Source organism: Pseudophryne corroboree, chromosome 9 (assembly GCF_028390025.1).
Source record: "Pseudophryne corroboree isolate aPseCor3 chromosome 9, aPseCor3.hap2, whole genome shotgun sequence".
Taxonomy (NCBI): Eukaryota; Metazoa; Chordata; class Amphibia; order Anura; family Myobatrachidae; genus Pseudophryne; species Pseudophryne corroboree.
Genome location: NC_086452.1, coordinates 440,526,624 through 440,814,981, shown reverse-complemented (window position 1 = coordinate 440,814,981; position 288,358 = coordinate 440,526,624). Strand labels below are relative to the sequence as shown.

Here is a 288,358-nt window from a genome sequence, read left to right as displayed (position 1 = left end):
AAATGGCTGCATTGTATAATACACTTAACGGGGGATACGGTCATTAGATCGACCACACTTAGGTCGACAGTCAATAGGTCGACCACTACTGGTCAACGTGGTCACTAGGTCAAAATGTACTAGATCGACATGGAAAAAGGTTGACATCTTTTTTTCAATAAATATATATATTTTTTTAACTTTTTCATATTTTACGATCCACGTGGACTACGATTGGGAATAGTAACCTGTGCCGAGCGCAGCGGAGCGAGGCACCTTGCCCGAAGTTCGCTCGTCATGCGAGGAGACACGGTGCACTAATTGGGGTTTCCCGTCACTTTATGATGAAAACAACACAAAAAAGTAAAGAAACTCATGTCAACCCTTTTCCACGTCGACCTTGTTCATGTTGACCCAATGATTATGTCAACCTATTTCAGGTGTCAACCTAGTCACTGTCGACCAATAGTGGTCGACCTAATGACTGTCGACCCTATGACCCATACCCCTTAACGGTATACTAGGTGAACGTCAAAACTCAAACTTAAACACAGTACAAATTTAAAAAAAAAATAGAGTACACACCACCCCAAAATAATTTTTTTTTTTAAGTTCCATTCCACCCCTTATTCCCCCCCCCCAAAAAAAAAAATAATAATAATAATAATAATAATAATATAAAAAAAAAAAACATCCAAAAATTACAACAGGATGGCGTTTTATATGGGCAGTGAGAGTGCAGTCATAAGTGCTTGATACATTTTATACAACAAACAAAGAGAGATCTATATGCTAAAGGTGGGTACACACTAGTAGATATAGCTGCAGATCAATTGATCTGCAGATATATCTATGGACGGATCGGGCAGTGTGTTGAGCATACACACTGCCCGATCCGTCGGGGACTGACGTCATGAACTGGGCGGGCGTGTACACACGCCCGCCCAGTTCAGCTGTCAATCACCGCCGGCCGCCACAGCATGTGTACGGGCGGTCGACCGACAGCCGTACACACACAGCGACGCGCCAATATATCGGTAGACATATTGGCCGTCAGCTGTGCTGCGGGGCCGACGCGATACGTCTGTGAACGACGGAGTTCACAGACGTATCGGCCGTACACACTGGCCGACGGACCCGCGATATATCGGCCGTTCCACCCGCGATATATCGGCCATTCAAGAGAACGGCCGATATATCGGCCAGTGTGTACAGGCCTTTATATAGGAAACTAGAGTTTATAGGCTGCAGAAACAGTGTGTGGAGGGATAATAAATAATGAGAGTAAACAGCATTCAATATATAACATGTCCCCCCACTGAAATGTAGTTTCTGCAAAGTTTATTATGCTTTGTATTCCCCTTTTAGTAATATATATTTATATACTGTACTTCCTTTCCTGGATCTGTAATATCTCCCATGTGCTGTTCTTGGAAAATATTTGGATCAAATTATGAAAATGTCCTTGATTCCGATCTCTATGACATTGGGGGATGTGTACTAAGCAGTTATAAAAGTGGAGAAATGATCCAGTAGAGAAGTTACCCATGGCAACCAATCAGCTGCTCTGTATACGTTTATAGTATGCAAATTATAAATGTTACGTCAATGCTGATTGGTTGCCATGGGCAACTTCTGCACTGGCTCACTTCACCACTTTTATCACTGATTAGTACATGTCCCCTTATCCTGGCTGATTTCACCTACTGTAGTAAGGACCGTCCTCTCGTGGAAGTTCCTGTCTGTGGTCACTGCTGTAAGTAGTATTTGGAGATACATGCATTTGGGAAGGAAATCATTGATCTGTCTAAGGGAACGGTTTGCCCCTCTGCACTCTACATGAGGCCAAGGGCATATACAGATCATCTTTTAAAAGTTTGTTCCCGGTGAACCATAAATATCCCTGAGATGTGGAGGGGAGTACTCACGTCACTCTCACGTCTCCAACTTGCTGAGACCCCAGGAAATATTTTGGAGAGTATGCTTGGGGACTGTTACCAACGAGACAGGACCTACAATACATCTCAATAGTAATAGCATCTGGGAACTACAACGGGAAATGTAAAAAATGAAAGCCCACCCAGCGTCACTAAGAACTAGTCCCAAGTCTCTTTCCCAGTTTTTGGTAAATGGCGGTAATGAGGAAAAATGGTGATCAATTAATAATCTATAAATATTAGATAAGACATGGGCAGGGTAACTTGGAGATTAAATCAATTGTTCAAAAGTCGTTAATGTAAAGGCTCCTAGTCCAGGAAGAATATCAGTTTGAAGATAGTGTTTTACTTGAAGGTATTAATTGTATTTTTTATTTAAAGTCCCGTAATCATTTTACGGTCATCCTTATACCGCATGTTAATATGAACCTATAATGGTGAATGTTCATGCTACTGTACATGCAAATATAAAATTTCCTGATTTCTGAGTCCTGCCATCCAGCGATCAAGAATTTTGTAGCAAAAGAGGTGTGACCACTCCCGCAGCAGGTGTGCGGACACTCCCAGGTTGGCGCAGTCTCACCCCAGTGCTATTAAGCAACTTCCCAATGTTGGGAAAATATTTTGAAGCAGCAATGGATCATCAGGGACTCTGAGAGGGTGGGGGGTATGGGTAATAATTACTGGGGTTAGAGTTTGTTTCAGAGGCCGACAGGGACACGGGCTAGGTGTGCAGGAGGAAGAATGCCTCCTGTCATAGTGGCTTTCATTCCCTCTTCGTTTCTGGTTGGGCATGGCTACACCCCCAGGATTTGGCCACTCCCCCTCCCCCCCATCACCTGGGCCCGTCATTACTCTCTACGCCCCTCTGGATCAGTATAGCTAGGTTTGCTGGCGACTCTTTTATTATTCTCTAATAGGAAGCTGAGTTATTGTCTAGTACCACACCCTCACCTTGCCTGGGGCCCTGGTAAACCATTGTGATAAAGTGCCCCATTCCTGTGTACACACTACAGGCAGCTATTTTGTAGGCTGGGCCACTATTTAGGAGAATACAGCCTATCAATTTATTAGGGACCAGTGGCTCATGAATATTGGGTCACGAAGTGCCTCAGACAGTAATTACACAAGTTATTACTAGAGTGTTAATGGGCTGACAAAATGGCTGCCGCCACCATGTGTAGGTGACAGGTGCACGTTAAGCAGTGGCTGCCGCAATACAGTATGTCTAACGTGCAAATCTCTAAAGCTTACAAAAACAGGTCACATGAACCAAATGAGGAGTTTGAGAAACTGAGATATTCAGTACTAATTAAGATTGTGGATGGAGCTTCATTGTGACAATAATGGGTTTATTATGCCTGCCTAGACAGAACTTGAGGTTATTGATGTTCTCTAGCCATGCAGATAATTCTACTGGAATTTTAATATCTAGGCACGTATTTAACAATTGTTCCTCTCTGTGGTTCTCTTTTTGTATTTTCTGAATTTCCACTAGAACCAGCTCTTTGCTAAACTTTATTAACCATGACCACACATTTGTTCCCAAATCGTCAGCAGTCAAACAGACATACAGAAAGGTCTGCCAAAAAACTAGCAAGATTAGAGACACGGCGATAGATTCTGAGGTGGACCCGCCCATCTGCGACTTTATGCAAATTACATTACAAAGTCCGTCTCATGTGTTCATCCGTGCGTCCATATGTGCAAGGGTGCGGCCTGGATATATATTGATTTTTATGTGTGCAGACCTATCCAATGAGTGGCAATGGCACTTACAGTAATTATCTGGATTATTATCTTGTTCTAACAAATGCTACCTTGCTTTATTCCTATTATCTGTGTGTTGCCTGTAGCTTTTATCTTCTTCCCACTAAACTCCTTTGCTCACCCCCTAGGACTTCCTTTTGTGGATCTCTTCATTTATTAAGGTTCATCTCTCACATTACCTCAATATCTGTCACTTATTTCTAACTAAGGCCGGGTACGCTAGGCCAATATCGGCACAATATGCTGTATCGGTGTGACAAATCGTGCAAATCGGCTAGTGCATAGCCACTATTGTGCACTCCCGTGGGTCGTATGCGAGGTCTTCCAGTCGGCCATGCTGCGCAGCCAACCGGAAGATATCACATGCGACCCGATGCTTTGCAATGAAGGACTGAACAGTGATCGTTCTGTCCTTCATTACATCGGGAAAAGGGCCCTAATTTGCACACCTTAATTAGGTAGTGAGGTGCTACTCTGCTTGAGACTTAGTAAAGTGTACAGAGGGAAAAGGTAGCAGGTGCACTATCTCACACTAGCTCAACCTGTAGTAACCAGAGGCACTTAGCATATTCCTGGCCAGGGCTATGAGCTTACCCACCGCATCAAGGTAGCCTCTCATTGGGTAAGTCCCTAACACTAACTATAGGGGTTCAGGTCCGGGGGGCAGGACACCCCAGAGCCACCCAGCCAGACAACCCCAGGGCATCGCAGGAGTGATAAAAATATAGGGTTAAAGAGGTAGGAGCAGCTGTTGCTGCATGTGTGAATAATGTGAGGAGTAAAGGAAATTATGTGAAGGTGTTACATATATATAAAACAAACTATAAGTGCCATGGAGTGATGAAATAGTGTTAAATTGCGATGCCCCAGGGACACCCAGCCACGGCAGGCACAGGGAGCCCCGCACCCTAGAGAATTCCCTCCATTATGGACTGCCATATTAAAGAAAATGTAGGAGTCTTACCTCAGTGTGCTCATTCCAAATGTAAAGGCTAGAGTGTTGGACTATTTAAAATCAGAGGGGTGGGTGGGGCAGGGTGCTAAATTAGGGTGAAGGTGTCTCCTACCTTCAAAAATGTATGAATACATCAGTTACAGAGTGAAAAGGGCCCTAATTTGCACAACTTAATTAGGTAGTGAGGTGCTACTCTGCTTGAGACTTAGTAAAGTGTACAGAGGGAAAAGGTAGCAGGTGCACTATCTCACACTAGCTCAACCTATAGTAACCAGAGGCACTTAGCATATTCCTGGCCAGGGCTATGAGCTTACCCACCGCATCAAGGTAGCCTCTCATTGGGTAAGTCCCTAACACTAACTATAGGGGTTCAGGTCCGGGGGGCAGGACACTCCAGAGCCACCCAGCCAGACAACCCCAGGGCATCGCAGGAGTGATAAAAATATAGGGTTAAAGAGGTAGGAGCAGCTGCTGCTGCATGTGTGAATAATGTGAGGAGTAAAGGAAATTATGTGAAGGTGTTACATATATATAAAACAAACTATAAGTGCCATGGAGTGATGAAATAGTGTTAAATTGCGATGCCCCAGGGACACCCAGCCACGGCAGGCACAGGGAGCCCCGCACCCCAGAGAATTCCCCCCATGCCCTGGGGTTGTCTGGCTGTGTGGCTCTGGGGTGTCCTGCCCCCCGGACCTGAACCCCTATAGTTAGTGTTAGGGACTTACCCAATGAGAGGCTACCTTGATGCGGTGGGTAAGCTCATAGCCCTGGCCAGGAATATGCTAAGTGCCTCTGGTTACTACAGGTGAGCTAGTGTGAGATAGTGCACCTGCTACCTTTTCCCTCTGTACACTTCATTACATCGGGCTGGTGTTTACGGGCAATCGGGCATGGTCTAGGTCTAAGTGAATTTGGTCCAACCATCGGCCCTATTGCCCGTCGTACAAGTGTGTACACGACATAAGGGCTCTATTTATAAAAGCATTAAAAAAAGCGGGAGATAAGATAAACTGTCTGATCTCCAAGTGCCGGCCCTATAGATAATGATGGGGCCCAGGCACATCTGCAACTTAAAGATGGAGCTATGTACACTCGCACATGGGTGGTCATTCAGAGTTGATCGCTCGCTAGCAGTTTTTAGTAGCCGTGCACACGCTATGCCGCCACCCACTGGGAGTGTATTTTAGCTTAGCAGAAGTGCGAACGGTTGTATCACAGAGCGGCTACAAAGTTTTTTTGTGCAGTTTCAGAGTAGCTCAAAACCTACTCAGCGATTGCGATGACTTCAGACTGTTCAGTTCCTGTTTTGACGTCACAAACCCGCCCAGCGTTCGCCCAGCCACGCCTGCGTTTTTCCGAACACTCCCTGAAAATGGTCAGTTGACACCCTGAAACGCCCACTTCATGTCAATCACTCTGCGGCCACCAGTGCGGACTAAAATGCTTCGCTAGACCCTGTGCAAAACTACATCATTCGTTGTGGCCGTACGATGCGCGTGCGCATTGCGCCGCATATGCCTGCGCAGAACTGCCATTTTTTAGCCTGATCGCTGCGCTGCGAACAAATGCAGCTAGCGATCAACTCGGAATGACCCCCATAGACTCAACCATTCTGCTCCTGCTTTCTCCCACAGTGCCCCTGGCCTCCACTAATGCAATTCTCCAAATGCAAAAAGCAGTTAAAACATTTAGTTCCAGTGCTGTATGGTGCTGCAAGATCTGTGACTACTTTATTAATGAGACAATCTCATTAATAGAGAACCACTAACCATTCCAGATCATCTTGTACTCCTAAAACATCATTTAGAAGTTACCTATCTGATGAAGTGGACTGTGACCCACGAAACGCGTTATTATTTGCATTATTGGAAACTCTAACCACTTTTATGAAACGCCATCTACTGTACTTCAATATCAGAGTAATAAATGGATTATTTATATCTAGAAAGGCTCTTAAGGTGCATACACACAGAACGATTTGTCCAACGATCGGGGCGTTCTTGTGGTGTTCCCAAACGATTGGATGACCAATCGTTCCATGTGTATGCACGATATAGTGCATGGTGCGCTCCAATGGGGACGTCCGTTGCTTCCCCTGAACTTACTGCATGTTCAAAAGATCAGGGGAAGCTGCTACCAATCCCATGCAGTGCTATGCAGGGGGCGGCATACGGGGCGGTCGTGCACCAGATCGCTCCGTCTGTATGGCGACCCAATATGTCAGCCTGAGGAGTGTCCAATGCATCGGTAGGTACACATCGTACTATGTGTACCCACCTTTACAGTAATTCTACCCGCACACTTGCATTATCTTGGTGAGAAGTTACTTTGCCTATTGCCTCATATACTTCAGACCAGGCACTAAGCTTTTAGGGGGACATGTACTAAGCAGTGATAAAAGTGGAGAAGTTGCCCATGACAACCAATCAGCATTGATGTAACATTTATAATTTGCATACTATAAAAGCATACAGACAGGGTCGGCGACAGGGGGGGGGTCAAAGGGGACACCTGTACCGGGCCCCAAGGATCAGAGGGGCCCCAAGTATATGCCACTTAGTGTCCGGCAGAGATGTGAGCAGGGAATCATCATGGAGTTATTGGGGAGAGACAGACCGTGGTGTGTAGGGGGGGAGGAAGGAGAGATATACATATTTATATATCTGTATACTGTAGATAAATAAAAATATATATTTATTTAGTACGTTTATTATATAGCGCAGCAAATTCCGTTGCTCTGACGGGGCCCCAGAGATATCACTGTACCGGGCTCCAAGATGTCTGTTGCCGGCCCTGCATACAGAGCAGCTGATTGGTTGCCATGGGCAACTTCTCCACTGGCCCACTTCTTCACTCTTTTTACTGCTTAGCACATGTCCCCCTTAGTGTCTTTGACGTTTTCAATTTTGGAGTAAAACACTCCTAAAAGCGTCAGTTTGCAAACTCCATCACTAGTAAATCTATCCCCAGGTGTTTAAAATATTGGGGCCCATTTATCAATGAGTTTTTGCTATTTAAAACTTGTTGCATGTGATAAATGGAGCTCCAGTCAATCAGTTTCCAACTGTCACTTTTCAAACACATGACAAGAGCTGACTGGCTGAATAGATGCTGAGCGGGAGGTGAGCCGGGGAGCAGCCCAGCAACTCAGGGAGTACTGGGCACGCCCCTAAAAGGAGGAAAACGGGAGCGGTGTCGCAAAGCCACGCCCCCATTATGCCAAGGCCATGCTCCCTTTCTGGAATGTCCCGAATCATACACATCAAAAGTTGTCCGTTATGCAGGAGCAAAGTGCTGAGTCATTGAGACTGCAAAGATAGGTCTGTGACATTAATCCTTCTCTGAGTCAGATGACGGATTTTATGGCCCATTTCCCTGTATTTATGGCTGTAAGTGATTTTGCCTTTTCCGAACTGAGCCGTTAGAAACCGCAATCCTTAAAAAGTTTGATCGTATCAGGATCAACAGCATAAATATGAATTCTGGTGCTTTATGTTTGTCTCGTGACGATTTATGTTGCTCGGCGCAGATGTTGAAACCTTTCAGAGACAAGGACAGATGGGTTTTGTTTCCCCTCCAGAATAAAATAAACTGTTCAACATTTCATTTCCAGCCATGCTTTTTCTGGGAGTGATACACAGTTATGTCGCCAGGATAAGGATTTACAGTTTGTCACCAACACTATGTATAGCAATGGTGAAAAAATATAACAAAAATTATCTTCACACCATTGAACAACTATATTGCACCAATTCAGGGGCAGTGACTACGGGCACAGGGCCTGATTCACTTGTGCCTTAGTACTTATGCATTCGGAAGCATTAATGTACTCGAGGGGAGGACTTTGCAGTTTGCAGTGGCATTTACATAAAGTCACAGACAGGCAACTGCCGATAGATTCATGGGGCCCTAGGCAAGATAACGGTTTGGGGGCCCCCTCCCTCAAACAATCCATAGCACTATAGGTTGGTTGGCCCCACCATGCCCCCTCCATTAACTAACCTAAGTGGGTGTTCTCTCATGCTGTACTTTGTTTGTGGAAAAGCCTCATGCCATGTGACCACATCCTGTCTCCAAGTAGGCCCTGCAGCACTGTCACGCAAGTGACAGTGTGTGAAGAAGAGAAGGCCTGTGCATTGGGAAGAGTGAGTGAAGAGGGTGTTGTCAGTGGCAGCACCGGGGCCCAATGCAATTAAGGGGCCTGCAGCTGGCATTGTTGACAGGCCAGCTAGGTAACCAGGATGATTTTAACTTGTAAATGATTGCCGCTTTAAAAATTCAGGCATTTTCACACAAACTCCCACACCTCCATCTTCTCACACCCTAATCCATTTACTCACTAGACAGTGAGGCAGGGGGCATCTCAATAGGAAGTCCATCAGCTGTGTTATCTATCACAAAGATGCAATCACACTTGAATCAGGCCCATTATGTACTGAGGGGGCAACCTGTGGCATATTGTGTGTTGGGGGGCAGTAAGCAGCACATTGTGTTCTGTGGAAGCACAACCTGGCATACTGGGTGCTGTGGGAGAACAACGTGGCATACTGTGTGCTGTGGGAGAACAACGTGGCATACTGTGTGCTGTGGGAGTACAATGTGGCATACTGTGTGCTGTGGGAGAACAACGTGGCATACTGTGTGCTGTGGGAGTACAACGTGGCATACTGTATGCTGTGGGAGAACAACGTGGCATACTGTGTGCTGTGGGAGTACTATGTGGCATACTGTGTGCTGTGGGAGTACTACGTGGCATACTGTGTGCTGTGGGAGAACAACGTGGCATACTGTGTGCTGTGGGAGTACAACGTGGCACACTGTGTGCTGTCGGAGAACAACGTGGCATACTGTGTGCTGTGGGAGTACTATGTGGCATACTGTGTGCTGTGGGAGTACTAAGTGGCATACTGTGTGCTGTGGGAGAACAACGTGGCATACTGTGTGCCGTGGAAGCACAAGGTGGCATACTGTGTGCTGTGGGAGTACAACGTGGCATACTGTGTGCTGTGAGAGTACAACATGGCATACTGTGTGCTGTGGGAGTACAACGTGGCATACTGTGTGCTGTGGGAGAACAACGTGGCATACTCTCTGCTGTAGGAGTACACCGTGGCATACTGTGTGCTGTGGGAGTACAATGTGGCATACTGTGTGCTGTGGGAGTACTATGTGGCATACTGTGTGCTGTGGGAGTACTATGTGGCATACTGTGTGCTGTGGGAGAACAACGTGGCATACTGTGTGCCGTGGAAGCACAAGGTGGCATACTGTGTGCTGTGGGAGTACAACGTGGCATACTGTGTGCTGTTAGAGTACAACATGGCATACTGTGTGCTGTGGGAGTACAATGTGGCATACTGTGTGCTGTGGGAGAACAACGTGGCATACTCTCTGCTGTAGGAGTACACCGTGGCATACTGTGTGCTGTGGGAGTACAACGTGGCATACTGTGTGCTGTGGGAGTACAACGTGGCATACTGTGTGCTGTGGGAGTACAACGTGGCATACTGTGTGCTGTGGGAGTACAATGTGGCATACTGTGTGCTGTAGGAGTACACTGTGGCATACTGTGTGCTGTGGGAGTATAACATGGCATACTGTGTGCTGTGGGAGTACAACGTGCCATACTGTGTGCTGTGGGAGTACAACGTGGCATACTGTGTGCTGTGGGAGTACAACGTGGCATACTGTGTACTGTGGGAGTACAACGTGGCATACTGTGTGCCGTGGAAGCACAGCGTGGCATACTGTGTGCTGTGGGAGTACAACGTGGCATACTCTCTGCTGTAGGAGTACACCGTGGCATACTGTGTGCTGTGGGAGTACAACGTGGCATACTGTGTGCTGTGGGAGTACAACGTGGCATACTGTGTGCTGTGGGAGTACAGCGTGGCATACTGTGTGCTGTGGGAGTATAACGTGGCATACTGTGTGCCGTGGAAGCACAACGTGGCATACTGTGTGCTGTGGGAGTATAATGTGGCATACTGTGTGCCGTGGAAGCACAACGTGGCATACTGTGTGCTGTGGGAGAACAACGTGGCATACTGTGTGCCGTGGAAGCACAACGTGGCATACTGTGTGCTGTGGGAGAACAACGTGGCATACTGTGTGCCGTGGAAGCACAACGTGGCATACTGTGTGCTGTGGGAGTATAATGTGGCATACTGTGTGCCGTGGAAGCACAACGTGGCATACTGTGTGCTGTGGGAGAACAACGTGGCATACTGTGTGCCGTGGAAGCACAACGTGGCATACTGTGTGCTGTGGGAGAACAACGTGGCATACTGTGTGCCGTGGAAGCACAACGTGGCATACTGTGTGCTATGGGAGTACAACGTGGCATACTGTGTGCTGTGGGAGTACAGCATGGCATACTGTGTGCTGTGGGAGTATAACGTGGCATACTGTGTGCCGTGGAAGCACAACGTGGCATACTGCGTGCTGTGGGAGTAAAACGTGGCATACTGTGTGCTGTGGGAGAACAACGTGGCATACTGTGTGCTGTGGGAGTACAACGTGGCATACTGTGTGCTGTGGGAGTACAACGTGGCATACTGTGTGCTGTGGGAGTACAGCATGGCATACTGTGTGCTGTGGGAGTATAACGTGGCATACTGTGTGCCGTGGAAGCACAACGTGGCATACTGTGTGCTGTGGGAGTAAAACGTGTCATACTGTGTGCTGTGGGAGAACAACGTGGCATACTGTGTGCTGTGGGAGTACAACGTGGCATACTGTGTGCTGTGGGAGTACAACGTGGCATACTGTGTGCTGTGGGAGTACAACGTGGCATACTGTGTGCTGTGGGAGTACAACGTGGCACACTGTGTGCTGTGGGAGAACAACGTGGCATACTGAGTGCCGTGGAAGCACAGCGTGGCATACTGTGTGCTGTGGTAGTATAGCGTGGCATACTGTGTGCCGTGGAAGCACAACGTGGCATACTGTGTGCTGTGGGAGTATAACGTGGCATACTGTGTCTTAGGAGGCACACTGCATGGCATATTGTTTACTAAGCTTATTAGGTATGCACCTAACATAGATCTGGCTGGGGGGAAAGAGGGATACATGTAGGTGCTAGTGATTGCATGTCAGGAGGGGAAGATCTTATTGCTTATTTTTTCAAGAGGTAGCAAGAACTCTCTTTTCCAAACAGGACCTCAATGTTCCTAGATCCGACCATCAGCAACTGAGCTTAGGACACCACCAGCACCAGGTAGTCACAGCAGCAATTACAGGTAGGTGAGAGTGGCACGGGATTGGACAGCAGTCTACACTTATATATTTATGGCCACACCTCCTCCGGTGTTACAATGGGGTTGGGGGTGCCAGCACCTATGGTAGCTGTACCCTCGCCAGACCTGTTGGGAGACATCTGCAAAGTAGAAGTTACTGTACCTAGGAAGGTGGAAAGGCAAAGAAACTAAAGAGGCAAAAGTACTGTGCATAGCTTTACATGTCATATCCAAGTCCAAACTCTTATAATACTGTTTTTTCCCCATAAAATACTGCTCGGTCTATTCTCATTCTTCACAGGAGTGTGGGGACTTGTGAATAAAAATGATGACGTGAAAAAAAAATATACAAAAAATAATGCCCAATGTTATCATTTTTCTTAATATTTTATATTAAATTACAAAATGTACATAAAATCACATAAAATTGACAATATATTCATATGACAAATAAAAATAATGAAAAACTAAAACAACATTCCTTAACGTCTTGCAGAGAACAATATAAACATAACATTTAATAGACTCGAAAAAAGCAAATAAGCAGTAAACAGCATTTAAAAATTGATTCCCTTGACTATTAGAAGTGACCTTAACCTGGTAACATTGTAAGTCCCAAGTGAAATGGAATATACTGATGCTATATACTAGAGATGAGCGGGTTCGGTTTCTCTGAATCCGAACCCGCCAGAACTTCATGTTTTTTTTCACGGGTCCGAGCGACTCGGATCTTCCCGCCTTGCTCGGTTAACCCGAGCGCGCCCGAACGTCATCATGACGCTGTCGGATTCTCGCGAGGCTCGGATTCTATCGCGAGACTCGGATTCTATATAAGGAGCCGCGCGTCGCCGCCATTTTCACACGTGCATTGAGATTCATAGGGAGAGGACGTGGCTGGCGTCCTCTCCGTTTAGAATAGATTAGAGAGACACTTGATTTACTAATTTTGGGGAGCATTAGGAGTACTCAGTACAGTGCAGAGTTTTGCTGATAGTGACCACCAGTTTTATTTATAATCCGTTCTCTGCCTGAAAAAAGCGATACACAGCACACAGTGACTCAGTCACATACCATATCTGTGTGCACTGCTCAGGCTCAGGCCAGTGTGCTGCATCATCTATTATCTATATATAATATTATATATATCTGTCTGACTGCTCAGCTCACACAGCTTATAATTGTGGGGGAGACTGGGGAGCACTACTGCAGTGCCAGTTATAGGTTATAGCAGGAGCCAGGAGTACATAATATATTATATAGTGAGTGACCACCAGACACACAGTGCAGTTTATTTAATATATCCGTTCTCTGCCTGAAAAAAGCGATACACACAGTGACTCAGTCAGTCACATACCATATCTGTGTGCACTGCTCAGGCTCAGGCCAGTGTGCTGCATCATCTATATATATTATATATCTGTCTGACTGCTCAGCTCACACAGCTTATAATTGTGGGGGAGACTGGGGAGCACTACTGCAGTGCCAGTTATAGGTTATAGCAGGAGCCAGGAGTACATAATATTATATTAAAATTAAACAGTGCACACTTTTGCTGCAGGAGTGCCACTGCCAGTGTGACTAGTGACCAGTGACCTGACCACCAGTATATATAATATTAGTAGTATACTATCTCTTTATCAACCAGTCTATATTAGCAGCAGACACAGTACAGTGCGGTAGTTCACGGCTGTGGCTACCTCTGTGTCGGCACTCGGCAGCCCGTCCATAATTGTATATACCACCTAACCGTGGTTTTTTTTTCTTTCTTTATACATACATACTAGTTACGAGTATACTATCTCTTTATCAACCAGTCTATATTAGCAGCAGACACAGTACAGTGCGGTAGTTCACGGCTGTGGCTACCTCTGTGTCGGCACTCGGCAGCCCGTCCATAATTGTATATACCACCTAACCGTGGTTTTTTTTTCTTTCTTTATACATACATACTAGTTACGAGTATACTATCTCTTTATCAACCAGTCTATATATTAGCAGCAGACACAGTACAGTGCGGTAGTTCACGGCTGTGGCTACCTCTGTGTCGGCACTCGGCAGCCCGTCCATAATTGTATATACCACCTAACCGTGTTTTTTTTTTCTTTCTTTATACATACATACTAGTTACGAGTATACTATCTCTTTATCAACCAGTCTATATATTAGCAGCAGACACAGTACAGTGCGGTAGTTCACGGCTGTGGCTACCTCTGTGTCGGCACTCGGCAGCCCGTCCATAATTGTATATACCACCTAACCGTGGTTTTTTTTTCTTTCTTTATACATACATACTAGTTACGAGTATACTATCTCTTTATCAACCAGTCTATATATTAGCAGCAGACACAGTACAGTGCGGTAGTTCACGGCTGTGGCTACCTCTGTGTCGGCACTCGGCAGCCCGTCCATAATTGTATATACCACCTAACCGTGGTTTTTTTTTCTTTCTTTATACATACATACTAGTTACGAGTATACTATCTCTTTATCAACCAGTCTATATATTAGCAGCAGACACAGTACAGTGCGGTAGTTCACGGCTGTGGCTACCTCTGTGTCGGCACTCGGCAGCCCGTCCATAATTGTATATACCACCTAACCGTGGTTTTTTTTTCTTTCTTTATACATACATACTAGTTACGAGTATACTATCTCTTTATCAACCAGTCTATATATTAGCAGCAGACACAGTACAGTGCGGTAGTTCACGGCTGTGGCTACCTCTGTGTCGGCACTCGGCAGCCCGTCCATAATTGTATATACCACCTAACCGTGTTTTTTTTTTCTTTCTTTATACATACATACTAGTTACGAGTATACTATCTCTTTATCAACCAGTCTATATATTAGCAGCAGACACAGTACAGTGCGGTAGTTCACGGCTGTGGCTACCTCTGTGTCGGCACTCGGCAGCCCGTCCATAATTGTATATACCACCTAACCGTGGTTTTTTTTTCTTTCTTTATACATACATACTAGTTACGAGTATACTATCTCTTTATCAACCAGTCTATATATTAGCAGCAGACACAGTACAGTGCGGTAGTTCACGGCTGTGGCTACCTCTGTGTCGGCACTCGGCAGCCCGTCCATAATTGTATACTAGTATCCAATCCATCCATCTCCATTGTTTACCTGAGGTGCCTTTTAGTTGTGCCTATTAAAATATGGAGAACAAAAATGTTGAGGTTCCAAAATTAGGGAAAGATCAAGATCCACTTCCACCTCGTGCTGAAGCTGCTGCCACTAGTCATGGCCGAGACGATGAAATGCCAGCAACGTCGTCTGCCAAGGCCGATGCCCAATGTCATAGTACAGAGCATGTCAAATCCAAAACACCAAATATCAGTAAAAAAAGGACTCCAAAACCTAAAATAAAATTGTCGGAGGAGAAGCGTAAACTTGCCAATATGCCATTTACCACACGGAGTGGCAAGGAACGGCTGAGGCCCTGGCCTATGTTCATGGCTAGTGGTTCAGCTTCACATGAGGATGGAAGCACTCAGCCTCTCGCTAGAAAAATGAAAAGACTCAAGCTGGCAAAAGCAGCACAGCAAAGAACTGTGCATTCTTCGAAATCCCAAATCCACAAGGAGAGTCCAATTGTGTCGGTTGCGATGCCTGACCTTCCCAACACTGGACGTGAAGAGCATGCGCCTTCCACCATTTGCACGCCCCCTGCAAGTGCTGGAAGGAGCACCCGCAGTCCAGTTCCTGATAGTCAGATTGAAGATGTCAGTGTTGAAGTACACCAGGATGAGGAGGATATGGGTGTTGCTGGCGCTGGGGAGGAAATTGACCAGGAGGATTCTGATGGTGAGGTGGTTTGTTTAAGTCAGGCACCCGGGGAGACACCTGTTGTCCGTGGGAGGAATATGGCCGTTGACATGCCAGGTGAAAATACCAAAAAAATCAGCTCTTCGGTGTGGAGGTATTTCACCAGAAATGCAGACAACAGGTGTCAAGCCGTGTGTTCCCTTTGTCAAGCTGTAATAAGTAGGGGTAAGGACGTTAACCACCTCGGAACATCCTCCCTTATACGTCACCTGCAGCGCATTCATAATAAGTCAGTGACAAGTTCAAAAACTTTGGGTGACAGCGGAAGCAGTCCACTGACCAGTAAATCCCTTCCTCTTGTAACCAAGCTCACGCAAACCACCCCACCAACTCCCTCAGTGTCAATTTCCTCCTTCCCCAGGAATGCCAATAGTCCTGCAGGCCATGTCACTGGCAATTCTGACGAGTCCTCTCCTGCCTGGGATTCCTCCGATGCATCCTTGCGTGTAACGCCTACTGCTGCTGGCGCTGCTGTTGTTGCCGCTGGGAGTCGATGGTCATCCCAGAGGGGAAGTCGTAAGCCCACTTGTACTACTTCCAGTAAGCAATTGACTGTTCAACAGTCCTTTGCGAGGAAGATGAAATATCACAGCAGTCATCCTACTGCAAAGCGGATAACTGAGGCCTTGGCATCCTGGGTGGTGAGAAACGTGGTTCCGGTATCCATCATTACTGCAGAGCCAACTAGAGACTTGTTGGAGGTACTGTGTCCCCGGTACCAAATACCATCTAGGTTCCATTTCTCTAGGCAGGCGATACCAAAAATGTACACAGACCTCAGAAAAAGAGTCACCAGTGTCCTAAAAAATGCAGCTGTACCCAATGTCCACTTAACCACGGACATGTGGACAAGTGGAGCAGGGCAGGGTCAGGACTATATGACTGTGACAGCCCACTGGGTAGATGTATGGACTCCCGCCGGAAGAACAGCAGCGGCGGCACCAGTAGCAGCATCTCGCAAACGCCAACTCTTTCCTAGGCAGGCTACGCTTTGTATCACCGCTTTCCAGAATACGCACACAGCTGAAAACCTCTTACGGCAACTGAGGAAGATCATCGCGGAATGGCTTACCCCAATTGGACTCTCCTGTGGATTTGTGGCATCGGACAACGCCAGCAATATTGTGTGTGCATTAAATATGGGCAAATTCCAGCACGTCCCATGTTTTGCACATACCTTGAATTTGGTGGTGCAGAATTTTTTTAAAAACGACAGGGGCGTGCAAGAGATGCTGTCGGTGGCCAGAAAAATTGCGGGACACTTTCGGCGTACAGGCACCACGTACAGAAGACTGGAGCACCACCAAAAACTACTGAACCTGCCCTGCCATCATCTGAAGCAAGAAGTGGTAACGAGGTGGAATTCAACCCTCTATATGCTTCAGAGGTTGGAGGAGCAGCAAAAGGCCATTCAAGCCTATACAATTGAGCACGATATAGTAGGTGGAATGCACCTGTCTCAAGTGCAGTGGAGAATGATTTCAACGTTGTGCAAGGTTCTGATGCCCTTTGAACTTGCCACACGTGAAGTCAGTTCAGACACTGCCAGCCTGAGTCAGGTCATTCCCCTCATCAGGCTTTTGCAGAAGAAGCTGGAGGCATTGAAGAAGGAGCTAAAAGGGAGCGATTCCGCTAGGCATGTGGGACTTGTGGATGCAGCCCTTAATTCGCTTAACAAGGATTCACGGGTGGTCAATCTGTTGAAATCAGAGCACTACATTTTGGCCACCGTGCTCGATCCTAGATTTAAAGCCTACCTTGGATCTCTCTTTCCGGCAGACACAGGTCTGCTGGGGTTGAAAGACCTGCTGGTGACAAAATTGTCAAGTCAAGCGGAACGCGACCTGTCAACATCTCCTCCTTCACATTCTCCCGCAACTGGGGGTGCGAGGAAAAGGCTCAGAATTCCGAGCCCACCCGCTGGCGGTGATGCAGGGCAGTCTGGAGCGACTGCTGATGCTGACATCTGGTCCGGACTGAAGGACCTGACAACGATTACGGACATGTCGTCTACTGTCACTGCATATGATTCTCTCAACATTGATAGAATGGTGGAGGATTATATGAGTGACCGCATCCAAGTAGGCACGTCACACAGTCCGTACTTATACTGGCAGGAAAAAGAGGCAATTTGGAGGCCCTTGCACAAACTGGCTTTATTCTACCTAAGTTGCCCTCCCACAAGTGTGTACTCCGAAAGAGTGTTTAGTGCCGCCGCTCACCTTGTCAGCAATCGGCGTACGAGGTTACATCCAGAAAATGTGGAGAAGATGATGTTCATTAAAATGAATTATAATCAATTCCTCCGCGGAGACATTGACCAGCAGCAATTGCCTCCACAAAGTACACAGGGAGCTGAGATGGTGGATTCCAGTGGGGACGAATTGATAATCTGTGAGGAGGGGGATGTACACGGTGATATATCGGAGGGTGAAGATGAGGTGGACATCTTGCCTCTGTAGAGCCAGTTTGTGCAAGGAGAGATTAATTGCTTCTTTTTTGGGGGGGGTCCAAACCAACCCGTCATATCAGTCACAGTCGTGTGGCAGACCCTGTCACTGAAATGATGGGTTGGTTAAAGTGTGCATGTCCTGTTTTGTTTATACAACATAAGGGTGGGTGGGAGGGCCCAAGGACAATTCCATCTTGCACCTCTTTTTTCTTTTCTTTTTCTTTGCATCATGTGCTGATTGGGGAGGGTTTTTTGGAAGGGACATCCTGCGTGACACTGCAGTGCCACTCCTAGATGGGCCCGGTGTTTGTGTCGGCCACTAGGGTCGCTAATCTTACTCACACAGTCAGCTACCTCATTGCGCCTCTTTTTTTCTTTGCGTCATGTGCTGTTTGGGGAGGGTTTTTTGGAAGGGAAATCCTGCGTGACACTGCAGTGCCACTCCTAGATGGGCCCGGTGTTTGTGTCGGCCACTAGGGTCGCTAATCTTACTCACACAGCTACCTCATTGCGCCTCTTTTTTTCTTTGCGTCATGTGCTGTTTGGGGAGGGTTTTTTGGAAGGGACATCCTGCGTGACACTGCAGTGCCACTCCTAGATGGGCCCGGTGTTTGTGTCGGCCACTAGGGTCGCTTATCTTACTCACACAGCGACCTCGGTGCAAATTTTAGGACTAAAAATAATATTGTGAGGTGTGAGGTATTCAGAATAGACTGAAAATGAGTGTAAATTATGGTTTTAGAGGTTAATAATACTTTGGGATCAAAATGACCCCCAAATTCTATGATTTAAGCTGTTTTTTAGTGTTTTTTGAAAAAAACACCCGAATCCAAAACACACCCGAATCCGACAAAAAAAATTCGGTGAGGTTTTGCCAAAACGCGTTCGAACCCAAAACACGGCCGCGGAACCGAACCCAAAACCAAAACACAAAACCCGAAAAATTTCAGGCGCTCATCTCTACTATATACAGTAAGTCAATTTTAACAAATAAATGTATTTCTGGTACCTGTGTGCAACATTTTTCTACTTCACACTTGACGTTTGTGCGGCTTCCCCATCCCTGATCTGTGGTCACCCCTTCCCCTGTGCTTTGGGATATGATGCCTGCTGCTAAAAGGATCCCTACTTGAAGAGACCACCTTCTGTGGCACACCAATACACTGTGGTGTGGCAATTATTGGTGAAGGAACAACAAAAGGATATTGACGTATTTATGTTGCATAATAACACAACAGGATAACTTCCAAACACATCTACTCTGTCATTCATATATAAAGGCCAGATTTCACCAGGGGACACTAGCACCTTGGAGAAATTATGTCCCAAAAGTTCGATGTCAACGATACAGGTAAGGAGGGGTGGGAGATTCATTTATATAATCTTTGTAACTGACATCTCTGCATTTCTTATTATTATGTAGGATGCATGTCTCATTTGCTGACCCATTGCAGTGTGCTGAGGAACTTTTCTTTTTTCTAGACTAGATTAGTCCCTCCCTTACATGTACCGGTGATAGGACAATAAATTGACTTGAGCAATTTACATTCTGTGTATCACTGTTGTGAGATTCATGGATGGGATCAGTAGTTGAAAGGTTTGTTGATCCTGTTGGTGCCATATTGGATGGAGCTTGGGTTGCCTCCAGGTGAGTAAACTCTCAATTTAGAAATACATAAACATACAGAGGGAGCGCTCCTCATCTATCCCTTTAATAGGGTTAATTGAGCCAGGGCAGTCAGACTTAATCTTCTGCTGTAATGACTTAATCCCCCGCTGTATTGTTCTCTTTGTATTGTATTGCATCTGAGAACAATAGATGAAAAGCTTATGCTAATAAACCTTGGTGCACCTAGGCGCAGCAAAGAATCCTAGATGAGCGTGTCTCCACCTGTATGACTCTAAGTTGGTTCTATTGTTACGTAGCATGGGGACCAACAGGCTGGTGCCTTATATACATTTCGCCATACCTCCCAACTGTCCCGATTTTGGTGGGACAGTCACGCTTTATAAAGCACTGTTCCGCCTCCCCACCCACGGGTTGCAGTGTCCCAAAGTTAGGGGGAGGAGGTTGTTGGGAGGCCCCCTGTCACTGCAGAGCAGTGGTGACTAGATGTTATGCAGCAGGCGCCAGTCATCTATTCAGTGGAGAGAGGGACAGCAGCTACTGGAGCGCAGGACATGCCCCAACAGTGACAGGAAATGGGGGAGGGGGGCTTGTTGGCATGGCATATCCTGCGATGCCACACACCCCAGTCGCAATGTCATGACCCCTTATTTCTTGCGCACACAGATGTCCCTACTTGTGCAGGAGCAAAGTTGGAAGATATGTTTTTGTTATTTAGGATAAAATCATTACAGATATTTTTTGCAGTGGAATTAGTTTTTACAGTTATTACATTTTCTATTATATTTTTTCCTCCACTTCTAAAATATGTATATATTTTTTAATAATTTTAATATTTTTTCAATGTGTTCTGCGTTGTTTTGTTTTACTCTGAGTGTATTTTTGTCTTCATAGAACTCTGAGGTTAAAATAAAAAAATGAAAAGTGACTGATTGCGCTATTTCTCCAGGTGCGTATATGAATAAAAAAATGCTTTTGAACCAGCGGATCTAGGAGCTAGCATTTGAAGCACTCTCCACCTTGCCTCGCCGGGTCTCCACTCTCCAGCTGACCTTCTGAAAGGGAGAGAGACAATTAGTAGTGTGCCTCTTTGAATGAAAGTCACTAGGTTTCCGTTTGAAGCCCATAGAACTCGGCGCTTAAAATGGACATATTTTCCACAATTACTTTGGTGGAGCTTCTATTTTTCTGTCTATTAGTAATGAGATGTCAGGACCCCGGGTGTAAGATACAGATTGCATTGGAGCCTTTGTGATACAGTGATAAATAAAAAAAAAGGAAGAGATAAAGTAAAAAAAAGGAAGAGATAAAGTAAAAAAAAAGGAAGAGATAAATAAAAAAAAAGGAAGAGATAAATAAAAAAATGAAGAGAAGTGTAAACTTAAAACGTCCACACAGCAGTTGTGATTGGTCAGTGTGATCAAATGAAAATGATAATGCACTTTCCTATGTGTCTGTGTGGGTGTAGCATGGTATGCCGGCGGCCGGGCTCCCGGCGACCAGCAAAGCGGCGCTGGAATCCCGACCGCCGGCATACCGACAGCATGGCAAGCGCAAATGAGCCTCGTGCGGGCTCACTGCGCTCACCACGCTGCGGGCACGGTGGCACGCCATGCTATTTATTCTCCCTCCAGGGGGGTCGTGGACCCTCAAGAGGGAGAAAAAGTAGCGGTATGCCGGCTGTCGGGACTCCGGCGCCGGTAAACTGCGCGTCGGGATCCCGACAGCCGATAAACTGAAGACCACCCATCTTTGTATGAGTGCGAAGACTAAAAACAACACTTTATAAATATTATACAGCTACATTTTATTATGATACTCAGACATTGTCCATTTTTGTATCCCTGTATTTACCAAACCAACAAGCCATGTAAGACCAATATAGATGTCATACCAATACCTGTATACAGGTGCGCCCAAACATTTCATCCAATAGCAATTATATTAATTACAGATATATTGCTTTGCAGATATTGTGGGGTAGAAACAACACAAATAATCTGCCAGGGGGTAACCAGGTGGAAAAACGACTGAGAACCACTTTTCCAGCGGAAGGCAAGACAAAGAGGTCATTGCGACAGTTACCAACTCAGCTGCACTGGGAGGGAGGTTGGGGGAGAAATTTCCTTCCTGACCCAACAAATACTGTAATAATCGGATAAATTCCCTGAACCAATCAACCGCACTAGACATTTAGACAGGATCCGGTCAGGATCCCGACGGTTGAGATCCCGGCAGTCGAAATACTGACGCCTGAATTCCGATACTACTCAGAAAGCTGATGCCGGCATCCCGACTGGGATCACAATCCTGGCTCCGGCATCCTGACACCTGGGATCCCGAACGAGACACTGCCGGACCACCGGAGAGGAAAAACCCGGGGGTTAGGTTTAGGCTGCGGTGGGAGGGTTAGGATGCGGGGAGGGGGGGTTTGGTTTAGCCACTTCCCTGGGGAGGATTAGGGTTAGGCTGCAGGGGTGGGAGGGTTAGGTTTATGCTGCGGAGGGAGGGTTAAGAGGCCATTGGGGGAAGGTAAGTATACGTACCTTCCCCCTGTTGGGATTCTCACTGTTGGGATGCTGCTGTTGGTATTCTGACCACCAGCATCCCGATCGCCGGCATCACGATCGCCGGCATTTTGACCCCAACCTGTTTTCACAATCTTTTCACATGATTTTAGCACCCCCTGAATATACTAAAGGGCATTTGAAGGAGAATTCGCAAATTTCTCCTCCAAACCCTTAAGTTCTTTTTTTTTTTTTTAGTAACCAGATCGCATTTCCCATATTTGTAATGGGAAATGAGATCTTCCTGAATTTACTAAAAACAATAATAAAAAATACTGGAGGGTGCAGATAGCGTTATCCAGGCTTGCCACGGGTTCCCTGCACCTGCACTGCCTTCTTTGCCTGCTGGCAGTGAAGGCTGTGCTCGGATTCAGCCCCTGTGATCAGCCATGTGTGGACATACAGGCTGATCACCATATAAAAAAAGAAAACAAAATACTTACCTACACCCAGGGACCGGTGATCAGTGATCCGGGGAGGGCAGCCGGTCTTCGTTGTTCTCCTGCTGTGACCCCCGGTGTGCATAAAGTGATGCTGTGAAGCCGGCATATCACTTTACAGCACCGGGGGTCACAGCGGAGCACAGGATCAGATGATCGGCTACCCTCCCAGATCACCGGTCATGGCCGCATGGCTGCGATGTTTTTCAATTATCGCAATGCGATTTTGGTCAAATATATTACAACCCATCCACATCTGAGATACAGATTGTGATAAATATGCCACTACTAATTACAGCTACCAACCACCATTAATTGCTGAAAATGCATCCAAACCATTTTTAAAAATGTTGGTCAATTTACCATATCCAATAAAGAAAACAAAAAAATAGCATGCAGCAAGTTTTGATGATTGATCCTCTTCTATTTCTCTTAAACTGGAAGCGAAGAAACAGATTGAGCCTTATAACTTCAGACGCTATCTTTCCGTTACAGTCTGAGTGTGTTAACTGTTAACCCATCGAACCCCCTCCCGAAATCTGTGCCCAGCACATAAGAAGAGAGTGAAGGAAACAGAAAAAATGTTGGTGCATTTTCCGACCTGCTATCAATTCATTAGGAACGCGATGCCCATGCAGAATAATTGGCAGACGCATCCCTAATTATACAAAAAGTAATAGGATAACATCCCCAGGTGCCTTTGAATTAAACATTCCCTCGCTACAGGCAGTTGGAGTTGCAAGTCCTTTGAAAAGCCAGCCTCAACGGCGAGGCGGCTTCCGAGAACAAAGCGCCTCAGCCTCCCTTCTGCTCCTCGTTAGCTGTCACGGCTGTGTTTTGCAATCAGAGAGAGCATCACGGAGACTATAAAGCTTGTCATAACACGAGATGACGCTTTTGTTGTCCTGTGTTTTTCTCTTCTTGTCTGGGTACAGCAAGATAATTGCAGATCCTCTTTTCAGCCGCCTTTATTTATATTATCGTGTCAGGCAGAGGAGATTTCATTAATAGAGGGGTAAAAAAAATAAAAGAGGAATTTAAATCTGGTTCCAGAGCTGGTGGCCGGACATAGGGGGCCCATTTATCATGGATTCCATATTGCATGCGATCTGGGCGGGATCTTACCACCCATGATCGCATTGCAATATGCGATCCTATCGGGTGAATGTATCACCCGGTACCCGCAGGGACAGGGGCTCTTAAAGGGGCCTGTCACTGCCATCTAATCTGCCTGCTGCGCATGCACTGAGGCCATTTACGGAGGAGGGTCCAGATGAACCCAGACGGAACTTCTTTTTTGCAATCCGTAGCCCACAGGCTAAAATGGGCTACTGCAATCAAATGACTGCGGTAGCTGTGGGGAACAATATCGGGAATGCTTCTTAGGCACAGTCCAGCTATCCCACCCAGGGGGAAGGGGGGTGGGGGAGCAGTATCTCACCGGTGAATGGATGCAGTGCTCTCCCCAGAAAACTTTGCCAGTCGGGTGGCATTAAGATTTAGCGGGTGGGGAGAGTGTGATACCCCACAATAATGAAATATGCTGATACAGGTTGAGTATCCCTTATCCAAAATGCTTGGGACCGGAAGTATTTTGGATATCGGATTTTTCTATTTTGGAATAATTGGAATAATTGCATACCATAATAGAATATCCTGGCGATGGGTCTAAGTTTAAGCACAGAATGCATTTATGTATCATATACACCTTATACACACAGCCTGAAGGTCATTTAATACAATATTTTTAATAACTTTGTGAATTAAACAAAGTTTGTGTACATTGAGCCATCAGAAAAGAAAGGTTTCACTATCTCAGTCTCACTCAAAAAAGTCCGTATTTCGGAATATTTTGATATGGGATACTCAACCTGTATCATATTTAAAGACTTTTGCTGATTCTTGCCACTTGCAGGCGGCACACAGATACGATTGTGTCCAGCAATGAACTCTGAGATGGGTTGGCATCGGAATCCTGCTGCTTGGGATGCTAGCGGTCAGAATACCAACAGCAGCATCCCGACGCACAGAATCCCGACACCTGATAAGTAAGTATGCTAAATCTAACCTTCTACCTCCCTAACCCAAAGCCTTGCTCCCCGCAGCCTAGCCCTCATCTCCCTCCCCCCACCCCCGCAGCCTAACCCTTACCTACCCGGGTGGTGCCTTAACCTAACCCCCTACCCGCCACCTAACTGTAACCATCCCACCCCCCACAGCCTAACCCTCCCCAGTGGTGCCTAACCCTCCCTCACCACAGCCAGACCCTAAATCTCCCCCCGGCGGCCTGACCCAGTGGGGGTGCTGGTATCGGCACGTGCACACACACTTGCTGATGCCGGCAGCTATGAAGCGATGCCGGGGAGAATACTGCATTTGTCAGCATGGCGATTTCACCCATAGGCTGGCCCGGCCCGAGACTAATTTTTTTGGTAAGCGGAAATATATTTTGGCGCCCCTTAGTGGAATATATAGGGGTGTGGTTTCATGGGGAAGAGGCGTGGCCACAGAATAGTACCAATTCACATTACACCTCACGGTAGTGTCCGTTACATTACACCTCACAGTAGCGTAAGTTACATTACACCGCACAGTAGCGTCTGTTACTCACATTACACCGCACAGTAGAGTCTGTTACTTACATTACACCGCACAGTAGCGTCTGTTACTCACATTACACCGCACAGTAGCGTACATTACATTACACCGCACAGTAGAGTCTGTTACTCACATTACACCGCACAGTGGCGTCCGTTACATTACACCGCACAGTAGCGTCTGTTACATTACACCGCACAGTAGCGTCTGTTACTCACATTACACCGCACAGTAGCGTCTGTTACTCACATTACACCGCACAGTAGCGTACTGTCAAAGTCAAAAATATTACATAAAGAGAACATGCAAACTACACACATTTAAGTCGCTATACTTGCAAATATACGCGCAGCGAGCACAGCAATATATGGTAACACACACATTTACACGGACATGCCACAGAGATGGATTTGACACTTATTTCATACAGTACATAATTATAATAATATCAAGCGTCAGACATCATGATGATTTAGAATTGTATATGTAATGAAATGGTGTCATGTATGTGTATTATTTGAACGGAACCAGATAGACCTGTCATGTTCACTATTGAAGCAACCATCTTAATGTGTAGATTAATTTGATACTTGTTATTAAGTTGTAGTACATTGCAACACGGAATTATGATTACATGTATAAAAGCTAAAATCGCTCTTATTAGAACAATAGATATTCTTAGAGGTAGAGGACAGGGAACTCAGGCCAGCCCTTTGGATGTCTTCAAGGCTGAATCTGATTACCATATACAAAGGAATTGGTGACTCACTATGAACCCCTCCCCCAGAAACTAGTTAATACTCTGCTGACCACACAGGAAGGGACTTGCTTTTTGCTCTCTGAGGACGATGATGGACTTGCTAGCAGATCAGTTCCTGTATTTATTTACAGAGAGAGGGAGACATAAGCTACATTGGAGGGAATGGTAATTGTATCGCTGGCATGTAACTGAAATTGTATGTAATTGTATGTAATTGTATGTAATTGTATGTTCTAACTGTTTACTGTGTGAGTTGTATTCATGTAACTATAGGTATACTGTACTTTGTAATATATATTGAATCCATACCCTTTTAACAACAAATATATACATCAATGAGCTTTGGAACTCAGATAATGTGTGGGTGTATTGTTTTCTCTTATGGGATGCAGTGTTGTGCGATGTACAGCGCACATTTATGGGATTTGGTAATAAGATGTGCAGGCATTTACAATATATATTAGAGCGGGCATTTTAAATATTTGTGAGAAATCAATTTGGCATTCATAGATGGGGGCTGGTCCGCGATATCACGTTCTTAATGATGCTCTGTACATTATAAACGCGACGCTGTGGTCGATCAGCTTGTGATGGACGCATCCTAAAGCTGAGAAAATCATCATATCCGTGTGTATTGTTGTGTTATTAGTAAGACGCTGATATGAAATTTTAAGGGACAATGCGTTTCTCATAATATTTAAGATGCTAAAATGTATTTTTATTGTTGCAAAACAAGGTTCAAATAAGTCATATTGTGTTTGATTCAGATTGGACTGTTTATCAGTTTAAGTAAGTTTAAAAGTATATTTAAAAGTTGCTGCATAGCTTTGATATAGTTTTTATTTTTAACTCAGGCCTAAAATAACTTCAGGTGCTTGCATGGTGTGTGATTTCTTTGTGACAAAAGAAGCCACATGGTCTGTCCTCCATTTTGGACTAACCACATGGCCTGTCCACCATTTTGTGTAACCCTCATGGATGTGGAAGGGGGAGGAGCAGCGGCCATTTTGGGAAGGTCATTTTTCTAAATGGCTGATTTTCAGTCTGCTCAAGAATAATCAGCTTTCCTTGGTCACATGAAACACGATTTATGAGTTAACAATGCATTTATTTAACCCATGCCATAGTCAATTACAAATAGTTTCAATGGGGCTTAGTGAAATTTAATAGTGAGATGAATACTTGATGTAAGAAGTACACACAGATAAAAAAACAAAGTTTTTTTTCTTTTTTTTCTTTTACCTCTAGGATTTAGGTAACTCTGCTTACTATAAGATAGCCATTGAAATGCAAATTAACCTGTGTAACTGCTTTTTCTTAGCAGTGAAAACCACGTTTACAGGCAGCCAAAAGCACACAGCATTGATATGCAAATTAGAAGCACTAAATGGGTAAATGAGTTTCATAGGAGACCAGTGAATGATACATATATACAATATTATTATAATTATGTGGGTGTTTATATCAGTGTATGTTCTGCAAGATGGCTATCCATTCTGAATCATATCATTTAAATTATTGATTATTGCTAGAGTCATTATAGATCTGTGTGAAACCGGAGATATTTTTGTTACTATATAGTTAAAACTAAAATAAGTATTTAAGGAAGTAAGAGTAAAATCACAAAACGCAGTTCTGGCCCAGTAGAAAGAGGGTTTATACAGAAAGAATGTGTGTTGTGTTAAGTGAGCAATTATAGTTAATATTGCTCACATTTATAGAAATTGTATGATTTGTGCTATTGCGGACGTACGGTTTTGTACACGTGTCTCGGACACAGTACGGAACTGCACACGCGGCGTAAGCACGGTCGCGTGTTTACGCAAATTGCGTAAGAATACGGTCGCTAAGTACAAATTACACAATAGTTCATTTAGTTTAAAGGTGGGACAGTAGCCACGCTACAATAGCACCACACTACCCGGTTTCTAAAGAAATTTAGTATAAAAACAAAATTTAGTATAAATAAAAAAAATTTAATTGCCTCTGGGGGTAAAGCTGCCAACTTGAATGAATCCTAATTTTCTGTACAGAAAAAAATAACAAGTATACCTGAGTGAGCGAACGTAGGAGTGAGTGAAATTCGAACCCCGTAATGCGGGATCCCATCGTTTGGTATATCAAGTGAGTGGAGGCTTGGTGGCGTGAGGCAGCTGACTCACGTTAGTATAAGGTTTAATATGTAAGTCGTGAGGAGACTTACACAGGAGCGTGGTAGGGAATTGTGAATTATGAACTGTGTGACCCCTGTAGTTTTTTTTTATACGCTCCGGCTGAGGTTTCGCAGCTTGTGATTCGATTCCAGTGGTCGTACGGCAGATAAGTAACAAGTACCTATACGTTGTACGATTGGACCGCGCGTTTTGGGTGCGATAGATAGTGCAACGTGATATCCTTTTTACGAGCTTTTGCGTAAAATCGCAGTATCATCAGCGCTGTATAGAGCATACGCAAGCGTGATTTGTGTATAATAAAGTGCATAGGGAGTTTTCGCTGGTCTCTCTCAGGAAAATCTCCAACGGCCGATACTTTGCTGGAAAGGGTAAGTTATTCCTAAAAACTTCCAGTAAATATAGGTCACATAGGGCCCTAAGTTGGGTACATTGCCTTCGCTATCGACAGTGTATGGTAGTACTGGCCAACGTGGGCGGTGAGCGGGTGAAGAGCGCTCGGAGAACTTTCACCATTACCTTATATTGAGTATTTTGGTGTTTGTGGGAAAAGGCCCACAATTATGGGAGCCAGTTGCTCAAGTAAGGGATGTATTGTAACCAGGGTTCAGGTTGAAGAGCCGCGGCCCATGGGGTCAGCGAAGTTTAAAGGAAAAAGTATTAAAGACTTTTTGTCTAAATGGGAACGTGTGACTGACAAAGATAGGGAACCATTCCCTAAGGTGGGCAGCTTTGAACCAGAGGTATTGCAGAACTTAAGGATAAAAATATGTCTGATAAAATCCCAAAAACAAAGGGTCAGACATACAAATTGTTTAAACCTGTGACAGCAAGAGGGGTTGGTGAGTTTGATCCTAAGGTATTGCAGGTGGTATGTTTAACCAAAGTCATATAAGACAAGGATGGAAATATAAGAACTGTTTGAACTTGTAGCAACAATAAATAAGTAGGGGGGAAAAAAAAAAAGAGAATGCAAGTACACCGCCATATGTAGATGTGGAAGCAGTTACGGCCAGCATACAAACTATAGAAAATAATAAAAAAATATGAAAAATATGACTGTAACCTATATATGTACTAATGAATGTTGAAGTTTTATTTAGGAGGAGAAGGTGACCTGATCGTTTTCAGCCATTTCTCATGCACCCAGAGGAGTATCCAACCGGTAAAAGAAGAGCAGTAGCCTGTGGGGGAAGTGGCTGAGACCAGTGGAACAGGTAAGTATGGTATCATTCGTGTACATATATAGTAAAATAAAAAAATAAATAAAAATAAAAATCAAGAAAGTAACGTCAGAAATGGAGAAAAACATGTCCGCACATTAGTATTTGCCAGCAGGAAAGCGGACAGAGACAAGGTAACCCCAGGGTATTTCTTTCAGTTACCATATAAGAAGTATTTGTTCCTAGTAATGCCCCTGGTAAAGATGAGCTCGGAAATGTTTGATGGACCATGTACAGACCCTTAATACGGGATGAGAAGGATTGAATGAATACTTCGCATGACCTAGAAGCTTGTTAAACTTTTTTTTTTTTTTTTTTGTCTCTTGCAGAAATAGAAAACTTTCCATCTGGATAAGACCACCGGTAAACACTAATTCGGCAAATGGGAGGTGGCTGTCTCTGTGCAAATGGACGGGCTCAATAAGGCATTGAGTGTCAGGGTGCAGACTTCTTTGCAACATTGGAAAGGTCACAGTAGCTAATCTTAGATAGTGTGCTATTAAACATCACAAGAATAGTGTTAGGCGCAGAGAACAACAGGAGGAGAGGTTGAGGACGGTAAGTATACTGGCACATACAGGAAAGACCCATCAGTCCAAACCCCAGATCCCAAATGGTCAATAATATGTTACACTTGTAGGAAGGAAGGGCATTTTGCCAGAGATTGTAGGAGTAGTAGGACACATAGTCAATATAGATCCCCTAGACAGAAAACACAAGCCACATTATTAAACACATAGACGGGACCAAGGGACATATAGTAAGGAATCATAAGCCATATAGAAAACACAGATTCGGTTAATGGGAAGAACAGAATAACACTAATACTAATGTTACATTTCGCTGTTCTAGATGCATGTCCATCACAGGTAGAGAAAAAAATTAACTCACAGATACCGGGTTCCCTATGAACTTAGGATGGACAGGACACTGGATTGATGGCTGGGATAGTCCCAGTAGAGATAAGACACACAGAAAAAATTTTAAGGAGTAGACCAAGTAGAGAATCACTTCCCCGTAGTGCCCAATCCAGTTGTCAAATTTTTATAAAATCTTCTTCACCTCTACAAACTCATCTGTCACCAACCTCTATTCTGTTTCTCTACAGTTTTCCTCTTCATCTTTTGCGTTCACACAGGGTGGTACAATACATGGACCCAAGTACAGTTCAAACTCCACATGCCTAGGTCCTTCAGAGTTCTGCCCAAACCCAGTATATCTCAACAGCACGATAACACCAGTATTACTGCAGTGTGCCTTGTCATGCACAAAGGGTAGAGAATGGGAATACTGGTGAAGGGAAATTTTGTATAGACACTGATATGCCTGTTGGTGAATGGCAAGCCTGACATTTTCTGTTTCCATTTTCTTCTTCCTTCTCTCCTCTAGAGATGTTTCTTTTTTCTTTTTTTCTTTTTGAGTTATGCTCATGGTACTCTACATTGCAAACACACGATAGTTAAATTAAGATACAAAAATTTGTGTTCCCTGCAGGAAGAGGCAGTCTGGAGGACAAAGGGGTATGGCCAGGAGTCCTCAGGACTGTGGGCAGGTGGACACGGTACGCCAGTAGCCCCCAGAGCATACCTTCCAAGTCTAGCTGAGATGGCACATGGTCTGACTCATCTAGGCAAAGAGGGTAGGTACAGGCTGATGAGAGCCTACTGGTGTGCGCCAGGATTCTATTCTCATGCAGGTAAGAGAGCAATGACCTGTCTTATTTGCTTGAGGAAGAATATTGGTAAAGCAATACCAACAGAGCCATCCCATATCCCTCCTGCAGATGGATCTTTTCAGGAAATACAAATCGACTTCGTACAGTTAACACCCTTTAGGAATTATTATTATGTATTGGTGTGCACTGATGTTTTCTCAAACTTGTTAGAGGCATTTCCTGCCGCCACGGATGCTGCTGTGTTTACCGCAAAGAAAATAATTGCGCAGAGTGTGTAGTAAAGGATACCCCTGGAAGTAGGAGCAAAGCCTGAAATTGTAATATTGTCATAATAGATACTGCCACTAGTATTATGTAGCTTCTGAACCACTCCCAGATCTTCACTCAACGAATCACCCTCTTCGAAATTTGTTTTTGTTTTGGTATTTGTGTCTTTTTGGTTGTTTTTGGAAGACAACCTCATGTCATGATTGATCCACACAATGATCAGAAATACACCATTGAGGTGACAGTACAGTACCTTATTGAGATGAGCCAGCATTTGAGAACTTGACAAAAGAACTTGAAACTGTTGATTGCTGGTATGCCAAATGCTAACTGTCTTAATTATGAACCAAGAGACTGTGTGATTGTCCTTACGCTCAGGTTGCCTAATAGACGGGTGGGAAGGACCATACCAAGATTTGTTGACAGCACTAAAGGTCGCCAAAAGAGAGATTTGGGTCCACTCGTCCCACTGCAAGAAGGTCGCTGACCCGGAGAGAACTCGTGACAAAGTAGTATATTGCTCACATTCATCGAGTTTGTGAACTGTGTGTTCAAAGTGAACTGTGTGTTCAAAGAGCAAGGTGGAGAGCAAAGTGAACTGTGTGTTCCAAGTGAACTGTGTATTCAAAGAGCAAGGCAAAGAGAACCTCATATCACCAGAGACTCTGTTCCGTGAAGACTGAGAGACGGCACTGTTGGACACTACCTGAGCGTACTAAAGGACTGCAGAAAGACCAGTCATTGTAATTGATTTGTTATGAACAAGAGTTGTTTTGTTCTATTTCTCTTTTCTCTCTTTCCCGCTGACAAACATTTTCTTTCAGGATATTCTATTTTTGCGAGGTTTTTTTTTTTATGAGGAGTTGAGTGTGGGACTGGAACTGGTTCTGTAGGAAGGAGTGATTTCCTTACAGGATCCCAGGATTAGCCGATCAGTTTGTTAAAATCAGAGAAAAATCAAAGGCCTAGTAGTTATGGAGTTCAGAGGTAATCAGGAACAGTCAGACAATGGCTATTCACACACTGCAAATAAAGAACTCACTAACATATGTGGAAGAAAGGTTTATGAGTGTCTCTCCCCGAACTCCGAAGGTTTATGTTATTTAGGAAGGACACTACTTATAACCCTTGTTCAATGATTAAACAGAACTAGCATACGTTCCAGAAATGGAAACAATGTTCAGAAAATGATAGGAATATGTAGATCATGAAAATTTTATATGTCACTGTCACGATTTGTTTGTGTCTTTTTCATCTACCCAGCAGAACCTCAATCGAATCCAAACATCAGTGTACAAAGACGTAGGTACATGTATGTGTGAAATGTTCATCGCAAATCAGACATTATAGGCCAAAGCACTGTCCCAGCATACTCTATAGCAGGCTTTCCCAACCACGGTCCTCAAGGCACACCAACAGTGCAGGTTTTAGTGATATCCAGGCTGCAGCACAGATGGTTAACTCAAAATAACTGAGCTACTAATTAAGTCACCTGTGCTGAAGCCTGGATATCACTAAAACATGCACTGTTAGTGTGCCTTGAGGACCGTGGTTGGGAAAGCCTGCTCTATAGGTTGAATGTTGTCCCACACCCAACCAGTGGTCCCGTGACCGCCGAGTGCATATAGAGGATGTCTCGTCCTCCTCCCTGTCTTCCCCAAATATGGTCAAGTGTCTGATTTGCGAAATGCATACATACTTGTGTCTAGGTCACCGATTATTGTATGAAATATTTTTTTCTTAGGTTAATAATTGATGGCAGTTATTGCTTACTGCCAAAGGGTGGACTGTCAAAGTAAAAAATATTACATAGAGAGAACATACAAACTACACACATTTAAGTCGCTATACTTGCAAATACGCGCAGCGAGCACAGCAATATATGGTAACACACGCATTTACACGGACATGCCACATAGATGGATTCGACACTTATTTCATACAGTACATAATCATAATAATATCAAGCGCCAGACATCATGGTGATTTAAAATCACCTAATGAATTAATGTCATGAATGTGTATTATTTGAACGGAACCAGATACACCTGTCATGTTTACTTTTAAAACAAGCAGATTGGTGTGTAGATTAATTTGATACTTGTTATTAAGTTGTAGGACATTGCAGCGGATAGTTATGATTGAATGTATAAAAGCTAAAATCACTTTGTTAGAACAATGAATGATACAGTGAACAGGGAACTCAGGCCAGCCCTTTGGCAGTCTTCAGGGCTGAACCTGATCAGCATATGCAAAGAAACTGGTGACTCATGAGTCCCCTCCCCCAGAAACTAGATAACATATTGATTACACTGGAGCTCACTTGCTTTTTGGTCTCAGAGTGGCTGTGTGGTCTCCGAGGATGATGGAGGAATTGCTAGCAGTTCAGTTCCTGTATTTATTTACAGAGAGAGGAAGACCTAAGCTACATTGGAGGGAATGGTAATTGTATCGCTGGCATGTAACTGAAATTGTATGTAATTGTATATAACTATATGTAACTATGTTCTAACTGCTTACTGTGTGAGTTGTAACCATGTAACTATAGGTATACTGTACTTTGTAATATATATTGAATCCATATCCTTTTTAATAACAAATATACATCAATGAGCTTTGGAACTCAGATAATGTGTGGGTGTGTTGTTTTCTCTTATGGGATACAGTGTTTTGCGATGTACAGCGCACTTTTATCGCATATGGTAATAAGATGTGCCTGGCGTCTGCAATATATATTAGAGCGGGCATTTTAAATGTTTGTGAGAAATCAATTTGGCATTCATAACACATAATGCCATGGTATAGCCCCTAATACAAATTACACGTTGTCCACCCCTAGAACTGCCACTGACTGGATAAACTAGACTTATTAATAAATGGCATAACTAATAATAAGAACACTGGGGGTGGAGACAGAGGGGAGAGTGAAGGGGGAGATGGGAGAGAGAGATAGTGAAAGGGAGATAGAGAGAGAGAAAGAGGAGAGAGAAGGGGGGGCGAGAGAGTGAAGGGAGGGTGAGAGAGACCTTCTCTGACACGGTCCCAGCTCCCTGCCCCATGTCCCTCCTGCAGTTCTTTGCCTTTGTGTCCCACAGCAGGTCATCTCCCTATGTTCCCTTCTCCCAGACCCCTCTAACCTTCGACTTATGTGAGCCACAGGAGTGGAGGGCCATTCGGAGGAGGACCGTCACCATGGAGCCGTTGGGAGCCAGTCGGCGGGCAGACAGGCAGGCGGGAGGGGAGGGCCGGGCGGAGGAGGGCCGTGGAGCCGCTGCGATCTGGCAGGTGGCCTTGCGCAGTACAGTGAGTGAAGGTGACTCACTCACTGTCAGCATCGGCGCCCTCCACTGTCCGGCGCTCTACTCGGCTGCATAGCCTGCGTATGTGTCAGGCCGGCGCTGCCCGTAGGTCCTATGGAGGATGTCGCTGAAGATGCGTTGGAGTCGATTAAGCTATTAACTGCGCATGCATATGCACCGCAATGCGCACGCACATTGGCAAACAACAACAGGCTGGTGCGAAAATTCTAATTGCACAGCCATTCGCATTTTGATTGATAGGAAGCTGACATTTGTGGGTGGTAACTGACCGTTTTCTGGGAGTGACAGGAAAAACGCAGGCGTTCACAAGTGTTTTCAGGGAGGGTATATGACGTCAGCTAGGTCCACGATCAGCCTGTTCTCATCGCACTGTAGGAGTAAGTCCTGGGCTGCGCACAGACTGGAAAAACCAAAGCCGTTCTCTTGACATAGATCCTCAAGGCTCTCACAGCATCCAATGCCTCTGGAGGAGCCGAAGTGCTAGAACTGGACGGAATTACAATAGGTTGATTCAAATGGAACGCAGAGACAACCTTCGTCAGGAACTGCTGTATAGTCCTGAGCTCCGCTCTGTCCTCGTAAAAGACCAAATACGAACTTTTACACGATAAGGCCCCTAATTCTGAGACACGTCTATCGGAAGCCAGGGCCAGTAACATCATCGTCTTCCACATGACGTACTTATCTTCTACCATCATCAGAGGTTCAAACCAGGAGGACTGTAGAAAAAGTCAACACCACATTCAAATCCCAAGGTGCCGTGGGCGGCACAAACAGAGGTTGGATGTGAAGCACTCCTTGCAAGAAGGTCTCAACTTCTGGCAAAACTGCCAATTTTTTCTGGAAAAAAATGGAGAGAGCTAAAATCTGGACCTTAATGGAACCCAGACATAAGCCATTATCCACACCAGCCTGCAGGAAACGTCCCAAGTGGAACTCCGCAGGTGGATACGTGCGTTCCCAGCACCATATCTTCTCCAGGTATGATAATAGTGTTTTGACATCACATGATTCCTGGCCTGAACCATGGTAGCAATAACCTTTTTGGAAAGGCCCTTGTGAGCTAGGATGTTCCGTTCAATCTCCATGCCGTCAAACAAAGTCACCATAAGGCCGGGTAGACGAACGGCCCTTGTTGAAGAAGATCTTTTTTTATTGCCAGAGGCCACGGTTCTTCGACGGACAAGTCCAGAAGATCCGCATACCACGCCCTCCGAGGCCGTTCCGGGGCTATCAGAATTGCCTGGACTCTTTGATTTCTGATTTGCTTGAGCACCCTTGGGAGCAATGGAATTGGAGGAAACAGGTAGACCAGCCGATACGGCCAAAGCGACATCAGTGCATCCACTGTGCTCGCCTGAGGGTCCCTGGTTTACAAGCAATAGCAGTGAAGTTTCTTGTTGAAGCGAGACGCAATCATGTCGATCTGTGGCCATCCCCACCGGTCGATTATTTGCTTGAACACCTAAAGGTGTAGACCCCACTCTCCTGGGTAGAGATTGTGACGACTCAGGAAGTCCGCTTCCCAGTTGTCCACTCCCGCATTGAAGATTGCGGACAGTGCTCTTGCATTTTTTTCTGAGCAGAGGAGTATCTTTGACACTTCTTGCATGCAGGCCCTGCTTTTCATCCCTCCTTGTCGATTGATGTATACCACTGCCGTGGTGTTGTCCGACTGAACCTGGATCGCCTGATCCCTGAGTAGAGGAGAGGCCTGAATCAGAGCATTGTAGATTGCCCGAAGTTCCAGCATGTTGATCGGAAGTGGGGCTTTCTTGGGCAGACCACCTGCCCTGGAACTGAGCCCCTTGGGTGACAGCACCCCATCCTCTCAGACTCACATCCGTTGTGAGGAGGGTCCAATCCTGAATCCCGAAGCTTCGACCTTCCAGGAGGTTGGACGACTGCAGCCACCACAGGAGTGAAATCCTGGCCTGAGGCGACAGTTGAATCATCCGGTGCATCTGAAGATGTGAACCGGACCACTTGCTCAGGACATCCAATTGAAATGTTCTGGCGTGGAATCTTCCATACTGGATTGCCTCGTATGAAGCCACCATCTTTCCCAACAATCTTATGCAAAGATGGATGGATATTTGAGCAGGTCGAAGAACCATGCAGACCATCTCCTGGAGTGTTCTTGCTTTGTCCCCTGGGAGGAACACTTTCTGTGCCACAGAATCCAGTAGCATTCCCAGGAACAGGAGCCGCTGAGATGGCTCCAGGTGGGACTTCTGTAAATCGAGGATCCACCCATGGTGTGACAGAAGTTGGATAGTGCGATCTATATGGAGCAATAGAAGCTCCCTGGATTTTGCCTTTATCAGGAGATCGTCCAGGTAAGGGACATTTTTGATCCCCTGGACTCGGAGCTGGAACATCATCTCCGCCATCACCTTCGTGAAAACCCTCAGAGATGTAGACAGGCCCGAAGCGTAACGCCTGGAACTGGTAGTGATCGTTCAGCAGGGCAAACCTCAGATAAGCCTGATTAGGATGCCAAATCGGGATATGAAGATAGGCGTCCTTGATATACAGGGAAACCAGGAATTCCCATTCTTCCAGGCCTGCAACCACTACTCGCAACGATTCCATATTGAACTTGAAAACTTTCAGGTAAGGGTTCAAGGACTTCAGATTCAAAATGGGCCTTACTGACCAGTCTGGTTTGGCACTACGAACAGATTGCAGTAGTAACCTTGTCCTTGTTGTTGCAGTGGCACTGGAACAATGACGTGACTGAGCCAACTTTTTGATGGCCAGCAGCAGCGTAACACGCATATCCTCCAAAGCTGGTAAGCTTGATTTGAAAAATTGTTGGGGAGGAGCACCGTCGAACTCCATCTTGTATCCGTGAGAGATGAGATCTCTTACCCAGGCACCCTGGCAGGAACTGTCCCAGATGTGTCTGAAGTGATGCAACCGAGCTCCCACCTCAAAATCCCCTCGGGGTGGGCGTGCACCGTCATGCTGAGGCTATTGTGGAAGCTGAACTGGTGTTCTGTTCCTGAGAGCTGGCAATGGCTGGTTTTTTAGGCTTATCTCTGTTGCCTCTAGCCGCATTGGAGGCACCTCTAGCTCTAGATCAAAATCTGGAGGACTGAAAGGACTCAGTACACGGCCCTGGGTAGGTCCTTCTAGCTGGCGGGGCCCCAGAGGGGAGAAATGTGGATTTCCCTGCAGTAACCTTAGAGATCCACGTATCCATTTCACCCCCGAGGAACCATTCCCCTGAAAAGGGAAGAGACTCCACATTGCACTTGGATTCTGCGTCCGCAACCCATTGACGCAACCACAAAGCCCTGTGCGCAGACACTGCCATAGCAGTGGTCCTAGCATTAATATTGCCTATCTCTTTAAGAGAGTCACACAGCTCATGAGGGGTGTCCTGAATGTGTAGTAACCAGGGAACTATTCCCTGAGAGGCCCTCCTGTATATGAGTGGCCCACGTATGAATGGCGTGTGTCATCCAGCAACTTGCTATGACTGGTCTTTGAGATATACCTGCAGCAGTTTAGATAGACTTCAGTGTGGTCTCTGTTTTTCTATCCCCAGGGTCCTTTCTGGTAAAGGAGCCCGGGGCAGGTAGTACCGCCTTCTTAGAAAGGCGAGAGACTGAGACGTCCACAGATGGGGGTGCTTCCCAGAATTTTCTGCCTTCAGGCGCTAATGGGAAAGTGTGCAAAAATCGTTTTGACACTTGGTATTTTTTATCTGGATTTTTCCAGGCTATCTTAATTACAGTAGGTCCTCTGATTCTGTAGAATCAGGGAAAGTGACGCTCAGTTTGTTTTGTGTGAGGAAAACGACTGCTGAGTTGCAGCGTCCTCTAGGGGGAGCTTTAACACATCCCATATAGCCAGAATGAGGGGTTCAATACCCTGTGTAGAAGAGGGATCCCCACCAATGGGGCCACTTCCTCCCCATCCTCCTGAATTTCTTCCCCAGAATCTGAGAGTAAGGCAGGTAATCCACGTTTTTGTGGACCCGTAGATATGGGGTGATGGGGGACATCCGCCCTAGCAGCCAGGTCTGCAACAGCCTGTTGTAATTGCTGAGTCTTATGGGCATTTGCAGTGAGCGAGATGACATATCAGACATCAGATTTTTTATTGTACCCAGCCAGGAAGGCTCTGGAACCTCCCCCATAGCCTCTAGGTGATTTGTGAATACTGACTACATTGCTCACATGAAATGGAGCCAGATGATAAAGGAGAGAATCTGGTGCTACACACACTGCACAACTTTACCATGATTGGAGTAACAACATAGACATACACATACACACAGACAAGTATAATGCAAGCCTGCCCTTACTGTATGTGAGGGGGAGACAGAGAGAAGGCACCAGCACACCCAAACTACGTACCTAGCCCCAGTGAGGCTGTTAGCTGTCTTTTTCTTAGTGAAACACTGTAAATATTATTCTATATATAAATATATATTCCCCCTGGGACATAGACTGTGCACAATGGGGGTCATTCCGAGTTGATCGCTAGCTGCATTCGTTCGCTGTGCAGCGATGAGGCAAAAAAACTGCACTTCTGCGCATGCATATGCGGCGCAATGTGCACGCGCGTCGTACTATTACAAAGAACGATGTAGTGTCACACAAGGTCTAGCGAAGCTTTTCAGTCGCACTGCTGGCCGCAGAGTGATTGACAGGAAGAGGGCGTTTCTGGGTGTCAACTGACCGTTTTCAGGGAGTGTACGAAAAAACGCAGGCGTGGCTGGACGAACGCAGGGCGTGTTTGTGACGTCAAAACAGGAACTGAACAGTCTGAAGTGATCACAAGCGCTGAGTAGGTATTGAGCTACTCTAAAACTGCACACAAAAAGTTTGCCGCCGCTCTGCAATTCTTTCGTTCGCACTTCTGCTAAGCTAAAATACACTCCCAGTGGGAGGCGGCATAGCGTTTGCACGGTTGCTAAAAACTGCTAGCGAGCTAACAACTCGGAATGACCACCAATAGCGGCTCTCCCCCTGAGATACACTCTGTACCAAGTTTCCAGAGTGTTCCTGCTACTCTGGAGGAGCTGTGCACGCCTGCTGCTGCTGCTGTGCAGAGGAAGGCGCCAAAATGCAGCTGAGTCCGCTCTAAGGAAGCTCCGCCCCCTGTAATGGCGCCGGAGCTTCAGAGATATTTATACTGGCAATGTCTCCCAAAAGTGTAAAAACAACACATAAATATTAAATACAAGTTTTTCACTAACTGCTGCCAGCAGTGTACACGGGGAGCTATAGCGGGTCCCCCCCAGGAGGGTCCCGTATGCCTCCCCTGCGTGTCAGCCACACCGTGAACCAGGGAACCACCCTAGCAGGGCCCCCGGTTTGAACTCACCACTGTCATAACCTTCAGGCTGTTAGTGGTGTGCGGCGTGCTGCTATTGCGACAGCCAAGGCGCAGTGCCCCGCTGAACAAACAACCTCTCAGGACGGTGTTCCTGCAGCGGGGATGCGTCTCTGACACCTCGCAAGGCCGGTGACCATCTCCCCCCCTAACTCCCACGGCGCAGGTATGCTGTTGCCCAAACAGCATACAGAAAATATCAAAGATTTAAAAGAAATTGAAGAAAACTCTCTGGAGCTGCAGAGTGTGCATCCTCTCCTGAGGGCACTTTTTTCTAAACTGCCTGTGTGAGGGGGCATAGAGGCAGAGCCGGATTAAGGTCCCGGGAGGCCTGGAGCACTAAAGAGCAGGGGGCCCCCATGGACTAAAATACCTCCTATATAATAGCCCTATTCTGTGACCTTGTGATTCATTTGCTAACGCTGGGCGGAGTCACAACACTGGGCGGAGTTATTCAAATGAGTCACAGAGATCTGGCCAAATCTACAGGAGACTAGGAGCAGAAGCAGATAGCATGGACATTGGGCATGTCACAGGCAGGGGTGCAGACCTCCCAGCTTTCTGCAGGAGCTTTCTCCAGGCAGAAGGAGGGAAACACACTCGGCGAAAAGGGGGCGTGGCTTCACGGGAGGGCCCCCGTTTTCGTCAGTGAGGGAGCATGCCCAGCGCTCTGTGAGCTGCTGGCATGCTCCCAGGGGCTGATTATGAGTCCGGGGGGCCCAGGGCACTTGTGACAGGGGAGCCCTATCTCATTGCTGTGCCTGCTGGGGGGTTGGGGGCGTGGCCTAATCGCGGCCCGTGCGGCCACGCCCCCTTATGCAAATTCCGATTTTTATTTTTATTTTTTAAATGGGATTTTGGCCCCTCAGCTAGGGCTAAATCCAGAGGAGGTGGTCGCTCCCCCCTACACACCCGCACAGGCAGAAGAAAGCAGGGAGACTGCTGCCTCCCTGCAACACCACAGACCTGCCTATATGCAGCAGCGTGTGCTGACTGTAGCACAATGCTGCCGCTGTTGCTGGCAGGACGGGGGGGGGGGGAGCTTCTGAGCTGGGACAGAGCTACTCCAGCCGGGGGGCCCCCTAAAACTGTGGGGCCAACGGTACGTATCCCCTGCCCCCCCCCCACCTTAATCCGGCTCTGCTGCTGGAACCCCCCCATTAATCCGTACCCCCTGATGCCCCCTCTCCCTCTGTCTCCACTATTCACCACTGCTCTGCTAAGCAGAACAGCGAGTACAGGAGCTTTCCAACTGCCCCCCCACCGCCGGACACTGCGACCCGCGGGTGGGACAGCGGGACAGACCCCAAAAAATGGGACTGTCCCGCGAAAATCGGGACATTTGGGAGGTATGGGGGTGTGTGAGGGGTATGTCATACAGACAGACGGGCACCGGCTCACTGTGTGCTTGACCCCCCACATTGGCATACTCAGCAGGGTCTCTCTGGTGCGGAGGAGCGTCACTTTCTGGCACACTCCACGCTTCTTAGCTGCAGTTTAGTGGGGCACCTGCCGCTGTGCAGGTTCCATACTGCCTCTGTTATCTCCAGCCCCGGCAACCCCACCGCTAGCTGCAGCGCTGCCACCCGCAGTGGAGTGCGCCCAGCTCATTCACACACTTTAGCTGGCGGGTAGCGCTGCAGAAATCTGAGCTGCTTGCAGGCTCTGACCCACTCCTCCCTCCAGCCGCAGCGTCTCCTGGGAGCTAACCAGTCACTCCCAGCCTCCCCTTATCACAGTGCCCGGAAGCCGTGAGGTCCGCGCCACGTGCATGCTATGACCCCCTCCTCCCTCCAGCCGCAGCATCTCCTGGGGGCTAACCAGTCATTTCCAGTCTCACCTTACCACAGTGCCCGGCAGCTGGGCGAGGTCTGCGGTGTGTGACTGAGGAGGGGGGGAGGGATGCGGACGGGCAGAGGAAGCAGGACTCCAGCCTGAGAGAGTCAGCCATGCCAAGTCTCCAGCAGCAGCAGATCCCAACAGGTTGGAGTGGAACAGCAGCAGCCAGCAGCCGTGACTCCGGTAAGACACATCTGTCTGTCACCACTGTTTTGTCCCTAATACCAATCTCTCCCGTGCCCTGTGTTCTGTCATGTCCCTGTCACCCCTGGCCTTGCCCTGCCACCCTTATCCTGGCCCTTTCACCCTTATCCTGGCCCTGTCACCCTTATGCTGGCCCTGTTACCCCTATCCTGGCCCTGTCACCCCTGTGCTTGCCCTGTGAACCCTATACTGGCCCCGTCACCCCTGTCCTGGTCCTGCCGCCCCTACCCTGGCCCTGTCACCCCTATCCTGTCCCTATAATTTCTGTCCTGGCCCTGTCACCCCTGTCCTGGCCCCGTCACCCCTGTCCTGGCCCCGTCACCCCTGTCCTGGCACCGTCACCCCTGTTCTGACCCTGTCACCCCTGTCCTGGCCCCGTCAACCCTGTACTGACCCTGTCACCCCTGTCCTGGCCCTGTTACTGCATACCCTCCAACTACCTTTTATGGCATGTACAGTACCCGCAGCGCCTCCAGACCTCTCCCCAATGCACCACACCTCCGCACCTTCCCCTCCACCACATGCGGCACTCCACCCCTCCCCCACATGCTGTGCCTCCAGACCCCCTACACCACCCGTGGCTCCCACTCCTCCACCCTTTCACCACCCACAGCACCTCCAGGCCCCTTCCACCATTCACCCCCCTTATATGTCTCCCCCCACACCTGCCCCCCTCCACCCGCAGCATCTGCAGACACCCTCCTCCATCAGCGGTCCCCCCCTCCCCCACCCCTCCCCCACCAATGGCACCCCCGCACCTGCCCCTCCACCACCTGCAGCACCTCCGGACCTCCTTTCCCATCCGCCGCAACACCCGTACCTGCCCCTACCCTACCCATGGTGCCTGCGGTCCCCTACCCCACCCCCGGCACTCCCGTCCCTTCCCATCCCACAGCACCTCCGGAACCCTTCACCCATCCACAACATCCCCACACCTGCCCCTCTCCCACCCGTGGCACCCCTGCCCCTCCCCCACCTGCAGTGCCTCCGGACCCCTTCCCCATCTGCATCCCCCACTCCTCTGCCCCTCCCCCACGCGCAGCACCTCCCGAACCTTCCCCATCCGGGCCCCACCCCCACTTCTGCCTCCCCTCCACCCGCAGCATCTACAGACACCATCCGCAGTCCCCCCCGCACCCGCTACATTCTGTACATCGTGCCCTGCAGGTGCTGTTCACGCTGTCGCAAGGGGCTGCGCCTCCTTCACCATCGCACGCCCTTTCATTGTGCAATATTTAACCACAAACAAAGGAATGCAGGTAATACTCTATATAATACAAATATTAAACCCCAGAAAGGCATGCAAGGGTTAAGGGGGCGTAGCCCCTTGCGACGGTGTGAAGAGCGCCCGTAGGGCGCGATGAAGCACCTAGTATATATATATATATATATCCACATCGCTCTAAGAATCCCTCCTCCTTCAGTTCAGTGTGCGGCCAGGGCCGGTTCTTGCCCTTGCGGCGCCCCGGGCAAAAGTTAGGGGCGTGGCTTAACATGGGGGCGTGGTCAGTCACGCCCCCCATTTGTAGCGCCGCTGGAAAAAAAAAGAAAAAAATATATACTTACTGTACCCCGCTCCTGTTTCCAGACCCTGCAGACCGGCGCCGCTCTTCTCCTCGGATCTATGGGAGAGACGTCAGTCATGACGTCTCTCCCATAGCACAGCATAAGCGCTAGAGGTCAATTATGACCCCTAGCATCTATGCCACAATGCTGTGCGGTGCGCGATGACGTCATTGCGCACCGCACACCAAAGGTCCTCTCCATGAAGGGAAACTAGACGCTTAGCGTCTGATTCCCTTCAGAGCGGGGGAGGACCAGCGCCACGAAGGGAAACCAGACGCATAGCTTCTCACAGCGGGAGGGGGGGCACAGCGGGGGGACACTGCTGGGGCGCACACTGACAGTGGAGGATCTTGCCATGGTGCGGCGCCCTCCGGATGGCGCCGGCGCCCTCCGGAAGGCGGCGCCCCGGGCAAAAGTCCTGCTTGCCCGTGGCAAGATCCGCCACTGTGTGCGGCGCGCCAATAACTGAGCCGCAGGCTTACTGAGCCGGACAGCAATTGGACAGCTGAGCCGTCGCTCAGCTGCCCTGACTACAGCTGTTAGAGCACTCTTCTTAGAGCTGTAGTCAGCGCAGCTGAGCGACGGCTCAGCTGTCCAATTGCTGTCCGGCTCAGCAAGCCTGCGGCTCAGTCATTGGCGCGCCGCACGCTGAACTGGAGGAGGAGGAGGGACAGGGCAGCGGGGGGCCGGGGTTCGTGAGCGCAGCACTGCAGATCGGATTGAAGAGAGATCCGATCTGTGGTGTGGCAGGGGGCCCTTTTGGAAAGGGGGGCCTGGGGTACGTATCCCCGGGACCCCCCCTTAATCCGGCTCTGCATAGAGGGGAGGAGCCAGCACACCCAGTTGAAGTAATGTAAAGTGCACTGGCTCCTTTGGACCCTGTCTATACCCCATCGTACTAATGTGTCCCCATTATCCCTTATGGATGCTAGAGAAACGAACATCATAGATAGTGTGCTTGTTTCATTATAGCAACATAAACATTTAAAAAAAAAAACCCAGCACGGATAAAAGGAAGAAAAGAATGGGGGTTCTAGGAACGATCACAAAGAGATGAGGATTAGGGACAGGAATGAGGGTCGGATAAAATAGGTATATGAAGATATTGTTTTATGTTTATTCCTTGTACTGTAAGTAGTGTAGAAATAATCATTTAAACAGATATTGTTTTCTTATGTCCAGCATTGCAATAGCTTGCCGTTCCGTCACCGTGCCCTCTCTGCCTGTGTGAGAAAGCCCCGTTACAACTACCTCTGCCAATTCGCTCCTTAGTGACCTAAATGTGTGTATAATATATATCAAAAAGTTTATATTCATTTTAGATATATCCGCAAAATCCCAAGAAGATTTCACGATTCGCAAAAAGGTGCTAGTCAATTGTTCCCCAAAATATACAGGCGATAATTCTCCATAGGTTTGATATAAATTTCTTTTAATCACCTGAACAGGTGAAAAGTTGAGGAAAATCCCTATTTTAAGGTAAACATTTTGGGATTTGGTTCAGAACCCTGGGACAACCCCTTAATGACTAATTAGGCACTTAAAAGTTATTAATTATTTTGAATTGGCCCATAATGATGTCATTGGGGTGAAAAAGGGCAAAATGATGGAATTTGTGCTACAAGGTATGGGACAGATATATCGGGGGGCTTTATGAGTGGGACAAGTGTTTTTAGGCTTGCAGGTAGGAGTAATCGGGGGGGGGGGGTGTTTGTTTTTTAGTTTTCAAAGTGGCTTAAAAGACCCAAATAACAGGATTTTGATACCTACCGGTAAATCCTTTTCTCCTAGTCCGTAGAGGATGCTGGAGACCACATCAAGACCATGGGGTATAGGCGGTTCCGCAGGAGCTATGGGCACTCTTAAGACTTTTCAATGGGTGTGAACTGGCTCCTCCCACTATGCCCCTCCTCCAGACCTCAGTTATAGGAATTGTGCCCAGGGAGACGGACATTTCGAGGGAAGGACTTACTTTAATACTAGCGGTGAGATACATACCAACTCACACCCTCAACCATGCCGCACACATGGCATTCAACATAACACACGCCAACAGGCATGAAACAATTGCAGCAACATGCTGAAACTAAGATAACACAACTTGTGTAACCCGAATAACTAAACTGCAGGTAAAGCACGCACTGGGACAGGCGCCCAGCATCCTCTACGGACTAGGAGGAAAGGATTTACCGGTAGGTATCAAAATCCTGTTTTCTCATACGTCCTAGAAGATGCTGGGGACCACATCAAGACCATGGGGTTTATACCAAAGCTCCAGTGCGGGCAGGAGAGTGCGGATGACCCTGCAGCACCGATTGACCAAACTTTAGGTCTTCATCTGCCAAGGTGTCAAACTTGTAGAACTTTGCAAATTTGTTTGACCCTGACCAAGTAGCTGCTCGGCACAGTTGTAATGCCGAGACCCCCCGGGCAGCCGCCCAGGATGAGCCCACCTTCCTAGTGGAGTGTGCCCGTACCGACGTTGGTATTGGCAATCTAGCCGTAGTATGAGCTTGCTGAATCACATTTCTGATCCAACGTGCAATAGTCTGCTTGGAAGCAGGACACCTAATTTTGTTGTGAGCATACAGGACAAACAGGGCATCTGTTTTCCGTATACGAGCCGTTCTAGCAACATCGATTTTCAAAGCTCTAACCACATCTAGAGACTTTGAATCAGTGAATGTGTCAGTAACTACTGGCACCACAATAGGTTGGTTTATGTGGAAAGATGAAACCACCTTAGGAAGAAAATGTTGTCGAGTTCTCAACTCTGCCCAATCTTCATGGAAGATCATGTAAGGGCTCTTGTGAGACAAGGCCCCCAATTCAGACACCCGTCCTGCAGATGCCAAAGCCAAAAGCATCACCACTTTCGAAGTGAGAAACTTCAACTCTATCTTTTGTAGAGGCTCAAACCAATCCGATTGAAGGAACTGCAACACCACGTTAAGGTCCCATGGTGCCACTGGAGGCACGAATGGAGGCTGGATGTGCAGAACCCCTTTCACGAAGGTCTAAACCTCTGGAAGAGAGGCCAATTGTTTTTGGAAGAACACTGACAAGGCCGAAATCTGGACCTTGATTGATCCCAATCGGAGGCCCGCCTCCACACCAGCCTGTAAAAAATGGAGGAAACGTCCTAAGTGAAACTTTTCTGTAGGGGCTTTCATGGATTCAAACCAAAACACATATTTTCTCCAAATACGGTGGTAATGTTTCGACGTTACTCCCTTTCTGGCCTGAATAAGAGTGGGGATGACCTCCTTAGGAATACCCATCCTGGCTAGGATCCGGCGCTCAACAGCCATGCTGTCAAACGTAGCCACGGTAAGTCTTGATACACGCACGGCCCCTGCTGCAGCAGGTACTCGCGAGGAGGAAGAGGCCGAGGATTTTCTATGAGCAACTGCTGAAGATCTGGGTACCAAGCCCTCCTTGGCCAGTCTGGGGCAATGAAGATTGCTCGAACCCTTGTTTTTCTTATGATCCTGAGTACCTTTGGGATCAGCGGAAGTGGAGGGAAGACATACACTGACGGGAAAACCCACTGGGTCACTAGCGCATCCACTGTTACTGCTTGAGGGTCTCTCGACCTGGAACAGTATCTCTGAAGCTTCTTGTTGAGGCGAGATGCCATCCTGTCTACTTGACTTGTCACCTCTGCGAAGACTTCTTGGTGGAGGCCCCACTCTCCTGGATGGAGATCGTGTCTGCTGAGGAAGTCTGCTTCCAGTTGTCTACTCCCGGAATGAATATTGCCAACAGAGCTTGTAGATGTTTTTCTGCACAGCGGAGGATTTTTGTCGCCTCTGCCATTGCCGCTCTGCTTTTCATTCCACCCTGCCTGTTTATGTACGCGACTGCTGTTACATTGTCCGACTGGATCTGCACGGGATGGTAAGAAGCAAATTGGTAGCAGCCCTGCGCTTACTAGCTGCCGCTAGTTCCTAGAAAGTAGAGGTTACACCCAGAAACCTCTTAAACCATGGAATATACAAAAAAGAAGAACCAGGAACTAGCACTGCATATAGTACACATAAATCTGGAGGTGATCCTTTGTAGTTTCTGTGTGATCCACTACTTTATCTCTCTGTGGAATTACACTTACAGATAATTTCTATCACGCGTGTCCATAAAGGTATCTTTATATCTGAAACAATGTGCTGTCCCCACACAAATAAAGACGGTACACACTTACAGGATATTTCTATCTCGCGTGTCCATAAAGGTATCTTTTACTGTATGAAGATATTCAGTAGCGGAAAGACCCCCAAAAGACTTCACATGATATATAGGTATGCAGGACAACTTACATTAGCTTCCTTTTACGCGTGCCCATAAAGATATCTTTTATCTGGTACGTCGTCCCAAAGAAGGATTCAGCAAGATGATTTCCACAAAAGAAAGTTTTTAATACATGAAGTTTAAAAAATGAACAGAAGTCCAAATGGAGGAATCCAGGTATCGGCTGCTGATGGAAGACTTGTTCTCTCACCGGCCAGCTGCAGACAGGTAAGCGAGCAGGAACAGAGTCCGAGTCACCACGTCCCAGGATTCCACACTACAAACGGCAGACGGCTTCAACGCATTTCTGGGAGTTCACTCCCCTTTGTCAAGAAGTGCCGTCCTCCTTACATCACCGAATATTTATACCATCTTTGATTATGCAGCTGACGGTCATTAACAATCGTTACAACAAAATATAGCATAAAAACATCATAAAATGATCGTCAAATGTCATACATTCGTGTTAATTAACTGTATCATTTTATATAAAAAGGATAAGAACGGGTATTCACCCTGTCCGTTTGTCAACAAAATCTTAAACAGCTATAAGCTAAAAGCACAGGGGGAGAAAGAGATGCACCGCTTGTTGAAGGCCGTTGTAAATGGCTCTTAGCTCCAGCATGTTTATGTGAAGGCAGGCTTCCTGATGTGACCAACGTCAAGTTTTCTGCCTGAGAGACTGCTCCCCAGCCTCGGAGACTTGCATCCGTGGTTACCAGGACCCAGTCCTGAATCCCGAACCTGCGTCCCTCTAGTAGGTGAGAGCTGTGCAACCACCACAGGAGCGAAATCCTGGTTTTTGACGACAGGATTATCTTTCGGTGCATGTGTAGGTGTGACCCCTGTTGAAATATGGACAACAGACTATGGGTTTGTTTATATGCATGTAGTTACCGTACAGGGGCAGCAGATGGCGCTGTATACTTACAGAGGTGTAGTGTTTGTCTGTTGCATATGTTTGTACTTGTTTGTTTTATCTCCTCACATGTGTGTTCTAGAAAAGTCTCTGAGGAAAGGAGATGAGCTGATGTTACTGACATGTTTAAGTTGAGAAGCTGATACTGAAACCTGTTGTTATATTGATCCTGCTATTCAGTACTATATAAAGAAGATATACATCTCAAGTCTCGTTCTGTCTGAATACAAGGTAACTCCTGAGGTGATACTTTATCTATAAGACTTCCCGCTGCACACCTATGGTATCGATCCATCGCACTATGCCAACAGGTTATGGGCCCAGACTGGAGTCTATACAAGATAAAGTTTTCAGGAGTGTATCCTAAGCAGCATCCAGATCACGAGTCGCACTGCAAGTCCCAGCAGGCGCAGACAGCAGACTGTGTAACGCACACAAGAAACAACCCAGGAGAACCTTGGAAAGAAAACTGTGAGTAAAACAAGTTTAATACCACAGAAGAATAGAGAGATCTATACAAGGAAGGGTTATGGCAAATTACACAGATCTCAGACTAGCTGCTAGCAAGCTTTCTAATGAGAACTATCAAACATGGAAGTTTAAAGTAGAAATGCTATTAACCAGAGATGATTTATGGGATGTTATAAATGCAGACAGACCTGAAGGAGAGGATCAGCAGTGGATTAAGAAGGACAGACAGGCAAGAGCCACTATAAGTTTACTAGTGGAAGATGAACAGCTTATACACATAAGACAAGAGAGTACAGCTAAAGGCATGTGGACTGCATTACAGAGAGTGCATGAAGGATCAAGTTTGAACAGCAAACTATTCCTATTAAGAAAATTATATCAAATGAGATTTAATAAAGGCAAGACAATGCAAGAACACATCAGTGCACTACTAGAGATAACCATACAGCTCAGGTCAATGGGAGAAGAAATCAAAAGCAACCACATAGTAGCTATCCTCCTGTGCAGTTTACCAGATACATACAGTGCACTAATAAACGCACTAGAAATGAGACCTGAAGCAGAAATCACACCAGACTTTGTGAAGAACAGGCTCATAGAGGAGTATCAACGCAGAAAGGAGCTTACAGAGTGCAATACTGAAAGTGACACAGAGAAAGCACTTAAAATGGCGGACACTAAGCCACACACCAGGGAAACAAGAGCATGTTTCAGATGCAAGAAAGTGGGTCACCTGAAAAAAGATTGCACCATATGGAAGACAGAGCAGCACAAACCACCAGAAAGATTACACAAACAAAGAGCCAAAGCCACACTTACAGATACAGGAGCACACACTTGGAATGGAACATTTAAAGCGACAGTAACCCAATTGTCAGAAAAGTGGTATGTAGACTCAGGAGCGACTAGTCATATGACAAATAACAAGGACTTCTTTACTGAACTTGATTTGAACCATAAAGAAACAATCTACCTAGCAGATGGAACAAATATCATTGCAGAAGGGAAAGGGAATGGTCAATTCCTATGCTCCAAGGGTAATGGCAGCTATGCAGAAATACCCGTAACAGTAGCAGATGGAACAAATATCATTGCAGAAGGGAAAGGGAATGGTTAATTCCTATGCTCCAAGGGTAATGGCAGCTATGCAGAAATACCCGTAACAGATGTGCTATATGTTCCCAAGCTTGAGGGAGCACTGCTATCAGTAAAGAATCTAGTAGAAAAAGGACTTACTGTAAAGTTTCAGAATAATAAGTGTTTTATCCAAAATGGAAGAGAAACACTAGCTACAGCCAGAATAAAAGAACATTTATACTGTCTGGATATCGCAGCACAGCAGGCAAAGCTGAGTACACAGAAACTCGCTGACTGTATTCACAAGTGGCATAGAAGATTAGGACACAGACACCCAGATTGCATAAAGGAAATGCAGAAGAGAGACCTAGCCAGGGATCTCAAAGTGTCAGACTGTTCAGAAATGATGAAGTGCCAATGTTGCATAAAAGCAAAAGCAACAAGGACGACAATTCCTAAGAAAAGTGAAAACAGAGCTTCCAGACCACTAGACCTGGTACATAGTGATGTATGCGGACCTATGAAAACGCGAACCGTAGGAGACAAAAGGTATATGCTGACATTCATTGACGACTACTCCAGGTTCACAGTCACTTATTTAATAAAAAGTAAAGATGAAGTCTTAGAAAAGCTGCAAGACTATGTGACCATGACCAGAAACAGGTTCAAGAGGAATATGCTAACTCTTCGCAGTGACAATGGAGGAGAGTTCACAGGACAGAAAATAGAACGGTACTTAAGAGAACTCGGTATTGAGCATCAGAAGACAGTACCATATACACCAGAGCAAAACGGTGTATCTGAGAGGAAAAACAGATCACTAACAGAAATGATAAGGTGCATGCTTACAGATTCAGGACTACCTGATAAATAATATATTGGGGTGAAGCAGCAGCAACAGCCACCTATCTTCAAAACAGACTACTTTCCAAAGCAGTAAGGAAGACACCATATGAGCTGTGGCACGGTAAGAAACCCAGCTTAAAGCACATTAGAGTTTTTGGATGCAGAGCCTTCGTCTACATTCCTGCTGAAAAACGAAGCAAGTTGCAGAACCGAGCAGAAGAGGGAGTTCTAGTCGGCTATAGTGAACATTCAAAAGGCTACAGAATCTTAAATCCAAGAACTGGAAAAGTAGTTATAAGCAACAGTGTGACATTCATAGAAGAAACACGAGATGATGTCATAATTCCAGTAGACTCTACTGAAGAAGAAAGCACTGAATCCAAAGAAACAGATGAAGTAGAGATCACTCAAGAAGTTGAAGTACAACACAAGACAAATACCAGCGACACTCATGAGAGTGCATCCGAGGGGGTGAGACTATCTTCAAGAGAAAATAAGGGAAAAGCACCTACACGTTTATCTTACAAAGCAAAAGCCATTAACATACAAGAACCTGCATCATGGGAAGAAATTGCTAACTTTTCTGAAAGAGAAGCACAGAAATGGCTAGGAGCCGCAAAAGAAGAAATGGAATCAATGGAAGACAATCAGACATGGACATTGACCAGACTACCAATAGACAAAAAGGCCATAGGATGTAAATGGACTTTTAAAGTCAAGTATGATTCTGAAGGAAAAATAGAAAGATACAAGGCAAGACTCGTTGCTAAAGGATATTCACAGAAATTTGGAGAAGATTTTGATGAAACGTTTGCTCCAGTTGTGAAGCACACTACCATTAGAACCTTACTCCTAACAGCAGCCATAAAGGGTATGCAAGTGAAACATTTCGATGTAAAGACGGCTTTCCTACATGGTGAACTAAAGGAAGATATATACATGGAACAACCACCAGGCTTCGTGAATTCTCAGAACCCAGATCATGTATGTAAACTTAACAAGAGTATATATGGTCTTAAACAAGCAGCAAGAGCATGGAATACAAAGATAAATGGAGTTCTGACAGAAAAGGGATTCATCAGAAGCAAAGCAGACCCATGTCTCTATACAAAGTTGATAGAGGAAAGATGGTTCTATGTATTGATTTACGTGGACGATTTGCTAGTTTGTTTTGAACAAGAAGGGGACGAAGTTGAATTGTTACAAGAACTAAACCGTCAGTTTGAAACAAAAGACCTCGGCCACATAACGCATTACTTGGGAATGCAAATCTCAAGAGAAGATGATGGAACATTCACACTAAGTCAGAAATACAAAATTCAGGAAACCATTGAGGAATTCGGTATACAAGATGCAAAGACAGCAAGCACTCCTATGGAGACAAGTTATGAAAAGGAACCAAATGATCAGAGCAACCTGTTACAGGATAACCATCTATACAGAAAGCCATAGGAAAATTGCTATACATTGCAACCGTCACCAGACCAGATATCTCCACAGCAGTCGGGATTTTAAGCAGAAAAGTCTCAAAACCAACCAAGATGGATTGGAACGCAGTTAAGAGGGTAATTCGTTACTTAAAGGGAACGATTAACAAGAAGCTTAAGCTCTCAGCAAACACAAGTCACAAGTTAACAGGATATGTTGACGCAGATTGGGCTGGAGACACAAGTGACAGAAAATCCACAAGTGGATATCTATTCTCTATTGGAGAAGGATTAATCAGCTGGACAAGCAAGAAGCAGTCTACCGTAGCACTATCTTCTACAGAAGCTGAATATATCGCAGCAGCTCACGCCAGTCAAGAAGTGGTATGGTTAATGCAACTACTATCAGACCTAGGAATGCCTCAAGAAGAACCTATCAAGATATATGAGGATAATCAAGGATGCCTTGCATTAGCGCAAACAGAAAGAGTGAACCCAAGAACCAAGCACATTGATGTCAAGCATCACTTCCTGAGGGATCTACAGGAACAAGGTCTTATAGAGTTGAACTATTGCCCAACAGAAGATATGACAGCTGATATCATGACTAAGCCTCTTACCAGAGAGAGACATTGGAGACTTACGTCAAAGATGGGTCTAACTGAAGAAACCCAGTCTGTTGAGAAGGGGTGTTGAAATATGGACAACAGACTATGGGTTTGTTTATATGCATGTAGTTACCGTACAGGGGCAGCAGATGGTGCTGTATACTTACAGAGGTGTAGTGTTTGTCTGTTGCATATGTTTGTACTTGTTTGTTTTATCTCCTCACATGTGTGTTCTAGAAAAGTCTCTGAGGAAAGGAGATGAGCTGATGTTACTGACATGTTTAAGTTGAGAAGCTGATACTGAAACCTGTTGTTATATTGATCCTGCTATTCAGTACTATATAAAGAAGATATACATCTCAAGTCTCGTTCTGTCTGAATACAAGGTAACTCCTGAGGTGATACTTTATCTATAAGACTTCCCGCTGCACACCTATGGTATCGATCCATCGCACTATGCCAACAACCCCGACCACTTGTCCAACAGGTTCCACTGGAATACTCTGACATGGAACCTGCCAAACTATATGGCCTCGTAGGCCGCCGCCATCTTCCCCAACAACCGAATGCACTGATGGATCGACACACAGGATGGTTTCAGTATCTGTTTTACCATTTTCTGTATTTCCACAGCCTTTTCCAACGGCAAAAATACTCTCTGAACTTCTGTGTCCAGAATCATCCCGAGGAAAGACAACCTTGTCGTCGGTTCCAACTCTGACTTTGGGTGATTTATGATCCACCCGTGTTGTTGGAGTATTGACAGAGAGAGTGAGATATTTTGTAACAACTGCTCCCTGGATCTCGCTTTTATCAGAGATCGTCCAGATAAGTAATTACATTGACTCCTTTCTGACGAAGGAGGACCATCATCTCCGCCATCACCTTGGTGAATACCCTCGGCGCTGTGGAGAGGCCAAAAGGTAACGTCTGGAATTGGTAATGGCAAGCCTGAACCGCGAATCTCAGATAAGCCTGGTGAGGAGGATAAATGGGAACATGCAGGTAAGCATCCTTTATGTCCACGGACACCAAGTAGTCCCCCTCCTCCAGACTGGAAATCACTGCCCAAAGTAATTCCATCTAGAACTTGAACCTTTTCAGGTAGCAATTCAGATCTTTTAGGTTTAGGATCGGTCTGACCGAGCCGTCCGGCTTCGGAACAACAAAGAGGATTGAATAAAAACCCCGCCCTTGTTGTGACAACGGTACCAGGACTATGACCTGGTCTTGACATAATTTTTGGATTGCCGCTGTTACTGCTTCTCTCTCTGGCGGAGAAGCTGGCAAGGTCGATTTGAAAAATCGGCATGGGGGAACGTCTTGAAACTCCAGTTTGTGTCCCTGGGATACTATTTGCAACACCCAGGGATCCAGGCCAGACAAAATCTAACCTTGGCTGAACAGTTTGAGACATGCCCCCACCCGAGCGGCCTCCCGCAATGGAGCTCCAGCGTCATGCTGAGGATTTGGCAGAAGTAGGGGTAGACTTCTGCTCTTGGGAACCTGAAGCCGCTGCGGACTTCTTTCCTTTTCCTCTTCCCCTATCTGCAAAGAAGGGGGAACCTCTCATCTTTTTGTATTTATTGGGCCGAAAGGACTGCATTTGCGGGTAATAGGTCTTTTTTGCCGGTGCAGGCGCATAGGGCAAAAATGACGACTTACCTGCAGTAGCCGCCGAGACTAACGCATCCAGGCCATCGCCAAATAAGGCCTCACCTTTATATGGGAGAGCCTCCATGTTTCTTTTGGAATCTGCATCCGCGTTCCACTGGCGAATCCACAACGCCCGCCTAGCCGATACTGCCATGGTAGCGGCTTGTGAACTCAAGAGTCCATATCCTTCATTGCTTCCAGCATGTAGGCGGCAGCGTCCTTGATATTCCCTAACTTAAGGAGTATCTCATCTTTATCAATCGTGTCAATTTCTGATGACACGCTTTCTGACCATTTTTCAATAGCACGACTCACCCATGCGCAGGCAATAGTGGGCCTGAGCAGCGTACCATTGGTTACATAAATGGATTTCAATGTTGTTTCCATTTTACGGTCTGCCGGCTCCTTGAGTGAAGCCGTGCCAGGTGCAGGGAGAATTACCTTCTTTGTCAACCTGGAAAGTGCACTGTCTAACACAGGGGATGACTCCCATTTTTTCCTGTCCTCAGCCGGGAAAGGGTAAGCTATCTGAATCCTTTTGGGAATACAAAATTTCTTATCAGGATTCACCCACATCCCTTCAAAGAGAGTATTAAGCTCGTGGGAAGGAGGGAAAGTGACCTTAGATTTCTTTTCCTTAATGAAAATAAGCCTTCTCCTGAGGTACAGGAGTGGTTTCTGTAACCTCCAACACGTCCCTTATAGCCACAATCATATATTGTATACTTTTCGACAATTTAGGATCTATCTCTCTTGAGTCACTATCGTCGACACAAGAATCAGAGTCCGTGTCGGTATCAGTGTTTACAACATTCGCAAATGGTCTTTTATGTGACCCAGAGGGGCTGCCTGCATAAGGAATAACAGCATCCTGAAAAATCACATCTTCCACAGATTTTCTCCAGCATGCAGCCTTAGATTCAGACTTATCTAATCTTTGGTTAATCAGATGCATACTGTCACGTATCTCTTTCCCCCATGCAGGCTCTTCATGTGCCGGCAGCGCCACCACATTACAACTCTGTGTCCCTAACATGGTTTCCTTCGGGGAGGAACTCCCTGCCCCAGACATGCCTGACACGTGTACAGCACACTCACAGACACACTGGGACTTATTTGGGGACAGACCCACAGTAAAATCTGTCAGAGGGACACAGTATAGGAGCAGCCAGTTCACAAACCCTGAGCCAGTATGTAATGAGTGTGAACACAGAATGCCCACAGCCCAATAGCGCTTTTATACAGATAATCACACTATAAAATGCACCACAACGCCTTGTGCCCCCCCAAATATCACCCTTTACTTGTCAGAAGTGGAGGAGAGGACCAGTGTGTTCTCTGCAGCCTGAGGAGAGATAATGGCGCTGAGCAGCGTGCTGGCTGCTTGAGGAAGAAGCTCCGCCCCCGCAATGGCGCATCCTTACACTCAGTAATCACTGTAATATTTATACTGGCGGGGGTAGGGCTGTGCCAGTGGCACCTTATGACCCCTTTTAGCCAGTTTTGAGGTGTATATTTGCTGCCCAGGGCGCCCCCCGCCCCCTGCACCCTGCAGTGCCTGTGTGTGTGGGCAGCAATGACGCGCTGCGCTCCCGCCAGCTGCGCCGGACCTCAGCCGTCACTTACTTGATAGAAGTTCTTATACTCACCTGTTTTCTGACTTCTGGCTCTGCGAGGGGGGTGACGGTGTGCTGCATACCTCCCAACTGTCCCGCTATTCGGACCCTGTCCCACTGTCCCACCCGCGGGCAGCAGTGTCCTGCGGGCGGGGGGGCAGTTGGGAGAGCATTTGATCACCCGCTGCTCTGCTCTGCAGAGCAGCCTGTGATCACTGAAAACATGCTGTGCGCACGAGCACGGCATGCATTCAGTGCTAGGAGGGGAGCAGGGGCTGCCCAGCTGCTCGTGGAGTGCTGGGCACTCTCCCAAAAGGCCTGAAAATGCCCCGTTTGGCGAGGCCACGCCCATCACGGGCGAGGCCATGCCCATCACGGGCGAGGCCACGCCCCCTTTTCGGATCATCCCGACTTCATCAAGCCAAAAGTTGGGAGGTATGGTGCTGTGGGAGTGAGCATCTAGACACAGCTAGTACCCTTCAGGAGCTAATGGTGTCCTGTCAGCCAGAAGCAGAGCCATGAAACTCTTCAGGAAGTTGGTTCCTACTTCTGCCCCCTCAGTACCACTAAGCAGGGAGACTGTTGCCAGCAGATCTCCCTGAAAAGAAAAAACCTAACATAAGTATTTTCCAGAGAAACTCAGTAGAGCTCCTCAGAGTGCATCCAGTCTGCCTGGGCACATTTCTAAAACTGAGGTCTGGAGGAGGGGCATAGGGGGAGGAGCCAGTTCACACCCATTGAAAAGTCTTAAGAGTGCCCATGGCTCCTGCGGAACCGCCTATACCCCATGGTCTTGATGTGGTCCCCAGCATCTTCTAGGACGTATGAGAAATATACTTTACCAATTTTTATGTACCCTCAATTTAATATGAGCTCTTATTTTGCTGAAAAACGCTTACTTTCTATCGCTCACGTCCTGCCGTGGGGGGTAGGAGGTTAGGTTTAGGCATTACAAGGGGGGTTAGGGTGCAGGGACAGGGAGGAGGTGGTTACGTACCGGGGAGAGGGGGTTAGGGTTAGGCACTTACAAGGGGAGGGGAGGGTTGGGGTGCTTTTTGGGGGGCTGTTGGTATTCTGATGGTCATCCATCGGTATATCACACCGAATCCTTTAGAAGGTGCTATAATCATGTAGATAAGTATATGTGCCACCCCACTCTACAGGGTAAACCACTACAAGCTTCTTTGTAGTCTGCAGCAATGATATAAAATGTATTTATGTTGAGCTTTATTGTCCTTCCTTGTGTCTTAAGAGCAGGGAAATGCCATTGTCTGCTGCAGTGAATGAGTCATTACCATAGAATGTTGCATTACCATTTTACTCCCTGGACGGTCATCATTTTTCTTCTTTCAACATCACGATCACGGAGATTCTTTGTCTGTAGATACAAAGCCGCCGATTACAGCTTCATTTGCTAAGCGGAGCGACAGGCCAGGACAGTGTGTGTTTGTGCAGACAAGTGTTGTGTAGCAGTCTGTGTCTGAGGATAAAGGCAGCGTGCGCGGCCTTGTGTGTTATTAGTACACTCGCAGTCTATAGCAGGTAATATTATCTTGTGTTCTCTAAAGAGGCCAAAACAATGCAGTGCACAGTGCTATACAGAGAAAGCACAATTTGTCCTGGTTGCCAGATGCAGCCAAAGTGACGGAGCCAAGTCTTTAATGGTCATCTGCAACGAGGGGTGTAGCGAGGGTGGCTCCAGTGGAGCGCAAGTTCCGGACTCCGGAAAAGTTAGAGGGTGCGCCGCCACCTCCCCCCCTCCCTCCGCTCCCTATTCCATGGGCCACTGTACTTGCAGCCGCAGAGCAGGCGCAGGAGAAGCAGAGGGGGCGCACCCTGACTCAGACTTGGAGACTAGGAAGGTGACAGCAGGAGACACTGACAGCCGGCACATGTCGGAGCTCTGCCCGGAGCTCTGCTCTTTATATGTCTCACTGTCTGCTTGTAGCTATGCAGTAGGGTTACTTCTGTTCTGCTACACCACTTCTGCCCCTGCTGCTGCAGCACCTCTTTCTGCCCCAGCTGCTGTAGCAACTCTTTCTGTCCCAGTTGCTGCAGCACCTCTCTCTCTCTGCCCCAGCTGCTGCAGCACCTCTCTCTGCCCCGGCTGCAGCAGCGACTCTCTCTGCCCCGGCTGTTGCAGCACCCCTCTCTACCCCGGCTGCTACAGTCTCTTCACATTGATGCTGCAGCTCCTCTCTCTACCCCAACTGCTGCTGCTGCAGCACCTCTCTCTCTATTAGAAGCTACAGAGTAACGTGTATAAGCGGCTCTACTGTGGTGTAATGTGTATAAGCAGCTCTACTGTGGTGTTACGTATGGAAGTGGCTCTATTGTGTTGTAAGTTGTATAAGTGGCTCTATTGTGGCATAACATGTATAAGCGGCTCTATTGTGGCGTAACGTGTATAAGCGGCTCTACAGTGGTGTAACATATATAAGCGGCTCTACAGTGGTGTAACGTGTATAAGCAGCTCTACAGTGGTGTAACGTGTATAAGCGGCTCTACAGTGGTGTAACATATATAAGCGGCTCTACAGTGGTGTAACGTGTATAAGCAGCTCTATTGTGGCATAACATGTATAAACGGCTCTACTGTGGTGTAATGTGTATAAAGTGGCTCTATTGTGGCATAACATGTACAAGCGGCTCTATTGTGGCATAACATGTATAAGTAGCTCTACTGTGGTGTAACGTGTATAAGCGGTTCTAATGTGGTGTAATGTGTATAATAAGCTCTACTGTGCTGTAACGTGTATAAGCGGCTCTACTGTGGTGTAACATGTATAAGCGGCTCTACTGTGGTATAACGTGTATAAGCGGCTCTACTGTGGTGTAACATGTATAAACGGCTCTACTGTGGTGTAACGTGTATAAGCGGCTCTACTGTGGTGTAACGTGTATAAGCGGCTCTACTGTGGTCCTTCCTACCGCTATGTCTGTCTGTTTTTACCCAGTTTTGTTCTATTACTGTTGTTCTAATTGTAAAGTGCAACGGAATATGCTGCGCTATATAAGAAACTGTTAATAAATAAATACTGTGGCATAATGTGTATAAGCGGCTCTACTGTGGTGTAATGTGTATAAGTGGCTGTATTGTGGTATAACGTGTATAAGCGGCTCTACTGTGCTGTAACATGTATAAGTGGCTCTACTGTGGTGTAACGTGTATAAGCATATCTACTGTGGTGTAACGTATATAAGTGTTAGGGTCTCCTGCCCTGTGCTGCCACGTCGTCATGGCAACCGGGAGACAAGTGCTAGCGGAGTGACCTGAGCGCAGCTGATACTCCGGTTCGGGTCTTTTGCTGTGCAGTGGTTATAGGCTCTGTGCATGGCAGGGGATCCGGTGCTGGTTTTTGTGCTCACAGTCTGTGAGGTCTGAGTGGGGCGTGGACAGCACCTGCTTTATAAGGCCTCTTCTCAGGGTAAGCAGATGCTGCTGAATCTTTGTTGGTTAGTCAGTTTCTGAAAGTTAGCCAGTACTGTGTAGCTTTGTATTTGTTTGTTGCTTACTGCAAATAGGCCTGGGGATTTGGTATTACACTCTGCCAATCCAGACCTAGCAGTAAGACTGGAGTCAGTCGTTTAGCTTGCTGGGGTTCTGTTACTACTCTGTGAACTTAGCAAGTTTGCGGCTGTATTCTAAGACTTGCCTGTCTAATCCTGTCTCACTGTGCTAGGTGTCAGGGGTCAGTTTAGTGGCAGTAAGCTGAACCTGTGCACTGCAAGTGAGAATTAGGATTGTGGAGACTCTCCTTGTGTCTATCATTCCATCTCTGACCAAGGAGTTTACTGCCACACCCGTTGGTAACCCTTTAGGGTTTTGCTGTTGCCCTTATCAACAGCATTTCGGGTTCTCTACGTATTAAAACACAACATCTTGCTTTTCCCATCTGAGCAGTTCTAATACAAGGGAGATACCCAGTTCCTTAGCCTCTGGGCTTCTCTGTTCACTTTGTGTGTATTTTGTTAACCTATCACCTTCTGTGTACGTTATGTCATATTCCCCAGTCTGTCTGTAAGTCCATTTGTTTTGCATAACAGTTCAAACACCAGTACATTCCTGCAGGCACTGGAGTGCATAACAGTCCTGACACCAGTACTTTCCTGCAGGCACTGGTGTGCATAACATATTCAGCAGCCTAATACTCCTGTTGAAATTTTGTGGGAATATGGAGCATACCCCTCAAAATACGTTGCAACAGGTGGTCGATCAGGTGCAGGTCCTGACTCGACAATTTAATGATTTGTCCATTAAAATGCACACCTCCCAGGCTGCTGGCGGAGCTCCCGCAGCAGCAGCACCTGCAGGGGTTAAGGAGCCGAAAGTAAATCTCCCGGATCGTTTTTCTGGAGATCGCTCGCAGTTCTTTTGTTTCAAGGAGAGCTGCAAGCTATACTTCCGGCTTAGGCCTCAGTCTTCTGGGTCGGAGATTCAGCGGGTGGGCATAGTGATTTCCTTGCAACAAGGAGACCCACAGGTCTGGGCATATGGGTTGCAGCCTGACTGTCCGTCGCTTAAAAGTGTTGATGCTTTTTTTACGGCACTGGGCATGTTGTATGATGACCCTGACAAGACGGCCTCAGCCGAGGCTCAGATTTCGATCCTTAAGCAAGGGCGAAGGCCAGTTGAGGTTTACTGTACAGAGTTTCGGAGGTTGGCCCATGATACCCAGTGGAATGACCCAGCCCTGAGACACCAGTACCGAAGAGGTCTTTCTAACCAGATAAAGGACCAACTGGTACAATATCCCTTGCCTGATAGCTTGGATCAGCTCATGCAGTTATCCATCCGGGTGGATAGACGGCTGAGAGAGCGTAGGCTTGAAAGGGAGACTGAGATTTCCTTCCTTCCCAAGGGAACCTCAGACTCTGAGGAATTTTCAGAGGAGCCTATGCAGATTGGGGCTACCCGCCTCTCCTCGCGTGAGAAGACGCGGAGGAGACAGCAGGGGTTGTGTTTGTACTGTGGGAATAAAGGTCATGTGGTAGTATCATGCCCAGAAAAGCCGGAAAACTTCAGGGCCTGAGGGTGATGGGAAATATCCTGTCAGGCCAGAAGTCAGAATTTCCCAAGAAGACTTTTATCATTCCGGTGACCTTGAAGATCCTCGGTCAAACTGTCAAGACTGAGGCCTTTGTGGACAGTGGGGCCGACGGGGTTTTTATGGACCGCCAATTCGCCCTGAAACACTCTGTTCCCTTAGTACCCTTGGCATCGGAAATTGAGATTTGTGGGTTAAACGGGGAACCATTATCCCAAGGTAAAATTACCTCTTGCAATAGCCAGATTTCTTTGTTTATTGGAGCCACACACTCTGAAAAATTGTCCTTTTATGTGACTGTCTGTACTTTTGCCCCATTGGTGTTGGGGTTACCCTGGTTAAGGGCCCACAATCCTCAATTTGACTGGGTCTCTGGGGAGATTCTTAGTTGGGGTACTGATTGTTTCAGGAGTTGCTTGAGCCTTCCAGTCAGGCTCTCTCAGCTAAGTTTGCCAGGATTGCCAGGGTGTTATGCAGATTTTGCGGACGTGTTCTCCAAAAAAGTTGCAGAGGTACTACCTCCCCATCGCCCCTATGACTGTGCCATTGATTTGTTGCCAAATGCTAAGCTTCCCAAGAGCAGGTTGTACTCCCTGTCACGTCCTGAGACTCAGGCTATGGCAGAGTACATTCAGGAGAACTTGGCTAAGGGATTTATCAGACCTTCACAGTCTCCAGTTGGGTCGGGGTTCTTCTTCGTGGGTAAAAAGGACGGTTCGTTGCGACCCTGCATCGACTTCAGGGAATTGAACCGTATCACGATTAAAAACTCATACCCACTGCCTCTCATTTCGGTCTTGTTTGACCAGCTTCGTACTGCCACCATTTTTTCTAAGATTGACCTACGCGGTGCGTACAATCTAATCCGAATAAGAGAGGGGGATGAATGGAAGACTGCCTTTAATACCCACTCAGGGCATTATGAATATTTGGTGATGCCTTTTGGGCTCTGTAATGCCCCGGCAGTCTTCCAGGATTTCATGAATGATGTGCTCAGGGAATATTTGGATAGATTCTTAGTTGTATACTTAGATGACATCCTAATCTTCTCCCATTCCCTGGAGGAACATCGGAAGCATGTACGCTTAGTCCTCCAGAAACTCAGAGACCACCGGCTTGGGGCGAAGCTGGAGAAGTGCGAATTTGAAGTTCAGCAAATCGCATTTCTAGGATATATTATCTCCCCAGAAGGTTTCCAAATGGAGGGTTCCAAGGTACAGGCAGTCCTGGATTGGGTGCAGCCCACTAGTTTGAAGGCGCTTCAGCGTTTCCTGGGCTTTGCGAATTTTTATAGACGATTTATCGCTGGATTTTCGTCTATAGTGGCGCCCTTGGTGGCACTCACTAAGAAAGGGGCGGATGTTGCTCACTGGTCTTGTGAGGCCAAAGCGGCTTTTGCCCGTCTCAAAAGGGCATTTGTTTCGGCCAAGGTGCTGCGACACCCAGATCCAGAGCGTCCTTTTGTGGTGGAGGTGGATGCCTCTGAGATGGGTATTGGGGCAGTGCTTTCTCAGATGGGAGTGTCTGATAATCGCCTTCATCCCTGTGCTTACTTTTCCCGTAAATTTTCGCCTGCCGAGATGAATTATGACGTGGGTAACCGGGAATTGTTGGCTATTAAGGATGCACTCGAGGAGTGGAGACACTGGCTTGAGGGGGCTAAGTTTGTGGTCTCAATTCTCACTGACCATAAGAATCTGGCATATTTAGAGTCAGCGAAGCGTCTCAATGCCAGGCAGGCACGATGGGCTTTGTTTTTTGCTCGCTTTAATTTTTTGATAACATATCGCCCTGGGTCAAAAAACATCAAGGCTGATGCGCTCTCGCAGAGTTTTGCTCCAATCCAGGAGACCACCGAGGAGCCGTTGCCCATTGTTTCCCCATCATGTATTAAAGTGGGCATTACCCAGGACCTCTTATCATTAGTCCTTAGAGCACAGGAGCAGGCTCCTCCAGACCTTCCGGTAGGTCTTTTGTTTGTGCCTCCTAGGTTAAGACAGCGAGTGTTCCTGGAATTCCATGCCAAGAAGTCTGCAGGTCACCCGGGTATTGCCAGAACTCGGGAGTTGCTATCTAGGGCGGTGTGGTGGCCCTCGGTGGCTAAGGATGTGGATCAGTGGGTTCGGGCATGTGACATCTGTGCCCGAAATAAGACTCCTAGAGGGGTTCCGGTTGGCCCATTACATCCACTCTCTATCCCATCTAAGCATTGGACCCACATTTCAATGGATTTTGTGGTGGACTTGCCCAAATCCTCGGGGATGACAGCCATCTGGGTTGTCGTTGACAGGTTTTCGAAGATGGCGCACTTCGTTCCATTGGTTGGGCTGCCATCGGCCAGACGCCTGTCTGAATTATTTATGCTGCATGTTGTGCGTCTCCACGGGTTGCCACTTGATGTGGTCTCTGACCGCGGATCCCAGTTTGTGGCCAAATTCTGGAGGGCATTTTGTTCCGATCTCCAGATTTCTGTCAGCTTGTCGTCGGGCTACCATCCGCAGTCTAATGGGCAGACTGAAAGGGTGAACCAGTCCTTGGAGCAGTTCCTCAGGTGTTATGTCTCCAAGTGTCAGACTGACTGGGTTGCTCATCTGTCCATGGCGGAGTTTGCCTATAACAACGCGGCTCACTCTGCTACAGGGATCTCTCCATTCCTTTGTGTGTATGGGCATCATCCTAAGGCCAATTCTTTTGACCCCCTGGACTCCACGCCTGGTGGTTCCTCTGTGGTTTCGGTCCTTAGAGGTATTTGGCGGAAAGTGAAGAAAGCCCTTGTGTCTGTGTCATTAGTGACCAAAAGGGTTTTTGATAAGCGGAAAAGACCCTGCAGCTTCAAATTAGGAGACTTCGTCTGGTTGTCTACCAAGAATTTGAAGTTGAGACAGCCATCTCATAAGTTAGGCCCCCGGTTCATCGGCCCTTATAAGATCACCAGGGTTATCAATCCGGTGGCATTTCAGTTAGATCTGCCCCGTTCTTTGGGTATCAATAAAACCTTTCATTGTTCCCTTTTAAAACGGGCGATTAGTAATCCTTCTTCCAGTGGAAGACCTTCCCCTCTTCTGATACGTGGCCAGAGGGAGTTTGTTGTTGAAAGGATTCTTGACTCCAAGGTGGTTCGGGGTCGGCTGTCATTTTTGGTGCACTGGAAGGGGTATGGCCCGGAGGAGCGGTCGTGGGTGCGCAGTTGTGATCTTCATGCCCCCAGACTGATACGTTCTTTCTTCTCGCAGTTCCCCGATAAACCCGGTGGTAGGGGTTCTTTGACCCCTCGTCAGAGGGGGGGTACTGTTAGGGTCTCCTGCCCTGTGCTGCCACGTCGTCATGGCAACCGGGAGACAAGTGCTAGCGGAGTGACCTGAGCGCAGCTGATACTCCGGTTCGGGTCTTTTGCTGTGCAGTGGTTATAGGCTCTGTGCATGGCAGGGGATCCGGTGCTGGTTTTTGTGCTCACAGTCTGTGAGGTCTGAGTGGGGCGTGGACAGCACCTGCTTTATAAGGCCTCTTCTCAGGGTAAGCAGATGCTGCTGAATCTTTGTTGGTTAGTCAGTTTCTGAAAGTTAGCCAGTACTGTGTAGCTTTGTATTTGTTTGTTGCTTACTGCAAATAGGCCTGGGGATTTGGTATTACACTCTGCCAATCCAGACCTAGCAGTAAGACTGGAGTCAGTCGTTTAGCTTGCTGGGGTTCTGTTACTACTCTGTGAACTTAGCAAGTTTGCGGCTGTATTCTAAGACTTGCCTGTCTAATCCTGTCTCACTGTGCTAGGTGTCAGGGGTCAGTTTAGTGGCAGTAAGCTGAACCTGTGCACTGCAAGTGAGAATTAGGATTGTGGAGACTCTCCTTGTGTCTATCATTCCATCTCTGACCAAGGAGTTTACTGCCACACCCGTTGGTAACCCTTTAGGGTTTTGCTGTTGCCCTTAGCAACAGCATTTCGGGTTCTCTACGTATTAAAACACAACATCTTGCTTTTCCCATCTGAGCAGTTCTAATACAAGGGAGATACCCAGTTCCTTAGCCTCTGGGCTTCTCTGTTCACTTTGTGTGTATTTTGTTAACCTATCACCTTCTGTGTACGTTATGTCATATTCCCCAGTCTGTCTGTAAGTCCATTTGTTTTGCATAACAGTTCAAACACCAGTACATTCCTGCAGGCACTGGAGTGCATAACAGTCCTGACACCAGTACTTTCCTGCAGGCACTGGTGTGCATAACAATAAGCCGCTCTACTGTGGTGTAACATGTATAAGCCGCTGTACTGTGGTGTAACGTGTATAAGCGGCTCTACTGTGGTGCAACGTGTATAAGCGGCTCTACTGTGGTGCAACGTGTATAAGCATCTCTACTGTGGTGTAACATGTATAAGTGGCTCTACTGTGGTGTAACGTGTATAAGCCGCTCTACTGTGGCGTAACGTGTATAAGCAGCTCTACTGTGGTGCAACGTGTATAGGCGGCTCTACTGTGGTGTAACGTGTATAGGCGGCTCTACTGTGGTGTAACGTGTATAAGCGGCTCTACTGTGGCGTAACATGTATAAGCGGCTCTACTGTGGCGTAACATGTATAAGCGGCTCTACTGTGGCGTAACATGTATAAGCGGCTCTACTGTGGCGTAACGTGTATAAGCGGCTCTACTGTGGCGTAACGTGTATAAGCAGCTCTACTGTGGTGCAACGTGTATAAGCGGCTCTACTGTGGTGTAACGTGTATAAGCGGCTCTACTGTGGTGTAACGTGTATAATCGGCTCTACTGTGGTGTAACGTTTATAAGCGGCTCTACTGTGGTGTAACGTGTATAAGCGGCTCTACTGTGGTGTAATGTGTATAAGCGGCTCTACTGTAGTGTAACGTGTATAAGCGGCTCTACTGTGGCATAACGTCTATATACGGCTCTACTGTGTTGTGTTACATGTATAAGAAGCTCTACTGTGTGGCATAACGTTTATAAGGTGTACTACTGTGTGGTGTAATGTGAATAATGGACACTACTGTGATGTAATGTGAATAAAGAACAAAACTGTGCGGTGTAATCTGAATTGGTACTATTCTGTGGCCACGACCCTTCCTCCTGAAGCCACGCCCCTATAATTTTGTTGTGCACCTTCGGTGCTTACTGTCCCTATTTTAGACATGGGGGCGCCCAAATAGACTTTCACCCTAAGATCCACAAGGCCCTATCACCAATTTAAGATTTTTAAATACTTTTTCTTTTCAAATCTAACAGCACCCAATTCAGTACAGAAGAGGGGGCGCCGAAACATACCCTTCTCAGGGTACCATGGCACCTAGCTACACCTCTGACTGCAACCAGGAAAAAATGAATTTTCCACCTATTGTAACTTTTTTATGAATTTCTTAATTAACAACAACTTTTCCATTTTTCTCCTAAGCTACTGCTTTTTGATGCTTCCTTTTTTGAAGCAGTATGTCACACCAAAGCCTGTTAGGCTAAACGAGAGGATTTATGTACGTGGTCTCAATGTTCTCTCAATCTGGCTTATGGATGGCCTTCAACTTACCATCGGTAGGCCATGGTTTTGCCATCAATGGTCGGAAGGACAATGTTTCTACTCCAACTGCAATGGTGATGCGACAGTGGAGTTTTGCTCCCATTGCTTGTTGCTGTGCCCCACCATCCCATTGTGTGCCACTTAGCCACACCATCCTTTTCTGATTATCTCTCTGATAGTTCAATAATTCAAATCACTGATGGTTTTCTGTCAATGGTTTGTTGCCATTGATGTAAGGTCCTGATGTCTCCATTGATGGTGAACCATTCATTCTATGGTCATCCTTACTTTAACAGTTTGGTATTGCCCTCACCTGTACCGCTACTGATCTTGTCAGGGAGGCATCACTGTTGTTGATGTCCATCCCACATGAACAGGGCCCGATAAGCCTTCAGGGGACCCGGGGCACTTAAGGCAGGGAAGCCAACACCCAATCCTCGAGGCCTACCCGTCTTGTTAGCACAGCCTGGGACTCAGCTCAGGGCAGGTCCCCTGGGATGTGGCTGGTAACACTGTGACTGCAGCAACAGTGGGTGCACACTGTTGCTGTGCTGCAGTGAGATACCAAGCAGCTGATCTTCTAACTTGTGGCCGGTGGATAGAAGTCATAGTGCCTGGCTGCTGCTGTGCGGTAAGAGGCAGAGCAGAGCACTTCTCTAACACTGCACAGTACAGGACGGTGCTGCTCTAGCCGGGATGGGGGGGGAAGGGGCCTTAAGAGAGGGGGGGCCTGAGTCGCAGTGTCCCTGCACCCCCCTCTCCCCTTAAAGTTGGTGAATATGGTGTTAGTAGAGTCATCTAAAATATAACTGCCTCCAATCTGAATCAGGTCAGCCCATAGCCATATAGGATAGAACAGCATGTCACAGATTAATAAAACTCCTGCATTTATCAACAAGTGATAAAACTCGTCGTGAATGATAAAACTCATTGCGTATGATAAATGGTGCTCCAGCCGATCAACTCCTAACTGTCATTTTTCAAACACATGACAGATAGGAGCTGAACATGTGATAAATCGGTAATGTGGGTGAAGTGTATTCATACCTGGAGCTCGGTCGTGCTCGTTGTCAGCTGAATCCACTTCTCAACAACGTCGAGGTCAGTAACTGTTCTTTGCATCACCTGTATCACTGAGGCAGAAGGACAAGGGGACCCCCGGGAACACAAAACCTAAACACAGTATGCTCAAGGACAACCATTTATTGAACAGGAAGTTACTAGTCACCGCTGCAAATCAATTCTGGTTAGGACCAATTGCATATTTTACTTCTTATTGCTATACTCTGATTAAGTTAGGGTCTATAACAATCACAGGTTACACACTTGAAAGGCACAAAAATGTTTTGGTCAAACAATCACATAAATCACGTGCAACATCAAACATTAAGATATAATTACCAAGCTTCGGGTATATTAAGGCAAGAAATATCCTGACACTAAATTGGCACAATATGCAAACGGTCCACAGGGTGGTGCTATGCACCAAATAACAACGTTCAGTCCCAGCGCTTTGGTTTCCGTGCAATATCAGTGTCTCTGAGTAGGAGAACCTGCACATGAATGGTGAACTCCTAAAATAATGTCAAGAGACGTCAGGTAAATATTTATAGAAAGGCGTACAGAGTAGGTAACTTGAAATATAACACAGCAATAGTAAATAACTGGGTGTTGGAGGTATTGTATCCACAGAAAAGGTAAGTTAATTAGCAGAGTTATGCGCCCTAATGATCATAACGAAGTCAGAAAAAAATAAAGCTACTCCGGGTACAGGGTTAATTCAAACATATGGTCTCATAGTGCAAACTAGTGGACTCATGGCTGGCAAAGGGAGGACAGGGGTTCATACAACTCTGTCCCTTAAGGCTGGGCTGAGGCAGTTAGTGAACTGCAGTAACCACACCAGAGTTCTGTTCCTTTTCGAGCTGTATAATAGTAACTGGATGCAGTTCATATCTAATGCCTCAACATGGAACAGTGGTAAGGCACTTTTCAATTGGGGGACTTTGACTAAGCTTTTTCAGGTCAGGGGTGTCCTCCTCATATACAGTAGTGGGACACTGTTAGTGACAGACCCCCATTATATATATATATATACCCTGCTGGAGTGGAGGAGTGACCAGGTATCGGTGCTCGTGGTGTGTCCCTGCCGCATCTGTACTCATTGCTGCAGCAGCAGCCTCTCCAGTATATCAGCCGCCCTGCCCGCAGGTGCTCCATTCACTGGCTGTCCCTCAGCGCTGGCTAGCGGGGAGCTCAGATGTCTGCTTCCCCGGGTACGGCGGTGGTCAGGTCCCCCCTGCTCCGGCCAGCCGCGCGCCTCTCTCTCTCTCTCCCGTGATGCGGCTCTCCTTGTGCAGCCGCCGCTGGCTGCCTCCAGCTGGCGGCTTTAAGCTCTGCCGCAGCTCTCTTGTCCTGCACTCCCCGCAACGGCTTCTCTGTCTACCAGCTGCCGCTGAACACAGCCGCATCTCTCTCTGCATGTCGCAGCTCCTCACAGCACTCGTCACGCCACACCAGTCACCTCCCCTTGTGGTGAGTTACTCCTCCTCTTCCTCCCTTTTCGCGCTCTCCTCTCTCCCAATCACAGTCTCTCCAAGCCGTTGCTAGGGAACCGGGGAAAAGGGATTAACCCTTCAGTGCCGGTCACAGCAAAGTCTTTCAGGCAGCGTTGACTGCCATTAGGGCTGCAATAGCTTTCCGCAGGGGTACCCCAAACCTGGGTATCACAAACACATGACAGTTGGAAGCTGATTGGCTGGAGCACCATTTATCATATGCAACAAGTTTTATCATTCACAACAAGTTTTATTACTCTTGACAAATGAGCCGCAATTTCATGTGTCTCTATTAAAGGATGCAAACAGCAGGATTTTGCATACAACACTTGCGCAGAGGCAACTTTTTGGATATACCCGTCCAGGGCCAAAATTTACTAAGAATTCGAGTTTGTCCGATTTGTGTTTTTTTTTCTAAGTCCCAATCCGGGAATTCACTAAGCAGCAATCTCGGCAGTGTTTGGACTATTCGTAATGGTTTGATTTGCAAAGTTCCGAAATACGAATGAATAGACCATCGGTCAAACGCGGCTGATATTTCATACAATACGGGCATTCACTATTCATTCGTATTTGGGTGTTAGTTTCTGAGTGCTCAAGTGCGGGTCTGTTTTTTTTTCGAATCGTTAAAAAAGCAGCAAAAATAGACCTGCTTTTTCCAGTCGAGTTTGGATAACCATGCACGGATCAGTGAGATCTGTGCATGGTTATCTATGGGAAAGGGTCTGTTTAGTGAATGATCGTACATTGTATCTGTACCGTGTGCTGCCTGACAGACACTACAGGAGCACACAGCCAATCAGGAGAGTGCCATGACGTGGCGCTCCCTGATTGGCTGAAGGGATCCCCTTTGACAGGAGTCAGGGGGGGTCCTGGCAGTCGGGGAAAGGGGTCCCATGTGTAAACATGGGACCACTTTCAGTGCGTGGTCGGGTTTCCGTTTTATTTTTTTGCCAAGTACGTGGATTATTCAAAGGTTGGATTCTACACTGGATTATGTGAGTATAATTCTTTTCACAGGTACCCCAAGGATTCTACATGGAGAAGAGGACCGAGCCTCGTGGGAACATAGGTAAGTATGTATGTATGTATGGAGGTGTGCATGTATGTAATAAACTTATACTTTCACGGTGTGTGTGTCCTGTTTTTTGGGGGGTATTTTTTTAGTAGTAATACTACAGGTACCAGCGGGCCCGGTTTTCCACCACATGCTGGTACTTGTGGTTCTCCAAGTACCAGCTTGCGGGGGAGGCTTGCTGGGACTTGTAGTACTGCTACTAAAAATAATATTCACAATTTTTCACAAGGCTATCAGCCCCCCATCCGCCACCCTTGGATGGGGGGTGGGGCAGCCTCGGGCTTCACCCCTGGCCCTTGGGTGGCTGGAGGGGGGGACCCCTTGATTTAAGGGGTTCCCACTCCTCCAGGGTACCCCGGCCAGGGGTGACTAGTTGGGTATGCAATGCCAGGGCCGCAGGGACCAGTATAAAATTGTCCCCCGGCTGTGGCATTATGTACCTGGCTAGTGGAGCCCGGTGCTGGTTTCAAAAATACGGGGGACCCCTACGCTTTTTGTCCCCCGTATTTTTGGAACCAGGACCAGGCGTAGAGCCCGGTGCTGGTTGATTAAATATCGGGGAACCCCTGTCATTTTTTCCCCCATATTTTTTCAACCAGGACCGGCTCAAAGAGCCCGAGGCTGGTTGTGCTTAGGAGGGGGGACCCCACGCAATTTTTTTCCGATTTTTTAAGACTTTAATCATCTTTTTAAGGTACACAATGAAGCCCTGCACAGATCTCACAGATCCGGCCGGGATTCCTTTCGAGATGAGCGGGTTCGGTTCCTCGGAATCCGAACCCGCCCGAACTTCAGGTTTTTTTACACGGGTCCAAGCGACTCGGATCTTCCCGCCTTGCTCGGTTAGCCCGAGCGCGCCCGAACGTCATCATCACGCTGTCGGATTCTCGCGAGGCTCGGATTCTATCGCGAGACTCGGATTCTATATAAGGAGCCGCGCGTCGCCGCCATTTTTCACACGTGCATTGAGATTCATAGGGAGAGGACGTGGCTGGCGTCCTCTCCGTTTATAGAGATTCGAGAAGAGAGTGAGACAGAGAGAGACACAGTAGTAATTTTGGGGAGCATTAGGAGCAGTACTACTACTACTAGTACTTGCTGAAGTGATAGAGAGAGATAGTGTGACTGTATTATCTGACTTGTGGGGGAGACACTGACAGTGGGGAGCAGTTAGAGTCTGAGAGCAGGACTCAGGACTCAGGAGTACATATAACGTACAGTGCACACTTTTGCTGCCAGAGTGCCAGCCACACTGCCATTGTTTGTGACCACACTGACCACCAGTATAATATATATTGTGATTGTCTGCTTAGGACTCAGGAGTACTACTTGCAAGTTGCTGATAGTGTGACCAGTGACCTGACCACCAGTTTAATAATCACCACCAGTTTATGAGTTTAATATATATATATATATATATATATATATATATATATATATATAATTGTATATAATATATATATAATATTGTATACCACCTAGCACCTACCCGTGTTTTTTTTTTTTTTTCTTTCTTCTTTATACATACTACTATAGTAGCTTACTGTAGCAGTCTGCGGTGCTGCTGAGCTGACAGTGTCCAGCAGGTCCGTCATCAGTCATTACATAATAAATATATAATATATACCTGTCCGGCTGCAGTACTAGTGATATTATATATACATATATATTGATTTCATCTCATTATCATCCAGTCTATATTAGCAGCAGACACAGTACGTTAGTCCACGGCTGTAGCTACCTCTGTGTCGGCACTCGGCAGTCCATCCATAATTGTATACCACCTACCCGTGGTTGTTTTTTTTTTTCTTTCTTCTTTATACATACTACTATAGTAGCTTACTGTAGCAGTCTGCGGTGCTGCTGAGCTGACAGTGTCCAGCAGGTCCGTCATCAGTCATTACATAATAAATATATAATATATACCTGTCCGGCTGCAGTACTAGTGATATTATATATACATATATATTGATTTCATCTCATTATCATCCAGTCTATATTAGCAGCAGACACAGTACGTTAGTCCACGGCTGTAGCTACCTCTGTGTCGGCACTCGGCAGTCCATCCATAATTGTATACCACCTACCCGTGGTTGTTTTTTTTTTCTTTCTTCTTTATACATACTACTATAGTAGCTTACTGTAGCAGTCTGCGGTGCTGCTGAGCTGACAGTGTCCAGCAGGTCCGTCATCAGTCATTACATAATAAATATATAATATATACCTGTCCGGCTGCAGTACTAGTGATATTATATATACATATATATTGATTTCATCTCATTATCATCCAGTCTATATTAGCAGCAGACACAGTACGTTAGTCCACGGCTGTAGCTACCTCTGTGTCGGCACTCGGCAGTCCATCCATAATTGTATACCACCTACCCGTGGTTGTTTTTTTTTCTTTCTTCTTTATACATACTACTATAGTAGCTTACTGTAGCAGTCTGCGGTGCTGCTGAGCTGACAGTGTCCAGCAGGTCCGTCATCAGTCATTACATAATAAATATATAATATATACCTGTCCGGCTGCAGTACTAGTGATATTATATATACATATATATTGATTTCATCTCATTATCATCCAGTCTATATTATCAGCAGACACAGTACGTTAGTCCACGGCTGTAGCTACCTCTGTGTCGGCACTCGGCAGTCCATCCATAATTGTATACCACCTACCCGTGGTTGTTTTTTTCTTTCTTTCTTCTTTATACATACTACTATAGTAGCTTACTGTAGCAGTCTGCGGTGCTGCTGAGCTGACAGTGTCCAGCAGGTCCGTCATCAGTCATTACATAATAAATATATAATATATACCTGTCCGGCTGCAGTACTAGTGATATTATATGTACATATATATTGATTTCATCTCATTATCATCCAGTCTATATTAGCAGCAGACACAGTACGTTAGTCCACGGCTGTAGCTACCTCTGTGTCGGCACTCGGCAGTCCATCCATAATTGTATACCACCTACCCGTGGTTGTTTTTTTTTTTCTTTCTTCTTTATACATACTACTATAGTAGCTTACTGTAGCAGTCTGCGGTGCTGCTGAGCTGACAGTGTCCAGCAGGTCCGTCATCAGTCATTACATAATAAATATATAATATATACCTGTCCGGCTGCAGTACTAGTGATATTATATATACATATATATTGATTTCATCTCATTATCATCCAGTCTATATTAGCAGCAGACACAGTACGGTAGTCCACGGCTGTAGCTACCTCTGTGTCGGCACTCGGCAGTCCATCCATAAGTATACTAGTATCCATCCATCTCCATTGTTTACCTGAGGTGCCTTTTAGTTGTGCCTATTAAAATATGGAGAACAAAAATGTTGAGGTTCCAAAATTAGGGAAAGATCAAGATCCACTTCCACCTCGTGCTGAAGCTGCTGCCACTAGTCATGGCCGAGACGATGAAATGCCAGCAACGTCGTCTGCCAAGGCCGATGCCCAATGTCATAGTACAGAGCATGTAAAATCCAAAACACCAAATATCAGTAAAAAAAGGACTCCAAAACCTAAAATAAAATTGTCGGAGGAGAAGCGTAAACTTGCCAATATGCCATTTACCACACGGAGTGGCAAGGAACGGCTGAGGCCCTGGCCTATGTTCATGGCTAGTGGTTCAGCTTCACATGAGGATGGAAGCACTCAGCCTCTCGCTAGAAAAATGAAAAGACTCAAGCTGGCAAAAGCACCGCAAAGAACTGTGCGTTCTTCGAAATCCCAAATCCACAAGGAGAGTCCAATTGTGTCGGTTGCGATGCCTGACCTTCCCAACACTGGACGTGAAGAGCATGCGCCTTCCACCATTTGCACGCCCCCTGCAAGTGCTGGAAGGAGCACCCGCAGTCCAGTTCCTGATAGTCAGATTGAAGATGTCAGTGTTGAAGTACACCAGGATGAGGAGGATATGGGTGTTGCTGGCGCTGGGGAGGAAATTGACCAGGAGGATTCTGATGGTGAGGTGGTTTGTTTAAGTCAGGCACACGGGGAGACACCTGTTGTCCGTGGGAGGAATAGGGCCGTTGACATGCCTGGTGAAAATACCAAAAAAATCAGCTCTTCGGTGTGGAAGTATTTCAACAGAAATGCGGACAACATTTGTCAAGCCGTGTGTTGCCTTTGTCAAGCTGTAATAAGTAGGGGTAAGGACGTTAACCACCTCGGAACATCCTCCCTTATACGTCACCTGCAGCGCATTCATAATAAGTCAGTGACAAGTTCAAAAACTTTGGGTGACAGCGGAAGCAGTCCACTGACCAGTAAATCCCTTCCTCTTGTAACCAAGCTCACGCAAACCACCCCACCAACTCCCTCAGTGTCAATTTCCTCCTTACCCAGGAATGCCAATAGTCCTGCAGGCCATGTCACTGGCAATTCTGACGAGTCCTCTCCTGCCTGGGATTCCTCCGATGCATCCTTGAGTGTAATGCCTACTGCTGCTGGCGCTGCTGTTGTTGCTGCTGGGAGTCGATCGTCATCCCAGAGGGGAAGTCGTAAGCCCACTTGTACTACTTCCAGTAAGCAATTGACTGTCCAACAGTCCTTTGCGAGGAAGATGAAATATCACAGCAGTCATCCTGCTGCAAAGCGGATAACTGAGGCCTTGACAACTATGTTGGTGTTAGACGTGCGTCCGGTATCCGCCGTTAGTTCACAGGGAACTAGACAATTTCTTGAGGTAGTGTGCCCCCGTTACCAAATACCATCTAGGTTCCACTTCTCTAGGCAGGCGATACCGAGAATGTACACGGACGTCAGAAAAAGACTCACCAGTGTCCTAAAAAATGCAGTTGTACCCAATGTCCACTTAACCACGGACATGTGGACAAGTGGAGCAGGGCAGGGTCAGGACTATATGACTGTGACAGCCCACTGGGTAGATGTATGGACTCCCGCCGCAAGAACAGCAGCGGCGGCACCAGTAGCAGCATCTCACAAACGCCAACTCTTTCCTAGGCAGGCTACGCTTTGTATTACCGCTTTCCAGAATACGCACACAGCTGAAAACCTCTTACGGCAACTGAGGAAGATCATCGCGGAATGGCTTACCCCAATTGGACTCTCCTGTGGATTTGTGGCATCGGACAACGCAAGCAATATTGTGTGTGCATTAAATATGGGCAAATTCCAGCACGTCCCATGTTTTGCACATACCTTGAATTTGGTGGTGCAGAATTTTAAAAAAAACGACAGGGGTGTGCAAGAGATGCTGTCGGTGGCCAGAAGAATTGCGGGACACTTTCGGCGTACAGGCACCACGTACAGAAGACTGGAGCACCACCAAAAACAACTGAACCTGCCCTGCCATCATCTGAAGCAAGAAGTGGTAACGAGGTGGAATTCAACCCTCTATATGCTTCTGTTAGGGTCTCCTGCCCTGTGCTGCCACGTCGTCATGGCAACCGGGAGACAAGTGCTAGTGGAGTAACCTGAGCGCAGCTGATACTCCGGTTCGGGTCTTTTGCTGTGCAGTGGTTATAGGCTCTGTGCACGGCAGGGGATCCGGTGCTGGTTTTTGTGCTCACAGTCTGTGAGGTCTGAGTGGGGCGTGGACAGCACCTGCTTTATAAGGCCTCTTTTCAGGGTAAGCAGATGCTGCTGAATCTTTGTTGGTTAGTCAGTTTCTGAAAGTTAGCCAGTACTGTGTAGCTTTGTATTTGTTTGTTGCTTACTGCAAATAGGCCTGGGGATTTGGTATTACACTCTGCCAATCCAGACCTAGCAGTAAGACTGGAGTCAGTCGTTTAGCTTGCTGGGGTTCTGTTATTACTCTGTGAACTTAGCAAGTTTGCGGCTGTATTCTAACACTTGCCTGTCTAATCCTGTCTCACTGTGCTAGGTGTCAGGGGTCAGTTTAGTGGCAGTAAGCGTAAACCTGTGCACTGCAAGTGAGAATCAGGATTGTGGAGGCTCTCCTTGTGTCTATCATTCCATCTCTGACCAAGGAGTTTACTGCCACACCCGTTGGTAACCCTTTAGGGTTTTGCTGTTGCCCTTAGCAACAGCATTTCGGGTTCTCTACGTATTAAAACACAACATCTTGCTTTTTACATCTGAGCAGTTCTAATACAAGGGAGATACCCAGTTCCTTAGCCTCTGGGCTTCTCTGTTCACTGTGTGTGTATTTTGTTACCCTATCACCTTCTGTGTACGTTATGTCATATTCCCCAGTTTGTCTGTGAGTCCATTTGTTTTGCATAACAGTTCAAACACCAGTACATTCCTGCAGACACTGGAGTGCATAACAGTTCTGACACTAGTACTTTCCTGCAGGCACTGGTGTGCATAACAGCTTCAGAGGTTGGAGGAGCAGCAAAAGGCCATTCAAGCCTATACAATTCAGCACGATATAGGAGGTGGAATGCACCTGTCTCAAGCGCAGTGGAGAATGATTTCAACATTGTGCAAGGTTCTGATGCCCTTTGAACTTGCCACACGTGAAGTCAGTTCAGACACTGCCAGCCTGAGTCAGGTCATTCCCCTCATCAGGCTTTTGCAGAAGAAGCTGGAGACATTGAAGGAGGAGCTAACACAGAGCGATTCCGCTAGGCATGTGGGACTTGTGGATGGAGCCCTTAATTCGCTTAACAAGGATTCACGGGTGGTCAATCTGTTGAAATCAGAGCACTACATTTTGGCCACCATGCTCGATCCTAGATTTAAAGCTTACCTTGGATCTCTCTTTCCGGCAGACACAAGTCTGCTGGGGTTCAAAGACCTGCTGGTGAGAAAATTGTCAAGTCAAGCGGAACGCGACCTGTCAACATCTCCTCCTTCACATTCTCCCGCAACTGGGGGTGCGAGGAAAAGGCTCAGAATTCCGAGCCCACCCGCTGGCGGTGATGCAGGGCAGTCTGGAGCGACTGCTGATGCTGACATCTGGTCCGGACTGAAGGACCTGACAACGATTACGGACATGTCGTCTACTGTCACTGCATATGATTCTCTCACCATTGAAAGAATGGTGGAGGATTATATGAGTGACCGCATCCAAGTAGGCACGTCACACAGTCCGTACTTATACTGGCAGGAAAAAGAGGCGATTTGGAGGCCCTTGCACAAACTGGCTTTATTCTACCTAAGTTGCCCTCCCACAAGTGTGTACTCCGAAAGAGTGTTTAGTGCCGCCGCTCACCTTGTCAGCAATCGGCGTACGAGGTTACATCCAGAAAATGTGGAGAAGATGATGTTCATTAAAATGAATTATAATCAATTCCCCCGTGGAGACATTGACCAGCAGCAATTGCCTCCACAAAGTACACAGGGAGCTGAGATGGTGGACTCCAGTGGGGACGAATTGATAATCTGTGAGGAGGGGGATGTACACGGTGATATATCGGAGGATGATGATGAGGTGGACATCTTGCCTCTGTAGAGCTAGTTTGTGCAAGGAGAGATTAATTGCTTCTTTTTTGGTGGGGGTCCAAACCAACCCGTCATTTCAGTCACAGTCGTGTGGCAGACCCTGTCACTGAAATGATGGGTTGGTTAAAGTGTGCATGTCCTGTTTATACAACATAAGGGTGGGTGGGAGGGCCCAAGGACAATTCCATCTTGCACCTCTTTTTTCTTTAATTTTTCTTTGCGTCATGTGCTGTTTGGGGAGTATTTTTTGGAAGGGCCATCCTGCGTGACACTGCAGTGCCACTCCTAGATGGGCCCGGTGTTTGTGTCGGCCACTAGGGTCGCTTATCTTACTCACACAGCTACCTCATTGCGCCTCTTTTTTTCTTTGCGTCATGTGCTGTTTGGGGAGGGTTTTTTGGAAGGGACATCCTGCGTGACACTGCAGTGCCACTCCTAGATGGGCCCGGTGTTTGTGTCGGCCACTAGGGTCGCTTATCTTACTCACACAGCTACCTCATTGCGCCTCTTTTTTTCTTTGCGTCATGTGCTGTTTGGGGAGGGTTTTTTGGAAGGGACATCCTGCGTGACACTGCAGTGCCACTCCTAGATGGGCCCGGTGTTTGTGTCGGCCACTAGGGTCGCTTATCTTACTCACACAGCTACCTCATTGCGCCTCTTTTTTTCTTTGCGTCATGTGCTGTTTGGGGAGGGTTTTTTGGAAGGGACATCCTGCGTGACACTGCAGTGCCACTCCTAGATGGGCCAGGTTTTTGTGTCGGCCACTAGTGTCGCTTAGCTTAGTCATCCAGCGACCTCGTGCAAATTTTAGGACTAAAAATAATATTGTGAGGTGTGAGGTATTCAGAATAGACTGAAAATGAGTGGAAATTATGGTTTTTGAGGTTAATAATACTTTGGGATCAAAATGACCCCCAAATTCTATGATTTAAGCTGTTTTTTAGTGTTTTTTGAAAAAAACACCCGAATCCAAAACACACCCGAATCCGACAAAAAAAATTCGGTGAGGTTTTGCCAAAACGCGGTCGAACCCAAAACACGGCCGCGGAACCGAACCCAAAACCAAAACACAAAACCCGAAAAATTTCAAGTGCACATCTCTAGATTCCTTGTGTTTTGTCAGGCATTGTTTTACTCATCACTCCCGTAAAACACTGCCTGATATTACGAATCACATCGACATCGGAAAAAACGATTGTGCAAAACTCGGCAGCTTAATGAATGATCGTATCAGGATTCAAAAAGTTGCAGTAAAATGAACCCGATACCATTCGAGTTCAACTTCAAACACCCTTCAAAACGGACAAAACACGAATCTTTGTAAATATACCCCCAGGTGTGGGTTTCATAGCCAGTGTGATTGTTAAGGGAAGGTATATATATTGTAGATATAGACAATGATCAGAATGAGCTTTATCATGACTTGCTGCCTTATAAAAGATAGACAGCACAATAAATGTTCATAAAGTCTTGATGTAACATGAATATAGTATAATAAACGGTAGTAAGCAATACTGTAGTGGTACAGCGCCACCAGGAATTGAGGTCATTTGCAGTACTGCAAGCTGTTTTTGTAGTACTTCTAATCTAGGGGTCAGGGAACTTTTTTACCTTTTACCCCAAAATATATTAGCCCCTGAGGAAAACCCAAATTGGTTGAAACAGCTGTTGGGCTGCGACTGTGACTCTGTACCCACACATGTAGCTTTGAAATCAAATAAATCCTCTTCGATTCTTCATCATAAACTGTGAGTGCTGGCTTGTTTTTGCTTTTTCCAGTGCGCTGGGAGAGCGAGTGTCTCTATACTGTTTTGCTGCCTTGCACCACCAATACATCTGATATTATGGCTTTGAGTGCTGTCCTTTTCTCTTTTATATATATATATATATATATATATATATATATATATATAGATAAGTAGGTTTGGACTGGCACTCCCACTGTGGAGGAATAGTGGGCCCTGGTGCCCTCTGAAGTAGTTAGGTATATCAAGAAGCAATAAAGCAGTCAGCGGCACTCAGGGTCTTAAAGAATCAAGTGTATTAAAAATCACTCCAAGTTTCCAACGTTTCGGGACGCGCAGGTCCCTTTGTCAAGGTGAGTAACAAAAAAGAAAGAGATAGACATACCTTTATACCCGTGAAGAAGAAAGCCCCAGGTGCTGGTGCGTGCGGCGCCGCCCGATCGTCCCGGCTGTTCCCGGCGTCTTCCGTCGACGTCATCACGCGGCGTCAGTCGGAGCCATGGAGACCGGGTGACGCCGGCGCTCCAGGTGACGTGTAGCAGTAAACAATACTAGAAAAAAGAAGAAAGACCACTCATCAGCAAGTTGGCAAGGCTTGGAGGACATAATTACACATGATACACAGCCGTGGAGCAACACTGACACTACATGTTTTTACACTGTTTTAGTCCGTAATACTGGGGCCCGACAATTATGTCCTCCAAGCCTTGCCAACTTGCTGATGAGTGGTCTTTCTTCTTTTTTCTAGTATTGTTTACTGCTACACGTCACCTGGAGCGCCGGCGTCACCCGGTCTCCATGGCTCCGACTGACCCGGCGTGATGACGTCGACGGAAGACGCCGGGAACAGCCGGGACGATCGGGCGGCGCCGCACGCACCAGCACCTGGGGCTTTCTTCTTCACGGGTATAAAGGTATGTCTATCTCTTTCTTTTTTGTTACTCACCTTGACAAAGGGACCTGCGCGTCCCGAAACGTTGGAAACTTGGAGTGATTTTTAATACACTTGATTCTTTAAGACCCTGAGTGCCGCTGACTGCTTTATTGCTTCTTGATATATATATATATATATATATATATATATATATATAATAGAAAGTGAAGAGAGTGCGCTCATATAGTGCAGATCAATTTTTATTTAAAAACACAAATGAAACAAAAACATCAAGTAATTCTACAGGACTCGTACCCTGAACAACCCACACCGTGGGCAGGTTAGCAGATGGTATAATACATTCCACAATGGCAAAACTGCATACCGCTGACACATGGACCCGGGACCTTACACCGCGCCGGCTGAATATTTTCCGGCACGGTGTAAGGTCCCGGGTCCATGTGTCAGCGGTATGCAGTTTTGCCATTGTGGAATGTATTATACCATCTGCTAACCTGCCCACGGTGTGGGTTGTTCAGGGTACGAGTCCTGTAGAATTACTTGATGTTTTTGTTTCATTTGTGTTTTTAAATAAACATTGATCTGCACTATGGGGGTAATTCCAAGTTGATCGCAGTAGGAATTTTGGGGGTCATTCCGAGTTGTTCGCTCGCAAGCTGCTTTTAGCAGCTTTGCACACGCTAAGCCGCCGCCTACTGGGTGTGAATCTTAGCTTAGCAAAATTGCGAACGAAAGATTCGCAATATTGCGAAAAGACTTCTCTGTGCAGTTTCTGAGTAGCTCGAGACTTACTCTGCCAGTGCGATCAGTTCAGTGCTTGTCGTTCCTGGTTTGACGTCACAAACACACCCAGCGTTCGCCCAGACACTCCTCCGTTTCTCCAGCCACTCCCGCGTTTTTCCCAGAAACGGTAACGTTTTTTCGCACACACCCATAAAACGGCCAGTTTCCGCCCAGAAACACCCACTTCCTGTCAATCACATTACGATCACCAGAACGAAGAAAAAAACTCGTAATGCCGTGAGTAAAATACCTAACTGCATAGCAAATTTACTTGGCGCAGTCGCAGTGCGAACATTGCGCATGCGCAGTTAGCGGAAAAACGCTGCGATGCGAAGAAAATTACAGAGCGAACAACTCGGAATGACCCCCTTTGTTAGCAGTTGGGCAAAACCATGTGCACTGCAGGGGAGGCAGATTTAACATGTGCAGAGAGAGTTAGATTTGGGTGGGGTGTGTTCAATCTGCAATCTAATTTGCAATGTAAAAATAAACAGCCAGTATTTACCCTGCACAGAAACAAAATAACCCACCCAAATCTAACTCTCTCTCTCTCTCTGCACATGTTACATCTGCCTCCCCTGCAGTGCACATGGTTTTGCCCAACTGCTAACAAAATTCCTGCTGCGATCAACTTGGAATTACCCCCTATGTGCGCACTCTCTTCACTTTCTATTCTAGCTATTTAATGCTCATAAGAGTCCTGAGCCTTCTAAGGAGAGTTGCTGTGGTGTTGATGTACACCTGTGCTACAGCCCAGAGTGGATTACCTGTGGACTGAGAACTATTACCTTTTAATTACCAGCGCACCTGTACACACTGCTTTTTGGATAGATAGATAGATAGATAGATAGATAGATAGATAGATAGATAGATAGATAGATAGATAGATAGATAGATAGATAGATAGATAGATAGATAGATAGATAGATAGATAGATAGATAGATAGATACCGCACGTCACTGATAGATAGACAGACAGACAGACAGACAGACAGACAGATTATTATTATTATTATTTTTTATTATTATTTTCGCCAATTATTTTTTGGCAATGAATGGGTTAATTAACACTTTCTCCCCAAAACACCAGGATGAATGTAAGAAAGATGGATGAGGGGGAAGGGGGGAGACACGACTTTTAGGAGACAGATGGTCACATCCTCACCTCAGTAATGTCAGTGGGAATTTCCCACTGTTAGGTGAGCCACTGTCTGATCCTGCGGGACTCTGTCAGCGGTCAGCCACAGAACACTTCAAGTTCTGTGTGTGGGTTGGCGGGCCGTGGGCGGGAGGACAGCGCAGGACGGGCAGGAGGGAGTGCAGTGTGACATCAGCTTGTCACATCGCGAGCAGGCCAGTGCTGGACGGGGCTGTGTCTCAGCAGCGCGACCATCCATAACCCCCAGGAATTTCATTTTTAACCCATTTGGGGTAATTTACCCCTGTTGCCTGACTACTGTTATAATCGGTATGTAGTTAAAATGCCAGCTGTCGGGATCGCGACAGCCGTCAATGCCGCCAGCTGGAATCCTGGAGCAACAGGGCTATTCCCACTTGTGGGTGTCCACGACACCCATAAAGCGGGAATATACCCTGTGGATCGCGCAGCGAGCCGGCAAGGGAACTCTTAGCACTTGCTAGAATGCTGGCATTCCGGCGTTCGGGATGCCGCTGTCGGTATACTGACAGCCGGCATCCCATCCGCCGGTATAACGCACCACACCCCTTGTAATCATTTGTCCCATGCACCAATCCAGAGCCCGAATTCGTGTTGGAGAGAAAATTATAGTATAAATTAATTACTTAATGTTATTCTTTGACCTTAGAACTGTGCGTCTCATCATGTTTGGATTTCTCATAGCGACGTCCATGAGAGGTGAGCGCTAGTCCAGTTTGCGGATTGATTTAGCATTTTTCAGTCCTGCGCAGGCTCTGTAGCAGAGAGAGAACATATATGTGTGATGCAGTGTGGTACGTGACCCAAGACATCTCTGCTTGCAGCTGAAGCGGCGTAACTGGATTACAATGGAGTGTTTGCATGTAGGCTAAGTTTAGTGAGGGAATGTCGAGAGCATGTAGACCAGTAGAAAGGGCCATAACTCGGGAGGTGGAGACGGTGCTTCGCACACAGCACATTTTGCGTGTGGGCGCACCATCCACAATGCCACTGATTGGCCACAGCTGTATATGTCCGCTGTATATATTGTAGCAGGCAGACAGAATGTCAGAGTGTCTCCCTCATATGCCCTGCCCCTCTCCTGTAGTGTGCACAGAATAGGTGCTTCGGAGACACACAGACACACACTAATTATTGCACCAAATATAGTAGACTAAATTAATGACACAATATTGCAGGAACTGGCAGGTGAATGTGTCAATTATACATCAAGTGACACTGTATTACCCCTTTCACGCCGCACAAATAACCCGGTTTCAACACAGTATATTGCCAGGTCGACACGGGTCGCTGTGCGGTGCGAAGGGGCCATGGACGAATTCCTGGGTCGCCTGACCCAGTAATTCAACCTGGGTTATAAGAAGGGTTATTCCCGGGTTACATACTGAGTCAGGTAGTGTGAACGGGTTGCAGGGTCGATGCAACCCGGTACTTGTCAATGTCGACGAATAGTGGTCGACCTAATGGCTGTGGACCTTAACATGGTCCGTCATTCATACCAGAAACCTGCGGTAGCTGCACTGGACTTCCAGAGTCTGCAAGTGATACAGCTATTGGGACCGATTCAGACCTGACCGGACGATTATCGATTTACTGCGCATGCGTATGCACCGCAATGCGCACGCGTGTTGCCTGGTATGAAAACTTCAATCGCACAGCCATTCGCAAGCTGATTGACAGGAAGAGGCCATTTGCGGGTGGTAACTGACCGTTTTCAGGGCAGGTGTGTCACGTCAGCCAGTGCCAGATTAAGGTATACATGGGCCTGGAGCTGAAATTCATGAAGGGGATAATGTGTGCAGCTGCAGGAGGGTGGCCAATGCTGCGGGAAGGGGGGGGGGGGGGTTATGGGGCATGTCCAATGGTGTATGGGCCCCACTGTCGACGTGGACTGGTGATGGTCTATCTCATAATGTTACCCTGAGATGATTTTATATATATATATATATATATGTATATATATATACATACAGTACCATATACACACATACATATATATCTAGGGAGATGATACATATATATCTAGGGAGATGGGACCGACCTAGGAGAGGAGCCTGGACTTAAAGGGTAGTGTGAGGGGAGTGGTGCGTCCTCACAGGAAATTCTGTTCCCTCAGCATATTTATAGTATTAAAAAAACACACACACAGTGTCTTTCATGGGAAATAAAAATAACACATTGCCACTCACAGGAAAATCAAACAAATTGGCCCTAATAGGAAACAAAGACAAACACATTGCACCCCACAGGAAAAACAAACACACTGGCCTTGATAGGAAACACAAACACATTGGCCTCCAGAGGTTAAAATAAAACACATTAGCCCTACAGGGTAAAAGAAAAAAGTCTCCCACAGGGAAAAAACAAATACATTGTTCCCAGCAAGAAGAAAATAAGGGCCCTCATTCCGAGTTGATCGCTCGGTAATTTTCTTCGCATCGCAGTGAAATTCCGCTTAGTACGCATGCGCAATATTCGCACTGCGACTGCGCCAAGTAATTTTACAATGAAGATAGTATTTTTACTCACGGCTTTTTCTTCGCTCTGGCGAACGTAGTGTGATTGACAGGAAATGGGTGTTACTGGGCGGAAACACAGCGTTTTCGGGGCGTGTGGATAAAAACGCTACCGTTTCCGGAAAAAACGCAGGAGTGGCCGGAGAAACGGGGGAGTGTCTGGGCGAACGCTGGGTGTGTTTATGACGTCAAACCAGGAACGACAAGCACTGAACTGAACGCAGATGCCGAGTAAGTCTGAAGCTACTCTGAAACTGCTAAGTAGTTTGTAATCGCAATATTGCGAATACATCGGTCGCAATTTTAAGAAGCTAAGATACACTCCCAGTAGGCGTAGGCTTAGCGTGAGCAACTCTGCTAAATTCGCCTTGCGAGCGATCAACTCGGAATGAGGGCCAAGATTTTAAACCTACCGGTAAATCTTTTTCTCCTAGTCCGTAGAGGATGCTGGGGACTCCGTAAGGACCATGGGGTATAGACGGGCTCCGCAGGAGACATGGGCACTCTAAAGACATAAATGGGTGTGCACTGGCTCCTCCCTCTATGCCCCTCCTCCAGACCTCAGTTAAAGAACTGTGCCCAGAGGAGACGGACAGTACGAGGAAAGGATTTTTGTTAGTCTAAGGACAAGATACATACCAGCCCACACCATCCACACCGTACAACATGGAATATACAAACCAGTTAACAGTATGAAACAAAACAGCATCAGCCAGAGACTGATCAAACTGTAACATAACCCTTATGTAAGCAATAACTATATACAAGCCTTGCAGAATTTTGTCCGCACTGGGACGGGCGCCTAGCATCCCCTGCAGACTAGGAGAAAAAGATTTACCGGTAGGTTTAAAATCTTATTTTCTCTTACGTCCTAGAGGATGTTGGGAACTCCGTAAGGACCATGGGGATTATACCTAAGCTCCAGACCGGGCGGGAGAGTGCGGATGACTCTGCAGCACCGATTGAGCAAACATGAGGTCCTCATCAGCCAAGGTATCAAACTTATAGAATTTAGCAAAAGTGTTTGAACCCGACCAAGTAGCTGCACGGCAAAGTTGTAATGCCGAGACACCTCGGGCAGCCGCCCAAGAAGAGCCCACCTTCCTAGTGGAATGGGCCTTTACCGAATTCGGTAATGGCAATCCAGCCGTAGAATGAGCCTTCTGAATCATGTTACAGATCCAGCGGGCAATAGTCTGCTTAGAAGCAGGAGCGCCAACCTTGTTGGCTGCATACAGGACAAACAGTGCCTCTGTTTTCCTAACCTGAGCTGTCCTGGCTACATAAACTTTTAAGGCCCTGACTACATCAAGAGACTTGGAATCCTCCAAGTCACCCGTAGCCACAGGCACCACAATAGGTTGGTTCATATGAAACGATTAAACCACCTTAGGCAGAAATTGAGGACGAGTCCTCAACTCTGCTCTATCCACATGGAAAATCAGATAGGGGCTTTTGTGAGACAAAGCCGCCAATTCGGACACCCGCCTTGCAGATGCCAAGGCTAACAACATGACCACTTTCCAAGTGAGAAATTTTAACTCAACTGTTTGAAGAGGTTCAAAGTCAAACCAGTGTGACTTACAGAACCGTAACACCCCGTTAAGGTCCCATGGAGCCACTGGGGGCACAAAAGGAGGCTGGATGTGCAGCACTCCCTTTACAAAAGTCTGGACTTCTGGGAGAGAAGCCAACTCCTTCTGAAAGAATATTGACAGGGCCGAAATCTGCACCTTAATAGAGCCTAACTTTAGGCCCATATCCACTCCTGTCTGCAGAAAGTGGAGAAAACTGCCCAGATGGAAATCTTCCGTAGGAGCATTCTTGGCTTCACACCAAGATACATATTTCCTACAGATACAGTGATAATGTTTCGCCGTCACCTCCTTCCTAGCTTTGATCAGAGTAGGGATGACTTCCCCCGGAATACCTTTCCTAGCTAGGATTTGGCGTTCAACCACGTCAAATGTAACCGCGGTAAGTCTTGGAACATGCAGGGCCCCTGCTGCAACAGGTCCTCCCTGGGAGGAAGAGGCCACGGATCTTCTGTGAGCATTTCCTGAAGATCTGAATACCAGGCCCTTCGAGGCCAATACGGAACAATGAGTATTGTCTGGACTCTCTTTCATCTTATGATTCTCAGTATTTTTGAGATGAGTGGAAGAGGAGGGAAGACATAGACCGACGGAAACACCCATGGTGTCACCAGGGCGTTTACCGCTACAGCTTGAGGGTCCCTTGACCTGGAACACTACCTCCGAAGTTTCTTGTTGAGGCGTGACGCCATCATGTCTATATGAGGAAGTCCCCAACGACTTGTTATTTTTGCAAAAACTTTTTGATGAAGACCCCACTCTCCTGGATGGAGATCGTGTCTGCTGAGGAAGTCTGCTTCCCAGTTGTCCACTCCCGGAATGAAGACTGCTGACAGCGCGCTTATGTGATTTTACACCCAGCGAAGAATCCTGGTGGCTTCCGCCATTGCCACTCTGCTCCTTGTCCCGCCTTGGCGGTTTACATGAGCCACTGCTGTACGTTGTCCGATTGAATCAGAACAGGTAGGTCGCGAAGAAGAGTCTCCGCTTGTCGTAGGCCGTTGTATATGGCCCTTAATTCCAGCACGTTGATGTGTAGACAAGCCTCCTGGCTTGACCACAGTCCCTGAAAATTTCTTCCTTGTGTGACTGCTCCCCATCCTCGGAGGCTCGCGTCCGTGGTTACCAGAACCCAGTCTTGAATGCCGAACCTGCGACCCTCTAAAAGGTGAGCACTCTGCAGCCACCACAGGAGAGACACCCTGGCCCTGGGGGACAGGCTTATTTTCTGATGTACTTGCAGATGGGACCCCGACCACTTGTCCAAAAGGTCCCACTGAAATGTCCTCGCATGGAACCTGCCGAAGGGGATGGCCTCGTAGGCCACCACCATTAAAAATGATAGCCGAGTCGTTGGAATCAACTGCGACTTTGGCAGATTTAGGATCCAGCCGTGTTGCTGCAAAACTCTCAGGGAGAGTGACACGCTTTTCAGCAACTGATCTCTTGATCTCGCTTTTATCAGGAGATCGTCCAAGTATGGGATAATTGTGACTCCTTGCCTGCGTAGGAGCACCATCATTTCCGCCATTACCTTGGTGAAAATCCTCGGGGCCGTGGAAAGCCCAAACCGCAACGTCTGAAACTGGTAATGACAGTCCTGTACAGCGAATCTCAGGTACGCCTGATAAAGAGGATAAATGGGGACATGAAGGTATGCATCCTTTATGTCTAATGTCTAGCGATACCATAAAATCCCCCCCCCCCCCCCCCTTCCAGGCTGGAGATCACTGCCCGGAGAGATTCCATCTTGAATTTGAACTTTTTTAGATACAGGTTTAGGGATTTTAGATTCAGAATGGGTCTGACCGAGCCATCTGGTTTCAGGACCACAAATAGGGTTGAATAGTACCCTTTCCCCTGTTGCATTAGGGGAACCTTGATAATCACTTGCTGTCGACACAGCTTTTGTATTGCAGCTAAAACTATTTCCCTCTCTGGGGGAGAAGGGCAAAGCCGACTTGAAAAATCGGCGAGGAGGTACTTCTTTGAATTCCAGTTTGTAGCCTTGGGATACAATTTCTATCGCCCAAGGATCCAAATCTGACAGAACCCAGACCTGGCTGAAGAGTCGAAGACGTGCACCCACCGGCGCAGACTACCGCAGTGGAGCCCCAGCGTCATGCGGTGGATTTTGTAGAAGCCGGGGAGGACTTCTGTTCCTGGGAACTAGCCGAAGCAGGCATTCTTTTCCCTCTACCCTTACCTCTGGCGAGGAAGGAAGAGCCCCGACCTCTTCTTGACTTATGCGACCAAAAGGACTGCATCTGATATCGAGGTGTTTTCTTTTTCTGTGGGGGAAAATAAGGCAAAAAAGAAGATTTACCCGCGGTAGCTGTGGCAACCAGGTCCGCGAGGCCCTCCCCAAATAAAACCTCACCCTTGTAAGGCAAAGTTTCCATATGTCTCTTTGAATCGGCATCACCCGTCCATTGGCGGGTCCACAGGGCTCGCCTAGCAGAAATTGCCATGGCATTGGCTCTTGAACCCAACAGCCCCACGTCTCTCGCAACGTCTCTCATATATAACGCTGCGTCTTTAATATGACCCAAGGTCAATAAAATGCTATCCTTATCTAGGGTGTCTATGTCAGATGACAAGTTATCTGCCCATGCTGCTATTGCGCTACATACCCATGCCGACGCGACTGCCGGTCTGAGTAAGGCACCCGTATGTGTATAAATTGATTTTAAGGTAGTCTCCTGTCTGCGATCAGCAGGATCCTTGAGGGCCGCCGTGTCTGGAGACGGTAGCGCCACCTTTTTGGACAAGCGCGTCAAAGCCTTGTCCACCCTGGGCGAGGACTCCCACCGTAACCTGTCCTGTGCAGGGAATGGATACGCCATAAGAATTCTCTTGGGAATCTGCAGTTTCTTGTCTGGAGTCTCCCAAGCCTTTTCAAATAAAGCGTTCAGCTCATGAGATGGGGGAAAGTTACCTCAGGTTTCTTTTCCTTATACATGCGCACCCTCGTGTCAGGGACAGAGGGGTCATCTGTGATATGCAAAACATCTTTTATTGCAATAATCATACAATTAATACTTTTGGCCATCCTTGGGTGTAACCTCGCATCATCGTAGTCGACACTGGAGTCAGAATCCGTGTCGGTATCAGTGTCAGCTACCTGGGACAGGGGACGTTTATGAGACCCTGAAGGGCCCTGTGACACAGTCAAAGCCATTGATTGACTCCCTGCTTTTTCTCTGGACTCTGCTTTGTCCAATCTTTTATGTAATAAAGACACATTTGCATTTAAAACATTCCACATATCCAACCAATCAGGTGTCGACTGTGCCGACAGAGACACCACAATCATCTGCTCTACCTCCTCCTTAGACGAGCCTTCCGCTTCAGACATGCCGTCACACATGTACCGACACCCCCACACACACTCTGGGATAGATATATATATATATATATATATATATATATATATGGAGACAGTCCCCCAATAAGGCCCTTTGGAGAGACAGAGAGAGAGTATGCCAGCACACACCCAGCGCCACTGGACACTGGAACAAAATCCCAGTCTGCACAGCGCTTTTATATATATCAATAAAACACTCACTGCGCCAAATAAATGTGCCACCCCCCCTCTTTTTTGCCCTCTGTACTTGTGTTCAGCCAGGGGCGTTTTAGAGGAGGAGGCCCGTGTGCAGCCTTCTGCTTCAGGGGCCCCCTCCTCTCTGACTGATGCACAGGTGTTTTAATACTTACCTCTCCTGGGTCCCCCGGCGGTGCCATCCCTCTCCGCAGCGGCAATAGAGTCTGTGAACAGACTCTATTGCGCATGCGCAAACCTCCGGGAACACGGCGCGGCGGCCATTTTCCCAAAGATTTTGCTAATGCGCATGCGCGAAACTCCGGAAAAATGTCCGCCATGCTATCTTTCCGGAGTTTTCAGCAGGCGCAATAGAGTTTGTTCCCCCTAGTGTTCAAACTCTATTACGCTGCTGAGAAGGGATGGCTCCGACAGGGGACTCCAGAGAGGTAAGTATTAAACAAATGGGTGCAGTGTGTGCGGGGTGGGCCCCCCTGGACCTGGGGGCCCGTGTGCCTCGCACACACTGCACCCATTATAGATACGCCAATGTGTTCAGCAGGGGAGAGTCCGGGGAGCCAGCTTCTCTGCAGCGTGCTGTGGAGAAAATAGCGCTGGTTAGTGCTGGAGGACCAAGCACCGGCCCCTCAACGGCGGGCTTCGGTCCCGCTCAAATTCTTTATACTGGCGGGGGTTTATGTAATATACTGCCTCCGCAGTATATATATATGTCAGCCAGTGTCCCTTGAGGTTTATTACTGCTGCCCAGGGTGCCCCCCCCCTGCGCCCTGCACCCATACAGTGCCGTCAGTGTGTGTGAATGTGGGAGCAATGGCGCGCAGCGTTACCTCAGTGAAGATCTGAAGTCTTCTGCCGCCTTTGAAGTCTTCCCAGCAGCGCTCCCTGAAAATAAAAAACCTAACAAAAGTCTTTTTCAGAGAAACTCAGTAGAGCTCCCCTGCAGTGCATCCAGTCACCTCTGGGCACAGGATCTAACTGAGGTCTGGAGGAGGAGCATAGAGGGAGGAGCCAGTGCACACCCATACTAAAAGTTCTTTATAGTGCCCATGTCTCCTGCAGAGCCCGTCTATACCCCATGGTCCTTACGGAGTCCCCAGCATCCTCTAGGACATAAGAGAAAACTGATTTGACTGAGTCAGTGGGCGGGATTATATTGACGAGCCCGGTGCATCCTGGGAGGCCACAAAGCTCGTGATCGATTTGGTGCCAATCCGCTGACGCTCAAGCATATCCCAATGTTATCCTGTGGATAACCTGTGGACCAGCCGGAGAAAAATATGGTTAGGCTGCGGGGAAAGGATAGGGTTAGGCTGCGGGGGAGGATAGGGTTAGGTTGAGTGGGCAGGATAGGGTTAGGCTGCGGTGGGGGAGGATAGGGTTAGGCTGTGGGGGTAGGACAGGGTTAGGCTGCGGAGGAGGATAGGGTTAGGCTGTGGGGGGAGGATAGGGATAGCCTGCAGGAGGGGAGGATAGGGATAGGCTGTGGGGGGAGGATAGGGTTAGGCTCCTGGAGGGGGGCAGTTAGGATTAGACTGCGGGAGGGGAGGTTAGGGTTAGGCTGCGGGAATGGAGTATAGGGTTAAGCTATGGGAGGAGGATAGGGTTAGGCTGCGGGGGGGATAGGGTTAGGATGCGAGAGGGGGTGGTTAGGGTTAGGCTGTGGGGGGAGGGAGGATAGGGTTAGGCTGCGGGAGGGGAGATCAGGGTTAGGCTGCGTGAGGGAGAGGGTTAAGAGTTAGGCATACTCACTCCAGTGCTGCTGGATCCGCAGTAAGTGATCATCAGATGACTGCTGTTCCCGGAAGACATTGCTGGAGCTGCTGAACCAGGAAAGTCCCCACTAGACCACCACAAGGGGCGTTTTGTCAACATTTTAATCAAGTCTACATTTCATCAGTATCCAGGGCTAGCAACAGAAATATTGGGGCTATGTATATTCATATTTATTGTGCCCCCTCAGTCCTTGGTAGGTACAGGTTGGTCAACCATCAGTTCTGTCTCCAGCCCCATTTCCCCTATCCATCTCTCCAGCCCCAGCCCCCTCTCCATTAGTCCATTCATCCCTCTGCGTCTCTGCAACCTCATTTCACTCTCCAACCACAGCTTCCTCCCCCTCTCCAACTCCAGCCTCATCCCCCTCTCCAGCTCCAGACTCATCGTCCCTCTCCAACTCCAGCCTCATCGTCCCTCTCCAGCTCCAGCCTCATCCCCCTCTCCAGCTCCAGCCTCATCCCCCTCTCCAACTCCAGCCTCATCCCCCTCTCCAACTCCAGCCTCATCCCCCTCTCCAGCCTCAGCTCCCTCATCTCCCTCTCCAGCCTCATCCCCCTCACCAGCTCCAGCCTCATCCCCCTCTCCAGCTCCAGCCTCATTCCCCTCTCCAACCCCAGCTTCAACCCGCTCTCCAACCCCAGCTTCATCCCCCTCTCCAACTCCAGCCTCATCCCCCTCTCCAACTCCAGCCTCATCCCCCTCTCCAACTCAAGCCTCATCCCCCTCACCAGCTCCAGCCTCATCCCCCTCACCAGCTCCAGCCTCATCCCCCTATCCAGCTCCAGCCTCATCCCCCTCTCCAGCCTCAGCTCCCTCATCTCCCTCTCCAGCCTCATCCCCCTCACCAGCTCCAGCCTCATCCCCCTCTCCAGCTCCAGCCTCATTCCCCTCTCCAACCCCAGCTTCAACCCGCTCTCCAACCCCAGCTTCATCCCCCTCTCCAACTCCAGCCTCATCCCCCTCTCCAACTCCAGCCTCATCCCCCTCTCCAACTCAAGCCTCATCCCCCTCACCAGCTCCAGCCTCATCCCCCTCACCAGCTCCAGCCTCATCCCCCTATCCAGCTCCAGCCTCATCCCCCTCACCAGCTCCAGCCTCATCCCCCTATCCAGCTCCAGCCTCATCCCCCTCTCCAGCCTCAGCTCCCTCATCTCCCTCTCCAGCCTCATCCCCCTCACCAGCTCCAGCCTCATCCCCCTCTCCAGCTCCAGCCTCATTCCCCTCTCCAACCCCAGCTTCAACCCGCTCTCCAACCCCAGCTTCATCCCCCTCTCCAACTCCAGCCTCATCCCCCTCTCCAACTCCAGCCTCATCCCCCTCTCCAACTCAAGCCTCATCCCCCTCACCAGCTCCAGCCTCATCCCCCTCACCAGCTCCAGCCTCATCCCCCTATCCAGCTCCAGCCTCATCCCCCTCTCCAGCCTCAGCTCCCTCATCTCCCTCTCCAGCCTCATCCCCCTCACCAGCTCCAGCCTCATCCCCCTCTCCAGCTCCAGCCTCATTCCCCTCTCCAACCCCAGCTTCAACCCGCTCTCCAACCCCAGCTTCATCCCCCTCTCCAACTCCAGCCTCATCCCCCTCTCCAACTCCAGCCTCATCCCCCTCTCCAACTCAAGCCTCATCCCCCTCACCAGCTCCAGCCTCATCCCCCTCACCAGCTCCAGCCTCATCCCCCTATCCAGCTCCAGCCTCATCCCCCTCACCAGCTCCAGCCTCATCCCCCTATCCAGCTCCAGCCTCATCCCCCTCTCCAGCCTCAGCTCCCTCATCTCCCTCTCCAGCCTCATCCCCCTCACCAGCTCCAGCCTCATCCCCCTCTCCAGCTCCAGCCTCATTCCCCTCTCCAACCCCAGCTTCAACCCGCTCTCCAACCCCAGCTTCATCCCCCTCTCCAACTCCAGCCTCATCCCCCTCTCCAACTCCAGCCTCATCCCCCTCTCCAACTCCAGCCTCATCCCCCTCTCCAACTCAAGCCTCATCCCCCTCACCAGCTCCAGCCTCATCCCCCTCTCCAGCTCCAGCCTCATCCCCCTATCCAGCTCCAGCCTCATCCCCCTCTCCAGCTCCAGCCTCATCCCCCTCTCCAGCTCCAGCCTCATCCCCCTCTCCAGCTCCAGCCTCATCCCCCTCTCCAACTCCAGCCTCATCGTCCCTCTCCAACTCCAGCCTCATCGTCCCTCTCCAGCTCCAGCCTCATCCCCCTCTCCAGCTCCAGCCTCATCCCCCTCTCCAACTCCAGCCTCATCCCCCTCTCCAACTCCAGCCTCATCCCCCTCTCCAACTCCAGCCTCATCCCCCTCTCCAGCCTCAGCTCCCTCATCTCCCTCTCCAGCCTCATCCCCCTCACCAGCTCCAGCCTCATCCCCCTCTCCAGCTCCAGCCTCATTCCCCTCTCCAACCCCAGCTTCATCCCCCTCTCCAACTCCAGCCTCATCCCCCTCTCCAACTCCAGCCTCATCCCCCTCTCCAACTCAAGCCTCATCCCCCTCACCAGCTCCAGCCTCATCCCCCTATCCAGCTCCAGCCTCATCCCCCTCTCCAGCTCCAGCCTCATCCCCCTCTCCAGCTCCAGCCTCATCCCCCTCTCCAGCTCCAGCCTCATCCCCCTATCCAGCTCCAACCTCATCCCCCTCTCCAGCCTCATCCCCCTCTCCAGCTCCAGCCTCATCCCCCTCTCCAACTCCAGCCTCATCTCCCTCTCCAACCCCAGCTTCATCCCCTTCTCCAACCCCAGCTTCATCCCCCTCTCCAATTCCAGCTTCAGCCCCCTCTCCAACTCCAGACTCATCCCCCTCTCCAACTCCAGCAGTCATCCCTCTCTCCAACTCCAGCCTCATCTCCCTCCCTGTCTCTCAGGCTTGCTTAGTGGTATTCTGTTTTCTTTTCCGGCAGTATCCAGAAGGTAGAACTGACTGAAGTGTCATCATTCATCTACTGCATTTGCTCCAGTGGTTCCAGTCTTGCCCGTGGTCCCTGCCCTGTGCCCATGACAAATAAAGAATCTGACGCTCTTATAAACCATCCCCACTGGTGTGCTATCACTGGCTCCACCCCTGTGTTTTAATCAACCAATCCTCACTATGCATTTCTGCAGAGCACGCGTGCTCTCAATTAATGTCTGCCTGTCTAGATAGAGAAGCACCTCCATCCGAATACGGTATGGTGCTGCAGAGGATTACAAGAGAGTGTGGATGGTTTACAACAAAAATCAACTACAGCACAAAGAAAGGCACAAAATCTCTTTTTTGTATATTTTTTATTATACTTTTATTGCAATGTTTTCTTGTTTTATTCATACAGTTGATGTCTACTCATAAAAATAAGACCCTATAGAAATACTTCATTTATATTGGCATAGAACATAAAGTTTGAACACCGCACTGGCGAGGGGGGACAGGCTGGGGGAACAACACGGGGTTCAGAACATGATTCGGTGCAAGGAACATTTTGGCACACGAAAAATAACATAGATTCTACTGCAAGCTACGTCTGCGGCTCCGTTGGTGACATGTTGCATAGCCGGGATGCTATATAGCCAAGTGGCACATACAAGTAAATTAGTCTATAGGTCAGGGGTATAGCGTGGCAGCATTCTCACTCTATAGGATCCTATATAATAATTTCCACTGAGCTCAGGTGAAAGTTCCCAATGAAAAGAACCGTTACAGAAATTATAACAATGTCTCATCTATCAGGTAGTTTTAGGGGTTTATTTAAAGGCCGTTTCACTCAAGGCCCTTCATCTCTACTGTCTGCACAACCAGATGTGACCATCAACTACATACTGCACATAGAAAATGTGTGGGAAAAATATATATGGATGCAACCCTGAATTTTCAAAGCTCTCTGCTGCCACCTACAGTTTCATGATGCATATTACAAGGTTAGTTAATGTGATGTGCTCTAGATATGACTGCTTGCGGGTTGGTCTAAGGAGTGACATAAAATGTTTCTACTAACAGGGTCAGTATTTTTTAGAATGCAAAGCAGCATTAAGACATTGTAGCACAGTTGCCAATAATTTCATGTACGGTGCCGTCACAAATAACTTGCAGCTCTGCAATCCCCATAATGATCATAGTTACTAATGAAGCCCTATTTTTGTATTTACTTAATCATATTAAATACCTACTAATCTGTACAGACAGTAGAAGAGCAATTATTGACTGAGGGGTTTATTTATCAGAGGCAGAAGACAACTGTTTTGGCCGAAGATGGGGCTTCTCTAGCTGCCAGCCACTATTTCCTGGGAGCTGAGCCTCGATTGCAGGGCCGTAACTAGGGCTGCCCCTTGGTCCCTGCATTTGGCTAGCAGGCAGCAGTGGTAATTGAACCAGCTACTCCACATCACTATTGAAAATGTTCTCTGCTACTACCTCAGCGAGCCAGCACAGTACCTGAAAAGATGGGCGCCTTTGGGAATCGAACCCGGGACTCTTAGCATGGCAGTCGGGAGCCTTCATCACTAGCCCACAACACTGCATTTGGCTAGACAGGCATCTAGAATCACGGCTGCAGTGCCACTGGAGTGTCCTTTAGACGCTTTAGACATGCAGACTGCAGCATAAAACAGCCCATGGAGCATCCTAAAGATTCTCAGAGCAGTGTTGTTCTTCCCAGTGGCTGGCAGGCCCGCCACTGTCACATGACATCATGTGCTCAGGGGCGTGGCCGGCACAGGGCGCTAGTAATCCCTGTGCAGCGCTGGCCGGTCGATTGATAGACCGCACTGTACTATTAGCATTGATTGGTTTTTTAGCAATGCGATAAGTGACAATATAAAGTCTTCACTATCACTGCAAACTGATAAATAGACCCCTGGGGCTACATCTTATATAAAGTAATGGAAATTGCACCAAAAATTTGGTCAATGCTGCAAAATGCTGACATTTCCAGGGGCAAATCTTTAAAGCGGGGAAATCAGAGACATTTGGCTACAATGCTGTACAGTAAGTGTTGGGTTCTCTTCTAGCAGGGACTGAAGCGTGAAGACCAGTTAATTGAGACGCAGGGTCCCGCTGAGTCTGCATCATTATCAGTGCATCAGTTCAGCACAAAAACTTAACTGTGAATATTTAGTGCACCCTGGTGTCGGAATATTCTTTTACTATTGTTTTTTTAAAGGTCACAAGTATGAGAGTGAATGAAATCCCGTTGTAGGCAGAAGAGCTAACATGCACAATAGACGGGTTAAAGTCACACTATAACGCCCATCAAAAGACACTGGTCACATGCAAGCAAAGCTTAGAGTAGTGCCCGGTACATTAATTGCCACAGACATTATGGAAACATAGATTGGGCACCGGGCGGATGTGCAGCTTCGGACTTAAGGTTAAAGGCAGCTGTGGTGACCTCTTCATCAGTAGCCATCGGGTCAGGTGACATGTCATGTGACACTCAGAACTTGGGAAAACCTTTCCAAGTCTACACGGTTCCAAAAGAGTTACAAAGTTACAGTATCTTTAAGACATACTAGACCACTTGTAACGCCCGGAAGAGTAGGGCACACTCACGCGTTCTGACCACTTCCTAGTGAAATGCGTGGGTCGGGAGGAGCGGTGGCGTGATTCTCTGTGTATTTTGCCATCACTGCCCTGCCCGTTTTGCCTGTTGCTACGATTCACGACAAAGTCTAGCGGAGGTGGGGCTAAATTTCTGTGTGCCCGTCATGGCCTACCCTGACCTCCCCTCCGTAAAGTCTCCCACTTGGGGGAAAATAAATGTCAGCAAGTATGCGTTAGGATGAATATATTTATATATAAGGTATAGATTTCAGGTTGTTTATTCTATGCCTACAAAAATACTATTCTGTACCACTGAAAAATAAATCTTCTCTCTGCATCGATGCGACCCCACTCAGTAACAGGGGGAAATATATGGGAACAGCGGTAAAATAACCGTCATGTCTGACAGCGCAGCGTTCTGCAACCCTGCTGTGATCACTGCAGCTTTAAGGGATGTGGGGAAAACGACTGCTATAATAGATCATGGGGGAGATGTACTAAGCAGTGTTAAAAGTGGAGAAGTGAGCTAGTAGAGAAGTTGCCCATGGCAACCAATCAGCATTGACGTAACATTTATAATTTGCATTCTAGAAAAGTATACAGAGTAGCCGATTGGTTGCCATGGGCAACTTCTCCACTGGCTCACTTCTCCACTTTTATCACTGCTTAATACATGTCCCCCTATATCTATTTGTGAGCCTGACATTGTTACATATGGCTAGAAAAGGGAACCTGTTACACTGCTTGTCATGTCTTATATCAGACTGTGGCTGCTAAGCGTTTCTCTGTAGGAGAGATGTATCAAGCCGTGGAGAGAGATAAAGAGGAGACGTTTCCCAATGCAACCAATCAAATTTTAGCTATCATTTGTCTAGAAGAGTCTAAAAAATGAAAGAATGTGATTGGTTGCTATGGGCAACTATTCCACTTTATGGGTAATTAATTCAGATATGGATGTTGAGTCTCTACAGAACGACTTATTTAAATTGGAAAATTGGGCAGTTAAATGGAGAATGAGGTTCAACATAGAAAAATTTAAAGTTATGCACTATGAGACTATAAATAAACATGCTACCTATAAATTACATGGGGAAAATGTAGGGGAAATAGTAGTTAAAACAGATTTGGGGGTGCACATTGAAAATAGACTTAGTAGCAGTAGCCAATGTCAAAGTGCAGCAACGAAGGCAAATGAGGTGTTAGCATGCATAAAACGGGGAATTGAGACAAGGGATGAGAGTGTAATTCTGCCACTGTATAAATCATTGGTGCGGCCGCACCTAGAATACTGTGTACAGTTCTGGGCACCGCACTATAAAATAGATATCTTAGAGCTTGAAAGGGTTCAGAGGCAAGCTACAAAACTGATTAAAGGGATAGAGGCACTGGATTATGAGGAAATGTTTACCAGGTTAGATATGTTTACACTCAAAGGGGTCGATTCTATTCGGCAACTTAAGAATAGCGCCGGGAATTAGCTCCCGACGCTATTCAATTCAGCTGCTAGTGACCCGCAATTGTCGGGAATTCTTCTCTCATCCCCGGGGGATGAGAGAAGAAACCCGACAAAAGTGCTGCCTCGCGGCCGGCGCAAGGCTGATTCTGTCGGGAATCAGCATCGCCGCGGGTAGTTAAGTCGGAGATTGCCCGTTCTCCCGACAAAACTACCTGTTAAGTCGGCGAGAACGGGACATCGCCGACTTAACTGGAGCTGAATTAAATAGCGTCGGGAGCTAATTCCCGGCGCTATTCTTAAATTGCCGAATAGAATCGACCCCAAAGAGAGGCGTCTAAGAGGAGACATTATTAATATTTACAAATATATAAAGGGACAATACATTGAGCTATCAGGCATATTGTTGACTGAAAACTCTCTACACAGGACACACGGACATCCTCTGAGGTTAGAGGAGAGAAAATTTCATACCCAATGAAAGAAAGGGTTCTTCACAGTAAGGGCAGTAAGGATTTGGAATTCTCTGCCAGAGAAAGTAGCAATGGTGGACTCAGTCATTAAGTTAAAAACCGGATTAGATAAATTTCTAAATGAAAAATATATTCAAGGATATACAGTACAGTAGCCCTTAAAATTGCATTTAAACTCTTTCTACATACAGAATAGTGTAAGGTTTTTAATACAGGTTGAACTCGATGGACAATTTGTTTTGTTTTTCAACCTCATTAACTATGTTACTATCTCTCACAGAGGTTTGATACGCCTCCCCCCTATGTAGGGTTATTTATTACCATTGCTTCTGGACATGACACAGTTTTGCTCTCTTGATGCAGCTGTCCTAAATGCAGAGAGCTCAGCAGATCAAGGGCAACAAAAGAAACTCTATTTTATGTAATAAAACATAACTGCAATGGAACTTAGATTCACATATAAAATAAAAAATAAAAAGTAATACCTTGTACAGATTACAGGGGCCCCGAAAAATAGACCCAGGGAACCTGTGTTACAGTCCCAAAGAAATCTGGGCATTTACATCAGTATCATAAGATACTGGACATACAGATGTTTGGAGAGAGATAAAGTGCTAACCAACCAGCTCCCAACTGTCATTTTTCAAGCCCAGCCTGTAACATGGGCAGCTAGGAGCTGACTGACTGGTACTTTATCTCTCTCCAAACGTTGATGCATATACCCCTTCAGGAGCTACAGGGGAGACATTTTCCTTCACAATGATTTATAATCGGCAGAGTACACTGATTATAATTAATGTCGTCATAAGCGTCTTAACACTGCTTGTGGCAACGAGTAAATTTACAAAGCTGACAACTTATATCTTTGGGTGATAGAGTGACACTCTGCATGACCTCATTTAAATTGGGCTTCCTCAGTGCTTCCTATCTAGGATGTATCTGTGACAGGGAGAAAGGGCTGAATACACAGCATCTACTATATCACATTCTGTCTTAGGGGTGCCTGATAGGGTAAAACTTCTGATATAACATCAGGTTTGAAGGCTGAAGAACACTGGTGCAGAAATTATTCCAAAAGATCCCCCGCACCAGGTGCCTAATTCTTCACCTGTGATTTTCTGAGGAGATCTGGAAAACATGCACTATAAGGTTTGTGGGAAGATACAATATAGAACCACAGGCTTATAGCAATAGACTGATTAAAGTAACTATACCACCCTATAGGCTTGCCTGATTTTTTTTAAGCATGAATGATTTTATTCCACTGCTGCAAAAAGGGTGCATTTGGCACCGCACTATACAGCATGGGTTAGAGATTTGGGGACGTGGCCAGGCAGACCGTGGGTATAGCCAAGGCAGCTAAGTGGCACCTTCTGTGTAAATTGGGACTTACCTAAAGAGTCTCAGCTAAGCATTATGGCCACTGACTGTTATAAGGTGATATCACTATCATATTAGCGGAAAATATCCTAGCGACGTATTACATCGCAACATTTCACTTATCTGACACTTATTAAGAGTTTTTTCATGTCAAAGAAAAATAAGTTGGTGCACAAAAGGATGAGAGGCTTCGCGTTCAAAGGTCACTAACCTGTAACCTGTTAGTTTTGTCATGTTAACACGTTTTACCTGACTATATCAGTTTAGGTGGGGAGTTTGCTATTGCTGTCTACTAAGAATTTCATTTTGAATGCAAATATTCCTCTCTCGCTGTTACAGTGTTACAGAATTGCCTTCTGTTATATAACACATAAGCAGCTAAACAATTACAGCCAGTCCAGTGACCATACGTAGTTCAATTTTGCTTTGTACTGAAATAGAAGTGATCATGACCTTTTTCCTGTCTATAATTGTATATTCTTCTGTGTTCTAGAGCCAGATAAACCAGCATTAAGCAACCAATCTCTCTTATATGTCCGAGTTGTCAGAGAGCAGGTCATGTTGTCTCACCCTCTACTTTTGGAAGTTGCCAAAATTTACCAGAAGGTAACCCCTAGGTCAGTGGTTTCCAAACTTTTTTGAATCACGGCGCCCTAGAATATCATAATTTTTTTCACGGCACCCCTAGGCCAAAAATTTCTTATTGAGAATTTTAGAAAGAAATATTACATTAAGTAGATCGCGTTTATATGTCATTCTTAGGGTCAGTTGTGTGGTGAGGGACAGGATTTGCTTCTGTTTGGCCACATATTTTTGACTGGCAGCCACCATCACTGGTTTTGCCTACTATATTGACCATGAATAATTTGAATTGGTCCTGGACCACCAACCCAGGTCACCCCTGCAAGTGTCCCGAGGCACCCCAGGGAGCCACGGCACACAGTTTGGGAACCTCTGCCCTAGGTGCTCATTACTACTATATAAAACTATATGACGTGTCCCAATAGTGAATATGACATCATATTACTGTGCTCTCTTTTTATACCAACTCCCTATGCCACCCAATTTATTATACAACAGGAAGCGTCTCTTAATAATTGCATTCATATGGTGCTGGGGATCCCGGTGGTCAGCATAACGACCGCGGGATACCGGCAGTCGCGGGAGGGGGGGTAATGGGGGACAATGAAGCCCCTTGCGGGCTCGGTGGCGAGCTGTGCTTGCCACGGGTTCTATTCCCACTCTATGGGTTTCGAGGACACCCACAAATGGGAATAGTCCCTGTTAATAGGCATGCCGACTGTCGGGAATTAGAGGGTGCGGGATGTAGCCGTCGTTACATGTCGGTACATCCTCTAGTATCTACAGCTATTTCCCATAGCATCCAGCGCTACGTATGAAGTATAAGTAAGGATAAGGGCAGGGTGCATTCTACCATAATAACTAACTGTAAATACTAAGGGGGAGATGTATCAAGCTTTGGAAAGAGATACAGTGGAGACGTTGTCCAAAGCAGCTTCAGTCAATCATCTAGCACAGTATTTGACTGCCATGAGATGATACTCCACTTTATCTCTCTCCAAGGCTTCATATATCTGCCTGTAAGAGAGAGGAATAAAGGGGGTGATGTATGAAAAACGTCCTAACGGACGTTATGTGCCTGGGGGCGTATCACCACATTATCGTGGTGATACGCCCCCACCCGCCGCCACAATGTATTATTTGCATGCCTGCCGATGTGGGAGGGCGTTATGTCACCTGTAGTGTGATATGCCTTCTTCCACATCGGCGAGGCTGTTATCGGCGCAGCAGTCTGTGCGCATGCGCCCTTCTCCCCTCCTTCCAGCAGGCACTGCTAGCAGCCTCCGGCTCATGCGCCGCCGGAGGTTTGTCCAGGAACAATAAAGTTTTTTCATCTCAATTTCATTTTAAAAAAAACCCAACAGCACATCCATGATTGATGGTAACACACAGCGCCTGGCCGGGGGAGGCGTTACGCCCGGCGTTCACAAGAGACGAAAAGTGACAGCAGAGGCAATCATACATTGCCTCTGCTCTTCGTCTCCCATTCACTTCAGCGGGGTAGCGGTAAGTGGCGGGGGCGCGCGGCGGAGAGGCCATACGGCGTTAACACGCCATTCATACATTAAGAGGAAGTGCTAAATGCAGGCTTAAGGTGCGCTGTGGTCAGCGGAAACCACAGCGCACTTTCATACATCTGCCCCAAAATACTTTATATGTCATCTGTATAATACCACCATCACAATAATGTACGCTTTGGCCTGTGTTCTAAGATATAAACTGCTGGCATTATCTATTCCAAGGTCAAATTGGTCAGTTTAATATAATTGTTTGACCTTACTTATACCTATAATACTCTGATTGACCTTCAACATAAGATTTATTCCAGCACATAATGCCATCACTACATAATGCCATCACTACATTGGGGTGTGAATACGGTAGGAGTAAAGACTTTGGAAGGTCATCTAGAATGGCAATATCTTCTTGAGATTCTAGTAACTACAGGTGCTATGGTGACAGTCATAGGTTGTCCAAGCCTCAGTGTCCCAGGTAACACATTTCAGGTGTTACAATTAGGAACTAATCTAGTTCCTAACTGTACCACCTGAAAACAAACTAGGAGATGACCAGACTGGTTTCTCACCTTTGCAGGGAACATATGATCATCAAGACCACCGTCATTGCAATGTATTACCTGGGACACTGAGGCTTGGACAACTGGTGGCTCACCACAGCACACATCGTTAGTTGGCCCACATGGCTGAGTGTGGACCGGAAATAACCTGGAATCATGGTCAACTGAAAGTGTCTGAAAGTCCAGGCAACTGATGACTATGGCATACCTCCCAACATGACCCTCTCCAGGAGGGACAGAATGCTCTGCTTCTGGACTTTCTTCTTCATTTGTGATTGCCGGAACCTGTTTTGAACAGGTTAATGGATTAGAAAGGTGTTTCAGTACAGGTGATGGCAATCATACATTAAGAGGGAAGTCCAGGAGCAGAGCATTCTGTCCTTCCTGGAGAGGATCATGTTGGGAGGTATGCTATGGTCTGGTGTTGACCACACGGTCTGGGCTCCATGCATGTGGCCAAACTGGGTGTAGATATAGTCACTTCGTGGACAATTTAAGGACTTGTTAATTGTATCTAATTTTAATGGTGTAACTAGACATAAAGTCAGTTGGGGGAAATAATGCTTCACACAGAGCCACATTTTCAAGTAGATTTCTCACAAGTAGATTTCTCAGACATGTGCACTGTCAGGTGACTTATATTAGGTCACTTATATTGATTGGCTCATACATGACTTTGGGCAACTGTTACTAAACACCCTCCTTTTTCCTTCCTACGTTTTTCTGTGCATTTTAGCCATGTCTTTATGATGTCTGGCAGATGTGATTATTTGGAGTACAACACCAAGCTGCTTTGTAAATACATTTTGTATCCAACTGTGAGAGCACAGACGAGTAACGTTGCATCCCTGGGCAACGAACATAAACATTGTTCCAGGATAATATATAAGCATGGCTGGAAAGCACAGAAGCATGGAAAAAAAAACATACTGTTGCTGCTAGTAAAGTTGCAGGAGAACAGGACATCACTTGGAAGCGGGAAACCACTGTAAATAAACCATAGACCAGATTTTTTGTCAAAACGGCATAATATCCCAGTATGTAGATTATGATTCCATAGCATCATTAACCCTAACTGTGTCTGATCACTGGTTGGGGGGCCATTACCTTTTTCTTTTTGGCTCTAAGTAAAGTTATAACTCATAAATTCTGAAGTGAAAGGTTTAATATTGGTCTTGGGAGAAATCCTACAAATGCAGGGCTCTGCACGGAATACTTTACACAGTGCCCTCTTTCCGTAAGTACAGCGCCGTCAATCTTTCATTGCACCAAACGGACACAATTACTGCCAAATACTGGATTGGAATATTCCTGGAGTTCTTCTTAAATTTGTTCGAGGACAGATAACATGTTTTATAAAACTGGATTCCATCATTTTCTACTACACAGGATTCTCCCTCTTCCTTCCCACCCTCTCTCCTCCCCTCCTCCCTCCCTGTCTCTACCACCATTTGGAAAGCTGCAAGCAAACATAAGACATGATAGACAGATTGGCACAACACGTAATAAGAAAGCGGAACTGGCAGGCGGCCAGCGGAAGGCGGCTCAGATCACGGTTTCAAACAGGGTGGCTTTCTCCTTGCTGAACGTGACCAGGGAGTCGGGGGGCAGCAGCTTGGTTTCGGCCTCGGGCGTGAGGTATTCTAGGTGATGGTGACCCCACACTGGGGTGGTGAGGTGCTGCCAGCGCTGCGGGGGACATAAAGAGATCACTTAGTGCAGGGATTTCAAAGGACAGTTCCACTTTTGATAAATGCTGTGAGGAGTGGGCTCATCCTTATCTAGTATCTGTTTTGTTGGGGGAGGGTTCCTCTCCCAGGAGCACCTGGGACATAGAGGAACGTTGCTGGGTTCAAGCTAAAGTAAGTGATGGTGCTTTCACCCGTTATAGGGGTCTATTCGTGAAGCAGTGAAAAGTGTGGAGAAGTCAGCCAGGGGAGAAGTTGCCCATGGCAACCAATCAGCATTAAAGTAACATTTATAAGTTGCATACTATACAATTGTACAGAGCAGCTGATTGGTTGTTATAGGCAACTTCTCCACAGGCTCACTTCTCTACTCTTTTCACTGCTTCATGAATAGACCCCACTATCTTGATGCCCAATTAGGCTATTATAGACTTTGGTTACATATTGCAGCCTGTATGGGCACAAAAAGACTGTAAGACGTGACAAAGGGTCAGCGCAGACAATCCCTGCTTCTGACAGTATATAAAGTCATGTGGTGGACCTGTGGGATCTTGCCTTTCCGCTACAGCAGAGAAAGCCCAATATGGCCATCAAGTCATCTTCTCCTAATCACTATATCAGACTATGAGGTACATTTACTAAGCAGTGATAAGAGTGGAGAAGTGAGCCAATGGAGAAATTTCCCCATCAACCAATCAGCAGCTCTGTATCATTTTATAGTATGCAAATTATAGCTGTTACTTCAGTGCTGATTGGTTGCCATGGGCAACTTCTCCACTGGCTCACTTCTCTGCCCTTATCACTGCTTAGTAAATGTATCCCTATGGGCGGTATCCAATTACCAGCAGTCAATTACTGCAGGTAATTGTATCGCTGGGGGCTATCCAATTAGCCTTGATTAGGCGGTCTTTATCCCCAATGCTGCCACGTATCGCGGATTATGCTTTGCGTGCCTCAGGCATGCCAAGCATAATCCTCCAGAAGTGTCCCCTAGACCCACGATAAGTGGCGCGAAAATACATAGGTCCACTGCTTTTCACGGTACTTATGTATTTTTGCATGAAAAATGGGTGTTTTTCACATTACCTAATTGGATAGGGGTAATTAAAATAAAATTTTACTCACCGGTAAATCTATTTCTCGTAGTCCGTAGTGGATGCTGGGACTCCGTAAGGACCATGGGGAATAGCGGCTCCGCAGGAGACTGGGCACAACTAAAGAAAGCTTTAGGACTACCTGGTGTGCACTGGCTCCTCCCACTATGACCCTCCACCAGACCTCAGTTAGGATACTGTGCCCGGAAGAGCTGACACAATAAGGAAGGATTTTGAATCCCGGGTAAGACTCATACCAGCCACACCAATCACACCGTATAACTCGTGATACTATACCCAGTTAACAGTATGAAATATAACTGAGCCTCTCAACAGATGGCTCAACAATAACCCTTTAGTTGGGCAATAACTATATACAAGTATTGCAGACAATCCGCACTTGGGATGGGCGCCCAGCATCCACTACGGACTACGAGAAATAGATTTACCGGTGAGTAAAATCTTATTTTCTCTGACGTCCTAAGTGGATGCTGGGACTCCGTAAGGACCATGGGGATTATACCAAAGCTCCCAAACGGGCGGGAGAGTGCGGATGACTCTGCAGCACCGAATGAGCAAACTCTAGGTCCTCCTCAGCCAGGGTATCAAACTTGTAGACTCTTGCAAAAGTGTTTGAACCCGACCAAGTAACAGCTCGGCAAATTTGTAAAGCCGAGACCCCTCGGGCAGCCGCCCAAGAAGAGCCCACTTTCCTCGTGGAATGGGCTTTTACAGATTTAGGGTGCGGCAGTCCAGCCGCAGAATGTGCAAGTTGAATCGTGTTACAGATCCAGCGAGCAATAGTCTGCTTAGAAGCAGGAGCACCCAGCTTGTTGGGTGCATACAGGATAAATAGCGAGTCAGTTTTCCTGACTCCAGCCGTCCTGGAAACATATATTTTTAGGGCCCTGACTACGTCCAGTAACTTGGAATCCTCCAAGTGCCAAGTAGCCGCAGGCACCACAATAGGTTGGTTCACATGAAAAACTGATACCACCTTAGGAAAGAATTGGGAACGAGTCCTCAATTCCGCCCTATCCATATAAAAAAATTAGATAAGGGCTTTTGCATGATAAAGCCGCTAATTCTGATACACGCCTGGCCGACGCCAAGGCCAACAGCATGACCACTTTCCACGTGAGGTCTTTTAGCTCCACGGATTTAAGTGGCTCAACCCAATGCGACTTCAGGAAATCCAACACCACGTTGAGATCCCACGGTGCCACTGGAGGCACAAACGGGGGCTGACTATGCAGCACTCCCTTAACAAAAGTCTGAACTTCAGGCAGTGAAGTCAGTTCTATTTTTGGAAGAAAATCGATAGAGCCGAAATCTGGACCTTAATGGAACCCAATTTTAGGCCCATAGTCACCCCTGACTGTAGGAAGAGCAGAAATCGACCTAGCTGAAATTCCTCCGTTGGGGCCTTCCTGGCCTCACAGCACGCAACATATTTCCGCCATATGCGGTGATAATGGTTTGCGGTCACTTCTTTCCTAGCTTTAATTAGCGTAGGGATAACTTCCTCCGGAATGCCCTTTTCCTTCAGGATCCGGCGTTCAACCGCCATGCCGTCAAACGCAGCCGCGGTACGTCTTGGAACAGACAGGCCCCCTGCTGCAGCAGGTCCTGTCTGAGCGGCAGAGGCCATGGGTCCTCTGAGATCATTTCTTGGAGTTCTGGGTACCAAGCTCTTCTTGGCCAATCCGGAACAATGAGTATAGTTCTTACTCCTCTCCTTATTATTCTCATTACCCTGGGTATGAGAGGCAGAGAAGGGAACACATACACCGACTGGTACACCCACGGTGTTACCAAAGCGTCCACAGCTATCGCCTGAGGGTCCCTTGACCTGGCGCAATATCTTTTTAGCTTTTTGTTGAGGCGGGACGCCATCATGTCCACCTGTGGTCTTTTCCAACGGTGTACCATCATTTGGAAGACTTCTGGATGAAGTCCCCACTCTCCCGGGTAAAGGTCGTGTCTGCTGAGAAAGTCTGCTTCCCAGTTGTCCACTCCGGGAATGAACACTGCTGACAGTGCTAACACATGATTTTCCGCCCATCGGAGAATCCTTGTGGCTTCTGCCATCGCCATCCTGCTTCTTGTGCCGCCCTGTCGGTTTACATGAGCGACCGCCGTGATGTTGTCTGACTGGATCAGCACCGGCCGGTGTTGAAGCAGGGGTCTTGCCTGACTTAGGGCATTGTAAATGGCCCTTAGTTCCAGAATATTTTTGTGTAGGGAAGTCTCCTGACTTGTCCATAGTCCTTGGAAGTTTCTTCCCTGTGTGACTGCCCCCCAGCCTCGAAGGCTGGCATCCGTGGTCACCAGGACCCAGTCCTGTATGCCGAATCTGCGGCCCTCTAGAAGATGAGCACTCTGCAGCCACCACAACAGCAACACCCTGGCCCTTGGAGACAGGGTTATCCGCCGATGCATCTGAAGATGCGACCCGGACCACTTGTCCAACAGATCCCCCTGGAAGATCCTTGCATGGGACCTGGCGAATGGAATTTCTTCGTAAGAAGCTACCATCTTTCCCAGGGCTCGCGTGCATTGATGCACCGACACCTGTATTTGTATTAGGAGGTCTCTGTCTAGAGACGACAACTCCTTGGACTTCTCCTCCGGGAGAAACCCTTTTTATCCTGTTCTGTGTCCAGAACCATACCCAGGAACCGTAGACGCGTCGTAGGAACCAGCTGCGACTTTGGAATATTCAGAATCCAGCCGTGCTGTTGTAGCACTTCCCGAGATAGTGCTACTCCGACGAACAACTGCTCCCTGGACCTCGCCTTTATAAGGAGATCGTCCAAGTACGGGATAATTATTTCGGCCATTACCTTGGGTGCCGGGGACAGACCAACGGCAACGTCTGGAATTGGTAATGACAATCCTGTACCACAATTTTGAGGTACTCCTGGTGAAGAGGGTAAATAGGGACATGCAGGTAATCATCCTTGATGTCCAGTGATACCATGAAATTCTCCAGGCTTGCAATAATCGCCCTGAGCGATTCTATTTTGAACTTGAACCTTCGTATATAAGTGTTCATGGATTTCAATTTTAGAATGGGTCTCACCGAACCATCTGGTTTCGGTACCACAAACATTTTGGAATAGTAACCCCGGCCTTGTTGAAGGAGGGGTACCTTGATTTCACCTGCTGGAAGTACAGCTTGTGAATTGCCGCCAGTACTACCTCCCTTTCTCCGAGGGCAGCAGGCAAGGCTGATGTGAGGTAACGGCGAGGGGGAGTCGCCTCGAACTCCAGCTTGTATCCCTGTGATACTACATGCAGAACCTAGGGATCCACCTGTGGGCAAGCCCACTGGTCTCTGAAGTTCCCGAGACGCGCCCCCACCGCACCTGTCTCCACCTGTGGAGCCCCAGCGTCATGCGGTGGACTCAGAGGAAGCGGGGGAAGATTTTTGATCCTGGGAACTGGCTGTCGGGTGCAGCTTTTTCTTTCTAGGAGCTCAGGAGAGCCCCTAGTGTGCATCCAGCTCAGCCGGGCACAAGATTCTAACTGAGGTCTGGAGGAGGGTCATAGTGGGAGGAGCCAGTGCACACCAGGTAGTCCTAAAGCTTTCTTTAGTTGTGCCCAGTCTCCTGCGGAGCCGCTATTCCCCATGGTCCTTACGGAGTCCCAGCATCCACTTAGGACGTCAGAGAAAGAAAACCTAGAAAATATCAGTTTTTTGCGGCTGCGGCACTATCGTGGGTAATTGGATTCCCCCTATCTCTGTGACAATATACAGGTGTATAAACTAAAAAGTGTAATATTTTTAATGACAAGACCTAGCGTTTTGGGTTGGAAGACATATACAGATGGAGCCTCTAGCCTTCTCTGCTGCACCTAGGTGCACCAAGGTTTATTAGCATAAGCCTTTCATCTATTGTTCTCAGCTGCAATACAATACAGAGAGAACAATACAGCGGGGGAATAAGTCATTACAGCAGGGGATTAGGGGTACATTCAACCAACCAATCAGCAGCTCTGTATCATTATATAGTATGCAAATTATAGATGTTACTTCAGTGCTGATTGGTTGCCATGGGCAACTTCTCCACTGGCTCACTTCTCCGCTCTTATCACTGCTTAGTAAATGTCCCGTTAAATCCAGCACTGGCTCAGTTAATCCTATTAAAGGGATAGATGAGCAGGGCTCCATCTGTATTTTAAAACCCAGAAACACATGGTTTTGCCTTTAACCAATATATTGACATTTTAAATGCCCAGGCACAAATCAGTAGGAGTCGTTGATTTTGACAAAGTCACTCTTCATTACATCTCCCCTGAAGATCGCACTTACCTCGCGCAGAGAACCCTTGGATCCCAGCAGCTTGCATACGAGAGTCAGCGGGATACACAGCATGGACGACAGGGCAAGACCCCAGCCAATCGCCTCGCCCCACCACGGGTAGACATATGTTTTGTTGTACGTTAGAGGCTTGTAGTTGATCACGTGAAACACAAAAATACCCTGTAAACACACACAGATGAGTTAGTCCCCGCAGGTCTGGTGCACAGTGCCATTTTCATCATGATGAAGCTCCATCATTTACAGATCTACACTACCACATCCCAGCTCTGTAAATATAATCTACCCATAATTTAAAATAATCCCCTTTTTTCGTACTCTGGGGGTCATTCCGAGTTGTTCGCTCGTTTTTTTTTTCTCGCAACGGAGCGATTAGTCGCTAATGCGCATGCGCAATGTCCGCAGTGCGACTGCGCCAAGTAAATTTGCTATGCAGTTAGGTATATTACTCACGGCATTACAAGGTTTTTTCTTCGTTCTGGTGATCGTAATGTGATTGACATGAAGTGGGTGTTTCTGGGCGGAAACTGGACGTTTTATGGGTGTGTGGGAAAAAACGCTACCGTTTCTGGGAAAAACGCAGGAGTGGCTGGAGAAACGGAGGAGTGTCTGGCCGAACGCTGGGTGTGTTTGTGACGTCAAACCAGGAACGACAAGCACTGAACTGATCGCACTGGCAGAGTAAGTCTCGAGCTACTCAGAAACTGCACAGAGAAGTCTTTTCGCAATATTGCGAATCTTTCGTTCGCAATTTTACTATGCTAAGATTCACTCCCAGTAGGCGGTGGCTTAGCGTGTGCAAAGCTGCTAAAAGCAGCTTGCGAGCGAACAACTCGGAATGACCCCCTCTGTCAGAGTTGCAGACACACATTAAATAAACCAGAAAGGTACAAATAAAATACTATAGAAAATGTAAAAAAAAAACACAATAAAAAGAAATAAACACCAAAAAGTCAAAACGTAATAAATACATAATCCCCGGGAGCTTGTCAGGACATTGTGATCAATTTTAAATGTGTTTTAGGACACCTTAGACACGAGGCCCCAAATTACAGAGAAATCTCTTATAGGAGTGCCTGGCATTCCCGGTTATAGGTCCCAAACGGGGATCCGGTCTGAAGATCGACACTGTCTAGGTCGACAATGTTTAGGTCGACCACTATAGGTCGATAGTCACTAGGTCGACAGGGTTGGAAGGTCGACAGGGTTTCTAGGTCGACATGTGCTAGGTCGACAGGTCAAAAGGTCGATATGAGTTTTGTTTTGTTTTTTTAACAATTTTTTTGAACTTTTTCATACTTAAAGATCCGTGTGGATTACGATTGGAACGGTAATCTGTCCCGATCAAAGCGGTAGCGGAGTGAGGCACCTTGCCCGAAGCATGGCGAGCGCAGCAAGGGGACACGGGGGGTCATTCCGAGTAGATCGTAGCTGTGCTAAATTTAGCACAGCTATGATCGTAAACTCAGACATGCGGGGGAACGCCCAGCACAGGGCTAGTCCCCCCGCATGTCAGTGCCGGCCCCCCTGCACAAATACAAAAGCATCGCATAGAGGCGATGCCTTTGTATTTGAGGAGTAACTCCCGGCCAGCGCAGCTCCTACGGCTGGCCGGGAGTTGCTCGTCGTTCCCGCTGGCCGCAGCTGCTGCGTGACACATCACGCAGCCGCCGTGGCCCGCCCCCCCAACGGTCCGGCCACGCCTACGTTGGCCGGGCCGCTCCCCCTAAACGGCGGCTTAACGCTGCCGTTCAGCCCCCTCCCGCCTAGCGACTGCCTCTGTCTCAGAGGCGATCGCTAGGTAACGAAAGCTGCCATGCACCGGCGCACTGCAGCGCCGGCGCATGCGCAGTTCCGTCCCGACCGCTGCGCTGCGACAAACTGCAGCGAGCGATCATGTCGGAATGACCCCCACGGTGCACTAATTGGGGTTCCCGGTCACTGTACGCAGAAAACGACCCCCCCCCCCCAAAAAAAACAACAACCTCATGTCGACCTTTTGACCTGTCGACCTAGCACATGTCGACCTAGAAACCCTGTCGACCTTCCAAACCTGTCGGCCTAGTGACTGTCGACCTAAACATTGTCGCCCTAGACACTGTCGATCTAATGATCCACACACCCCAAACGGATGGTATCGGGATCCCGGTGCTTGGGATGCCATCGGTCAGAGGGGCTAATTCAGATTGGATCGCATATCGCAATCCAACTGGAATTCTTGCGGTGGGCCCGTAGGCGCATGCGCAGTGCCCATACTGCGCATAGACCCGCACTTTCTGCAGGGGGTCGCAGAAAATGCGATCGCCTCTGCCTGTGAATCGGGCAGAGGCGGTCGCGGGGTGGGGGGCGGCAATGCTCACTTTCCAGGGAAGAGACGGAGCGTTACTGGGGCGGAGCACCGTGAACGATGGGCAGTGTGGTGCAACGGGGGCGTGATCGCGGCGGCTGTGTGACATCACGCGCAGCCGCCGCAATAGGAAGATGGCGCTGGGTCTCCTGCGGCCACAGCTAAGCTGAACCGGCAGGAGGCATCAAGATTTTTTTACGATGAAGCCGAAATTGCGAGGTGCTCGCAATTACTGCTTCATCAAGGAGGGGAGGCGCCAGTCAACATGCTGGGCGGTCTTGCCCTTCGATGGGCGGCCCCCCAGCATGCGATCCAAAGGATAGCAAATGCTGCTGATTAGCGGAATATGCTATCCTTACTGATTAGCCCCAGAATCCCGGCACCTGCTAGATAAGTATTCTAACCCTTCCCTTCTACCCTGACCCTCCTTACCCACAGCCCAGTGGCACAACTACTGAGGGTGCAGGGGGTGCTTCCAGGGACCGCAGCTCTCATACCTTTCTTTATCTTTCTCCCTGACAACCTCTCTCTCTCTCGCTTCTCTCTCTCTCTCTCATCCTCTATTTTTCCATGAAACCCTCCTCTCTCTCTCTTTGTCGCTCTGCTATCTCTTTCTCCCCTTGACATCCTCTTTGTCTCTCTCTCTCTCTCACTCCCCTTGCACTCTTTCTCTTGCTCCCCTAAGCGGAATTGTACTGACAAGGGGAGGGGAGTGGGGCCCTTTCAAGATTTCTAGTTACGCCCCTGCTGCAGCCTTACCCTAAACCCCCCACCCCACAGCCTAACCCTTACCCTCCCTCCCTGCAGCCTAACCCTCCAGCGTCGGTATTCTGACTGCCGGCATCCCGAACGATTGTATGTTTACTGGATCCCATCCTAAAGCTGTGCATATATATGGGGAGAAGGATACCGAGACTGGGGATTGGTCCTATAAATGACTTACCACACAGACTAGCGGGGTAATCACAGACCAGCACCATTTCATGTACGGGAGAGGCCGGTAACCGATCATCCGGGCAACGTCATCCATGAAGCGGTCAGCACCTGTGAGAGATAGAGTCCCACGTAACTGTGTCCTAAGGTATTTACAGTAACAGCAAAGCTCCTGGATAAGAGATTCTTCTATGCAATCACCCTGGCAGCCTACCTGGGGGGGCAGGATCGCCCAAGGTACATCGTATGCTGTCCTTTTACACACGATGTATCTTAGGCGATCCCAGCCATGCCTGCGGGGTCGGACGTGATTGAATGTGCAGCACATTCAATCTGGAGGATCCGATCCGATGCTCACGGGAATGCGCATCGGATCGGAAACCCCTCCAAAATGCCCGATTTCATCCGATATATCGGGCCAAATGCCCGAAATCGGATGAAATCGGGCATTATCGTCCTAGTGTATGGGGCCATTAAATGTGCTCAGAGAATCACATCTCCCTGCAAGTGGCCCACTGGCCAAGCCACCAGCACAGGACTCTTACCATAGCTGGGACAGTAGTTACTGTAGGTGTGTGTGATGTATGGAGCACCTGATTGGATGGGAGTCCTGGCCAATCCAATCAGATGCTGGATAAACTGAATCCGTTTGTCCTGGCTGCTACTCCCTGCTTGTATTCAGGCACAATGGACCTTGAAACTGGTTAAAGCACTTAAACACCTCCCTCCCCCCCCCAACTGCTACCTCACCCCAACTCTTAGAGAAAACGAAGATGGAACAGTGCGTTCTGAATGTGTAATGTCAACCAGTGAATGCCGATATAGTAATAATGTTAACTGAATGTCATTTTAACCATTTTGGCATTATAACTTTAAACATTATGCATTGCTATTAAGATTAAAGTTATAATGCCGATACAGTCACAATGCTCATATAACATTACTAGGTGACTCATCGCGCCCCACCGGCGCTCTTCAGACCGTCGCAAAGGGACTGCGCCCCCTTAACCCTTGCACGCCCTTGGGCCGTGCAATATTTAGATTATATGGAGTATTATCTCCAATCATAATTCTGTGAGTGGGTAAATATTGCACGGACAAAGGGCGTGCGATGGTTAAGGGGCTGTAGCCCCTTGTGACGGGTGAACTGCGCAGGGCACGATGAATCACTTAGTAGGTGCTGTGGTTGGGAGAGTGGCGGTTGCGGGGGATACGCGGATGGGGGTCCAGGGGTGCAGTGGGTGGGGGAGGGGAGGTTGCGGTGGTGCTGCGGGTGGGGGAGGGGCGGTTGTGGTGAAGCGGCAGGTGGGGGAGGGCCTAGTGCAGGGGTGCCGTGGGTGGGTGTGGGAGTCCGGAGCCACTACGAGTGGGGGAGGGGCGGGTGGGGGAGGAGGTCCGGTGGCACCGTGGTTGGGGGAGGGGCGGGTGCGGGGGTGCGGCGGATGGGGGAGGTATGTAGTGCAGTGTATGTTTGGTGTGTAGTAATGCAGTGTATGTATAGTAATGCAGTGTATGATGTATGTATGTATATATATGGATGGTGTGCAGCAGTGCAGTGTACGTGTGTATATGTATGTATAGTAATGCAGTGTATGTATGTCATACTTGCCTACCTGACCCTCTCCGTGAGGGAGAAAATGCTCTGTTCCTAGACTTTCCTGGTAATGTATGATTGCCATCACCTGTGGTGAAACACCTTTCTTATCAATTACCTAGCTCACCACAGGTGATGGCAATCATACATTACCAGGAAAGTCCAGGAACAGAGCATTTTCTCCCTCATGGAGAGGGTCAGGTAGGCAAGTATGATGTATGTATGTATATATATGTAATGTGTGCAGTGTATGTAGTGTAGCAGTGCAGTGTATGTATGTAAGTATGTATATCTCCTATATAATTGCCCAGATCTGTCACTCTGTGACTGTGTGGCTAACGCTGGGAGTGGCTAGGAGCTCTCATTGGGTTAGCAGCAGGTCTATAACACCCAGTCCATAGCTGATTGGGCGAGAAACACCCTGCCACACAGGTAACATCCAATGGGATGCTCTGCCTTTTAGCTGCTGTGTGTTCACAGAGCAGGATTAACAATGAGGCTGATCAGGGGCGGATTGGGCCACCGGGATGCCGTGCCAGATCCTGGTTGGCTGGTCCCGTTGTCCCCTCACAGGACGCCCGTCACCCCACCTCCCGCCCACTGCCGCGATCGGAGCTCAGCTCCGATCCAACAGCGTTGACCGAGAGCTTCTGTGCATGCATAGAAGTTCAATAAAGATGAAGGAAACATGGCCGCCGGGGGAACTGCTGCGCATGCGCATGCGCAGCAGCTCCTCCATAAGCCTTCACAGATCCCGGGCCATCAGCACAGGCGTGCGCACGGGGGGGGGCCTGGTGCGCACAGGGACCCCCTAATGTCCGGCACGCCTGCAGCACAGTGATCAGTGATCACAGTGCTCATTCCTCTGCTGCTGCGCCCGCCGCCTGGTAATGTGAGTGACAGTGTACAGATTTCTGGCCGGTGGCCACATTGGGTGCACTGTATGACATTGATTCATGCTCCTAGCTCTGTCCCGCTATGTTACATGATGATGTTATGCCGCGCGCCCTCCTTCCCTGCTCGCCTGCTCTCTTTCTCCCCTGCCTGGACTCTTTACTCGTGTGCCGGCCTGTCTATACGGCGTATACAGGTTGAGTATCCCATATCCAAATATCCGAAATACGGAATATTCCGAAATACGGACTTTTTTGAGCGAGAGTGAGATAGTGAAACTTTTGTTTTTTGATGGCTCAATGTACACAAACTTTGTTTAATGCACAAAGTTATTAAAAATATTGTATTAAATGACCCCCAGGCTGTGTATATAAGGTGTATATGAAACATAAATGAATTGTGTGAATGTAGACACACTTTGTTTAATGCACAAAGTTATAAAAAATATTGGCTGAAATGACCTTCAGGCTGTGTGTATAAGGTGTATATGAAACATAAATGCATTCTGTGCTTAGATTTAGGTCCCATTGCCACGATATCTCATTATGGTATGCAATTATTCCAAAATACGGAAAAATCCGATATCCAAAATACCTCTGGTCCCAAGCATTTTGGATAAGGGATACTCAACCTGTAGTATACGCCAACACCACAGCCAGCATTACAGGTCAGCTAGGACAAGTGAGACAATACTACAAGTCACCGCTTAGTGATTAGTGACTCAGTGACCTTTAAGTAAACTGCAATACTGTATATATTATATACAGATTTCCTTTTTTAAATTTTTTTGGTTATACATATATATATATATCATATATTATATATATTAGGCCAAATCTGTGACTCTGTGCCTGGCCTGTAACGCTGGATGGAGTCACAGGGCTGGGCGGAGGCAACGGCCTCTGCCCTGTGACAGCACAACACTAGGGAGGCGGACACAATCACCAAGGAAAAGTCGCCAATGGACGGACGCCCCACCGTGCCCGGTCACACAAGAGCCGGATTAAGAGGGGTGGGCGGGGGGTTACTACCCCGGGACCCCCTAACTTAAGGGACCCCTCAGCCGGAGCTCTGTCGCCATTACTCAGGTTGCCAGGGCAGAAGGGATCCACGCTTCTGGGGTCGGAGTGCGGGCTGTGCATGCGGCTTCCTCCTCTCGGGCAGCACGGTCGAGCAAACTCCAGCCTCCGCCACTACTAGGAGAGATGCTGCTGGCGACGGAGGCTGCAGATTGCTTGACCGTGCTGCCCGAGAGGAGGAAGCCGCATGCACAGCCCGCACTCCGCCCTCGGCAACGTGGATCCCTCCTGCCCCGGCAACCTGTTGTCCTCTCTTCCTGCTGCAGCGCGGCTCCCTTTGCCTGTGTGACCGGGCCAGGTGAACAGCGCGTGCAGCTGGGGGGAAGGGGTGATGGTTATTGGCGGGGGTGGGGTGTGCTGGGGATTTTGTGCTGGTAATCGGTGGGGGGGGGGGGATTGTGCTGGTGATCGCCAGGGGGGGCGCACTCCTATCTTGGCTGCCCTGGATCCCCCCAGGGCTTAATCCGGCCATGTATACACCTACACCCCACGCCATGGACCCCTCACTTACGCAACCCCATCACCACCTAACACAGGGGGGCCATGCAGACCAACACACGCCATTTGCACAACGCCACACGACCCACCCATCCCTGCTCACACAACACTCCCACTGCACGCACCATGCTGCGCTCCGGACACAGCTGCCAGCTCACACACACACTGCAGGCCTGTGGAAACGAGAGCCTCCGTTCCCGGCAACACACAGCCACCCACACCCCAACTGACACCCACACCACGGAACCCTCCCTCCGCCAAACCCCGTCACCAGCTACCAAATCCAGCTACTGAGGGAACATGCAGACCGGGAGCCGCCATCCGCGCAACGGACCAGCACACACCATGTTAACACTGCCCGTTGCTGCACATGCGACGCCGCATCACACTGCAAGCACCCCGCACCTCACTCTGTACCTCCGTTAGGTGTATCGCCACAACTGCCCCCAGCCCCGCGGAAGACATGTATGTTCCAAGCCAGCACCAGACACCCACACCGCGGGACAAGAGACACGAGCGCACATTCCAGATTCTATACACCTAACGCAGCCAGACACTCACACACGCCCACCTTGCACTATCACCAATCCCCGTATGTGCAGCAATGCCTTTTGCCCTAATCCACACTCGCATGCCGCCATCACAAGGGGGGAACAAGTGCAGCCTCATGGTCCCAGCACAGCCCTATTACCACAACACTTTACAGCTCCAGCCATCAGCCAGAGACATACCATCGCCTATCAGTACAGAAACAGAGCAACCTCTTCTCCCTTACACACACAAACACTCACCCTCCACACTCTTAAAAACACGCATGCACCCTCCCCCGCCCGCTGCACACACAAAACACCTTCCCCATCCTTCTTACACCCCCACCCACCTACAACCCCCCTGCCCCCATCACCCTCACACCACATGAAAAAACACAACCCTCACACACCCAACACTACAAATTACAAACAACCCCACACCAATGCAACCACCTGTCAACACCCGCCACACACCACAAGCCCATCCCACAACCACAATAACCCCATACCTGCCACCCACCCCCCTGCACCACAACACAACCTTCCCAATCTGCCTAACCCAGTCACCCCCCCCCCCTTGCATGCACACACCACAACCCACACAAAACCCTCCACCATCCATCCCATGTGGACCTCTTCCACCCATGCAAACTTCCAACCCCATCCCCCTGCCACCCACAACCACAACTCCATCACACGCTACACCTACTGTCACCACCCCCATCCCTCACCCCTACCCAAAACATACACAGTCACCGGCCCACCACCACGCACTTGCGCAAGCACCATAAAACACTACCCACAGCATTTTTGCCACCCCCACAGCAGACTACGTTGCCCTCCCAAACAACACTCCACCACGCACATTCCCTTCAACACCCTCCACAATCCAGGCCAACACCACCCTAAACCTATCACACATCCACCTCCCTCCCTCTACAGCCAACTCATTATCTCAAACCATCAAAACACCAGTTAGCGCACAACACTACCCGCATATCCTTCAGCCACAAAGATGCAAATCGCAACTCCAACATCTGCAAACCAACACACCTCAACCCCCAACAAACACCCTAACACCACATCCTCTTCTCCTTACCACACGAAGGAACAATCCATCCACCCCTCCCCTCCCCCAAACACACCATGCACGCACCCTCCACACATCCCTGCTCGCACAACACCAGTTCCCCATACTTGCAAAACCACCACCCACCAACTCCACCTTAGCAACCACAAACCCTCACAGCTATTAACACAACCCTTGCACACCCACAACTCCAACACACAACAAACCCCGACACTACAATTCAACCACAACACCTCACAAACACATCCATCAACCACCCAAGCCACATACCTAACACCCACCTTCCACAAATACACCACCCCCTGCCCCTCAACACAACCTTCCACATCCCCCTTGCCTACCCCCCCCCCCCCCCCCCACTCACAGGCACACACCCCAATACCCTATACAACCCACCCCATGTAGACATCCCTCAGCCATGGCACCTTCGTCTACCCTCCCCCTAACCCCTACACCTCCACCAAGTGGAACACCTCCTCTCCCCTACCAGAACCCTCACCCCTAGCCCAAAGTATACAGTGAGCGGACCACATCCACCGTCCAGCCTCAATCTGGTCACCCACCAACCGCAGCATCTTCGGCCCAGCCAGCCGAATCCATGTACACCTTCCCACAACACACTCTGCCACCCACAGTCCCTTCACCCCCCTCCACAATGCAGCACAATACCACCCAAAACCTATCACATACAACATCTGCCCCTAACCGTAAACCACATACACCTCAACCGCCCCCCCCCCCAACCTCCACCTCCACCAAAAAAAAACACTCTGAAACTACTATTCTACACCTTGACATTTCTCTGGGGGTTACGGGGGCGTAGCCACTTACGATGGTGTGAAGAGCGCCCGTAGGGCGCAATGAATCACCTAGTGTATATATATATATATATATATATATATATATATTGGGGCAGAATGGACGGTGTAATGGTTAGCATTACTGCCTCACAGCACTGAGGTCATGGGTTCGATTCCCACCATGGCCCTAGCTGTGTGGAGTTTGTATATTCTCCCCGTGCTTGCATGGGTTTCCTCCGGGTACTCCAGTTTACTCCCACATTCTAAAAATATACTGGCAGGTTAATTGGCTCCCAACAAAATTAACCCTAGTGTGAATGTGTGTGCGTGTATATGTGGTAGGGAATATGGATTGTAAGCTCCACTGGGGCAGGGACTGAGGTGAATGACCAAATATTCTCTGTGAAGCGCTGCGGAATATGTGTGCGCTATATAAATAACTGGTAATAAATAATAAATAAATGTAAAAAAAAAAAAAAAAAAATATATATATATATATATATATATATATAAAACATACAGTATCTCCACTATGTGGAAAAGACAGCACTCTCCAGATTAAAGTTTCAAAAATCAAAAAAAATGGGTATTTATTATAAAGTCTATCTCACAGTTTCCAGGAAATGTCCAACGTTTCGGTCCACACCGGGACCTTTTTCAAGGTATACAGCAACAGAACATCCGGTACAGCAGTGCAGCATAAGTCAAATGAAGTAGGGAAACTGGAGCGCAAGTTTGTGCCCCCCGCTGCCCGCTCTGTCCCGCTGCCGCTGCCCGCTCTGTCCCGCTGCCGCTGCCCGCTCTGTCCCGCTGTGAAGGGAACTAGATGCGTAGCGTCTAGTTTCCCTTCGTGGAGAGGATCTTTACTGTGCGGTGCGCGATGACGTCCCTAGAACCGGCCCTGTGTGCAGTGTATGTATGTAGTGTAACAGTACAGTGTATGTATATATATATATATATGTATGCAATGTGTGCAGTGTATGTAGTGTAATGTAGCAGTGCAGCGTATGTATGTCTATATATATATATATATATATATATATATGTGTGTGCAGTGTATGTATGTATGTAGTGTAGCGGTGCAGTGTATGTATGTATATATATATATATATATATATATATATGTAATGTGTGCAGTGTATGCAAGTATGTATGTATGTATGTATGTATGTAGTGTAGCAGTGCGGTGTATGTATGTATATATATATATATATATATATGTAATGTGTGCAGTGTATGTATGTAGTGTAGCAGTGCAGTGCAGCGTATGTATGTATGTATGTATGTATGTGTGTTTATATATGTAATGTGTTCAGTGTGTGTATGTATGTATGTATGTATGTATGTAGTGTAGCAGTGCAGTGTATGTATGTATATATATATATATATATATGTAATGTGTGCAGTGTATGTATGTAGTGTTGCAGTGCAGTGTATGTATGTATATATATATATATATATATATATATGCAGTGTATGTATGTAGTAATGTATGTATGTAGCAGTGCAGTGTATGTATGTATGTATGTATGTATGTATATATACATATATGGTCTCCTATTGGCCTAGCTCTGTGACTGTGACTCCGCCCAGCGTTAGCCACACAGTCACAGAGTGACAGATCTGGGCAATTATATAGAAGATAGAAGACTACTGTACTGTGTCAGCATTTTCTGGTTAGCATTAAGCTATCAGCAGTGTGATTGCCTCCATTCTGAATGCTGACCATACTGAACTCCTTGGAAGGAACCTGAAAGTTTAAGATGGGAAAGTAATGCACAGTCAGATAGAAAAAATGATTATTGGAGCTTTGCAGACACTGATGAGGTTTAATGCGTTGTTGATAGCAATAGCGCCACCTTCATGCAGTAGTGAGGATTGCATAGATAAATCTTCTAATTGTTTTACCGTAATAAACCACTAGATGGCTCTGTAAAACAAGTTATAGTTTAATTTTATGGGCTGTAAGGCCCTATTATCATTCAATAGTTGCGGCATATCCCCCAAAAAGTAAACACCTGTTTTCAGTACCTGCAAATACTGTATTAGGTATCGCCCTAATGCATGAAAGAGGGAATGCAGCAGATACAGTATTTCTGATATCTGCTGCGGTCCCTCCATTTCCAACAGCAGACACAGCCTATGGGTTCGTTAGTAGACAGTGCATACGCAGGAGTCACTTCACTGGGAGCACATCGCAGGGACGGGATCCGCCTGTACCCGCACTGCATGTGTAGATTTATACACCCGGGCGGTACTTATCTTCACGAATAGCAGCGATAAAAAAATTACATTTACCAGATCTAAAACCCAATGATTGATACATATGTCCCATACTTTATAATGTTCCAGAAACGTTCACATTATTCTAAGTTAGATGCAAGCTGAAACGCACATGGATCCCATGGAAATCTGGGAACCGCGTATGTACCATAGAAAGCAATCGCAAACTGCACACACGGCGCCATACCATGCATGTGCACACGGACGGAGACTGTACAGTAGTCAATGCTGCAAAGGCCATACAGTACAGCAGCCACAGGTGCATCCTACTTAGAATATCCGATGATTTTAAAAATTCAATAACAATGTTGACGCGTTATACCGTATGAAAACCGTGTCCTGATCATGTGAGTGGCTAGATATAATTAAGCCCCTGTTAGACCATGGGGGTAAATCTCCTAAGTGTCGCTTTGTGGTAATACGGCAATTTGCAGCAATTTCACAATCCACTGATTCCCTAAAGGCGAAACTGACGGGAATTCAGACATCAGAACACAGCTGACCTTCAGTGCAGGATCAATGGATTTTACATTAGGAGTAGCAAAACCACAGATTTACTAAACGACTGGTTTAGATCATCCTGAAAAACCACAGACAAACCTACCCAATCAAATGACCTGCATCTGGAGTTTGCATCAAGCACTGCACATATCAGTGGGATAAGGGGGATCTCTGCAGGCTTTGATGTTTACTAAGTGTATTAATAGGATAAAGGTAAAAATATACTGTCTACTTGGCTTGAGTAGGAGCCATCCTTAAGGATTTAGTGAGTAATAAGTGAGCAAACAAGGGATGCGGGGGGAGCGATTACAGGTGCAAGTGGGCACTTGATGCTGGCACTTTGGTTGTTCGAGTTTCAGAGCCCTAACTAGGGGTGGGTAGACAGTGAGCGCACCGTCCGCATCCACCACAATTGGCCACCTATCCCCTAAGTGCTCCACTGACGACTGCTCCGCGCTCCTCTCGCTCCCCTGTGAACTCTGCAGCATCCACCATCTACCAGCCGCAGCCCCAACTCTCGGGGCGAAAGCAGCATCAACCTCTGCCCAACCAGAGGGCATCGTCGGCTGCGCCAATCTCAAGCTGTCCCTTTCTCCAGGCCATCTGGGACACGGCTGTCGGCTACTACTGCCACCGGCTAAGTTACTCTACCACAGGATTCCTCTCCCCCTTATACTCCATCCCCTCCATCTCCTGCGGTGTCTAAGGAGGGACTGGAGCACAGGAGCCATTCCTCAGCAGCAAAAAATGTAAGCAGTAGCATCGCTGCTCTGGGGTGGGATAGGGGAGGTGGGGGTGCTCTCTCTATCACAGACGCACATTGACACTACACCCTGCTAACACACACACACACACTGCTCATCACCGACAATACACCCTGGGGGAGGGGGATGAGGAAGTGGATGAATAAGGTGTAGGGGCTCTACTGTGGTGTATAAGGGGCATTACTCTGGTGTTATGTGAGTAACGGACGCTACAGTTTGGTGTAATTTGAGTTATGGATGCTACCTTGAGGTGTAATATCACTAGTGGATGCTACCGTGGGGTGTAATGTGAGTAACGGACACTACTGTGCTGTGTAATGTGAGTAACGGATGCTACCTTGGAGTGTAATTTTAGAAACGGATGCTACCTTGGGGTGTATTGTGACTTGCAGACGCTACCGTGGGTTGTATTGTGAATAACAGACACTTCTGTGGGGTGTAATATGAATAACGGACCCCACATTGGGGTGTTATGTGGATAACGGACACTACCAGGGGGTGTAATGTGAATAACAGACACTATCATGGGGTGTAATGTGAGTAACGGACACTACCGTGGGGTGTAATGTGAGTAACGGATGCTACCTTGAGGTGTAATGTGAGTAACGGACGCTACTGTGCTATGTAATGTGAGTAACGGAAGCTACCGTGGGCTGTATTGTGACTAGCGGACTCTATCGTGTGGTGTAATGTGAGTAACGGACGCTACCATAGGGTGTACTGTGACTAGCGGATGCTATCGTGGGGTGTAATGTGAATAACAGACACAGCCGTGGGATGTAATGCAGAGTACAGACACTACCGTGGGGTGTAATATGAATAACAGGCCCCGCGGTGGGATGTAATGTGGATAACAGACACAACCGTGGGGTGTAATGTGAATAACAGACAATATCGTGGGATGTAATGTGAGTAACGGACACTACCCTTGGGTGTAATGTGAGTGACGGACTATACCTTTGGGTGTAATGTTAGTAACGGACGCTACCTTGGGGTGTAATGTGAGTAACGGACGCTACCTTGAGGTGTAATATTACTAGTGGATGCTACCGTGGGGTGTAATGTGAGTAATGGACACTATCGTGAGATGTAATGTAAATGAGGGCCACTACCGTGGGGTATAATATGAATCATGGACACTACCATGGGGTGTAATGTGAATAACGGACGCTACCTTGGCGTGTAATGTGAGTAACGGATGCTACATGAGGTGTAATGTGAGTAACGGACGCTACTGTGTAATGTGAGTAACGGATGCTACCTTGGGGTGTATTGTGACTAGTGAACGCTACTGTGGGGTGTAATGTGAATAACGAACACAACCATGGGGTCTAATATGAATAACGGAGACTACCGTGGGGTGTAATGTCAATAACGGACGCTACCTTGTAGTGTAATGTGAGTAATGGATGCTACCTTGGGTGTGAATAACGAACGCTACTGTGCTGTTTAATGTGAGTAACGGATACTACCTTGGGGTGTAATGTGAGTAACGGATGCTACCTTGGGTGTAATGTGAATAATGGACGCTACTGTGCCGTGTAATGTGAGTAACAGACGCTACCTTGGGGTGTATTGTGACTAGCGGACACTACCGTGGGGTGTAATATGAATAACTGACACTACCATGGGTTGTAATGTGAAAAACGGATGCTACCGTGGCGTGTAATGTGGATAACGGACACTACCGTGGGGTGTGATGTGAGCAAGGGACACTCCCGTGGGATGTAATGTGAGTAACGGACACAACCGTTGGGGGTAATATGAATAACGGACACTTACTTGGGGTATAATGTGAATAACGGAACCTACTGTGGGATATAATGTGAATAACGGAACCTACCGTGGGGTGTAATGTGGATAACGGACACTACCGTGGGGTGTAATGTCACTAATGAATGCTACCTTGAGATGTAATGTGAGTAACGGACGCTACCTTGGGGTGTCATTTTAGTAACGGACGCTATCTTGGGGTGTAATGTGACTAGCAAACGTTACCGTGGCATGTAATGTGAGTAACGGATACTATTGTATGGTGTAATGTGAACAAGGGACACTACCGTGGGGTGTAATGTGTATAACGGACACTACCATGGGGTGTAATGTGAATAACGGACACTACCGTGGGGTATAATGTGAATAACGGACACTACTTTGGGGTGTAATATGAATAACGGACACTACTTTGGGGTGTTATGTGCATAACGGACACTTGAGTGTAATGTGAATAACAGCCTCTGCCGTGTGATGCAATGCGAGTAATGGAGGCTACTGTGCGGTGTAATGTAACGGACGCTACAGTGTGGTGTAATGTGAGTAGAGGACGCTACCTTGGGGTGTAATGTGAGTAACCTTTGCTACAATGGGGTGTAATGTGAGTGACGGATGCTACCGTGGGGTGTAATGAGGATAACAGACACTACCGTGGAGTGTAATGTGAATAACGCACACTACCTTGGCGTGTAATGTGCATAACGGACACTAGAGTGTAATGTGAATAACGGACTCTACCGTGTGATATAATGTGAGTAACAAACGCTACCTTGGGGTGTATTGTGACTAGCGAACGCTACTGTGGGGTGTAATGTGAACAATGAGCACAACCATGGGGTGTAATATTGAATAACAGAGACTACCGTGGGGTGTAATGTGAATAACGGACGCTACCTTGTGGTGTAATGTGAGTAACGGACGCTACTATGCTGTTTAATGTGGGTAAAGGATGCTACCTTGGGGTGTAATGTGAGTAATGGACGCTACTGTGCCGTGTAATGTGAGTAACAGATGCTACCTTGGGGTGTATTGTGAGTAACGGACACTACCGTGGGGTGTAATGTGGATAATGGACACTACTTTGGGGTGTAATGTGAATAACGGACACTACTTTGGGGTGTTATGTGCATAATGGACACTAGAGTGTAATGTGAATAACAGCCTCTACCGTGTGATGCAATGTGAGTAATAGACGCTACTGTGCGGTGTAATGTAATGGACGCTACAGTGTGGTGTAATGTGAGTAGAGGACGATACCTTGGGGTGTAATGTGAGTGACGGATGCTACCGTGGGGTGTACTGAGGATAACATATACTACCGTGCGGTGTAATGTGAGTAATGCACACTACCTTGGCGTGTAATGTGCATAACTGACACTAGAGTGTAAAGGAAATAACGGACTCTACCGTGTGGTGTAATGTGAGTAATGGACGCTACCTTGGGGTGTATTGTGACTAGCGGATGCTACCTTGGGGTGTAATATGAGTAACTGACGCTACCTTGGGGTATAATGTGACAAGTGGACGCTACCGTGGGGTGTAATTGAGTAACTGGTGCTACCATGGTGTGTAATGTGAGTGTTGGATGCCACCGTGGGGTGTAATGTGACTAGCGGACGCTACCTTGGGTTGTAATGTCAGCAACGGAATCTACCTTGGGGTGTAATGTGAGTAACGGATGACACTTTGGGGTGTAGTGTGAGTAATGGACGGCAGATAAACAAACAACTCTCTACAGCCAGCGGGTGTGGGGTGGGGGGTGTTGTGGGCTGCCTGCTCTGTAGCCGCCCGGTAGGTAGAGGTTGACGCGGGTCGCCCGTTCACTGCCGGCCACAGTGTTTGGGACGCGGCTGCTGAAATGTAAAAAGAAAAAAGCGCAATGTTTGAAGTGCCGGTATACCATACCGCTGTATACTGGCACACTTCGAGCACTGGCTGGCACAGTATATTGACTGATGGCTGATTAATGTGGCAGCACTTCTGGTGGTAGACGCGCAAGGAAATAAATGAACGAGGGTCTCTCTGCTGTTGATATTGGTAATTTTGTAAGATCTGTGATTGGTTGTTGTGGCAGAAACTCTACCTACCGTAAACCCACGCAATAACCACACACTCCCAGAAGGCCTGCCACAGAAGAGTAATGCCACTTGCGGAATAGTAGTCGAAAAGCTGGAAGACGTACATCCCGCCCTGAAATCATACAATGTGTATTAGTGATCTGACGAGATGCCACGTCCCCATCCTCACTCTGCCTGCTCATGTGATGTTCTACGATGTATCTACAGTACAGTGTCTAGACAGCTGAGTGCAAGCTATTGTCTCTGTTACCTGCCATATCAGACTGTTTGAAGGGTCCTTGGCTAGGGATACGGACAGAGGTCCTGATTCTGAGTCAGATGCATCTGCGGCTACTTCACCGTACGGCCACGGCATCCTATTTACAACCTTATGTTAATGCTTGAATCTGGCCATGTACGCCGAGTGTCTAGGCATGCTGGATTCACAGTTGTCCATCTCTTTCTACAGCACATGTGCAGTATTCATATATCTACGATATCTTTCCGCAATTTCACATACATCTGACTCAGGATCAGGCCCAGAAAGTCTGGTGTGCACAGTAAAGATATGGCAGCACTATCTGAAGTATATAAATTCCATGGAATGTTTGATGTGATAGCTTGGACTTTAGCTGTGGTTTTTACTAAACTGCTGCTCCCAAGGTGCAGCTACTAAACTGCTGCTCCCAAGGTGCTGCTACCAAAGTGCTGCTTTCCATGATACACAACCCCTCCCCTCTCTTAAAATGGAACCAATTACTGAGTAGTACTTATGTTTACAACATCTCGTGTTTCTTACCTCGGTCACCATGGAGAGGTCAATAATGAAGCATAGAAGGCAACAGAGTGCAGCGATGACCTCCCTGCGCAAAAAGCCATTAATTGGGTGAGGAAATAAATCCAGGATCCCGGTAATGAATCCCTCGACCCCCACAAACTGTTTAGAGATAGAAGGGAAGTGCATATTAGAAGACAGGCAGGATGTGTCCAGGAAGACTAGCTGAACGTACAAAGTTCACTTGAGTTCCCCATACCCTCAACCCTGCACACCATTACACAGACTGGATTTCTCCCGCATTTTCCTCCACCTCTGCCCTGATGGTGTCAGTGTCCAACCTCTTCTCTGTCCCTCGCCCACGTAAGAGAAGAGGAAGGTGATGAGGAGACAGCTGTCCTGTTGGGAGTGGAGGGGAGGTCCTGCTCAGCACTTGGAGATATCACACAAAAACGAGACATTGCTCCTGGGTGCCAAAATATGACCAGAGCATCCCAACAATAAAAACATATGTTAAGCCTCCACCCATTATTTAAGCCACAATATAAAATGACAAGTCTGTATTTTTATAGAAGTGTGTAGCTCGGGGCCGGATTCTGAAAGAAAGAAAACAAGACATGACACATAACCCTGATGGACAAACACGTCTTGTTTTCAGTTCCTACTCACTTTTGTTTGATTACTGTCCTTTTTTTTTTTAACTGCTGCTAGTCCAGGTTTTGTATATTAACTGAGACTAGCTTAATCAACCACAACATACAGATGGGTCCACAGTTATCTTGACTGCTTTTCTGCGCCTAGGCACAACATGATTTATTATCATAAACCATTCATCTATTGTTCTCAGCTGCAATACAATACAGAGAACAATACAGCAGGGGATTAAGTTTTTACAGCAGGGGATTAAGTTCGACTGGCCAGTCTCAGTTAATCCTATTAAAGGTCAAGATAAATGTGGACCCATCTGTAGATAAGTGACATACAGTTTCTCATAAGATAAGATTTAGTCCAAGAGCTGGAAGTCAAAGCACAATGTATCTCTTATCCGTACCCTAGTTATTTTGCGGGTAAATGGAACATTGAGTGATTTGTGGACTTTATAATTGAATTTGGTTGACTTGTCACACCTGGCCAACCTGTGTTGCCCAGGAAGGCTCTGAGATATAAATCCGGCCCCGAACTATAAGAAATCTCATGACGCCCCAATATGGCGTTCACCTTTCCATTCGCCAACTGTGTAGATGTTCACTTAGCTAAATCCATTAAATACATTTTCCCCAAATCCCTGGGATTACCTGGCTGTCTAAACCAAGAACCAATAGCATAAAGAAGAACAGGGCAGCCCAGATGGGAGCAAAGGGCATCAAAGTTACTGCCTTTGGGTAAGCGATAAAGGCCAATCCAGGACCTAGGGAGAAATGGTCAGACAAAGGAGAGCATCAGGTCATGACTGTGAGGTTACATTTACATAAGCTTTAATGCTGCTGTGCAGAACAAAAACTAAGATGACTGAGCACCAGGTATGGCACTGTATATCAGACTGAGGACCACACATGGCATTGTATATTAGACTGAGGACCACACATGGCACTGTATATCAGACTGAGGACCACACATGGCACTGTATATCAGACTGAGGACCACACATGGCACTGTATATTAGACTGAGGACCACACATGGCACTGTATATCAGACTGAGGACCACACATGGCACTGTATATTAGACTGAGCACCACACATGGCACTGTATATTAGACTGAGCACCACACATGGCACTGTATATTAGACTAAGCACCACATATGGCATTGTATATTAGACTGAGGACCACACATGGCACTGTATATTAGACTGAGCACCACACATGGCACTGTATATTAGACTGAGCACCACACATGGCACTGTATATTAGACTGAGGACCACACATTGCACTGTATATTAGACTGAGGACCACACATGGCACAGTATATTAGACTGAGGACCACACATGGCACTGTATATTAGACTGAGCACCACACATGGCACTGTATATTAGACTGAGCACCACACATGGCACTGTATATTAGACTAAGGACCACACATGGCACTGTATATTAGACTGAGCACCACACATGGCACTGTATATTAGACTGAGCACCACACATGGCACTGTATATTAGACTGAGGACCACACATGGCTCTGTATATTAGACTGAGGACCACACATGGCACTGTATATTAGACTGAGGACCACACATGGCACTGTATATTAGACTGAGCACCACACATGGCACTGTATATTAGACTGAGGACCACACATGGCACTGTATATTAGACTGAGCACCACACATGGCACTGTATATTAGACTGAGGACCACACATGGCTCTGTATATTAGACTGAGGACCACACATGGCACTGTATATTAGACTGAGGACCACACATGGCATTGTATATTAGACTGAGGACCACACATGGCACTGTATATTAGACTGAGCACCACACATGGCACTGTATATTAGACTGAGCACCACACATGGCACTGTATATTAGACTGAGCACCACACATGGCACTGTATATTAGACTGAGCACCACACATGGCATTGTATATTAGACTGAGCAGCACATATGGCACTGTATATTAGACTGAGGACCACACATGGCTCTTTATATTAGACTGAGCGCCACACATGGCTCTGTATATTAGACTGAGCAACACACATGGCTCTGTATATTAGACTGAGCACCACATATGGTACTGTATATTAGACTAAGCACCACACATGGCACTGTATATTAAACTGAGCACCACATATGGCACTGTATATTAGACTGAGCACCACACATGGCACTGTATATTAGACTGAGCACCACATATGGTACTGTATATTAGACTAAGCACCACACATGGCACTGTATATTAGACTGAGCAGCACATATGGCACTGTTTATTAGACTGAGCAACACACATGGCTCTGTATATTAGACTGAGCACCACATATGGCACTGTATATTATACTGTGCACCACATATGGCACTGTATATTAGACTGAGCAGCACATATGGCTCTGTTTATTAGACTGAGCAGCACACATGGCTCTTTATATTAGACTGACCACCACACATGGCACTGTATATTAGACTGAGCACCACATATGGCACTGTATATTAGACTGAGCACCACATATGGCACTGTATATTAGACTGAGCACCACATATGGCACTGTATATTAGACTGAGCACCTCATATAGCACTGTATATTATACTGAGCACCACATAAGGCACTGTATATTAGACTGAGCACCACATAGGGCACTGTATATTAGACTGAGCACCACATATGGCACTGTATATTATACTGAGCACCACATATGGCACTGTTTATTAGACTGAGCAGCACATATGGTGCTGTATATTAGACTGAGCACCACATATGGTGCTGTATATTAGACTGAGTACCACATATGGCACAGTATATTAGACTGAGCACCACATAAGGCACTGTATATTAGACTGAGCACCACATAAGGCACTGTATATTAGACTGAGCACCACATATGGCACTGTATATTAGACTGAGCAGCACATATGGCACTGTATATTAGACTGAGCACCACATATGGCACTGTATATTCGACTGAGCACCACATAAGGCACTGTATATTAGACTGAGCACCACATATGGCACTGTATATTAGACTGAGCACCACATATGGCACTGTATATTAGACTGAGCACCTCATATAGCACTGTATATTATACTGAGCACCACATATAGCACAATATATTAGACTGAGCACCCCACATGGCATAGTATATTAGACTGAGGACCACACATGGCATTGTATATTAGACTGAGTACCACATATGGCACAGTATATTAGACTGAGCACCACATATGGCACTGTATATTAGACTGAGCACCACATATGGCACTGTATATTAGACTGAGCACCACATATGGCACTGTATATTAGACTGAGCACCACATAAGGCACTGTATATTAGACTGAGCACCACATATGGCACTGTATATTAGACTGAGCACCACATATGGCACTGTTTATTAGACTGAGCAGCACATATGGTGCTGTATATTAGACTGAGCACCACATATGATGCTGTATATTAGACTGAGTACCACATATGGCACAGTATATAAGACTGACCACCACACATGGCACTGTATATTCTACTGAGCACCACATATGGCACCGCATATTAGACTGAGCACCACACATGGCACTGTATATTAAACTGAGCACCACATATGGCACTGTATATTAGACTGAGCACCACATATGGCACTGTATATTAGACTGAGCACCTCATATAGAACTGTATATTATACTGAGCACCACATATAGCACAATATATTAGACTGAGCACCCCACATGGCATAGTATCTTAGACTGAGCACCACATATGGCACTGTATATTAGACTGAGCACCACATATGGCACTGTTTATTAGACTGAGCACCACATATGGCACTGTTTATTAGACTGAGCACCACATATGGTGCTGTATATTAGACTGAGTACCACATATGGCACAGTATATAAGACTGACCACCACACATGGCACTGCATATTAGACTGAGTACCACACATGGCACTGTATATTAGACTGAGCACCACACATGGCACTGTATATTAGACTGAGCACCACATATGGCACAGTGTATATTAGACTGAGCACCACATATGGCACTGTATATTAGACTGAGCACCACATAAGGCACTGTATATTAGACTGAGCACCACATATGGCACTGTATATTAGACTGAGCACCACATATGGCACTGTTTATTAGACTGAGCAGCACATATGGTGCTGTATATTAGACTGAGCACCACATATGATGCTGTATATTAGACTGAGTACCACATATGGCACAGTATATAAGACTGACCACCACACATGGCACTGTATATTCGACTGAGCACCACATATGGCACCGCATATTAGACTGAGCACCACACATGGCACTGTATATTAAACAGCACCACATATGGCACTGTATATTAGACTGAGCACCACATATGGCACTGTATATTAGACTGAGCACCACATATGGCACTGTATATTAGACTGAGCACCTCATATAGAACTGTATATTATACTGAGCACCACATATAGCACAATATATTAGACTGAGCACCCCACATGGCATAGTATATTAGACTGAGCACCACATATGGCACTGTATATTAGACTGAGCACCACATATGGCACTGTTTATTAGACTGAGCACCACATATGGCACTGTTTATTAGACTGAGCACCACATATGGTGCTGTATATTAGACTGAGTACCACATATGGCACAGTATATAAGACTGACCACCACACATGGCACTGCATATTAGACTGAGCACCACACATGGCACTGTATATTAGACTGAGCACCACACATGGCACTGTATATTAGACTGAGCACCACATGTGGCACAGTATATTAGACTGAGCACCACTTATGGCACAGTATATTAGACTGATCACCACACATGGCACAGTGGTGTATTAGACTGAGCATCACATATGGCAAAGTGTATTAGACTAAGCACCACATATGGCACTGTATATTATACTGAGCACCACATATGGCACAGTATATTAGACTGAGCACCACATATGGCACAGTGTATCAGACTGAGCACCACATATAGCACATACTGTATATCAGACTAAGCACCACATATGGCAATGTATATTAGACTGAGCACCACATATGGCACAGTATATTAGACTGAGCACCACTTATGGCACAGTATATTAGACTGAGCACCACACATGGCACACTGTATTAGACTGAGCATCACATATGGCACAGTGTATCAGACTGAGCACCACATATGGCACAGTGTATCAGACTGAGCACCACATATAGCTCATACTGTATATTAGACTAAGCACCACACATGGCACTATATATTAGACAGAGCACCACATATGGCACTTTATGTTAGACAGAGCACCACATATGCACTGTATATTAGATTGTACACCACATATGCACTATAGAATAAGCACCACACATGACACTGTATATTAGACTGAGCACCACATATGGCATAGTATATTAGACTGAGCACCACACATGGCACTGTATATTAGACAGTGCACCATATAAGACAGGGTACAGGTATGGCTCTGCATTTTAAACTTCGGCACTAGGTAAGACAACATATTCTGAGGGTCCGTTCCTATTCTGTTGCAGCTTGCAAAACTGTAATATCAGCTGTCTACTGTTCCCACTGACAGCTACTGTAGCAGTGAAAGTAAACTACAGGGCAAATCTATTCTAATTGTTTTACAGCCCTGAGCTGAAGGACAAAAGAGACTGGAGATATCGTCAGGGAGACAACCCTATCTATCACCTCTGATGTCCCTGTTAGGAATATATCAGCTGAATATATGGCAAAGCAAAGTTTATCTCTTGTTGCTTTTTATTATTAGTTTGGTCATATTGTCCCTGTGAGGATAGTAGGTTCTGTGAAGCACAGTCTGTCCATACTCACCAGACTCCACATACTCACCAGACTCAGCAACTTTGGATATGTCAACGCCCTGCTCTGATGCCATGAACCCTAGGACGGAGAACACGACGAATCCAGCAAAGAAGCTTGTGGAGCTGTTTATAGCAGCCAGTATGTAGGCGTCTCTGTAGGATAAAAAGAGCCATAAGACAGAATGAGATAAATAATAAATTCCAGAACTTCCAAAGACTCTACAGTTCCAAGATCAGGAGTTGGACCTTGACATGCTCTCTACTTTAGAGACATCTCATCATCAGAGCATCACTTCTATCCTTCCTTATATTATGCACAATTCTCAGTGGAGGTATTATAGAGTATCTAAGTCACATTGGGAAATATCTTGGTCTTCATGGCCTCGATGGACCATTCAGTGCACACTAAAGAGCTTGTCTCTACTCTGACCTCAAGAGCAGTCTCTGCAAAGTACAAGTGGGCCTCAATGTGTGGCAACCCCGGTCGTCTAGTACTGGGACTGGACGAGGATATGAAGAAGGGGTAACGTTTCCTAATTATTTACGGTATATTACTACACAGTACACTGGGTATAGGGAGTACTTTAAAAGTTTAGGCCGAGTTTCGGTCTCCACCAGCAGTTCTAAGCTGGTGCAGTCCTGTAGTGGAATGGGACTAGTCATGGCGCCATCGGAGAACACTGTTAGTAGCCACATCCTCCACCTCTTTTTCTCTGAAAAATGATATGTTCTTTCTGCATTGCTCTGCATAAAGAAGTGCAGTGGTACCTGCACAAATGTTTCTCCTCTACAAGTGCCGCAACCTTCCTTCTCAAACCTAATCACCTGGCACAAATGTAGCTGCATTTGCTTTGTGGACAAATGACTGCTCTGCAAAGAACTGGAACTTAGGTGTGCTTCATTTTGCACCAGTGCACCTATGTTTACACCAGGGGTTCAGATCAAGGTGACCGGGAAGGGCCCCAATGGATGAGCAGCAGCGCAGGTAGTAGGGTGGAGTTGGGCAGGTTGAAGTACAGTGTAGGCACAGGGGCTGCAGCATTCTGTGGAGCAGTGCACTTTGTGATGCAAGATTGAAGACTGATGTGATGAAAGGTGAAGAAGAGCATGACTAGTCAGGTGCACATAGCAATTTCAGTAAAAGAAAAAATAAGATTTTACTCACCGGTAAATCTATTTCTCGTAGTCCGTAGTGGATGCTGGGGACTCCGTAAGGACCATGAAGAATAGCGGCTCCGCAGGAGACTGGGCACAGCTAAGAAAGAATTAGGACTACCTGGTGTGCACTGGCTCCTCCCACTATGACCCTCCTCCAGACTTCAGTAAGGATACTGTGCCCGGAAGAGCTGACACAATAAGGAAAGGATTTTGAATCCCGGGTAAGACTCATACCAGCCACACCAATCACACCGTATAACTCGTGATATTATACCCAGTTAACAGTATGAACATAACAGAGCCTCTCAACAGATGGCTCAACAATAACCCTTTTAGTTAACAATAACTATATACAAGTATTGCAGACAGTCCGCACTTGGGACGGGCGCCCAGCATCCACTACGGACTACGAGAAATAGATTTACCGGTGAGTAAAATCTTATTTTCTCTAACGTCCTAGTGGATGCTGGGGACTCCGTAAGGACCATGGGGATTATACCAAAGCTCCCAAATGGGCGGGAGAGTGCGGATGACTCTGCAGCACCGAATGAGAGAACTCAAGGTCCTCCTCAGCCAGTGTATCAAATTTGTAGAATTTTGCAAACGTGTTTGCCCCTGACCAAGTAGCAGCTCGGCAAAGTTGTAAAGCCGAGACCCCTCGGGCAGCCGCCCAAGAAGAGCCCACTTTCCTCGTGGAATGGGCTTTTTAGATTTAGGCTGCGGCAGGCCAGCCACAGAATGCGCAAGCTGAATTGTGCTACAAATCCAGCGAGCAACAGTCTGCTTTGAAGCAGGAGCACCCATCTTGTTTGGTGCATACAGGATAAATAGCGAGTCAGTCTTCCTGACTCCAGCCGTCCTGGAAACATACATTTTCAAGACCCTGACTACGTCCAGTAACTTGGAGTCCTCCAAGTCCCTAGTAGCCGCAGGCACCACGATAGGTTGGTTCAAGTGAAAAGCTGATACCACCTTAGGAAGAAACTGGGGACGAGTCCTCAATTCTGCCCTATCCATATGGAAAATCAAATAGGGGCTTTCACATGACAAAGTCGCCAATTCTGACACCCGCCTTGCCGAAGCCAAGGCCAAAAGCATGACCACTTTCCACGTGAGATATTTTAAATCCACGGTTTTGAGTGGCTCAAACCAATGTGACTTTAGGAAACCCAACACCACGTTGAGGTCCCACGGTGCCACTGGAGGCACAAAAGGAGGCTGAATATGCAGCACTCCCTTGACAAATGTCTGAACTTCAGGCAGTGAAGCCAGTTCCATTTTGGAAGAAAATCGATAGAGCCGAAATCTGGACCTTAATGGAACCCAATTGTAGGCCCATAGTCACCTCTGACTGTAGGAAGTGCAGAAATCGACCTAGCTGAAATTTCTCCTTTGGGGCCTTCCTGGCCTCACAGTACGCAACATATTTTCGCCATATGCGTGATAATGGTTAGCGTTCACTTCTTTCCTAGCTTTAAATAGCGTAGGGATAACTTCCTCCGGAATTCCCTTTTCCTTCAGGATCCGGCGTTCAACCGCCATGCCGTCAATGCAGCCGCGGTACGTCTTGAAACAGACAGGCCCCCTGCTGCAGCAGGTCCTGTCTGAGCGGCAGAGGCCATAGGTCCTCTGAGATCATTTCTTGGAGTTCTGGTTACCAAGCTCTTCTTGGCCAACCCGGAACAATGAGTATAGTTCTTACTCCTCTCCTTCTTATTATTCTCATTACCCTGGGTTAGAGAGGCAGAGAAGGGAACACATACACCGACTGGTACACCCACGGTGTTACCAGAGCGTCCACAGCTATCGCCTGAGGGTCCTTGACCTGGCGCAATATCTTTGTAACTTTTAGTTGAGGCGGGACGCCATCATGTCCACCTGTGGCCTTTCCCAACGGTGTACAATCATTTGGAAGACTTCTGGATGAAGTCCCCACTCTCCCGGGTGGAGGTCGTGTCTTCTGAGAAAGTCTGCTTCTCAGTTGTCCACTCCGGGAATGAACACTGCTGACAGTGCTAACACATGATTTTCCGCCCATCGGAGAATCCTTGTGGCTTCTGCCATCGCCATCCTGCTTCTTGTGCCGCCCTGTCGTGTACATGAGCGACCGCCGTGATGTTGTCTGACTGGATCAGCACCGGCCGGTGTTGAAGCAGGGTCTAGCCTGACTTAGGGCATTGTAAATGGCCCTTAGTTCCAGAATATTTATGTGTAGGGAAGTCTCCTGACTTTTCCATAGCCTTGGAAGTTTCTTCCCTGTGTGACTGCCCCCCTGCCTCGAAGGCTGGCATCCGTGGTCACCAGGACCCAGTCCTGTATGCCGAATCTGCGGCCCCCTAGAAGATAAGCACTCTGCAGCCACCACCACAGCGACACCCTGGCCCTTGGAGACAGGGTTATCCGCCGATGCATCTGAAGATGCGACCCGGACCACATGTCCAACAGATCCCACTGGAAAATCCTTGTATGGGACCTGGCGAATGGAATTTCTTCGTAAGAAGCTACCATCCTTCCCAGGGCTCGCGTGCATTGATGCACCGACACCTGTATACGTATTAGGAGGTCTCTGTCTAGAGACGACAACTCCTTGGACTTCTCCTCCGGGAGAAACCCTTTTCATCCTGTTCTGTGTCCAGAACCATACTCAGGAACAGTAGACGCGTCGTAGGAACCAGCTGCGACTTTGGAATATTCAGAATTCAGCCGTGCTGTTGTAGCACTTCCCGAGATAGTGCTACTCCGCCGAACAACTGCTCCCTGGACCTCGCCTTTATAAGGAGATCGTCCAAGTACGGGATAATTATTTCGGCCATTACCTTGGTAAATACCTCGGTGCCGGGGACAGACCAACGGCAACGTCTGGAATTGGTAATGACAATCCTGTACCACAATTTTGAGGTACTCCTGGTGAAGAGGGTAAATAGGGACATGCAGGTAAGCATCCTTGATGTCCAGTGATGCCATGAAATTCTCCAGGCTTGCAATAATCGCCCTGAGCGATTCCATTTCGAACTTGAACCTTTGTATATAAGTGTTCAAGGCTTTTAATTTTAGAATGGGTCTCACCGAACCGTCTGGTTTCGGTACCACAACATTTTGGAATAGTAACCCCGGCCTTGTTGAAGGAGGGGTACCTAGATTTCACCTGCTGGAAGTGCAGCTTGTGAATTGCCGCCAGTACTACCTTTCTCCGAGGGCAGCAGGCAAGGCTGAGGTGAGGTAACGGCGAGGGGGAGTCGCCTCGAACTCCAGCCTGTATCCCTGTGATACTATTTGCAGAACCTAGGGATCCACCTGTGGGCAAACCCACTGGTCCCTGAAGTTCCCGAGACGCGCCCCTACCGCACCTGTCTCCACCTGTGGAGCCCCAACGTCAAGCGGTGGACTCAGAGGAAGCGGGGGAAGATTTTTGATCCTGGGAACTGGCTGCTGGTGCAGCTTTTTCCTTCTTCCCTTGTCTCTATGCAGAAAGGAAGCGCCTTTGACCCGCTTGCTTTTCTGAAGCCGAAAGGACTGTACCTGAAAATACGGTGCTTTCTTAGACTGTGAGGAAACCTGAGGTAATGGATACGAGGTCCCAGAGACCATCCCCAAACAATTCCTCACCCTTATAAGGCAGAATCTCCATGTGCCTTTTATAGGCAGCATCACCTGTCCACTGCCGGGTTTCTAATACCCTCCTGGCAGAATGGACATTGCATTAACTCTGGATGCCAGCCGGCAAATATCCCTCTGTGCATCCTTTATATATAAGACGACGTCTTTAATATGCTCTATGTTAGCAAACTATTTTCCCTGTCTTAGAGTATTATATTATCTGACAGGGTATCAGACCACGCTGCAGCAGCACTATTTATGCTGAGGCGATTGCAGGTCTCAGTATATAACCTGAGTGTGTATATACAGACTTCAGGATAGTCTCCTGCTTTTTATCAGCAGGCTCCTTCAAGGTGGCCGTATCCTAAGACGGCAGTGCCACCTTTTTTGACAAACGTGTGAGCGCCTTATCCACCCTAAGGGATATCTCCCAACGTGACCTATCCTCTGGCGGGAAAGGGTACGCCATCAGTAACTTTTTAGAAATTACCAGTTTCTTATTGGGGGAACCCACGCTACTTTACACACTTCATTCATTCATCTGATGGGGGAACAAAACACTGGCTGCTTTTTCTCCCCAAAAATAAAACCCCTTTTATGTGGTACTTGGGTTCATGTCAGAAATGCGTAACACATTTTTTATTGCCGAAATCATGTAACGGATGTTCCTAGTGGATTGTGTATATGTCTCAACCTCGTCGACACTGGAGTCAGACTCCGTGTCGACATCTGTGTCTGCCATCTGAGGTAACGGGCGCTTTTTTGAGCCCCTGATGGCCTTTGAGACGCCTGGGCAGGCGCGGGCTGAGAAGCCGGCTGTCCCACAGCTGTTTTACGTCATCCAGCCTTGTAAGGAGTTAACATTGTCGTTTAATACCTTCCACCTATCCATCCACTCTGGTGTCGGCCCCACAGGGGACGACATCCCATTTATCGGCCTCTGCTCCACCTCCACGTAACCTTCCTCATCCCACATGTCGACACAGCCGTACCGACACACAGCACACACACAGGGAATGCTCTGACTGAGGACAGGACCCCATAAAGTCCTTTGGGGAGACAGAGAGAGAGTATGCCAGCACACACCAGAGCGCTATATAATGCAGGGATTAACACTATAACTGAGTGATTTTTCCCCCAATAGCTGCTTGTATAAACAATATTGCGCCTAAATTTAGTGCACCCCCCCCCCCTCTCTTTTTAACCCTTTGAGCCTGAAAACTACAGGGGAGAGCCTGGGGAGCTGTCTTCCAGCTGCACTGTGAAGAGAAAATGGCGCCAGTGTGCTGAGGGAGATAGATCCGCCCCTTTTTCGCGGACTTTTCTCCCGCTTTTTTATGGATTCTGGCAGGGGTATTTATCACATATATAGCCTCTGGGGCTATATATTGTGATATATTTGCCAGCCAAGGTGTATTTATTGCTTCTCAGGGCGCCCCCCCCAGCGCCCTGCACCCTCAGTGACCGGAGTGTGAAGTGTGTATGAGGAGCAATGGCGCACAGCTGCAGTGCTGTGCGCTACCTTGGTGAAGACTGATGTCTTCTGCCGCCGATTTTCCGGATTCTTCTTGCTTCTGGCTCTGTAAGGGGGCCGGCGGCGCGGCTCCGGGACCGAACACCAATGGCCGGTTCCATGCGGTCGATCCCTCTGGAGCTAATGGTGTCCAGTAGCCTAAGAAGCCCAAGCTACCACCAGTTAGGTAGGTTCGCTTCTTCTCCCCTTAGTCCCTCGCTGCAGTGAGTCTGTTGCCAGCAGATCTCACTGTAAAATAAAAAACCTAACATATACTTTCTTTCTAGGAGCTCAGGAGAGCCCCTAGTGTGCATCCAGCTCGGCCGGGCACAGGATTCTAACTGAAGTCTGGAGGAGGGTCATAGTGGGAGGAGCCAGTGCACACCAGGTAGTCCTAATTCTTTCTTAGCTGTGCCCAGTCTCCTGCGGAGCCGCTATTCCCCAGCATCCACTAGGACGTCCCCAGCATCCACTAGGACGTTAGAGAAACAACAGGTTCTGACAGCCCTATGTCAAAGATCAGGTGGGTGGTACGGGACACCCTAGCACTTCAAAAGCACAAGGCATGCCTCTAAGGTATGGCCAGGACTCCATCATGGTGTTGCCATGTGCCATCAGGGTGCATGGTCCCCACTGTGACGTAGTCATGCTCTCTGTCCCATCTAATGGAAGGGCAAGGTTGGGAAGTATGATTAAGGTTAAGACTGCTCAAAATAGACAAAGCTAATTTGGGATAAGTGATGTTTTATCTGGTATTCAGGGGAGATTTATCAAAGTTTCCAAAGAGGACCAGTGGAAGTGTTGCCCATAACAACCAATTTAGAGTCTAGCTATCATCTATCTGGCACAGTTTTTAAAATGATAGATCCTGATTAGTTGCAATGGATAACACCTCTCATTGTCCTCCTTAGACGGTTTACCTCTCCACTGGCTCACTTCTCCGCTCTTTTCACTGCTTCATACATCTGCCCCTAACCTGTGACATGGCAGTTAGATGCTGATTGGCTGGTTCTTTATCTCCATCTACTTTATCTCCATCCCAGGCTTAGTAAATAGACCCCACTGCCTCTATCATTCACAGTTTATCTAAATCCTTTAGATATCTCCTAAGGACTTATATGTACGTTGTGAATATTGGTAGATTTTTAATAAAATTCTACCAATATTTTATGTTTAGTGATTTTAACTAAGATAACTCAAATACACTCTTTCTCCAACTTTGGGGGTTATACCTACAGTTAGTGTGGTTGGGTGGAAGGCCAAATATACTACCACACATGAATCACTGCTGTATGGACTCTGAAGAGTCAACGCTTCATGAATCACTTTTGTATGGACTCTGAAGAGTCAATGCTTCATGAATCACTTCTGTATGGGCTCTGAAGAGTCAACGCTTCATGAATCACTTTTGTATGGGCTCTGAAGAGTCAACGCTTCATGATTCACTTTTGTATAGACTCTGAAGAGTCAACGCTTCATGAATCACTTCTGTATGGACTCTGAAGAGTCAACACTTCATGAATCATTGTTGTATGGACTCTAAAGAGTCAACACTTCATGAATCACTTCTATATAGACTCTGAAGAGTCAACGCTCCACGAATCACTTTTGTATGGACTCTGAAGAGTCAACGCTTCATGAATCACTTGTGTTTGAACGCTGAAGAATCAACGCTTCATGAATTACTTCTGTATGGGCTCTGAAGAGTCAACGCTTGCCCAGCTACATGCAGCCAGTCTCAGTTATCTTCCCAGTCTCTTTCCATTTGCCTGATGACTTCCATCCCGCAGACAATACATAAGTAATGGCAATACATAGCACTGCTGTCTACCGGTATCCGCTGAGCAGAAAATGTTTTGCCTCTAAGTGATAACCACCAAGCAGGGCAGAGGGCTGGGAAGGCAGCAGCTCCCCACTAAGGAATATAAGAAGTGACATCTACGGAAAATTGGGGAATTGCTTGTTAGTGTAACCGTCAGCCAGGATTATGTGCTTTCAGAGTATACAGGATGTGATGTTTCACCGTCCACCTCGCAGCCAGGAAAACTCACCTGTAGCAGTTATTGTTAAATCTGTTGTAGCTGCCCAAGGCGGTCAGCGCCCCTAAACCGATAGCATAGGAGAAGAAGATCTGAGTTCCAGCATCAATCCACACCTAAAGGGGAGAGAGAGAGTCTGCGGTGAATCTAGATAGATGCAAACAGACGGGAGCTCGTGGCGGGAGACAGGGTAAAGGAAATGTACACTGCGCAGCTAAATCTGTTTTGGCATTAAACTTCACTGCCGTGACACAGGATGTTATAATGGGGCTTATTTTAAAAGTGCACTCAGAACGGGCTCTAGGGAATAGAAACGCAGAAACAAAAGTGTATGTTTGTTTCGGCAGAGGCGCCCAGGCCTAGGCACAGTTCAGACTAGGAAGCCTATTTATCAAACGGGAAATACTCTATCTCTGGTGTTTGCACCGGAGACAGGGCTTCTCCCTATCTATCAAAGGGTCACTGATGACGATAGCAGTACTATCCGAAACATCATGTGTCAGGTCTCGGCGGCGAAAGCTTCCTTAATGACAAAGAGGCGTCACTCAGCTCATCTTTTATGAACAAATTGCTTTTCACTTGCTGCAATAAACAGCTATATAAAGTAATTCTTACCGTTGTAGGTTAATAGCTAGGCTCATTAAAGTGACAGAGGTCTAATAGCTGGATATGCAAATGGACGGTGTGTTTCCCAGCACACCCGAGAGCCGATGGAGCGTTAGAGCGATCTAATGTAAGGCAGCGTGATATATCGTCACCTGCTGCATTCAACTGCATGCTGCCGTCAGCCGGGTCGGCACATCTGAGGGCCGATGGAGCGTTAGAGCGATCTAGTGTAAGGCAGATTGAACGACCCCACTGACAACAGCTGGGAGTGTGCAATCGTGGGCACACACTGCGCGATATGGACGATATATTATTCCGATCCACGTCGGGATGATATACAGTATATCGTCCAGTATATAGTATAGCCTAATGTGTTCCCCACCTATCACTTATCAATGTATACTGCAATAAATGTCACTGGGGTAATGTTCTACATAAAAATTCTTTATTGATATAAAGGTTTCTTTTCTGCTACTTGTCTTATCAGAACTCTCACCAGAAGGCAATACTTGTGGATTCCTATTCACTCCAAGTGTCAGAGGCATGTATAGAGTCCTGTACAGTAGTTTCAATCACCTTTTCACTGTCAAGTACACAGTAATTGTCGGTAACTAAGCTACCAGGGGACTGCGGTATTCAAATTTTAGTATTGTGACATTTGTATTGATCCTAATGGATTGTTGTGAATTAAACGTGTAATTGAGCAATGAAAATTAAAGGTTAGTTAATGGTAGGTAATTATAGGTTACTAGCGTCACCTGCATCTTTTTCTTTTGGTATCAGCCACAATCTCAATACTGGTGCTATGGTGCTCGAGTAGGACCAATGGGGGTCATTCCGAGTTGATCGCTAGCTGCCGTTGTTCGCAGCGCAGCAATCAGGCTAAAAATCGGCATGTCTGCGCATGCGTATGGTCCGCAGTGCGCAAGCGCGACGTACTTTCACAAAAAACTATGCAGTTTCACACAAGGTCTAGCGACGCTTTTCAGTCGCACTGCTGATCGTTGAGTGATTGACAGGAAGTGGGTGTTTCTGGGTGGTAACTGACCGTTTTCGGGGAGTGTGTAAAAAAACGCAGGTGTGCCAGATAAAAACGCTGGAGTGGCTGGGGAAACGGGGGAGTGGCTGGCCGAACGCGGGGCGTGTTTGTGACGTCAAAACAGGAACTAAATAGTCTGAAGTGATCGCTAGCTAGGAGTAGGTCTGCAGCTACTCTGAAACTGCTTGAAAATATTTTGCTGCCGTTCTGCGATCCTTTCGGTCGCACTTCTGCTAAGCTAAGATACACTCCCAGAGGGCGGCGGCTTAGCATTTGCACTGCTGCTAAAAACAGTCAGAGAGCGATCAACTCGGAATGAGGGACAATGTCAGGCTAATGAATAATGTGGCTGGCTGCACAGGCCGAATAAAGTACCAGCAGGCAGTATGGCAGGAGAGGCTGCCTTGGTAATCACTAGGTGACCTGGCCCCTCCCCTTACTGGGCCTAGTTCACAGTGTTCCGTATAGGGTAGTGGTGACTGGGGAATCATGTGTGTGCAGGTTCCTTTGTCTTAATTTACTAAGGTGGGAGTTGTTTTAAGAACTGGCGAGGTTGCTCATAGCAACCAATCAGATTCTACTTAACATTTATCTAGCTGCTTCTAGAAGATAATAGATAGGATCTGATTGGTTGCTGTGGGCAACATCACCAGCTCTAAAATAAAAAACTCCCACCTTAGTACATTTACCCCTAAGTGAGTAAGTGTGCGTATATACCCCTATGGAACCCACCTGAGCTTCAGCAAGCTTAGACCAGTTAGGTTTTAGATAGTATACAATGCCATCCAGTGCTCCCGGCAGAGTGACCCCATGGGCCAGAAGGACAATCAGGACCACATATGGAAACAGGGCTGTGAAGTAGACCACCTGGAAGAGACAGAGGTTTGCAGCTGATATTATATAAGATCAACCGGGTTGTAAAGATATTTCTGAAACACAAAACAGGCTCTCCCTGGCATAAAAGCTCTGTTGGACTCTGTTCGGCTTGAGTGTGCCCATATTTCCTCCTGATATATCAAACTCTGACTTTAAAGTGGCCGCAATGTCGCAATCCAGTCATTCAACCCAACCTCTGAAAGGCCAGAACTTTGTCCACTCTTGTCATGGCAGTGGAGAGCCAGAATGTGCCAGCATAGAGATCGCGCCAAAAACATTGTCACAAGGGGAACAAGACAATGACTGCCCACCACCCTTTCCAACAAGATCAATAAAAATCCTGTCTGACGTTTAATCCAACAGGATTGTTGCTTTGAGAGCATATACGGAACTGTGTTTACCCAGATGGTTAATAGAAGATACGTGGCCAGCTTTAAGCATAGCACACAGCATAATAATGACCGGTCACCCAGATGGCCATACGTTCAGGCATAAATCATACGTACAAAATGTTATTTCTATTTTCCTCACAAAATTATGCAATTATAGTGTACGGGGTATACGCACCTACACAGAACTGGCCACACCCACACATCACTGGCCACACCTCCCCATCTTCTCACAATAATAGACCTTTGATAATTTTCATGTGGCCCTTAATCTGGCCCTGGTGGCTACACCCCATCATGCTAAACTTGGTTATGTTGCATGAACCAGGGGACATGGCCACAACTTGCCACCACAGATGCCCAGGCCCGGAAAGTTTGTATCCTGCCCCCTCCTCATCGCACATGTGAATGACTATTGTTTGGAAATAATAAGATTTTACTTACCGGTAAATCTATTTCTCGTAGTCCGTGGTGGATACTGGGGACTCCGTAAGGACCATGGGGAATAGACAGGCTCCGCAGGAGACATGGGCACTTTAAGAAAGAATTTAGGTTCTGGTGTGCTCTGGCTCCTCCCTCTATCTCCCTCCTCCAGACCTCAGTTAGAGAAACTGTGCCCGGAAGAGCTGACAGTACAAGGAAAGGATTTTGGGAATCCAGGGTAAGACTCATACCAGCCACACCAATCACACCGTATAACTTGTGATAAACTTACCCAGTTAACAGTATGAACAATAACAGAGCATCAGATAAACTGTGATGCAACTATAACATAACCCTTATTTAAGCAATAACTATATACAAGCATTGCAGAAGAAGTCCGCACTTGGGGCGGGCGCCCAGCATCCACTACGGACTACGAGAAATAGATTTACCGGTAAGTAAAATCTTATTTTCACTAACGTCCTAGTGGATGCTGGGGACTCCGTAAGGACCATGGGGATTATACCAAAGCTCCCAAACAGGCGGGAGAGTGTGGATGACTCTGCAGCACCGAATGAGCAAACACAAGGTCCTCCTCAGCCAGGGTATCAAACTTGTAGAACTTTGCAAATGTGTTTGATCCCGACCAAGTAGCCGCTCGGCAAAGCTGTAATGCAAAGACCCCTCGGGCAGCCGCCCAAGAAGAGCCCACCTTCCTAGTGGAATGGGCCTTAACTGATTTAGGCAGCGGCAACCCAGCCGCAGAATGAGCCTGCTGAATCGTGTTACAGATCCAGCGAGCAATAGTTTGCTTTGAAGCAGGCGCCCCAAGCTTGTTGGAAGCATACAGGATAAACAAAGATTCTGTTTTCCTGACCTTAGCCGTTCTGGCTACAAAAACCTTTAAAGCCCCAACTACATCCAGTGACTCGGAATCCTCCAAGTCAGTAGTAGCCACAGGCACCACAATAGGTTGGTTTATATGAAAGGATGAAACCACTTTCGGTAGAAATTGTGGGCGGGTCCGCAATTCTGCTCTATCCGCATGGAAAACCAGATAAGGGCTTTTATGTGACAAAGCCGCCAATTCTGACACACGCCTAGCCGAAGCCAAGGCTAATAGCATGACCACCTTCCACGTGAGATATTTTACTTCCACCGTTTTGAGTGGTTCAAACCAGTGTGATTTCAGGAAACTCAACACCACGTTAAGATCCCAAGGTGCCACTGGAGGCACAAAAGGGGCTGAATATGCAGCACTCCCTTTACAAACGTCTGAACTTCAGGCAGAGAAGCCAGTTCTTTTTGAAAGAAAATGGATAAGGCCGAAATCTGAACCTTAATGGAACCCAATTTAAGGCCCAAAGTCACTCCCAACTGTAGGAAGTGAAGGAAAAGGCCCAGCTGGAATTCCTCCGTAGGGGCATTCCTGGCCTCACACCAAGCCACATATTTTCGCCATATACGGTGATAATGTTGAGCCGTCACATCCTTCCTAGCCTCTATCAGCGTAGCAATGACCTCATCCGGAATGCCTTTTTCTGCTAGGATCCGGCGTTCAACCGCCATGCCGTCAAACGCAGCCGCGGTAAGTCTTGGAACAGACAGGGCCCCTGTTGCACAAGTCCTGTCCTAGAGGCAGAGGCCACAGGTCCTCTGTGAGCATTTCTTGCAGATCTGGATACCAAGTCCTTCTTGGCCAATCCGGAACAAAGAGTATTGTTCTCACTCCTCTTTTCCTTATGATTCTCAGCACCTTGGGTATGAGAGGAAGAGGAGGAAATACATAGACCGACGGGAACACCCACGGTGTCACCAGTGCGTCCACAGCTATCGCCTGAGGGTCTCTTGACCTGGCGCAATATCCCTGCAGCTTTTTGTTGAGGCGGGATGCCATCATGTCCACCTGTGGCAGTTCCCACCGACTTGCAATCTGCATGAAGACTTCTTGATGAAGTCCCCACTCTCCCGGGTGGAGGTCGTGCCTGCTGAGGAAGTCTGCTCCCCAGTTGTCCACTCCCGGAATGTACACTGCTGACAGTGCGCTTACGTGATTCTCCGCCAAGCGAAGAATTCTGGTGGCTTCTACCATCGCCACCCTGCTCCTTGTGCCGCCTTGGCGGTTTACATGAGCCACTGCGGTGATATTGTCTGACTGAATCAGAACCGGTTGGTCGCGAAGCAGGGACTCCGCTTCACGTAGGGCGTTGTATATGGCCCTTAGTTCCAGGATGTTAATGTGAAGGCAAGTCTCCTGACTTGACCACAGCCCTTGGAAAATTCTTCCCTGTGTGACTGCCCCCCACCCTCGGAGGCTTGCATCCGTGGTCACCAGGACCCAGTCCTGAATGCCGAATCTGCGACCTTCGAGAAGGTGAGCACTCTGCAGCCACCACAGGAGAGACACCCTGGCCCTGGGGGATAGGGTGATTAACCGATGCATCTGAAGATGTGATCCGGACCACTTGTCCAGTAAGTCCCATTGGAAGGTCCTCGCATGGAACCTGCCGAAGGGAATCGCCTCGTATGATGCCACCATCCTTCCCAGGACTCGAGTGCAGTGATGCACTGACACCTGTTTTGGTTTTAATAGATTCCTGACCAGTGTCACGAGCTCCTGAGCTCTCTCTATCGGGAGATAAACCCTTTTCTGGTCTGTGTCTAGGATCATGCCTAGGAGAGGCAGATGAGCTGTAGGAACCAACTGCGACTTTGGAATATATAGAATCCAGCCGTGTTGCCGTTACACTTCCAGAGAAAGTGATACGCTGTTCAGCAACTGCTCTCTTGATCTCGCTTTTATAAGGAGATCGTCCAAGTACGTGATAATAGTGACACCTTGCTTCCGCAGGAGCACCATCATTTCCGCCATTACCTTGGTGAATATTCTCGGGGCCGTGGAGAGACCAAAATTGGTAATGACAATCCCGTACCGCAATTCTGAGGTACGCCTGATGAGGTGGATAAATGGGGACATGAAGGTATGCATCCTTTATGTCCCGAGTCACCATAAAATCTCCCCCTTTCAGGCTTGCAATGACCGCTCTTAGCGATTCCATCTTGAACTTGAACCTTTTCAGGTATATGTTCAGGGATTTTAAATTCAATATGGGTCTGACCGAACCGTCTGGTTTCGGGACTACAACATGGTCGAATAATAACCCCCTCCTTGTTGAAGGAGGGGAACCTTGACCACCACCTGTTGAAGATACAATTTGTGAATTGCAGTTAACACTGTTTCCCTCTCGTGGGGGGAAGCCGGCATGGCCGTCGGTGAGGGGGCATCTTCTCAAAGTCCAGCTTGTATCCCTGAGACACAATATCTATTGCCCAGGGATCTAACAGGGAGAGAACCCCCTTGTGGCTGAACTTACGAAGGCGTGCCCCCACCGGGCCTAGCTCCGCCTGTGGAGCCCCAGCGACATGCGGTGGATTTTTGTAGAGGCCGGGGAGGACTTCTGTTCCTGGGAACTAGCTGTGTTGTGCAGCTTCTTTCCTCTGCCCCGCCTCTGGCAAGAAAGGACGCACCTCGGACTTTCTTGTTTCTTTGTTCGAAAGGCTGCATTTGATAATGTCGTGCTTTCCTAGGCTGTGCAGGAATATAAGGCAAAATATCAGAATTACCAGCTATAGCTGTGGAGACCAGGTCCGAGAACCCTTCTCCATACAATCCTCAGCCTTCCATATGCCTCTTAAGTCAGCATCATCTGTCCACTGCATATTCTACAGGACACGTCAAGCAGAAATCGACATAGCTTTGACTCTAGGACCCAGTATACTCATGTCTCTTTGGGCATGTTATATATATATATATATATATATATATATATATCTTAAGACAGCATCTTTAATATATATATATATATATATCTATCTCTATATATACATATATACATATATATATATATATATATATATATATATACATACTAGGGTCTCAATCTCTGCTGATAAGGCACCTGTCCACGCTGCCACAGCGCTATAAACCCATGCCGACACAATCGCCGGTCTGAGTAGTGTACCAGAATGTGCACGCTATCTGCAGGATCCCTGAGAATAGCTGTTACGTCAGGGCTACCTTTTGGGCAAACGTGACACCCTAGGGGAAGATTCCCATCATATCCTGGCCCTAGTGAGGAAAGGATACTGCCTGAGAATTCTTTGTGGGAAACTGCAGTCTCTTGTCTGGAGATTCCCGCTCTTTTTCATCATGAGAGGAGGGAAATTTACCTCAGCTTTCTTCCCCTTAAACATGTGTACCCTTGTGTCAGGGACAGATGACTCATCAGTGATATGCAAATCATCTTTTATTACAATAATCATATATTGAATACTTTTCTGCCATTTTGGCTGTAACTTTGCATTATCGTAGTCAACACTGGAGTCAAACTCCATGTCGATATCAGTGTCTATTATTTTGGATAGTGAGCATTGAGAGACTCTGAAGGTCTCTGCGACATAAGGACAGACATGGGTAGATTTCCTGTCTGTTCTCTAATCTTTTGTGCAATAAATTCACCTTAGCACTTAATTACACATATCCAAACAGGTGTCGGCGTTGTCGACGGAGACACCCTCTCACACACATATTTGCTCCATCTCCTCCTTAGGGGAGCCTTTTACCTCAGACATGTCGACACACATGTACCGACACACCACACACTCAGGGAATGCTCATCTGAAGACAATTCCCCCATAAGGCCCTTTGGAGAGACAGAGAGAGAGTATGCCAGAACACACCCCAGCGCTATTAACACAGGAATAACACAGTAACTTAATGATAACCCAGTAGCTGCTGTTTATATTGATTTTTGCGCCTAATTATGTGCCCCCCCCCCCCCTCTCTTTTTACCCTCTTCTACCGTGTAACTGCAGGGGAGAGACTGGGGAGCTTCCTCTCAGCGGTGCTGTGGAGAAAAAACATGGCGCTGGTGAGTGCTGAGGAAGAAGCCCCGCCCCCTCGACGGCGGGCTTCTGTCCCGCTTTCATGTACAATTTTGGCGGGGGCTCATACATATATACAGTGCCCAACTGTATATTATGCAAACTTTTGCCAAAGAGGTCTCTAATTGCTGCCCAGGGCGCCCCCCCCCCCCCCCCCCCTGTGCCCTGCACCCTTACAGTGACCAGAGTGTGTGGGTGTAGTGTGGGAGCATTGGCGCACAGCTGCAGTGCTGTGCGCTACCTCATATGAAGACTGGAGTCTTCTGCCGCCGATTTCGAAGTCTTCTTGCTTCTTTCACCCGGCTTCTGTCTTCCGGCTCTGTGAGGGGGACGGCGGCGCGGCTCCGGGATCGGACGACAAAGGGCGAGATCCTGTGTACGATCCCTCTGGAGCTAATGGTGTCCAGTAGCCTAAGAAGCAGGACCTATCTTCAGAGAGTAGGGCTGCTTCTCTCCCCTCAGTCCCACGATGCAGGGAGTCTGTTGCCAGCAGAGCTCCCTGAAAATAAAAAACCTAACAAAATACTTTCTTATAGCAAGCTCAGGAGAGCTCACTGAACAGCACCCAGCTCGTCCGGGCACAGATTCAAACTGAGGTCTGGAGGAGGGACCTAGAGGGAGGAGCCAGAGCACACCAGATTCTAAATTCTTTCTTAAAGTGCCCATGTCTCCTGCGGAGCCCGTCTATTCCCCATGGTCCTTACGGAGTCCCCAGCATCCACTTGGACGTTAGAGAAATGATCTTGTCTTAATTCCTGATAAATATGTAATGCTGTAGATCATAAGCCCGATTCAGGTTGGATCGCAAAACGCGCGGGGGGGAGTGGGGGCGGGGCGGCAACACTCCGTTTCCTAGGCGGAGACGGAGCGTGGCATCAAAACGGGGGGGACATGGCGGCGCGTACAGGGGCGTGATCGGGGCGGCTGCGTGACGTCACACGCAGCCACCGCGATCAGAAAGATGGCAGCGGGTTTCCTCCAGGCGCAGCCAAGCTGCGCCGGGAGCGGGCTACCCTAATTTCTACGATGAATCAGAAATTGCGATGCGATTGCAATTTTTGCTTCATCAAGGGGGGGTGGGGAGTGGCGGTCAGCATGCTGGGTGGCCTTGCCCTACGATGGGCGGCACCCAGCATGCGTTCACAAGGATTGCAAATTCTGCTAATTAGCAGAATTTGCAAACCTTACTGAATCGGGCCCCATGTTCAGACATATATGCTTATTCACCATACACAGAAGACGGGTGTAGTACGGCTGACCGGCGGTCTCCTGACCGCCGGTAAGCTTACCGACGCCGGGATCCCGGCAGCATACCGACGCCGGAATCCCGGCGGGGAGTGCAGCAAGCCCCTTGCGGGCTCGGTGGCGACCTGCGGTCGCCACGGGTTCTATTCCCACTCTATGGGTGTCGTGGACACCCACGAGTGGAAATAGTCCCTGTTGGTCGGCATGCCGACCATCAGGACAGTGACCCGTCAGGCTGGTGGAGGAGGTCATGTGACTGTCGGTCAGCTGACCGGCGGTCACATGAATACCGGGTGGTCTTCTGTATGCCGGCGGTCGGGCTCCCGGCGCTCAGTATACCGGCGCCGGGAGCCCGACAGCCGGCATACCGACACTTATTTTCCCTCGTGGGGGTCCACGACCCCCATAGAGGGAGAATAAAATAGTGTGGCGCGCGTAGCGTGGCGAGCGCAGCGAGCCCGCAAGGGGCTCATTTGCGCTCGCCACGCTGTCGGTAAGCCGGCGGTCGGGCTCCCGGCGCCGGGATGCTGGTCGCCGGGAGCCCGACCGCCGGCCAGCCGTAGTGAACCCATGAATACCACCCACAGAAGACAATATACTGATATATCATAATACACTAATTCCAACAGCAATTGGTGCATTGGGTTTCCCACTTGGGAGAGAGGTATTGTGTATACTTGTGTTATCTGACTTTTGGATATAAATATCTGTGGTAATAATTACAGCTGGTGTGTTATTGTCCCCCATCAGACCGCCAGCGCGGTCTTTGGCTATCTGGAATATAATGTCAAGGACACTTTCTTTAGAGCCAATCAATGTTTACGTCTTCCCTTTTGCTCCTCGCCGCGTGGTGCTCCAGTAAAACCATTAGTATTGCAGGGAGAGCTGCAGAGATTAAGCTCTGATGCGGTGTGATTAATCCCCCTGTCCTGTGCAATCAGCCGTGTGGGAAGGAGAAGTGGAGAACAGGAGAACTCGTGACACACACGACAATGAGCGCTGTGACTGGACGCCTCAGGGAGACGCCGAGAAAGAAAGGAGAGAAACTTCATTACTGTGCGATTGTCTATCCGGCTGTACATACTGATAAGAGTGCCAGCCTGCTATCCTTCAGAAATGCCCCACGGGGCTTTGTGCCAAAGCTGAAAGGTTAATACAAGTAATACACTCAGCGTAGCAAACGAATACTGATTAATGTGTTAAGAAGATGCAAAATGGGGAACACATGACACTGAGGAAGTGCTGCAGTATGGGGAACACATGACACTGAGGAAGTGCTGCAGTATGGGGAACACATGACACTGAGGAAGTGCTGCAGTATGGGGAACACATGACACTGAGTGAGTGCTGCAGTATGTGGAACACATGACAATAAGGAAGTGCTGCAGTATGGGGAACACATGACACTGAGGAAGTGCTGCAGTATGGGGAACACATGACACTGAGTGAGTGCTGCAGTATGTGGAACACATGTCAATGAGGAAGTGCTGCAGTATGGGGAACACATGACACTGAGTGCTGCAGTATGCGGGACACATGACACTGAGGAATTGCTGCAGTTGGGGAACACATTACTTTGAGGAAGTGCTACAGTATGGGAAACACATGAAAGTGAGGAAGTGCTGCAGTATGGGGAACACATGACAATGAGGAAGTGCTGCAGTATTGGGAACACATGACACTGAGGAAGTGCTGCAGTATGGGGAACACATGAAGTATGGGGAACACATGACACTGAGGAAGTGCTGCAGTATGGGGAACATATTAAATTGAGGGAGTGCTGCAGTATGAGGGACACATGACAATGAGGAAGTGCTGCAGTATGGGGAACACATGAAAGTGTGGAAATGCTGCAGTATGGGGAACACATGACAATGAGGAAGTGCTGCAGTATTGGGAACACATGACACTGAGGAAGTGCTGCAGTATGGGGAACACATGAAGTATGGGGAACACATGACACTGAGGAAGTGCTGCAGTATGGGGAACATATTAAATTGAGGGAGTGCTGCAGTATGAGGGACACATGACAATGAGGAAGTGCTGCAGTATGGGGAACACATGACACTGAGGAAGTGCTGCAGTATGGGGAGCACATGACACTGAGGAAGTGCTGCAGTATGGGGAACACATGTCAATAAGGAAGTGGAACACATGACAATAAGGAAGTGCTGCAGTATGGGGAACACATGACACTGAGGAAGTGCTGCAGTATGGGGAACACATGACACTGAGTGAGTGCTGCAGTATGTGGAACACATGTCAATGAGGAAGTGCTGCAGTATGGGGAACACATGACACTGAGTGCTGCAGTATGCGGGACACATGACACTGAGGAATTGCTGCAGTATGGGGAACACCTGACTTTGAGGAAGTGCTACAGTATGGGAAACACATGAAAGTGAGGAAGTGCTGCAGTATGGGGAACACATGACAATGAGGAAGTGCTGCAGTATTGGGAACACATGACACTGAGGAAGTGCTGCAGTATGGGGAACACATGAAGTATGGGGAACACATGACACTGAGGAAGTACTGCAGTATGGGGAACATATTAAATTGAGGAAGTGCTGCAGTATGAGGGACACATGACACTGAGGAAGTGCTGCAGTATGGGGAACACATGACAATGAGGAAGTGCTGCAGTATGGGAAACATGACACTGATGAAGTGCTGCAGTATGGGGAACACATGAAGTATGGAAAACACATGACACTGAGGAAGTGCTGCAGTATGGGGAACACATGACAGAGAGGAAGTGCTGCAGTATGGGGAACACATGACAGTGAGGAAGTGCTGCAGTATGAGGGACACATGACAGTGAGGAAGTGCTGCAGTATGGGGGGGAACACATTACATTGAGGAAGTGATGCAGTATAAGGGACACATGAAAGTGAGGAAGTGCTGCAGTATGGGGAACACATGCCAGTGAGGAAGTACTGCAGTATGACGGACACATGACAGTGAGGAAGTGCTGCAGTATGGGGAACACATGACAGTGAGAAAGTGCTGCAGTATGGGGAATACGTGACAGTGAGGAAGTGCTGCAGTATGAGGGAAACATGACAGCAGTGAGAAAGTGCTGCAGTATGGGGAACACATGACAGTGAGGAAGTGCAGTATGTGGAACACATGACACTGAGGAAGTGCTGCAGTATGGGGAACACATGACCCTGAGGAAGTGCTGCAGTATGGGGAACACATGACAGTGAGGAAGTGCTGCAGTATGAGGGACACATGACAGTAAGAAAGTGCAGTATGTGGAACACATGACACTGAGGAAGTGCTGCAGTATGGGGAACACATGACACTGAGGAAGTGCTGCAGTTTGGGGAACACATGACACTGAGGAAGTGCTGCAGTATGTGAAACACATGTCAATGAGGAAGTGCTGCAGTATGGGGAACACATAACAATGAGGAAGTGCTGCAGTATAGGGAACACATGACACTGAGTAAGTGCTGCAGTATGGGGAACACATTACAATGAGGAAGTGCTGCAGTATGAAGAACACATGATAGTGAGGAAGTGCTGCAGTATGGGGAACACATGACAGTGAGGAAGTGCTGCAGTATGGGGAACACATTACATTGAGGAAGTGCTGCAGTATAAGGGACACATGAAATTGAGGAAGTGCTGCAGTATGGGGAACACATGACAGTGATGAAGTGCTGCAGTATGGGGAACACATGATAGTGAGGAAGTGCTGCAGTATGGGGAACACATGACAGTGAGGAAGTGCTGCAGTATGAGGGACATATGACAATGAGTGCTGCAGTATGATGGACACATGACAATGAGGAAATGCTGCAGTATCGGGAACACATGACACTGAGCAAGTTCTGCAGTATGAGGGACACATGACAATTAGGAAGTGCTGCAGTATGGGGAACACATGAGAGTGAGGAACTGCTGCAGTATGTGGAACACATGACACAGGAAGTGCTGCAGAATGAGGGACACAAAACAATGGGGAAGTGCTGTAGTATGAGGGACACATGACAATGAGCAAGTTCTGCAGTATGGGGAACACATTACATTGAGGAAGTGCTGCAGTATGGGGAACACATGACAGTGATGAAGTGCTGCAGTATGGGGAACACATGACAATAATGAAGTGCTGCAGTATGGGAAACACATGACACTGAGGAAGTGCTGCAGTATGGGAAACACATGACACTGAGGAAGTGCTGCAGTATGAGGGACACATGACACTGGGGAAGTGCTGCAGCATGGGGGACACATTACACTGAGGAAGTGCTGCAGTATGGGGAACACATGTGACTGAGAAAGTGCTGCAGTATGGGGAACACATGACACTGATGAAGTGCTGCAGTATGGGGAACACATGATACTGAGGAAGTGCTGCAGTATGGGGAACACATGACACTGGTGAAGTTCTGCAGTATGAGGAACACATGACACAGAAGAAGTGCTGCAGTATGGGGAACACATGACACTGAGAAAGTACTGCAGTATGGGGAACACATGTGACAGAGAGTGCTGCAGTATGGGGAACACATGACACTGAGGAAGTGCTGCAGTATGGGAAACACATGTGACAAAGAGTGCTGCAGTATGGGGAACACATGACACTGAGGAAGTGCTGCAGTATGGGGAACACATGTGACAGAGAGTGCTGCAGTATGGGGAACACATGACACTGAGGAAGTGCTGCAGTATGAGGGACACACTACACTGAGGAAGTGCTGCAGTATGGGGAACACATGTGACTGAGAAAGTGCTGCAGTATGGGGAACACATGTGACTGAGAAAGTGCTGCAGTATGGGGAACACATGACAATGAGAAAGTGCTGCAGTATGAGGGACACACGATGCTGAGGAAGTGCTGTAGTTTGCGGAACTCATGGAGTTGTCATTAACAGATATGTGGTTAATACTCGCCGTATAGTAAAGTCTCAGGGTTATTTACATTCCCCATGGCATCATACAGTTATACAGTATATCTTGCAGCTTGTACCGTGACAGAGAATATGTCACTGTGATCATCTTAAATTCACGTCATTACCTTTCCTGTTGATTTCACTCCCTTCCAGATGCAGAAATATACAATGATCCAGGTGGCCATCAGGCACAGTATAATTTGCCAGTTTAATTGCCCAGGCTGATCCAGGCCCGCGGAGATCTGCAGCACCTTATTCCTGCAGAAGAGACTGGCGGTTAGCGCTAAGTGACGCTTAGAGTTGCTAGATTGTCACATGCAGTACGTCCGGCGAACACATAACCGGGTGACCATAGTTGTTATCATGTGAATATGGTGCATGCGTCTAAAAAATGTTTAAATGTAACCTTATAGCAAGGGTATTCATAGAATTCTGGCTCATATTACTTGTTCTCTGTGATATGAATAATACATAGCAAATGTTTCATCTGAACTTCTTTCCTGTTCACGCTATTCATTGGTCCATCCATTTATTCATGTGTACAAATGTACGCTGAGTTATAAATAGGGTAGATAAATTAATCAAGTATATTACACTGAACTGCAACATCCCCCTGTCCACTGATTCGGCAGACCCTGCACCGCCTGTAACGACCACAGCAACCGTTCCTCTCAAGCAACTGTCAGTGGCTGGGTTTGTTTTTTTTCAAACTGATAGTGAGTTGTCAAAGCCCCTCCCTCTTTACACTCCCCATTAGACTGAATAAGGCTCACAGAGGAGAGGATTCTCTCTTACTGCGGGTTTGAAGATCTGTAACTTGGCACAATTACAAGTAGTGCGGAATCTACTGGATCAAAGGATCAATTTAAGGAGCACAGGTGATATTTTCTAGTCTAACATATCTCCCCTAATGAATAAGTAGACATACTCTTGTTCACATATAATCAGCGGATGATAATGAGTTAAATGACTGCTAGTTTTAGCTCCATTTTAACTGGGTTGGCTATTAAAAATATAAGATGAGCCCTGATCTCCACTATCTCATAGCTGTATTTGCCCTTCCGCAAAGAGCTCCCCTATATATTTCCCCTTTTTGCCGCTACATCTCATTTTAATACTATTACTCCTCAGAATGAAATCTCGGTGGCACACTGCCCTGCCAAAACTGGGCGCATCAGTACACCTAACATAGCAGAAACAAGACACCATCGGTTATCGCTGGTTAGACCATCTGTATAGCCTAAAAGAAATGCCATGTAACCATCAAACTATTAAATGATGGACTGATCACATAGGTGCACTCCTTGGGGAATTCAGTTGCATCTGCGGCCGCAGTGTTTGGAAATAAATGCAAATATCCACCTGTATTCATTGTTGGCTGCATGTACTGCCCCTATTCATCCTCTTCTGAAAGTAGCCACCATCACTATCAGGGCAGACTTTTGCCAGCCGTATACTTGGAACCTACAATGGCCTATAGCCCCCAATTTCCACAACTCCCTCTCTATGCTCACTGCACACTTATCCTACATGTCAACGCCCAATTACTGCCCAGTAACACCAACTGGGGGATGTCAGAGATAAAAACTACTCTGAATCACTCATGCTTGGTCATATGCAGGCTCCGACCACGAGAACCGCCTGAAGAGCGGACTTAGGATGACATACAAGGATAACATAGAAGCATCTACGCCCCTGCAAACACCAAAAGCCTGTCCGCAAAACATTTTACTTGGGACTGCACCCTGCAGCCAGTAGCGTTGCCACACTGCTGCTCGTAGCTTCCAAAGGACGTTTTGGGCAGGCACCCTGCAGTGTGTAGAGCTGTCCTGGCCCTGGGTGTCCAGGTAGCTCTACACTTCCTCCTGCCTGCAGCCCCGCCCCATCACATGGTCAGGGGGCCGGACAGCATGGGGTAGCGGGAAGTCCTGTGGCTGATCTCAAGAAGGGATTTTGCGGTGTGTATCAGCCAGTGCCGTAACTAGGCATTTTAGCGCTGTGTGCAAGAAACGACAGTGGCGCGCCCCCCCCCCCCCCCCCCCCCCATGTAAGATAGGGGCAAAAAAAAATATAGGGGCGTGGCTTCACAGGGAAGGGGCGTGGCCACAAAATAATAGCAATTCATACTACGGTGCACAGTAGTCTACATTATTCAAATTACGCTGCACAGTAGCACCACTACACCAGGTAGAGCCCCTTTTATACATTACAGCAGACAGTGTCCCCCTTTTTACACATTGCGGCAGCCAGTCCCCCTTTTTACACATTGCGGCAGCCAGTCTCCCTTTTTACACATTGCGGCAGCCAGGACCCTTTCTTACACATTGTGGCAGCCAGGCCCCCTTTTTACACTTTGTGACAGATAGACCCTTTTTAAACACATTGCGGCAGCCAGTCCCCCTTTTTACACATTACAGCAGCCAGTCTCCCTTTTAACACATTGCGGCAGCCGGTCCTTCTTTTTACACATTGCGGCAGACAGCGTCCCTTTTTTACAATTACAGCAGACAGCGTCCCCGTTTTTACACATTACGGCAGACGGTGTCCCCTTTATACACATTGCGGCAGCCAGTCCCCCTTTTTACACATTACGGCAGCCAGTCCCCCTTTTTACACATTGCGGCAGCCAGTCCCATTTTACACATTGCGGCAGCCAGTCCCCATTTTTTTACACATTGCGGCAGCCAGTCCCATTTTTTACACATTGCGGCAGCCAGTCCCATTTTACACATTGCGGCAGCCAGTCCCCCTTTTTTACACATTGCGGCAGCCAGTCCCATTTTTTACACATTGCGGCAGCCAGTCCCATTTTACACATTGCGGCAGCCAGTCCCCCTTTTTTACACATTGCGGCAGCCAGTCCCATTTTACACATTGCGGCAGCCAGTCCCATTTTACACATTGCTGCAGCCAGTCCCATCTTTTACACATTGCGGCAGCCAGTCCCATTTTACACATTGCGGCAGCCAGTCCCATTTTTTACACATTGCGGCAGGCGGTGTCCGAGAGAGAGACAGAGAGAGAGACACAGAGAGAGAGACACAGAGAGAGAGAGACAGATAGAGAGAGAGAGAGAGAGAGAGAGAGAGAGACAGATAGAGAGAGAGAGAGAGAGAGAGAGAGAGAGAGGGGGGGGGGGGGGGAATATACTTACCTTCTCCCCGCTGACAGGCTCCTCGTGCAGATCCCTCGGTGCAGGAGGTGAGGTGAGAAGAAGGAGGAGGGAGGGGGAGCAGGGAGCCGCAGCAGCGCTATGTTATTGGTAGTAAGCGCCGCTGCAGCATCCCCCTCTCCTTCTGTATTGGCTGCCGGGCAGCCAATACGGAAGGAGAGGGGGATGCTGCAGCGGCGCTTACTACCAATAACATAGCGCTGCTGCGGCTCCCTGCTCCCCCTCCCTCCTCCTTCTCCGCTGCCTCCGGCGCAGATGTCTGCTATCCTCACAGCGCGGCGCACGGCGCAGAGACTTAGAGGCGGCATGTAATGAGTCAATTTGACTCATTACATGCCGCTGGCCGTGCGCCCCCAGGGCAACTGCGCTGTGTGCCAAGCCCCCTTGGCACACACGTAGTTACGGCTCTGGTATCAGCCACTGTACGTGATGTAAACGTGGCCCATTGGAAGTATACTAAAAAAGTGGTGTAAACTGAATAAAAAGAGAAATTATCCTTAAGAAGATTCCATTCTATAAAAAGTACCGCTACCTTAATTTCCAGGTTGTGAGATCCAACCTCACCTACAGCCCACCCCCCAACCCCCTCCCACACACACTTCACCCAAAATACCCGTCGGTCCTGGCTGGTCACTGCATCCCCTTCAGAGGTCATTAGCCACAGCGACGGGACTTCCTACAGTTATTTAATTTATTTTTTCTCTGACGTCCTAGTGGATGCTGGGGACTCCGTAAGGACCATGGGGAATAGCGGCTCCGCAGGAGACTGGGCACAGCTAAGAAAGATTTAGGACTACCTGGTGTGCACTGGCTCCTCCCACTATGACCCTCCTCCAGACCTCAGTTAGAATCCTGTGCCCGGCTGAGCTGGATGCACACTAGGGGCTCTCCTGAGCTCCTAGAGAGAAAGTATATTTTAGGTTTTTTATTTTACAGTGAGATCTGCTGGCAACAGACTCACTGCAGCGAGGGACTAAGGGCAGAAGAAGCGAACCTACCTAACTGGTGGTAGCTTGGGCTTCTTAGGCTACTGGACACCATTAGCTCCAGAGGGATCGACCGCATGGAACCGGCCATTGATGTTCGGTCCCAGAGCCGCGCCGCCGGCCCCCTTACATAGCCAGAAGCAAGAAGAGTCCGGAAAATCGGCGGCAGAAGACATCAGTCTTCACCAAGGTAGCGCACAGCACTGCAGCTGTGCGCCATTGCTCCTCATACACACTTCACACTCCGGTCACTGAGGGTGCAGGGCGCTGGGGGGGGGGGCGCCCTGAGCAGCAATAAAAACACCTTGGCTGGCAAATATATCACAATATATAGCCCCAGAGGCTATATATGTGATAAATACCCCTGCCAGAATCCATAAAAAAGCGGGGAAAAGTCCGCGAAAAAGGGGCGGAGCTATCTCCCTCAGCACACTGGCGCCATTTTCTCTTCACAGTGCAGCTTGAAGACAGCTCCCCAGGCTCTCCCCTGTAGTTTTCAGGCTCAAAGGGTTAAAAAGAGAGGGGGGGGGGGCACTAAATTTAGGCGCAATATTGTTTATACAAGCAGCTATTGGGGGAAAAATCACTCAGTTATAGTGTTAATCCCTGCATTATATAGCGCTCTGGTGTGTGCTGGCATACTCTCTCTCTGTCTCCCCAAAGGACTTTGTGGGGTCCTGTCCTCAGTCAGAGCATTCCCTGTGTGTGTGCTGTGTGTCGGTACGGCTGTGTCGACATGTGGGATGAGGAAGGTTACGTGGAGGTGGAGCAGAGGCCGATAAATGGGATGTCGTCCCCTGTGGGGCCGACACCAGAGTGGATGGATAGGTGGAAGGTATTAACCGACAATGTCAACTCCTTACAAGGCTGGATGACGTAAAACAGCTGTGGGACAGCCGGCTTCTCAGCCCGCGCCTGCCCAGGCGTCTCAAAGGCCATCAGGGGCTCAAAAAAGCGCCCGTTACCTCAGATGGCAGACACAGATGTCGACACGGAGTCTGACTCCAGTGTCGACGAGGTTGAGACATATACACAATCCACTAGGAACATCCGTTACATGATCTCGGCAATGAAAAATGTGTTACGCATTTCTGACATGAACCCAAGTACCACATAAAAGGGGTTTTATTTTTGGGGAGAAAAAGCAGCCAGTGTTTTGTTCCCCCATCAGATGAATGAATGAAGTGTGTAAAGTAGCGTGGGTTCCCCCAATAAGAAACTGGTAATTTCTAAAAAGTTACTGATGGCGTACCCTTTCCCGCCAGAGGATAGGTCACGTGGGGAGATATCCCTTAGGGTGGATAAGGCGCTCACACGTTTGTCAAAAAAGGTGGCACTGCCGTCTTAGGATACGGCCACCTTGAAGGAGCCTGCTGATAAAAAACAGGAGGCTATCCTGAAGTCTGTATATACACACTCAGGTTATATACTGAGACCTGCAATTGCCTCAGCATAAATAGTGCTGCTGCAGCGTGGTCTGATACCCTGTCAGATAATATTAATACTCTAAGACAGGGATAATAGTTTGCTAACATAGAGCATATATAAAAGACGTCGTCTTATATATAAAGGATGCACAGAGGGATATTTGCCGGCTGGCATCCAGAATAAATGCAATGTCCATTCTGCCAGGAGGGTATTAGAAACCCGGCAGTGGACAGGTGATGCTGCCTATAAAAGGCACATGGAGATTCTGCCTTATAAGGGTGAGGAATTGTTTGGGGATGGTCTCTGGGACCTCGTATCCACAGCAACAGCTGGGAAGAAATTTTTTTTTACCTCAGGTTTCCTCACAGCCTAAGAAAGCACCGTATTTTCAGGTACAGTCCTTTCGGCTTCAGAAAAGCAAGCAGGTCAAAGGCGCTTCCTTTCTGCACAGAGACAAGGGAAGAAGGAAAAAGCTGCACCAGCAGCCAGTTCCCAGGATCAAAAATCTTCCCCCGCTTCCTCTGAGTCCACCGCTTGACGTTGGGGCTCCACAGGTGGAGACAGGTGCGGTAGGGGCGCGTCTCGGGAACTTCAGGGACCAGTGGGTTTGCCCACAGGTGGATCCCTAGGTTCTGCAAATAGTATCACAGGGATACAGGCTGGAGTTCGAGGCGACTCCCCCTCGCCGTTACCTCACCTCAGCCTTGCCTGCTGCCCTCGGAGAAAGGTAGTACTGGCGGCAATTCACAAGCTGCACCTCCAGCAGGTGAAATCAAGGTACCCCTCCTTCAACAAGGCCGGTGTTACTATTCCAAAATGTTGTGGTACCGAAACCAGACGGTTCGGTGAGACCCATTCTAAAATTGAAAGCCTTGAACACTTATATACGAAGGTTCAAGTTCGAAATGGAATCACTCAGGGCGATTATTGCAAGCCTGGAGAATTTCATGGTATCACTGGACATCAAGGATGCTTACCTGCATGTCCCTATTTACCCTCTTCACCAGGAGTACCTCAAAATTGTGGTACAGGATTGTCATTACCAATTCCAGACGCTGCCGTTGGTCTGTCCCCGGCACCGAGGTATTTACCAAGGTAATGGCCGAAATAATTATCCCGTACTTGGACGATCTCCTTATAAAGGCGAGGTCCAGGGAGCAGTTGTTCGGCGGAGTAGCACTATCTCGGGAAGTGCTACAACAGCACGGCTGGATTCTGAATATCCAAAGTTGCAGCTGGTTCCTACGACGCGTCTACTGTTCCTGAGTATGGTTCTGGACACAGAACAGGATAAAAAGGGTTTCTCCCGGAGGAGAAGTCCAAGGAGTTGTCGTCTCTAGACAGAGACCTCCTAATACGTATACAGGTGTCGGTGCATCAATGCACGCGAGCCCTGGGAAGGATGGTAGCTTCTTACGAAGAAATTCCATTCGCCAGGTCCCATACAAGGATTTTCCAGTGGGATCTGTTGGACATGTGGTCCGGGTCGCATCTTCAGATGCATCGGCGGATAACCCTGTCTCCAAGGGCCAGGGTGTCGCTGTTGTGGTGGCTGCAGAGTGCTCATCTTCTAGGGGGCCGCAGATTCAGCATACAGGACTGGGTCCTGGTGACCACGGATGCCAGCCTTCGAGGCTGGGGGGCAGTCACACAGGGAAGAAACTTCCAAGGCTATGGAAAAGTCAGGAGACTTCCCTACACATAAATATTCTGGAACTAAGGGCCATTTACAATGCCCTAAGTCAGGCTAGACCCCTGCTTCAACACCGGCCGGTGCTGATCCAGTCAGACAACATCACGGCGGTCGCTCATGTAAACGACAGGGCGGCACAAGAAGCAGGATGGCGATGGCAGAAGCCACAAGGATTCTCCGATGGGCGGAAAATCATGTGTTAGCACTGTCAGCAGTGTTCATTCCCGGAGTGGACAACTGAGAAGCAGACTTTCTCAGAAGACACGACCTCCACCCGGGAGAGTGGGGACTTCATCCAGAAGTCTTCCAAATGATTGTACACCGTTGGGAAAGGCCACAGGTGGACATGATGGCGTCCCGCCTCAACTAAAAGTTACAAAGATATTGCGCCAGGTCAAGGACCCTCAGGCGATAGCTGTTGACGCTCTGGTAACACCGTGGGTGTACCAGTCGGTGTATGTGTTCCCTTCTCTGCCTCTTACCCAGGGTAATGAGAATAATAAGAAGGAGAGGAGTAAGAACTATACTCATTGTTCCGGGTGGGCCAAGAAGAGCTTGGTAACCAGAACTCCAAGAAATGATGCAGCAGGGGGCCTGTCTGTTCCAAGACGTACCGCGACTGCATTGGACGGCATGGCGGTTGAACGCCGGGTCCTGAAGGAAAAGGGAATTCCGGAGGAAGTTATCCCTACGCTATTTAAAGCTAGGAAAGAAGTGAACGCTAACCATTATCACCGCATATGGCGGAAATATGTTGCGTACTGTGAGGCCAGGAAGGCCCCAAAGGAGAAATTTCAGCTAGGTCGATTTCTGCACTTCCTACAGTCAGAGGTGACTATGGGCCTACAATTGGGTTCCATTAAGGTCCAGATTTCGGCTCTATCGATTTTCTTCTAAAATGGAACTGGCTTCACTGCCTGAAGTTCAGACTTTTGTTAAGGCAGTGCTGCATAGTCAGCCCCCGTTTGTGCCTCCAGTGGCACCGTGAGATCTCAACGTGGTGTTGGATTTCCTGAAGTCGCATTGAGTTGAGCCACTTAAATCCGTGGAGCTATAATACCTCACGTGGAAAGTGGTCATTCTGTGGGCCTTGGCGTCGGCCAGGCGTGTATCAGAATTGACAAAAGCCCTTATCTGTATTTTATATGGGAAAGGCGAAATTGAGGACTCGTTCCCAATTCCTTCCTAAGGTGGTATCAGTTTTTCATGTGAACCAACCTATTGTGGTGCCTGCGGCTACTTGGGACTTGGAGGATTCCAAGTTACTGGACGTAGTCAGGGCCCTGAAAAGTATATGTTTCCAGGACAGCTGGAGTCAGGAAGACTGACTCGCTATTTATCCTGTATGCACCCAACAATCTGGGTGCTTCTGCTTCTAAGCAGACGATTGCTCGCTGGATCTGTAGCACGATTCAACTTGCACATTCTGCGGCTGGACTGCCGCACCCTAAATCTGTAAAAGCCCATTCCACGAGGAAAGTGGGCTCTTCTTGGGCGGCTGCCCGAGGGGTCTCGGCTTTACAACTTTGCCGAGCTGCTACTTGGTCAGGGGCAAACACGTTTGCAAAATTCTACAAATTTGATACCCTGGCTGAGGAGGACCTTGAGTTCTCTCATTCGGTGCTGCAGAGTCATCCGCACTCTCCCGCCCGTTTGGGAGCTTTGGTATAATCCCCATGGTCCTTACGGAGTCCCCAGCATCCACTAGGACGTTAGTGAAAATAAGATTTTACTTACCGGTAAATCTATTTCTCGTAGTCCGTAGTGGATGCTGGGCGCCCGTCCCAAGTGCGGACTGTCTGCAATACTTGTATATAGTTATCATTAACTAAAAGGGTTATTGTTGAGCCATCTGTTGAGAGGCTCTGTTATGTTCATACTGTTAACTGGGTATCATATCACGAGTTGTACGGTGTGATTGGTGTGGCTGGTATGAGTCTTACCCGGGATTCAAAATCCTTCCTTATTGTGTCAGCTCTTCCGGGCACAGTATCCTAACTGAGGTCTGGAGGAGGGTCATAGTGGGAGGAGACAGTGCACACCAGGTAGTCCTAAATCTTTCTTAGCTGTGCCTAGTCTCCTGCGGAGCCGCTATTTCCCATGGTCCTTACGGAGTCCCCAGCATCCACTACGGACTACGAGAAATAGATTTACCGGTGAGTAAAATCTTATTATTTTTGTCACAAATGTCTGGCTGCCGGATACAAACATAAAACACACATCACAATACTTCTACAAACAACAAAGCACTAAAACCCCTGTGATAGACAAAAATGGGGAATATTGTTCTGAATAACAAAGAATACATGAAGTGAGGGTGTACAGATGGAGCCCTGCTCATCTATCCCTTTAATAGAGCCAGTACTGTCGGACTTAATCCCCTGCTGTAATGACTTAATCCCCCGCTGTATTGTTCTCTCTGTATTGTATTTCAGCTGAGAACAATAGATGAAAGGCTTATTCTAATAAACCTCGGTCGCAGCAGAGAAGGCTAGATGAGCCAGGCTCCACCTGTATGTCCAAAATTGGGAAAAGGCAGTCATGACTATGATATATGGAGATAAATGTAGCAAGATGTCCTTATTGTTAAAGCGGTAATAATTTACAAGGAAAAAACAGGTTGGTTTTGCCTTGTAAATGTCATGAGTGCCGCTTTAACAATACGGGCATTCTCGCCCAAAGTCCTGCACCTCCGTCAGCTCGGGCCCTATTACAGTTACCCCATAGACTCTGACAGTTCTTATTTACATTTAATATTGTTACGTCCATCTGTATGTCACCTGATACTACTTATATATCCCAGGACCTGTGTCCTCCTGAATACTCACTCCCAGAACTCGATGACGGGGGAACGTTTGTTAAGAAGAGCGTCACAGCTGATGTTGTACACGCCGCTGGAGTCGGTGCTGTTAGCTGTAGTATCATTGGAGCACTGGTCTGGAAGGAAGACTTCGGTACACTCCTTTGTGTTCCAGGGATGTCCACAAGTAGCCCAGGGCAAGGTGTTGGAGAAGGAGTGTACCAGGTAGTAGAGGCCCCAGACCAGAATCATAATATAATAGGTGTTACAGAAGAACACGATCACCATTGACGCAAAGCCAAGACCTGTGGAACGTCAACATCAATTAGATACTGTCGAGATAACAATCTAAGGGGTAACTTTACTAAAGCTTCTAAAACAGAGAATTGGTGATGTTGCCCATAGCAACTGCTGCTCCAAACACTGCCAAACATCGCCGTCCGCAGTTGGTGTGGCTCCCCTATTTGAATTTTGCACTGTACTACAGCCACAGCTCTACAACTGCCACCGGCAAGGAAATCCAGGATCAGAGCATTTTGTACCTATTGGAATGGGTCATTTTGGAGCATATGTGATTGGTTGCTATGGGCAACATCACCAATTCTCTGTTTTAGAAGCTTTAGTAAATTTGCCCCTAATAATGCAGCACACGCTACCCGCTAGAGCCAAACAAGCCTACTGCTTTTTTTTATCCTGCCTCATTAGAAACACGCGCCGGTTTTTACCTTGTAAGGTCACAGGGCGCATAAATGAAACTTCAGAAGAAAAAAATACTAACACAACTCAAAGCACTTTTTCTGTAGTTTCTTGGTTCTGTGTTTTTATTTCTTTGCATAGTTAATATTGTACACAAATGACCAGATACAGTAATGCTGTATCGGAAACAATAGAAGGGAAAAGGCACAAATGTCACTTAAAAAGGGTGCACAAAAATTTAAAGTGGTCTTTGACTCTGTGAAGTCTCTTGGTGCAAGTGTAACGTACCACAAGCAACAGTTGAATTATACATTGCTTCAATAGGAAACGTATGTCTCAAAACAGTACTGTCGAAACTCGCCCGTGGGCGTAGTGCGTATCTCACATTAAATCTCAGCTCCTGGCAGGGGCCGTTTGGGATAAATAGTATAAAGGGAGGAAAGTGTAGGCGTTAAAACACAACCATAAAAGCTGAGAGTCTGTAACTTTAACTGAATACTAAAAAATTGCTGCCAACACGTTTAGTAATTTACATTTTGTGTTGCTATATTGATATTCAATTAATGTTTATTATACTAGAGACTTGTTGATAGCTAAACTGGGATCCACTGTTAACTCAACATAATCGGTTTAGTCACTTCTATTACTAATAATTCTCCAGGCGTTCTTTAGATAATCCGATTTTCTTTATCGCAATTTACCCTTAGTAACCTTTTCTACACTTTTTATAATGTTCTTAGAAATAATGGGGGGTAGTTATCAAAGTTTGGAGTCAGATAAAGTGGAGAGAGATAAAGTACCAACCACTCAACTTATGACATTTTAAGGAGTTTGAAAGATCACAGTTAGGAGCGGATTGGTTGGTGCTTTTATATCTCTATACTTGATCTCTCTCCCAAGCTTTGATAAATCTCCCCCAATGTTTTATAGTGTCTATCAGAAAGACATTAGAAATTGTCTATCACAGGGTACAGTAATGCAAAACTTCATCAAGCAGGCTCCTGAGATGGACAGGGACCACATTGGTGTAAATGCAGGTGTTTTACAGGTGATCTGTTACATTAACCTCACTTTGGTTATATTTTATAGAATTGTAAATAACGATCAGTTATTACTTTTCAGCTCAATGATATTTGAAAATGATATTTCGGGCAAATTAGTTTAGACCAGTAAACAGTTCAAAAATGTTTGGCTTGTTGGTAAATAAAAAAAGAAGGTGGTCATTCCGAGTTGTTCGCTCGTTGCCGTTTTTCGCAACGGATCGATTAGGTAGAAAATGCGCATGCGCTTAGTTATTTAACACAAAACTTAGTAGATTTACACAAGCTCGAGCGACGTTTTTTCAACGCTCGAGTGATCGTAGAGTGATTGACAGGAAGTGGGTGTTTCTGGGCGGCAACATGGCGTTTTCAGGGAGTGTGCTAAAAAACGCAGGCGTGCCAGGTAAAAACGCAGGAGTGGCTGAAGAAACGGGGGAGTGGCTGGCCGAACGCAGGGCGTGTTTGTGACGTCAAACCAGGAACTAAACGGACCGAGCTGATCGCAATCTAGAAGTAGGTCTGGAGCTACTCAGAAACTGCAAGGAATTATTTATTAGCAGTTCTGCTAACCTTTCGTTCGCTATTCTGCTAAGCTAAGATACACTCCCAGAGGGTGGCGGCCTAGCGTTTGCAATGCTGCTAAAAGCAGCTAGCGAGCTAACAACTCGGAATGAGGGCCGAAAATCCGTGGCTCAACAAGGAGCATTAGTTTACATTTAGTTATTATTTATTTATTTGTTTGTTTATTTTCTGCTACATCTTCACTTTCGGTTTATTTAAATTTTTATTGCATCAACTGGACTGAATTTTTTTAAAATAATTTTGGTAGTTTAATCTTAGATGTATGGGTTACAATGTAGCTATAGATGGTTGTACCTCTACAAATGGGATGGATGATGCAGAACCAGAGATGATTGCAAATTTCGTAAGATCAGCAGGAAAACTAAGACAGACGCCTCAATGACTTTAAATTTGGATGCTTCTGTAGACAGACCTAAATGTTAGTCTCTCTATAGAAAGGTCAAGTATAGTGGGTCAATCCTCCAATCGCTTATTGTAAATATTTGAACTGTTTTCTCTGGGCCTCTTGGTTGAGTCACCGATTACAGCTTACAAACCGCGAGTGACGTGTCCTTTAATGGGTTGTGGTTGACGCAGGCTATTGTCTGAGTGGAAGCTATTTAAAAAGCCTGTGGTTACTGCGTCCTCAGGGAATGATGAATATATAGATGGAATTTCATGGGTTTCATCTGCGGTTTAGTGGTGCTGTCAGATAACTGGTTTGGTTGAGTCTTGCGCCTGGTTACTGTAGTGACTGCGTGGGTAAAGCTGATGACCGTCTATATAAGGCATTGCTTATTGAAGTCTATGGGAATACTGGCAATCACAGATGCTATTATGCAGGCGAAAGAGGGTGGGATGTATTTAAGTTTTATGCTACAATAGATCATGGTTACTGTATGCCCCTGATTATGTGCATCTTGTCATACTGCAATGAGTGGGATAATTCGAGAGAGGTTGCAAGTCTTCTAAAGAGGATTAGTGGAGGTGCTACCCACAACAACCAATCAGATTCTAGATACCATTTCTCATGTGCATTCTACGGGCAACTTATCCACCTGTCCTCTGTAGAAGGTTTGATACATCTCCCCAAGGCCATCCTAAGGTAAAGGCATGCTGGGCAGCTGCCCAGGGCACTACGATTCTAGGGGCCTTTGAGCAGGAGCAGGGTTGGCCGGGAGGCGTTTGTCCTCCTCCCCCACAACGGCTTGTACCTCCAAAGCTGTGTTAGTAGAAGGGGAGACACGCAGACGTCTAGGGGTGTATGTCACTCACAGGATGTGTCACAAGATATGCAATTGGGGCAAATTGGGAAATATATTTTAAATTAAACTGTTGTCAGACTCCCTTAGGCACCGGCAGGTGGAATACTGTCCATGGAAATGTAAGTGCGCTCTAGGGGGTGGGTTACCTTTGAAAAGTGGCGCGATGTTCCAGGCTGCAATTCCTCCTTGCTTCATGAACTGACCCAAAGCAATTTCCAAAAAGAAAACCGGAATTCCTCCAACGAAGACAATCAGCAGGTAGGGAATGAGAAACACCCCTGAGTGGGCACAAGAGGAATAGACAAATGAGGGTGTCCATTGGGACGGGACTGATAAAACACATGTACAGCATAAAAGCATATATTACACAGCTAGCCATCCCTATGTATAGTCGGTATACGATCAAGATCCCGCCAGTCGGAATACCGACGCAGGAATCCTGTCACCCGTCAGATCACCGACACCGGAATTCCGACCAGGTCAACAACAGCCCCACGCCAGAATCCCAACATTCTGAATCCTGAAGGTAAGTATAGCCAGGAGGGTTAGGGATTGGCGACGGGGATGGGTGGATCGGGTTAGCTTTATGTTCCACAAGGGGGGTTAGGAGTAGACTATGGCGGTAGGGTTAGGCTGCGAGGAGAAGGTTTAGGGTCAAGCACCACTGGACGGAGGGTTAGGTTTAGGCACTAAGAAGGGAGAGTTAGGCTCTGGAAAGAGGGGGGGGATTAGGATTAGGCTGCAAGGAGGGGGTTTAGGGTTAGGTAAAAAATAGGATTTTAATTACCTACCGGTAAATCCTTTTCTCGTAGTCCGTAGAGGATACTGGGGTTCCATTTAGCACCATGGGGTATAGACGGGTCCACTAGGAGCCATGGGACATTAAGAATTTGATAGTGTGGGCTGGCTCCTCCCGCTATGCCCTTCCTACCAGACTCAGTCTAGGAACCTGTGCCCGAGGAGACGGACATACTTTGAGAGAAGGATAGATAAGGATAGTGGTGAGATTCCGAACCAGCACACACAATCTAGAGGAAAGCCATGCTAACCAGACTTGAAACAGGAACAGCAACAGCTGAACCAAACCAGAATACTTAACCAAGTAACAGTGCAGGAAGAACGAAGCATGGGGCGGCCGCCAGCTATCCTCTACGGACTACGAGAAAAGGATTTACCGGTAGGTAATTAAAATCCTATTTTTTCTTACGTCCTAGAAGTTACTGGGGATCCATTTAGTACCATGGGGAAGTACCTCTCCTGGCAAGAATCAGCCGTTCAACCTCCATGCCGTCAAACGTAGACATGGTAAGTCTTGATAGATGAACGGGCCCTGTTGCAGAAGATCCTCGCAAAGAGGTAGAGGCCATAGATCTTCGAGGATCATCTCCAGGAGGTCCACATACCAGGCCCTTCTTGGCCAGTCCGGAGCAATAAGAATTGCTTGAATTTCTTCCCTTTTTATTCTTTTCAGTAGGCATCGCGTTCCATCGTCATGCGGAAGGCTTTGCGGAAGCAGAGCTGGAGATCTGTTCCTGAGAACCGGCAGTTGTTGGTTTGTGTGGTTTACCTCTAGCGCCTCTGTTGGCTGCAGTAGATCCTCTGGCTTTGCCCTTAAACTTGGCAGTCTAAAAGGACTGTAGAGTAGGTCCTGAGTAGGTCTTCCTAGTTGGGGGAGGTGCAGAAGGAAGATATGTAGACTTACCCACAGTAGCTTTGGAGATCCATTTGTCTAGTTCGTCTCCAAATAAGGCTTCTCCTGTGAAGGGTAGGCCTTCCACGCCTTTCCTGGAATCCGCGTCCGCAGTTCACTGGCGTAACCATAAGCCCCTGCGTGCTGACACTGCCATAGCCGTGGTGCGTGCATTAAGCAAATCCACTTCTTTTATGGCTTCCACCATAAAATTCGCAGAGTCCTGTATATGTTGCAGGAGTAAAACAATTTTCCCCCTAGATAAGGAATCCAACCCCTCAATTAGGTTATCTGACCATCTAGCAATGGCTTTGGTAATCCACGCACATGCTATAGTGAGTCTCTGGGCCATCCCAGCAGCCATGTACAAGGATTTGAGTGTAGTCTCAATCTTGCGATTGGCTGTATCTTTCAGGGAGGCTTCAGCAGGGACAGGCAACACTATTTTCCGTGACATCCTGGACACTGATGCGTCCACTATCGGTGGATTTTCCCATTTTTACCTATCCTCCTGGAGGAAAAGGAAAAGATGAGATTAATCTTTTAGGGATCTGAAATTTCTTATCAGGATTAACCCATGGTTCTTCAAACAGGGTATTCAATTCCTTTGACACAGGAAAAGTGACTGAGGATTTCTTTTTTACATTAAAATAAGATTCCTTACACTCCTCTGTCACTTTATCAGGAATTTGCAGAACGTCTCTGATAGCTTCTATAAGAGCCTCTTGTTACGTTCCTGGTGCTCAGAACAAGAGAGATGTTGCGTATTGAGTCCAGAGCACCAGAACGTGACGCTGAAATAAGGTGTGGTATGGAAATAGCCCCTAGCAACCTACCTCCATTGTTTCACCTGTGTGGTCAGTTCACGCCTGCGTGACTATGGTTTCTTGGGCCCACGGCAGCCGCGTTTGAAGGGCGGATTAGGTCTGCCCAACTCCGATGCCCCCAGGTCTTAGAGTGAGACAAGGCGTGAACTGAGACAGGATAATAACAAGGGGACCTCTAACTAAAGCAAACAGACGGCTAGGGGCTACTAACAACCCTAAAACGAAATATATGTGCGGCACGCCGCCAAAGGAAAAGGACAACAAAAGATACCACTGTCCACACCCCACACGGCACCGTCGTGTACCGGGGAGGACAGTGAAAAGCAGAAACCTCCGCAAAAACACCAGTACAAAACAAACGCAAGGACTAAGCGGCCTAGGCCGCAACATGTGGCAGAAGCCGCTACTCACAAAACCGTGAGAGAACCCCAATAAGCGAGAACCCCCAGATGACTGCAACAGGTTCACTTGGATTGGAAGGATTCCCAGGACCGGCTTCAGAACTCCAGGACTCAGGAGCACAGGGAGCAGGATCGACCAGATTCAGCAGACTAGGAACAAACTTTGCAAGGCAGGAACAGCATACAGGAAGCTATCACCGGCGAGGCTGCAGTGTGCTGGCTCCCATAAAAAGGCCCTGCTGTCCAATGACCGGAGAGCCAGCCAGACCAGCCCCCAGACCCTAATTGATGGTTGCCGTGCAGCTGCCCTGCTGCACGAGCAACTCATTAAATAGAATTAGTATCTGGCAATGGGGAACGCGGGCCGCCAGTGGCGTCCCCGTTGCCATGGACCCGGCGGCTGTGGACGCCCGGCGTCCTAGCATTGCCAGGGACCCGGCGGCACAGCACGCACGGCGTCCTGGCGTTGCTAGGCGCCGGGTGGGTACGGAAGAAGGTGCGGCGGCCGTGACCGTCGTTCGGCAACAGTCGGAGCGGCGTCACGGACCGCTGCGCCTAACAGTACCCCCCCTTGAGGAGGGGTTAAAGAACCCCTAAAGCCGGGTTTCTGAGGAAATTCCTGAAAGAATAATTTCTTAAGTGTAGGGGCATGTAGATCCTTATCCAGGACCCAAGACCTTTCCTCCTGGCCATAGTCTTTCCAGTGAACCAAAAAATACAGCCGGCCTCGAGAAACTTTGGAATCTAAAACCTTCTCCACCGAAAACTCTTGTTGCCCCTGAACACCCACCGGAGGTCTACCCTGAGAAGTTTTCCGAGGGAATCTCCTGGAAGAAATATATTGCTTCAGAAGGGAACAATGAAAAGTATTGCCAATATTGAGTGGTTTAGGCAAGCGTAGCCGAAAAGCAACTGGATTGACCTTCTTTACGATAAGGAACGGTCCAATAAATTTGGGTCCCAATCTAGCCGAGGGTTGTCTGAGCTTGATGTTGCGGGTTGACAACCACACCTTATCTCCCACCTTAAAAGTGCATGGGCGTCGGAACCTATCTGAAAAAATCTTTTCTCGGAAGGCAGCCTTCTTAAGGGCAAGGTGCACCTTTTTCCAAATCATTCTGAGACGGGAAGTTAAGGTCAACGAAGAGACTGGAAAATGAGGGTAAAAAGAATTGGCTCTAGGATGAAAGCCCAGGACCGAAAAGAATGGAGACTCCTTGGTGGAAGAATGACAAGAGTTATTATAGGCAAACTCGGCCAAAGGAAGAAATTCAGACCAATCATTCTGAAGTTTGGCTGAATATAGCCGTAAATACTGTTTTAATGACTGATTAACACGTTCAGTTTGTCCGTTAGACTGTGGATGGTACCCAGATGTTAGAGAGTTTCATATTTAATGAGGCACAAAAACGTTTCCAGAAACGGGCAATGAATTGTGGTCCCCGATCAGAGACAATATCCATGGGTAAACCAAGGAGCCTGAAGACATGGCGGAGAAACAAAACTGGCAACCCTTGAGCGGAGGGTAATCGGGGAAGAGCAATGAAGTGGGCCATCTTACTAAAACGGTCTACTACCACCCAAATGACCCGGAACCCAGCTGAAAGAGGAAGGTCCACCACGAAATCCATGGATATATGTGACCATGGCCTGAGAGGAATGGCTATAGGCATGAGTTGCCCGACCGGCAACGATCGAGATACCTTGTACTGAGCACAAACCTGACAGGAACGGACAAATTCCCTCACATCTTTAGAAAGATTAGGCCACCACATTGAGCGAGAGATTAACTCCAAGGTTTTAGTGATACCCGGATGACCAGAAACCTTATTATCATGAAACTCAGCTAGAACAGTGCCTCTCAGAAATTCAGGGACGAAGAGACGATCTGCAGGAGTGACATTGGGAGCCTGCTGCTGAAGCTGGACTAGCTGTGTAAATAAATCCTGTGTGAGGCCAGCCCGGATTACAGACGATGGGACTATGGGGGTAGTAGCCAGGTGGTTATTGTGAACCGAAAGAAAACAACTTGACAGGGCATCAGCTTTCGTATTCTTGGAACCGGGCCTGAAGGTGATGATAAACCTGAAACGAGTAAAAAACAGCGCCCAACGTGTCTGTCGAGCATTAAGCCGTTTAGCTGACTCAATATACTGCAGGTTCTTGTGGTCAGTGAACACAGTAATGGTATGCCTTGCTCCTTCCAGCCAGTGCCTCCACTCCTCGAAAGCCCATTTAACTGCCAACAATTCTCGATTACCAACATCATAGTTGGATTCTGCGGAGGAGAATTTTCTGGACATGAAGGCACATGGGTGTAATTCCCGAGACTCCGGGTCTTCCTGAGAAAGGATAGCCCCCACTCCAACCTCTGAAGCATCTACCTCGACAATAAAGGGGAGATCCGGGTTAGGGTGTCTGAGTACTGGAGCTGAGACAAAGGCCTGTTTCAAGGCCAGGTAGGCAGACTTGGCTTTAGGCGACCAATTGGAAGGGTCCGCTCCTTTTTTAGTCAACGCCACAATAGGAGCAACCAAATCAGAGAAGGTATGAATAAAATGCCTATAATAATTTGCAAACCCTAAAAAGCGCTGGATTGCTTTTAAGTTCGTGGGTTGTGCCCAATTTAGGATTGCCTGGAGTTTTTTTGGTTCCATGAAAAACCCCTTTGGAGAAATAATATACCCCAGGAAGGACACTTCTGTGATGTGGAAATCACATTTCTCCAGTTTGGCGTACAAATGATTTTCCTGTAACCTCTGAAGGACCAGTCGCACATGGGTAATATGTTGTTCAAAGGACTCAGAGTAAATCAAAATGTCGTCTAAATAAACGACTACGAACTTTCCTAGAAAGTCGCGAAGGACGTCGTTAATGAGATCTTGAAATACAGCAGGAGCATTAGACAGCCCAAACGGCATCACCAGGTATTCATAATGTCCTGACTGTGTGCTGAAAGCCGTCTTCCACTCATCCCCAGATTTTATTCGGATGAGATTGTAAGCCCCTCTAAGATCGATTTTGGAAAAGATAACGGCAGTACGGAGCTGATTAAATAGTACCGAAATTAGTGGCAAGGGGTAGGTGTTTTTAACAGAAATCTTATTCAGAGCCCGATAATCAATACATGGTCTGAGCGACCCATCTTTTTTCTCAACAAAAAAGAACCCTGCACTCAATGGAGATTTTGAGGGCCTAATGAAGCCCTTCTTCAGGCTCTCGTGTACATACTCATCCATTGCCGTAGTTTCCGGGCCAGACAGGGCATATAGTCTCCCTTTAGGCAAAGAGGCACCGGGAACTAAGTCAATGGCGCAGTCATAGGACCGATGAGGGGGCAGAATATCCGCATTACCCTTGGAGAAAACATTGGCAAAGTCCTGATATTCCAAATGAATAAGTTCTGGGGTGACAGCCGCAACCCGGACTGGACAGGAAATACATTCCTTAACACAAAAGGGACCCCATCGGGAAATCTCCCCAGACCGCCAATCTATGGTGGGATTATGAAAGGCAAGCCAGGGGTGACCCAAAACTACGCGGACTGCCGGACAATGGGTAAGGTAAAACTCGATTTTCTCCGAATGTAGGGCCCCCACTGTCAGTTGTACTGGAGGTGTGCGGTGAGTGATTACCCCATTAGAAAGCGGACCACCATCCAAGCCGTGCATGGTGATACGTTTATCCAAAGGTATCTGCGGAACGCCCAAAGCCTGAGCCCAACCAAGATCCATGAAATTTCCCGCAGCTCCACTGTCGACGAATTATTATTCGGGCAATTACGCGCGACATGTCCCTTGCCACCACAATACAAGCAGAGACCAGAATTTAGCCTTCTGGTTCTTTCCTCTGGGGACAGCCGGGAGAGACCCATTTGCATGGGCTCCTCGACGTCCTCAGGGAAAGTATACACACATGGACTAGGCCTGAAACTAGCTCCTCTTTCAGCCCTCCGCTCCCGGAGACGACGATCAATTTTAATAGCAAGCTCCATGAGTTTGTCTAAAGTCTCTGGAGCGGGGTACTGAAGGAGACTGTCTTTAATAACTTCAGACAAACCGAGGCGAAACTGACTGCGCAGGGCCGGGTCATTCCAGCCACAGTCGTTCGACAAACGGCGAAACTCGGTACAATACGCCTCTGCTGGATTTTTCTCTTGCTTAAGTGCACGCAGGTGGCTCTCAGCCGACGCTTCTCTATCAGGGTCATCATACAAAAGGCCTAAGGACTTAAAAAAGGCATCTACCGATAGCAAGGCTGCGTCATCGGCTTTTAACCCAAAAGCCCAGGTTTGCGGGTCGCCTTGAAGCAAAGACATCACAATCCCGACCCATTGAGACTCAGTACCAGAGGATCGGGGCCTTAACGTTTACAAGCTTCCTTAAAATTAAAAAAATCCTTTCGGTTACCTGAAAAACGGTCAGGAAGATGCATCTTTGGTTCTGGAATCATACTCGGGGAGGCTCGCAAAAGATCTTCCTGCGATCTCACCCGAAGAGTAAGATCCTGAACCATCTGAGTTAGTTCCTGAATCTGGTTGGCCAAAAGCTGGCTGGGATTCGGTCCTAATACTGCCGGATTCATGAGGCCGAATCTCAAGGCCCACCAAATACAAATAACTCTTTATTCTTTTTGGCCGGTGATAATGTTACGTTCCTGGTGCTCAGAACAAGAGAGATGTTGCGTAGTGAGTCCAGAGCACCAGAACGTGATGCTGAAATAAGTAGAGATGAGCGCCGGAAATTTTTCGGGTTTTGGTTTTGGGTTCGGTTCTGCGGCCGTGTTTTGGGTTCGACCGCGTTTTGGCAAAACCTCACCGAATTTTTTTTGTCGGATTCGGGTGTGTTTTGGATTCGGGTGTTTTTTTCAAAAAACACTAAAAAACAGCTTAAATCATAGAATTTGGGGGTCATTTTGATCCCAAAGTATTATTAACCTCAAAAACCATAATTTACACTCATTTTCAGTCTATTCTGAATACCTCACACCTCACAATATTATTTTTAGTCCTAAAATTTGCACCTAGGTCGCTGGATGACTAAGCTAAGCGACCCTAGTGGCCGACACAAACACCGGGCCCATCTAGGAGTGTCACTGCAGTGTCACGCAGGATGTCCCTTCCAAAAAAACCTCCCCAAACAGCACATGACGCAAAGAAAAAAAGAGGCGCAATGAGGTAGCTGTGTGAGTAAGATAAGCGACCCTAGTGGCCGACACAAACACCGGGCCCATCTAGGAGTGTCACTGCAGTGTCACGCAGGATGTCCCTTCCAAAAAACCCTCCCCAAACAGCACATGACGCAAAGAAAAAAAGAGGCGCAATGAGGTAGCTGTGTGAGTAAGATAAGCGACCCTAGTGGCCGACACAAACACCGGGCCCATCTAGGAGTGGCACTGCAGTGTCACGCAGGATGTCCCTTCCAAAAAACCCTCCCCAAACAGCACATGACGCAAAGAAAAAAAGAGGCGCAATGAGGTAGCTGTGTGAGTAAGATAAGCGACCCTAGTGGCCGACACAAACACCGGGCCCATCTAGGAGTGTCACTGCAGTGTCACGCAGGATGTCCCTTCCAAAAAACCCTCCCCAAACAGCACATGACGCAAAGAAAAAAAGAGGCGCAATGAGGTAGCTGTGTGAGTAAGATAAGCGACCCTAGTGGCCGACACAAACACCGGGCCCATCTAGGAGTGTCACTGCAGTGTCACGCAGGATGTCCCTTCCAAAAAACCCTCCCCAAACAGCACATGACGCAAAGAAAAAAAGAGGCGCAATGAGGTAGCTGTGTGAGTAAGATAAGCGACCCTAGTGGCCGACACAAACACCGGGCCCATCTAGGAGTGGCACTGCAGTGTCACGCAGGATGTCCCTTCCAAAAAACCCTCCCCAAACAGCACATGACGCAAAGAAAAAAAGAGGCGCAATGAGGTAGCTGTGTGAGTAAGATAAGCGACCCTAGTGGCCGACACAAACACCGGGCCCATCTAGGAGTGTCACTGCAGTGTCACGCAGGATGTCCCTTCCAAAAAACCCTCCCCAAACAGCACATGACGCAAAGAAAAAAAGAGGCGCAATGAGGTAGCTGTGTGAGTAAGATAAGCGACCCTAGTGGCCGACACAAACACCGGGCCCATCTAGGAGTGTCACTGCAGTGTCACGCAGGATGTCCTTTCCAAAAAACCCTCCCCAAACAGCACATGACGCAAAGAAAAAAAGAGGCGCAATGAGGTAGCTGTGTGAGTAAGATAAGCGACCCTAGTGGCCGACACAAACACCGGGCCCATCTAGGAGTGGCACTGCAGTGTCACGCAGGATGTCCCTTCCAAAAAACCCTCCCCAAACAGCACATGACGCAAAGAAAAATTAAAGAAAAAAGAGGTGCAAGATGGAATTGTCCTTGGGCCCTCCCACCCACCCTTATGTTGTATAAACAGGACATGCACACTTTAACCAACCCATCATTTCAGTGACAGGGTCTGCCACACGACTGTGACTGAAATGACGGGTTGGTTTGGACCCCCACCAAAAAAGAAGCAATTAATCTCTCCTTGCACAAACTGGCTCTACAGAGGCAAGATGTCCACCTCATCATCATCCTCCGATATATCACCGTGTACATCCCCCTCCTCACAGATTATCAATTCGTCCCCACTGGAATCCACCATCTCAGCTCCCTGTGTACTTTGTGGAGGCAATTGCTGCTGGTCAATGTCTCCACGGAGGAATTGATTATAATTCATTTTAATGAACATCATCTTCTCCACATTTTCTGGATGTAACCTCGTACGCCGATTGCTGACAAGGTGAGCGGCGGCACTAAACACTCTTTCGGAGTACACACTTGTGGGAGGGCAACTTAGGTAGAATAAAGCCAGTTTGTGCAAGGGGCTCCAAATTGCCTCTTTTTCCTGCCAGTATAAGTACGGACTGTGTGACGTGCCTACTTGGATGCGGTCACTCATATAATCCTCCACCATTCTTTCAATGTTGAGAGAATCATATGCAGTGACAGTAGACGACATGTCCGTAATCGTTGTCAGGTCCTTCAGTCCGGACCAGATGTCAGCATCAGCAGTCGCTCCAGACTGCCCTGCATCACCGCCAGCGGGTGGGCTCGGAATTCTGAGCCTTTTCCTCGCACCCCCAGTTGCGGGAGAATGTGAAGGAGGAGATGTTGACAGGTCGCGTTCCGCTTGACTTGACAATTTTCTCACCAGCAGGTCTTTCAACCCCAGCAGACTTGTGTCTGCCGGAAAGAGAGATCCAAGGTAGGCTTTAAATCTAGGATCGAGCACGGTGGCCAAAATGTAGTGCTCTGATTTCAACAGATTGACCACCCGTGAATCCTTGTTAAGCGAATTAAGGGCTCCATCCACAAGTCCCACATGCCTAGCGGAATCGCTCCGTGTTAGCTCCTCCTTCAATGTCTCCAGCTTCTTCTGCAAAAGCCTGATGAGGGGAATGACCTGACTCAGGCTGGCAGTGTCTGAACTGACTTCACGTGTGGCAAGTTCAAAGGGCATCAGAACCTTGCACAACGTTGAAATCATTCTCCACTGCGCTTGAGACAGGTGCATTCCACCTCCTATATCGTGCTCAATTGTATAGGCTTGAATGGCCTTTTGCTGCTCCTCCAACCTCTGAAGCATATAGAGGGTTGAATTCCACCTCGTTACCACTTCTTGCTTCAGATGATGGCAGGGCAGGTTCAGTAGTTTTTGGTGGTGCTCCAGTCTTCTGTACGTGGTGCCTGTACGCCGAAAGTGTCCCGCAATTCTTCTGGCCACCGACAGCATCTCTTGCACGCTCCTGTCGTTTTTTAAATAATTCTGCACCACCAAATTCAAGGTATGTGCAAAACATGGGACGTGCTGGAATTTGCCCATATTTAATGCACACACAATATTGCTGGCGTTGTCCGATGCCACAAATCCACAGGAGAGTCCAATTGGGGTAAGCCATTCCGCGATGATCTTCCTCAGTTGCCGTAAGAGGTTTTCAGCTGTGTGCGTATTCTGGAAACCGGTGATACAAAGCGTAGCCTGCCTAGGAAAGAGTTGGCGTTTGCGAGATGCTGCTACTGGTGCCGCCGCTGCTGTTCTTGCGGCGGGAGTCCATACATCTACCCAGTGGGCTGTCACAGTCATATAGTCCTGACCCTGCCCTGCTCCACTTGTCCACATGTCCGTGGTTAAGTGGACATTGGGTACAGCTGCATTTTTTTTTTTTTTAAATAAAGTATTTTTATTTCGAAGGAGAGTAGTTTGCATACAGACATTGCATAACAGGAACACCTTAAACACGTAATGACATGTCCTCATCGGGGAACAGCATTCACTTTCGACTTATTTTCAAACTATGTCATTTGCTCATAGGCGCATAGGAATGTACAGTTATATATACCATTATTTTGCATTATCCGTACACTCTAGTATTCATGAAATCACATTATACTTTGTTTTGTTTTCCCCCCCCCCCCTCAAATATAACTCTTACGGACAATCCGTCCGAGTAAAACCCTTTAAAAGAGAAGAAAACAAACACAGAGAACCCCAGAAATAAAAAAATTAAAAAAACAAAGAGACAAAAAACATTATGGGGAAGAGGACGCATTGGGGGATACTAGCACTCTAAATCCTACCCTGTCCAGATGGGCACAGAGCCACTCTCTCATTCACAACCCATTGGGTGAGAGGGAAGCCTATGGCCCTAGAAGATCATAACTTGGCAAATCCAGGACCTGTTAGTAACCCTATCACCATTAAGTTTTAGGGTCTGGGACGGAGTATATGGATTCCAGCCATGGAGACCAAATTCTTTCAAATTTAGCGGAGGCGGTTTAGCGGAGGCATTGTGTTTCATATAAATGTATCGTTCCTTAAAAACAGTGTCGTTTATTAGTGCCTTAAGAGCGGGGAGTGTAGGGCCCTTATGGGCCATCCATAGCCTCGCAATGCTCACCTTCGCCATTGCACATATGTTGCGAGCATATAGGCCCTCTGGACCAGACACAAAGTCAGAGCTACCCATTCCCAGGATGCAAAATTGCGGAGTAAGCTTGGCCTCGTCCACCCCTGTGTTCCCCAGAATCGATCCGACCCCCGCCCAGAAAGCCAGCAGCACCGGACAATCCCAAATGAGGTGCCAAAAAGTACCTGCAGTCATCCCACACTTAGGGCAGTCACCCACACGACCCGTCCCGAATTTGGCCAGTCTGGCCGGGGTCATATATATTCTATGCAAAAGGAAGTATTGTATCTGTTGATACCTGATGGATTTGGTAACCGTGCACGGAGTTTCCAAAGCAAGGGCCCAGTTCTCTTCATCTATGGGGCCCAGATCCTGCTCCCATTTGACACGGAGACGTGTCAAAGGATCTATATGGAGTTTGGCGAGTAGATAACCATAAGCATGGGAAATCATCTTAACTCGACCCAGCATACTTACAAAGGTCTTAATGGGAAATGGTAGAATTTTAGGGGGGGAATTGGCGAATTGGGACTGCAAGGCATGTCTGAGCTGGAGGTATCTAAAAAAATAGGAGTTAGGAAAATTAAACTCATCTTTTAGTTGTTGGAAGGATTTGAGCGTATTATCCGTATAAAGGTGATTTATGGAAATCACTGATTTAGGGGCCCAAACTTCCCTCCCCTCGAGCGCATACAGTTCAGGGAGCCATTTAGAATACCAGAGGGGGGTGTCCGGGTCCAATCCATCAAATTTCAAAAGAATTTTTAGTGCCTGCCACACCTTCATGGCTTGGTATATAAGAGGAGGGAGGAACCGGGCCAAGCTCCCACTCAGCAACACCTGCAGGGGGGATAAGTCGGGGAAGTAGCATTGGACAAATACCCAGTGTAGAGAAGTGACGCCAGTATCCTGTACCCATGCACTAATATGAGACAGCTGAGCGGCATAGTAGTACATCTGAAAGTTTGGCAAGGCCAGACCTCCGTCGCTGCGCAGCCTGGTGAGAGTGTTCAGTTGTATTCTAGGACGTTTGCTAGCCCATATTAAAGAAGACAGGACACTATTCAATTTTCTAAAGAAGGATGGATGAATATATACAGGGGATTGCAGAACCACATATAGAATCTTAGGTAGTATTATCATTTTTACGAGGCTGACCCTGCCAGATACAGTCAATGGAAGCTTACACCAAGTCTTGGATTTACGAGTAATTTGTTGCATGATCGGATCAAGGTTCAAAGGTGTAAAGTCAGAGGGGTCATTGGTTACCTGAATCCCAAGATATTTAAATTTCGCCGTCCAACATAGCGGTAGGGAGATTTTAGGAGCAGCAGGGGGGGGGCCAATCACAGGCATAATAGAGGACTTAGACCAGTTAATATGAAGGCCTGAATATACACCGAACTCCTCAATCAATTGCAACACTGTAGGCATAGACCTGGTGTAATCCTGCAGAAACAACAGCATGTCGTCAGCGTAAAGGGCAATCCTATCCTCACGAGGGCCGGTATGAATGCCCACCACGCCTGGGTGGGACCTTATTAGACAGGCCAAGGGTTCGATGGCCAGGGCAAACAAGGTTGGGGACAGAGGACATCCCTGCCTGGTCCCGCGAAACAGGCGGAACGAGGGAGAGATATAGCCATTCACTGAGATCCTGGCAGTCGGGTGCTGATAAAGCAATTTAATCCATTTTATAAAATTAGGCCCGAAACCCATAGCTGTCATGACCTCCCATAGATAGGACCACTCGATACTGTCAAATGCCTTGGCGGCATCCAGTGAGACCACTACCGAGTCAGAGGGGAAGTCATATGGGATTTGTAAAATGGTATATAATCTACGTAGGTTAATAGAAGTGGACATCCCTGGCATAAAGCCGGTCTGGTCGGAGTGGATAATGGAAGTAATTACGGTGTTGAGTCGAACTGCTAAAATCTTTGCCAGGATCTTAGCGTCAGTGGGAATCAATGATATCGGTCTATAGGATTCTGGGGATCTAGGGTCTTTTCCGGGCTTCGGGATCACTATAATAATCGCCTCCGCCATAGAGGGGGGAAGTTGATCATTAACAAAAATATCAGAATACAGGGCGTGAAGCCTAGGACCGAAGAAATCAATGTGGGTCTTGTATACCTCTGAAGGGATGCCGTCATAGCCCGGTGCCTTGCCGCTGGGAGACAAGCCAATAGCCGCCGTTACCTCTTCCAGAGTTAAGGGTGCCTCCAGCATCTCAGAGGCCTCCGGGGGGAGTGTGGGTAGGGGAATATTACTTAAATAAGCGGAGAGGTCTGATGTCGAGTCTACCAGTTGTGAACTGTAGACCTCAGCATAGTAGGAGCGGAATAGCTGCGCAATTTCCGGCGTGGTGCTCACAAGGGCGCCATCGCTACCGGTCATCTGAGCAATTGTAGAACCTGGGCGGTCACTGTGCACCAATCGAGCCAACAGGCCACCTGGCCTATCGCCCTGCATGTAAATATTAGTAGCCTGAAATAGAAGCGAGCGCGAGTTTTTATCAGACAGATGAGCCACCCATGCCGACTGGGCTGCCAGCCAGCGTACCTTCAGCGCAGGGGTGCCATCCACCAAGTATCTAGATTCCAAATCCCTGGCGTCACTCTCAAGGGCTCGCTCTCTCTCCCTGCAGGACATTTTGAGGGCAGAAATACGTCTAATATACGTTCCCCTTAGGAATGCCTTAAATGAATCCCAAACCACTGTTCCGGGGGCCGAGCCTACATTGTCAGTAAAGTATCCCTCCCACTGAGTCACCTGGTCAGAGCAGTCACCTATTTGCAGCAGCCAGGAAGGATGCAGTTTCCAATAAGATTGACCCCTCTGGCTCACCATAGCGAGAGTCAACACCATAGGGGAGTGATCAGATATACCCCGGGCCTCGTATTGGACGTCAACCACCCTAGGGAGAAGAACGGGGGAGAGTAGGGTCAGATCGATCCTGGAGAACGAACCATGCGTGCCAGAGAAGCATGAAAACTGTCTAGTCGTAGGGTGCCGAGCTCTCCACACATCCACCCACTGCAAATTATTCAGAAAATCAGCAAATTTAGTAGGACTAGAGCGGACCCCAGCAGCCTGCGGAGAGCGCCATCTGTCTAAAGCTAAATTCATGACATTGTTAAAGTCACCCAAGCAGATTACCGGGGTGTCCGGAGAGGAGGCTATGAATGAAGCGGCTTGCTGTAGTACATCGTACGAGAATGGGGGGGGGATATAAACCGCCAGTATGTAGTAGGGTTGGGAACTTAGTCTACATTCAAGGAACACAAATCGACCGTATTTGTCAGTCTTGACCGATACCAGCTCAAATTGGACCGATTTCTTTATCAGGATTGACACACCCCTGGAGGAAGAGGAGTGAGAAGCGTGATAGGCCCAGCCCACCCAGGGTCTTCTAAGTGACAGTAACCTATTCCCCTCCAAGTGAGTCTCGCAGAGACATGCAACATCCGGGCCATATTTCCGAAGTGTAGTTAATACTAAGGAACGCTTTATCTTATTATTTAAACCTCGAACATTCCATGTCAGAAATTTCAAATTAGCCATAGATCTGGTAATATTCTATGTAGTAACCTAAAGATACAGTCCAGCGAATATTCCTGGAAATTGTTAGTGAGGGTAATAACAGTGCTATACTACTCAATCCCTGATTCTTAATCGACAGTATCCAATGCATCAGACATACTTCCCACATCAAAATGAATGTACTCCAAAACAAATTTAAGCATGAGAAAAATAACAAACTATAGAAAGAAAAAAACTTGTGTAAGGCACAGCAACAAGCTGTTCGCTGAACTCTCCCCCCCTCCCCGTATACCACCCCTAACTTCGGCATACTTAAATCCCAAACTATCGTTTCTATCTCTCAAGGGCTAAATACTAAACAAAACCCTTAACCAAAGTCAAGCGATCAAGAGAAAGAAAAGAAAAGTCCTGAGCCACCAACGCCAAGGGGGGGCTCCCTGGACAATGGGTAGATGCCTCTGGTGGTCCCAACCGATCATTAGACAGTGCAGGGCCTCAATCCGGGGCCATCTGGCGCGCTCCCGGAGCATATCTGTCCAGCCATTGGGCCGCCTCTCTAGGGGAATTGAAGAATTTGGTTTCCCCGTCCGCTACCACCCAGAGTCGGGAGGGGAATAGCATAGAGTAGGAGACGTTCAGGTCTCTGAGGCGCCTCTTGATAGGCATAAACTGGGCTCGATCCTTCTGGACTTCCGCGGCAAAATCAGGAAAAGCAGACACGGTAACCCCGTTTCTGGTAAGGGGGCCTTATGTGCGTCCCAACCGGAGGACCGAGTCACGGTCCTTATAATGCAGAAATTTGGCGATGAAGGTGCGCGGAGGGGCGCCAGGAGGTAGAGGACGAGATGGTATCCGGTGTGCACGCTCCACCGTAAACTGTGCCGTGAAGGATTCAGCGCCGTACAGTTCCTTAAGCCATGACTCCAGGAAGACCTCAGGCTGGGAGCCCTCCTCCTTCTCCGGCAGGCCCACAAATCGCACATTATTTCTACGCAGCCGACCCTCCATGTCTAGTAATTTGGATTGAAGGGATGTTACTTGCTGGGTTACCGTGGAAATAGATTGTTTCATAGGACCGCACATATCCTCCAGATTCGAGACACGGGTTTCTGCCTCTCCCACTCTCTCTCGTATGCGCTGGACGTCCTGCCGAAGCAGTGAGAGATCACACTGCACTTTCTCCATCTTATCTGAAAGACGCTGTTCCGATCCAGCTATTGCCTCCAGCACTTGTTGAAGAGATGGAGCTGCGGGTGTGTTAGGGGATTCAGCAGCTGTTGCAGATGGGGAGTAGGAGTGGGACGGAGAGGCCCCCTGCGAAGCGGCCTGCGAGGCCCGTTGGTTTAGTGGGTTAGGTTGTCTGGCAAATTTCTCCAGCTTCGCCGCAGCCGTGCGCTGGCCGTCCCGAACCATGACGGACAATAGGTAGTAACAGACACTCCGGTATAATCTCAGGTCAAAAGCGTAGAAGGAGACTTCAGCAATGAGTGAATTTTAGGGTTGTAATAAGCAGAAACACATCCGCAGCTGGTCTCCAAAGTAGTAGGCAAATGTAGAAGAAAGTACTGGCAGCGTCCCAGAATATAGGTGAGAGCAGGAGCGATGCAGTTATTTAGTATGTAAAATAAGACAGCAACTGAAGTCAAAGTGTAATTTGATCCCAGGAGGTAGAAGTCACTCACCAGTTACATATCAGTCAGCCTTTAAGTGAGAGTGTTCCCTCTATGACTGGAAGCAGCAGTCCAGAGCAGTGGGGCCGGGAATCTCCAAAATTGAGGCCGGGGATCCGGAGGAGGTATAGGCCGCAAATCCGGAAGTATGTCTCCTCGGCCGTACAGACCCCGGGGAGAGCGGGGAAATCGCCTGCCGGTGCCCTGCAGCGTAGGGAAGAAAAGCAGGGTATTCAGGCACACCAAAGGGGCCAGGATATTACAGGAGGATGTTTAATCCAGGGAGCTCCCGGGATCTGCTTCCTACTCCTGTGCTGCCGTGGCCACGCCCCCACAGCTGCATTTTTTAGGACACTGGTGACTCTTTTTCTGAGGTCTGTGTACATTTTCGGTATCGCCTGCCTAGAGAAATGGAACCTAGATGGTATTTGGTACCGGGGACACAGTACCTCCAACAAGTCTCTAGTTGGCTCTGCAGTAATGATGGATACCGGAACCACGTTTCTCACCACCCAGGATGCCAAGGCCTCAGTTATCCGCTTTGCAGTAGGATGACTGCTGTGATATTTCATCTTCCTCGCAAAGGACTGTTGGACAGTCAATTGCTTGGTGGAAGTAGTAAAAGTGGTCTTACGACTTCCCCTCTGGGATGACCATCGACTCCCAGCAGCAACAACAGCAGCGCCAGCAGCAGTAGGCGTTACACGCAAGGATGCATCGGAGGAATCCCAGGCAGGAGAGGAATCGTCAGAATTGCCAGTGACATGGCCTGCAGGACTATTGGCATTCCTGGGGAAGGAGGAAATTGACACTGAGGGAGTTGGTGGGGTGGTTTGCGTGAGCTTGGTTACAAGAGGAAGGGATTTACTGGTCAGTGGACTGCTTCCGCTGTCACCCAAAGTTTTTGAACTTGTCACTGACTTATTATGAATGCACTGCAGGTGACGTATAAGGGAGGATGTTCCGAGGTGGTTAACGTCCTTACCCCTACTTATTACAGCTTCACAAAGGCAACACACGGCTTGACACCTGTTGTCCGCATTTCTGTTGAAATACTTCCACACCGAAGAGCTGATTTTTTTGGTATTTTCACCAGGCATGTCAGTGGCCATATTCCTCCCACGGACAACAGGTGTCTCCCCGGGTGCCTGACTTAAACAAACCACCTCACCATCAGAATCCTCCTGGTCAATTTCCTCCCCAGCGCCAGCAACACCCATATCCTCCTCATCCTGGTGTACTTCAACACTGACATCTTCAATCTGACTATCAGGAACTGGACTGCGGGTGCTCCTTCCAGCACTTGCAGGGGGCGTGCAAATGGTGGAAGGCGCATGCTCTTCACGTCCAGTGTTGGGAAGGTCAGGCATCGCAACCGACACAATTGGACTCTCCTTGTGGATTTGGGATTTCGAAGAACGCACAGTTCTTTGCGGTGCTTTTGCCAGCTTGAGTCTTTTCAGTTTTCTAGCGAGAGGCTGAGTGCTTCCATCCTCATGTGAAGCTGAACCACTAGCCATGAACATAGGCCAGGGCCTCAGCCGTTCCTTGCCACTCCGTGTGGTAAATGGCATATTGGCAAGTTTACGCTTCTCCTCCGACAATTTTATTTTAGGTTTTGGAGTCCTTTTTTTACTGATATTTGGTGTTTTGGATTTGACATGCTCTGTACTATGACATTGGGCATCGGCCTTGGCAGACGACGTTGCTGGCATTTCATCGTCTCGGCCATGACTAGTGGCAGCAGCTTCAGCACGAGGTGGAAGTGGATCTTGATCTTTCCCTAATTTTGGAACCTCAACATTTTTGTTCTCCATATTTTAATAGGCACAACTAAAAGGCACCTCAGGTAAACAATGGAGATGGATGGATACTAGTATACTTATGGATGGACTGCCGAGTGCCGACACAGAGGTAGCTACAGCCGTGGACTAACGTACTGTGTCTGCTGCTAATATAGACTGGATGATTGATAATGAGATGAAATCAATATATATATGTATGTATATATAATATCACTAGTACTGCAGCCGGACAGGTAGATAATATATTTATTAGGTAATGATGACTGATGACGGACCTGCTGGACACTGTCAGCTCAGCAGCACCGCAGACTGCTACAGTAAGCTACTATACTCTATAGTAGTATGTACAAAGAAGAAAGAAAAAAAAAAACCACGGGTAGGTGGTATACAATTATGGATGGACTGCCGAGTGCCGACACAGAGGTAGCTACAGCCGTGGACTAACGTACTGTGTCTGCTGCTAATATAGACTGGATGATTGATAATGAGATGAAATCAATATATATATGTATGTATATATAATATCACTAGTACTGCAGCCAGACAGGTAGATAATATATTTATTAGGTAATGATGACTGATGACGGACCTGCTGGACACTGTCAGCTCAGCAGCACCGCAGACTGCTACAGTAAGCTACTATACTATAGTAGTATGTACAAAGAAGAAAGAAAAAAAAAAACCACGGGTAGGTGGTATACAATTATGGATGGACTGCTGAGTGCCGACACAGAGGTAGCTAAAGCCGTGGACTAACGTACTGTGTCTGCTGCTAATATAGACTGGATGATTGATAATGAGATGAAATCAATATATATATGTATGTATATATAATATCACTAGTACTGCTGCCGGACAGGTAGATAATATATTTATTAGGTAATGATGACTGATGACGGACCTGCTGGACACTGTCAGCTCAGCAGCACCGCAGACTGCTACAGTAAGCTACTATACTCTATAGTAGTATGTACAAAGAAGAAAGAAAAAAAAAAACCACGGGTAGGTGGTATACAATTATGGATGGACTGCCGAGTGCCGACACAGAGGTAGCTACAGCCGTGGACTAACGTACTGTGTCTGCTGCTAATATAGACTGGATGATTGATAATGAGATGAAATCAATATATATATGTATGTATATATAATATCACTAGTACTGCAGCCGGACAGGTAGATAATATATTTATTAGGTAATGGTGACTGATGACGGACCTGCTGGACACTGTCAGCTCAGCAGCACCGCAGACTGCTACAGTAAGCTACTATACTATAGTAGTATGTACAAAGAAGAAAGAAAAAAAAAAACCACGGGTAGGTGGTATACAATTATGGATGGACTGCTGAGTGCCGACACAGAGGTAGCTACAGCCGTGGACTAACGTACTGTGTCTGCTGCTAATATAGAGTCTAGACTGGATGATAAATTATTGATAATGAGATGAAATCAATATAATATCACTAGTACTGCAGCCGGACAGGTACTATATATATTTATTATGTAATGACTGATGACGGACCTGCTGGACACTGTCAGGTCAGCACAGCACCGCAGACTGCTACAGTAAGCTACTATAGTAGTATGTATAAAGAAGAATGAAAAAAAAAAAAACCACGGGTAGGTGGTATACAATATTATATATATATATATATTATATACAATTTTATATATATATATATATATATATATATATTAAACTGGTGGTGATTGATTATTAAACTGGTGGTCACTTCAGGACAGGTCACAATGCAACTTGCAACTAGTACTCCGAGGCCTAAGCAGACAATCACAAAATATATTATTATACTGGTGGTCAGTGTGGTCACAACAATGGCAGTGTGGCACTGACTCTGGCAGCAAAAGTGTGCACTGTACGTTATATGTACTCCTGAGTCCTGCTCTCAGACTCTAACTGCTCCCCACTGTCAGTGTCTCCCCCACAAGTCAGATAATACACTTACAGTCACACTATCTAATCTATAAATATCACTTCAGCAAGTAGTATAGTAGTATACAGTAGTACTCCTCCTAATAATGCTCCCCGAAAATACTGTGTCTCTCTCTTCTCTAAACGGAGAGGACGCCAGCCACGTCCTCTCCCTATGACTCTCAATGCACGTGTGAAAATGGCGGCGACGCGCGGCTCCTTATATAGAATCCGAGTCTCGCGATAGAATCCGAGCCTCGCGAGAATCCGACAGCGTGATGATGACGTTCGGGCGCGCTCGGGTTAACCGAGCAAGGCGGGAAGATCCGAGTCGCTCGGACCCGTGTAAAAAAACATGAAGTTCGGGCGGGTTCGGATTCAGAGGAACCGAACCCGCTCATCTCTAGAAATAAGGTGTGGTATGGAAATAGCCCCTAGCAACCTACCTCCATTGTTTCACCCGTGTGGTCAGTACACGCCTGCGTGACTATGGTTTCTCTGGCCCACGGCAGCTGCGTTTGAAGGGCGGATTAGGTCTGCCCAACTCCGATGCCCCCAGGTCTTAGAGTGAGACAAGGCGAGAACCGAGACAGGATAATAACAAGGGGACCTCTAACTAAAGCAAACAGACGGCTAGGGGCTACTAACAACCTTAAAACTAAATATATGTGCGGCACGCCGCCAAAGGAAAAGGACAACAAAAGATACCACTGTCCACACCCCACACGGCACCGTCGTGTACCGGGGAGGACAGTGAAAAGCGGAAACCTCCGCAAAAACACCAGTACAAAACAAACGCAAGGACTAAGCGGCCTAGGCCGCAACACGCGGCAGAAGCCGCTACTCACTAAACCGTGAGAGAACCCCAATAAGCGAGAACCCCCAGATGACTGCAACAGGTTCACTTGGACTGGAAGGATTCCCAGGACCGGCTTCAGAACTCCAGGACTCAGGAGCACAGGGAGCAGGATCGACCAGATTCAGCAGACAAGGAACAAACTTTGCAAGGCAAGAACAGCATACAGGAAGCTATCACCGGCGAGGCTGCAGCGTGCTGGCTCCCATAAAAAGGCCCTGCTGTCCAATGACCGGAGAGCCAGCCAGACCAGCCCCCGGACCCTAATTGATGGTTGCCATGCAGCTGCCCTGCTGCACGAGCAACTCATTAAATAGAATTAGTATCTGGCAACGGGGAACGCGGGCCGCCAGTGGCGTCCCCGTTGCCATGGACCCGGCGGCTGTGGACGCCCGGCGTCCTAGCATTGCCAGGGACCCGGCGACACAGCACGCATGGCGTCCTGGCGTTGCTAGGAGCCGGGCGGGTACAGAAGAAGGTGCGGCGGCCGTGACCGTCGCTCGGCAACAGTCGGAGCGGCGTCACGGACCGCCGCGCCTAACACCTCTATTCCCTGTGCCAGAGCAGCGTCTCCCCCTTCTGAATCCATCTCCCCCCTCCTCCATGTCTGACACGTCAGAGTCAGACTGCAGGATATGGGCCAGAGATCGCTTTTGTGGATAAATGGCAGGGGACTGAGACGCTTGTTTGGGGACTGAGTCTCTATTCATAATCTCATCCGGGACAATTTATTAGATATATTGGAAATCATTCCTTTAATAGAATCCAGCCACGCTGGTTCGGCCCCGCTAGCCTGAGAAGGTGCACTACACTGAGTACACAGTAGTAAGCTCCCTGGGGAAGAGGAACACTCTGCCGTACATGAAACACACTCTTTACCTGACATATTGTAAATGTGACAGCACACACACACAGGAAAGGTTAAAAGCACAATTAACCCACACAGAGCTCTTCCAGGGAGACAAAGATATATTTGGAGCCAGCACATAGTGCCCTTATAGCTAATGCCAAGCTTAGCCGGGTCGCAGACTTAAGTACCCAGATTGGGGACTTAGTACACTAATAATCGCTCGCCCCCTGCTATGACCCCCTGGTACCGCTGAGGTAATCTGGAGTCTCACCAGAGGAGCTGCGCGTCCCTGTCAGTCAGCGTCTGTGTCCACTGCAGAGGAAAAATGGCACTGGTGAGCTGCTAGATCCTCTCATAGTGAAGCTCCACCCATTCGATGGCGCGCAGTCTTCCCACTTTTTTTATACTGGCTGAGGTAATTTTGTGCTTAAAATGGAGCCAGATCCGTTTTAAGGCTTTGTTTGCCAGTGTGGGTACTGTGTACAGTGTACTGAGACGCAGTTGTGTACTGAGTCTGGAGACGCAATGCGCCCCGGTGAGGAGCCGTGCGTCTCCGTACCCTCATGCCGCCATAATGGCCGGCGACCCGCTATCCGGGACGCCGGCTTAGTACTCACCACTCTTCTTTATTCTGGCTCTGTTAGGGGTGGCGGCGTGCTGCGGGAATGTACGCTCGCTGTGGTGGGGCTTGCAAATAGTTCCCTCAGTCCCTCAGGAGCTAGTGTCCTGTCAGTGGGGAATGGGACCAGTAACCCTTCAAGAGGTTGGGCCGTCCCCCCCCCAAGTCCCACGAAGCAGGCAGGCTGGTGCCATCCAGACCTGCCTGAAAATAAACAGAAAAATAAATACAGAAAACTCTTCAGGAGCTTCCATAAGCGTGACCGGCTCCTCCGGGCACATTTTTGTAAACTGAGTCTGGTAGGAGGGGCATAGAGGGAGGAGCCAGAACACACTATCAAATTGTTAAAGTGGAACCGTCTATACCCATGGTACTAAATGGAACCCCAGTATCCTCTAGGACGTAAGAGAAAAATTTTACTATTATTTTACATATATGAATTTTACAGATACTGACACATTGCAAAAGCAAAACATGTGCTAGCCGCACTTTTTAAGCTGTTTCCGGGAATAACTTCCGGTTTTAATGGATGAACAATAAAGTTTTTGACGATCTTTTCCTTTTAAATATGGATCCAACCACATGGTCAATCATCCTTGACAAAGTGATACGTCACGAAACGCGTTAGTTGCTGGGACCGGCTTCACATCATACCAGAAGTCACGGAACGAGTACTTCTGGTCACACTAAGGACACCGGCTGGGGAGGAAGACCGCAGAAACGAGTGACCAGCGCCGCAGGGAAGGAAGGTAGGCTAGGGGTCTCTCAATCCCACTTTCATGTCCTCCCTCGAGACTTTCCTCTCTCCTCTTTCCACTATGACTTGTCCCAACCAGGCAGCCACCTTCAATAACTCTTCCCTAACCGCTGCTCTCGACTCTGTGGCCCCCCTCTCCTCTGTCCCCCTCCGCCGCTCCAAACCACAACCCTGGCACACCAAACTAACACGTTTCTTACAAAAATGCTCACGCTCCGCTGAACGCTCCTGGAGGAAATCTCACTCTCTGCCGGACTTCCTCCATTTCAAGTTTATTCTCTCCTCCTACAGCTCTGCTCTTTCCCTCGCCAAGCAATCCTTTTTCCAAGCACTCATCTCCTCTCAGTCCTCCTGTCCACGCCGTCTCTTTGATACTTTCAACACTCTCCTTCGCCCCCCTCCTCCTCCCCTCCCATCCTCCCTCACTGCCACTGACTTTGCCTCCTTCTTCATCTCCAAAATTGAGAATATCCGACACGACATCTCCCGCCGTCACCCCTCTGCTACCCCCCTGCCCCCTTTATCCCTCCCCTCCATCTATCCCACCCTGTCCTCCTTCCATCCCACTTCAGAAAAGGAAGTCCACTCCCTCATCTTATCCTCCCCCCTCACCACCTGCCCCCTGGACCCCCTTCCCTCCCGTCTTCTCCGCTCCCTCTCCCCCACTGCCTGCTCCCACCTTGCTCACCTCTTTAACCTGTCCCTCTCCACCGGCATCTTCCCCTCACCATTCAAACATGCTCTGGTCTCGCCTATTCTCAAAAAATCCAACCTCGACCCCTCATCACCCACTAACTACCGCCCCATCTCTCTTCTCCCTTTCGCCTCCAAATTACTTGAATGACTAGTCTACAGCCGTCTCACAAGCTACCTCTCTGACAACTCCATCCTCGATCCACTACAATCTGGCTTTCGCCCACTCCACTCAACTGAGACTGCCCTGGTGAAAGTCACCAATGACCTGCTTTCGGCCAAATCCAGGGGCCACTTCTCTCTGCTCATCCTTCTGGACCTCTCTGCTGCCTTTGACACTGTTGATCATCCTCTCCTCCTCGGCACACTCCAAAACGCTGGCCTCTCTAGCACTGTCCTTGACTGGTTTTCTTCTTACCTCACTAACCGCTCCTTCTCTGTGTCTGCCTCCAGCACCACCTCACACCCTTCCATCCTTCCTGTTGGTGTCCCTCAGGGTTCTGTCCTTGGACCCCTTCTGTTCTCCCTGTATACCTCTTCCCTGGGTGCGCTCATTAACTCATTTGGCCTTCAATACCACCTCTATGCTGATGACACACAACTCTACCTCTCATCTCCTGATCTGTCCCCCTCTGTCCTCTCTCAGGTTTCCAGCTGCCTCTCTGCAATCTCCTCCTGGATGTCTGAACGCTCTCTAAAGCTCAACATGGACAAAACGGAACTCATCATCTTCCCCCCATCCAGAGCAACACCCCCGACCAATAACTCCATCATTGTTGACAACACCACCATCTCCCCCGTTCCCTAACTCCGCTGCCTGGGTGTCACTCTTGACTCCTCCCTCTCCTTTGCACCCCACATCCAAGCTCTGGCACAATCCTGTCGTTTCCAGCTACGCAACATTGCTCGTATCAGGCCATATCTCTCCCAGAGTGCAACTAAACTCATCATCCACTCACTGGTCATCTCACGACTTGACTACTGTAATGTCCTCCTCACTGGCCTCGCTTGCTCCCATATTGCTCCCCTCCAATCTGTCCTGAACTCCGCAGCTAGGCTTATCTTCCTCTCCCGCCGCACCACATCTGCCACTCCCCTTCAACAAAATCTACACTGGCTCCCATTCCCCTACAGAATCCTCTTCAAACTCCTCATCCTCACATACAAGACCATCTCTAATTCCACTGCTCCCTACATCTCCAACCTCCTTTCCCTTCATACTCCCTCCCGACCCCTACGGTCGACTAATGACCGTCGCCTCTCCACCGCCCTGGTCACTGCTTCCCATGCACGAGTTCATGATTTTGCCTGTGCTGCACCCCTTCAGTGGAACGCACTCCCCCGCTCCATTAGACTCTCCGCAACCTTGCAAAGCTTCAAACGGGCACTAAAAACCCACCTATTCATCAAAGCGTACCCTTCTAATGCATAACCCAGTGCTGAAGCTGCGCCTCCACCCCCCTGCCTCATGCCGTGAACATCTCAGCTTTGCTTGCATACTGCCAACAGGCTACCTCCCACTTGCCTGCACCTCTTGTCATCTGTCTGTCGCCCCTCCCCATTAGATTGTTAGCTCTTCAGAGCAGGGCCCTCTTTCCTCTTGTTATCTAAGCCCTCGTCTCAACACATTTCACTCACAGCTCTCCCCTACTCAACAACCATCTTTATCCTGCTAGTAAAGGCTCATCTCCATCTATGGCCACCAGCCTCCAGTAGTACGATGATCACTCCCTCGATACTTACATCTTAGCTGTATTATGTCTTGAGAATGTGTGGTGCTCTGTTACCTGTACTCTATTTCTATTATTTATTTACTGTAATGCACTGTTTTGTCCCCTGTACTGTCCTTTGTACGGCGCTACGAAACACATGTGGCGCCTTATAAATAAAATGTAATAATAATAAATAATAATAATAGGGAGGGACACCCCCTCCCGCCTGCATAGCAAAAGGAAACACAGGAACACCCGCGGACCTCAACACCGGCAATACCGGACCCTCAAAAAAAAATCACTCTCAAAAGAGCTTAAACATTATTTTACTAACCGCTCTTATTTCTCTGCTTTGCAATGACACCCATACATCACACATCAGCGCTTCCATACTATACTTACACCACTGGACGAGGGGTAAGGGTTATACACTAAGAAGGGAGGGTTAGGCTCTTGACAGGGAGGGGGGGTAGGATTAGCCTGCAAGGGGGGGGGGAGTTAGGGTTAGGCTGCGGGGAGGGGTTTAGGGTTGGGTTTAGGCACTAAGGGGGAGGGTGGGCTCAGGAAAGGGGTGGGTTGGGTTAGGCTGCAATAAAGGAGAGTTGGGGTAGGGGAGGAGTTAGAATACTTACCACGCCGCTGTTGGGATCGTGACCGTCGGGATGCCGGCGTCGGTATTGTGACCGCCAGCATCCCATCTGCCGGTCGCGCATACCGATCCCATTTAGCCTAATATACTACTTTTGCATTTCAAATGACCCTAATGCGGTGTTCCAGGGCAATTCCCTCCTCGTTTTTGTTTTACCACAAATTCTATAAACATTAAAGATTCTTAATATTCAGGGGGAGCTCATATGTAGTACAGTAAGTGAATAGTCGGGGGTAACGATCTAGAGAGATGACCAAATAGACAGCAAACCTATCCCCTTATTTATCAATGAGTGATAAATTTCACTGTGAGTGATACATTTCACCAGCCAATCCGTTCCTGTCATTTTTCAAACTCAGCATGTGACGTGGAAGTTAGGAGCTGATTGGCTGGTGCACAGCAGCTATCAGGTCTGAATTAGGCCTACTAAGCGATGAAACAGGAATTTATAATAATAATAATAACACATTAATGTCTTTAGGCTGTTATAGTACTAACCAGCAAATGTAAGTAGCGCCCATTATGTTGGTTTTTGCTCTTACGGCCTCTATTTCACTACAAAACCATTTCTCATGTTTCCTTATTAAGACTGAATGACCTATTTATGACAATTTCAATAAGCAATCAGAGCATTATCCCAGCCGCTCCCTCTTCCACGGTTTCAGCCTCGCAGAGAATCACACGCTCTAAACATGGAAATCTGCTGCAGCGATGGGACGGGGGAGGGAAAGTGTCATTTGCTGAGGCGATATTGCTGAGAGGTAAGGAAAGCGGAGAGGGTGATCACAGAGGAAGATATGGCAGCTGATGAATTATACATCTGCCACAATATGCTCCTCCGGTATATCTCTCATCTCAGCTTATAATAACAGGAGAGTGGGGCAGCTCCGTCACGGAACATAGAGCGCTGAATGCAGTATTGCTGCAACATGAAAGCCTCACAATTACAGTGTTCTATTTTACAACATGGGTGAATTCAGACCTGGTCGCTAGGCTGCGTTTTCTCACAGCCTGAACTGCGCATGTGTATGCACCACAATGAGCAAGTGGGACGGACCGCAGCGACGGGAATCGGTGCATAGCGACGGGATGGTGCAAAAAAAGCGATCGCCCGGGCGATCGCAAGGTGACTGACAGGAAGAAGGCGTTTGTCTGTGGCAATTGACCATTTTCAGGGAGTGTCTGGAAAAACGCAGGCGTGTCCAGGCGTTTGCAGGGTGGGTGTCTGATGTAAATTCCGGTCCCGGACAGGCTGATGTGATCGCAGCGGCTGAATAAGTCCTGGCCTGCGCAGAGACTGCAAAAAATCTGTTTGTACAGCTCTGCTACACATGCGTTCGCACACTTGCAAAGCGAAAATACACTCCCCTATGGGCGGCGACTATCTGATTGCAGGGCTGCAAAAATCGCTTGCTAGCGATTAGGTCTGAATTACCCCCAATGTCAGTTATTTAGCAACATACTGTACTTGGGGATCACACCGAAAGCGTCCTAGGATTGACCCAGACACAAAAAGTTGGAAATGTCTGTGAAAAGAGGAGCTACAATTGTTTTAAAAAATTACTTTCTAGGGGGAACTTCAGGTTGATAAATATTTAGGGCTACTCCTTATTATATATTATTATACTCTGGTGGCTCAATTAGCGCAGGTGCCAATAGATTCCCACAGAGGTGCATAAGTGGTTGAGATTGTGACATTTGCGGACAAACAAAAGTTTACATTGCCTTTAACATGAGTCAGGCATTCCTTGTTAATTAAAGACTTAGGGGGAGATTTATCAAAGTTAGCAGAGAGATTAAGTGGAGAGAGATAAAGTACCAAACCAATCAGCTCCTAACTGCCATGTTACAGACTGTGGGGTCTATTTACTAAGCTTTGGTATAGAGATAAAGTGGACGGAGATGAGGACCAGCCAGCCAGCTTCTAATTGTCATTTTTCAAACCCAGCCTGTGACATGAAAGTTAGGAGTAGATTGGCTGGTACTTCATCTCTGTCCTCTTTATCTCTCTCCAAGGGTTATTAGTACATAGACCCCCTATGCTGTAAATGGGACCAGGGTTGGATGGCCCAGGTTACCTGTTCACATTGCCCTCACAGGTCCTTCCCATGTCCAAGCCTGCAAGATACTCAGGTTGGATTCCCAGGTAACTGAACAAGGGTTATTTTTCGGTGACCCTTTCACACTGAGCCGCGACCCGGATTAACCCAGCAACCAGGGTTGGACTGGCCCACAGGGCTACAGGGGAAACCACCGGTGGGCCCTACTGCCTAGGGGCCCCATCCCCTCCTCTAGGGATCAGGTTCCAGACTGTACTGTTACTAATCCAGTACATTATCTTGCATGCACTACAGTATTTACTGTACATATTTATCTAGGGGACCAACACTTGCAAAATGGGTAGGCAAACCAATATGGCGGCTGGGCAAACCCCCTCTAGAGACTGACCACACCCCTAAACAAGGGCCATTACCACTGTATTTCCCCGGTGGGCCCTACATGCCCCAGTCAGACACTGCCAGCAACAGCCAAAGCGGGCGGTGTGTGAGGGGTATAAGAAAACTGGTGTATGACAAGGAATAATGCTCACTGACTGTAGGTTATTTTAGGGGAGATTTGTCGAAGCTTGGAGAGAGATAAAGTACCAACCAATCAGCTCCTGTCATTTTGCAAATGCAGCCTGTAACATGACAGGAGCTGATTGGTTGGTACTTTATCTCTCTCCACCTTATCACTCTCCAAGGCTTTAGTATATCTGCCCCTTTATTTCTCGACAAACTTTAACAAAACTCCCCCTATGGCTACGACAAGTCACATCCAGTTTCTGTTACCATTGCTTGTGCCCTGGGAAATCTGCTGCAATGGGAAGGTGGAGGAGGGATTGGGGTACAAAAATGGTCATGGCGCCAAAAGCTGAACCCAGCAGGATGCGCCAATTTATAATTAAGAATTAGCGGAACACAGGATCATTTTACAAATGATCATACCGTATAGTGAACCAGTCCTAGCACAGACGGCAGTATTAAAACTAAGAGGAAGGGATTAAAATGTCATTAAATGTGTACTTTGAGCTACAGTATAATAAGAGACAGACTATGGGGGAACTCAGAGTTGATCGTAGATGTGCTAAATTTACTCTGACATGCGGGGGCAAGGCCGAAACTAGGATTTTCGTCACCCGGGGCAAGGCAGTAATTTGGCGCCCTCCCTAAAAAAAAAAACATGTCATACTAAAATAATTAGATAATCAAAAATTTTGAGAGAAAAAAGGGATGCTATTGGACAATATTCCCCTATGTGCCCCAAATGCCCTGAGCATCACATGCCCGCCAGCAGCGTGTTCAACTACATGCTCCTCTGTGTGTCCCCATACACTGCACTATGGGGGTCATTCCGAGTTGTTCGCTCGTTGCCGATTTTCACTATATTGCGATTAGTCGCTTACTGCGCATGCACAAGGTTCGCAGAGTGCTTGCGCTTAGTTATTTTACACAAAAGTTAGGTATTTTACTCACGGCACAACAAGGTTTTTTCATCGTTCTGGTGATCGTACTGTGATTGACAGGAAGTGGGTGTTTCTGGGCGGAAACTGGCCGTTTTCTGGGCATGTGCGAAAAAACGCTGGCGTTTCTGGGAAAAACGCGGGAGTGTCTGAAGAAACGGGGGAGTGTCTGGGTGAACGCTGGGTGTGTTTGTGACGTCAAACCAGGAACGAAACTGACTGAACTGATCGCAATGGCTGAGTAAGTCTGGAGCTACTCAGAAACTGCTAAGAAATTTCTATTCGCAATTCTGCTAATCTTTCGTTCGCAATTCTGCTAAGCTAAGATTCACTCCCAGAGGGCGGCGGCTTAGCGTGTGCAATGCTGCTAAAAGCAGCTAGCGAGCGAACAACTCGGAATGAGGGCCTATATCATAACACTTCATCACTGCACTACATTCCCCTATCCACTGCACTACATCACTATACTACATCCCTTACATGCTGAACTACATCACTACACTACATGCTCCTCTGTGTGTCCCCATACACTGCACTATATCACTGCCCAATGGGCCTAATTCAGACCTGATCGCTAGGCTGCATTTTCGTACAGCCTGCGATCAGTCTGAACTGCAGATGCGGATGCACCGCACCAGGCGCATCGTCCCGCAGCGACGGGGAGCACCGGGCAGCGGCGGGATGGTGCGAGAAAAGCGATTTCACAGGCGATCGCAAGGTGAATGACAGGAAGAGGCCGTTTGTGGGTGGCAACTGACCGTTTTAGAGTACTGTCCAGAAAAACGCAGCATGGACCAGGCGTTTGGAGGGAGGGTTTCTGACGTCAGCTCCGGCCCCGATCATCGCACTGGAGGAGTAAGCCCTGGGCTGTGCAGAGACTGCACAACTTCTGTTTGTGCAGCTCTCCTGCACATGTGATCGCACCCCTGCACAGCGATTACCCCTCCCCCTGTAGGGCTGCGACTACCTGATCGCAGAGATGCAAAAAACGCCCCCTAGCGATCAGGTCTGAATTAGGCCCTATTTTATAACACTTAATCACTGCACTGCAATCCCCTATCCTCTGCACTACATCACTATACTACATCCCCTTATATGCTACACCACATCGGTGCACTACATGCCCCTATATACTGCTCTACATTACTACACTACATATCCTATATGCTACACTACATCACTACACTACATCCCCTTATATGCTACACCACATCAGTGCACTACATGCTTCTATATACTGCTCTACATTACTACACTACATCCCCTTATATGCTACACTACATCACTATACTACATCCCCTTATATGCTACACCACATCGGTGCACTACATGCCCCTATATACTGCTCTACATTACTACACTACATCCCCTTATATGCTACACTACATCACTATACTACATCCCCTTATATGCTACACCACATCAGTGCACTACATGCTTCTATATACTGCTCTACATTACTACACTACATCCCCTTATATGCTACACTACATCACTATACTACATCCCCTTATATGCTACACCACATCGGTGCACTACATGCCCCTATATACTGCTCTACATTACTACAATACATACCATATATGCTACACTACATCACTACACTACATGCCCTTATATGCTACACCACATCAGTGCACTACATGCTTCTATATACTGCTCTACATTACTACACTACATCCCCTTATATGCTACACCACATCAGTGCACTACATGCTTCTATATACTGCTCTACATTACTACACTACATCCCCTTATATGCTACACAACATCACTATACTACATCCCCTTATATGCTACACCACATCGGTGCACTACATGCCCCTATATACTGCTCTACATTACTACACTACATATCCTATATGCTACACTACATCACTACACTACATCCCCTTATATGCTACACCACATCAGTGCACTACATGCTTCTATATACTGCTCTACATTACTACACTACATCCCCTTATATGCTACACTACATCACTACACTACATCCCCTTATATGCTACACCACATCAGTGCACTACATGCTTCTATATACTGCTCTACATTACTACACTACATCCCCTTATATGCTACACTACATCACTATACTACATCCCCTTATATGCTACACCACATCGGTGCACTACATGCCCCTATATACTGCTCTACATTACTACACTACATCCCCTTATATGCTACACTACATCACTATACTACATCCCCTTATATGCTACACCACATCAGTGCACTACATGCTTCTATATACTGCTCTACATTACTACACTACATCCCCTTATATGCTACACTACATCACTATACTACATCCCCTTATATGCTACACCACATCGGTGCACTACATGCCCCTATATACTGCTCTACATTACTACAATACATACCATATATGCTACACTACATCACTACACTACATGCCCTTATATGCTACACCACATCAGTGCACTACATGCTTCTATATACTGCTCTACATTACTACACTACATCCCCTTATATGCTACACCACATCAGTGCACTACATGCTTCTATATACTGCTCTACATTACTACACTACATCCCCTTATATGCTACACTACATCACTATACTACATCCCCTTATATGCTACACCACATCAGTGCACTACATGCTTCTATATACTGCTCTACATTACTACACTACATCCCCTTATATGCTACACTACATCACTATACTACATCCCCTTATATGCTACACCACATCAGTGCACTACATGCTTCTATATACTGCAATACATTACTACACTACATCCCCCTATAAGTTACACCAAATCCCCTCATCTGGGAGGTAAAGCGGAGGTTGATACTGCTAACTGGGAGCACAGTGCAGATAATAAAGTCTGTCTTTAAACTTACCACAAAGCTGCTGTAGTGATACTCGGTGAGTAGGAGGTTGTCCAGGCTCTTAGTTTCCACTGTCAATTGGATAGCTGGCAAAGTGAACCTTTGATTTCTGTAACATCGGTGACTGCACCCGTTAACAAGCAAAAGCCTGGGGCAGCATGTCCTCTCAATGGTGTGTAGCCAGCAGCTTGTTATTGGTTGGTGCTGAGCAGGTAGCCGGGATCATAGCCTGCTGAAAAACACAGCACCAGCAGCTCGCTTCTATAGCTTGCACGGTGCACCGCACACTATTCACAGCACTGCATGGCAAACAAGAGAGTTTAACACAGTAGCCAGCATAGGAGAGATCCCAGGTATGGCGTCGGAGTCAGCTGCAGGCAAACAGGTGGGTCAGAGACACTGCCCCGGGAGCCGTCTGCTGTCTCACTGGAGCAGCACAGCACTACCGGAAAAAAACTCCTGCTCCTCTGTAACTCCTCGGCGCCCCCTCAAAACCTGCACCCTGGGCACATGCCCCCTTAGCCAGCCAGCCTGTCAATCAGGCAGAGGCGATCGCAGAATCTCACTGGGCTCCCTGGGGGCGCACGTGCAGTGCTGCTGCTGCGCGTGCGCACTCCACAAAGTAATTCAGACTGCGATCGCTGCAGCGATACAGTCTGAATTACCCCCTGTGTTTTTTATGTGCTGCATCAGTGCAGAAACATTGTGGTTCCAATTCAGTTTAATCTTGGATGCAGGGTCAGTCCTCTCTGCATTGCTGCCTGAATTCATCTGTAGAAAACTTGGAAACACACTGCTGCTGCCATCTGACAGACAGACTTTGAATAACTGACCTTCCGTAGCAACACCTGTAACTAAGACAAAAAGTCAGCTACAGCAAGCGATTCATTCCAGCCGTTTGTCCTAAATATAGTATCAGGAGGCCATGAGTGTGGCCGCAATTTTGGAACGCCTACAGCGAACGGAATGAGAACAGAATTCTAATGCGACTACACGTCTGTATTCTGAGTCATACATGTGTGTGCGATCGCAACACTCCAGTCCTCCATCCGCAAGAGCAGCTGATATCACCATTAATGGCACTTATACCCAGGACTGCCATCAAGAATTGTGGGGCCCGGGACAAAATAGACAGGGCCCCTCCCCTTGAAAAATAATATTCTGTTGCACCTTTCAACCACTATGTGATGTCATACTTTGTGATGTTACATATAGGTGGAGCATTGCGGACCTACAGGAATGGTCCACAGGGGGCTGATGCACAGGGAAGACTTGTTTTAAGAAGTCATCCCTGTGCATCAGTTAATTGGTGTTTTACAGGCTGGTGCAGCTCTCCAGGTATTGGCGAAAGTAACCAGGGGTGAGACCCCCTCTCTGTAAGGGCCCGGAAAACCAGTCCCCACAGTCCCCCCCCCCCCCCCCCCCCCCGGTGGCTGCCCTGCTTATTGTACCTCACCAATGCGGGAGATGCCGCTGAATTTGGCATGCTCCGTACATTCGCATGACACAACATGCCCACGGTCTTAAATGCAAATGCCACGCTGCCACCCAGCTGCCACCCAGTAACACCAGTCCAGCGGTTGCAGAGACAAGACTGAGATGTGTACCACTGAACATCGCTCATAACTTCTGAAAGATGTGTATATAGCATGCAACGTATGTTCCATAACATCACTAGATGTAGCTACATTCACACCTATACTTGCCATGCAAAGTCCCTATAACAGCACCCTGTATGCTAGAAAGCTACCGCCTAAAGCATCCTTAGGACCCCGCCCCTCTCTGTGACATCATATTATGTCACATGATTGTTGGACGGGGTCAGCATAGGGCGCATTTTCGCCCTGATGCTTCCTCTGCAGAACAGTGCTGCATAATAGCTGTAGAAATGGACAGTATTTTGGCAATGAAAAGCAAACTTTGCAAATCATGTTATTATTTATTATCAATTGGAGCATAGCAGTTTATAATAATGTGCGCTGGTCCTTTAACAGCTGCTATGGGCCCCAACAAAGTATTGTTCATTTACAATCAATTTAGAGTATTGTCTTACCTGCTCTAAAACCTATTATTACTTCACTTCTCAGCTGAATACTTTGAAGCAGCCGGAACCGGTCTCAGCATAGTACAGCGCATCAGTTATTTAAGGACATCATTATATTGTGCTGGTAATGGAACATCCAGAAACAGATTCAGAAATAGCTCGTACTCTTAATAGCTTGTTCTCATGTGGCGAAACCTCTCTATAGACAAACAGAATCAGGTTGTGTTTCCTGTATTGCTCAGCTTCGAGTTTGGAGGGCAGGGTCCTCAACTACACAAAACTCTCCAAAACTCTCCAAACTCTCCAAAGTTTTGGGATGGGGGGACTGTACTTTGAATTCCTAAGCAGAACATATCAGTATTCTGCTATTAAAGTTGTATATTATTTAACCATAGTTGGCTAGATTTAGAGATGGACGCAAATTTGTTGGCCCGGATCTCTATTTGAAGTACAGTTGCCAAAGTGCAGCCTAATGTGCGTCTCTTGCATTCATTTTATAGGTACAACTCCAAATATTACGCAACTGCGGCTGCAGGAAAGATTAAAAAATCTGCGGTTTTAGCTGCAGATTATGTATAATGCATAAACATTTTACACCCCGTACAGTGGGGGTCATTCTGAGTTGTTCGCTAGGTGTTTTCGCTTGCAGCGCAGCGTTTAGGTAAAAAAGCGACCCTTCTGCGCATGCGTATGCGGCGCAATGCGCACGCGCGATGTACTTTCACAAAAGACGAAGTAGTTTCACACAAGGTCTAACGACGCTTTTCAGTCGCACTGCTGGCCGCAGAGTGATTGACAGGAAGTGGGTGTTTCTGGGAGGTAACTGCCCATTTTCGGGGAGTGTGTGTAAAAACGCAGGCATGTCAGATACAAACGCAGGCGTGCCTGGGGGAACGCAGGCGTGGCTGGCCGAACGCAGGGCGTGTTTGTGACGTCAAAACAGGAACTAAACAGTCTGAAGTGATCGCTAGCTAGGAGTAGGTCTGGAGCTGCTCAGAAACTGCACAATCTTTTTTGCTAGCAATGCTGCGATTCTTTCGGTCGCACTTCTGCTAAGCTAAGATACACTCTCAGAGGGTGGCGGCTTAGCGTTTGCACGGCTGCTAAAAGCAGCTAGCGAGCGAACAACTCGGAATGAGGGCCAGTATGTGTTAATAGCACAGATGCTAATTCAGACGGATCGAGGATTCCCCTGTGCAAACATGACGGACAAAACTAGGCTTGTGCTGGATTAACTGGAGCGTCATAGACCACAGGATGTCTGTACGCCACATAATCAGGGCAGTTTTCTTACGGTACAGCCAGTTAGAGGCGGGATGTTCTGATTGGTTATATCCTGACACGCCCTTTTTCATTTATTCACGTCGCTAGGAGCAACGCCTCACCATCTGTTAGGGACTTTTTTTTACTCTATTGGATTCTGATTGGATTACATAAGTATAGAATAAAAGGATGGATTTAGGGGTATCATAAAGTAGAATACATTCTACCAGCTACAGCAGGCTTAATTAGCATCGTTAGCAAAATCTTTACAACTCTAATTAGGACGCATCAAAAGGGTTCGGTATGAAATACCGGTGGTCGGGATGCCAGTGGTCACATGACCAACAGCAGCATCCCGATATCGGAGGGGGTAAGTATTTTTACCCTCCCCTACACTAACCCTTTGGGGTGGTGTCTAAGGTTAACCTTCCGGGAGTGGTGGCTAGGGTTAACCCTCGGTGGGCGTCGGCTAGGGGTAACCAGCGGTGCAAGTGGGCGGGTACGTACGAGTACAGAGTACCCTTTAGAATTTAGCCGTGGGAACGTCGTACCCACCGCCGCCAGGCCGCTGCTCCCTCCCTCCCTCCCTCCGCTGCTGCTGTGAGGGGAGGAGAGCGCAGCATGCGCCTCTCCTGCCCCTCAGTGTCTACCTTCAATTTGGCGCCGGCCCGTGAGCCAATCAGAGCTCGCGGACCGGCAGCCAAGGCTCCTGATTAGCTGCCGGACTGCGAGCTTTCATTGGCTTACGGATCGGTGCCTAATTGAAGGTAGACACCCACACCGGAGACTGAGGGGCAGGAGAGGCGCACGCTGCGCTCTCCTCCCCTCACACACAGGACAGTAGCAGCGCGGTAAGCAGCAGGGGAAGAGGGGGGGGGGGGGGCACTGTGAGAACATGTGTACCTGGCACTGGGGGCATATCTGGCACTGTGGGGGCATTTCTGTATCTGGCACTGGGGGGGGGGCAATGTGTATCTGGCACTGTGGGGCAATGTGTATCTGGCACTGTGGGGCAATGTATATCTGGCACTGTGGGGCAATGTATATCTGGCACTGTGGGGCAATGTATATCTGGCACTGTAGGGCAATGTATATCTGGCACTGTGGGGAACTGTATATCTGGCACTGTGGGGAACTGTATATCTGGCACTGTGGGGAACTGTATATCTGGCACTGTGGGGCAACGTGTATCTGGCACTATTGGGGTCATATGTGTATCTGCCCCTCCCCCATATGTGTATCACGCCCCCATTTTCATTGACCACGCCCCATGTGGCATTTGGCTACACCCAGTTTTTTGCGCACGCACACAGTACCTATAAGACATTTTTTCTACTTGCACCCTTTGGTGTCAAACCCCTTCCCCCGCCCCCTCCTAGTGCCTAACCCTAAGCCTCCCCCCAGGCCCTAACCCGAACCCCCTGATACTTACCTTCGGGATGTTGGCTGTCTGTGTTTTAGCGCTGGTCTTCTGAGTGGTGTTGGGATTCCAACCACCGGGATGCCGAGGAGGTGTGGCATACTTACACCTGAATGGCGTTATTATACATAACTTATGTCGCAGCTACTGCCATTTTTCAAACTCCACCTGTAACAAGCCAGTTAGGAGCTGATTGGCTGGTACTTTGGGGGTCATTCCGAGTTGATCGCTAGCTGCCGTTGTTCGCAGTGCGCACGCGCCAAATACTTTCACATAAAACTATGCAGTTTTATACAAGGGTGAGCGACTCTTTTCAGTCGGTCTGTTGATCGGTGAGTGATTGACAGGAAGTGGGTGTTTCTGGGTGGTAACTGGCCGTTTTCCGGGAGTGTGCTAAAAAACGCAGGCGTGTCAGGGAAAAGCGCAGGCGTGCCTGGGGAAACGGGAGAGTGGCTGGCCGAACGCAGGGCGTGTTTGTGACGTCAAGGCAGGAACTAAACTGTCTGAAGTGATTGCAAGGAAGGAGTAGGTCTGCCGCTACTCTGAAACTGCATGAAATAATTTCAACACTGTTCTGCTAACCTTTCAGTCGCACTTCTGCTAAGCTAAGATACACTCCCTGAGGGCGGTGGCTTAGCGTTTGCACTGCTGCTAAAAGCAGCTAGCGAGCGATCAACTCGGAATGAGGACCTTTATCTCTGTCCACTTTATCTCTCTCCAAGGCTTAGTACATCTCGCACCCCAAAATATGTACATAATTTGCCTCATGCCTCAGTGACGTAACTAGTTCCTGGTGAAATAACATTGGTTGACCTCACAAGGTACACGTTAGGACGGTTTGTGACAAGAAATGGACCCAACGAAATCAAACAGCATCCAACAAGTAGCTGAGATAATAAATACACTCGTCTGTTTTCAAAATTAGGGGTTGATGATTCAAGCCGTGAAAAGAGTGGACCAGTGAAGAGGCTGCCCAACCAATCAGTTTCAATCTATCATTTTATAGAATGTACTTGATAAATGCTACCTCTATTCTGATTGGTTGCTATTGGCAACTTCTTCACTGCTCAACTTCCCCTTAGAACGGTAACCATATATATTTTTCTCTTTGGGTTTCACCAGTAAGACACCCACAGACCTTACCTCCTCCATTTTTGTAGCAGAGATACGGAAACCTCCACACGTTGCCTAGTCCGACCGCAAAGCCCACACAGGACATGATGAAATCCATCTGCCGGGTCCAAGTCTCTCTCTCAGGGATGGGTATTTTGACTGGGCCCATCGCAGGCAGCACCAGAGGAGCGATGGCAGCCTTTTCGTCTGGGATTGCTTCCCCCCCTCCTGCTGTCTCGGATACCACACTTTCCGGGGCCCCATAGCCCCCATCTTTCTCTGTAGCAAGACAAGAAAAAAAAAAGGAGATCAATACTTCCTATTACTATAACGCTGCATTAATATAGCGCCGACATGTTCCTCAGCGCAGTACAATGATGGGACTGCATTCATTCATTTTTGGCCTTGCTTCGGTGGTGCATGCAATCTAATCTGTCTGTCACACACAGCAGTGCCAAATAGCCTAACCAGCGCTCACTAATATCCACAGCGCCAAATATAGAACAATAATAAAGCCGCTGTATTCCGTGGTCCTAAAAATACACATAAAGGCACAGATTAAAGTAATGGCTCCCAAACAGTCTCCTATAAGTGCAATATCCTATCTGTTCCATAAAACCACATTCAATAGATGGTCACAATATCTAATTATAGAAGTAATACGGAAGGACAAGGTACAAAAGAACAGCAAACAAGCGATGCATTAATATCATGCAGAGGTGATGGGGGGAGGACAGGGTAAGACTTGCACCCAGCGCTAATTCAGTGTATAATGTAGAACACTGTAACCCTCTAGGGCAGATGTACTAAGCTTTGGAGAGTGATAAAGTGGAGAGAGAGAGATAAAGTACCAACCAATCAGCTCCTGTAATTTTTCAAACGGAGGGGTCTATTTACAAAGCTTTGGAGAGAGATAAAGTGGACGGAGATAAAGTACCAGACAATCAGCTCCTAACTGTCATTTAAAAAAAAAAAAAAAAACAGCCTGTAAATGTCAGTTAGCAGCTGATTGGGTGGCACTTTATCTCTGTCCGCTTTATTCTCTCCACGGCTTAGTAAATAGACCCCATAGTCTGTAACATAACAGTTAGGAGCTGATTGACTGCTACTTTATTTCTCTCCATTTTATCACTCTCAAAGGTTTAGTACATCTGCCCCAATGTGAATGTGCAACTTGTAATCATTAAAATCATTATTATGTGTATTTTTAGGAACACTTGTGCTGTTTCATTTTATTATTATTATTATTATTATTATTATTATTATTATTATTATTATTATTATTTTCGCATCCTGTAGGCATCACATTAATGGGACCACACAATGGTGTTCTGATTTTATCCATCGCCGTGCCAATATACACAATCATCTAGATCAGACATTTCAAAGTCATGGTCATCCAGCTGTTCTGAAACTACAAGTCCCAGCATGCTTTACCAGCTGATCAGTGGAAAGTATGCTGGCAAAGCATGCTGGGACTTGTAGTTTCACAACAGCTGGAGAGCCACGAGTTTGACATGGCTGATCTAGATAGATACAGTAGATAGGTTTCACCGCGTCCTATCCTGGCACCAGCCACTATACTATACAGCAGGGGTGGGGAACCTCAGGCCCGAGGGCCGTATAAGGCCCGCAGAGCCACTTGATCCGGCCTGGCTAGGCTCACCTAGCCGGGCGCCCGCTGAGATTTTGTTACTTACCCTCAGAAGCAGCCGGAGGCAGGAGCTCACTCCTGAGCTCCGGCTTCCGGCTCTGGCAGTGTGCGTGTGCTGCTGTGCGGTGTTATGGGAGAGATGTCATGACTTCACTCCCATAGTTCTGAGGAGTGAGTGGCCAGGCGGGGGGCAATGGTCCGGAAACAGGAGTGGGGTTGGTGAGTATTGTGGCGGGGGTTTTCTTATAATGTGTGTGTGTGTAAGCGTCGCTACTAAAGGGCATATCTAATGGGGCATAACAAGTGAAGGGGCATATCTAATGGGGCATAACAAGTGAAGGGGCATATCTAATGGGGCATAACAACTGACTGGGGGCATATCTAATGGGGCATAACAACTGACTGGGGGCATATCTAATGGGGCATAACAACTGACTGGTGGCATATCTAATGGGGCATAACAACTGACTGGGGGCATATCTAATGGGGCATAACAACTGACTGCTGGCATATCTAATGGAGCATAACAAGTGACTGGGGGCATATCTAATGGGGCATAACAACTGACTGGGGGCATATCTAATGGGGCATAACAACTGACTGCTGGCATATCTAATGGGGCATAACAACTGACTGGGGGCATATCTAATGGGGCATAACAACTGACTGGGGGCGTATCTAATGGGGCATAACAAGTGACGCGGCATATCTAATAGGGCATAACAAGTGACTGGGGGCATACTTACTGGGGGCATATCTACTGGGGCATAACAACTGACTGGGGGTATATCTACTGGGGCATAACTACTGGGGGCATATCTACTGGGGGCATAACAGCTGACTGGGGGTATATCTAATGGGGCATAACAAGTACAACTGACTGGGGGGGGGGCAGGCTCATTTTTAAGTTGATAATTTTTGTATGGCCCCCGAAGGATTTTATAAATATCCAAATGGCCCTTGGTAGAAAAAAGGTTCCCCACCCCTGCTCTACAGTGAGCATCTATTTCTCCTGACTGTGACTTCTGTGCACATCACACATTGCCCAAATAATAATTGTATGTTGGAACTTGTGATGACAATTAGCTTTCCCTGTACGACAGAGAAATTACTCTGTGTAATTACATACCTGATTAATTAACAATTATAACACAATTATCTCTTAAATTAGGTGAATTAAGCGAGATCTGTGTGATCACTGGGCGCTTACTACTTGTAACGGCAGCATATAGATAATAAAATGACAATATTCATAAAGGATAACACGTGATAGGAGTGCAGTGGCACATGGGCCCTCATTCCAAGTTGTTCGCTCGCTAGCTGCTTTTAGCAGCATTGCACACGCTAGGCCGCCGCCCCCTGGGAGTGTATCTTAGCTTAGCAGAATAGCGAATGAAAGATAAGCAGAATTGCGAATAGAAAATTCTTAGCAGTTTCTGAGTAGCTCCAGACTTACTCACAGATTGCGATCAGTTCAGTCAGTTTAGTTCGTGGCTTGACGTCACAAACACGCCCTGCGTTCGGCCAGCCACTCCCCCGTTTCTCCAGACACTCCCGCGTTTTTCCCTGACACGCCTGCGTTTTTTAGCATACTCCCGGAAAACGCTCAGTTACCACCCAGAAACGCCCCTTTCCTGTCAATCATTCACCGATCAGCAGTGCGACTGAAAAGCGCAGCAGGATCCAAAGCAACTCTACTAAGTTTTTAGTTAAATAACTAAGCGCATGCGCCCTGCGTGCCTTGCGCATGCGCATTTAGCAACAAATCGCAGCATAGCGAAAATCGGCAACGAGCGAACAACTCAGAATGACCCCCAGTGTCCATAATGATAACATTCTATTATTTGTATATACTGGGAATCCTTTTCTTTTGCAATATTTTTACTTTTTTTCTTTCAACGTGGATATAGAGCCCAAGTCTGATAGCGTAACGGAAAAACAGACCCATAGTAACCAAGCAAGTTCTCTGTATGAAATTCTGCATAAGTCTTCACTGCCCCTGTCACATGCAGCCCTGTCCTCACTGACACATCACTCTTCTCCTGATATACTCTGTGCTGCTGGGGACCCTGCTCCTCCCACTATATAACTCTCAGTCTCTGGCCTCCTGCTGCCTCCATTCCCCTCCTCACATCATGTCACTGCCCCTGTCACATGCAGCCCTGTCCTCACTGACACGTCACTCATCTCCTGATATACTCTGTGCTGCTGGGTGACCCTGCTCCTTCCTCTATATAGCACTCAGTCTGTGGCTTCCTGGTGCTTCCATCCATCTCATCACAGCATGTCTCTGTCCCTGTCACATGCAGCTCTGTCCTGCTGGAGACTCTGCTTCTTCCACTATATAACTCTCAGTCTGTGTCTTCCTGCTGCCTCCATTCCCTACCTCACATCATGTCACTGCCCCTGTCACATGCAGCCCTGTCCTCACTGACACATCTCTCATCTCCTGATATAATCTGTGCTGCTGGAGCACCCTGCTCCTCCCACTATATAACTCTCAGTCTGTGGCTTCCTGCTGTCTCCATTCCCCTCCTCACATCATGTCACTGCCCCTGTCACATGCAGCCCTGTCCTCACTGAGACATCACTCATCTCCTGATATACTCTGTGCTGCTGGGGACCCTGCTCCTCCCACTATATAACTCTCAGTCTGTGTCTTCCTGCTGCCTCCATTCCCTACCTCACATCATGTCACTGCCCCTGTCACATGCAGCCCTGTCCTCACTGACACATCTCTCATCTCCTGATATACTCTGTGCTGCTGGAGCACCCTGCTCCTCCCACTATATAACTCTCAGTCTGTGGCTTCCTGCTGCCTCCATTCCCCTCCTCACATCATGTCACTGCCCCTGTCACATGCAGCCCTGTCCTTACTGAGACATCACTCATCTCCTGATATACTCTGTGCTGCTGGGGACCCTGCTCCTCCCACTATATAACTCTCAGTCTGTGGCTTCCTGCTGCCTCCATTCCCCTCCTCACATCATGTCACTGCCCCTGTCACATGCAGCCCTGTCCTCACTGAGACATCACTCATCTCCTGATATACTCTGTGCTGCTGGGGACCCTGCTCATCCCACTATATAACTCTCAGTCTGTGTCTTCCTGCTGCCTCCATTCCCTACCTCACATCATGTCACTGCCCCTGTCACATGCAGCCCTGTCCTCACTGACACATCTCTCATCTCCTGATATACTCTGTGCTGCTGGAGACCCTGCTCCTCCCACTACATAACTCTCAGTCTGTGGCTTCCTGCTGCCTCCTTTCCCCTCCTCACATCATGTCACTGCCCCTCATATAGCCCTAACCGCACTAACACACTCATCTCCTGATATACACTGTGCTGCTGGGGACCCTGCTCTTCCCACTATATAACTCTCAGTCTGTGGCTTCCTGCTGCCTCCTTTCCCCTCCTCACATCATGTCACTGCCCCTGTCACATGCAGCCCTGTCCTCACTGACACATCACTCATCTCCTGATATACTCTGTGCTGCTGGGGACCCTGCTCCTCCCACTATATAACTGTCTGTGGCTTCTTCTGCCACCATTCCCCTCCTCACATCATGTCACTGCCCCTGTCACATGCAGCCCTGTCCTCACTGAGACATCACTCATCTCCTGATATACTCTGTGCTGCTGGGGACCCTGCTCCTCCCACTATATAACTCTCAGTCTGTGGCTTCCTGCTGCCTCCTTTCCCCTCCTCACATCATGTCACTGCCCTTCACATGCAGCCCTGTCCTACTGATACAATCACATGAGTGGAAGGGTCCCTCCCTCCCACAGGATCTATACGCTTATCTCCTGAAACAGTCTGTGCTGCTGTTAATATTGGATTTGGTATCAGGGTGTTCTATCAGCTGCAAAAATAGAAGCAGGTGTCAAAGCTCCTCCCCTATGAATGTACCATATGTGCACATGGGAATTCCAAAGGGAAGGGGGCGGGGATTGACAACCCCATGGCAAGCCGAGTTATAAGGATATAGAAGAGTGAGGCATGATGGGACCATTACAGCCAGTAGGAAGAACCCCGGCAGAAGATATGCGTCCTGTTCAGCCAATCATTACAGAGAAACAGGGACATTTGCAGGGACATTGATTTCCAACAACAAATACTTAGGACCTGAGATTATTCCTGGAAATTAGGGTCATGCAGCATAACTGGCAGAATGACTATACTGTACATATGATATAACAGGCGTGCGGAAACGGTTGAGGTCATGTGACGGTCATCTATAGATCTTAGGACCATTAGGTCTGCAGGAGAGAAGGGATCAATATCTCCCCAAGGTCACATCCCCCTCCCGCACCTGCTCATCTTCATTTCATTACCAAATAGATCCCTTCATTCTCTTCCCATGGGCACTTAGTATATTCATAGAATTCAATATTTATAATTGGGTTAATTTATATATTTAGCCTCAGCTGCGCATGCAGACTTACAGAAAATGCATAATATGCAACAAATGACGTATACAGTCTTCCTTCGGAAGAGGAGGAGGATAGACGTCATGTATAACGGGACCTTTCACCTTAATGAAGAGGCCCCTGTGGGGGTCATTCCGAGTTGATAGCTTTGCTGCCAATTTTCGCAGCGCAGCGATCAGGTAAAAAAAAACGGCAAAACTGTGCATGCGTATGCACCGCAATGTGCACGCGCGTCGTACGGGTACAAACAGCATCGTTGCTGTGCAAGGAGATTGACAGGAAGAGGGCGTTTATGGGTGTCAACTGACCGTTTTCTGGGAGCGGTAGGGAAAACGCAGGTGTGACCAGGCTTTTGCAGGGCGGGTGTCTGACGTCAATTCCGGGACCTCTGTCGCTAGGATTATCGCACAGAATAAGTAACTTCAGGGCTGGTCTTGTTTTGCACAATGCTCGGCTGCACAGGCGATCACACACTTGCAAGGCGAAAATACACTCCCCCGTGGGCGGCGACTATGCGTTTGCACGGCTGCAAAAAAGTAGCTAGCGAGCGACCAACTTGTAATGAGGGTCTATGGTCCTCATTCCGAGTTGTTCACTCGCAAGCTGCTTTTAGCAGCTTTACACACGCTAAGCCGCCGCCTACTGGGAGTGAATCTTAGCTTCTTAAAGTTGCGAACGAAAGATTCGCAATATTGCGAAAAGACCTCTCTGTGCAGTTTCTGAGTAGCTCGAGACTTACTCGGCATCTGCGAGCAGTTCAGTGCTTGTCGTTCCTGGTTTGACGTCACAAACACACCCAGCGTTCGCCCAGACACTCCTCCGTTTCTCCAGCCACTCCCGCGTTTTTCCCAGAAACGGTAGCGTTTTCCCACACGCCCATAAAACGGCCTGTTTCCACCCAGAAACACCCACTTCCTGTCAATCACATTACGATCACCAGAACGAAGAAAAAGCCATGAGAAAAATTCCTAACTGCATAGCAAATTTACTTGGCGCAGTCGCAGTGCGAACATTGCGCATGCGCACTAAGCGGAAAATCGCTGCGATGCGAAGAAATTTACAGAGCGAACAACTCGGAATGACCCCCTATATACAGTATATCTCCTGTATGGGAGCTGAGTTTGCTGCTTTGACTGTTTCTTTTACCACTTTTGTAGCTACATTAACGCCGTCACTTTGTAAGGGGTTGGGCGGCCTCTAATGAACACTTTGCATTTTGTTGCTGTACGTGGTATGGACGGTTTGTTTGCAAATACATCATTAACTTTTTTGTGCGTTTTAGGTATAATATTTAATATTATTTGATTTTCCTTTTAATAAAGTAATGTCTATCATTCCCTAACTAATACCCTCCTAAAAGTGTGCTCAGAATTTGGGGTATAATGTAGAAATATTTATCTACAATGTAACATGAGAAACCTGAGTAATTATTCCGTGGCCTCCTATTTATTTTATTTATTTATTAAAATAAAGATTATAATATTCTGTTGCGCTTTACATTTAGAACAACAGTAATAGAACAAACTGGGCAAAAACAGACAGACATAGAGGTAGGAGGGCCCTGCTCGCAAGCTTACAATCTATTGCTGTGCCACTAACATAGAGGGCTATTCATGAAGCAGTGAAAAGAATGGAGAAGTGAGCAAGTGGAGAAGTTGCCCATGGCGACCAATCAGCTGCTCTGTATTATTTTATAGTATGCAAATTATAAATGTTACTTCAGTGCTGATTGGTTGCCAATGGCAACATCTCCACTGGCTCACTTCTCCACACTTTTCACTGCTTCATGAAGAGACCCCATATTCTCTTTACAAACCCTGTGCCACAAATCTGTGTGTACATTGGAACTACATTCAATCTAGGGGATTAAAGGCATCTGGGAAACCAGGGCTGTTCATTTGCAGGGGCGGCTTAGCGGGATTGTAGGCCCTGAGCAAAGCAATGCCCTAGGGGCCACCCACCCATTCACAGGAATACATTTAAAAAAATCATAACTTACCCCTCCTCGGCCCGCACTGTCTCTCCACATGCTTCCATACAGTGAATGGCTGTGAGCGCTCTGATTGGCAGATAGCTCCAACCGTCCACCAATCAGCATGCTGACAGCCATTCACTGCCTGGCTGCAGGCTGGGAGTCAGGTAGAGATTGCTTTGATTGTGTTTAATTCTGGGTACTAATCAGCCTGCAGCCAAGGGGACACTATCCGCCCTGACGCCGGGTTGAACATGAGTTGCAGGCATCTTTGCGAGCGGGACAACCCTGTCCGTACACTTGCTTTGATACCCATGTGGAGATGTGCCCTGTACTACAGGGCACATCGTTGCAGCGGCGGGTGTCCGGTGCAGGGACCAGATATTTCCCTGCACCGGACTATCGTCGGCGGCGGGTAGCGGCGCGGCGGCGCTTTAAACTTGGCGCCACTTGGGCCGCCAATGAGAAGCGCCGCCGGCGTCTTTTCAAACCCGGCACCGTCCGCGAGCCAATCGAGGCTCGCCGGCCAATCGGAGGCGGGCGCGACGAGCCAATCGGCGCTCGCCGCGTCATGGGCCCCGCCCCTGGCGTCTGATGTCAGACGCCGGGCGGGAGCCGAAGACGGAGGGCGCGCGGAAGAGCGCTGAAGAGCTCGGGTGGCCGCGGAAGAGGCCAGAAGACTCCAGGCCCGGGAAAGAAGATGTCCAGCAGCGGCTGGAGGCGGCGAGGCGACGGCGGCGCCGGCGCTGACCAGGACGGGCCAGTGGCCGAAGATTGAAAAGGAGCGCCGGAGAGGTCACCAGGGGTGGAAAGGAAAAGAGCTGACGAAGCTCCCCCTGGTGCCTCTCCCAGCGGTTCAGGTAGGCCCTTCTCAGGTGCCCCTGTACCCGCTCCTCCCTAGACCACCGGGTGTTCGGGCATTAGGCCCGTGGGCACAGTCAGGCCCTTCCGGCCTGTGGGCACATAGTCGGGCCCTCCCGGCCCGTGGCACAGTCAGGCCCGTGGCCCTGTTAGCCGGGCACTAGGCCCGTGGCCACGTTTAGTCGGGCCCCCCCGGCCCGTGGGGCAAGATAGGCGGGCATTAGGCCCGAGGGCAAGCGCAGGCAATAGGACTGGGGGACATAAGAGGGCATTAGGCCCTAGCTCAGTTGGCGGCCGCTAGGTGAATATAAGGTGACGCTGGGTACTAGGCCCAGGTCACCCAACGAGTGACGAGTTAGGCGGGCGCTAGGCCCGTGGGTGAAGTCAGGCCTGCGGCCTGTGTGCAGTCAGGGGGCGCTAGGCCCAGTGAGTAAGTGCCCCCCCCTCCCCCGAGGTGAATAAAGGTGGCACCGGGCACTAGGCCCAGGCCACCCTGAGGTGTTTAGGTAGGCAGGTCCGCTTGACCTGAGCCCCACCTAAGAGAGGGTATAGGAAGGCTGTGCGGCGTGCACCCCCCAGAGTGCAGGTAGGGATATAAAGGAACGGCACCGTTTGATGTTGTACTCTGATATGTGTGTTGTTACCGTGCAGGGCAAAATGTTGTTTTAGAGTTTGTGCATAGTTTGTGTTGCACCACCCACACTTGAGCCAGTTTGAGGGCTTTGTTATGTAGCTAGTGTAGCGGATGCACACTAGGTTAGAGTTAGGCCCTGCACGGCTGTTTCTCTCTTTGCCTCCTTACAGGGACCTGTAAGTGGAGAAGATCGGAGTACAAGACGTAGGACGGTGAGTAACATCTGTCTGTGTGTTCCTTCTGTGTGTCCCTATCTGTCTCCCTTCCTTCAGGGCGAGCGGTGAGCCTTGCACGCCGGTGCAAGGTAGAATTTCCACCTGGTGCGAGAGTGCCAATAGGTGAAATTCGGGCTCTGAGGCGTACGCCTGGGATGACCCTCACCTAGCCCGAAAGCGCATTTTCCTCGGTTCCGGAGGGCGTTTCGGTCCACAGTCAGGAGGACGGCACTCAGCAATCTCCTTCCTCCTAGGTCATCGTGTCCGGGTCCGACTGAAGATTTTCCAGGTTCGTTGAAGGTTTCGGTACCTGAAGGTGAGAGAGTGCGGTGCCTGGTAAGTGGCGAACCTACACCTGCACGCAGGGGCGGATCCAGGAAAAAATGACAGGGGGGGCACGCCTTCAGCGTGCGGTCCCATGAACGTGCGCGTGGCCTCACAACAAGGGCAGTAGGAGGAGGGAAGGGGGATATGGAGGGTAGGGCAGCAGTGAGGGTGTCTCCTCCATATGGAAGGCCAATAGTGGGGGGGGGGGGTATGTTATTCTACAGAGGGGAGGGAAGCACCAACTGGCTATATATACACACATTAATACAGATAGATACATACATACATACATACATACACATTGAATTAAGCATCTCCATCTGAACTGGAAGCCCTCTGACATCAGACCCACTTCTGCTGTGTAGCCAGGTGCCCAGGAGTACAGTCCAGTCGAGTACCCACTGCTCCTGATAGGTACCCACCGGTGCCGTAACTAGGCATTTTGGCGCTATGTGAAAGAAATGGCATTGGCGCCTCCCTCCTCCCCATGCAAGACAGGGGCAGTGCGCGCCGTAGGCGCGCAAAAAATATATAGGGGCATGGCTTCATGGGGAAGGGGTGTGGCCACAAAATAATACCAATTCATACTACGGTGCACAGTAGTCTCCATTATTCAAATTACGCCCGCACAGTAGCGCCACTACACCAGGTAGAGCCCCTTTTACCCATTACGGCAGATCGTCCCCCTATTAACACATTACGGCAGACAGCGTCCCCTTTTTACACATTACGGCAGACAGCGTCCCCTTTTTGCACATTACGCCAGACAGCGTCCCCTTTTTGCACATTACGGCAGACAGCGTCCCCTTTTTACACATTACGGCAGACAGCGTCCCCTTTTTGCACATTACGGCAGACAGCGTCCCCCTTTTACACATTACGGCAGATAGCGTCCCCTTTTTACACATTACGGCAGACAGCGTCCCCCTTTTTACACATTACGGCAGACCGCGTCCCCTTTTTACACATTACGGTAGACCGCGTCCCCTTTTTACACATTACGGCAGACAGCGCCCCCTTTTTACACATTACGGCAGACAGTGCCCCCTTTTTACACATTACGGCAGACAGAGTCCCCCAGTCCTCTTTTTACACATTACGGCAGACAGAGTCCCCCAGTCCCCTTTTTACACATTACGGCAAGGCACTCACCTAGGTCCTGAGCAGGTGGCAGGGCAGGCACAGGGGTGGAAATCCTAGATTCCGTGCAGCGTGCACTCTGCAGCATGGAGCTGAGCTCTGGGGAGAGCTGGTGGGGCTAAAGTACCAGCGTTGGAAGACAATACAGGTGTCTGGTTGCAGGGGAGCGGCGGGACCTGTAAAAAGTCCATGCCCCATAGCAGCCACATCCCCTGTCAGGCTCAACTGAAAAGGGCGGGTGGTCGGATCGGGCACTGTTGCCTGTGCCACGGCTCTCCATGTGGGGGAGGAGGAAGGGGGTGATCAGGGCTGGCTGCGCAGCGCTGTGTGACTGGCGGCTGGGTCACGGACGGTGTTGTCCCTCAGTAGCGGCGGCGGCGGGCTGAAGCTGGGACCTCCTCCTGCTCGGCTCCTCTGCACAGAAACGTGACATGCACTGACTGACTGCATGTCACGTTTCTCAAGGGAGCCAATCCTGGACCATTAGCAGCTGCAGCAGCCTCATCATAACGGAAGTGCGCGCCGCGCCCGCCGTGCGCACTTAAAAAAAATAAAATGCAAAAATCTACTAAAAATGACAGGGGGTGCACGTGCCTCGGTGCCCCCCCCCCCTAAATCCGCCACTGCCTGCACGGCAGCAGGCACTACACGCACCACACCGCCACCCTCTTACACCCATCATCATCAGGGAACATTTGTGCCGGCCCTGCATAGTCAAACGCAGGGGAGGGGGAGGGGGGGTTCCGGTTGCCCGGAAACCCCCTACTCTTGGCAAGTAGCTCAAATTATGAAAACAATAGCAATGATATATAATACGATTACTAAAGCTGCCGCCACATCATGCAGTTTAAGGCACAGAGCGGAGCTGCTGCACATGCCCAGTGGCAGAAGCTTCTTTTACCAAGTTTGCTGTGTGTGTGGATCTGAGTACACAATAAGGGCACTGGACCAGAGAGTAGCTGCCAGGAAGAAGAGACAGGAGCCTTACCATGAGGTGGGAGAATGTGTGCTTAGAAAGTGCAGTAATGGTTCTATTATGTTTGTGTATTTATTTATTACAGTATGTTTAACCTTTCCCTGACCACTTATTTATATTATTTGTTTGATACAGCCTATACCGTTGACCATCTATAGTGCTAAATATTAAACTGTATTCCATACAGTAAAAAGTGTAAAAAAAGACCATTGTTTACATTAATGTCCAGGGTTGTTATTAGGTTCTTCTACCGCTCCCCCAGACTCCCGCACTTGCTCCAATGTTCCACAGAGTGGGAGATTGCGTACTGCATGGAAACCCCCGTCTAGAAATCCTGCGTTTGCCACTGCCCTGTACTCAGTTCCGGAGGACATGCAGTGCGAGATACACTCCGCAGACGTCTAAACACCCAACTCAGTCCCTCTGAGGTTTATTTATGCAGCTGGTGCAGTGAGCAATGATATGAAGCATCTCCCATACTGTATGCACAAAGCTCTGCAAATGTGACGGGACAGGTGGAAGAAGTAGGATCAAACCACCTGGAAGAAACCCAGATAGGTACAGTCTCTTAATACTGTGGATGTTGTATTACCAGCAGTGTGAGCTCACTCACAGCCCATGCAACAGGATATGCAGACTGAATCCTCTCCCCCGGTAACGCATACCTCCCAGCCGCCCATCTGTTCTCATGTCACTGTATAATGGATGACCAATTTCATTTGTTTGCACAGGAAATTGCACTGTATCGCCGACGTTTTAAACTGTCTCAATTCTTTATTAACAGATTGCAGGATAATACAATCAAGGAATCATTTGCTGGGAGAATAAATACATTTATAATTGTTTTGTAGACACCGGGAGATGTTGGCTTCCATCGTCTTTGAAATTCACATACAGCTAACCAGGCACGCATACTGATCTGTGTCAGTGATGGAAAAGGGAAACGTGAGGGAGGGTGGAGGTGAGTTACCTTCACTTCACAGACGCGTTTTACTTTGGGCAGACACAATTGTGTTGATATGTTAGTGTGCAAGCTCAGGAAATGGTTTACATCCTGGAACTTTAAATTCACCGTCACTGACTCCTCCTCCCTGCTATAATACGCTGGCTTGCTCAGATGTGGCTCAGCCCAGGGCAAGGTAGCTCTAACCACCACATTCAGACCCCAACGGTGGCACACTAAGCGCTACGTTTTAACTTGCCAAACACAACTGCATCATGTTACTAATAACCACTCGCCTTCTAGACCTCAATGTCGAATTGTCATGTTCAGTTCTTTATCTACTCACCTGCACCACCTTCCCCTTCGTTCTCATATCCTATGACTTTGTACCTACTACAAAGGTAATATCAAGACTTTCCATCAGGATTTTGATTCATGCCAGACCCCACACACATCGCACTCTTCCTGTCCTCCCTAATCCATCCTCAGATTATTCTACCCTTTACCAAGGACAAGGTCTCTAAACTTGATCTGATTCCTCCTCAGCTTCTCTCTTCTCCCCTGACTTTGTCTCTTACCAAGGGTGAGAGATAAAGTCGAGAGGATCCCTATACCTTCCTAACTTCTCTGTTCCCTCTCTTTGTCCTAGACCCTTTCTCTCCTACCACCACCACCACCACCACCACCATATTCTCCTCTCTTTGCCTCCAAAGCACTTGAGCCCCTTGTGCTGCACCTGGCTCACCTTCTTTCTTCTCACATTCTTCGAGACTCCCTGCACTCAGGAATCTGCCCCTAACATTCTACTCACAAAGGTGACCAACAATTGAATCATGGCTAAGTCTGGACTCCCAAGTTCAGCCTGCCAAACCTTGCCTTTCATGACACGGTTCTTTCCTTTCTAGCTTCTTACCAATCCATCTACACCATCAGTGGCTCTACTTCTGGCACATTCTCCATTCTATCTACTGGAGTCCCACATGTTTCTACTCGTCCGCCTGCCCTTCTTACTGACCCCTTGTTTCTCTTGGTGAATTAAGTTAAATAGCTGCAGTACCACTCCCAAATCTACCTCTCCCACTCTGGGGTATATTTACTAAGGTCCCGATTTTGACCGAGATGCCGTTTTTTCCTTAAAGTGTCATCTCTGTAATTTACTAAGCAATAATCACGGCAGTGATGAGGGCATTCATAATTTTTTGGAAGTCCAACAAAAAAAATACAAATGAATACACCATCGGTCAAAACGCGGCTGTTTAAGTATGAATCTCGGTAATTTACTAAGAAGTGCAAAGCAAAAAAAAAAAAAAACACTGCCGTGAAAAATTACAACTCGTAAAAAAGTGCTAAAAAAAAACAGACCTGCTTTTTTAATCCGTGATTGTATAGGCATGCAGGGATCCATGAGATCCGTGCATGTATATCAGTGGGAAGGGGTGGGAAAGTGGTTATTTTCTTAAAAAAAATTGCGTGGGGTGCCCCCTCCTAAGCATAACCAGCCTCGGGCTCTTTGAGCCGATCCTGGTTGCAGAAATATGGGGAAAAAATTGACAGGGGTTCCCCCATATTTAAGCAACCAGCATCGGGCTCTGCGCCTGGTCCTGGTTCCAAAAATACGGGGGACAAAAAGAGTAGGGGTCCCCCGTATTTTTAAAACCAGCTCCGGGCTCCACTAGCTGGACAGATAATGCCACAGCCGGGGGTCACTTTTATACAGTGCCCTGCGGCCGTGGCATCAAATATCCAACTAGTCACCCCTGGCCGGGGTACCCTGGGGGAGTGGGGACCCCTTCAATCAAGGGGTCCCCCCCCCAGCCACCCAAGGGCCAGGGGTGAAGCCCGAGGCTGTCCCCCCCATCCAATTGGCTGCGGATGGGGGGCTGATAGCCTTTTGTGAAAATGAAAAGATATTGTTTTTAGTAGCAGTACTACAAGGCCCAGCAAGCCTCCCCCGCATGCTGGTACTTGGAGAACCACAAGTACCAGCATGCGGCGGAAAAACGGGCCCGCTGGTACCTGTAGTACTACTACTAAAAAAATACCCAAAAAAAGACAAGACACACACACCTTGAAAGTAAAGTTTTATTACATGCATCCACACAAACATACATACATACTTACCTTATGTTCACACGAGGGTCGGTCCTCTTCTCCAGTAGAATCCATGGGGTACCTGTTGAATAAATTCTACTCACCAGATCCAGGGTCCCAGGCTCCTCGTAGCATCCATTTGTAATCCACGTACTTGAATAAAATAAAAAAACGGAGAGCCGAGCCACGCACTGAAAGGGGACCCATGTTTGCACATGGGCCCCCTTTCCCCGAATGCCAGAAACCCACTCTGACTGATGTCTAAGTGGGTTTCTTCAGCCAATCAGGGAGCGCCACGTTGTAGCACCCTCCTGATCGGCTGTGTGCTCCTGTACTGTCTGACAGGCGGCACACGGCAGTGTTACAATGTAGCGCCTATGCGCTCCATTGTAACCAATGGTGGGAACTTTGTGGTCAGCGGTGAGGTCACTTTCGGTCAACCGCTGACTACAAAGTTCCCACCATTGGTTACAATGGAGCGCATAGGCGCTACATTGTAACACTGCCGTGTGCCGCCTGTCAGTCAGTACAGGAGCACACAGCCGATCAGGAGGGTGCTACAACGTGGCGCTCCCTGATTGGCTGAAGAAACCCACTTAGACATCAGTCAGAGTGGGTTTCTGGCATTCGGGGAAAGGGGGCCCATGTGCAAACATGGGTCCCCTTTCAGTGCGTGGCTCGGCTTTCCGTTTTTTTATTTTATTCAAGTACGTGGATTACAAATGGATGCTACGAGGAGCCTGGGACCCTGGATCTGGTGAGTAGAATTTATTCAACAGGTACCCCATGGATTCTACTGGAGAAGAGGACCGACCCTCGTGTGAACATAAGGTAAGTATGTATGTATGTTTGTGTGGATGCATGTAATAAAACTTTACTTTCAAGGTGTGTGTGTCTTGTCTTTTTTTGGGTATTTTTTTAGTAGTAGTACTACAGGTACCAGCGGGCCCGTTTTTCCGCCGCATGCTGGTACTTGTGGTTCTCCAAGTACCAGCATGCGGGGGAGGCTTGCTGGGCCTTGTAGTACTGCTACTAAAAACAATATCTTTTCATTTTCACAAAAGGCTATCAGCCCCCCATCCGCAGCCAATTGGATGGGGGGGACAGCCTCGGGCTTCACCCCTGGCCCTTGGGTGGCTGGGGGGGGGGACCCCTTGATTGAAGGGGTCCCCACTCCCCCAGGGTACCCCGGCCAGGGGTGACTAGTTGGATATTTGATGCCACGGCCGCAGGGCACTGTATAAAAGTGACCCCCGGCTGTGGCATTATCTGTCCAGCTAGTGGAGCCCGGTGCTGGTTTTAAAAATACGGGGGACCCCTACTCTTTTTGTCCCCCGTATTTTTGGAATCAGGACCAGGCGCAGAGCCCGATGCTGGTTGCTTAAATATGGGGGAACCCCTGTCATTTTTCCCCCCATATTTCTGCAACCAGGGTCGGCTCAAAGAGCCCGAGGCTGGTTATGCTTAGGAGGGGGAACCCCACGCATTTTTTTTCTCCGTTTTACAGTGTTTATTTAAAATAAAAATAAAAAATGAACCCCAGCACGGATCACACAGATCCGGCCGAGATTCATTGTGATAAAGTCGGCAGTGTTTTGCTAATCACTGCCGTAAAAAACGGGAAAAAAACACGAATGACATCGACATCGGAACAAATGAAAAATCCGAATACGGCAGCTTAGTAAATTAGGCGTAATAAATTCAAAAAGTTGCAGTTTTACACTTTCGATGTCATTCGTGATTGAACTTTGAACTTTTTCCGAAAATTACGAATGTTAGTAAATATACCCCTCTGTGCTATCTTATGTGACCAACTGTCACTCTCTTTGAATTTCTTAATGCTTCAAAACCACAATGTCCCCAGTCTGCTGCCATTGTGTCCCCTTTTACTCTGTCATCTGCTGTCCTCCTCGCATCTTTCATTCTATCTCGCAGTCCCGTTGCTTCTACATTCCTAATATTACTAAAAACCCCAAGTCAATATAAAGGGCTTAATTGCAAGGCAGTGATAACCCAGCTGGAGGTAACCTTTCACACCTTTGCAGATCAATGTTGCGCTGCAAATATATAATGTACACACCCCAGCTCAGCTGTATATTGCAGTGTTATAGAATGCTGCCCGGTATTTGTGTGCTACATGCTAAAGCAGAAAGTATGTTACCTACGTGTAAAAGGTGAAATGCATTTGTACCGCTCCACTACAGCATTGTTTGGCCAGGTACAAACTTATACCTTTTAGATCGATTTTCTCCTAACTTTAATTGGGACCCTATAGGGCAGATGTATCAACTATCAAACCTTCAAGAGAAATAAAGTGCAGAAATTGGCCATAACAACCAATCAGGTTCTAGCTATCGTTTAGCACAATGTCAGAATTTGATTGGTTGGTATAAGCAAGAGCCACCTACGTACTTTATCAAGCCTCCATTTAAAGCAGATGCGTAGCACGGGTGTGGTATTGAAAGTCGACAGTAACTAGGTCGACAATGTATAGGTCGACCACTATTGGTCGACAGTAACTAGGTCGACAGGGTCTTTAGGTCGACATGTTCTAGGTCAACAGGTCAAAAGGTCGACATGAGTTTTTTATGTTATTTTGGTGTCGTTTTCTTCGTAGAGTGACCGGGAACCCCAATTAGTGCACCGCGTCCCCTCGCATGGCTCGCTTCGCTCGCCATGCTTCGGGCATGGTGCCTTCGCTCCGCTACCGCTTCGCTCGGCACAGATTACCGTTCCAATCGTAGTCCACGTGGATCGTTAAGTATGAAAAGGTTCAAAAAAAGAAAAAAAATTGTGAAAAACTCATGTCGACCTTTTGACCTGTCGACCTAGAACATGTTGACCTAAAGACCCTGTCGACCTAGACACCCTGTCGACCTAGTTACTGTCGACCAATAGTGGTCGACCTAGACATTGTCGACCTAGTTACTGTCGACTTTCAATCCGGATCCCGCGTAGCACTGCTCACACAGTATATAAACTTTGTTTAATCAAGAGGGTCAAAACACTCACATGCCAAAACCTCTAAACACAATGCTCATTTCGTACAACTTGAGTTTATTTCTTTCAATTTAGCAGAAAAGTTGGACTTGGCGTGCACCAGTGGCTAAAAGCCAGATTTTAATTAGGAAGCAGTAAAGAGAAACTCTAAGATTGGCTTCCCGGCAACAAAAGCGTTATCTTGGACTCCTTCCTTCTCAGTCTCAGGATAAACAAGGCTCTCCTGATAGCTCCCAGGCTTCATTATACTCTCAGCAGATTGCTCCTAAGCATCTGTTCATCTTGCACAATACCAAAAGCACAGGATCGATAACACAGCAGCCTGAGGATCCCATACTGGCTAGACGCATTCAGGAGGTGGTTTTAGAAGTATGGATAAAGAATTGTCATCGTACGAGTATCCAGAGACAAAACATGAGCCTCATGAAAGCCCTACCATCTGTTTCCTCTCCTCCATCGTATTCCGCAGGGAAGAGATAGTCATTTACTTAAAAGACGAGGCAACGTTGAACCATCCTAAATCTTGGCAGGGTCCCGTGATATACAGTTTAGGCCAAGTCTGAGGAACAATGACCACCCAAGTGAGTCTATGGTCAGGCAGACTGGCCACAAGAGCTGCTACATTGGTGCCATGTTTTCTGCGTGCGCGATCGCAGATGTAAGCAGAGACATGCCCTGAAAACAGCCATGACACACATGCACAGTAGGCAAGCGGGGTCCGAACCCAGCAGTACAGTAATAGCGTAAATTATCACTTGTTACTCCCCAGCTGACGTCACTAACACACGATAAAGACTGCGGACCCTGTACATTCTGGCCCAGTCCGTTAAATACATTTTGGGGTTAATTTTCCTCCTTCCTGTCCAACATTCAGGATTAGCAGCAGAATTTTATAATCTGTTAAGAACCAAAGTTCATTAATCTAACAGTAACCACGGTAACGCACTCATTAACAGACACACCATTACATTGACCTATTCATCTTTGTTCTCAACTGGAAAATACTTTGAATAAATATTTGAGGCAAACAAAATCTCCCCAAGTATTATGTGTTGGTATTATGTGTTAGTATTATGTGTTAGTATTATGTGTTAGTATTATGTGTTGCTCCTTGTTTTATTCCAATAACTTCCTGTTGCAGAAAACACCAGTACTCCAATTACTGCAAGTATAAACTTTGATTGCCTGCAACATTTATCCTAATAACATAACTGAAGTTTTATATACTGTGTATATATATATATATATATATATATATAAAGGCGGTGAAGCATTCAGCGGCACTCAAGGTCTTGATCAATAAATAACTGTATTGAAAAATTCACAGCATAAAGCCCAACGTTTCGGGACTAGCACGTCCTTTTGACAAAGGGACGTGCTAGTCCCGAAACGTTGGGCTTTATGCTGTGAATTTTTCAATACAGTTATTTATTGATCAAGACCTTGAGTGCCGCTGAATGCTTCACCGCCTTTTTACTTATTCAATACCATCTCAGAGGGCACCGGGGCAATTGTTTGGAGCTGTGGGAGTGCCGGTCCGTGTTTCAGTAATTATATATATATATATATATATATATATATATATAATCAATGTGTAATGTACAAATGTATTCTCTGTCTGTTTTCAGCACTGCCGTAAAATACTTACTGCAGAGCTGAATGTTGATGCTGCTACATTCAGTTGCAAATGAAACTGGTGACAAAAATGCTCGACCCCTGGGAAGATTTTCAATTAGGAAAAAGTTAATAGAGTCAACCTTGAAAAAGTGCTTTTAGCACGAAACGCGTTGGTGGACAAGTGAAACAAAGACATTTAGACGCTGACGCATGGCAGGCCCGGCGCCGTCGAGTGACGCCAACCTCCAGGCTCTCCCGCTGGACTCAGCGGTGGTGTAGCGTAAACCAACATCGAAAGGATGCGGACAGCCATCCCTGCACCGAGGCTGAGGAATCCCTGGTAGGTAGGGACAGTTAGGTCTATTGAACTCGGACTTCCACAAAAAAAGCCAGAAATTAAGATTTTAAACCTACCGGTAAATCTTTTTCTCGTAGTCCGTAGAGGATGCTGGGACTCCGTAAGGACCATGGGGATAGACAGGCTCCGCAGGAGACATGGGCACTTTAAGAAAGACTTTGACTCTGGGTGTGCACTGGCTCCTCCCTCTATGCCCCTCCTCCAGACCTCAGTTAGAGAAACTGTGCCCAGAGGAGACGGACAGTACGAGGAAAGGATTTTTGTAATCCAAGGGCAAGATTCATACCAGCCATACCAATCACACCGTATAACTTGTGATAAACTACCCAGTTAACAGTATGAAAAACAACATAGCATCAGTCCAAGACCGATGAAACTATAACATAACCCTTATGTAAGCAATAACTATATACAAGTCTTGCAGAAGTAGTCCGCACCTGGGACGGGCGCCCAGCATCCTCTACGGACTACGAGAAAAAGATTTACCGGTAGGTTTAAAATCTTATTTTCTCTAACGTCCTAGAGGATGCTGGGACTCCGTAAGGACCATGGGGATTATACCAAAGATCCCAAACGGGCGGGAGAGTGCGGATGACTCTGCAGCACCGACTGAGCAAACAGGAGGTCCTCCTCAGCCAGGGTATCAAACTTATAGAACTTTGCAAAGGTGTTTGACCCCGACCAAGTAGCAGCTCGGCACAGCTGTAGTACCGAGACCCCTCGGGCAGCCGCCCAAGAAGAGCCCCCCTTCCTAGTGGAATGGGCCTTAACCGATTTTGGTAACGGCAATCCTGCCGTAGAATGCTCCTGCTGAATCGTGTTACAGATCCAGCGAGCAATAGTATGCTTTGAAGCAGGGCCGCTAACCTTGTTGGCTGCATACAGGACAAACAGTGCTTCTGTTTTTCTGATCCTAGCCGTTCTGGCCCCGTAAATTTTAAAAGCCTTGACCACATCAAGGGACTCGGAATCCTCCAAGTCACGCGTAGCCACAGGCACGACAATAGGTTGGTTCATATGAAAGGATGAGACCACCTTAGGCAGAAATTGAGGACGGGTCCGCAATTCCGCTCTATCCATATGGAAAACCAGATAGGGACTTTTATGTGATAAAGCCGCCAATTCCGAACTCGCCTAGCCGAAGCCAAGGCTAACAACATGACCACCTTCCAGGTGAGATATTTTAACTCCACTGTCTTAAGTGGTTCAAACCAATGTGACTTCAGGAAACTTAACACCACTTAAGGTCCCAAGGCGCCACCGGTAGTACAAAAGGAGGCTGAATATGCAGTACTCCCTTCACAAAAGTCTGTACTTCAGGTAATGAGGCCAATTCCTTTTGAAAGAAAATGGATAAGGCCGAAATCTGAACTTTAATGGAGCCTAATTTTAGGCCCAAATTCACTCCAGTTTGTAGGAAGTGAAGAAAACAGCCCAGGTGGAATTCTTCCGTAGGAGCATTCCTGGCCTCACACCAAGAAATTTATTATGTCCATATTCGGTGATAATGTTTAGATGTCACGTCCTTCCTAGCCTTTATTAGTGTAGGAATGACCTCATCCGGAATACCTTTTTCCGCTAGGATCCGGCGTACAACCGCCATGCCGTCAAACGCAACCGCGGTAAGTCTTGGAACAGACAGGGACCTTGTTGTAACAGGTCCTGCCTTAGAGAAAGCGGCCACGGATCTTCTGTGAGCATTTCTTGCAGATCCGGATTCCAGGTCCTTCGTGGCCAATCTGGAACAATGAGAATTGTTCTCACTTCTCTCTTTCTTATTATCCTCAACACCTTGGGTATGAGAGGAAGAGGAGGAAACACATATACCGACTGGAACACCCACAGTGTCACTAGGGCGTCCACAGCTACCGCCTGAGGGTCTCTCGACCTGGCGCAATACCTTTGTAGCTTTTTGTTGATACGGGATGCCATCATGTCTATTTGGGGTAGTCCCCACCGACTTGCAATCTGCGCGAAGACTTCTTGATGAAGTCCCCACTCTCCCGGATACAGATCGTGTCTGCTGAGGAAGTCTGCTTCCCAGTTGTCCACTCCCGGAATGAACACTGCTGACAGAGCGCTTACATGATTCTCCGCCCAGCAAAGAATTCTAGTGGCTTCCGCCATTGCCACTCTGCTCCTTGTGCCGCCTTGGCGGTTTACATGAGCTACTGCGGTGATGTTGTCTGACTGGATCAGAACTGGTCGATTGCGAAGTAAGATCTCCGCTTGACGTAGGGTGTTGTATATGGCCCTTAGTTCCAGGATGTCGATGTGAAGACAAGTCTCTTGACTTTACCAAAGTCCTTGGAAATTTCTTCCCTGTGTGACTGCTCCCCAACCTCGGAGGCTCGCGTCCGTGGTCACCAGGATCCAGTCCTGAATGCCGAACCTGCGGCCCTATAGAAGGTGAGCACCCTACAGCCACCACAGGAGAGATACCCTGGCCCTGAGGGAGAGGGTGATCAACTGATGAATCTGTAGATGTGACCCGGACCACTTGTCCAGTAGGTCCCATTTGAAAGTCCTCGCATGGAACCTGTCGAAGGGAATGTTTTTCCCCGGACTCGGGTGCAGTGATGCACTGACACCTGTCTTGGTTTCAATGAGTTCCTGACCAGAGTCATGAGTTCCTGGGCCTTCTCTCTCCGAAGGTAAACCCATTTCTGGTCCGTATCCAGAACCATACCCAAGAAGGGCAGACTAGTCATAGGAACCAACTGTGACTTCGGGATATTGAGAATCCAGCCGTGTTGCTGTGACACCTTCAGCGAAAGTGACCCGCTGTTCAACAACTGCTCTTTTGATCTCGCCCTTATAGGAGATCGTCCAAGTATGGGATAACTGTGACTCCTTGCTTGCGTAGGAGCACCATCATTTCCGCCAATTACCCTGAAATTGGTAATGACAATACTGTACCGCAATTCTCAGGTACGCCTGATGGGGTGGATAAATGGGAACATGAAGGTATGCAGCCTTTATGTCTAGATACACCATCAAATCCCCCCTTCCCAGGCTGGCCATGATCGCTCTGAGCGATTCCACTTTAAATTTGAACCTTTTCCAGTATAGGTTCAGAGTTTTTAATTTTAAAATAGGTCTGACCGAACCGTACGGTTTCGGGACTACAGCCAAGGTTGAGTAATATCCCCTTCCTTGTTGCAGGAGGGGAACCTTGATCACCACCTGTTGGAGATACAATGTGTGAATTGTATTTAATATTATCTCCCTTTCTGGGGGAGAAGCCGGTAGGTCCGATAATGAAAACTGGCGAGGAGGCACCTTTCGAATTCCAGCTTGTAACCCTGAGAACAATTTTTTATTGCCCCGCGATCCACCTGTGAGTGAACTCAGATGTGGCTGAAGAGTCGAAGACGTGCTCCCTTAGCGGAGCTCCCGCGTCATGCGGTGGATGTAGTAGAGGCCGGGGAGGACTTCCGTTCCTGGGAACTAGCTGTGCCCTGTGCCCTTACCTCTGGTAAGAAAGGACGCTCCTCGTACTTTCTTGTTATTCTGCGACCGAAAGGACTGCATTTGATAATGTCGTGCTTTCTTAGTCTGTGAGGGAATATAAGGCAAAAGATCAGAATTACCAGCTATAGCTGTGGAGACCAGGTCCGAGAGCCCTTCTCCACACAATTCCTCAGCCTTGTAAGGTAAACCCTCCATATGCCTCTTTTAGTCGGCATCACCTGTCCATTGCATGTTCCACAGGACACGTCTAGCAGAAATTGACATAGCGTTGATTCTAGAACCCAGTAGACTAACGTCTCTTTGGGCATGTCTTATATATATATATATAAGACAACATCTTTTACATATAAATATATATATATATATATATATATATATATATTAGGGACAATAACATGGTATCCTTATCTAGGGTTTCAATCTCCGCTGATAAGGTGTCTGTCCACGCTGCTACAGCGCTATAAACCCATGCCGACACAATCGCCGGTCTGATTAGTGTACCAGAATGTTTGTAAATGGACTTCAAAGTACTTTTACTGTATGCTATCTGCAGGATCCCTGAGGATAGCTGTTAAGTCAGCGCTACCTTTTTGGGTAACGTGTCAATGCCTTGTACACCCTAGGGGAAGATTCCCATCGTATCCTGGCCCCATTAGGGAAAGCAAACTCCATGAGAAGGAGAGAGAATTGACTGCATAGGGAAGGAATGAGTTAAACATCTTGTGAGGGGTGGATCTAGCCGGAAGGAAAGTACAGCCCTTGGGAAAGGGGGAGGGTTAGTATATATAGGGAAGGATAGGCCATTTTGTTCTCTCTTGTTGGTGAATTGCCTTTACCTGGGTGAGTGCTGCATAGCAGAGCTCCCCATTTTGATTGTGCTATCAGTTATTTGTAGTTGTGAGCTTCCTGCATTCCCTTTATCTGTCATGGCTTCCCGCCCTCGTCGTTCCGCCGGGACCCCAGCTCGGTACCGCGCTTCTGGCGGTGGAGCTGGACCCGGGGAAGGGGTGGCTGGCCTGGGGGACGGGGCTCCGTCCCCTGGGGTCTCCACAGGCTCGGGCAGGGACGCAGGGCGGCGGACCAGGTCGGCCTCGCCGCTGGGGGCCAGGCCGGCTTTGCCGGGCGGGCGCGGGCGGCGGGGTAGGCCGGAGGTCCAGTCAGGCCGCCCGGAGGTAGAAGGGCAGCAGCCCTCACCTCCGAGCGCGGCAGATGAAGCAGCGGTGTCCGGCGCCCGCGGGCGCCCGGCGGTGGAGCCGTACTCGGCCCCTATCTTTTCCCCATTGCTAAGGCCGAGTGGAGATGCCAGGCGGGGGGGGGAGAGGCCGGGCGGGGGACGGCTGTTCGCCGCGCGGGGCTTGTCGCCGGGCCTCGCGCGGCAGGTGACACGGGGAATGCGGACGGGAGCTCGATGGCGGGTAGCAGTGGGACGCGCGCACGGGGTGCGCCCACGCTCGCCTCCGGCGGCGCCATTCGCGCACGTGTGCGCGCAGCGGCGCCGCTAGCCTCATTGTCTCCCCAGCTCACTCCCCGGCAGCCGGAGTCCGGCGGGGGCCGGGGGGGGAGGAGAGGCAGGGCACTAGTAGGAGGCAGCAGGGCTGCACAGCATGAGACAGGGTCTGCGCACGGGGGGGGGGGTAGCAGCGCGCGGTGACGGGGCGCGCGCACGGGATGTGCGCGAGCCCGTGCTCACTGCAAGCAGCGCCGTGCGCGCGCAGCTGCGCCGCAGGTTTCTCTGTCTCCCCAACTCACTCCCCTGGAGCCGGAACCCAGCGGCAGGCGGGGGAGGAGGGGAGACAGGGAATGGGTTAGTGGCCGCAGGGCTGCGGCACGCGCTGACCGGTCTCGCCGCGGCTCCCTCCCAGCGGCCGGAGATAGCTCCGATCCGCAGGGAGAGGGGGCGTGTGTGGATGTGGAGAGCGAGGGCAGCGCTGGCACCGACGACCAGTCCCCCGGTAGAGGCGGAGCTTGGTGGGGGACTGGTTCGCAGTCGGTCCGGGGCCCCCCTTTTCCTCGCCGGGGCGTCGGGCGCCCGGTTGACGCCGGTCGGGCGTCGAGCGGATGGTCGCGCGCGGGCCCCGGCTGGGGGTCCCTCGGGGTCCGATGCCGCGTTTTGGGGCGGTCAGGACCCCTCCGGAACGCTGGCGTCGGCCCTGGCCACGGTGGTGGCGGCATTAGGGCCGCTGGCTGCGGCTGCATCCCCGAGGGTAGCTGCAAGTTCCAGCACGCCTGCTGTGGCTGGCGGGTCCGGGGCGCGGAGGTTTTCGGCGGCGCAGCGAGTTGCCCGCGCCTGCCGGGAGCTCGGGGCGGCCGCCGCAGAACTGGATCATGGTCCAGGACAGGACGGGCAGGGACGCGCGGCGGAGACGCCCCCCTCACGAGCGGCTCGGCATGCGCCGCGATTGCTTGCTGGGTCCTCCGCTCTTTTCTCTTCTGCAGGGGGTCGCAATGAAGTGGAGATGGCAGAGTCCGAGGAGGAAGACGTCGGTTTGGCCACGCCGGAGGATTCCGTGTCGGGGCAGTCATCGGCATCAGGTGAGGTGGTACAGTCGGTATCGGGCTCCTCCACAAGCTCTAGTTCTCGTAGCTCTTCCTCTTCTTCATCTTCTCTGTCGTCGCCGGCGTCTGACGTTAGTAGTACAACTAGGGCGAAGAAGCGTGCAACGAAATTCGCCAAGAGGGCGGCGGGTCAGCAGAAGAGGCGGAAGAGGCGCAAGCGGCTGAGCGAGGAAGCTCGCAGGGCCAAGAAACGCCGCGATTTGCCCGGGGTTGTTCGCTGCGACTACACGGCAGTAATGCGGGGGCTGAGGGATAGCTGCCGTAGGAAGATTTGCAGGGGGGATTTCGTGGATGTGTTCGTCTTTACAAAGGACGCGAAGAAGGAGTATAAGTCAGCGGCAGCAAAGAAGGGCATCGGGGCCGAGGCCTTCCGTACCTTCGATAACTGGCTGGCCGGTTTTTGGGTCTTCGCGGCTTGTTACCTGGAAGATAGACCGGACGAGCACATGAACATCATTCGGTACCTGCATCTCATACACGACATGCAGCGCACGGCTGCGGGCTCTGAGTGGCGTAGGTACGACCAGGAATTCAGGGAGAAGCAGGACGGGTTGCAGGTCATGGACTTTGGGTGTAAGGACATGGAAGTCTGGCTCAAGGTCACTCGGGCTTCGCAACAGGCTAAGGAGCCCCGGAACGCGGGGGCGGACGGGCACCGCGCAGGGCCGTCCGCCCAGGGGTCCGGCGCGGACGGCGGATCGGCCAAGCCAGGTAGGTCGGCCGTCCGTACAGGGGGGCAAGCCGCCACAAAAGGGAAATGTTTCGCGTTTAACAACGCGGCCTGTTCCTTCGGCAAGCAGTGTCGGTTTCGACACTTGTACTTGCAATGTGGCGGATCCCACCCAGCCTCCTCTTGCTTCAAAGGCAGTCGTCAGGGTGCCCGGGGTAAGCAAACTTACCCGAGACAGGCCGCGGGCGGGAGCGCTCCGCAGAGCTCCAACGCCAATTAAGTTGGATACGATGGGCCGATGGTTGGATTGGTATCCGAATAGGGCGGATGCAAAATTTTTGTTTTCCGGTTTTCGTTTTGGTTTTCGCTTGCCTGTTGCGAGCGAGGTGTCGGTTCGGGCCCAGCGGAACCTCCAGTCTGCCCGAGCCTTGCCGTTGGTGCTGCGGGAGAAAGTGGCTAAGGAGGTCAGGTTGGGCAGGATGGAGGGACCGTTTCCATCACCCCCGGTGGATGGTTTGGTCATCTCTCCGGTGGGGGTGGTTCCCAAGAAGGCTCCAGGCGCTTTTCGGCTCATTCAGCATCTTTCTTACCCGTCGGGGGCGTCGGTCAATGACGCGATACCGCCGGCTCATTGCTCGGTGGTGTATCAGTCGTTTGACGAGGCGTTGGAGCTGGTCCGCAGTTACGGGACTGGGGCCCTCATGGCTAAGATTGATGTTGAGTCCGCTTTTCGGTTGCTGCCGTTACATCCGGACTCATTCCGTTTTATGGGTTTTCGGATTGGAACGGGGTATTTCATCGACAAATGTTTGCCGATGGGATGTTCCGTTTCATGCTCGTTTTTCGAACGGTTTAGCACGTTTCTACATTGGTGCGTGGAGTCTTCGTCAGGGGGTCACGGGGTCGCCCATTACCTCGATGACTTCCTGTGTGCGGGTCCGGCAAATTCTTCACGGTGCGGCGACTTGCTTTTCAGCATCCGAGCTCTGTTTTTCCACTTCGGCGTTCCCGTGGCTGAGGATAAAACAGAGGGACCGGCCTCCTGTTTGTCCTTTTTGGGGATTGAGATTGACACGGTGGCGGGATCGTGTCGGCTGCCTCGGGACAAGGTGGAGAAGCTCCGCGATGCTATTTGCCGGTTCGAGGGGTCGCGTAAGGTCACGCTGCGGCAGGCGCAGTCCTTGCTGGGCATGTTGAACTTTGCTTGTCGGGTAATCCCGATGGGCAGGGTTTTCTGCCGGAAGCTAGAAAGGGCAACTGCGGGGTGTGCCAGTCCACACCATTTCGTGCGATTGTCCTCCGAGATTAAGAGGGATTTGGCCGTATGGGCCTCGTTCCTGGAGGACTTCAACGGGGTGTGTATATGGCAGGCGCCAACGGTGGACAGCGCTAGGTTGCAGCTTTTCACCAACGCAGCGGGTGCCTCTGGATTCGGTTGCTATCTGGAGGGATCTTGGTGCGCGGCCTTATGGCCGGCGGAGTGGCATCGCGAAGGTTTAACTAAGGACCTTTTGCTTCTGGAGCTTTTTCCCATTATGGTGGCGCTGGAGGTCTGGGGCGATCGGCTGGCTCATCGCAGCATCTTGTTTAGATGTGACAATCTGGGCGTGGTGCATGCGATAAATAACCAGAGGGCGAAGTCGCTGGTGGTTCTGAGGGTGCTGGGGCAGTTGCTATTGGCATGCCTACGTAGGAACATGTGGTTCCGCGCGCAGCATGTACCTGGTCTGGAGAACGGGATTGCCGATGCTTTGTCGCGAGGGCAGTGGGAAAGGTTTTGTTTGTTGGCACCCGAGGCCGACGAACATGGTTTTCATTGTCCCGGTTATGTTTGGCAGGTGATCGGGCCGGACTGTAGGGTCTAGCGTTGCGGTCAGTCGCGCCAACCACGCTTAAGGCTTACGGACAAGCTTGGAGCGAGTGGGAGGAGTTTGTTCGAGGACGAAATCAACAAGGTAAAAGCGGGCATCGGATGATGCTTTCTTTTATTTGGCAGCTGTATGTGTCGGGTAGGTCCAGAGCGGTGGTATCCCGGTACTTGGCTGGTATTTCGTTTTTCAGCAAAATAAAAGGCGTCCCTGACGTGACAAAAAGCGGGATTCTGCTGAAGGCGATGAAAGGATGGGCGCGAGTCGCGCCGACGCCACCTGACAGGAGGCGGCCAATTGATGCGGCTTTGTTGCCGGCTGTCATCAGGGCGGTTGGAGGTATCGCGTTGTCCATGTTTGAGTCGCTGTTGTTCAGTTTGGCGTTCTCAATGGCTTACCACGGGGCCTTTAGGGTTTTGGAATTGGTAGCGCCTTCTAAGCGAGCAGATTCGCGCATGCTGGTCGGGGACGTGGTGGTGGGTGAGAGGTCCTTGCTATGCAGATTGCGTCGCTCTAAGACGGACCAAGTGGGGAGAGGTCGATGGGTCACCTTGGTTCCGGCACTTGAGGAGAGCATTTGCCCAGTAAGGTTGGCGGTGCAATATGAGGCAGTACGTCCCGACGGTCGGGGGTCATGGCTGCTGCATTATGACGGGCTGCCGGTGACAAAGTATCAATTTCGCTGGATGCTCGGGCGCTGTCTGGCGAGCTTGGGCCTTCCACCCGCTGCGTTCGGGACGCATTCCCTCCGCATAGGGGCTGCGACGTCGGCTGCGGCGGCGGGATTTTCCATGGCTGAAATCCAGGCGGTGGGGCGATGGAAGTCGTCGAGTTACAGACGATATATTCGCCCCGTTGCATGAGATGTTGGCTTGCGCGTGGTTTTGTTTAATTACAGTTGTTAATCATGTTGTATCAGTTCAGTACGTTATGGTGTTGTGCGTTGGTTTGTCTTCCTGTTTTATCCTACTCAGGGACTAGCTACTCGCCGTTGCTGACATGAGCCGGCAGCGGGGGTCTGGAGTTCTTTTGCGATTTTTGCCTGACTTGACGGACTGAATTCTAATCCACAATTCGGCTGATCAGTTCTAATCAAAGTCCCTCAGCAGGTTTTTACGCTTTCAGCTCCAGCTGAGTTCTTACATGTTTTTCCCATTTTATACCCCCCCCCCCCCCCGTTTATTTTCTTATTTTAATTTGATATTTCCCATCGTGTGTTTATGTTCTGCTTCAAATTGGCTAGAAGCTTGTGCAGATCGGCTAGGCCGTGACTTCTGCAATAACTAAAACTCAAAATTTTCTTTTTTGGCAGATCCTTCAGGTTAATGCATTTAATAAACGATGGTATAGACAATTAGTAACCAATTTTACTCCCTTTTCCTCCTCTTCAGGTTGGTTTGAAGATGACTTGTCTATTTGGGTGGTTGGCCACTCTTATGTGTATTGGGCCGCCAAGTTTTTAGCCTCGGAGGGGGCTCAAATGTTTCCTAGGGCTCAAGGAGTTCGTTGGCTTGGTTGGCGAGGGATGATGTGGACGGATTTGAGGAGTAGACTAGTCAGTCAGGCCAGCAAGCATGGAGTCCCTAGGGTGTTGGTTGTCCATTTAGGTGGCAACGACCTGGGGAAGAGGACATCTTTGGAGATGCGGTGGGCCATGATACAGGATCTGGCAAGCGTGGCCGCAGCATGGACCAATTGTGTATTGGTGTTCTCCTTGATGGTGCCAAGGTTGAGTTGGCGAGGTGTGGCGGACAGTCGCCTGATTGATGAGGCCAGAAAGAAGGTGAATGGGGCGGTGGCGAAGTGGGTGCTGTCCCACGGAGGCGAGGTAGTTCGCCACCCTAGGATTCGGTTCCGAGACAGTCACCTTTTTCGGCCTGATGGTGTACATCTATCCAATGAGGGGATGATGTTTTTCCTGGAGGATCTGTTCCTAGTGTTGCAGGAGTTAGGGTGAGGTTATGGTGGCGGTGCGAAGTCTCTGGGGAGGAGTCTTTCGCTGTTGGCGGAAAAGAACGGCAGTTTGTAGTTGTATGGTAAGCTGTAGTGATTTACAGTTTGATGTGGTTTAGGTGCACTCACCTCCATCGACTTATTGGCTGCTCGACCACCCGTCCGGGAGGCAGCGGCAGGACACCCATCAGGGTGGGTAGTCACTGTGGGGGTTGAGTTAGCACCTATTACCGTTTTGATAGTTTGTAGTTAAATTAGGATGGTTTTTGATTTTAGCATTTTAAGGTTAGCGTCAATTTAATAGAGCCGTTCTTTTTTCTGCCACCATATGCCGGCTGAATCGGCATCTTAACAAAGTTTTCATTTACAGGTTTGCTATGGTTAGGGTCAAATAAATAGCTAGCAATTTTTCTGCCAAATTCAAGTCTCCGTGTCTTTATTTCTTGGTATTAGAGGTAACGAATGTTGTACTTAGAATGAAGGGGTCCACCAAATATCACTAGGATGTTTAGGAGAGAGAATTGACTGCATAGGAAAGGAATGAGTTAAACATCTTGTGAGGGGTGGATCTAGCCGGAAGGAAAGTACAGCCCTTGGAAAAGGGGGAGGGTTAGTATATATAGGGAAGGATAGGCCATTTTGTTCTCTCTTGTTGGTGAATTTCCTTCCCGCCCTCCCGCCCTGTTGGTAGAGGTTCTGGCACGGAGTGCCTTGGCGTTGAATTGTTGGCTGGTTTTATCGTTGGCTATTTATTGGCGGAAAAGAACGGCAGTTTGTAGTTGTATGGTAAGCTGTAGTGATTTACAGTTTGATGTGGTTTAGGTGCACTCACCTCCATCGACTTATTGGCCGCTCGACCACCCGTCCGGGAGGCAGCGGCAGGGCACCCATCAGGGTGGGTAGTCACTGTGGGGGTTGAGCTAGCACCTATTACCGTTTTGATAGTTTGTAGTTAAATTAGGATGGTTTTTGATTTTAGCATTTTAAGGTTAGCGTCAGTTTAATAGAGCCGTTCTTTTTTCTGCCACCATATGCCGGCTGAATCGGCATCTTAACAAAGTTTTCATTTACAGGTTTGCTATGGTTAGGGTCAAATAAATAGCTAGCAATTTTTCTGCCAAATTCAAGTCTCCGTGTCTTTATTTCTTGGTATTAGAGGTAACGAATGTTGTACTTAGAATGAAGGGGTCCACCAAATATCACTAGGATGTTTATTCTTTTTGGGAAACTGCAGCTTCTTGTCTGGAGATTCCCGCTCTTTTTCTTCATGAGAGGAGGGAAATTTACCTCAGCTTTCTTCCCTTAAACATGTGTACCCTCGTGTCAGGGACAGATGAGTCATCAGTGATATGCAAAACATCTTTTATAACAATAATCATATATTGAATACTTTTCTGCCAGTTTTGGCTGTACTTTGCATTATTGTAGTCGACACTGGAGTCAGACTCCGTGTCGATATCAGTGTCTATTATTTTGGACAGTGAGCGTTGTGAGACTCTGAAGGTCTCTGTGACATAGGGACAGACATGGGTAGATTCCCTGTCTGTTCTCTAATCTTTTGTGTAATAAATTCATCTTAGCACTTAATTTCACATATCCAATCAGGTGTCGGCGTTGTAGACGGGGACACCACACACACACACATTTGCTCCATCTCCTCCTTAGGAGAGCCTTTTACCTCAGACATGTCGACACACACGTACTGACACACCACACACTCAGGGAATGCTCTTCTGAAGACAGTTCCCCCACAAGGCCCTTTGGAGAGACAGAGAGAGAGTATGCCAGCACACACCCCAGCGCAATATGACCCAGGAAAAAATAAGAATTTACTTACCGATAATTCTATTTCTCATAGTCCGTAGTGGATGCTGGGGACTCCGTAAGGACCATGGGGAATAGCGGCTCCGCAGGAGACTGGGCACATCTAAAGAAAGCTTTAGGACTAACTGGTGTGCACTGGCTCCTCCCCCTATGACCCTCCTCCAAGCCTCAGTTAGGATACTGTGCCCGGACGAGCGTACACAATAAGGAAGGATTTTGAATCCCGGGTAAGACTCATACCAGCCACACCAATCACACCGTATAACTTGTGATCTGAACCCAGTTAACAGTATGATAACAGAGGAGCCTCTGAAAAGATGGCTCCCAACAATAATAACCCGATTTTTGTAACTATGTACAAGTATTGCAGACAATCCGCACTTGGGATGGGCGCCCAGCATCCACTACGGACTATGAGAAATAGAATTATCGGTAAGTAAATTCTTATTTTCTCTGACGTCCTAGTGGATGCTGGGGACTCCGTAAGGACCATGGGGATTATACCAAAGCTCCCAAACGGGCGGGAGAGTGCGGATGACTCTGCAGCACCAAATGAGAGAACTCCAGGTCCTCCTCAGCCAGGGTATAAAATTTGTAGAATTTTACAAACGTATTTGCTCCTGACCAAGTAGCTGCTCGGCAAAGTTGTAAAGCCGAGACCCCTCGGGCAGCCGCCCAAGATGAGCCCACCTTCCTTGTGGAGTGGGCATTTACAGATTTTTGGCTGTGGCAGGCCTGCCACAGAATGTGCAAGCTGAATTGTACTACAAATCCAACGAGCAATAGTCTGCTTAGAAGCAGGAGCACCCAGCTTGTTGGGTGCATACAGGATAAACAGGATAAACAGCGAGTCAGATTTCCTGACTCCAGCCGTCCTGGAATATTTTCAGGGCCCTGACAACATCCAGCAACTTGGATTCCTCCAAGTCCCTAGTAGCCGCAGGCACCACAATAGGTTGGTTCAGGTGAAAACGCTGGAACCACCTTAGGGAGAAACTGAGACGAGTCCTCAATTCCGCCCTGTCCGAATGGAAAATCAGATAAGGGCTTTTACAGGATAAAGCCGCCAATTCTGACACGCGCATGGCCCAGGCCAGGGCCAACAGCATGACCACTTTCCATGTGAGATATTTTAACTCCACAGATTTAAGTGGTTCAAACCAATGTGACTTTTGGAACCCAAACTACATTGAGATCCCAAATTGCCACTGGAGGCACAAAAGGAGGCTGTATATGCAGTACCCCTTTTACAAACGTCTAAACTTCAGGGACTGAAGCTAGTTCTTTTTTGGAAGAAAATTGACAGGGCCGAAATCTGAACCTTAATGGACCCCAATTTCAGGCCCATAGACACTCCTGTTTGCAGGAAATGTAGGAATCGACCCAGTTGAATTTCCTCCGTCGGGCCTTACTGGCCTCGCACTACGCAACATATTTTCGCCAATTGCGGTGATAATGTTTTTGCGGTTACATCCTTACTGGCTTTAGATCAGGATATGGATGACTTCATCCGGAATGCCTTTTTTCCTTCAGGATCCGGTGTTCAACCGGCATGCCGTCAAACGCAGCCGCGGTAAGTCTTGGAACAGACAGGGTCCTTGCTGGAGCAGGTCCCTTCTTAGAGGTAGAGGTCACGGATCCTCCGTGAGCATCTCTTGAAGTTCCGGTTACCAAGTCCTTCTTGGCCAATCCGGAGCCACGAATATAGTGCTTTCTCCTCTCCATCTTATCAATCTCAGTACCTTGGGTATGAGAGGCAGAGGAGGGAACACATACACTGACTGGTACACCCCCGGTGTTACCAGAGCGTCTACAACTATTGCCTGAGGGTCTCTTGACCTGGCGCAATACCTGTCGAGTTTTTTAATCATGTGGACGACTTCTGGGTGAAGTCCCCACTCTCCCGGGTGGAGGTCGTGCTGAGGAAGTCTGCTTCCCAGTTCTCCACTCCCGGAATGAATACTGTTGACAGTGCTATCACATGATTTTCCGCCCAGCGAAGAATCCCTGCAGCTCCTGCCATTGCCCTCCTGCTTCTTGTGCCACCCTGTCTGTTTACGTGGGTGACTGCCATGATGTTGTCCGACTGGATCAACACCGGCTGACCTTGAAGCTGAGGTCTTGCTAAGCTTAGAGCATTGTAAATGGCCCTTATCTTCAGGATATTTATGTGAAGTGATGTATCCAGGCTTTGGATATTCCTTCCCTGTGTGACTGCACCCCAGCCTCGCAGGCTGGCATCCGTGGTCACCAGGACCCAGTCCTGAATGCCGAATCTGCGGCCCTCTAGAAGATGAGCACTCTGCAACCACCACAGGATGGATACCCTTGTCCTTGGTGACAGGGTTATCCGCTGATGCATCTGAAAATGCGACCCGGACCATTTGTCCAGTAGGTTCCACTGGAAAGTTCTTGCGTGGAATCTAGCGAATGGGATTGCTTCGTAGGAAGCCACCATTTTTACCCCGAACCCTTGTGCATTGATGCACTGAGCCTTGGTTCGGTTTTAGGAGGTTCCTGACTAGCTCGGATAACTCCCTGGCTTTCTCTTCCGGGAGAAACACCTTTTTTCTGGACTGTGTCCAGGAACATCCCTAGGAAACAGAAGACAAGTCGTCGGAACCAGCTGCGATTTTGGAATATTGAGAATCCAATCGTGCTGCCGCAACACTACCTGAGATAGTGCTACACCGACTTCCAACTGTTCCCTGGATCTTACCCTTATCAGGGAATCGTCCAAGTAAGGGATAACTAAAATTTCCTTCCTTCGAAGGGATATCATTTCGGCCATTACCTTGGTAAAGACCCGGGGTGCCGTGGACCATCCCTACGGCAGCGTCTGAACTGATAGTGACAGTTCTGTACCATAACCTGAGGTACCCTTGGTGAGAAGGGTAAATTTTGACATGAAGGTAAGCATCCTTGATGTCCCGAGACATCATGTAGTCCCCTTCTTCCAGGTTCGCAATCACTGCTCTGAGTGACTCAATCTTGAATTTGAACCTCTGTATGTAAGTGTTCAAAGATTTTAGATTTTAGATTTAGATTTAGAATCGGTCTCACCGAGCCGTCTGGCTTCGGTACCACAATAGTGTGGAATAATACCCCGTTCCCTGTTGCAGGAGGGGTACCTTGATTATCACCTGCTGGGAATACAGCTTGTGAATGGCTTCCAAAACTGCCTCCCTGTCAGAGGGAGACGTCGGTGAAGCCGACTTTTGGAAACGGCGAGGGGGAGACGTCTCGAATTCCAATATGTACCCTTGAGATATTACCTGAAGGATCCAGGGGTCTACTTGCGAGTGAGCCCACTGCGCACTGAAATTCATTGAGAACGGGCCCCCACCGTGCCTGAGCTTGTAAGGCCCTAGCGTCATACTGAGGGCTTGGCAGAGGCGGGAAAGGGTTTCTGTTCCTGGGAACTGGCTAATCTCTTCAGCCTTTTTCCTCTCCCTCTGTCACGAGCAGAAAAGAGGAACCTTTTGTCCGCTTGCCAACAAAGGACTGCGCCTAATAATACGGCGTCTTATTTTGAGAGGCGACCTGGGGTACAAACGTGGATTTCCCAGTTGTTGCCGTGGCCACCAGGTCTAAAAGACCGACCCCAAATGTCCCTTTTCAAAGGCAATACTTCCAAATGCTGTTTGGAATCCGCATCACCTGACCATTTTACTGGTAGAATTGGACAACGCACTTATACTTGATGCCAGTCGGCAAATATTCCGCTGTGCATCATGCATATATAGAAATGCATCTTTTAAATGCTCTATAGGCAATAATATACTATCCTTATCTAGGATATCAATATTTCCAGTCAGGGAATCCGACCATGCCAATCCAGCACTGCACCTCCAGGCTGAGGCGATTGCTGGTCGCAGTATAACACCAGTATGTGTGTAAATACCTTTTTGGATACCCTCCTGCTTTCTATCAGCAGGATCCTTAAGGGCGGCCATCTCATGAGAGGGTAGAGCCCTTGTTCTTACAAGCGTGTGAGCGCCTTATCCCCCCTAGGGGGTGTTTCCCAACGCACCCTAACCTCTGGCGGGAAAGGGTATGCAGCCAATACTTTTAAGAAATTATCAATTGTTATCGGGGGGAAACCCACGCATCATCACACACCTCATTTTATTTCTCAGATTCAGGAAAACTACAGGTAGTTTTTCCCTCACCGAACATAATACCCCTTTTTGGTGGTACTCGTATTATCAGAAATGTATAAAAACATTTGCCATTGTCTCAATCATGTAACGTGTGGCCCTACTGGAAATCACGGTTGTCTCTTCACCGTCGACACAGGAGTCAGTATCCGTGTCGGCGTCTGTATCTGCCATCTGAGGTAACGGCCGCTTTAGAGCCCCTGACGGCCTATGAGACGTCTGGACAGGCACAAGCTGAGTAGCCGGCTGTCTCATGTCAACCACTGTTTTTTTTTTTTTTTATATAGAGCTGACACTGTCACGTAATTTTCAACAGTACATCCACTCAGGTGTCGACCCCCTAGGGGGTGACATCACTGTTACAGACACTCTGCTCCGTCTCCACATCATTTTTCTCCTCATACATGTCGACACAAACGTACCGACACACAGCACACACACAGGGAATGCTCTGATAGAGGACAGGACCCCACTAGCCCTTTGGGGAGACAGAGGGAGAGTATGCCAGCACACACCAGAGCGCTATATATATATACAGGGATAACCTTATATAAGTGTTTTTCCCCTTATAGCTGCTGTATGTTTTAATACTGCGCCTAAATAGTGCCCCCCTCTCTTTTTTTAACCCTTTCTGTAGTGCAGGGAAGAGTCAGGGAGCTTCCCTCCAACTGAGCTGTGAGAGAAAATGGCGCCAGTGTGCTGAGGAGATAGGCTCCGCCCCCTTTTCGGCGGCCTTATCTCCCGGTTTTTTGTATATTCTGGCAGGGGTTAAATGCATCCATATAGCCCAGGAGCTATATGTGATGCATTTTTTTTGCCATGTAAGGTATTTCTGTCATGTTTCATTGCGTCTCAGGGCGCCCCCCCCAGCGCCCTGCACCCTCAGTGACCGGAGTGTGAAGTGTGCTAAGAGCAATGGCGCACAGCTGCAGTGCTGTGCGCTACCTTATTTGAAGACAGGAACGTCTTCTGCCGCCGCTTTCTCCGGACCTCTTCGCTCTTCTGGCTCTGTAAGGGGGCCGGCGGCGCGGCTCCGGGACCCATCCAGGCTGAACCTGTGATCGTCCCTCTGGAGCTAATGTCCAGTAGCCAAGAAGCCCAATCCACTCTGCACGCAGGTGAGTTCGCTTCTTCTCCCCTTAGTCCCTCGATGCAGTGAGCCTGTTGCCAGCAGGTCTCACTGAAAATAACAAACCTAAACTAAAACTTTCACTAAGAAGCTCAGGAGAGCCCCTAGTGTGCACCCTTCTCGTCGGGCACAGAAATCTGAGGCTTGGAGGAGGGTCATAGGGGGAGGAGCCAGTGCACACCAGTTAGTCCTAAAGCTTTCTTTAGATGTGCCCAGTCTCCTGCGGAGCCGCTATTCCCCATGGTCCTTACGGAGTCCCCAGCATCCACTAGGACGTCAGAGAAACACAGCAATATAATGTTTACCCCGTAGCGCTGTAATTATTATTATCTGCGCCGAATTATGTGCCCCGCCCTCTTCTTTAAAACCCTCTCTTCTACCGTGGTATAAGCAGGGGAGAGTCCGGGGAGCTTCCTCTCAGCGGTGCTGTGGAGAAAAACATGGCGCTGTTGAGTGCTGAGGGAGAAGCCCCGCCCCCTCGGCGGCGGGCTTCAGTCCCGCTAAAAGTGTAAAATTGGTGGGGGCTCATGCATATATACAGTGTCCAGCTGTATATATGCTCTCATTTGACAAATAAGAGGTTTATATTGCTGCCCAGGGCGCCCCCCCCCCCCCCTGCGCCCTGCACCCTTACAGTGACTGCCGTTTGTGAGGTGTATGGGAGCAATGGCGCACAGCTGCAGTGCTGTGCGTTACCTCAGTGAAGATCAATGAAGTCTTCTGCCGCCTCTGAAGATCTTTTCCTCTCATACTCACCCGGCTTCTATCTTCTGGCTCTGTGAGGAGGACGGCGGCGCGGCTCCGGGACGAACTCTAGGGTGAGACCTGTGTTCTGACTCCCTCTGGAGCTAATGGTGTCCAGTAGCCTAAGAAACAGAGCCCTGAAACTCAGAGAAGTGGGTCTGTTTCTCTCCCCTCAGTCCCACGATGCAGGGAGTCTGTTGCCAGCAGGTTCCCTGAAAATAAAAAACCTAACAAAAATGCTTTCTTACAGGAAACTCAGGAGAGCTCCTGAAATGCACCTAGCTCCTCTGGGCACAGTATCAAACTGAGGTCTGGAGGAGGGGCATAGAGGGAGGAGCCAGTGTACACCCAGAGTCAAAGTCTTTCTTAAAGTGCCCATGTCTCCTGCGGAGCCCGTCTATCCCCATGGTTGGTTCTATATTGGAGTGGGAGAAGGGACCTTCTGACGTACCTAGGGGAGGAGACCCGTCACCAGGGGGAGGAGCTGCGGCCGAACAAGGTACCCGAAAAGTACCCTCGCGGGCTCGCTTCGCTCGCCACGCTTCGGGCACGGTGGCTCGCTCCGCTCGCCACCTAATTACTAAAGGTAACAGTTGGTGGTGTGGATACTAGACCAACTGTACCGCTGACGTAGCTCCTCCCCCTTGTGTCGTGGCTCCTCCCCCTGACGGAAAAGGTCCCTTAGGCCACTTGGATCTAGCCTCTACCCTATCCCCATGGTCCTTACGGAGTCCCAGCATCCTCTAGGACGTTAGAGAAAAGGGCTGTAAACACATTGCTGTTTTAACAATTTTTTTTCTCCTCAGGTGCCACAACATTTTAGCGCTCAATTGTGTATTTTGTATCTATATTGTTAAGTTTAGCTGCTTTTTATTTTCATAGTGCAGAAATTATTTTATTTTTTAGTATTTCCTGTGCTCATACACAAGAAGACCCCTCCACTATGCGCCATTCCGCAGCTGAAGTTACCGTAGATGGCATTAAAGCACGCTACTCTGAAACAAGCAGCGTTTCTTCACTGAGAGGAACCTGATTATAGGCTTAATCTTTTAGTGATTATGTCAATGTACATTCATGTGCGACAGCTTAGCTGATCTATTTACGTAGAACTGGCGACGTGCACTAACACTGCTGATGCAATCTGCACCAGCTGCCGGGAGAAAGGGCTCTGCTGATGTCACACTGTTTTGGAACACCGTGGGTATTTAACAGTGGGGAACCAAAATATAGATTAACCCCTTCAACTCTAAGGCGAGTTTGCACCCCGATTACTAAACTTTTCCTCACGTTATTGTGGTTTCCCTTTGTTTATATGGATTTTTTATGTTTCTATTCAAATTGGCATGTGTGCAGGGGCACTAAAGGGGTGGGTGCTGACTACCAGGGCCCAGGTTTGTCTGGGGGCCTGGCGGGCGACCTGGCCAAGCCAAGTGGGAGGAGTTTCTCCACCCGCCTCTCCTTATTAGGGATGGTCATCGACCATCAATGATTCCTAATCATCTATGGTTTATGGTCGATGTCGAATGCTTTTTGCCATCGATGGTAGAGAACCAGATGGTTTCCCTCCATCGATGGCATAGCATAATATTTTTTTATATTTTTTGCAAGCTGTCGGGACACAGCATAGCTCTGCCTCTGACACCCGCTAAGCCCCACCCCCATTTTTTATTGGCCCAGCCAGCACCTTCCAGCGGTGGCCATCGAGTGGTGCAAACCATCGATGGTTCCCCATAGATGGTTTATGTGCCATCAATGGTTATCACCGATGGTGTCATCGATGGCAACCATTGATGGACAGCCCACCGATGAACAGCCCTACTGCTAGTGTTCACAGTTGATCGTTTCCAGAGTAAGAGTGGCCACGCCCACTGTTTGGCCACACCCACTCTAGCATCCACATGTGCAATATATCTCGGCGGCCCTCTACATATAAACACCCAATTAAAGGTAATGTCTGGAGGCCAACTTCTGGCACCTCAGACACATTAGTACTTGTATCCATACAGGCCTCGTCTGTTATTCACACGACATATAAATTTATTAAGATATCTTGTTCCACTCAAAAAGAAAAATTGCATGTAGTAATATAAAGCATTAAAAACTACAATCCTATAAGAAGACAAAATGTTGTGTTCCCTCAAAATGGGCCGTAAACCGCAAATGTGCAAAGTAAAACGCCTGACATCACAAAAGTGAAGAAGCTGCATCTGCACAGCAAGTATGCATGCTGCCATGTTGGGAAACGGCAAAAACATTCCTATAAAAAAACCTATTTGCCGCTGATTCCTCAAAATCATACACAGTACATTACTATTATAGTTGCTGGCCTGGAGTGACTGTGAGGGACATTGTGTAGATAAGGTCTGTGCCACACATTACAGCCGGTCTTATTGCAGAGATTTTATCTTGGCACGAGACCGCTATAATTGGGCCTATTTGATATTTATTAATGGATTGTCCAATTTCATCTTTTACTCGACAGCTCATCTGAAAACCAATTCCACAGTTTTTAGCTCCTTAAATAAAAATGACACCTCTTGCATGACTTCTGTTGCCGAGCGACCTGCTCTACTGTCTTATTCCAGGTTTCCAAGCTGATCGGAGTTGACAGATGGAACTTTTCTAAACCTAATTTCCCTAGAAATTGCTTAGAAGACCTCAGGAAAAATCTGTAAATAAACAATTAAAGGACTGAGCACCTAAAATCTCTGCTTCTCATCACTGTGGGTTCCCACTTGTGGAATTCCTATTGTCAGAGCAGAATGCAGGATTCTGGTGAAGATTGGTATATAGCACAGGTTCTCAATCTCGATCCTCAGGACCCCACACAGTGCATGTTTTGCAGGTAACCCAGCAGGTGCACAGGTGTAGTAATTACTCACTGACACATTTTAAAAGGTCCACAGGTGGAGCTAATTATTTCTTTTGCGATTCTGTGAGGAGACCTGCAAAACATGCACTGTGTGGGGTCCTGAGGACCGAGTTTGAGAACCTGTGGTATATAGGAATTCTGACTTAGCATAGTCAACAAACTGCATTGTGCAATAAATCAACAGTCTGACTGGAAGAGGGAAGCACTGCCACTAAGTGGTCATAAGCGGAATTGCATTTTTTTCCTCATGTTTGCTTTTTTTTTTCTCTCTTTTTTTTGGGGGGGGGGGGGAGAGAAATTGGGCCAGATTATGAGTCTGATTCATTCGTGGCCACATTTCGGTTTGTCCGTGTTAGCCAAATTTCTTAAGTTGATGCCAGAATTCACCCATGTATACTAAAAATCCATGCACCTGCATGGGGACCCGCTGAATTATGTTGCCGCCCAGTTACCACCCAGGAACACCTATTTCACTGAAAGAGTGCTCGGTTGACAGATCAATCCACCCAGACCCACTAGCGATCTCCGTCTGTATGCACATGCTTGACCAGACGTGCAGATTTCTCTTTGGCGCAGTATGCCAGAATCTGCAAAATTTGTCAGCGTTTCCGCTTGCATCCACCCCTGAAAATGCAACTAACTCCTTCACAAAAATATGGTCAAATGGAGGTAAAAATTCAAATGTTTCATGTCACGATTTACAATACCCAACCAGACGGACAATACGGTAATAAAAGATCCCATGGAGCACATATTCGGAAGCAGGTGGCAATTTATGGGTGAGATCTGTACCAAACAGGAGGTTCAGGCATGTAAAATATTCTTGAGCGGGGATCCAAATTAAACTGAGCTTACAAGATAAGGATTTTTGATAATGGCCTAAAAGGTGAGCAACACATATAACATCTGTCTGTATCTGTTCTTATCTGTTAGCCGAGCACCAGGCATTACTACTTGGAATTTATGCATAGCCCAATGTATGGTGTGTCATAATATGAATTGAGCATCCATTCATAGACACCACCTCAGAACCAAGCCCCTCATTCCGAGTTGATCGCACGTAGAAACTTTTTGCTGCGCGTGCGATCAACTAGACGCCGCCTATGGGGGAGTGTATTTTGGCATAGCAAGGCTGCGATCACTTGTGCTGCCCTGCTATGCTAAAAAAAGTTTCCTGCAATAACAAGACCAGGGTCAGAGTTACTTACCCTGTGCGACGAATCCAGCGACGAAGGTCCTGGGATTGACGTCAGACATCCGCCCTCCAAACGCCTGCGTTCGGATCTCCACGCCCAGAAAATGGTGAGTAGACGCCCCCCGGAATGCCTCCCCGCTTTCAATCTTCTTGCAATCACGCTAGTGATCACTTTCTTCTTTATTCTGGCTGCTGCCCGGCGACGGCAATGACGCACGTGCGCATTGCAGACCCGACCCGTTCGCACCACAGCGAAGAACTGCTGCGTGCGAACAGGTCGGAATGACCCCCCATGTACAGGGCAACACGTAGTGCTTAGGTTCCGCTGTCCGGTAAGTCTCTTAAAATGGGGGGAAATAAGCTCTCACAGCCAGGGGTAAGGGGCAGTAGGTAACAAATAAAGGGCTTATTCCCTTGCTGGATGAAGAAATGTATGCAAATCAGTTGAATATCTCATTATTCAATGTCTAGTAAAGATCGATATCTGCCAGTGACCATCACAGTGGAATGATTTTGTGAATTGCCTAGAAATACATTTTACGATAATCCACATCAATTGTCATTTGAATGTAGAATGAATCAAGCATTATGCTGTTCCAAACAGAGATCCAAATGTTTTAGAAGATGATGGATAAGAGAAACGCTCTCAAGGGCACAGCACTCTGCAAAGTTTGACAAAGTTCCGTGACTACATTGATAATATGAGAAGTCATATTTAGCCATAGGCTTTATAAAAAAAAAAAGTCTTCATTCCTGTAGGCCGCTTGTCCCGTTATCCTATGTTACTACCTCAAAAGATCTTAGCCAGCCCAGCAGGCTGCGACAGGGCCCGACAGGGGCACAGGGAAACCCCCACGATTTTTTCATGGAAACCGACTTGTTCATACTTTACCATCCCAGTGGACCCGGTGGGGGAATATAATAGTGTGCCGAGCGCAGTGAGGAGGCATAGCGAGCCATGCGGGGGGCTGCGATATACTTAGATGCTGTCCATGAGGTGGTCTTCAGTATGCCGACTGACGGGATCCCGGCGCTCAGTATACCGGCGCCCGGATTCCGACAGCTGGCATACCGACACTTATTCTCCCTCGTGGGGGTCCACGACCCCCCTGGAGGGAGAATAACCGTGCCCGTAGCGTGGCGAGCGCAGCGAGCCCGCAAGGGGCTCATTTGCGCTCGCCACACTGTCGGTAAGCCGGCGGTCGGGCTCCCGGCGCCGGTATGCTGGTCGCCGGGAGCCCGACCGCCGGCATATCGTAGTGAACCCTGTCCATGTTGACCTATGTCAACACACACACACACAAAAAACTCGTTGAATTTTTGACCTGTCAACATTTGAAATGTTGCTATTTTGACCTTGTCTGTATTCTGACCATGGCCCTCATTCCGAGTTGATCGCTCGCTAGCTGCTTTTAGCAGCATTGCACACGCTAGGCCGCCGCCCTCTGGGAGTGTATCTTAGCTTAGCAGAATAGCGAACGTAAGATTAGCAGAATTGCTACTAAATAATTATTTGCAGTTTCTGAGTAGCTCCAGACCTACTCACAGATTGCGATCAGCTCAGTCCGTTTAGTTCCTGGTTTGATGTCACAAGCACGCCCTGCGTTCGGCCAGCCACTCCCCCGTTTCTCCAGACACTCCCGCGTTTTTCCCTGACACGCCTGCGTTTTTTAGCACACTCCAGGAAAACGCTCAGTTACCACCCAGAAACGCCCCTTTTATGTCAATCATTCACCGATCAGCAGTGCGACTGAAAAGCGTCGCACGAACACCAGCAAATCTACTAAGTTTTGTGTTAAAAAACTTTGCGCATGCGCTCTGCGTACCATGCGCATGCGCAGTTAGCAACAAATCGCAGCATAGCGAAAATCGTCAACGAGCGAACAACTCGGAATGACCCCCCATATCGGTATTTTGACCGTCAGTCAATTGTTGTCGGGATTTTGATTGTAGGTATTTCATACTAGACCCGCACAGTGTATTTTCTACAGTGTCTTCCTGTTATTAACCTGGTACATTATAATGCATGCACTAGCAGTATTTACTATATACAGTATATATATTTATCAAGGGGCCCAGACCATGCAATCTCTAATGGTTAGCCAAACCTCTGTGGAGCCCGGCCACACCCCTAGGCATGGGCCCCTACCACTGCCTTCCCCCGGTGGGCTCTCCATGTTCCAGTCCGCCACTGGCCAGCAATCATTTACCAGTGGTCAGAGTTTTATCACCACACAGCGCCCTTATGGCACATTGTGCCGTTCTGCCTGATTACGGAAGACACGACCGTACAAACTCATTGAACGGCAGGATTTCTGACCCAGGGTGTCTGACGCCATGTTAGAATGGGCCCTTTTATGTGTACTGTAAAGCTGCTGTACTGGACAATTTAAGTGGCCACAACTCCATGTAGCCAGTCATGCAGAAGTGATACCCTAGTGGACATGTAGAAGGAAGCATACTCCAGTGGGGCCCCATGTTCCTGTCACAGACACCACATGTTCCCATGTCTATGTGGAATCATTGGCTGTCCTTTACACACATGGCAGATTCCACACATGAACTCAGGGGCGTTTTAACAGAGGAGGGCGCCGTGTGCACCTCCTGGAGGGCCCCCTTCTCTGTACATTGCAGTAGTCTCTGGCATTGTGCCGGAGTCTACTGCGCATGCGCAGGTCTCCGGAAACATGTCCCCCGCCATGTCCCGGAGACCAATTTGGCTACTGCGCATTCGAGGTGGCCATTTTTGGCGCAACAGCAGCGCCCGACGCTGGACTCCAGAAAGGTACATATTAAAAATGGGTGCAGTGTGTGCCCATTCTGTGGCTGACTTCAAGTCTGCATTTCACCTAGTTTTAATCAGCCACAAAACCTGTGTAATCCATGAGTGAACCCGGTTTTAAGGAGTCTATTCATAAAGCAGTGAAAAGAATCGTGAAGTGAGCCTGTGGAGAAGTTGCCCATGGCAACCAATCAGCTGCTCCGTACAATTGTATAGTATGCAAATTATAAATGTTACTTCAATGCTGATTGGTTGCCATGAGCAACTTCTCCACTGGCTCACTTCTCCACACTTTTCACTGCTTCATGAATAGACTCCTTATGTTTTTGTTTCTTGCCTTTTAGATTTAAAAACCAGGAAAGGGGAACAACGTATAGGTCTGATAGATGCTAGATGAGTATTTGAGGAATAATTAAGCAGCTGCTAAATGACATTCGTGCAATCTATGCATATTTGTATGCTGTACGTAGATTTAACATTTGGCTGTAAAAATCCGCAACGCTAATATGGTGATGCCTCTCTGCGATCCAGCATAAGATCTTAGCACCCGGTAAACCTGCGGCAGCAGTGACAGAGACATACTGCTGCGCAGAAGCACAATTTGGGGCGCGTTATGTTTCCAGCAATGCAGGCGTCTGTAACACCACAGCAGGCTGGCAAAGAATTAGAACAGGAGAAAAAAAATTGACCTTGATATTCAATGGATCCAGCCTCCTTTCTCGTTATTTATTCTCCGCCTGTGCTGGAACTTGTGACATCACAATGCAGAGCGATGACTCACTCCCAGCGTCCATAAGTGATTGTCTTCTAGCCCACAGACACCTACACACAACAGTGGGCGTACAGGAGATGAAACAACTGCAGCAGCGGACAGACTGGTGCAATCTGCCTCCCTGTCACCATCCTCTGTCTGGAGCAAGGCCTGGTTCTCACTGCAATGTGGTCTCATTTCTGCTCAGCATTGTCCTTAAAAACCTGGAGGTGCTCTGTACAGATTTCAAGGACAGCGGTGCACACAGAGTCTGCACTAGATGCCTCAGGATAATGCTCTGCAGCAGCCTGGTAATGGTTGATCATTGCAGGGGGTTAAAGTCAACATTGGGCCTAATACAGAGGTGGGCGGAGCTGCGTTCGCTTGTGCGCCGGTTGGCGGGGTTTTGGGAGCTATAATATATAAATGCTAGTTCAGCCTCCCCTTGGTGTACAAGCTTGCGCCTGAATGAATGTGCGAGCAATGAGACGCCCACTTTCTGTGCGATGTAACGCCGCCGGTGATTCTTGACACTTCACCATCGCGTACAACATCGACACTTGCATCTGCCCTATGTGCAGGAGCAGTCAGGACTGGGCCTGCTTTCTGAAGACATTTAATTCATACCGGTCAGGGGGATCCAGTTATGTGACTGTAGCTCGGGATCCAGAGGGTCACCAAGGCGATGCCGGGATCCCGAGCGATCGAAAGCCGTACATGCCAACTAACAGGGACCTTTCCCACTCATGGGTGTTTACGGCACCATACTTGCCGATATTTTAACTCTCCTCTCCGGGAGATGACCGGAGAGGAGAAGCAGGTGGGCGGTGATGAGGGAGGAGCCAAGCTAATTACATCAGCAGGCCCCGCCCACCCACCGGGAAAAGACGGTAATTGGATGAAATTTGGTTAGGGGCGGGGCTAAAATGACGCGATTAGCATCTGATCGCGTCATTAGGCTCCGCCCCCCGCCGGGTCCGTTATTTTATGGTGTTATTCTCCCTATTCTGCCCACTTCACTAGGAAGTGGGCAGAATGCGGGAGGGGTGCCCACTCTTCCGGGGGCTGCAGGGGACTACCCGAAAACCGGGTGTCTCCCGCAGAATCCGGGAGAGTAGGTAAGTATGGTGTTTACGGCACCCATAGAACCACCGAGCCCGCTGCGTGGTGAGCGCAGTGAGCCTGCAAAGGCTTTTTTGCGCTCGCGCCCCCCCCCCCCCCCCCCCCGCCGGCGTATTGCATTGTAAAAATAAAGCAGCCAGTATTTACCCTGCACAGAAACAATATAACCCACCCACATCTAACTCTCTCTGCACATGTTACATCTGCCCCACCTGCAGTGCACATGGTTTTGCCCATTAGTATGCTTTTTTGGTTTACTAACAACCCTGAATAAGCCCCTAGGTCTACACCCTTTTAAACACCATTGTTCTGGGGATCGTACTGTGGGTCCCATATTGATAATCCAACTCAAAATGGGATGGACACATACAAATCGAGACCGGGCAATAATTGTGGAAATAATATGGATATTTTCCATTATCGATGTTCTGCACATGCGCATTTGCAAACTGTGCTGCCGACGCCTCTCCCTTTCAGCACAACGCTCTGCGCGGTGCTGCACACCGCTTTGGGGTTACGTTTCCTGTCCACAACACAAATCAATGGTGATTGGTTGGTGATGGCACTCAGCAAATCAAGGCTAATGGTAAGCTGTAGCACTAGTAGTCTGGCACATGCATTTTACGGGCTGGGAAACATAACACCACAGCAGAATCTATCCATGTGATATATCAAATACGCCACAAGAAATAATAACACCCGTAGTTATCTGGAAGGAATAGTGATAGTTTCAATGAATTGATATTCGATGCCTACGCCCACATTGGACTGCACTGGTGGCGGGTGTGCGTAGCACCCGACTCACCATAGTCAGTGGGAACATTACCTATTTAGCTATGATAACACACCCATATATGGACAGTGCCACAACACAAAGTGCCTCATGCCTCACCGATGCCATTTGCTTTCTGTTAATTAACTTCTAACTGATGGCCGTCTTTCTCTGACTATTGAGGCCACCCACGAAAGTCAACTCTACTGTGTATGGGCCCCAGATGCTCCGTAAAAACGTAAGGATGCGGCATACTGGCACTTTATATACTCGCTGTTTTCCTTCTCCAGCTGTTGTCATGCTACCGCATATTCGCCCGGGCAGACAGGAAAACACACTCTCACTTCCAGTTACAGTATATCAGTTGTCTTTTCACCCTACTCTTACAGCAGATCTTGGCTTACAGTAATTACAGCCACAAAGAGAATACTCAGACCGATATAATTTATAATAGATGACTAGGTATTTGTTACAGTCAGTAGCGGACTTCGCACTAGGCACGTGAGGCACGTGCCTAGGGGCGGCACTTGCTGGGGGGCCGGACACCTGGCTGATAAGGGCCAGATGATTCTTTCTTTTTCCGTCATTACAACTACATATATATATATATATATATACACACAGACACACACACACACACACACACACACACACACACACACACACACACACACACACACACACAGTATATACATTTTATTTAGCAAATGATGGGGGTAAGACAATTGGCAGCAAATTGGTAGTAGGGTGAGGTTGGGGCTGCTTTGGTGGTCTCGGGGCATCCGGACTAGCACCCGAAATGAAGGGGGCAATGACGTGATGAAGGGGGAAAGGGAGGGGGGGGGGTGACGGAATTCGGCCCTGGTTACAGTATATATGCATTGTGAAAGTAAACATGTATGAAGCTATATATAGACTAGTGACTGATATGCAATACATGCCTATTAAAGTGGGGGGAATGGTTGTTTAATATTTGTATTTATTTTATATGTGTACATAGAATATATATATATATATATATATATAATATATAAACACATGTATAATACATAAACACATGTAAACTAGTTTTAATATGCCATTTGACAAGTAACACAATGGTGTATATTGTTGGGCAGTCATCTATACAAAATAGAAGCAGCCATTTTGTCGACACTCTATCAAATTACTGAGAACCAGCACCTAATGAATATAAGACAAGTCTCATGAATATTAGTCAGGCCTCATGAATATTAGTCAGAAAGTGCTACAGTGATGTCACTGCTTCCTAGCAACTGGACATCTTCATTGTGTGCAGGAGGCACTTTAGTCTGTTGTGAAGTAATTGCTTGTTACTATGGTACAAGTATTCTACATTTGTTTTATGACTGTTTGGTACTGGTTGGCATTGCTCTGATTTTTCATTTGGCCCTGCTGGACAACATTGCAGCTCTCATACTAATAAACAAAAATGTGCAGTGAAATAATGTATGCTATAACTAGGATTATCATACTATCCCTTTAAACTGGACACTCATGAATTACACAGGTTCTGTGGCTGGCTGACTTCAAGCCTACATTTCACCTAGTTTTAATCAGCCACAGAACCTGTGTAATCCATGAGTGCCCCGGTTTAAAGGCATAATAGGGGTCTATTCATGAAACAGTGAAAAGAGTGGTGAAGTGAGCTTGTGGAGAAGGTGCCCATGGCAACCAATCAGCTGCTCCATACAATTATATAGTATTCAAATTATAAATGTTAGTTCAGTGCTAATTGGTTGCCATGGTCAACTTATCCACAGGCTCACTTCTCCACACTTTTCACTGCTTCATGAATAGACCGTATAGTATGGTGAGACTAGTATAACTGTCAGTCTGCGCCCCTAGAGGGGGGAGATGCTTCAAGCAGTGTAAAGAGTGGAGAAGTTGACTATTGGAGAAGTTGCCAATAGCAACCAATCAACTTAGAGGTGGCATTTATCAAGTATATGCTATAAAATGAGAGAAAGAAGTCCATTGGTTGCTATGGGCAACTTCTGCACGTCCCCCAGAGTCTCTGAGAGTCCGTCAGAGAGGCTCGGAGTGCTTTGTGTGGCCCACTCCCAGAGGATCTCCGTGTCTCAGGAGGCAGTGCTCAAGTCATTACTCTGAGGCTTTACTAACAGATGTGGGAGTAGGTTCAGCCCACTAGCTAGGGATGGCCATCGAATGGTTCATAATTGCTGGTCAACGTCGATGGTGAAATTGGTCCTTTACAATTATCGTTTGATATCACTCCTGTGAGACACATGAATAATAATAATAATAATACTTTATTGTCATCAATAGTTCAATGAACAATCAACGAAACTAAAAAGCAAGCATATACAGAGACCATAAGAACAGAACGAAGAGAGCACTCCTAAACCCAAGACATTCCCAATTGTCAATTTATCTCGGTCCTATCTGGTTTAACATGTTTATTGCTTTTGGGAAAAAACTACCCCTTAACCGGTTTGTCCGACAAAGAATAGAACGGTAACGCCTATTAGATGGCAACACAGAAAACATCCCCCCATTTGGATGAGATAGATCTCCCAGAATACTTTTCACCTTAGTGAGGAGCCTTTTTTCATATATATCCTGAATACAGGGCAGGCTGACTCCAATTACTCTACTTGCAGTTTTAACCACTCTCTGAAGGGACTTACGTTCTATAGCAGTACAGTTTCCAAACCATACTATAATTCCGTATGTGAGGACACTCTCTAAAATTGCTGAATAAAAGTTTACTAAAATCTCCTTACGTATCCCTGCCATGCGCATTTTCCTCAATAAAAACAGGCGTTGTTGAGATTTTTTAACAACACATCGTGTATGGATACCCCAAGACAGGTCATTGGAGATGTTAATACCCAGGAATTTAAAGGACTCAACTGTCTCCACAACCTGGTTATTTACGACTAGGGGACAAGAAGGCTGCATGTGAATTTTCCTAAAATCTACAATCATTTCTTTTGTTTTTTTTACATTTAAAATTAAGTGATTAGTTTGACTCCAAGCTTCTAACCTAGCGACCTCAGATCTATATTCTGACTCATCGTCCTTACTTATTAAACCTACGACTGCGATATCATCGGCAAATTTAATAATGTGAACTGACTCCGAATTTGAATGGCAATCATAGGTAAACAGAGAGTACAGCAGGGGACTCAGTACACAACCCTGAGGCACCCCTGTACTAATTACAAGTTCGCTTGACAGGGAATTGTACAATCTAACAGATTGGGGCCTGTTAGTCAAGAAATCCAAGATCCATCTACATACAAAGTTATTCAATCCCAACTCAGATAATTTAAACACTAATGATGTTGGGATTACTGTATTAAATGCCGAACTGTAATCCACGAACAAAATTCTCGCAGAGGAACATGTGGATTCTAGATGGGTAGCCACACGATGAATCAAGGTGATAGCAGCGTCATCTGTCGACCTATTTGCTTTATATGCAAATTGAAAAGGATCCAGATTGGCTGGGATACTTTTTTTTATGTGTCCCATAACCAATCTTTCAAAGGCCTTCATTATAAGAGATGTCAGAGCAATTGGTCGGTAATCGTTTGGCTCACTGGCCTTACCATTTTTGGGGACCGGGACAATAATAGATGACTTAAAACACTTAGGCACATGACAAGTGGCAAGAGAAAGGTTAAAAATTATAGTAAAAATCCCAGCCAACTGCTCAGCACATGTCTTGATGAATGTAGTGAGTTAATCATGGAAGGAGGCTCGAGCTAAGTGGCAGCAAAGGGGGGGGAGCTAAGCACTATGCACAAAAAACCCCCAAAACATTGTAACAACACCATCGGATCTTTGCCGCCATGGCAAAGCCATGAGTCTTCACTGACAGATGTGGGAGTGGTTTTAGCCCACATCTATGAGGTAACCGACAGGCACAGTATGGGACTGCTTCCAGCCCACTACCCTGCGGCTTCACTGCATACTTGCCTACCTGACCCTCTCCATGAGGGAGAAAACGCTCTGTCCCTGGACTGTCCTGGTAATGTATGATTGCCATCACCTGTGGGGCCAGATGTACTAAGCCTGAAAAGTGATAAATATCACAGTGATAAAGTACCATCCAATCAGCTCCTAACTGTAATTTTTCAAACACAGACTGTAACATGGCAGTTAGGAGCCGATTGGCTGGTGCTTTATCACTGTGATATTTATCACTTTTCAGGCTTAGTACATCTCCCCCCCCGGTGAGCTAGTTAATTGATAAGAAAGGTGTTTCACCACAGGTGATGGCAATCATACATTACCAGGAAAGTCCAGAAACAGAGTATTTTCTCCCTCATGGAGAGGGTCAGGTAGGCAAGTATGCTTCACTGGCAGCTGTGGAGAACGTTTCCATCCACTAATAAACTCACTTTCAGACCCCTATAACATTGACTAAAGCCCAATATTCAAAATTCACAAAAACTGCTGCTCAGGTATCTGTAACTATGCAAAAATAAATATATATTTATATTAGTTATCTGCCCGTCAACATGATGGAGCAACATAACAGTAATGTCAGTGAATACCCCCCATAGAGGTAAGTAGCTGCATTATCTATAAATAAGTGCAAGGTGTGCGGTGCACAGGGGCCCCTGGGTCTAGGGTGGGACACACACTGCACACCCTGCACCCATTTAATTATACTCACCGGCCCGTCGAAAAAAATGGCCCCAGCAGCCATTTTCCGGTGATTCACGCATTCATGCACAGTGCCATAGTCTACCGCACCGCCAGAGAGGAGGGGGCCCAATCAGAGCCTGCACACAGCCCCCTCTTCTCTTAAAGAACCTCTGAGTAGCTATAACCCATAACCACAAGTTGTGCGTGTGTATGGATAGATAGATAGATAGAGATATAGAGATAGATAGATAGATAGATAGATAGATAGATAGATAGATAGATAGATAGATAGATAGATAGATAGATAGTAGAGATGTGCGCCAACCCCTGTGTTTTGGTTTTGGTTTTATTTATAAACATGACATTTTCTCATGTAATACGCACATAGGCCCTCATTCCGAGTTGTTCGCTCGCTAGCTGCTTATAGCAGCATTGCACACGCCTGGCCGCCGCCCTCTGGGAGTGTATCTTAGCTTAGCAGAATAGCGAACGAAAGATTAGCAGAACTGCTACTAAATAATTCTCTGCAGTTTCTGAGTAGCTCCAGACCTACTCCTAGATTGCGATCACCTCAGTCCGTTTAGTTCCTGGTTTGACGTCACAACAAACACGCCCTGCGTTCGGCCAGCCACTCCCCCGTTTCTCCAGACACTCCCACGTTTTTGCCTGACACGCCTGCGTTTTTTAGCACACTCCCGGAAAACGCTCAGTTACCACCCAGAAACAACCACTTCCTGTCAATCACTCACCGATCAGCAGTGCGACTAAAAAGCGTCGCACGAACACCAGCAAATCTACTAAGTTTTGTGTTAAATAACTTAGTGCATGCGCTCTGCGTACCATGCGCATTTAGCAGCAAATCGCAGCATAGCGAACAACTTGGAATGACCCCCATAGTACAAGTTAGGAAAGTTATTGCCTGTATTAAAACCTCTTAAGAAATTACCAATGTGTATAAAAAGGGTTATAGTAAACCTACAAGGGCATGAACGTTTGAAGCAGCTGCTTCCATTACTGGCGAGTGAATTATCTCAGCCCAGCTAAGTACAACATCTTTGTTCAGTAGAGAAGCATAAATCAGTCAGCACCCCTGGCCCCTGTAATGGGTGGCACAAGCTGGCACCTCTATCCGCTATAATGTGCGGGTGCAATGAAGATATTAAGAAGTTTCCACGATGCAGATATAGAACAGTTGGATATTGTGTCTGTGGACCCGGAACTCAATCACCTTAATCTCTGTCCCTGTGACACATGTTACCAAATGCAGATAAATGGGGAAATGATATCATGATTTCAGTAATAAAAACTGTTCAATCGCCTTTAACAAATACGCACCACTAACTGTATATATAATACATGCTGGAAGACGCAGAACATACCTTTGATAGAATTACTGTACAGGTTTACACCGTATTATATTTAAAAGTACGTAAGATGTAACTATGACCTTTTTATTGTTATTTTTTAATTTACAAACAGGTCATTTACTTTTCTGTGTAATTTTTAGCTTTAGTTTTTTTAGTTCTCTATTCTCTAAAAGGGAAGCAGGTTGGAATTTAGTGCCTCCTTCTGATCTGGAAATAAAGCAAATTGTTCGGTAGCAATTACAATTGCAGACATTTTGGGGGTAATTCCAAGTTGACCGTAGCAGGAATTTTGTTAACAGTTGGGCAAAACCATGCACACTGCAGGGGAGGCAGATATAACATGTGCAGAGAGAGTTAGATTTGGGTGGGTTATTTTGTTTCTGTGCAGGGTAAATACTGGCTGCTTTATTTTTACACTGCAAATTAGATTGCAGATTGAACACACCACACCCAAATCTAACTCTCTCTGCACATGTTATATCTGCCTCCCCTGCAGTGCACATGGGTGGTCATTCCGAGTTGATCGCTCGTTATTTTTTTTTCGCAACGGAGCGATTAGTTGCTAATGCGCATGCGCAATGTCCGCAGTGCGACTGCGCCAAGTAAAGTTGGGTATTTTACTCACGGCATTACGAGGTTTTTTCTTCGTTCTGGTGATCGTAGTGTGATTGACAGGAAGTGGGTGTTTCTGGGCGGAAACTGGCCATTTTATGGGTGTGTGCGAAATAACGCTGCAGTTTCTGGGAAAAATGCGTGAGTGGCTGGAGAAACGGGGGAGTGTCTGAGTGAACGCTGGGTGTGTTTGTGACGTCAAACCAAGAACGAAACTGACTGAACTGATCGCAGTGGCAGAGTAAGTCTCGAGCTACTCAGAAACTGCTAAGAACTGTCTATTCGCAAATCTGCTAATCTTTCGTTCGCAAATCTACTATGCTAAGATTCACTCCCAGTAGGCGGCGGCTTAGCGTGTGCAATGCTGCTAAAAGCAGCTTGCGAGCGAACAACTCGGAATGAGGGCCATGGTTTTGCCCAACTGCTAACAAAATTCCTGCTGCGATCAACTTGGAATTACCCCCTTTGTCCCTATTTTTCAACCCTTTTATCTTGGCCAGGTGGGCGTCTAATGTGATATAGTACTCTCACACTGGGGGTTATTCCGAGTTGATCGCACGTAGCAACTTTTTGCTGCTCTTGTGATCAACTAGACGCCGCCTATAGGGGAGTGTATTTTAGCATAGCAGGGCTGCAATCGCTTGTGCAGCCCTGCTATGCTAAAAGAGTTTCAAGTAAAACAAGACTAGCCCTGCAGCTACTTACCCTGTGCGACGGATCCAGCGATGAAGGTCCCGGCTGTGACGTCAGATATCCGCCCTCCAAACGCCTGGACACGCCTGCGTTGGACTCACCACGCCTGGAAAATGGTGAGTATCCACCCCGGAACGCCTCCCGCCTGTCCGTCTTCTTGCGATCGCCGCTGTGATCACTTTTCTCGCTGGCGGCATCGCGGGCCAGCTATGATCGTCGCCAGGCAACAACGCACATGCGCAATGCGTCTACCGCGCATGCGCTTTTCCGACCCATTCGCACGGCAGCGAAGAACCGCTGCGTGCGAACGGGTCGGAATGACCCCCATTGTCCAGATCTTCATAGTTCCTTTAGTTATGTTCTTACCAGAACACTGATTGTTAATTTGTTAACTAAAGTAAGTGCACTTGGGACACTTTATCCCGCATTAGCCCGCCCCTAGACTCACCCATTGGCTAGTTTCACTGGGGGCGGGCTTATAGAGGAAAGAGAAGCATAACGGTTGGGGTTTCGGCTGCGGAGGCAGATCAATGAAACACAGCGCTGCTGATTCCCGGGGTAAGGCAGTCAGCACATATATTACATGCAACATTTCCTGTATGTTTATATGTGTTAATGGCCACCCCCATGCAATGTGTTCGGTCTACGAGCAGCCACCACTGCTAATTAAATAAATGATAGAGACTGGTAGAGGGACCTTGCTTAACACCCCCCAATATCATCTGCTTTACTGACTATGGGCCTAATTCAGACCCAATCGCTGCTGAGCGAGCGATCGGGTCTGTACTGCGCATGTGTATGCATCGCAATGCACCGGTGCATCGGACGACCGCACCTGGCATCGGTGCATACCGACGGGATGGGCGTAAAAAGCGATTGCACAGGTGATCACAAGGTGACTGACAGGAAGAGGCCATTTGTGGGTGGCATCTGACAGTTTTCAGGGAGTGTCCGGAGAAACGCAGGAGGGACCAGGTGTTTGAAGGGAGGGTGTCTGACGTCAGCTTCGGCCCCGATCATCGCACTGGAGGAGTAAGCCCTGGGCTGTGCAGAGACGGCACAACTTCTGTTTGTGCAGCTCTCCTGCACATGCGATCGCACCCATGCACAGCGATTACCCCTCCCCCTGTAAGCGGCGACTACCTGATTGCAGGGATGCAAAAAATGCACCCTAGCGATCAGGTCTGAATTAGGCCCTTTGGCCCTTATTAGGATACTATTCCGATATACACGCAAATAGTTGTCGTTCTTTCATCAGCGCATGCTTCTGAGTCACACAGCGCATCTTGCATACAGAGTTGCAGTATAGATTTAGATGCACAGTAGCAGTAATGCAAGAGGCGCTCCAGGGCGCTGACTGGGAGGTAACAGGGAGGTGGCTACAAAGATGCACAGAGATGATGCATCTTATGGGAGCGTCGCTAAAAGTGGTGGCATGCAGAGAAGGTAAACCTGTCCCTTATGGCGCCATACTCAGACAGGGCAGGCGAATGTTTCAATGGTGCAACTAACGGTAAGTTGCGTTCTCATGAAATTGCGCACATCAGGGCCGCCTCGCAGGTTACTCTAGTAAACATGTTGTGAACCCGGCAATCAGCCGTCTCTTTTTATTTGATTGCTGGCAACAACATAGCTGGGAACGCTGACTGCCTGCAATGGTACTTAAAATAACCTCCCTGACACCCTGTACTTGTTTGGGATGTGGAGACAAATCTCGAACCACAATAACACCCAGGAGCTCCGAGCTGTAATCAGCCTAAAGGTGACCATACATGGTGCAATTGTGCCAGCCAATGCAGGGGCAAACGCAGGATCTATCCGGGGGGAACAAACACACACACATGTATGTCCCAGTCACACGTACATTACACACGCACACACACACACGTATGTCCCAGTCACACACACACACACACACACACACACACACACACACACACACACACACACACACGTATGTTCCAGTCACACATACATTACGCACACGCACACACACACACACACACACACACACACACACACAATATTACTGAACCCTGCTCCCTAGTAACAAAATGCTGCGATTCTCGGGTCTTTTGGGAGGTGGTGGGATCAAAATGACACTCCTCCCCATGCACACACGAATCGCAGCAAGTTGCAGTGCAGGGGTGGGGCTTGGTAATATCGGGCCCGCGCTCTCTCTCCTCTGTTGAAGGGAAGGGAGTTTCTGGGTACTCAGAAACCCCCCCTGCATGCGCTACTGGCAGTGACGCCACACCGGCCCTAAATGGCAGCTTGTATGGGCTCAAATGGGCCCGCGAGACAATCAGTAGCTAGGAAATATATGGTGAGTAGATAACAGCGTTTGACCCTTTACAAATCACAGGTATCCAGTGTATCCATAGGCGGATCCAGGGAGGGGGGCACTCGGGCCCGTGTCCCCCCCCCGTCATTTCTTTTTTTTTTTTTTTAAAGGAGAACAGCAGCAGCACTACTGCTATTTCCGTCAGTCAGATTTGATGAAAGAGCCGTCAGGCACTAGGACCCGCCGCTGCTCTAACAGCAAGTCCGTGTGGTAACCAATGGGGAGGCTGGAGCTGCTCCAGCCTCACCCTGCTCACACTGCAACCTACCTCCCCCACTGCCAGCCAGCCAGAGTCCAGCCCAGGCGCGGGGTTCAAATGCCAGCATCGAGTAAGACTGTTACTTATGACAGTGCAGAAGGCTTCATTACCCCTCACTGCACCTCACAGTTACGCAGCGCTTCCTCCTCCACTTCCTTTACCACCATGCTAGGTGCAGTCACACTCAGCCTCAGCTTTGAGAAGGTGGCCCGTGTGATTGTGACAGGGCTGTCCTGCAGATGTCTTATGCTGCTTGTTGGAGATCCAGCTGGCTGCTTCTGCTAATCAAAGATGTGCAGTTCATGTCCTGCAGTCTGAGTCTCACTGCAGAGCCCAAAACAAGGTATGCTGCACCTGCCACCACCAACTATAAACTATAATAATTATATTGTGCTGGGGTGTCTTCCAGGCTCCCATAACTAATAGAACAGGTGACCAACATTTAAAGGCCTAATCAGCCTTTTCATCAGGGTGAAATATTGGCAATAAACCAGGATGCGCTCCTACAGCCAATCATTACCTGATGGCGTATTCTGTGTGGTCACGCCCCCTGTGATACCACTCCTCTTATCTGGGAGCACCTGGGTGCCTTAGGTGCATGTAAATATAACTATTACCGTTCCCCTATCATGGGGCCCCCCCTTTCATTTTCTTCTGGATCCGCCCCTGAGTGTATCAGATCTCCTTGCGTTGCGGGAAAGGAGATTTTACTGACAAAACCATTTGTTTCCTCAGAGTTCTCTTCTAAAGGGAATAAAATTGCAGTTGACCAGTTAATGACACACAGTGGAATTGTCCTGTTACGTGGGCTGAGGGTGCCGACTATTACCATTGTTGTATTATTATCATTAGCATACGATATAATAAAAGGCTAATGCTGCTCCTCACCTCTATGGGGGGAATTCAAGTGGTATGTAGATGGCGCCCGATGGAGCGATTTAAGTGTTTCTCCGTTCAGATGCGCACAGCCGCAGGCGCTGAAATTACTGTTATGTTGTTCCGTCATTTTGATGGGCTGGTAATTTATTTATAAAGCTCCACAAAGTTTCCACAGTGTCATACCTTGAAAGGTACAAAACAGGGCAAACAAGGCCGCAAAGTTTGTGAGGCAGCAGTGAGACAGCGCCTTAACATTCATGCAATACTGGGTGTTGGGGAATTGCCAGGTCAGAATATTTATTCACCCAGCTGTGTGTAGGCGACGGCGTGGGGTCCACTTCAACAACTGGCTTGGGCTCTTATAATGTTGCGTCTATGGGGGGTCATTCCGAGTTGTTCGCTCGCAAGCTGCTTTTAGCAGCTTTGCACATGCTAAGCCGCCGCCCTCTGGGAGTGAATCTTAGCATATCAAAATTGCGAACGAAAGATTAGCAGTATTGCGAATAGACACTTCTTAGCAGTTTCTGAGTAGCTCCACACTTACTCGGCATCTGCGATCAGTTCAGTCAGTTTCGTTCCTGGTTTGACGTCACCAACACTCCCAGCGTTCGCCCAGACACTCCCCCGTTTCTCCAGCCACTCCCGCGTTTTTCCCAGAAACGGCAGCGTTTTATCACACACTCCCATAAAACGGCCAGTTTCCGCCCAGAAACACCCACTTCCTGTCAATCACATTACGATCACCAGAATGAAGAAAAAACCTCGTAATGCCATGAGTAAAATACCTAACTGCATAGCAAATTTACTTGGCGCAGTCGCACTGCGGACATTGCGCATGCGCATTAGCGACTAATCGCTCCGTTGCGACAAAAAAAATAACGAGCGAACAACTCGGAATGACCCCCATTGTGCGTATCCTATTGCCGGCAGTAGATTACCGCACAGCAAAAACAGGCTAATATCGTGATTTTAGCATTGGGATGTATCATTATATATATTATAAAGTTGGATGCTGCTTGAGATTAGGGGCCTAATTTAGATCTGAGCGCTGCTGTGCGTTTTCCCACAGCGGGCGGTCAGATCCCAACTGCACATGTGTATGCACCGCACTGCGCCGCGTACGGCTGCAACGGGGATCCCCGGTTAGCAACGGGATTGTGCGAAGGATCCATTTGCACGGGCGGTCGCAAGGAGATTGACAGGAAGAGGCCGTTCGTGGGTGGCTACTGACCGTTTTCAGTGATTGTCCGGAAAAACACAGGCGGACTCGAGCGTTTTCAGGGAGGGTGTCAAATCCGGTCCCGAAAAAAAGTCTGATGTGATCGCAGCGGCTGAGTAAATCAGTTTGTGCAGCTCTGCTACACAAATGCGATCGCACACCTGCACAGTGAAAATACACTCCCTCTGTAGGCGGCGACGATCTGATCGCAGGACTGCAAAAATCAGCTGCTAGCGATCAGGTCTGCATACCTCCCGACACTGGTAGAAAAGAATGAGGGACAATAAGGCCCACGGCTGCCCAAAAGGGGGTGTGGCCCGAAGAAAAGGGGCATGGTTTCGGGGGATGCCGCGATCGCGAGTCACGCCCTTGTTTTCTGTTACCATGGGGGCATGGCCAGCGTTCTGTGAGCTGCAGGCATGCCCCGTCTCTCCGTCTCCAGTGAATAGACGCTGTTCTGATAGGCAGAGCAGTGACTGACAGGAGCCTCCCAGCTGCCTCCCACCCCCCCCCCCCCCCCCCCGCCCCCGCTGGACACTGCAGCCCACGGGTGGGACAGTGGGACAGTCACGAAAAAAACGGGACTGTCCCACGAAAATCGGGAGAGTTGGGAGGTATGCCCTACGTCTTCATGTTTGAGTAATGATCTATTTGTGGCCGGTGTGCGCATGTCACGGGATCCGGTCTGAAGATCGACAGTGTCTAGGTCGACAATGTTTAGGTCGACCACTATAGGTCGACAGTCACTAGGTCGACATGGATGGAAGGTCGACAGGGTTTCTAGGTCGACATGTGCTAGGTCGACAGGTCTAAAGGTCGACATGAGTTTTTCACATTTTTTGGGGGGGGATTTTTTCATACTTAACGATCCACGTGGACTACGATTGGAACGGTAAAGTGTGCCGAGCAAAGCGGTAGCGGAGCGAAGGCACCATGCCCGAAGCATGGCGAGCGAAGCGAGCCATGCGAGGGGACGCGGTGCACTAATTTGGGATCCCGGTCACTTTACAAAGAAAACGACACCAAAAAAAATAAAAAAATCCTCATGTCGACCTTTAGACCTGTCAACCTAGCAACCCTGTCGACCTTCCATCCATGTCGACCTAGTGACTGTCGATCTATAGTGGTCGACCTAAACATTGTCAACCTAGACACTGTCGATAAAACGAACCACACCCGCATGTCACACCTATTGTGCACAGTGAGAACGAATAGGACCAGGAGGGGGAGTGGGTTACGTTTAAAGGGATGCGAGTGGGTGTGGTTAGGGAGGGTGGAGCAGTTGAGGGCGTGTCTAGAGCAGAAGTATATTAAGAGAGGAGGGGGACCGTGTGCAGTCTCTGTCCGGGCTCCCTCTTTTCTACATGGCAGCACTGTAGACTGAGCACTAGGACCACTGGGAAACCCTAGCATGGTTGTGATACATTTTACCGGCGTTCGGGATGCTGGCGGTCGATCCCGATGGAGAAGAGCCCGACAGGGGTCAGGTAAGTATACTTACCTCACCCCCAACCCTCCCCGGTGGCGCCTAAACCTAACCAACCTTCCTCGGCGCAGCTTAAACCTAAGCGTTCCCGGGATACTTACGTTTGGGATGTTGGCGTTCGGGACTCCGGTGTCTGCAATTTGACTCATGTCGGAGTTCTGGCGTCGGTATTTTGTCCGCGTGTCAGGATTTCCGGCCCGGGATTTCAACTGCCAGCATCCTTACGGCCTGCGCGCTGAACGTATACACCTAGCACTGTGCCAGAGTCTAGTGCATATGCGCAGGTAACCGGGAATATGGCTCGGTGATTTTCCTACTGCGCAAGTGTGAAATGCCGGAGAAATGGCCGCTGTACTATTTTCCCCGGTGATTTGTGCAGCACTGCTGCTGCAGGCGTAGAACTCTGGCGGGTAAGTATTCAATAAATGGACGCAGGGTGTGCGGTGTGGGGCCCCCCTGCACCCATTATTGATACACCACTGGTCTAGGGTGTCTCTGGACACATTAAAGAACCCTCAGAAGGTGACCATTCCAAGACTTAGGGGGTAATTCCAAGTTGATCGCAGCAGGAATTTTTTTTGCAGTTGGGCAAAACCATGTGCACTGCAGGGGAGGCAGATGTAACATGTGCAGAGAGAGTTAGATTTGGGTGGGTTATTTTGTTTCTGTGCAGGGTAAATACTGTCTGCTTTATGTTTACACTGCAAATTAGATTGCAGATTGAACACACCACACCCAAAGCTAACTCTCTCTGCACATGTTAAATCTGCCCCCCCTGCAGTGCACATGGTTTTGCCCAATTGCTAACAAAATTCCTGCTGCGATCAACTTGGAATTACCCCCATAGTCTTAGTCATTTTCATAAATGGATTCCTCTATTCAGTGTCGGACTGGGGCAAGAAGGGCCCACCGGGGAAATGCAGTGGTAGGGGCCCATGCTTAAGGGTGTGGCCAGGCAATAGTGGAGGTGTGGCCAACCACCACAGAGGCCCAGCTAACCGTAAGAGAGTGCATGGGCTGGGCCCATAGTCCTGTGCAGCATAAGGCAACATATGTATTATGTATAATTAAAGTGCACTAGGACACAGCCTGGAACCTAATCCCTAGAGGAGGAGGTGGGCCCACAGGCAGGTGGTTTCCCCTGTTCCCCTGTGGGCCAGTCCGACTCTGCCTCTATTAATAAGAGACTCATCAACTCATCTGAAACCCTCAAAACATGACGTGATGGGGGAGTATTTCTGTATTAGAGTAGAACGACCCTGATCTATAGGAGTGGGATAATGAAGCATATTTTCCTATTTTTAATATTTGGACAGTAATTTACCTTTAAATAAATTATGTAGAGCAAATTACTGCGGGTCTAGTCTACTATGGTACGCGGTCGGGAGGTCAACAGTGAAAGTGGGACAGACGTATTAAGGCTGGAGAAATGATAAAGCAGTGAAAAGTGCAAGGAGATAACGCACCAGCCAATCAGCTCCAATATGTAAATAGACCGTTAGGAGCTGATTGGCTGGTGCATTATTTATCACTTCTCCAGGCTTAATACATCTGCCACAATGTACCAAGTGATTTCTTGAGGCATGGGCAGGGTTAATTTCCCTTACTATTTACAGAAGTCTGCCCCCATCAGCCATACCCCCTTCAGCGCGTGACTCTGGAGATGGCACCTACTGGGGCGCAGCCAATATTCTCATTCCCTTTAATGGAAATCAATGAATAACATTAGCACTGGCTGCAATACAAATGTTTCAAAATAATACTCGGCTATTCAATGGTGCCTTGTGCCTGCTAACAGGCTGGAGGCGCTGACGATGTCGCAGTTCTCTTTAGCAGCCAGTCTGCAAGTCCCGTCTTGTAGGGTGCATAATAGCAAGCACCCAGCCCTCACCTGAAAAGCTGACACTCTACAGGTCATACAAGAACATCAGTGTGATACAAGAACATCAGTGTGTTCACGGTGATGCTATTATTTGAACCATTAGTTTTCCAAACTGTAGTGGAGATTTATCATAGCTTGGAGAGAGATAAAGTACCAGCCAATCAGCTTCTGTAATTCAAACACAGCCTGTAACATGGCATTTAGTAGCTGGTTATTACTTTATCCCTCTCCAAGCTTTGATAAATCTCCCCGTATATGATATACGTAGTAACACCTGTAATAAATATTGGAATAAATTGAAAATTCTGATGTCACAGTGATCGTTACACAAAACGTGTCTTATATGGAATAATGCTACAGCGTTATCGATATCAGGGGGCCCATTTATCAACGAGTGATAAAACTCATTGTGTAGAGTATGATAAATGGTCCTCCAGCCAATCAGCTCCCAACTGTCATTTGTCAAACACATGACAGGAGCTGAACACATGACAATTGGGTGCTGATTGGCTGGAGCACCATTTAACATACGCAACGAGTTTTATCATTCACGACAAGTTTTATCACTCGTTGATAAATTAGCCTCTAGTTGTCATATCAGTCTATATGAAAGCAGCCACCCTCCAGTCTCAATGCTTTTATATGGTCACAGAATTCTCCAGTGCCTTCTAGTAGTTATGTAATTATCGGTACGGAGTGCACTACCTCATATATTAGCACTTATGTATTATATGTGGTGGCACAGTGGTTAGCATTGCTGCTTTACAGTACTGAGGTTCTGGGTTTGTTTCCCACCAGGGCATTATATGTATGGGGTTTGTATGTGCTCCCCATGTGTTTGCTTGTGGCTTGCTCCCACAATCCAAAAATATAGATTCATTGGCTTCAAACACATTAACCCTAGTGTATATATGTGGCGGGGAATATGGAGTGTAAGGCAGGGACTAATGCGGGTGCTACATGTCCTCTGTAAAGCGCTGCGGTATATGTGTGCGTTATATAAATAACTGGTAATAATATAAATGACATATGTACGTATTGCTCTTTCTGGCTATAATGCGTATCTGTAATAACAGATGTAGACTGTACAGTACATAAACCTGATACAATTTTTCGGAACACTGAATGTGTCACGAAAAGCAATTTGGAGATGGGCACACAATACAGCGGGGGAGGGGAGCTGCATTGTGCTCCAACCATCGTCATGAATACTGACAAGGCGGCAGCGAGGTGTCTTTTCATCCAGAACTGAAGGCACGGCACCCACCCCAGCCAGCCTGGATACTATAATCCCCTCGTATGAAGGATGACGGACTGCAAAACATGCCTACGTAGCCATCCTAGTGGCGTACAGTGTCTTGAATGAAGCTCCCTCCACACAGTACGTGTCTGAGGAGACGTAAGCAGAGCCATCACACATCTGCAGAGCCTACTCATAGCGACACTGCTGTGCCATCCAGCGCCAAGCATGTAGGGAAACGCTCATGTGAAATGGAACTGGGGATAGATAGATAGATAGATAGATAGATAGATAGATAGATAGATAGATAGATAGATAGATAGATAGATAGAGATAAATATGAGGCAGACTATCGATAGATAGATAGATAGATAGATAGACATAAACTATCGATAGATAGATGATAGCTATAGATATGAATTTAATAGAGTCAAATATGAGACAGACTTAGATATGAGATAGACTATCATAGATAGAGATAAACTATCGATAAATAGATGATAGATATAGATAGATATGAGGCAGATTATCGATAGTTAGATAGATATAGATATGAGACAGACTATCGATAGAGATAGATAGATACTATCGATAGATAGATAGATAGATAGTCTATATCCATCTATCTATCTATCAAATAAATCTTCATTTTATTTTTTACATAGAAGCATTTAACACTGGTTCATTTAAAACTGTATATTCTAATACGTCACAATGAATTCGATATATTCACATTTATTGCATATACACAGTATATATATATATATACACACATACATATAGTTATTTTAAACATACCTGCGCTCTTCTCTTTTGGTGGTGATGCTATACTTCGCATTATTTGCAGAGGGCTGTATATATGTATCTATACAGTACGTATATATATATTTTTAATATATATATATTTCTCTCTCTTTTTTTTCCCGCCGCAGATAAAAAATATACTCGTGTAGTCAGTCTCTTTTTTTTTTCTTTTTTTTTTTCTTTTTGTTTAAAAAAGAAAGAAAAATAAAATTATTAAATAATTTAGGAATAAAAGAAAAAGACAAGAGAGAACCGTGGGGGGCTAGGGAGGGGGTTCAGAAACAATCCACAAAACACTTGAAGGTAAGTCTGAAGAACCGCATTGATGAAGTTTCGGAATGTGGGAATGAAGCGTCAGCGAGCGGCTAGCTGCAGGAGAGAGCTGGTTCAGAGATGGGAAATCAGGCTTTGTGTGCGATCGTTCTCCATCACCCTCGGTGTCTCACAAGCACTGAGTCCTCCGTCTCCAAATAAAGAATGGAAATAGGGAAGGGAAGAAAAAAAAAAAATCCCAGCAGCTCTCCCTCTCTCCCTCCCAGTCTCTGCTGATTGGTCAGAGGCCTCTGCTGGTCTGACAGCATCCACTGAGCCACATACACCTGCCTGGCATTCCTCTGCAAGCTAGCCCAGGCTCCAGGGTCCACCCCTGCACCCTTCGGATGCTGGAAGGCAGGCACGCTCTCCGCTGATGCCAGGAGGGAGCGATGCCATCTGTCCTCCTCTATTCAGTGCGTCTCCTGGAATTAAAACATCTGGACGAGCAAATGTCAGATCAGCCTTCTCATCCTCTGCGACCACTGGCACACATTGTATGTGCTGTAGCCTCTAGCACAGCCTTTCCTCATCCTGTGATACTTACCCCCCGCTTATTGGTACCTTAAATAGATTCACTTCACCCTGTGTAGCCTAACCAACTACTTTGCAGCAGTGTCAGAATGGATTTATATACACAAAAATATTTATTTGCTCACCATATATATATATATATATATATATTGTATTAAAGGGCAAGATTTAAAGATATAAGGAGGGCTTTGCTGAGCATTTAAAAGATTTGTCCGCACAATATTTAACGGTATCTGTACTAAGCCTGGAGAGAGATAAAGTGGGCGGAGATAAAGTACCAGCCAATCAGCTCCTAACTGTCATTTTTCAAACAAAGCCTGTAACATGGAAATTAGGAGCTGATTGGCTGGTACTTTATCTCCGCCCACTTTATCTGTCTCCAAGGCTTAGTACATAGAACCCTACATTTCATAATTAGCGCTCTATTTAACATTTTGACTACTATACTTGCAAATAGTATACTTTGCATCATTGCATCACACAGTGATACTATTGTGGCACCGGTATTTAACATCACTTATCTGTCTGGTGGGGCCCAGCAGTATCACTGTCCACTGTCCACCCACCAGTGAGGGTTACTGTCACATGCTCATGTGTGGCTGCGCAAGCGCACAACGCTTCAATATCGGGAGGGCTTTGCTGAAGCCGGAAAGGCTCTGTTCTATCGTTAATGCCACCCATAGACTGTGCAATGATTGCGGCAAACACAGCATTAAGTACAGCCTCTTGCTGTTTGTTATATATTAATGTGCTGTCACCAGAGCTGGATTAACGGCGGGGCGGTTGTCCCGGGGCCCCCACACAAGTGGGGCCCCCACACACTGTCCTCACAACTGCAAAAAAAACATTGGCGTAGCAGTACAGCATTTACCTGTCTCCTCTCCGTCCTCCTCGGCAGCTGAGCTGTTCCATTACAGCTGCGGCCGCCAAGGAGCTTCACTCACGGTTGGTTCTAAATCGGAGTGGGGTAAGGGACCTTTGACTTCACCAGGGGGAGGAGCCATACCCAAACAGGATACCCGAAAAGTACGCTCGCCATGCTTCGGGCTCGGTGGCTCGCTCCGCTCATCAACGGGTTACTAATGGTAATAGTTGGTGGCATGGATAGAACTATCCTGCTGGCCTAGCTCCTCCCCCTGGTGACATGGCTCCTCCCCCTGACATCATAGGTCCTTTAGGCCACTTGGATCTAGCATCTACCCTTCACTCACTGCAGTGTGAAGTCTCGCGAGATTAGACATTATCTCGCGAGACCAGGGCCGGAGCTTCCACTAGGCAGCTGCCTAGGGGCGCCGGGACCTGAAGGGGCGGCCTGTTACAGCTGCATGAATAAGGTAGTGTGGTCCTACATGTAATAAGAAAAGAGGGGGATAGCAGCAGTCTGGGGGGGGGGGGGGTGCGGAGAGGAGTAGCTGACATGCACACAGATGGAGAGGGGGGGGATAGAACAGAAGACATTTAAAAAAGTGTGGTGGTGGTGGTGGGGGGGGGGGGCAGCAAGAGCCCACACAGGCTAGGGAGATGGGAGCAGCCATACAACAGACGGGGTGGGGGAGAGCAACAGTATGCCTTTCTCCTGAAGGGCAGGTAGGGGGAAGGGGCAGTAGGCAGAAGTTTTGCCTAGGGTGCCGAGAGACCTTGCACCGGCCCTGCGCGAGACTGCTGTGAGTGAAGCTCCTTGGCGGCTGCAGCTGTAATGGAACGTCTAGCTGCCGAGGAGGACGGAGAGGAGACAGGTAAATCCTGTACTCCTACTACAATGTTTTTTTGCAGTTGTAAGGACAGTGTGTGGGTGCCCCACAAATTTGTTGCCCAGGGGCCCCCACAGACCTTAATCCGGCCCTGGCTGTCACACCCTTTTTAGCATCAGAAACTAGTGCTAATAAGAGGATTTGCAGATGATTGTCTATATCTTATCGCTGCATAGGAGCTAATAAGTTGAAACGTTATATTTCCATGTGACGGAACATATTATTTTATATACACTGCTCAAAAAAATAAAGGGAACACTAAAATAACACATCCTAGATCTGAATAAATGAAATATTCTTATTAAATACTTTGCTCTTTACATAGTTGAATGTGCTGACAACAAAATCACACAAAAATTATCAATGGAAATCAAATTAATTAACCCATGGAGGTCTGGATTTGGAGTCACACTCAAAATTAAAGTGTAAAAACACACTACAGGCTGATCCAACTTTGATGTAATGTCCTTAAAACAAGTCAAAATGAGGCTCAGTAGTGTGTGTGGCCTCCACGTGCCTGTATGGATGGTATTCATGTGACCGCCGGTCAGCTGACCGACAGTCACATGACCTCCTCCACGAGCCCGACGGCTCACTTTCCCGATGGTCGGCATGCCGACCGACAGGGACTATTTCCACTCGTGGGTGTCCACGACACCCATAGAGTGGGAATAGAACCCGTGGCGACTGCAGGTCGCCACCGAGCCCGCAAGGGGCTTGCTGCACTCGCCCCTCCCCGCCGGGATCCCGGCGTCGGTAAGCTGACCGGCGGTCAGGAGACCGCCGGTCAGCCATACTACACCCGCCTGTATGACCTCCCTACAACCCACACAAGTGGCTCAGGTAGTGCAGCTCATCCAGGATGGCACATTTTTTTTGAGCAGTGTATTTGGACAACGTTTGGACATATTATTTAATAGATAAAATAGATTATAGTCACAGCCAGAAATTGCTATATTGCAAATTGACAATTTTAAACATCATTATGCACCTGTTTGCCTATTATGCAATGATGTATATTGAGGGGATCATAACACCAACAAATGATGCAAAATGACATCAAGCAGAAGGTAATTCATAATTTATCGCAGGAAATCTCTGTGATGTCACCATGGAACATGGATTAAGAGATGAAGTCATTTTATACGTAATGCACTCATTATAGATACAGCACTGCGCTGTGCCTAACCCCACCTTGGGGGTAATTCAGACCTGATCGCTCGCTAGCTGTTTTTTTGCAGTCCTGCGTTCACATAGTCGCCGCCCACTGGGAAGTGTATTTTAGCTGTGCAAGTGTGCGATCGTATGTGCAGCCCCAGTGGTGCAAAAAGATTTTGTGCAGTTTCTCAGTAGCCCAGGATCACTTCAGCCTGTCCGGGCCCGGAATTGACGTCAGACACACCTGCGTTTTTCCAAACACTCCCAGAAAACGGTCAGTTGACACCCACAAACGCCTTCTTTCTGTCAAACTCCTTGCGATCGCCCGTGCGAATGGATTCTTTGCACAAACTCATCGCAGAGCAATGAACCACTTTGTACCTGTGCAACGTGCCTGCGCATTGCGGTGCATACACATGCGCAGTTCTGACCTGATCACAGCGCTGCAAAAAAACGCTAGCGATTGATCAGGTCTGAATTACCCCCTTTGTACATACATAGTAATAACAGATGCAGCCAATTAAAGTTGTCCCCAATACTTCCTGGAATTATGTTCTCTCTCGCTTCTCTTTTCTTCAAGGCCCCTCCCCTTCTTTCTCCTTCTCTGTACCCTATTTCTCTTGTCCCCGTTATTCCTGACACACTTCCACCTATTGCTCTCACTTTTACTATCATCTTTTCCTCCTATTACTTTCTCCCTTTTTTATCACTCTCCTGCCCTTCTGTTTCTTGTTTCTGTTTTTTTCAGACATCAGTAACTCCTCCTCCGCGGACCCAGTTGCTGACTGACCAGACACTAGATGCTGTGTATGTCATGTGGCACGCGACTGCGGCTTTACCGCGAGGCCAAGCCTCCTTTCCTGAGGCCATGCCCCTTTTTCCGGGATCAAAGCTTGCACAGAGATAAAGTACAAAACAATTAGCTGCTAACTACCATGTAACAGGCAGTGTTTGAACAGTTACAGGAGCTGATTGGTTAGTACTTTATCTCTCTCCAAGGTTTGATACATCTCCCCCTCAGTTTGAGGGGTGAGAAGGAGAATGTTTGTTAAAACTATCACAGATGAATATAATGCACCCATCCAAATATCTACATACCCGATGTGTGGTATCTTATATGTGACTAGTTGGCTTGGTACACAATCTGGAGTGTAGTAATGGGTTGAATGTATTCTAAGACACCAGCGTATATTCATGAGATTCTCAGTGACATAATCATGATAGTATTGCTGTAGCACAGCGGTGGCCAACCCGCGGCTCTTTCTCCACACTGATGTGGCTCCCGCTCCTGACACTCCGCAGCCGCCTCCCACCTTGCAGGGCTGCCGGGAGTGCGATGCCGGAACTACATCACAGTCACACTTCCTGCCCTGTCTGACTCCTGCCCGTACCACAAAGGAGCTGTGCCTGTGTGGCCTCACTGTCCGCCGGCTCACTGTCATACAGGTGAGGGCAGCTACCAGTGACCGGAGGGGGAAGAAGGGAGAGATAGAGGGGGAGAATGCTGAGATACACAAAGTGAAGTGTGTGTGTGTGTGGTGGTGGTGGTGGTGGGGGGGGGGGGGGGGGGGGGGGGGGCGGCAGAGTGAAGGGGGAGGCTGAGAGGCACAATGTGAAGTGGGGGTGGGCAGGCTAAGAGACAGAGTGAAGGGGGAGGCTGAGAGGCACAGTGAAGAGGGAGGCTAAGAGACAGAGTGAAGGGGGAGGCTGAGAGGCACAGAGTGAAGGGGGAGGCTGAGAGGCACAGAGTGAAGGGGGAGGCTGAGAGGCACAGAGTGAAGGGGGAGGCTGAGAGGCACAGAGTGAAGGGGGAGGCTGTGAGAGGCACAGAGTGAAAGGGGAGGCTGAGAGGCACAGCGTGCAGTGGGGGGCAGGCTGAGAGGCACAGCGTGCAGTGGGGGGCAGGCTGAGAGGCACAGCGTGAAGTGGGGGGCAGGCTGAGAGGCACAGCGTGAAGTGGGGGGCAGGCTGAGAGGCACAGCGTGAAGTGGGGGGCAGGCTGAGAGGCAGAGTGAAGGGGGGGCTGAGAGGCACAGCGTGAAGGGGAGCAAGTAGAGAAACACAGAGTGAAGGGAAAGCAGGCTAAGAGACACAGTAAACATAGTAAATTACTACAGCTTCTAAGACAGAGAATTGGTGATTTTGACCATAGCAACCAATCATATGCTGTCTAATCATTTTCTAAAAGGCAATAGAAAAATGATCGACAGCATCTGATTGGTTGCTATGGGCAACATCACCAATTTCCAGGGATGAGACGGAGCATTGCGGGGGAAGGGCAATGCGAACGGTGGGCGGTGTGGCACAAATGGGGGCGTGATCGCGGCGGCTGCGAGATGTCACATGCAGCCGCCGCGATCGGTAAGATGGCGCCGGGAGTCCTGTGGGGCAGGAGCCATCCTTAGTTTCTGCTGACAAGAAGAAATTGCGAAGCGATCGCAATTTCTGCTTGTTGAAGGGGGGGGGGGGGGGGGAGGCGGCAGTCAGTATGCTGGGCGGCAGAATTTGCTATCCTTACTGAATTAGCCCCTTTATGCGGATCTGGATTGGTTCAGGGTTTGTCGCCCCAATTGTGACTAAAAATGGGGGTGTGACACATAATTATGCTCCTACAACCGTCATACCAAAGGTAGACGCACAAAAATGGTGTGTGGCTTTGTTTGTGCCGGTAAGGCGACGACCCATTTTTTTGTGCACGCCGTTGCTCTTTGACTTGACTACAAATATTTTTGTGCCCTTTTCCTCTCACTGGTTGCCATCCCTGCTGTCGTAGGATCCATGATAAAAGAACATTAAAATATATTCCTCTAATTCATTTATTACTCCTAAATATCTTCATGAATCTTTCAGACAACATAATGGTCATTACAATGTAAGTGCCAACTACATAGGATTTACAGGAAACTGCAGATGTGTGTTAAGCCGAAACTCTCTGGAAGACACATCACTGATCTTGGATAGTCAGAGTTCAGACCAACTTTTATTACATGCCTAAGTGATGACATCATTTTTTATCAGAGGTCGATTTTATTATACATATACCAACAATCCTTCCTTGTGCAGAGACTCCTTCCCTGTGTAGAGACACCATCCCTGTGCCATACTGTACAGAATCGCCTTCCCTATGTCATACTGTAGACACTCCTTCCCTATGTCATACTGTACAGAGACTCCTTCCCTGTGCCATACTGTACAGAATCGCCTTCCCTATGTCATACTGTAGACACTCCTTCCCTGTGTCATACTGTACAGAGACTCCTTCCCTGTGCCATACTGTACAGAATCGCCTTCCCTATGTCATACTGTAGACACTCCTTCCCTGTGTCATACTGTAGACACTCCTTCCCTGATTCATATTGTAAAGACACTCCTTTCCTATGACATAATACACAGCATATGGAGTTGGCTGCAGAGTAAATAAGGAAGGACAACACACCTAGATACCGTCCCTATTTTTGTGTGTAGTAGTACCTATTTACCCAAAGGGGTAGATTTACTAAAGCTTCTAAAACAAACAAGTGGAGGTGTTACCTATAGCAGCCAATCAGATTTGGTCTATCATTCTGTAGGGCACAGGTTCTCAAACTTGGCCCTCAGGACCCAACACGGTCCATGTTTTGCAGGTCACCTGTAGATTTTCAAAAAGTGACAGTTGGTGATACACAGTGCAGCTGCTGGGTGACATGGAAAACGTGAACCGTGTGGGGTCCTGAGGACCGAGTTTGAGAACCACTGCTGTAGGGAAATGGTAGCTAGAATCTGATTGGACAACACCACTATTCATTTTTAGAAGCTTTAGTAAATCTAACCCCAGGCCGCTTATCCCAAAGGCGCAAATCAGCTGCAATCAAAACCTGCCAGCCCTACGTAGAATGTGACGGCAGATAAGAACCACTTCTCCCAGCTAGTCTGCCCTTGTTTTCTTTTATGCTTTGGGTAACTTCAATACCATTTGTTCCTGTGGGGTCCATTTACTAAACCTTGGATGGAGATAAAGTGCATGGAGATTAAATACCAGCCAATCAGCTCCTGTCATTTTTCAAACACAGCCTGTGACATGGCAGTTAGGAGCGGATTGGCTAGTACTTTATCTCCGTCCAAGGCTTAGTAGGTAGACCCCTTAGTTCTTTGTAAGGATATCCTTAAGTCTATCTCAAACTCTGTACTTAAGGCACCCTAACAGTCCGGGAAACAAGGACATCCATGCTTGGGCACAGGTGACTTCATCAGTACCTCAGTCGATTTGATTTAACCATCTGTGTCCAGCTATGGATATCATTAAAACATGGACTGTTAAGGTGCCTTGAGGACCAAGTTTGGGAACCACTGCTCTACTGTCTTAGCCTCTACCACCTCTGACGGGAGGCTGTGCCACTTGTCCACTACCCTTTTTGTTAAGTCATTTTCCCTCAAAATTTCCTTTGAATCCACCTCCCTCCAGTCTCAGCGCCTGTCCTCCGGTCCTATTGCTTCTCTTCCTGTGAAGAACATTTCCCTCCTGGACCTTGTTAAAACTCTTGGAATATTTGTACATGTCCCCCTTTCCCTTCTCTGCTCCAAACTATACATATAAAGATCTTGTAGCCTTTCAGGTAAGTTTTGTGATGTAGGCCATGCACCATTTTAGTTGCCCTTCTTTGTACACTCTCTAATGTATTTATATCCTCCTGGAGACATGGCCTCCAGAACTGAACACCATATTCCATATGAGGCCGTACCAATGACCTATACAGTGGCATTATTACTTCTTTCTGCTGCTGATTCCTCTCCCAATGCAGCCAAGCATCTGACTAGCCTTCCTCATTGCTTTGTTACATTGCTTACCTGCCTTTAAATCATAGTGACTCCTAGATCCCTTTCCTCCTCAGTTGTTTTCATTATATTGCCCTTGATACTATATTTAGCCTTTGAGTTTTTGAAACCCAAGTGCATGATTTTGCATTTTTTTTACATTAAACTATAGTTGCCACACTCTTGACCATTCCTCTAGTCTACCTAAGTTATCGATCATTTGTTTTACCCCTCCCCGGTGTGTCTACCCTGTTGCACTGTTTTGTGTCATCTGCAAAAAGACATACTTTCCATTCAATACCATTTGCAATATCACCATCAAAGATATTAAAAAGCACTGGTCCAAGTACAGATCCCTGGGGTACTCCACTGGTAACATTTCCCTTTTCAGATTGCACTCCATTTACCAAGATTCTCTGTTTCATATTCTGCAGCCAAGTTCTTATCCATTCAACTAACGGCCCGTACACACTGGCCGATATATCGCGGGTCTGTCAGCCAGTGTGTACGGGCGATATGTCTGTAAACTCCTTCGTTCACAGACTTAACACGTCGGCCCTGCAGCACAGCCGACGGCCAATATATCTACCGATATATTGGCGCATCGCTGTGTGTGTACGGGCGATCAGCCGCCCGCCCACACACATGCTGCGGCAGCCGGCGGTGACTGACAGCTGAACTGGGCGGGCCCAGTTAATGACATCAGTCTCTGACGGATCGGGCAGTGTGTATGCAAAGCACACTGCCCGATCCGTCTATAGACATATCTGCAGATATATCTGTCAGTGTGTACCCAGCTTTAGAATCCAATCGTAACATTTCCAGTTTAGCAGTCAGTGATGTGGGACAGTGTCAAAAGTCTTACTAAAATCTAGAAGTTCTCCAGCTACAGCCCTTCCTTCATCTAGTACTTCAGACACCCAGTCAAAGAAGTCTTAAGATTTGTTTGGCATGATCGGCCCTCCGTAAATCCATGCTGTTTGGGATTTTGTTAATTGCTGGATCTGAGATAATCTACAACTCTTTTGGGCCCATGGGCTATCATACCAGAACCAAGATCACAGCTACAGTACCACAGCTAAAAAGTGTATGCACTAGTTACAAACATGGTAATGGCTGTAGCACAGGAGAAACTAATGGATGCCATCTTTGCCTGGAGTGTTGGTTTATGGGTTCCAAATATCAGCTATGCCCACATGGATTATCACTTACAGCGTATGTCCAAGGTTCCAAGGGACTCATCCTCCAACAGCACACTGCAACCTGTGTTGAGCCAGAAAACCAGACCACTGAAAAGCCTGTGTCGTATTGTGAAGCAGCTGATTGCGTAAAAACTTTACTCTTGCATCAATTCATATTATTTTGGGATTGGCTCTTGTATACAGAGACTCCTCTCTCTTCAGAATCATTTCTATAGACCTATTTTATTAATGCAGTTTGTAGCAATCTGCGATATCTTAAGAGCAGCAATCTGATCGTTGGAGAAATTTGCTGGATTGCCCATTTCTGAAAAGATTATCAACCGACTTCAATGTCCTCCATTGGGCAGCAAAAGTATATTTATTATTGCAAATGTCTTTCCTCTTAGACATGGCATGACCACAATCTTAGAGGCTGTAGGCATAGCTGCCAGGGGTCTTTCTGATCTTTAGAGATGTAACAGTAATCGATAATCAAAAATTGAGTTAGCTGGAACCAAGTAGTACCGCCCATATATACAGGCAGAAGCAAACCCCTCCCAACTTTTAAAGGTTAATAAAAAAAAAAAAAAAGACATGGTAAATGTTATTCAAAATGTTTGTACATAATTTAAAAGTGCATGGAACACAAGGGAACATTTACTAAGCGGTGATAAGAGTGGGGAAGTGAGCCAGTGGAGAAGTTGCCCCACCAACCAATCAGCAGCTCTGTATCATTTTATAGTATGCAAATTATAGCTGTTACGTCAGTGCTGATTGGTTGCCATGGGGAACTTCTCCACTCTTATCACTGCTTAGTAAATGTGCCCCACAGTTTATTTTTAATTGGTTTTGTGTATGTGGTCATTTCTCTGACGTCCTAGTGGATGCTGGGTACTCCGTAAGGACCATGGGGTATAGACGGGCTCCGCAGGAGACTGGGCACTCTTAAAAGAAAGATTAGGTACTATATCTGGTGTGCACTGGCTCCTCCCTCTATGCCCCTCCTCCAGACCTCAGTTAGTATCTGTGCCCGGCCAGAGCTGGATGCACCCTAGGGGCTCTCCTGAGCTTCCTAGAAAAGAAAGTATTTGTTAGGTTTTTTATTTTCAGTGAGATCTGCTGGCAACAGACTCACTGCTACGTGGGACTGAGGGGAGAGAAGCGAACCTACCTGCTTGCAGCTAGCTTGGGCTTCTAAGGCTACTGGACACCATTAGCTCCAGAGGGATCGAACACAGGCCCAGTCCTCGGTCGTCCGGTCCCGGAGCCGCGCCGCCGTCCCCCTTGCAGAGCCAGAAGAACGAAGAGAAGTTGAAAATCGGCGGCTGAAGACTCCGGTCTTCATTAAGGTAGCGCACAGCACTGCAGCTGAGCGCCATTGCTCCCTTAGCACACCACACACTCCGGTCACTGATGGGTGCAGGGCGCTGGGGGGGGCGCCCTGGGCAGCAATTAGATTACCTTACTTGGCGAAAAGCACATAATACAGTCTGATAAACTGTATATGTGCATTAACCCCCGCCATTAAAGTACATAAAAGGACAGAAGCCCGCCGCTGAGGGGGCCGTGCCTTCTTCCTCAGCACACCGGCGCCATTTTCTCTTCACAGCTCAGCTGGAAGGAAGCTCCCCAGGCTCTCCGCTGCAGTATCCTGGTACACAATGGGTAAAAAAGAGAGAGGGGGGGGGGCACATACATTTAGGCGCAAAACTGTGTATATAAGCTGGTATAGGGGAAAAATCACTCAGTATAGTGTACATCCCTGTATTATATAGCGCTGTGGTGTGTGCTGGCATACTCTCTCTCTGTCTCTCCAAAGGGCCTGGTGGGGGAACTGTCTTCAAATAGAGCATCCCCTGTGTGTGTGGTGTGTCGGTACGCGTGTGTCGACATGTCTAAGGTAAAAGGCTCCTCTAAGGAGGTGATAGAGCGGATATGTGTGTGGGAGGGTGTCTCCATCGACAACACCGACACCTGTTTGGATATGTGTAAGTGCTGAGGTAAAATTATTGCACAAAAGGTTAGGGAACAGAAAGGAAATCTACCCTGGTCTGTCCCTATGTCACAGAGTCCTTCAGAGTCTCTCTATGTTCACTATCCAAAATAACAAAGTATCGACACGGAGTTTAACTCCACTGTCGGCTACGATAATGCAAAGTTACAGCCAAGAGGGCTAAAAGATATTCAATATATGATTATTGGAATAAAAGATGATTTGCATATCACTGATGACTCATCTGTCCCTGACACGAGAGTACACATGT

General features: G+C 47.9%; 1 protein-coding gene across 3 annotated transcripts; it reads right to left on the bottom strand.

Moving 5' to 3' along the window:
* Positions 1-104,058: 104,058 nt before the first annotated feature.
* Positions 104,059-277,012, bottom strand: LOC134958471 (sodium- and chloride-dependent creatine transporter 1-like). Of its 3 annotated transcripts, none has more exons than XM_063941115.1 (14): positions 276,362-277,012; positions 210,879-211,127; positions 171,826-171,957; positions 168,146-168,422; positions 158,164-158,296; positions 145,990-146,124; positions 143,625-143,728; positions 135,334-135,458; positions 130,107-130,219; positions 128,836-128,973; positions 128,067-128,169; positions 114,184-114,284; positions 110,885-111,055; positions 104,059-104,770 (listed from the first exon to the last, which is right to left on the bottom strand). In XM_063941115.1, exons 1-14 carry the CDS (start codon positions 276,399-276,401, stop codon positions 104,750-104,752), a joined length of 1,842 nt encoding a protein of 613 aa, XP_063797185.1. In that variant the 5' UTR covers positions 276,402-277,012; the 3' UTR covers positions 104,059-104,749. The 3 variants fall into 3 exon arrangements, with proteins under 3 accessions (XP_063797185.1, XP_063797184.1, XP_063797186.1); XM_063941114.1 differs by lacking the exon at positions 104,059-104,770 and adding an exon at positions 104,932-105,473 and having other exon boundaries at positions 276,362-277,009; XM_063941116.1 differs by lacking the exons at positions 104,059-104,770; positions 276,362-277,012 and adding exons at positions 104,932-105,473; positions 249,899-250,016.
* Positions 277,013-288,358: the final 11,346 nt, after the last annotated feature.

Bases quoted from the DNA above. Each gene is read 5' to 3' on its own strand.
- LOC134958471 (XM_063941114.1), bottom strand. From the start codon at position 276,401: ATGCGAAGTATAGCATCACCACCAAAAGAGAAGAGCGCAG. The intron at 211,128-276,361 runs GTATGTTTAAAA...GTCTTGCTACAG, and splicing joins ACCAAAAGAGAAGAGCGCAG to AGAAAGATGGGGGCTATGGG. The intron at 130,220-135,333 runs GTGAGTATGTGG...ATTTCTCCCTAG, and splicing joins ATCCAAAGTTGCTGAGTCTG to GTCCTGGATTGGCCTTTATC.